The sequence below is a fragment of the Balaenoptera borealis genome (genome assembly GCF_965194805.1).
Source record: "Balaenoptera borealis genome assembly, chromosome: 6".
Taxonomy (NCBI): domain Eukaryota; kingdom Metazoa; phylum Chordata; class Mammalia; order Artiodactyla; family Balaenopteridae; genus Balaenoptera; species Balaenoptera borealis.
Genome location: NC_138863.1, coordinates 111,427,111 through 111,646,935, shown reverse-complemented (window position 1 = coordinate 111,646,935; position 219,825 = coordinate 111,427,111). Strand labels below are relative to the sequence as shown.

Genomic DNA, 219,825 nt, shown 5'->3' with positions numbered 1-219,825 from the left:
TTAAAAAAAAAAAAATAAATAAATAAAATGCCAACAGGAAAACTAAAGTGAAATTCTAAAAACTATTGAAATAGTCATTAAAAAAAAGACAGGAAAGGAAAAATAGATTAAAAAAAACAGAAGAGGCAAGGAGGAAACAAAAAATGGTAGATACAAATCTAACCATATAAATAACTACATTAAAACTTTTGGGATAAACTCTCCAATTAAAATGTAGATTGTTAGAATGGATAAACAAGATCCAACTATATGCTGTCTATAAGAAACTCATTAAAGACAGAGGTGGGCTGAAGGTAAATTATGGAAAAAGATGTACCATGTAAACAATAACCACAGGAAGATGAGAATGGCTATATTAATATCAGATAACACAGATTTCAGGAGAGAGCATTACTGGAGTTATAAAGTGGCATTTCATTAGATAAAAGGGCCACTTAATCAGGAAGACACAACAATCATATAAGTGTATATTCCTAATAACAAAGCTTCAAAATACATGAATCAAACATTTACAGAGTTACAGGGAGAAATAAGACAATTCCAAAATCATGTCTGATTTCAGCAATTGAAAGAACTAGACAAAAAACCCAGTAATACTTTTTATAAACACTCTATCACTACACTCAACAAGGACAGAATACACATTCTTTCTAAAAGCACATGGTTAGATTTACAAAGAGGTATGATGAACTAGTACACAGAACTAGTACACTGGAAACTAAAAAAAAAATATTACAAAAGGAAATTAAAGAAGACCTAAAAAAAAAAATGGGATGTTTTATATTCATGGATTGGAAGAGTCAATACTGTTAAGATGGCAATTTTCCCCAAACTGATCTATAGAGTCAGTGCCATCCAAATCAAAACCTCAGCAGGCTTTTCTGAAGAAATTGATATAATTGATGATATAAAATATAAAACATAATGATGATATAAAAATTTAGGGCTTCCTTGGTGGCGCAGTGGTTGAGAATCTGCCTGCCAATGCAGGGGACACGGGTTTGAGCCCTGGTCTGGGAAGATCCCACATGCCGCGGAGCAACTAGGCCCGTGAGCCACAATTACTGAGCCTGCGCGTCTGGAGCCTGTGCTCCGCAACAAGAGAGGCCGCGATGATGAGAGGCCCGTGCACCGCGATGAAGAGTGGCCCCCACTTGCCACAACTAGAGAAAGCCCTTGCACAGAAACGAAGACCCAACACAGCCATAAATGAATAAATTAAATAAACCCAAAGTTTAAAAAAAAAAAAAAGACTTCCTTTAAAAATTTAAATGGAAAGGCACAGGACTTAGAATAGTTAAAATAATCCTGAAAAAGAGAAACAAGGCTGGTGGACTTAAACTCTCATTCACTGCTGGCAGAAATGCAAGATGCTACAGCTACTTTGGAAAATGTATGGCAGTATCTTATAAAGCTAAATATACCTTCTTATAGTTCGCAGAAATTTCACTCCTAGGTATGTACTTAATAGAAATGAAAACAGGCCTGCACAAAGACTTGCAAGCAAATGTTCATAGCACCATTATTCACTACAGATTAAAAACTGGATGATACTTATATGTATATCAACTGGTAAACAGATAAGCAAATTATGGCATATCCATCCTATGGAATACTACTGATCAATAAAGAGAAGTACACTATTAATATATGCAACAACATGGATGAATCTCAAAAACATCATGCTTAAAGAATGAAGTCAAACACAAGACTATATATTGTTCCATTTATATGAAACTCTAGAAAAGATCTTTGTTGCCAGAGGTGGCAACTATAAAGATGCACTGTGGAGCTTTCTAGGGCAATGGAAATATTCTGTAGTTTGATTAAGGTGGAGGTTACCTGACTATATAAAATTACCAAAATACATCAAACTACACACTTAAGATGAATGAATTTTGTTGTATATATTAGCAAGTCGAATTCAGTAGTACATACACAAAATAAGACATCATAATCAAGTAGTATTTATTCCAGAAAAATATCAGGAATTTGTATTACTATCATCTGTCATATTCAAAACTAAAGGAAAAAAAATTGCAGCAAATACAGAAAAAGTATTTGACAAATTCAAGACTCATTCTTAACAGAAACTCATTAACCTGATAAAGGGCACCATGCACTGCAATGAAGAGTAGCCCCCGCTCGCTGCAACTAGAGAAAGCCCACGTGCAGCAACGAAGACCCAACACAGCCAAAGAAAAAAATAAATAAATAAAAGAACATGGATCCCAGCTTCAACTTAAAAAAAAAAAATTAATTCAGAAACAAGAAAAGCACACCCACATCACTGCTTTTATTCAACATTCTACTGAAGGGCTTAACTAATACAATAAGTAAATACGACACAAGAATTAGACAGGAAGGGTTAAAACTCTCTTTATTTGCCAGACACTATTCTATGCGCCAGGTGTTGTTCTAAGAGTTTCATGCTTTTTAATTCCCACAGTAGTCCCATGAGATAGGATTATGAAAATAAGGAAAGTTGAGGATAAGCAAGTTAGCCAAGGTTACATAGCTAGTAAACAGCAAAATCAGGATCTTAACCCTAACCCTAATCCAAGTAGTACAGCCACAGAATCCATACTTTGTACTACTATGCTATCCTTCCTTGCATCTGGTTGTCTCCTTTGAACATACAAGACACTCAATAGAAACTATAGAACTAATAAGAGTTCAGGAATGTTGCTGCATAAAAAAAGTAACAAAAACTGATAACCGATAGTGTTCTTATGCCTAACAATTTAAAAATGAAAGAGAAAAAAAAGGTCCCATTTCCAATAGAAAAAAAATGGTAAGGTTTCCTAGCATAAACGAAAAATTAAAAAGTAATTTATTTAATTTAATTAAGTAATTTATTTTTGGCTGTGCCGTGCAGCTTGTGGGATTTTAGTTCCCTGACCAGGGATCGAATCCGGGCCCTGGGCAGTGAGAGCATGGAGTCCTAACCACTGGACCGCCAGGGAATTCCCAATTAAAAAGTAATTTTGAAAGATATTAAAGAACATCACAATTAAAGAAAAAATACCAAAAAAGGAAGGGATATACCATGTTCACTCATTGGTAGACTGAACAGATGAAAATTCCAAGTCTTTTCAAATTATTTATAAATTCAAGATAACTCCATCAAAATCCCAGAATACACATATCAAATAAATCTGCAAAATAATACTAGACAATGTTTATAGAAACAAATACTTAGTTAAAATATAAAAACATGGAAAAGAATTTTAAAAAACCCACTGAATTGATATAGTAGTTATCACTAGGTAGGAAGGAACAGGATCAGGGTGGGTAAATGGGAAAACTTAACTGTATCCACTACTTTTTCTCTAAAAAAGAAAATAAAATATCTGAAGCAAATATGACAATGTTAAGATTTGATGAAGCCTGGTGGCAAGTATAGGGGTGTCCTTTTTATCATGCTCTAATCTGGTTGACATGTTTGAAATACTTTATAAAAAAAAATTACATACAAAGATTACATCATTCTAAGATGTTATAAACCATTTATTTTGAAAGAAGCTATAATTCTATGAACTTGAGAAGAATAGATCTAGGGCTGTTATTATTATACTATTTTGGGGCTTGGGGATTATGCAATACAGAAAAAACAGGTATAGTTCATTTTATTCTTGGTGTAGCTTAAATGTATTTAACACTTCTGGGGTGCCTACCAAACTCAAGATACTTTGGTAGGTTATGAAAGAAAGATATAAAAATTGAGTATCTAGATGGTGAAATAAATTAACTTTAAAAAATAATGGGCAGATACATATGATCCAAGGGTAATGTTCTACCTTTCTGACCCCCTTACTTTTTTCTGTATTATTTTTCCTTTTCCTGTAGGAAATATCTGCATTACATTATTTTGTTCCTCACCATTATGTGTGGTTCACCATAAAATTAACATTAGCATCAACATATTTAAAAATCTAGAGGAAAAGTGTTTCTAACTAATTCTTAAACAGAAATTTCATTTTGGGAGGGAAGTGGGAGTGCATTTTAGTGATATTCACTAAATGCCAGTACCAGTTAAAAACAAAAACAGAAAATTCTGCAATATTTTTTAATCTATGTGAAATAAACTATTAAAGCAACCCAAGCTTTCAGCTTTAAGAACTGTATCCTTACACCCATCTGAATTTACCTCTTGATTAATACATGTTATGCATATATCAGTTTTCACTTGCTTTCAAGCATTTACATAAACTGGATGTCTATTTTTTTTCTTCTCCCAAATTATAAATGCCAAGAACCAGTTATAAAATCACATTGCCATGAAGTTACACAGAAACAACTATAATTAGCTTTAAAATTTTATTGAAATTCAGGTTTAGATTATTTAACAATTTAATATAATATTATATTGTGTATTTTCTAACCAGTATTCTCACCTGCTTTACATGATTTCTGAGCACAATTTTTAAGAATTGATATTTTCTGCCTAATTTTCCATGATATGCCAATTATACATTCATTAAAATCTCAGATACTCCCCTAAAATTGTTCTTACCTCAACGTCAGAATTTAAAAAAATAAGACCAAATATTGAAAATGTAAGACATTAATATTGTAGCCACTGCAATATAGAAAAGAAAATTTACACAATATTATCTGTTTAAAATTGCTGTTAACATTTATTGTAGTAATGCAATATATGAACGTTTAACATAACAATATGAATTTTTCATTAAAATGTTCAACCATTTCCTACTGAAGCATGTCCAAAGTTATAAAAATCTTCTCTTTTAAAGTAACCTATACTGAATTAGTCCAAAAGTAATTGTGGCACTTTGGATAAGACATTTATTTTATTGCATATTTTAAGTACCTAAGGTACAGCCTGATTAATAGCAGGTACTGGAAAGAATAAAAAGCAACAGTTTCCTTAAGGAGTAAGTCGTTTGGGATCACGGGGAAACATTGAGGTCTGACGAACATTGTGCAAGCCCAAAAAGAGCATAGTCACTCGTTCCAACCCTGGAGAAAACAAAATAATCATTAATTCTTTTTCTGAAAATCTCCCAGGGTCTTACCTATTGAAAACTACCAAAATAATATCACTGATCAACAAAATGCTTTTCCTTGTTAGGAAAAAAATGACTTCTATTATTTTGAGTTTAAAATGGAATATTTTGGGTCTGATTCAGAAAACAGACGATGCTGTATGTGGGAAGGACTAAATTAGATATTCTTAAGCTGTATGGATTCTGTGAAATGTGAACTACAAAAATTATGTAAATATCTAAAATTTATGATCTAAACAAACAAAAAATATTTTATAAGCCTATTATTATGTTTTCAAATGAGACCAGATTTTACTTATGTAGTCCAGGCCATCAGTGTAAGATGAAAGTCATAAACTTGTTCACGGAAATTTGATTTAACGGAAGTTACCAGAAATTTATTATAATTCAATACACATGAAACATGGTGGTTCCTAGCATAAAAGACTCTATAATACATTATTGTACTAAATGTTTTGAATGTAGAAGAGTCTGATTTTGACATGTGACTTAAATACTATATTACTGACAAGAATTAAGAACAAGTATCACCTAAGAAACACAGCAAAACTAGCAAATGAAACTTTTTGTGTGCAATATGATATATCTCGTTCACTGAATTGTAGCAGGCTAATACATCCCACAAAGAAGGCAAGGTCAAAGAATACTTTTATATATCAACAACTTTTAAGTTTAATACATTTAACATCTAAAAGTAATATAAATAAAAGAATTAATATTTTTATTTCTATTCCTTACTAAAAAACATCTGCAGATGTAAATTTGAACCTTGTATTATAGTAACCTAACACTAATCAAAAAAAAAAAAATCACCATATCCCATCTTCCACTCAAATATTAATTAACAAAAATAGGTATTTTGATAACCATTCAAGTGTCTTTCTTCACAAGCACGATGAAAATTTACATTGTCAGTTACAAAAGTTTGTAAAATATCATGCAAAATGCACATCATTCAATATTCTAAGAGAAAATAGTCATAAATTTCCCACTGAAATTTAAACTATGTACATATTCAATGTAGCATTGTTTGTAATAACAAAAGGCCGGTAATACCCTACATGTCTATCAATAGGAAGCTGGTTAACAAGATTACCATGCACCCTTTCAATGGATTCTATGTAGTGATTAAAAATGAATGAAAAAGCTCCTTAAGTATTGATAAGGAACAACTTACAAAATATAGTAAGTGAAAAATGCAAGCTATTGAATGGTTTATATAGTATAAAAAAATGTATTTTAAAAAGTACATGTAGCTTTGCATATGCAAAGATTATCTTTGCAAAGGCAAAGAAGAAACTAGAAACAATAGTTTTCTGTAGGGAGGTGAATGTACTCTTCTATATGCTTTGAATTTGAAATTTTTGTAAGTATATTACCTGTTTACCAAAAACCCCAAAACAAACAACAGAAAACTTAAGAGTTTTTGATACCAACATCCAAAAGTTGAGTAAGTTAAATATTTACTCATTTTCAATCACAGAGCAGCATCTTACATATACTCTAGAAGTGGTTCTAAAAGCCAATGAAATGTTACATTTCAACAAAAACATTTAGCAGCAATCTGAACTAACCGGAGGGAGAGCTTTAATCTGGGCTAATCTGAATGAACTCACGGATACAGAAAGAAAAGAGGATACTCAAAATCAAATTTTCATTTAGTCGTAACTCACTTAAAAAATTCTTATAATACATATTTGTATTACACTTAGCACTTATGAACTTATTTGTAAGCAATAACAATATACAGAATTTACTTTTTGGAGTCTAACGCTGAAGAAATTTTGTTAGAACTGAATGAACACTTTGACAAATGAAATCTGGGTTGGAAATACTGTCATAATATAAAGAAATATTACCAATGCCTCCACCAGCATGAGGAGGGGCTCCAAAGCGGAAGGAATCAATGTATGCCTTAATTTTCTCCAAATCTACAAAACAAACATAAAAAAACCCCACATAATTTATCATCTTATTTAGCTTAAAAAAATTCCAAAAGCAATTACTGTACAATGAAGATTAAAACAAATGACTGTTTCTGAAAAGTCTTTAAAGGGTTTTAAAATTTATTGTTTTCAGAATATACATGGCCCTCCTCAATATATTTAAGTTGTTTACCAATTCCATGATGTAAAGCTCTCTCTGTTAGCAGCTGAGGATCATGTATTCTTTGAGCTCCTGACAGTATTTCTTCTCCTCTCATGAACATATCATAAGAGTTGGACTGTTTCTGCAGGAAAAACAAACAAAAAAATACCACTCAAGTGGCTATCACCCTATCACACATATGTGGAAAAACACCCTTTGTTGCATGAAGAGCAAGTCCATTTTTTCCTACAATTAATGATGGAACCTGCTCCAATAAACATTTGTTTCTCTAAAACAGGATTAAACTAGTGAGGGATGAAAAATAAGTTCTTCCTTGCCTCTATCAGATTTTATGCTCCCCTTCTCCCACACCTTCCAACAACAAATCAGAACATTATATCTTCTTTTAAGAAGTAGTGCTGATTCTTATTTCACTTTATCATCTGAATTTTTTAAGTGTGATATGATTTTGAGATCACCTTTGGAACTTCAAATTATCAACAAGTGTTAGTCTTTTTAACTTTTAAAACGCCATTATTTTAAGGAAAGTAAATTGAACATCAATTTACCATAGCTCAAACTATTCCTTATCAGGTTTTAACTTACTTTCCTTGTCTTTCAATAAACCAATGGTTCTCAAAGTGTGATTGCTGGACTGGTAGCTTCAGTATTACCTTATCAGAAATACCAATTATCAAGCCCCACCCCAGACCAACTAATCAGAAAGTCTGGTGATGGGGCCCACCAATCTGTGGTTTAAAAGCCCTCCAAGTGATTCTGATGCCCACTGAAGTTGGGGAACCAGTGCAGAGGAAAAACAATGAAAAGCCACAAGACATTATTTAGATTAACTACCAGGATAGAATGTGAATTCTTAGTTCAAGGTCAATAATAAAATGATTTGGTAAAGTCTTCAAATCTATTAATACTATTTGTTGTTTATATAGTGTTATTTCCTCATATATCTTTAAAAATGACACGAGGAACTTCCCTGGTGGCGCAGTGGTTAAGAATCCGCCTGCCAATGCAGGGGACATGGGTTCGAGCCCTGGTCTGGGAAGATCCCACATGCTGCGGAGCAACTAAGCCTGTGTGCCACAACTACTGAGCACCTGTGCCACAACTACTGAAGCCCGCGTGCCTAGAGCCCGTGTTCCGCAACGAGAAGCCACCACATTGAGAAGCCCACGCACTGCAACAAAGAGTAGCCCCCGCTCGCTGCAACTAGAGAAAAGCCCGCACACAGAAAAGAAGACCCAACACAGCCCCCCACAAAAATAATAATAATAATAAAGTTTTTAAAAAAACACATGAAAATTATTTTTAATACAAGTTCTGGGGACTAATTTGCTAGAATATTCAAATTTCACAGTATCATTTTGACCTGACAGAAACTAGTAGCAATACATATAAAAACGTGTCCATCAAAACTGCAAGTTACTAATGAAAACCATTATTCCCATTGTATAACTTGACACAGTGACAATAAAGTTTTCCCTCTTCCCCCAAACAGGTTATTTAAAATCAAATTACTTACAGGATTTCTTGGGTCAGGCATGGTATAGAAAGGTCTTACAGCCAATGGATATTTATCAAGAATATAAAAATCTGTATCATACTATAAAAAGAATAAATATGATTAAAACAGATTTTTAAGAAGTTTAATGAAAGTAAAAAGAAGGCTACCATTTCAATTAACTGTCTTTTTTTATACATAAGTTTTGTTCTTCAAAATTACTGTAATTACACTCTATATACCATAACTATTCTGCTTCTTTCAAGTAACACCTGTATCCTACAGTATTTTGCCATGATGTTATAAATTCTTCCAATATACTTAATTTTTAGGAGCTGTTGACTATTCGATCATAGTTCAAATATGCATTTTTCGTTTTCTTTTTTTGGACATGTAATCTCTTTCCAATTTCTCCTCCATTGAAAATTATGCTGTGATAAACTTCTTTGATTTTCATTTTTTTGCATTGCAATTCTAGCTCATTTAGTTTTTCAGATGCATTTTATAACTATTTTTGTTAAATTATCCCAAATCTCATTGGGTTTTACAAAAACTACATTAAATCTATAAGTTATTTTGGGAAAACTGACGTCTTTTACTATATTCATCTAAAAAAACCTTGATTATTCCCCCCAATAATTTAAATTTTCACTTAGATATCTAATATTTTAGATACTAATTTGGTAGTTTTTCTCAGATGAAAACTACAATTGAAATAACATTAACATGAAATTATGACACTTTTGTTAGAAAGAATATGTGACCTACATTTAGTTAAACCATTCACGTTTCAACTCTTTTGATGTTAAACATTTTTCCTAAAACTGGAGCATAGAGAGAATGTCAACAGAGCTGACAAATTAGAAATGGCCCCACTGAAACATCATTTTAAAGGTATAAACTCAGTACTATGCAGTTTCACAAACAGGCTAGTTCCCCAGTCAGTTGAACAGTTTTGAGTGCAACCAGCAGGAGGAGCTCAAGGACTGTTTTTATTCAATTACACAATTTTCTTAATTTCTTTAAAGATCACACTAAGTTTAGCTTTTCTCTTCTTTGGAATTTTAGAAAATGAGATAGGAAAGTAGCTTTCATGTAAGAGGCATAAAGGAAATTCATTCACCCTCTAGTCCCATGAATTAGCAAGGGTAGTCAGGGAAGACTATTTCTAAATAATTTAAAATCATCTTGAGGTCCTCTCTAACTAATCTGACAATCAGACCTAGACATCACTTTTAGAGGTACCTCAGTACAACTCATACAAAAATCAAATACTGAGCTAATCATACCATTTGGGCAAAGCCTGTCTGAATACTTTTTATTTTTCTAAGAATTAAAAAAAATATATTATCCCCCTTGGTTTTTATTTATTCTGGAGTATTACCATTCTAGGAAGATTAGCCCCCCTTGCAACTGTTCTCTAGTTCCAGGGTATGTTTCAAATTTATAAAAAGAAATCCAGCATGTACAAGAGTCCTTACCTTTTCCTTTACCAAACGACCCAACAGTTTTTCATTTGGTGTACTGAAAAAGAAACAGGAAATCAGATGTTTGAAGATCAAACAGCAACTTAAAAGAGTTTTAAGTTAATAAGGAACCTCTTCTATTTGAAGTTCTCAAAGGATAAAAAATTTAGCCAAAATACATAGTTGTCTATTCTGCTCCTTTTTAAAAAGGCAACTACTACTGGAAACCACTTATGAGTGCACCTGGTACAGTTAGTAGGTGCTGCTCAATAATATTTAAATAAAAGTATAAATAGAATTTAGCAATTCACTGATTCATAAATAGCATGGATGAAGTAGTGTCCTGCAATTACAGATAATGAAAGTTTACTATACCAACATAGGCTTCTCTTGCCATTAAATGGTTCTACTTCAAAACGGTCTCTCCTTTTTTACTCTTTATCAAAGATTTATAAAACATAAATCAGTATTTCCAAGTAAAATGTAACAGTGTATATAGAAACCAATTACATTTCTATAGCCAGGACTTTGCTACTTTAAGTTCTATCCTATTTAAGAAAAATTTCCAAAATACTTACAAAAATATTATCCAACTTCAAGTAATTATAGAATTTATGGTTTTCCTTAAAATGTCATCTAGCAATGTACAGGATGATTAAAACAATATATATACATATGTGTACACACACACACATATATTTGTTAAACAAATAAAAGTAAATGAAGGGTTTTGGGTGAAATATGTTTTTAAAAAAACCCTAAAAAAAAATAATAACCCTCTCTTCCTTACTATATTGATATGAATTATTGTGTTGGCTTAAATATTTTAACTTAAGAACCCTTGAATAAAACATAAGTAAACAGAAATCTCCAATCTTTATTAAACTGTATAATTAATTTCAAAATTATAAATTGTTTGACCTGAATTTAGATAATATAATACAGTTATATCAAAGATCAGTGACTTGTATAACTTTTAGAGATCTTTAAAAGTTTCATACCCTAATCCTGTATGGGGACAGATTTAGGCTGTTGTCTATCCCCTCTAACACCACTGATTTAGAAAGAGAGTTCACATATTAGATGATAAAATCACAGGCAAAAGGCCCTATATTTTCTTTAAAGCATTACAAATATGAAGCCGGGGGGAAAATGCACAAAAATGGTGTTTATAAACAAAAATACTGAAGCTTAGGCAAACCACATTAAACGTAACATTTTATTTCAGATCACACATTGAACAAAACAAACATCATACTATATACCAAAATTAATAAAATTGAAGTTTATCAACTGGGTGAAAAAAACATCATTCATCAATACATTTATTCTTTTGTATCTTAAATCTAATTACTAAAGTTTTAAAAATCACAAAGAGAAACAAACCTTAGATCTTCTTCATCTCCCATTTCAATTCCGGCTTCCCTAAGCATAGCTAATGCTTCACAATACTCTAGTCTTAAAGTTGGCTCCAAAAATTTGAATGGCTCACATGGGAACTGTTTAGTCACCGTCTGAATTTCAGTTTGAAACCTATTTGTACAATGATTAAGAGTTAATAAAAATGTATGAAATAAATGTTTTCCCCACATGAGGTCACCGTGGCAATACATAAATATAAAAAAAATTTTTAACCAATACTGGTGAAATAAGGAACATACAGCTTTTTTTCTTCCACACACTCCATACACATTTTTTTCTTAAACAAAGCAGCAACATTTTTAACATTTCATTGGAGTTATTATATGTGCAGTGATGAGGAAAGGGCAACTTGAACAGGTTCTGGGGTAGAAACATGCCCTTTCCAGCTGAACCTGCTCATTGCCACAGATCTCCTAGCTGTCCGGGGAGCCTGTACTCAAGTGGCCAGTTGACATGGACCCAAGAGCCTATATACTATTAGTTCCATGGTTCCACTGATAACAATTGTGAATTCAGAGATAACTCAAAAGGAAATGCTTTTAGAGCAAAGCTCTTTCATGTAAAATCAGCCTCAGTATAGAAATTGCCTCAGGGACTTTTAGGCTCTTCAGTAGTAGAAACAGCAGCTAAGAAAAAATATCTGGTAGGTATTGAATATCTGTTTATGTCACATAAAATCATTCTTTGAAACAGTGTATGCACCAGAAAAAAACTGTTATCAAGAAATTAAGTTAAATAAGGAAGTTTAAATACTTAAAAAATATTTAACACCAATTCTCAATCTCATTTGTCATCACAGTGGCATTAAAGGATAAAAAACTTTCTTTATAATTCATATCAGCTCACATTGTTAGAAACATAAAATACCCATTTTATGGGCATTAAAAAAATCTGACTTTTTAATACTTTAATAACACTTGTTATCATCAAGGAAGACCAAATTAATGAACACTTATCTTCCCCCATTCCCATTATACCGTAAGTTTGTTTAGGAGAGTGCCTATTTCTTTCTCATTTTAATAATCACTATAGTATGTTTATTGTCTACCTTCTAAACAAGAGGCACAAGACAAATGTTTACTGCACTAAACTGCTGCTGTGGAAGATGGTAAGATTAAAAAGGTATATTTTACTAAAGTATTTATGGATGAAATGATAGCTGAGGTTTGCTTCAAAATAAGAGGGCAGGGGGGAAATGGGTAAAACAAAATTGGCCATGGGTTGACAATGGTTGAAATTGGGTGATGAGTATATGGGGTTTCATTAGGCTAGTCTATCTACTTTTGTAAGAGATTTAGAATTTTCCATGATTAACAGAATTGAAAAATGTATGTTTACATTCTATGAAAACAGTAGAAATAAAAACACTACTACTTCCTGATTAGTCTTAAAGTTTTAATGGAAGTAATAAACTTTAGCTATTGATTCATTCAAATCTTGATATAAGTAGGGTTAAGATGACCCCAATAATTAATTTTTAAATTGCTTTGCTTTGGATATTAACCCCTTTTCATGTTAATCAATGGTAATACAAAAATATGAATATCAATATTTTAACAGATTATTGACTGGATATGTATTAATATGTCTTTTGTTACCCGAATGTCATTGACCAGAGACGTATCAATACGTTTTTAGAGAGTGATACAATTATGCGAAGTTGTTAGAGCTTAAAATTGATCAAGGACAGCTTACGATTGTCATTATCATTCACATTTTGCTCCATTAGGTTTTTGTTCCAACCTTGTGTATATTATAAATGCAAGTTTATTACCATAAAATTTTAAAAAATGATGCATCGTGAAATTTTGAGTGAAGAAGAATTTTTCAGTGAATTTTATGCAGATACTTTTTCTGATTGTCCGAGCGACATATATACTAGTGTCTCAGAAGACGACAGTTCTTCAGAATGTAGTTCTGATTTAGATGATGTGAATATCAGACCAACAAAAAGACAAAAAACCTTAGTGACTGATTCTGATAAGGAAAGTGAAAATGAAACTCAAGGTGCTAGAGAATGCTCCTTTGCTTCTACAGAAGAGTGGATTGAAGACAACATTGCACGAAAATTAGAAGGTTTTACAGATGTGTTAGATGTAACTATTAATGTAACAACCCACAAAGTGTTAGTTAAATAACAGAATTAACTTTTGGTAACAACTTTTTGAAGCTGGTTGCTTCTCAAACAAACTTGTATCGTACACAGAATGAAAAATCCTATAAAAAGTATAAGGCTTTAAAATGGACAGATGTAACCAATAGTGACATGATGAAGTTTCTTGGATTAATAATTTTGATGGGACAAATAAGAAAGTCACACTGGAAAGAATATTGGTCGACTGATCCCTTACTTGAAACACCTATCTTTCCAAAGATTATGACAAGAAGAAGGTTCGAACAAATAATGATATTTCTTCACTTTAACGATAACTCAGAAACTCTACTTCCTGCAGACAGAATTTCAAAAGTTAAAACTTTTTTGGATTATTTTCTACCAAAATTTCAATTGATCTATATACCCAAACAAGAGCTATCACTTGAGGAGGCAATGATAAAATGGATAGAATGACTCAGATTCAAAACCTATAATCATGGAAAACTTACAAAATATGGAACTTTGGTCAGGATGGTTAGCAAAAGTGAAACTGGATATATATGCAACCTTGCGATTTACATGGGTGAAGGAAAGAAAGTGCAAGAAACTATTATCGGTCCTACAATCACCTTGGTTCGTGGCACCATATTTACCAAGACAATTATTAAAACAGTGTGGCCCATCTAAAATATTGTTGAAAAATAAAACCAGTTTGTGGGATTATAAGAGAGAATCGTGGTCTACCAAACCAATTAAAGGAGAAATCTAAAAATCTACAGGGGGAGAAATGACATTCTTATGGACGGGAGAAATGATTCTTCTTATGGAAAGACAAGAGGCTAGTCCACACGGTGACAACTATTCATGATGCCTCCACAGCATCTACAGGAAAGGAAGACAGGAGGACTGGCCATCAGATAACTAAGCCCACCTGAATATTAGAGTATAATAAATATATTAAAGGAGTTGATCAATCCAGTCAGTATCTGGCAAACTTCAATAGCCTCTGAAAAACTAAAAAATGGTATAAGAAAGTGGGTTTCTATTTGAGTAATTGTGGTTTACTCAATGCATTTAAAATTAATTGTAGCATTAATGCACAGAATAAAATGACTTACAAGCAATTTTTGTTAGCAGTAGCTAGAGAATGGGTAAGTGACCATTCTGGTGAATGTAGTGGTAGTCCTGCACCTGGTCTTTCTTGTGGCATTTCTAAAAGAGCTCCCCACAAAGATCCACCTTGTTAACTATCAGGTAAAAGCACATATTCTAGAGGAAATAATACCCACAGGACTAAAAAAAAAAATGCCACCAGAAAGTGTAGAGTCTGCTCTTCTAGGGGAAAGTGCAGTGAAACACAGTATATTTGTAATAGATGTTCTGTTCCCCTGCACAGAGTTCACTGCTATACTGCCTATCACACTCTAATGAAATATTAGAATGCTTTAGGAAGACATATACAAAGTTTCAAATAAATACATTAAGTGCAGGGCTTCCCTGGTGGCAGAGTGGTTAAGAATCCGCCTGCCAATGCAGGGGACACGGGTTTGAGCCCTGGTCCGGGAAGATCCCACATGCTGTGGAGCAACTAAGCCCGTGCGCCACAACTACTGAGCCTGCACTCTGAGCCTGTGAACCACAGCTACTGAAGCCTGCACGCCTAGAGCCCATGCTCCGCAACAAGAGAAGCCACCGCAGTGAGAAGCCCGTGCACCACAACGAAGAGTAGCCCCCACTTGCTGCAACTAGAGGAAGCCCACGCACAGCAACAAAGACCCAACTCAGCCAAAAATAATCAAATAAATAAATTTATTTAAAAAAATACATTAAGTGCAAAAAAAGTTGATATTTACTCAAACGTGGGTGTTTCAATATTCACTTACATAACAAATCGCTGGCCACAGGCGTTCGTTTCTGCAAAAATCCCTGAGTCAATAATGTGTTAAAATACATTTGTATATTCTTCTGTGAGAGATAAGTACTAAAGATAAACAGGTGAGGGATAGGACAAAAGCCAGATAACCCAGTTTACAACTGACATAGAAACTTAAAATTCCTAAATGCTATACAGAAGATAGAAGGAAGGCTTTTATTTCCAAGTTGCCATGTTAAGTCTACTGATAAAGCCCAGTGATAATGGTGTCTGAATCTCTAATTTCTAAGTAGAGATTTGATTTTAATCCCAAGGGCCCAATTCATGCTTGGTCTGTTGTTACAAAAACCAAAGTGGAAATTTCATATTCCAATATTAAGTAGTGAAGATGTCAATACCTAAAATAAATGAGTTTCACAAACCTCCTTGAATTATAAATGTAAAAAAAAAATGAGAAAAGCTCTATTCCTTCATTATAGTTTCAAAAGATATTTTGTTTTATAGGGAAACATCTGTCATTCTGTTGACTATCTGAATGAAAGGTGCTTAAAATAAACTCCATTGAAATGTTTCAGAGAACAAAGGTTAAAAGAAAAGGCTGGGAGGAGTGGCCAAGATCGTAGAGTAGGAAGACCTTGAATTCACCTCCACCCATGGGCACACCAAAATAACTATTTACAGAGCAACTATCGATGAGAACAACCAGAAGACTAGCAGAAGAGATCTTCTACAACCAACGATATAAAGAAGGAACCACAAAGAGACGGGTAGGAAGGGCAGAGATGTGGCATAGTCAACAACCATACTCCCAACGTAGGCAACCAACAAATGGGAGGATAATCACAACTGCAGAAATTCCCCCCAAGGAGTGAGAGGTCTGAGTCGTATATTGGGTTCCCCAGGCTGGGGATCCTGCACCAGGAAGACAAGCCTGCTAGAATGTCTGGCTTTGAAGGCCAGTGGGGCTTGCATTTGGGAGAACTGAAGCCCCATAGGAAACAGAAAATCCACTTAAAGGGTGCATGTAAAATCTCGCATGCTCTGAGACCTGGGGCAGAAGTGGTAACCTGAAAGGAGACAGGGTCAGACCCACTTGCTGATCTTGGAGAGCCTCCTAAACAAGCAGAAGGCAACTGAGACTCACCCTGGGGACACAGGTGTTAACAGCAGACTTTTTTGGGAGCTCATTCTATCGTGAGGACACTGGTGCTGGCAAGCGCCATTTTGGAATCCTCCCTCTAGCCTATTAGCGCAGGGACCAGGCCCGGCCCACCAGCCAGTCAGCACTAGTCCTGGGAAGCCCCAGGCCAAGCAGCCAACCACACAAGGATAAAGCCCCATCTACCAGCAGGCCAGTAGTAGCTGTAGACCCCTTTCCTCCCAAGCCCCCAGCCACCCTAGGATCTGGCCCTGCCCACAAGAGGGCCCAGGATTGGGCCCTGCCAAATAGTGGGCCAGCACCAGTCCTGGGGCCTGTCCTGCCCACCAGTAACCAGCAGGCTCTGCACTAGGCAGCGCTTGGCAACCAACTGGGCTGGGGGCCAACCAAGCCTACCAGCATGCCCACAGAAGTCAGCCCTGCCATAACAGAAGGGCCTACACAGCTCATAAAGCAGGCACCCCCTAGAGCATATCGCTCTGGTGAACAGAGGTGAGTGTGCTGCTGGGCCCTATACGATGTCTTCTACATAGGGCCACTTCTCCAAGAGCAGGAAACATAATCGACCTACCTAATACATAGAAATAAAAACAGAGAATCAGGCAAAATAAGGTGACAATGGAATATTTTCAAAACAAAGGAAAAAGATAAAACCCCAGAAGAAGAGCTAAGTGAAGTGGAGATAAGCAATTTACCCAATAAAGAGTTCAAGGTAGGGAATTCCCTGGTGGTGGTCCAATGGTTAGGACTTGGTGCTTTGACTATGGGGGCCTGGGTTCAATCCCTGGTTGGGGAGTTAAGATCTCATAAGCCATGCAGTGTGACCAAAAAAAAAAAAAAAAAAATCAAGGTAATGGTCATAAAGATGCTCAATTCACTTGAGAGAAGAATGGATAAACACAATGAGAAGTTTAACAGAGTTATTAAATATAAAGAAGAACCAAACAGAGATGAAGAATATAGTAACAAATAAATACACTAGAAGGAATCAACAGTAGATTAGATGATACAGAGGAACAAATTAGTGAACTGAAAGACAAAGTAGTCTAAACCACTCAAGTTGAACAGAAAAAAAGGAAGAAGAATTAAAAAAAATAAGGACAGTTTAAGTGACCTCTGGGACAAAATCAAGCACACTAACATTCACATTATAGGGGTCCCAGAAGGAGAAAAAAGTGGCAGAGAATGCATTTGAAGACACAATAGCAGAAAACTTCCCTAACCTTGGAAAGGAAACAGATATACAGGTCCACGAAGTACATAGAGTCCCAAATAAGATCAACCCAAAGAGGTCTACACCAAGTCACAGTGTAATTAGGCAAAAATTAAAGATAGAGAATATTAAAAGCAGCAAGGGAAAAGTAACTAGATACATACAAAGGAACTCCTATAAAACTGTCAGCTGACTTTTCAGCAGAAACTTTGTAGGCCAGAAGGGAATGGAACCATATATTTAAAGTAATTGAAGTTAATAAACCTACAATCAAGAATACTCTATCTGGCAAGGGAGGCTATCATTCAAATTTAAAGGAATGATAAAGTGTTTTACAGACAAGCAAAAGCTCAGAGTTCAGCACCACTAAACTGGCTTTGTAAGAAATGTTAAAGGGACTTCTCTAAGTGGGGAAAGAAAGGCCATAACTAGGGAATTCTCTGGCGGTCCAGTGGTTAAGACTCCACACTTCCACTGTGGGGGCCTGGGTTCAATCCCTGGTCAGGGAAGTAAGGTCCCGCAAGCTGCACAGAGCGGCCAAAAACAAACAATCAAAAGGCCACAACTAGAAACAGGAAAATTACAAAGAAAAAATCTCATTGGTAAAGGCAAATATATGGTAAAGGTAGTAGCTCAACCACTTATAAGGCTAGCAGAAAGGTTAAAAGACAAAAGTAGTAAAATCATCTATATCCATAATAAGTAGTTAAGAAATACACAAAATAAAAAGATATAAAATATGATGTCAAAAACATTAAATGTGGGGGAGGAGAGTAAAAACACAGGGCTGTTGAAATGCATTTGAACTTGAGAGATCATCAACTTAAAATAATAACGTATGTACATAGGTTGCTGTATATAAACCTCATGGTAACCATAAGCCAAAAATCTATAACAGATACACACACACACAAAAGAGAAAGGAATTCATATTAACACTAAAGATAGTCATCAAATCACAGGGAAGAAGAAAGCAAAGAGAAGAAAGAACAAAATAGAAATACAAAAACAACCCGAAAGGAAGTCACAAAATGGCAGTAAGAACATACCTATCAATAATTACTTTGAATGTAAATGGACTAAATGCTCCAGTCAAAAGACACAGAGTGGCTGAATGGATAAAAAAACAAGACCCACAAATATGCTGCTTCCAAGACTCACTTCACATCTAAAGACACACTCAGATTGAAAGTGAGGGGATGGAAAAAAGTATTCTATGCAAATGGAAATGAGAAGGACATTACATAATGATAAAGGGATCAATCCAACAAGAAGATCTAACAATTATAAATATATATGCATCCAACATAGGAGCACCTAAATACATAAAGCAAGTATTAACAAACATAAGGGAGAAATTGACAATAACACAAAACAGTAGGGGACTTTAATACCCCACTTGCATCACTAGACAGATCACCCAGACAGAAAATCAGTAAGGAAACACTGGCCTTAAATGACACATTAGACCAAATGGACTTAATAATAGATGTATATATATATAGAACATTCCATCCAAAAGTAGCAGAATGCACATTATTTTCAAGTACACATGGAACATTCTCCAGGATAGATCACATGGTGGGCCACAAAACAAGTCTCAGTAAATTTAAGAAGATTAAATTCCTATCAAGCATTTTTCCTGACCACATGCAATGAGACTAGAAATCAAGAAAAAACCCTGCAAAAACCACTAATACATAGAGGCTAAACAATATGGTTCTCAATAACCAATGGGTTAACGAAGATACGAAAGAGGAAATAAAAAAATACCTGGAGACAAATGAAAATGAAAACACATCAATCCAAAATCTACAGAATGCAGCCAAAGTAGTTCTAAGAGGGAAGTTTATAGCGATGCAAGCCTACCTCAGGAAATAAGAAAAATCTCAAACAAGCTAAACTTACACATGAAGAAATTAGAAACAAGCAAAACCCAAGGTTACTATATGGAAAAAGGTAATAATGATCAGAGTGAAAAATAAATGAATTAGAGACTTAAAAAAAAAAAAAAGGAAAGATCAATGAAATTAAGAGATGGTTCTTTGAAAAGATAAAATTGATAAAACTTTAGCCAGACTCATCCAGAAAAAAAGAGAACCCAAATCAATATCATCAGAAATGAAAAAGAAGTTACAATCGACACCACAGAAATACAAAGGATCGTTAAGAGATTACTATGAATAGCTATATGCCAATAAAATGATCAACCTAGAAGAAATGGACAAACTCCTAGAGATATAAAATCTCCCAAGACTGAATCAGGAAGAAACAGAAAACATGAATGGACCAACTAACTATGATGATATTGAATCAGTAATAAAAAAAAACTCCCAACAAACAAAAGTCCAAGACCAGATGGCTTCACAGGTGAATTCTATCAAACATTTAAAGAAGAATTAACACATATATTTCTCAACCTATTCAAAAAAAATTCCAGAGGAAGAAACACTTCCGAACTCATTGTATAAGGCCAGCATCACACTGACACCAAAACCAGACAAAAAAAGAAAATCATATGCCCATGTCCTTGATAAACATAGATGCAAAAATCCTTAAAAACTAGCAAACTGAAGCCAACAATACAGGAAAAGGATCATACATCACGATCAAGTGGGATTTATCCCAGGAATGCAAAGATGGTTCAACATCCACAAATCAATCAATGTGATACACCACATCAACAAATTGAGTAATAAAAATCATATTATCATCTCAATAGATACAGAAAACCTTCTGACAAAATTCAATATCCATTTATGATAAAAACTCTCAACAAAGTGCATACAGAGGGAACATACCTCAACATAAGGCCATAATGACAAGCCCAAAGCTAATATTATATTTAATGGTGAAAAGCTAAAAGTATTTTCTCCAAGATCAGGAACAAGATAAAGGTGCCCACTCTTGCCACTTTAATTCAACACAGAATTGCAAGTCCTAGCCACAGCAATCAGACAAGAAAAAGATATAAAAGGAATCCAAATTGGAAAGACAGAATTAAAACTGTCACCGGTTCAGATGACATGATACTATACATATAAAATCCTAAAGATGCCTCCAGAAAACTATTAGAACTCACCAATGAATTCAGTAAAGTTGCAGGGTACAAAATTAATATACAGAAATCTGTTGTGTTTCTATACAATAATATTTAACTATCAGAAAGAGGAATTAAGAAAACAATCCCATTTACAATTGCATTACAAAGATTAAAATATCTAGGAATAAATCTAACCAAGGAGGTAAAAGACCTGTAGTCAGAACACCATAAGACACTGATGAGAGAAAGTGAAGATGATACAAACAAATGGAAAGATATACCATGTTCGTGGATTGGAGGAATTAATATGGTTAAAATGACCATACTACTCTAGGCAATCTACAGATTCAATGCAATCCCTAGCAAAATAAAAGTGGCATTTTTTCCCCAGAACTAGAACAAATAATTCTAAAAGTTGCATGGAAACAGAAAAGACCTGAACAGCCAAAACAACCTTGAAAGAAGAACAAAGCTGGAGGTATCATGCTTCCTGACTCAAACTATACTACAAAGCTACCATCATCAAAACAGTATGGTACTGGTACAGACACACAGATCAATGGAAGACAACAGAGAGCTCAGAAATTAACCCACACTTATATGGTCAATTAATGTGCAACAAAGGAGGCAAGCATATACAATGGGGAAAAGACAGCATCTTCAATAGATGGTGGTGGGAAAACTGGATAGCTACTTGTCAAAGAATCAAACTGGACTTTCTCACACCATATACAAAAATAAACTCAAAATGCACTGAAGACCTAAATGTAAGACCTGAAGCCATAAAAGTCCTAGAAGAAAACATAGGCAGTATGTTCAATGACATTGGCCTTAGCAATATTTTTTTGGATCTGTCTCCTCAGGCAAGGGAAACAAAAGCAAAAATAAACAAATGGGACTACATTAAACTAAAAAGCTTTTGCACAGTGAAGGAAACTATTAACAAAATGGAAATGCTGCCTACTGAATGGGAGAAGATATTTGCAAATGATATATCTGATAAGGGGTTGATATCCAAAATATACAAATTACTCATACAACTCAACATCAAAAAACCAAAAAACCCAATTTAAACATGGGCAGAGCATCTGAGTAGACATTTTTCCAAAGAAGACACACAGATGGGCAACAGACACATGGAAAGATGCTCAATGTTGCTAAACATCAGGGAAATACAAATTAAAACCGCAATGAGATATTATCACCTCACACCTGTCAGAATGACTATTATCAAAAAGACAACAAATAATAAGTTTTGGTGAGAATGTGGAGGAAAGGGAACCCTTGTGTACTGTTGGTAAGAATGTAAATTGATACAGCCACTATAGAGAACAGTACAGAGGTTCCTCAAAAAATTAGAAATAGATACGATCCAGCAGTTCCACTTCTGGATATTTTTCTGACGAAATAAAAACACCAATTCAAAAACATATATACACCCCTATGTTTACTCCAGCATTATGATTACAATAGACAAGATATGGAAGCAACCTAAGTGTCCATTGACAGATGAATAAAGAAGATGTAGTGTATATATACACAGTGGAATATTACTTAGCCATAAAAGGAATGAAACCTTGTCATCTGTGACAACATGGATGAATCTAGAGGGTATTATGCTAAGCGAAGTAAGTCAGACAGAGAAAGACAAATACCATATGATTTCACTTATATGGGGAATCTAAAAAACAAAAGAAATTAAGAAACATAACAAAACAGAAACAGACGCCACAGAGAAGTAGCAGACCACAGTGGAAGAAGGGGGTTTGGGGGATGACTGAAATAGGTAAGGGGGATTAAGAAGAATAAATTTCCAGTTCTAAAAAAAAAAGTCATGGGGATAAAATCTACAGCATGAGGAATATAGTCAATTATATTGTAAAAGCTTTGTATGGTGACAGATGGTAACTAGACATATCATGGCGATCATTTTGTAATGTACAGAAATATGGAATCACTGTGTTGTGCACTGGAACTAACATAGTGATGTAGGTCAATTACACCTCAATTTTAAAAAATGCATCAAAATGTTAATGATGGTTATCTCTGGGGGGTGGGATTATGGGTGACTGTTAATCTTTACTTTATGCTTTTCTTCCTAGCTGTCTGCAATAAATATGTATTGCTTGTATTAATAAAATCAGAAAGAAAACAATAAATGTCATTAGGGGAAAAAAAAGGCTGTCTACAATTAAAATTGGAAAATACTGGTGCTATGCTACAGTATTTTTATAAGATCAATGATTAATTTCTATGTTCTTGAAATTATTCATTATTAGACTTGCAATGGCGTAAAAAGTTTCAAAATATTTTTGAACTCTTTAAGTATTAATGAAGCATATCCAAATACATCAACTAACAGTTAAATCAGTGGTCTTCAAATAGAAATTTCAAATAGTCCTTTGTCAGCTATCAAAGTGCTAGATAAATCTGTTATATCCAACTTAATACTTGCAGTACTGTCACAAGTATGGCAAAAAGAAAAAAAAAGACTCTCTTGATCCCAGTTAACTTGCTTTCCATCTTTTCTTATTTTCTCTATTGTAAACATTATCACAAGTAAACAACTTTGAATGTCCTTTTGAGTGAGAAACTATCTGCCAGTTTAGAGGGTGTACCTGAAGTGAACATTTTACACAATTCAATTTTCTGAACACCCAGAACATGCCTAATAATTTGCTATAAATGTGTCAATTCACCAGGCCCAAATAAGCTGAAAGTCCCTTCAGTATACTAGTTTCTAATCTCTACTGAGCACTCATTGTAATTATAAATTGATCTAAGAATTAACATTCCTGACACAGGCTTAATTTACACAGATTCAGTAAAGATTAGAAACTAAAAGACTAAAGGGACTCTTGACCTCTGAGTTAAGTAGTAATATTATCGTCACTTAAAACAGCAGAGGAAACTGAGGCACAGAGTTAACTTGCACAACGCCCACACAGATAATAGCAGAGTTGGGATTTGATCCCACAGCCTGGATCTAGCTGAATCCAAGCTCTGAACCCCATACTACCTCCCAAATAATAAAATGCTATAGAAGTAACGTATGCTCTATTTCTGAGAAATTCAGGATGTCAATATAGAGGAAAAAACAAATATAGTTAGGGAATTCACGATCTGGTAAACTCCTCCACGAAGATTAGGTTAACTAGCTGTAGTCCCAACTGACTAGGATTCAGAAGTTACTATTTCGAGTGTGGATTTTTCCACTAATTAACTGATCAACTAACTGGCAAGTCTTTTTTTACCTCTTCCCAATAAAAACTTAGTTTACATATTTCAGAATTGCTTTACTTTGAAGAACTTAAACTGATTTGAAAATTATATCCATCTAAGGCTATAAAATATATATTTTTTACCTTTCTTGAAGTCCTTTGAATATTTGTACTAAAGTGTCAGCAATTTCTTCCACAACTTCATGGTAATGGTAATTAAAAGCCATTTCAATATCCAAACCAACAAATTCAGTTAGATGTCTGTGGGTATTAGAGTCTTCAGCTCTGAATACTGTAACATTAATAAAAGAAATGCATAGTACATGTTTTAAATTTTGGAGAAATTGGGATTCAAATATCAAATCCTATTTACTAGTACTCCAATGGCACTATTTTCATTATCATTATAGGGTTGGAAAAATCTATGATAAGACATCTGTTTCAGCATTCTCATGGACGGCAAGATCATTACAAATTCCTACAGTCACGTAAAAGCTGTAACAAATGTAAATTAATAAATGAGGCTCGTGAAAATCCCAAGGGAATGCAAGATCCTGAAGTGCCTTCTCAATAATTAAAATAGATTCAATATAGTGAGTTCTCAATTTTATTAAAACTGGACTCAAGCTAAATGAAATCTGTGCAAATGAAGTAACATTATACACACTCCAGCCATTACCTCAGTCCAGTTCTTATTATCCTCACTGGACTTTCCTCCTTTCCAGTCTTCCTGACTCTAGCTCTGCTCCATTTTTCATATCACTGCAAGACTGATATTCCTATAACACATCCTTGCTCAGTAACTTACAATGGTTCCCAAATGACTACTGTAACGAGACATAAAATGACAAAATATCTAAAACCTTTATGCTTTCATAATTTAGTCCTACCCTGTATTTCCCATTTCTTAATATTAACTAGTCTTATTTTTATTTTCTCCCATGCACTTTACTCATCCTGCTTCCTCTGACTAGAATGTCATCTCCATTGTCTATCTCCCACTCTTGTCCTTAGAACCTACTTCAGTATGAATTCTCTTTTTTTTTAAAAACATCTTTATTGAAGTATAATTGCTTTACAATGGTGTGTTAGTTTCTGCTTTATATCAAAGTGAATCAGTTATACATATACATATGTTCCCATATCTCTTCCCTCTTGCTGAATTCTCTTTTATGGTGACTCTAGCAAATTCCATCTTCTCCCTTTTTTTACACTATTTACACTATATAATTAACGCCAATCTGCTGATTGTACAGCACAATCTGATTTTTTGCTGTGAAAATCACTTGATTACTCCCTGTGACTGCTATATGTATGCATGTCTTATTCTGTCTTGGAAGCAGGGACAATGTTTATTCCCTTGTCACTCAAAGCATGGTCTGTCTGCAAATCAGCAGCATCAGCAGTACCTGGAAGCTTGTGAGAACTGCAGAATCTCAAGCCTCACCCCAGACCTACTGGTCAGAATCTGCATTTTAACAAGGTCCCCAGGTGATTCACGTGCACATTAACATTTGAGAAGTGCTGGTTGATTCTTCTTTTATGTACATGGAACCTAGAGCAAGGCTGTATATGCAGCAGGTGTTCAACATATAATTGTTTAATGAATTCAGAAAATTAAGAAACTTAATGATCTTCTCAGTTTCTCTATTAGCAGGTATTTAATTTTTATTAAGCTATCAAAAAACTTACATATATAAAGTAATTTGGTAAGTTTTAAAGAATGAAGTAAAGCTAGTTTTTGCTTATAATTAGCTTCATAAAAGAGTTTGCCGGACTTCCCTGGTGGCGCAGTGGTTAAGAATCCGCCTGCCAATACAGGGGACACGGGTTCAAGCCCTAGTCTGGGAAGATCCCACATGCCGCAGAGCGACTAAGCCCGTGCACCACAACTACGGAGCCTGCGCTCTAGAGCCCGTAAGCCACAACTACTGAAGCCCATGCACCTACAGCCTGTGCTCTACAACAAAAGAAGCCACCGCAATGAGAAGCCCACGCACTGCAATGAAGAGTAGCCCCCGTTTGCCGCAACTAGAGAAAGCCGCGCGTAGCAACAAAGACCCAATGCAGCTAATAAATAAATAAATTAATAAATTAATAAATTAATTAAAAAAAAGAATTTGCCACATGATTATGTGTCCATGTTTGACTTGTAACAACTATATCTTAAAAAACATGTTAATATAATCTATTAAATATCAGACATTTGTAGTAATTTCTAATGGACTTTAGCATATTATCAATACTAAGAACAGTATAAACAGTAATAGTAAAACAGAACAGCTTTGCAATAAAATTGGTAGTGAAGTAAACAGTGGCACATTTGTAAACTTACAACAGTAGTAAAGGAGCTATCAAGGACAACAAAATATATTATTTACAATGTCTACCTAAGTACCTTGTCATTTTTACCTCAAAGTCTGGTGTTTATGTAGTCAGCATATAAAAGGATTTAAGCTTTCAAAATGTTTTTATGTAAAATGTGTTTCTAAAACCATTACTATGGTACAATTAATGAATTTTCAGAAAACCGTAACTGCCAAAAACCTTACCTGGTCCAATACAGAAAACCTTCTCAAAATCAGCACAAATACACATTTGCTTGTACAGCTGTGGAGACTGAGCCAGGTATGCATTATTTTTAAAATATGACACAGTAAATACATTGGCTCCTCCTTCACTGGCAGCTGAAATGCAAACACGTTATAATTAACTGTAAGCTTATCAATGCAAACTTCCAGTAAAACGTTTATACTTCTGATTCAAGTATTTCACTAAAACAAAACAAAAAAAACTGGAAAATCAAGAATTGCAGAGAAACCATAATCTATATATGTCTTATACCTGATTCTAAAAAGTTTATATTTAGGACAGACTTACTTCTTTGGCTATATCTCCATTTTACTTCTTTGGATATATATGCTCTCTTTCTGCATCAATTTCAAATCTATTACAGCTACTTTGGAGTTGTAAAAAAATTTTTTTAAAGGAAAAAAGATATGAGATTCTTAATAATTTTCTAATTATCAATAATGCAATGTTCAATTTTTAATTTATAATTAAATTATAACATACTTTTTCTTGTTATTTAAGTAACTCTAAAAAGGTTAAATGGTTAAGAATGATTAATATAAGTTTCTCATGTAAGAATGAGAATTAATGAGATTTTCCCATCTGTAGTATTTAGTAATTTTACAATGTAGTTTATACAAAAAATGACTGCAATACCAATTAGAAAGAAACCTACATAAGGAAAGTAGTTTCTGGTGTACCTTACATTAATAAAAATACTGCTTCATGTGTTATTGCCTCATTTTATAATCATTATCACATAATGACTCCTGAAATAAGGGGATTTGGTATTATTGGTGTTAGTGATGTGTGATGCTATATAGCATAGTCTTCAAAATAGTCTCATGGCAATAAACCTCAAGGGACACTTGGGATTCTCAAATTAAAAAACCAAAACCAAAACGAAAACCTAATATGAATCAACTTGGGGGAAAGCAATTTATTTTAAAAAACTAAGAGAAATATCTTAAAGCATACCTGAGATGATTTTAGGAGTTTGGATCTCCACAAAACCCTTGTTAATTAAAGTTTCTCGGAAAAGATGGCAGATGCCAGACTGGAAACGGAAGACTGCCTGACTAGTTGATGTCTATAAGACAATAATAAAACCTAATTAAATCAATTTGACACATTAACTGAGACGGAGTATTTTCTAATCAGGCCACCTGCCTGGAAAGTTCATAGAGAAAACAATTCATTATATGAGAGAAAAGTTAGGTTACATGACAATCAATATAAGGATATATCTTGGAATTTTTCATATTATAGAAGGAGAATGCAAATTTTGCCCTTTATTTCCAACCTCTCCAACTCTTGACTTTGCTAAACTGAGAGTCTATTAAAAAAACTGGTTTGGGGTTAAATTAGATAGTAGTTTAGACATAATCTAAGGTGTGTAAAAGCTTTCAAGTTACTTATATATAGAATGCTTCCCAAAATGTAAAGTCAAAGTAGGGGTTAAAAAGGTGAATGCTTACAAGGGCCAGACAAATAACAAATGGAATGAATGAATGGTACTTCCTGGGTGGTGCAGGGCACGGTAGAGAACAGAATGCTCAATATAGAGTACTAGCTAATTTTGCTACATGGGCTCAGTATTGATGGGTTCACCTCCAACTTTTTAAGAAAAGCCATCTAGATTTAATGCGAAAACCCTCTGTTTTTCAATGATGGCAATGAATTTAAATTAAAAAAAAAATGTGGGTCAAAGAAAAATACTCTTCAGGCCAAATTCTAGAGGCACAACCAATAACTTGTGTGAGCAAACAGCAAATACAGTAGGATGTCTAAGTACTGTGGCCAAAATTATGAAAAACCTGAGGTTTCTAGGCAGTACCAAAAGGACTTGATTATTGCTAGCCTTTTCTATATACTATAAATTAAAATGGAAAAGGTAAAAGCAGACAAAAAGCAAATAATCAGGGGAAACATGAGTGTACAATAAGGGCAAAAAGGTGGGAAAGAACTCTTAACGTGACAAAGCATTTAAGTTTTAGGTAGATTATTTAAGTAAAGGAGGATGATATGGTCAAACATTAAGAAAGAGAGATGATAGAGGAAAACATAGGCAGAACACTCTATGACATAAATCACAGCAAGATCCTTTTTGACCCAGTTCCTAGAGAAATGGAAATAAAAACACAAATAAACAACTGGGACCTAATGAAACTTAAAAGCTTTTGCACAGCAAAGGAAACCATAAACAAGACCAAAAGACAATCCTCAGAATGGGAGAAAATATTTGCAAATGAAGCAACTGACAAAGGGTTAATCTCCAAGATTTACAAGCAGCTCATGCAGCTCAATAACAAAAAAACAAACAACCCAATCCAAAAATGGGCAGAAGACCTAAACAGACATTTCTCCAAAGAAGATATACAGATGGCCAACAGACACATGAAAGAATGCTCAACATCCTTAATCATTAGAGAAATGAAAATCAAAACTACAATGAGGTATCATCTCACACCGGTCAGAATGGCCATCATCAAAAAATCTAGAAACAATAAATGCTGGAGAGGGTGTGGAGAAAAGGGAACACTCTTGCACTGTTGGTGGGAATGTAAATTGATACAGCCACTATGGAGAACAGTATGGAGGTTCCTTAAAAAACTAAAAATCGAACTACCATACGACCCAGTAATCCCACTACTGGGCATATACCCTGAGAAAACCATAATTCAAAAAGAGCCATGTACCAAAATGTTCATTGCAGCTCTATTTACAATAGCCAGGACATGGAAGCAACCTAAGTGTCCATCATCGGATGAATGGATAAAGAAGATGTGGCACATATATACAATGGAATATTACTTGGCCATAAAAAGAAATGAAATGGAGGTATTTGTAGTGAGGTGGATGGACCTAGAGTCTGTCATACAGAGTGAAGTAAGTCAGAAAGAGAAAAACAAATACAGTATGCTAACACATATATATGGAATCTAAGGGAAAAAAAAAAAAAAAGGTCATGAAGAACCTAGTGGCAAGATGGGAATAAAGACACAGACCTACTAGAGAATGGACTTGAGGATATGGGGAGGGGGAGGGGTAAGATGTGACAGAGTGAGAGAGTGTCATGGACATATATACACTACCAAATGTAAAATAGATAGCTAGTGGGAAGCAGCCGCATAGCACAGGGAGATCAGCTCGGTGCTTTGTGACCACCTAGAGGGGTGGGATAGGGAGGGTGGGAGGGAGGGAGACGCAAGAGGGAAGAGATATGGGAACATATGTATATGTATAACTGATTCACTTTGTTTTAAAGCAGAAACTAACACACCATTGTAAAGCAATTATACTCCAATAAAGATGTTTAAAAAAAAAAAATAAAAGAAAGCGAGATGACATTGGTTTTACTACAATGATGAAACCACTGAACTCTTTCACTTGCAACCAAACCAGAAAGGGAAACAGAAGACCTATGAGATTACTATATAAACCACCAGGGACAACTACTTCTTTGTTATTATTAACTCTGTGCTCAGATCAAATTCAAAGGGTTGAGGAATTAACTACTAATCTCCACCTGGTTGTTCTAAAATGTACACATAACTTCTTTCACAATTTTGTAGTGATATTAATGGTTATGTTTTCACTTGCTGACTACCTTGTTTGAAACAGGTACTACCTGGAAGCAAGACCATTTATTAGCTTCATGTTCCTTTGTCATTTTAACATGAAGCAAGTCAGTATATTGTGAACTATTACTCAACTGTCCTTGTTGCCTACAATTCTTTTTAGGGGAAGGGTCAGTCAGAAAGGTAAATTACTTCTTGCATTATCATATTGCATACAGGCAAATGACGATTTTTTCTATAAACCTGAGTCAGGTATGGTATCCTTGCCCACCTTGATTTTAGCACAATCATGTCACTAAATAAACAAATGAGGCATACCCTAAGATCAATGACTCTGTTGTCTAATCTTGTATCTTGGTTAACAGTAGCTCTTCCTTCCTAAAAAAAAGATGAAAAAACAGATTTTACTAATTTTTTTAAGGACACAAACAACACTTGCAGAAGCCATGTTAATTTTTAAGTAAGAATAGGTGTGTTCATGTGTGTTCATGTTATACCCCCAAATCAAAGATCCAAGATACAAGAAGTCGAGCCAGAGAGAAGTTATTGTTAAAAGAAAGAGCTGGAAAGAAGAGAAATGAGAATGAAGTGAGGTTAATGCTTTTTTTCCACCTCCTGCCCCAAAACCCCTTGACTCATTACTGGGATATCAGAATAATTAACAACCGGCACCTTCACTGATCCCTGGATTTTACCTGCTGGTTGAAGAGTGAAAGAACAGATAAAAGTTGGCATAGAACAGTGGTTCTCAAAGTATGTTCAGGGCACCAGTGAAGGTACCCGAAACACTTTTAGGGAGTCTGTTAAGTCAAACCTATTTTTCATAATAATACCTTTTCACTCTCATTTTTTCCTGACTATACTGAGAACTTTTCCAAAGGCTTCATGATGTGTGCTATCACAACAGAATGAATGTAGAGGCAGATATGAAAATCTAATTGTGGTGTATTGAACCAGATATTACCAACAATGTAGACATGTGACACAATGTCACTCTTGACACTAAATTATTTTTTGTTTTTGAAAATACTTTTCATAAAATGTTACTGTTTTTATTATTTATATAGGAATACACAGACACATAATCTAATTATATTATTTTTAATAATGTCATAAATATTAAACATTTTGTTTTAACTTCTAATACTGTAAATATTGATAGGTATACCTACAAAAACAAAAGCTTGTGGGGTCAATTATTTTTAAGAATGTAAAGGAATCCTGAGACCAAAAAGTTTGAGAATTGTTAATGTAAGAGTATGTTTAAATAAAAATGAAGCTCAAATCAATTCATAGGTACCCTTCCTACAAAAGTAGCACATCAAGTTTTCAACGTTTTGCAAACTAAACATACAGAGGAAACACATTATTTCAAAAGTGTAATTTTCACCTCTTCTCCTTCCACCTCAGGACGAACGGCATCGTCCAGCTGCAGGGGCAGGCGGGGTTCAGCTGAACTGATCACATAAATCTGAAAGTGAGAGATTACCAAAAATATCAAGAAACACACAAAACCTGTTATCTTTTGTTTAAAAAAAATCTACAGTTGACTTAACATGAGAAACAATGTTTGCATACATCTTTAACTGAAACTACTTGCTAAAATCAAAGATGGTACATGTTTTCTCATCTATAAAATGGGGATAATAATATTTCTTGTGTACATCCCTGGGTTGCTGGAATAGTCAAATGAGATAACATAGGTACAAATATTTTGTAAACTCTAAGGTGCATACCAATGTCTTAAATAAGTAATAACTGGAGTCGAGGGGTCTGGCTTAAGGCCTCTCTTTGTCACATAAAAGCTGTTGTTAGGCAAATCACTTTATCTAGCGCTTCAACAGTCTTCTGTAAAATAAGGTCTGCGGTAAGAATCAAATGGAATAATGAATAAGAAAACACTTTGCACGTCTGAGGAGCCATTAACAAATAAGTTATTATAATTGTTAACAGCATCTGGCCATTTCTACCACTAGGACCAAAGTCAGCTCAATTCTGCTGTACCTCTCTTTCCTTTCCTCATTCGTTTTCTAAATATCCCTCACTGCTTTCTTTCATCAAGTATGTTATAGCTCATTTCCTGCTGCTCTCCTGGTTGAGAGCTGCTGTAGAAGGTGTTCCTTTATGGTGTTAAAATCTCTCAATATTCACTCACACTAACTGCACATTTTAGTGCTAAAAAGCAGTTAGGTCATAAAGAATGAGCTTGGGTTTTTTTAGCCACTCTTAAAAAAACATGTTACCCTATTAGCTATTCCCAACTATGCCTGGAAAACCTGCTAAAACGCAAGAGGGAAACAGACCTTATTTAGTTAATTCCAGAAAGGAAATTATTCTTCCAGTTGGTAAATCACATTTAGCATTCAGCTCAGACACTTCAAGAAAAAGTATCAGAATGATACTCCAGTCCTCTTCATAGCATTAAAATAGAATTATTTGTCACCACCCCCCTATACCCAAGTTGTCATGCTTCCCTTTGAGGAGTTAACAGAAACTTGATCTCCAATGCAAAGTTGGAGAACTGGACAGCTACCTCTTTCATTTTTCTAACTACTAGAAATTCATCATCTCCTTCATTAGGTCGTGAACGCTTTCATCCCCAGAACTTCACATAGTGCTTGGCACAAAGTATACACTCAGTAACTACTGGCTGAATAAATAAATGATAAAAAAGAGTCACTGCTTATTATAAAATTCTATTTAGTATACAATATTTTATGCTTTGTGAGATACTTTATTTTCATTCAGGCAAAATTTGTGGGTAAGCTCTTTAGGCTTTATATTTAACATTTATTAAGGTTGAACCAAATACTAGATAATTAGAATATTTAAAAAATACATTTACTTGCTCTACTCACTAAAATCTTATTTATTCAAGTGTTGAAAAACATGTTATTCGAAGATAGGGTCTTTTTTTTTTTTTTGGTCAGCACACCTTTAGGTCAGTTTGCCTTTACAAGGTTGCAGACTTCCTGGTGGGGTTAGTTTGAAATAAGACTTACACAAAGAGAACAAAGTAATTTGGCAAGTTAGGTCAGTAAAAAATACAAGATTTTCTAAGTCTTGAAGAGTTCCATGACAGTCAATTTCAATTAAATACAACCTTACTCCCAAATTACTGTGTATGGATGAATCTGTCTTTCTGCATCTGTCTGTCTGTTCTATCCCATATATGTGTGCGCGCTCACGTGCGTGCCTACACACACACACACACACAGGGGTAAGGATGGGAAAGGACTACTGCGTAAGAGAAATTCAATGATGAATATTGTAGATATAAACTAGACCTGGATCTGAGACTGCAGGTTCAAAATTGCAGGATTATTTCAATAGTATTAAATACATGTGAGTTCACTTATAAGATTTTAAAAGTCAATGATGGTGAGCATTTTTAGTTTTTATGTCTAAGAAAATTATGTGGGATAAATCTTGTATGAAAAAGTTATTGCTGGAATGTAAGTCCAATATAGTATTGTCTCTTGACTTCTTTATACTGTAAAATATTAGAAATACAATGATTATAAGGGAATATAATGATTAAGAGTTAGTATAACTAACCAACCTTCAGAAGTACATCATTAAAAGAAAGTTCACAGCAAAATAGGTTCATAATAGTGAATAAAGCTTTTTAGATGTGTTTTATACTTTTCCGTATGTGACTATGGTAGACGTACCATGTCAACAAGCCTGGGCAAGCCTGCTGGATGAGGAGAGGCCACGGGGAGATGTCCCAGAAATATCAGTGACCCCAGGCAATGTCATGTGGCACAGATGAGCCATCCCAGATAGGCTGACCCTCATTCCCAAACTGCACAGAATCATGAGCAAATAAATGTTTTTATTGTTTTAAGTCACTAAGTATTGAGGTGGTTTGTTATATAACAAAAGCTAATTGAGTCAGTAATCAATTTATAAATCTCAATATTTTATATCAACTCTAATTATTAAGAACATATAGGGATTTCCCTGGTGGTGCAGTGATTAAGAATCCTCCTGCCAATGCAGGGGACACGGGTTCAAGTCCTGGTCCGGGAAGATCCCACATGCCGCGGAGCAACTAAGCCCGTGTGCCACAACTACTGAGCCTGCGCTCTAGAGCCCGCAAGCCACAACCACTGAGCCCGCGTGCCAAAACTACTGAAGCCTGCACGCCTAGACTAGAGCCCATGCTCCACAACAAGAGAAGCCCCCGCAATGAGAAGCCCGTGTACCGCAACGAAGAATAGCCCCCGCTCACCACAACTAGAGAAAGCCTGCGCACAGCAACGAAGACCCAATGCAGCCAAAAATTAATTAAAAAAAAAAAGAACATATAGACTTGATGTGACTAGTGATAAGAACTAGTTCATCTATTTCTGTATACAATTTTATATTTTGAAAAAAATTACCTTTTGAACATGTAACTCTACATCTTGCTGCGTACAGCTTCCAATTTTCTGATTCACTTTTCTCACAACACCTTCCACATCTATGATGCTCTCTTTGTTAATGCTGTGGAAAGAAAAAAATGTCCAACTTTAATCATCTCATCAGAGGTGTCAGAATTCATTTGGTGTTGCAACAGTAAAGCTGAATATATTAAACTCTTCTTTAACATAGTAAGCCACTTGAGATAAAGCCAGTCTCTTTAACCTATTTACAATAAGCTACTACGTAGCACACCTTGTGAGATTTCCTGAGATGATTTTCCAGATTCCATAATTTAGTTACCATGTATAAAATACTCTAGACATCAGAGGTAACAGGACCAACACTGAACTGTGAAAAAGGTCTTTCAATTATTTTTTTATTTTATTTTTATTTTAATATTTATTTATTTTATTTGGCTGCGCCAGGTCTTAGTTGCAGCACGCAGAATCTTCGTTGCCATGTGTGGGGTCTTAGTTGTGGCGTGTAGACTTTTAGTTGCGGCATGCAGACTCTTAGTTGCGGCATGCAGACTCTTAGTTGCGGCATGCATGCGGGATCTAGTTCCCTGACCGGGGAGCGAACCCAGGCCCCCTGCATTGGGAGCTTGGAGTCTTAACTGCTGGACCACCAGGGAAGTCCTCAATTATTTATTAAAGAACATTTCCCTGCCTATAGTTGAAATTTACTAAGATCAGCATTTCCTATAAGGAGAAACACTGGCTTCAGTAAATGCAATTACTGGTATGTAATGGAATTAAATAATAGAAGAAGGTCAACTGAAAAGATTTCAAGGTAATAAGAGGACATTAGGGGGCTGCAATTAAATCCTCATTGCCTATAGTTTCTGAGTACACAATGTCATTGGATTTGTGACAGATAGCCTATTGGATTGTGTAATTCTATTTAAGAATATCTATATGAAGCTTAATATATACTAAGAATAAAATAAATGCATCTCCTGACCAGTTTTTCTACAACAAACTTGAATTTTGAACATCAGACACTCAAATTCTGAGATAATTCATTACTTGTGTCATAGTACATTTGTGGAAAAGGATAAGATTTAACTTTCAGATCTTGGAGAGTGATGTCGGTATGATGGCAGCTCAATTGGCCTAACCCCATGTAAAACTATTAATTAAAACTCGCAGGGACTTCCCTGGTGGCACAGTGGTTAAGAATCCGCCTGCCAATGCAGGGGACACGGGTTCGAGCCCTGGTCAGGGAAGATCCCACATGCCACGGAGCAACTAAGCCCGTGTGCCACAAATACTGAGCCTGTGTGCCATGACTAATGAAGCTCATGCACCTAGAGCCTGGGCTCTGCAACAAGAGAAGCCACTGCAATGAGAAGCCTGCGCACTGCAACGAAGACCCAATGCAGCCATAAATAAACAAACAAATAAATAAATTTATTAAAAAAAAAAACTCTCAGGTGGTAACTGGAGCTGTAGAAGTGAGTTGAAAAGACAAGGAAGGAAGAAAAATGCCGAAGTGACAACTGGGAGAGAGTGGATTTCCTGTGGCAGCTGGCATAACAGAAAGGGCAAAAATGGATTAGGAAAATCTGTCCTGGACGCCCTGTTTATCTGCTGTCATAAGCCCCAGTTAACTTTTGTGTTATGGTCTCATGGCTCAAGTCCCTACTTAAAATCCTTCAAGATGGATGACCAGAATCTAAACAAAGCAAAGCAACAAGATATAACTTTCCTAAGAAAAAGTCTATTCATTCTGATAAGGAACTGGGTCCTTAGTAGTTGTGGTGCGATTTGACAAGATTCCAGAAATCTAACAATACTTACTTTACACAGGAGAACACTACAATCCATTTCAACAAACATTTGGGTTGTTAAAGGATCATAATGAAGATAATAGGTGAAAAATGGTGAATTAAGACAGAAAAATTTTCACTTGGCTACACTGCCTGGAGTTCTATGTCTGTTACCAACTACCTTAAAAAATAAAAATCAACAGTACACATATCTCTTGCACTCTCATAAATCTTCTGCACTAGACCTATCACCTAATATCTAGCTAAATATCTTGTGTACTGAAGAAACTCAAAATTTATTATGGTAAAAGAGGTGGTTGGTGAACTAAAATAAGACTCCTCTGAGACATGAGGGGATCAAGAGGCTTCAGTTTATTGATAAAAGGGCCTTCTAATACTGGGAATCTGGGGTCGTTGAATCTTTCTTCAATATGACTGCCACCTACCATTGCTTCATCTGTTTGCATGGGTAAGCTTGATACCTGAGTATATAATTCAGACCTTGTGAGAATTCTGTTGCTTATCTCACATGTTTCTATGAGGAAGGTTTTCTCTTCCTTACTGATCAGTGTATTGCTTCATGGAGTAACCTGACCTGCCCCTACTAGAGCCCCACCCTGAGACAGTCTGGCTATGTCCCTGACCCACTTGGTTCTCTTACCTCACCCCCTTGGACTCCCTATTAAGAGGCCTTCCATTATCAGGAAGTTTTCTTCAAGCCAACTTCACGTTAAACACATCTACTCTTAAGGATTGAGCACTAAGCAAGTGTCCTTCCAAAAAGCTGGAATGTGGTCAAATACACTGCCCAAGGCTAGCTAACAGTCCAATCAAAGAAAAAATTTTCTTTTCTTCCTCTCTCAAAAGTAACCAGATGACGCCTTTTATCCAGAACCTGAAACCTGAAGCTAAGACTACCTTTAGTTCATTAATTCAATATTATGTGCCAAAATACTTGATCAGCTAGACTAAAAAACTACCACTAGTTTAAACATTGTTTCCCGTACTAAACAACTCACAAAAGAACTTCTGAAAACCTGACATATTTCTAAGCTAGGGCCAAAGCTAAACTTCTGCTATCACAAATTGCTCTACTGGATAAATCAGAAAGAAGGTAGGATTAACTAGATATAGACGATTCCTATAATTAATTTTTTTGCCCTTCCAATCTCAGTATTTCTCCGTATTATTTCTAGCAGCTATATACTATTAATAGAATAGCAGACTTAGATCTTGGTAAAATAATTTAGTTCTAATATCTCTCTCTCTATATCCTCATCTATATCTATCTATCCCTATTGTTGATGAGAATGAATTCGAAAAAAAAAAATTAAAACAAAATTAAAAACAGTCAAATTTATGGAAAAGGGTCAGACTAGAACTTGTTAGTTAAAACTAGTAAAAGATTGTGCGGGCTTTATGTGTATATGTGTGTGTATAATTAGACTCAATACAAGAGGTATTGGAATACTTGAATAAGCTAACTGCCAATAGAAGGATAAAATTCCACTTTGTAGAAAAAGTCTAACATGATTTTAACTGACACTGTGTGTTAAGATGGCTTAATACTATATTGTGTATAGACTACAGCTTGACTGCTGCCATAAAAAGATCCTATTAAAGTCTGCTTTACATTTTGAAACTAATATGTCACTATGTCTTGTTATGTCTAACAGGCAACTAAAAGCCTTCAGTTTTTACAGACGATATGGCAGGAAAAAAAAAAAAATCCATGGTGGAAGCTCCTGGGAGCTTCCTGGGAACTACTTTATAGTAGGAGAAATGCATGAAGTAAATTAAACATATCTTTTCAAGAGCTGAGTCAGCTATTTTTATTACTACCAACACCTCCCAAAACACACTGTCACAGCGTTTTTTTACACCTCTTTCATTCTCCAACCACCCTTTTACCCCCTGCATATAAGGAATCACTCTACAAATAAAATTAGTAGAGCCTTGATATTAAAAATGCCTTAATAAGCACAAAAGATTTTATGTCATCTATTAGGAACTGTCAACCGTTCAATTTCATTTGTTTACTTTGAACGTAAACTGCCTTTAGGGAAAAAAAATTGTAAAAATCACCATTCTTTATATAAAGTATATTATAAAAATATTTTGAGTGGGCTATCAAGTTTGTGGGCTTTTTCAATTTTTAAAGAAATGATATAATGTATGAATTACTGAAGCAATTATAAAACACGCAACTTGGGGAAAAAAACAAACAGTACTCAGTTATCTGAAGGAATAAAATACCATCTTTCCAACACGAGTGCCATACGGTTTACTATTTAGGGCCTCCCTAATAACCACAGGGATACTTCTGTTATCTGTAGTTCTATCAATCTTGATTGTAAGTTTTCATGTCTATATTACATAAGAAGCAACAAACTAAAAAATAGTTTGTTGGAACTATTAGAAGTAGGCACAACTGTTATATTAAGTAACAGTTGACTGCTGAAGGATATATATTAAAAAACAAAGCAAAACAAACAAAAACATGAAAGTGGCAAACAACCCATTATAATCTAGCACAGTAATAGACGTTCACAATAGTGGCCTTGTGTCATTAAGAAAAAGGAAGAATGTAAAAAAACAGGCTTCAAAGATTCTTTTAAAGTTGTCAAAATAGTTTCAGTACTTGAAGACTTCATAGTCTAAAATAATGCACTACTGAGTACTGCCTTATTCTTTAATGTCGTATATCATCACATACACACTGCAAACCTACAGCGGGTATTATGCACTGTAAAGAGATTTAAAAAAAACAGATACACAAAATTTGACTATGAAACATTAGGGTTGATTTCTTATCAAATACAGCAGAATTTATCTGTTTCTTATCAAATACAGCAGAATTTATCCAATACTGGCCTCTTCAAATTGACTACTCAAGGTAAGGACGAAGGGGTTATAAACACATTTCAAAATCAGCACTTCCTAAAACAATCTTAAAACAACTTATCTGGAATTACTTCTTGGTTTTGTCACACAAATCAGTTTTTGGGGGGCAAATCTCACTTATACCTATTGTTTACTATCCTTCAGAAATGCTGAAGATCATGACAGAACTCTAGGTGGGAGAGAAGAAGAGACAAAAAAAAAAAAAACCCAAAAAACTAAATGAATGGCATTAGAGGTCCAAGGAAGTAACATGTTTCAAAAAGGAGAGAATATTTAAATATATAAACTATAGGGTTAATAGATAGACATTAACCTCATATATAGGCTTAATAATGATAGCTATAGACAGTTAATATATCAACTATAGGGCTGAGCAGCTATCTACAAACATTTTTGATAATTTGATTTACTTTACCGGTAAAAAAAATGGGGAGTATGCACCTCAATATGTATATATTTTATTTATTTTAAAATTATATACATGTAATACTAAACGTAAATATTACCTTTAGGCAAATATAAACTTGGGGAGAGATTCATAATGAGCAATAATGATCCATGATTAGCAATAGCAAATCCATACTTCACACAGTTTTCCTGATAATTTCTATCTATCTAGGGGAGTACTGAGATCTTGTCAAATCTAATTGGATTATCATTGAAACACCACCACCACCACCACCACTTCATAACATGGCTGATACAAAGATCCCACACTGTAAGTGTCAGTGTTAACGTTTTCTTGTTGCGTGTATGTTTTAAGTTTTATCTTCATTCTATAGTCTCTTGATAGAAATCCTTTGTCCATTTTCTGAGGGTCAGTCTGTTATTTTAATAAATATAAATAAATATAATCCCCCCAAACCAGTTAGCCAGGCACAGTAAACTTCAATTGGCTACAATATGCTGAAAGTGAACCAGAGGGTTGGGGTACCAATGTTAGCTCCTTTGTGTTACTGGAATCCTGCAGTCTTCCTTCAGAGGCCTCACATGCTATAGGTGACATGTGACCTTCTGAGATGCAATCCAAGTGATAGGCCCAGTGTTTATCTATAAATTAACTATTAGAAAAACTCAAATTTTTTCTTACACTTTTAGATCAAAAAGAAAGGAAGGAAAGGAAAGAAATAGAAGTTTGATTATTTTCTTTCCTTCAGTGGGTAATCTTGAGCAAATCACACTTTGGAGAACACTGGGATAGGGCATAAGAATCACAATGACTGAGAAAAGGCTGTTGGTGTGGGTAGCTATAGGTGAAAAGGAATTTAACAGTATGGGACTCTAGTCAAAGAGGTCACCATCTTGCATATAAATGGTGGAGAAATAGATCTGGGAAAGAAGTACTTCATCTATTTTTTTGTCACTGGGTCCCAGTGTGAGGTTCTGACTGACAAGTCCTCTTGGAGAACAAAGAATAATCACCCCCAATTCACACTACCCCTCACCAGTGACGGACGGAAAATGGCAAGGTTTGCTCTTATATTTTTAAGTTATTTTTTAAACAGTGTTTTCTAAGCATTATTTCAAAAACTTATTATTTTATTGTAAAAGAGTATACTTTATTGTTAACAATTCCAATGTTAAATAACGTGTAAATTTAAAATTTTAAGTTCCCCATCATATACCCAACCCCCTCTCCCTATAATCACTGTTTACTAAACTCCTCCACATTTTTTCTCATTTGCAAAAAATATGGAATGCATCATAAATTTTGTGTCATTCTTCTACATTAGTTTTGTTCATGTTCTCAGTATTTAAGGTTGAAGAAGCAGTTTTATTTTTACAGCTCAAATGAAATTGATCCTAATATATACAAATACCTAAAGTATTATTACTCCCATGTCACTCTGGCAATTTCCTTTTATGTTCCAGTTCCTGTGTGAAGTGCTTTATGCATATATCATCTCACTTAAACCTCACAAAGGCCTACAAGGTAGGTGCTACTAACAATTTATAGTTGAAAAACTGAGACTCTGAAAGGTCAAGTAATTAGGCCAAGATCACACAGCTAGTAAGATCATGTACTGATTACTGCACTCGACAGTTCTGTTACAGACTCACAAATTAGCACCAAATTTTAAATACTCCAGAATGCAACATCAGCACACTTTGAAATAATGCATTCTCATTTTTAGAAGCTCATGAGCTGCCAGATTCCTTTATAGCTTATGTGAAAGAAACTGAAAACAACAGGCCCTTCACAAATAGTTTTCAAAATGCCCAAGAATCATACTGCTTTCTCTGGTAACGCTGATGTATCTTGATGTTCTGTTGTTGCCAGCCTCAACATATATACATCAGAATCTTTGTATAAAAGAGAATAAAGTTATTACTTAAAGTTATATTTAACTTAGAAGAATTAATCCCATAAACTAGGAACTTTTTTTTTTTTTTAAACTAGGAACTTTTGACACCAGATTTTAGACCTACTTTTAAAGCACATATTAATCAAAGTTTTCAATACAAATGTTGAACTGGACAGGGCCAATATAGGAGTTCTGTTTCTGGTCCAATAGATAAGTACCTCATTCCAACAAAGAGGTATAAACTATCTAGGTACAGTTGTTCAAAGAGCTGCAATCCAGAACACTATAATAACCTCGCCTATGTTCACCAACTTATCCACATGATGCTCAAGGGGTACCCAAATGCCCCCCACCCTCTGGGCCTCAATTGTGGATGATATATACATATACTTCATCATAGGACCTGTAACATGCCTCTGCATGCAGTTGTTTGTTTATTTTTTGTCCTGTCCCCAAATTAAGTTCCTTATGTGATATACAAAGTCACTGAATACCCGAGCCTAGCAGAGTGTCTAGACTGGAGCAGGTGCTAATAAAAGTTTTCTAAATCAATGAACCTTCTTCTGAGTATTATTTTGATGTTTACAGTTCTAAAAATTAACGTGCAAACTGAAAATTTAACCTACCAAGTAAGTAAAATAGTTATTTTCAGGTGAAAGATCTAGAAAGGAAAGAAAATAAACTTGTATGTAGCTAGGTGACTCATTAGAGAATGAGAAACATACTTGTGACTCACAAGCTACCAATAAATAACCTAACCGCAATGACTAATATGAAGAAAAAAAAACATACATATACAAATATTAAAGCCTGAATAAGCCTTTTATTCAGAATCCGAACATCACTATGCTAGGGGTGGGAGGTGTTACATAAGCATGAATAGCAAAATTCAGTTTTTAACACCTGCTCTTCAAATGAACTGTAGCCTTTTACAACGCTTTAATTTTAAACTTAAAAACCTGCATTTACATTCACTATAGTGAATACAGTTTACATTCACTACAGTCCTTAATAACAGTCAATACAAAAAGGCCTACAGGGCCACCTTTAAAAAAACTTGTCTTTTCAAGGCTCAACCATAACTAACACAAACTACTCTGCTCATTATTTTTAAATGGCACTAAATAAACAATAATTTTAAAAGGAAAAAAGGGATGACTTCTTGCCTCAGCTCAAACACCAGCTACTAAACATTAGAACATTAATGTCAACATAAGATGGGGATCCAGAAACACTGGCCTGGATAGGTATCCCATCTTCCTGCTTCCAGACAAATTTCATTTAAAGACCTCAAACCATTTCAGATACACAATTAAGAATCCGTTCTTAAAGATCTCTAGGGAATGAGATGTGCGAACCTTCCCATGTAACTCATTTAGTTTCATTTCTGTATGCATTTAACCATGAGAAAATTGATCTTTCCAACAAATTGATTAAAATAATGTGTTGAAGAGTCCTGTGGCACTTAAATCCAATTAGTGAGTCAACTTTTCGGATTAGTATTTTGATGAATTGGATATTCCTAGGAAAGATAATTTAGGGAAAATTGACCCCATATTAAGCTTTAGTGTCACTCTTAAGGAAAATACTAAAAAGCTAGAAACTGCTAGTGGTACAATGTAGTCAGTAAGGGAAAGATAAATACCTCAGATTTAATATCTAAAGTAAATGCTAAGATAGTTATCTATTTAAGATATTAAAAGTGACCTCATAGTTTGCCTCTTAAATGATTAGGAAACCCCAGCTGGAACTATCTGATTTGATATTTTTAATAGTGGAGTCCTTGCTTTTTTCCACCTGGTATATGGCCAGAGGGAATAGAGTTAAATGTAGGGCCTCATGGAATTAACATATAAATACCATTATTTCTCCCACTTTTTTGTGTAGGAGTTCACATGTTTTAAATGTCCAGTCTCTTTGGGTTGCCCTTGAAGACGGAAATACCTTGAGAATAAATAAACAGTCCTTGGGCACTCCCCTAGCACTAAAGATAATTACAAGCATTTAATATAAAAAAAGATCTAAGACAGAATGAAAATTAAATGAGGATTAGAAATGGCCTTTTCCTCATGAACGTATTTCTAGCTATGCTGTTTTCCAAACCAAAGATTCTAGCAGAATGGTTAGTTGGCTTACTAACTAAACTGCTAGCCTCCCAAAGTGAATGTGTTACTAAATATTCATTTGAATTATCTCATGTTTCACTGATCCTCAAATTTCTAAAGTAAGCTAAAAACATCTATAAGTAAGAATTTTTGCTTTATTTAATAAGTAATAGAAGCCACTAGCATTTATATGTTGCTGTTCATATGCTGTTTTTAATCATAATAGAAGGCTGATAATATATTAAGCAATGAAACTCACAGAATTTTCCAAATTTTTATTTTCTTATTATAATTATACTCAGAAACTACGGGATAAAGAGGAATGAGATCCTGAAGAGTTCAGTGAAACAATGAAAAGAGGCGGCCTATAAACCTCTATTTTCATTACAAAAGTGGAATATATTCTACTGGGCCCAGCTGAGGAATAAAAATCAACTGTTCTGCCACAAATACACAATACACTCTTTAAGCTTGGTGTTAGATTATGGGATCAAGAGTATATGGGGCAGGGAGTTAGTAGGGCATCTGCAGGGCAAAAGAAACAGAGACAGAGAACAGTGGATAAGGATGCAGTGAGAGTAGTTGTAGGAATGGAACTGGCGTTGTGTGAGGTCAAAAGGGGACAGAAAAAACTAGGAGAAAATGGGGAGATTGATAAAAAAACTACAAGTATTGATGAGGTCCAACAGAAGATAAGGAGGCATTAGAGGCAGAAAGGTGGAAATTATGGTTAGAGAGAATGGCTACTGGAGTTTAAAACGAAATTCTAAGGGGCAAAATCCAAGCTGTGGCTACAGGAGTGAGCTGTTAAAGTGAAGCAATGGTGAAGATAGGGGAGGAAAAGTAAGGAATTTTAAGGCCAACTTGTTCCATATAGTCACTTGAAAACATTTAGAATGAGAGGATGACTTGGAATAGGAGGAGCAGAATCCTATCAGCCAGAAAAATAAAATGGTTTCAGTAAAACAACCTATTTCAATCTTTGGGCTTTTCATGAACTCAAAAGGTTGGAACTTCTCTCCAATTTACTCAACATAGTAAGCAAGTTTAGGAGATACTACAGCTGTCTATCCAAATCCCTCTCCCCTTCTTCATTGCTAACAGAACCCCACCCCTGTTCAGTATCCACACTTTCCCTGGCCAAGTGCTCTAATGGAAGGTGAGCCCATCCAGCTCCAGAGAGTGAGTTGTGCTTAGTCCCAGCCCATCCTGGGAATTTACTCCAGATTGATGGTGTCTTTTCCACAGAGTTTCTCAAACTAGAAACTCTGAAGTCATTTTCCACTTCTTTCTTTTCCTCACCTCCACACATAAGCAGTCAGCAAACAGATAAGACTCTTATATTTGGACCCACTCACTGCGCAAGCATCATTATCTCTTTTAAGAGTAGAGTTTTGCTTTAACACTTGTTTTGAAAATGTGAATTAATTCCAACACAATTGATATATCAGGTATCAATCTGAGCATAATGAGAATTCTGTGTTTGCCTATACCAGATTTCACCTGTGAGAAACACTAGGTCAATGCAGACAACTGTACTCAAGTGAACTTAGCCACCCAGGAATATATAAAACACACACACCTCAGACATGGACCTGCGTTACAAGCCACACCCATCCCCATCTGGTGGTCCAACTTCCCTTCCAATTTCAGACAGCCTTCCTTGTACCACCTGATAATAATTTCCAAGCTGCAACTCTTCTGATACCCACTTCCACTCAGAAACAGTATGTCTTTGTAAAGATAAAGTGAAAGATTTATTGTATTCATGTATTTCTCAACCATTCAATATGTATAAAACTATTCTATGTTTTTAATAAAATTAGGTTCTTTTTATAAAACTATGTCACTGATGAAGGTTGTTTTTGTTTTTGGCTGCACCGTGTGGCACGCGGGATCTTAGTTCCCCGACCAGGGATCAAACCCACGTCACCTGAATTGGGAGCGCAGAGTCTTAACCACTGGACCGCCAGGTAAGTCCCTGAAGTTTTTGACTGTTGTGCTATTTACCTATTTTCTGCATAAACCTTCAGGTTTTTATTTCATACTTTTGCATAGCACAGTATTTTTTTAGGAATGCATTTATTACAGTAACAGAAATGACTGAATATTAGCACCACTCTACAAAAAGTTAACCCAAAAGGACACCCATACCTCAATGTCTAAGATCTCCTCCTTTGCTGACAATAGAGCAATTCTAGCAGACAGAAGTTTAGTTTGTACAAGTGTGTTACAAAGAGCATGATATGTTAAGGAACAGCATCAGTTACCCAGCCAAACTCTTTCATTTCCTTCCTGAGTCCAGAATCTTGGTAAAGGACAAATTCTTATTTTAAATTCTGAGTGTGGTCTTATTTCCACATCACTTGCATACACCACACAGCTGCTTTGTTGAGTGAATTTGTGTTTTACTTCTCACAGCAAGAGTGATAAGAATATGTATAAGATGACCTGTGTGGCAGTGCTGATGATGATAAGGAAAACGCAACAGATTAAGCAAAAGAAGATGTAAATTTGCCTAGTGAGTTTTAGGTTTCATATTTATAATTATAGCTATCAAATATTTTTATATTAAAATTATTCAAGAAAAATAACTGTCTTTGCAAACATGAAACTCTCTACTTTCTAACTACCTTCCCCCAACCCCACTGTTTTTATTGCATGCTTTTTAACAACGGGGTGATTCCTTAGGAAGGCAAACACTGCTTTATGCTAGAGGAGACAAGCTCATTAGCATTACTGATGGTTAGAAAAACATTTCATTCCTTCCTTGGAACAATTTTTAGCATCAATTTATGACAACACAAAAATCTTTTTTTATTACTTTATAATCAGCTATACTTTTTAAAACCAAAATTATTATTTTTCCCCAGTTTTCGTTCTCAATAACTTGGGGACAGTATTTAAAAGTCATTATCACCCTCAAGAAAAAAAATATCTATCTACTCCTTGAGGATATATACCAGAATAAACTGCACACTCTAGAAAAGATACTTTTGAGGCAAAAAGCAACAGGGTTTCCCTTTCCCAGTAACCAACGTATTTCAATGACATTAAGGTTGTATTCTAAGTGAGCTACATATAATGTGGAGGGCTTTGAACGAATATCCTTATATAATCTTAGAGAGGCAGGATGACACAGAAGCATGAGCCTAGAGTCAGAGACCTTAGTATTTTAAGTATCAATGTTCTTATCTGTAAAAAATGAATAGACAAGAAAAAAAAAAAAAAAAAAGACAAAATGGTATCCACACCTCACAGTACTGCTATGAGGACCAAGGGGGAACATGCAAGTACGGCACTCTGCAGCTCCATACTTAGTATACAGTAATAGTTAGCTATTACTGCTGCTACTGTTACAGTCAAATCTGTTATTTCCCCTGTACATGAGATAGGGAAGCTACTGGTGACCACTGCACTGAACCTTTACTGGGGTGCACCCCATAAATATAAAAATTCATGGTAGATACTAGAAAGCTTGGCAAGATAAAGTAAGGGCAATCATCATACTAAATTTTAATTGTAGATTAAGTTTCTTAAATATTAAAATAATATTTCACATGCAATAAAAGTCCAAGTGTAGGTGTGTGTGGGGGAGCTTTTTTCCATGGCCTTTCATTTAAAAAATATAAGGCACCTTCTATAGGGGTCACTGAAGAGTACCCTATCATAATTTATATCATCTACTCAATATACACAAGATAATGATGGAAGGTTAGCAGCATCAGCTTTGTATGAATAGTGGTTTTTACCTTTTATTTTACATTGTTTTAGGCACCACAGTTTTAAGCCCCTCAAAGTGCTTTTTTATACTAGATTGTCACAATAAATGTCTAAAATATGTAAGAAATCCTATACTATATTGATATATGCTGACTGTTATTGTTAATAGTACAGATAAACTTGAGAGTTGGTGAAAGCTAGGTGATGACCAAAATTATAAATTATAAATTCTTATAAAATAAGAATTTATTTTATAATTATAAAATTATAATTTTAGGCAGTCAATAGCTCATATATTTCAAAATGATTTCCATTTGATTCTTATTTACCCCCTTCTCCTCTCCCCCTCAAAAATGAATAACGGTGAAAAAGACATATTCTAAGCTTTTCTTTCTCATATTTACATATTCTAATAGCAACAAAAACTATTAAAATTTAAACACTTACAGAAACTTGAGTATTAAAGGTTTTCAGCAAAATTGGCAACAAATTTTTTAGCTTTCTGGTTGTCAGAAATAATTTGTTGAATCTTACTGTACTCAATGAGAAATGTGCTCCACAGATCTACATAGCTACTCATATTCAAATTAATAATTTTAAAATCCTGGGCAAGGTAAAATAAAAGATTAGTTGAAAAGAGGACAAGCTATAAAGTTGCTACATACTAGTTTTTCAAGTAATGTACCAACATAAAATGCTTTGATGATATAAACTAACAATTCATTGAGGCAAAGAACTCAAAATGCCCAAACATGAGAAACCATATATTTGCCAGTTAAATCAAAACAGCACCCAAGGGCTTCCCTGGTGGCGCAGTGGTTGAGAATCTGCCTGCTAATGCAGGGGACACGGGTTCGAGCCCTGGTCTGGGAAGATCCCACATGCCGCAGAGCGACTAGGCCCGTGAGCCACAATTGCTGAGCCTGCGCGTCTGGAGCCCGTGCTCCGCAACAAGAGAGGCCGCGACAGTGAGAGGCCCGTGCACCGTGATGAAGAGCGGCCCCCACTTGCCGCAACTAGAGAAAGCCCTCGCACAGAAACGAAGACCCAACACAGCAGTAAATAAATAAATAAATAAATAAATAAAATTTAAAAAAAAAAACACAGCACCCAAAAAACATCAATTGTGTAAATATTTTTTGAAATAATAAACCACCTTTTCACAATAAAAATCTGTATCCCAATTCCAAGACAGGCACAAGTTTGGTTTATATGTCAAGTAACTTCTTTCAATTACAGTGAATTAGTGCCACACCCAATCTCAGACTTTAATATTTCCCAGGCAAGTAGAAATAAAAATGGTCAAAGAAGGGTCTTAGCTGTAAAGAATGAAGTAAGACTAACATACAGTAAACAATTTATGAAGTCATGTGCCTAGTTAGTGAGGAGCCAAGTCTCTGGGCTCTCTGGCCCACTATTACACTCCATTGCCCATTGGCACTTTGTAGAAATTAAAGTTTTAAATCATCCTAGTAGTTCTACGATGACTTATTTTGTGAACTCAGTTTTCTTCACCGAAACCCCAAGAATTTTAAGTTCAAAATAAGCTTGGTAAGAATTAAGCACAACTAAATATAGCATAGATCAGTGGCCTCTCTTGGCAGTATCAGGGACCCTCAGTAAACACTTAAATTAGTTTTATCATGTTACGTAAATACCTACAAGTATAAAACTAGTAGAAATAAATGCCTTATGGTTATAGCCCTTAACTTGAAATCAAAGCGAATTTTTACAGTCTTTTTTTTTTTCTGGGCCATGCTGCTCAGCTTGCGGGATCTTAGTTCCCAGACCAGGGATTGAACCCGGGCCCATGGCAGTGAAAGTGTGGAGTCCTAACCAATGGATAGCCAGGGAACTCTCCTCAAAGCGAATTTTTAAAGAAAATTGAAACAAATATTAAAAACAACAAAATTCAAATTAACAATATTAATTTAAGGTTTGTTAAAACTAAATTGCTGACATTTGGTTTACTGTATAAAGCTGTAGCCTCATATCCAGTTCTAGATTTAATTTTCTGTATTTTTATTTTAATACTAGTAATATGAAGAATGCTTGTTCATAATTCCATAAAACATTAACTTTGAAGTTGACTCAGGATAATTAGGCCTCATAATTAACCAAAGTTCTGCAAAGAGCAACCAAGAATGACAATTTAAATAAAATATCAGTTGATAATTTTATAAAACTATCTTATTCCAGTGAAAGTTAATAATGTAGTATTGTTAACTGAAATTTGAATCAAATGGGTATCTAATCTGATAAATACTAGAACTGGAAATAGAAACATTTTTCCTTGTATGGAAACTATTGTACTATTAGTTATATGCTGCCCCTATACAGATGAAAACAGGATTCAATAAATATGCTTGAGTGGCACAGGCTTTTAAAGTTCATAGTACTTCTTAACTACCAAGTACCACCTAGTAACCCAACTTGTCAGCATGTCACTATTCAAACTACAGTGAAATCTTCATTTGTACAGAACATGGATATCATCGGCTTCAGTTGGCATGAACACAATTTATACAGCAGTTCTCTGCTGTAAGTTAGCCTATAAAATGATATGGCATAGTATCCTTATGTAACTTTAAGATAATCACCAAAATGTACACTAAAATTTTTAAAAATATAGAAAACTTCCAATCTCCCAAGAACACATTTGTGGACCCCAGAGAAATGAAAAGAGAAACCAATCAGTGAGGATCATGAAGAACATGGGCTTAATAAGCTAAGTGACAAAGAATGAGGATTTAATGAATAAAACTAAAGCCTTTAAAATAACAAGTAAAATTAGAAAAGAGGTCATTGTAGACATGGAGAGACTGCCCAATCTGAAGCATGTATATTGAGAAATAGTGGGAAATAACAGGGGGAACCAGCAGGTAGAATTAATATTGAACATGGTTGGAAATAGGAAGCCATTAAAGACTTTAGATAAAAATAGCACTTAAAAAGAAACTTCTGGCAAGTATGGACTTTTTAAGAAAAGGATTTTGAAGGATGAAGAAAATAACCAACACATCTTTTTCCTAAAAGTTCTGAAAGTTCTAAAGAATTTATATTACAATTTCACTTGATTTATTATATTTATAAATAGAGCAGGTAATTTTCAAAGTAAAATTTTTCTGTTCTTGATTTTCTTCTTTAAAAATTGGTACTTTGAATATAAGATCATACTACTGCCTTTCTATCAGAAAGGACATGTGCTTTAGACTTGTTACCAAGGAAGATCAGGATTTCTGAACTACCTTAGAAGTATAGCAAAATCACATAAAGACAAGTTGACTGACATACCAGGAGCAATAAATCATGTTCCCAAGAAAATTATCTTATCAACCAGCCACAAAAATTAAAAACTCATCATTTTTCACCATAGGGAGTCATGAGAATTTTCCTTTTTCACAAGGTAGCAAAAACTATTAACACATTTATTGTTTATTACTCAGGATAGATACCTTAACATATGAGTAGTGCCAAAAGTTAAATAATTGTAACTTAAGTTCCACATGTTAAACCTATTGTATAAAATTGGGTCCATTCGCCTGTATATAACCAGCCAAAGGCTTTATAATATGCAACAGCTCTATTATGAAACCACCTTTCCCACACATTACTAATTATATAAAGTCCAGTTTTTTAAATGGACTAAAAATAGCTACATGTTCTTTGCTTTAAAAAAGAAATCAAAGTCACAACTTAATTGTTAAACCTGAATTAAGATTAAAATCAGATCTCAGGTATCCCCTGGCCGTCCAGTGGTTAGGACTCGGCTCTTTCACTGCCGGGGCCTGGGTTCAATCCCTCGTTGGGGAGCTAAGATCCCGCAAGCCAAGTGGCGCAGCCAAAAACAAAACAAAAAGATTAAAATCAGATCTAGATCTTGATTGAGTTCCATCCACTTCAGGATTATGAAATCCAGGTTAAATTATCTAAATTCTTCCCTTATTCTAAAAAAAAGATCACTCATACACTATCCCTTTTAGATGAAAGCCTTTCTTTAACATATATTATAAGGGCATTAGTGAACTAAGTTCTGTGTGCAAGTATCTTTTCCAGCTGGTAAGCTTTGGTTGACATCTGATATGGTCAACTGCTGTCAGTCAAGTCCCAGGAGTTTCTGAGAAGATCCAAAATAAGAAATGACTATTTGTGGACTACTTTAACGTGTCTACCTCTAGAGATATCAAATGAATTGACTGTTCTCTTGATAGTAGATGCCTCTTAGTGATTAAGGGTAAATGGGATTTCCAAAAGACTTTCAGACTATAATCCTTTAAGAATGTAATACTGAGGTTATAATGCAGTTTAACAAACAAATATATTCTATATGAAACTATCAGCTTAATATATTAGTTTTCAGAACCAATTTAATATATAAAAGACAGAAGCCATAAAGTTTGTTGACTCGAAGTTGACTTTTCCCCAGTATTCTCCAGTATATTAAATATAATTTAGCATATATGTCTGTGGTTTTCAGGGGCTCTCTGTGTAGACAAAGTTTATTTCTAGGGACCACATTTACTATGTCCCACTTCATAGGATACAGATTGACCTGAAAAGGCTAGGTGACAAATGCACCCCACAAGCATATACCCTTAAGGACTAGGTATTAAAACAGCAAACCTAATCACCAAATGATACAGGTAGAAGAGATGAGAGTGACAGTCTCTGGGCAGCAGGACTGGGAGATAGGGAGAGGTAGGGCTAGTGGTACTGAGACCTCTGAGCACATCAGTAAATTGATGTAATTAATGGCACTGGAGTCTTTAAACAAGAGGGCAGGTATTGCTACGATACAATAAAACTAAATTGGATAAATAAATCTGTTAACCAAAACCAGTTGCTAAGCATCCATTATATGTAAACCACTGTGCTGAAGGAGTCAGGGAAGGCCCAAACATAAATTAAGATATTAAATTAGATCAGTTTTTAGTCTCCTTCTAGTTCTAAAATTGATAATTCTATCTATATTAACTCATCTTTGAAAGCATATATATATTTAAAGAACAGAGATAAAAATCAATAGAAAATAGGGAGGGTGGGAGGGAGATGCAAGAGGGAGGAGATATAGGGATATATGTATACATATAGCTGATTCACTTTGTGATACAGCAGAAACTAACACACCATTCTAAAGCAATTGTACTCCAATAAAGATGTTAAAAAAAAATCAATAGAAAACATGTAACATTTACTCAACTGAATTTCTTTTAAAAAATATTTATGCCTATGAAGTACTCTACTACTTAAAATTGTCCATTTTTCTGAGTCTTCTTTGACCATTATCATGGAAATAAAATTTCAATTAAATTGAGAAAAACATGCAAACAAAACTAGCCACATCACCAACTCTTATTACCTTACAGCTCCAGCAGGCCCAACCACTACACTATCTCTGTATCCTGCCCCTTGTAAATTGAACAAAACAATGAGCTTCTATAGGAACCCTGAGCCAGAACTTTTATGGGGGAAAAAAAGCAAACTTGACTTTTTTTTTTTTTTAAACCTTTTTGGTGTCAAAGTTAAAAGCTGTAACATGTTAGAGCATTTGTTTTACTTCTTCAGGACAGAATCATTTGCAAAATCACATTCTTTTATTTTAAACACTTCTATTATTTAGTTAGAAAACTTGTTGCTTAATATGCAAATCTCAAACTAGGGGAGGGAGGGAGGAAATGAAGCTCAACAAACACAACAAAATAAAGTTGCTTTGCAGTGTTGACGCTGCCAGGCTTTTTGTAACTCTACTTGAAAGTAAATGTGACTTGTCTGTAGAGAGTGCTGCTTCAGCAGTTCCAAATGAATTTCAAGTCTGTGCTCCATATTTTCTCTTTTATAAGTTTAATGTATTCAGCAACACTGAACTGACAATTTAAATAACTACATTTTTAAACAAAGGAAGCGTTGATGTTAATGCATGAAAATGGTCCAAAGCCCTGGGAGCCCCGGTTCCCACCACTGTTTATTCTGACAACAGGATATAATTGCTTACTTACTTGGCAGCAAATTTTACCATCTGCTTGCTTGCGTGGTCTCCCACGGCTGCAAGAGCCTGGACATTAAACTGCTGCTGACGTAGGACTAAGAAGCACTGCTTCCCTGAAGAAGACAGAAAGTACGTAAGTGTATTAAGGACATGCTACTTCAGGTTTTACAAAGAAGAAAAATGCTTCTCTACTTTATAATTGGGCCCAAATTTACTATCCCCAACAGGAACATACACATAGGTATCTGGCTTTGACAGCCAAAATTCCCATACCCAGTTGACAAGCTTTAAAGAAACCCAAGTTTCTCCTACGCTTTTAAAATGCTTGTTATGAGGACGTAGGCAAAGCACCAATTTCAAAAAATATTATCAACCAAGAAAATTATTTTGTCATTGTATGGACTTATTAAACAAATTTCAAGTAACTTCAGATCACTTTCAACATTCATTCAATAGCTAGTATATTCTACAGGCAAAGGTACTATGTTAACCATCATAAGAGCCTCAATGATGCAACCATAAAAGTACTAATAAAGTGCTTAGTCACAAGAACATAAACATTCTACGGGGGTGGTTCATTTTATTTCCTACCAAAGTACATTTCAAAGAGCATTTAGAATAACAGGTTAGCTTATTTCCTGTTCTATTTTTCTCATTTTTCCTTTATTGTCTTCCTAATTCTTCATCCTTTATAATAGTTCCACTTTTTTTTTTTTACTCCAAGGAGTTTTTTTTTTTAATTTAAAAAAAATTTTTGTTTTTGGCTGTGTTGGGTCTTCGTTGCTGCGCACGGGCTTTCTCTAGTTGCAGCAAGCAGGGGCTACTCTTCATTGTGGTGTGTGGGCTTCTCATTGTGGTGGCTTCTCTTGTTGCGCAGCATGGGCTCTAGGCACGTGGGCTTCGGTAGTTGTGGCACGTGGGCTTCGGTAGTTGTAGCACGTGGGCTTCGGTAGTTGTGGCACGTGGGCTCAGTAGTTGTGGCTCGTGGGCTCTAGAGCGCAGGCTCAGTAGTTGTGGCACACAGGCTTAGTTGCTCTGCAGCATGTGGGATCTTCCCAGACCAGGGCTCAAACCCGTGTCCCCTGCACTGGCAGGCGGATTCTTAACTACTGCACCACCAGGGAAGCCCTACTCCAAGTAGTTTACTTTTTCTATAAAAGATCATTCTCTTTATGCCCTATAACCAGTTTTATTTCTACATAATACTGGGCCTCTTGACTCCTCCTCCTTTCATAAGCAACTGTCATTCATTATTCTTAACCTTTTGAAAAATAATATTCATAACAGATCCAGTCACTCACCATCTTTGTGACAGGTCTTTTCTCCAAACTAGATCCTTTTTAAAAGTCTCTGATCAAGTTTTAGGAAACTACTTCCTCATAAAACAAGTTAAATCTTTTCCAGACCACTTTTTTCATCAGATTGTCTTTCAAAACGTCAAAAGGTTTTGTTGTTTAAACTGAGAATTATTTTTACACTGAGAATTAGCTTTGCCTCCCCTGGTTCCACCAAAAAAAAGCAAAAACGCAAGCAAACTTATAGTTAATACTTTCAACATACAGTTTTGAAATACAAATCTGACAGCAATTGTGAGGTTAAAAAAAGGTTGCACACAGAGTGCCAAGATAGACACAATCTATGGACTTCCAAGTCATATATGATTGACATATTTTTACCACTAAATAGATTTTATTTTCCCTTTCCTTTGGAGTATGATCCAGTCGCTAAGTAAAATCTTAAAAAAGAAAGTTACATGAACTGAACAAGTTCAAAGGGATTTTAAGATGCTGTATGGATAGAGAAATCTGCAAATGAATCAAATGACATTATTTGAACTACCAAGAACTACTGAAACCAAAGCCAGATATTAGCCCACTTAGAACAGAATGTTAGCATGAAATGGAAGGTAATGTTCATGATTTAGTTAAGTACTTTAGCTGCTCTAATAGTGCAGACAGAGGAAGCACTGACCTGGCTGCACTACAAAGCAATCTTGTGATGAACGCCAGTGCTACACAAAGACTTTGAGAGAGAATGGAGGGCTCTATAGTACTTATAAAGGGTGAGCACAGGAAAATACCTTTAGGTCAGCACTAAGGGGTGACATTTAGTGTAAGGGTTTGGTAAAGAGTAAAATCTTTTTAATCAAATGACATAGGATCATATCCTATCATCTCCTATGAAGGGGCCTATTGGAAAATATTAAACTAATTATGTCTCAGTTCTTCATCTGCAAAATGGGAGAAAATAACAGTATATTACTCATGGAGTTTTCTTGAGTTTTCATTTATAATCTTGAAGATTATATAAGTAATAAGTTTAGACTTGTGACAGATACCCAATTAATGTTAACTATGAATTAATGTTATTAATTAATATTAATCGTTATTACTATTACTAATAGCACCACTGCCACTGCCACTGCCACCTATTTATGTGAAGACTGATGACCATTTCTGTTTCACAGCTGGATTACTATGTCCAAAAACTATGGTGGGTGCTGGGAACACAAAGTAAATATTTGTTAGACACTCATGATAGACTATTATGTGAAAATAGTGATAAAGCCATACAAAGAGTACAATCATAACTTTGTGTAAGAAAAAACCATCAAAATGTGAAGTTGATGGTATAGGAAGAAAAACACCAAAATGTGGCTACTAATGGATGGGGAAATCACAGGGAATTATTCTGTTCTTCATATTTTCTGAACATTCTACAATAACCATGTACTACTTTCCTAATCAGAAAAAATATTTTTTAAGAGAACAATACAATCAAAGAGGTAGGTACAAAAGAAACGTAAGGGTTGAAAGAAAATCGTGACCATGTTCCAGATTCAACACAAGCAGTAAGTAGAACCTGGGAAGTTCAAGAGGCTAAACATAGAAGCAAATGCACTCCTAAGATCTGACATGCCTGCTAGGGAAAAGAAATCATGAAATCAATGGTTATGGGTAAAGTAAAGAATGTTCACTGTTCTCTTTTAATGTTTAATGTGTTTATTGTATGTAATTCTAAAAATTAAACCTTATTTTTTAAAAAAGCCAATAGATGGGAGGAAAAGGGTGGAGAGGTGAGACCAATACCATCAGCATATTATATTATAAACCTACAGTAAGTAAAAATGTACAGAAACAGCCACATTAATGCAGCATAAGAAAGAAGTGAGAACACACCTTATTAGAGCAAAGAGATTCTAATTCTAGATGGAATTCAGGAGATAAACTAAAAAACTGAGTAAAAACTGGAACTGAATATCAAACTGTACAATAGAAAAGGGGAGGACTTTCTAAGTTTCAAAATTATAGAACGTCTATATAGCAAAAAAACCACTCTGGGAAAAATAATTGCTGAATGACACATAACCTATATGAGTTAATATCTTTAATACATAAAGATCTTAAAGATGTATGAGTAAAGAACACTGAGATCCCAATAGATAAATGGGTAATGGACTAGAACAAATACTCTGAAAGAAAAAGAAAAAAACCTAGTAAGTAAACATAAGGAGAAAAATATTACTGGAAATGAAAATAATGCAAGTTGAAGCAAACAATGATGATGACACATTATACCACTCATACTAGTAAAAATTTAAAAATATACAATATCATACAATGCTTGGGAGAATTAAGTGAAAACCGTTCCTTCATAACTTGTTGATAAAAAGGTAAACTTGTACAATGCTTTCAGAGATCAATTTGGCAGTGGGCATTAAAAATGGGCCTAAAATGTTCTCTGATTCAAGAAATACATTTCTTAGAATATATGTTAAGGAAATTAAGTATGGAAAGTCTTAGTGACAAAGATGTTCATAAAAGCACTATTTAAATAAAAGAACTGAGGTTCTATTATCACTCCCTATTTATGTAGTCTTCACTACTGCAACAGATCTACATGTGACTCTAATGCTATGGTCCCAAGTTTTCCGTGTTCAAAGCACTTCTAAATACTAGAACCTTGAGATTTCCCTGGTGGCATAGTGATTAAGAATCCGCCTGCCAATGCAGGGGACACGGGTTTGAGCCCTGGTCCGGGAAAACGCCGTGGAGCAACTAAGCCCGTATGCCACAACTACTGAGCCTGTGCTCTAGAGCCCATGCACCTAGAGCCGGTGCTCTGCAGCAAGAGAAGCCACCGCAGTGAGTAGCCCCCGCTCACCACAACTAGAAAAAGCCTGTGTGCAGCAACGAAGATCCAACGCAGCCAAAAATAAATAAATAAGTAAATACTAGAACCTCAATGGTACACTCAGAAAGATTTTTAAAAGACTTAAAAAATCAGTACTGGTTCCCTGGTAAACAGAGCTGTCCACTCAGACTACCTCTATCAAGTATTTTTGACACCAAGTTCTTGAAAGGTGTTAGTAAACAAAATTGTTCTTTCTTTGTCTCTGGTCGGTGATACACTGCAATGCATGATCTGCTTGGTTCAATGTCTTGCAAGGCATTTTCTTACAGACATTGGTGAGTGATAACAAGGGGCAATGTGTGTGTGTGTGTGTGTGTGTGAGAGATCCCTTTTATGTAAATTTAAAAAACAAAGGATATGCTCATATTTGTAAATGCACTTTTTTCCTGAAAGAATACACAAGAAACAACAGTGGCTATTTTGGGGGGAAACAGATTGTGATCTGACAGAGGAGCTAGATTTGTGAGACTTCTATTTGTCCTCTTTTTTTTTAAATTGAAGCATAGTTGATTTACAACACTGTATTAATTTCAGGTGTACAGCAAACTGATTCAGTTATACGTATATATTTTCAGATTATTTTCCATTATAGGTTATGTACAAGATATTGACTATTGTTTCCTGTGCTATAAATTCTTGTTGTTTATCTATTTTATATATAATAGTGTATATCTGTTAATCCCATGCTCCTAATTTATCCCTCCTCTCATTTCCCCTTTGGTAACTGTTAAGTTTGTTTTCTATGTCTGTGAGTCTGTTTCTGTTATGTAAATAAATTCATTTGTATTATTTTTTAGATTCCACATATAAGTGATATATTTGTCTTTCTCTGTCTGACTTCACTTAGTATGATAACCTCTAGGCCCATTCATGTTGCTGCAAGTGGCAATACTTTATTCTTTTTTATGGCTGAGTACTATTTCATTGTGTGCGTTGTGTGTATGTATTGATATATATATATGTATGGCACATCTTCTTTATCCATTCATCTGTTGATGGACACTTACGTTGCTTCCATGTCTTGGCTACTGTAAACAGTGCTGCTATGAACATTGGGGTGCATGTATCTTTATGAATTAGTTTTCGTCTTTTCTGGATATATGCCCAGGAGTGGGACTGCTGGATCATACTGTAGCTATATTTTTCATTTTATATCTTTCTATACTACAGGAAGTTAATTTTTACTATAGTCATATATTATTTTTTATTCTAAGAAGCAATTATGTAATTTCTCAGTTTAGCAAAGAGTTCTCACTGCTTAAGTTAGTAAAGGAACTTTATAAGACACATTAATCAACTGCTACATATTATTCATCTTTCTTCATGGAACTCCCCAATCAGGAGAGAGTTTATAGAAAAGAAATGAAACTCAATGTTCAAAACAGCTGAATGAATTCACTGCTTTTAGGTATTTTAAATTTAAATCCTTAACAGTTAAAAATTTGTGTTGCATTTTGAGTCAAGTTTTTAGAAGAGGCAGTTTATTTCTTAAATTTACGCAAGAGGTCTGTTTTAGAAAAATGTAAAGTTGGAAACCTTCCTTTACAGCACCAGGTGCAATCTTTATTTCTAAGCTGAAGAACAAACATGGTAGGTTGCCAGGACAAAAAAGTTTACTCTCATCTCCATTTTGGTGATGGCTCAGTAAGGAAGTAAGCCTTGGTGGGAGAACTAGTTATCAAAGATGTGAGGCAATCTTATGTTTTCATCTCTTCCTACTGTCTTTTAGCTTGTCAAGCTCCTGAATTTATTATTTAGATAATGTACCTTCACTTCCTAATAACCAAGATTAACATTTTCCTTCATCGCTTATGTTAATCAGTTACGGAATAAATAGCAAAGATCTAAATGTTTTAAAGTAGTTTCCATTTGTTATTTTCCCTGAAATATTCTTGTACGGCTATAAGTTGATGTTCTGACCTTTGGTATTAAAAATCCTAAACTATCTGACTACCTAAATAAAGTAGCTATTTTGGAAGTATATGTTAAGTTTTTAGGAAGAATAATATTGAAATAGAATTATCTTGTGTCAATGACTTCCATGTAGTATGTATAAAATTTGAAAGGAACCATAGATATTTCAATCACTTTTTCAATATGCTCATAAGCTTTCACAATCGAAAGAAACTAATGTTAAGTGTATCATTAAGAGTTAAAAATTTCTCCTTGCTCCTATATAAAACTCTTGATTTCAGGGGTGTGAAGCATAAACCTATTGTAAGAAATCTGATTTTTAATCTTTAAAAATGTGTAAAACACTGCCCTTAATTTGAGGAGAAATATACAGATATTTGTTATATAAACAGACTAGGTTTTGGTTTTTTTGCTTAACAGGATTCTAGTTGTCATACTTTTGACACTATGATTTTGACAGTTTCATTTCCTTATTCATGTTTTTTTCAGAACTTTGCTTTACTGGAAATTGCCAGCATAGGTTGTCTGTCCAAGTCCAATTTTAATATGATACTACTTCTGGAGTTAGAACACATGAATGATTCCAAATAAGTCATATTTATTGGTATAATTTTTTCCATGTAAGGAAGAAGGGAGTAGCAGCAATCAGGGTTCTGCAAATTCAAAGATTTTATTCATTTTTTCAGATAATCTTCTTTGGCAGAAATAAAAAACATTGACAATCATTACTGGCAAGAATGTGGAGAAAGTGGTACTGTCACATACTTGTGGGAGTATCACTGAGTATAGCTTTTTTGGAGGGTAATCTGATATTGGAAAATTTTAGTATGCGTATGCCCACCCTTCAACCCAGCAATTTCACTTCTAGATATCTATCCTAGAGGAATACTGCCTTATGTTGATCTATAAATAATATCATAGAAGTATCTCCAAGAAGCACTGTTAATTGAAAATAAAAAGAGTTGCAGAATAACATGTAAAAATATGGTATCATCTACATAAAATAAGACAAAACACACACAAAACAAAAAACCTGTATGTATTTATGTGTGTGTGTGCACATATGTGCATTAAAAAGAAAGATTTTTGGAAAGACAATGAACAAATTATTAAGAATTAATAGGGCTTCCCTGGTGGCGCAGTGGTTGAGAATCTGCCTGCCAATGCAGGGGACACGGGTTCGAGCCCTGGTCTGGGAAGATCCCACGTGCGGCGGAGCAACTGGGCCCGTGAGCCACAACTACTGAGCCTGCGCGTCTGCAGCCTGTGCTCTGCAACGAGAGGCCGCGATAGTGAGAGGCCCGCGCATCGCGATGAAGAGTGGCCCCCGCTTGCCGCAACTAGAGAAAGCCCTCACACAGAAACGAAGTCACCCAACACAGCCAAAAATAAAATTAATAAATAAATTTAAAAAAAAAAGAATTAATAGAAAAGGCTGGGGCAAAAGATAGGCAGTAGAGAAGAAAAAGGAATATAATTTCTGTACTCTTTGAAAAATTCATGTGAAAATACTTTGTATTACTTGGGTAACTTACAACTTAAACACACATACACATATATACAAACTTAAAAACAAAGTAGGATTTTCCAAGTAAAAATTATGAAAACCAGATTAATGCAAAATTCTAAAAAAACATATTATTGAAACTTAGCTAAAAGAATACTACCCACACCTTTACCAAATTCAGTTTATTCCAAGAATCCAAAAATGGTTCAACGTTAAGAAATCCATTATTGTAAATCACTAGAATTACATACAGCTGATTCTTCCTATTTGTGGTAGTTATGTTTTATAAAGTCACCAGAACAATACATTAGCAAATATTGAGCCATTGCTCCTAGGGGAAATATAGGGTGAGGTTTCTGTGAATGTCTGGTTACAATATTTTAATCAGTCCGTCAATACACAAATTTGTTCTGTATGTATTTCTGTTTAAAGACACCTTATTTAAAGTATATATAGTTGATTCATTAACATAGAACTCATGGCCAACAGCACTATAACTCATGCTTGGACAAAGCTTAGCTAACAACTAGTATTTTCTCCATAATGCATCTTATGACTCTCTTGCATTTAGGAACACTAGAAAACACTTCAGCACTATGCTTGGGGGCCATTTTAAAGTCAAATCACCAACAAAAAGCACAAGGCTGTGAAGAACGTGACATTAAAACGACTGTGAAAAGGACACTTGTTTACGAGAGCTGATACAAGGCAGAGTTTCACTGTTTTTAACCTCAGCTGAAAATGTGCGCACTGGGAGACTCAAAGTTCTTACCACTCTGCTCATGCGAAATGTCTGGCATGTCTGTGAATGACAGTGAAATCACTGCAAGTATTGATTTTGGGGTTACAAATATATGTTAGCAAGTAGGTGAATTTGCAAATATACAATCCGTGAATAATGAAGATCAACTGTATTTTAAATTTTTTATTATGTGGAAAATTTCAAACAAACACAAAAGCAAAGAGAATAGTATAATCAATCTCTGTATAAATATGTTCAGCATGATATTTTGAGGGAAATAATTTCTGGAAAAGGTCTGATAAAATTTAATACCTACTCCTGGTAACAGAAAACTTGGACTAGAAGAAAACTTCTTTTGACCTACTTTTTAAACTTTGGCATTGTTTTGTAATGACATTTTATGCAGAACACCTAAAGTCATGAAATAACTCAGCAGGAATTTATATCTCCACTGTTTAAAAAATTCTTCATTGTGAGAATCCCTGCAATACTGGAGAATCTACTGATTATTGCAGAGAAACAAGAAATAAGATAAACATTTGAAAGAAAAGGACAAAATGATCGTTATTTGTAAATGATATCAACACCTACCTACAATCCTCACGTACCTCAACAGTTATCAATTCATGGCCATTCTTGTTTCAGCTTTGCTCCAATCCACTCACTCCTCAACTTCTGCCCCAATCCACTTATCCCTCAATTCCTGTACTATTTTGAAGCAAACCCCTGCAAACTCTCTATTATTTCATCCATACATAATTCAGTAAGGATCCCTAAGACAGAAGATCTTTTTAAAAATAATGTTACAACAGTACTATTATTTCAACTGAAAAAAAACCACAATTTTTTAACACCAAATATCCAGTCAATGTTCAAATATCCAAGTCTCAGTGTCTTTTTTTTTTTTTTTTTTTTACTGTAGATTTAAATTAGGATCCAAATAAGTGACTGGTTGAGAGACATTTTAAATCTGTTTTAATCCATAGGTACCCCCTTCCCTTTCAATTTATTTATTGAAGAGACCAGGTCATTTTTGCCCAGTAGTTTACTACTAGATTGTGCTGACTGCACCTCCATTGTCATTTAACATGTCCCTTTGTCCTGTAAGTTGCTGGTTATTGCTAAAGGCTTAATGAGATTCAGGAACAATTTTTTGGGCAAGACTACTTCATTGGGTGGTGTTGTGTTCTTTCATAAATAGACATAAAATATTTATGGTTGTCTCTCTTTTATGTCGTTAGCAATCACTGATGATCAATGTCTAGATAATTCACTGGGGGCAAAATGATGATGTTCCAATATTCTTCATTTTATTAGCTGGACACTTCTCTAAAGAGATACTTCCCTGTATCTACCATTTGGTTAGCCAGTGATATACAAGTCATACAGAAATGATACTGCCACTTTAGTATTTACCAGATTTGAAAATAATGAGCTTGTTCCATTGATGACCAACTAGGTTTTCTGTTTGTTTGCCTTAGCATTATTATAAACTTATGGATTTAAACATACCTGATGTGTTTCAACTCACTTCAGTTGTCCTTACTCATGTTCAAACTGTTCCATTTTTTGGATGAGTGTGAAGGGAAGTATTTTTGGTTCAGGCTTACATGTAGCATGCATTCTATCTTTTAATTTGCTAAATAACTATGTTTAGGAAACAAGGTGCCAGTTTGGAGAGAACAAAGGTTCCTAATCCAATGGGAGAAAGACAAGTAAATGAAGGATTACAGTACAATGTGATTATCTATTGGTTGAATAAATGGTCCAACCTTTCAGGAAGGCAAATCAACAGTTTTTAAAAAGTTAAAATTCTACTAGCATTCTTCTCAAAGTCCAACAGTATTCATCTATTTGGGGGAGGATACTGGAAGAAGAGATAAACTCTTTTTTTTTTTTTTGCCACGCCATGTGGCTTGTGGGATCTTAGTTCCCTGACCAGGGCCCTTGGCAGTGAAAGTGCAGAGTCCTGGGACTCCCCCAGTGGTCCAGTGGTTAAGACTGCGCTCCCAATGCAGGGGGCCCAGGTTCAATCCCTGGTCAGGGAACTAGATCCCACATGCCGCAACTAAAAGATCCCACACGGCAACAAAGATCCCATGTGCTGCAACTAAGAACTGGCACAGCATGTGTGCATGCATGAAAAAAGAAAGAAAGAAAGAAAAGAAAAAAAGAAAGGAAGGAAGGAAGGAAAGAAAGAAAGAAAGAAAGAGAAAGAAAAAAGAAAGAAAGAAAGAAAGAAAAAGGAAAGAAAGAAAAGAAAGAAGAAAAAGGAAAGTGCAGAGTCCTAACCACTGGACTGCCAGGGAATTCCCAATAAACTCTTAACAGTAGTGATCCTGAAAGATTAAGATATATATGTATAAAATGTTGGAATTTAAAAAATAATGGGCCTGTATTAATTCTATAATAAATATTTTAAAACACAAAGTAAATGCTGTACCACAGAATGTATTAAATAGTACAGAAGTAATTAACTCTGTTAGGGAGACAGAAGGTGTCCTAAAAAGCTTCTGAATTCTTTTCATATTCCACCAATTACAATGAGAATTTGGGCAAGGAGCTTTATCATTCTGAGCCTTAGTCTCCTCATTTATAAAGTGGAAAAACAGTGCCTATTCTGCCTACTTCACAAATTTGTGGGGATGATCAAGTGTGAAAAACTGTGTGAAAAGTATAAAGTTATAAACCAATGTAAGTGTCACTAATACTTTCAGACAATTTGGAACACTAGGCTAGGACAATTTTCCATAAGGAACTGAGGTTTGTCTAAACTCCCCTAATATCTTTGTTGTTAATGCTAAATTCTTAGTACTGTCCAAGAGAACTTTCTACAATGATAAAAATATTTTGTATTTGTCCTGTCTGTCCAATATGGGAGCCACTAGCACTCAAAATACAGCTGGTGACTGAGTTACAGAATTTTAATTTTAATTTAAATAGATAAATGTAGCCAGTGAGTACTAGACAACCCAGTCTTAGCCTTATCTTTCTTCTACCTCTCTCCCTATCTAAATATTACAAATGTAAGAATATTAACAAATGAAAAACTTCTCAAAAACACTCTTTACTTCAAAAAATTAAACTTTTGAGAGGTGCTAGAAAAGTACCTTAGAGTCTTAGATTTCATCTGAGTTTTACGGCTAAATTGTTTTTAAGAATGTCTTATAAGAACCTAAAATTAACTAACCATGGACTAATACTTTATAGTGATTTAAGAGGGAAAACAGGTGTTTTTGTTTGGTTTTTAAAGATTTACTTTGATCTGTGAGAAATTTGCAAAACAAAAAATTCAATGATTACCAAAAAAGCTGTAATCATTTAATCAATCTTACCTTTAGCTCTGCTTGTATGAACCCTTGCACGCACCCAAACAACTTCATCAGCTTTTTCTACTGTCAAGTCACTAATTCGAACCAAAACTCGATCTGCAGCAAATAAATGAAACAATCTTGTAATTCAGAATTTACAAAGAGATCAAGATCAAAATTATTTTGATTTGATAGCTAGCATAGTACTTGGTATTATCTTAAATGAGCCTCAATATCTAGCAACACTTTTTTCTTTTTCTTTTCTTTTTAGTTGGTTTATAACATTGGTTTATAACATCACGTAAGTTTCATGTTTATAACATTGTACTTCAACATCTATACACACTACAGCATGCTCACCACCAAAAGTTTACTTTCCATCCATTACAATACAGTTGACCCTGTTACCCATTTCACCCTCCCCCCATGCTCCTTCCCCTCTGGTAACCACTACTCTGCTCTCTTTATCAATGTGTTTGTTGTTTGGTTTGGTTTGTTCATTTATTTATTTACTTATTTACTTTTACATTCCAAATATGAGTGAAATCATACAGTATTTGTCTTTCTCTGTCTGACTTATTTCACTTAGCATTATACCCTTAAGGTCCATCCATGTTGTTGCAAATGGCAAGATTTCATCTTTTTTTTTTTATGGCTGAGTAGTATTCCATTACATATATAGACCACATCATCTTCTGTATCTATTATATCTATTAATCTGTTGACAGGCACCTAGGTTGTTTTCATATTTTGGTTATTGTAAATAATGCTGCAGTGAACATAAGGGTGCACATGTATTTTCAAATCAGTGTTTTCATATTCTTCAGATGAATACCCAGAAGTGGAACTGCTGGATCATATGGTAGTTCAATTCTTAATTTTCTGAGGAACCTCCATACTATTTTCCATAGTGGCTGCACCAATTTACATTCCTACCCACATTGTATGAGGGTTAACACCTTCTCTCACCTTCCATATGTAGTCTGCCTCAAGTTTTATGAATTGTACATCTTAAATATATCTCTAAAATCTATCCAATTCTCTTTCATCTTCACTGCCACCATTCCAAAGCAAAGTACTGTTATATCTTGCCTAAACTATAGCAAAAGCCTTCTAACTGGCAATCCCCTGACCCCCTAATTCAGTCTACATTGGAGTCAAAGAGATAATTTCAAAATGCAAATCTCCTGAACATTTCAATGACTTATAAAGCCAAATACAGCCTGTGCTGAACTGCCTGTGCCTAAGTGGACATGGTATTTTTGCTTGCCTGCCATAGTGTGTAAGTCAGCTAGCCACATGGGGGAATTCTCTGCCAGGCCTGGACAGTCATAGTACCCCGTTCCCCAGGACACACTGACTCATCCAGAGAAGGGCATGTTACTCAAACTGAGCTAATCAAAGTCTTTCTCTGGTACTTAATATACAGATAATGGGAATGAATCTGTCTTCCCTGGGGTCGCTGAGCTGAAATGGTGTAGGCCCAGGGCTGCAGCCACCATCTTTCCTACTACCTGAATTTGCAGGATGAGAGAATGAGGTCAACAGCCTAATGGATGCAAAGCCAAGAAGTAGAGACAGAAAGCCCCATAGATAATGCTCAAACCTCTAAATCCTATCATTCCTTATGCCATCTCACACTTTGTTTCCTACAGGTATGTGAACCAATAAATTCCCCTTCTGGCTATCGGTGAACCCCAACAATTATGCCCCCCAATGCTAATAACAAAGTACTACATCTATCTAGCATCCCCCAAACAGGAAAACTGTGAAAAAACTATGATGTGAAGATAGTGATACAAGGCAATCATGATCCAGAAATGATCCAGAAATGATTCTATTATTGTTCTAAATATGCAACAATTTGAATATTAAAGAAAAAGATCTAAGTATTAATTTAAAATATTTTAATAGAAATGATACTACAACATCATGAATGATAAAAGATCTCTATTCTCAAGGGTATGTTGCCTAATTGTAACCAAATTTGTCAGTATCACATGTAGTAAATCCTAGTTACTATAACACTAAAAATACCTTTGCAGGGGATATTATAATGAAATCAAATTATAAATATATTTTACCTACTTTGTCTAAATGTATTTATAATTTGTCTCTTGAAGTAAAGATATAGCTTAGAGAGAACCTGATTTACAGGAGAATACCATAGATCTCATCACCAAAAGCAAAGAGAATGAAGGAGAAATTTTGAAGCATTAGGCATCACAAGAGGATTTCTGCAAAACTCTGTCCATGGACCTTATGAGTTAAGCCAACTTCCAAGTCTGCTGTGTAAACTCAGACAAAACAAAATGTGAAAGAGAAAAGACAGACAAAGCAATTTTAAAAGACAGATCTGAAAATGCCAAGATTGAAAAAGCAAACGACTTACTAGGCAATCAAAACTCAAAACCAAACAAAACAGAGTAACATAAGTCTAAAATAATAGACTTATAAATAAGCGTCACGATTATGGTAATTTTAATAGTACTTTGGAAAAGAAAGAGTAATGGCCCTTCTTTCATGTGGCATTCCAATTAATTAGCATAGCGGTTCTCAACCTTTAACATATCCACACATACCTGAGGCGCATGTCACACTCCCACCAGTATGACTGGCCGAGGCAAAGATCAGTGGCAGTAGGGTTTCAGTTTGAAAAACTACTACCTCCTCCACGGTTAAGTCACTGGTATTAGAATGAAAGAATTTGGAGAAATGGAAGCAGACAGGAAAGAAAACTTTATGTTGAACAATGTATTATGATTTTAACAGAGGTAAAACAACGGGTAGAATTTTACTGTTATTTAATGTAATCAGATTACGTAGGTAGTTTATCCTCCTTTTGGTGGGGAGAGCTTGTAACTGGAAGACACTAAGTAGTCTGGATTTGCTAGCTAAATAGGAATAGTAATCATGGCAAAGGTTGACTGGGGCTTATGTAAGAGACAAATTCCAATAAGATTTTTTTGCGTTAGAGATCAAGGAAGTCCAGTTCAGGAAGACAGTTAAGCCAAAAAAGAGTCTCATATGACCCCTCCTGCTTGTTCTGGCAGGGGTAGTCCTCTCCTACACTATATTGCTTGTATCCCATTTTATACTCAATTACTTTACTTCACTATCTTTATCTTTCGAAATGGTTTATTCTTAGCAACGTACTTTGCCCTTTCACTGCACACTTTTCCAACAAAGTTGGGAAGGAAAAGTGATTTTGTGATCATGCAATAAATTAAATCCAAAAATAACAATTAAATTTGACCTGAGGTATATTATTTTCAAAGCATAAAATTCACAGGCAGGCATCTAAATTAGAAGTACTTAGTGCTTCCAATGGGCCAGAGCTTAAAGGTCTGCAGTTGTACCAAAGTTTGAAAGACATAATTTGGGGTGTCTAACAAAAGAAAAATGATTGTTAAATAGTTGAGTAGGATAACTTTGTTGAAATTGCATATATAAAATAGAAACAAAAGGAAGACAAATGTTTACAAATAGAAAACCTACAGGTCTGAGAGAAACAATTAACAAGTCAATTTCAAAGAAATATAATAAAGTCAAGGAGGAAAGTAAAGGAGGTAGCTTCACAAAGCATGCAAAAAAGGTTGCATATGATGAAGGCAGCTACTATTAACTATCTTTTATCTCCTAGGCCAGAGTCAAATCTTTTACATGACCACCTAGGAATATCTTTGTAATATAATTTACCATTTAAAATATACTAATTTAACGTATTTTCTTCCTTATCGAGATTAGGGACCCTAAATTGACAATGTCTGTGCAGGGTTATGGCATATGCTTGCCATTTAAGCTTTTCAGAACTATGCCTTCAGTTACGTCAACCTTACTTAAAACTTCAAAAAGAACTTTCCTGGAATTAGAAAGAAAAGAAAACTTTTTTTTATCACATAACTACTAACCTGGTTTTTCTTGTGATTGTATCATTGAAGATACTCCATATCTTTCTTTTGCATAATCCTACAAAAAAAATTTTTACATTATGACTTTTTATTTAAACACTAATAGCATCGTAAACACAGAAATACAAATAACAGAAAAAGATGAATTCATTTAAACTTTCAGGACCATTTTATCAATTCAGAGTAGTAGTTTTAAAGTGTGGAAATCTGTCATATCATTTACATATGCACTCCACAGACCCAGCTTCTGGTTAATTTGTTTTGGAGATCACCACTCCTGGATCGATATACCATACAAAATAGTACTCTCAAATAAAATTTACACACATGTACAACACATCTTAACTACTTTCTTCAAAAAGGAGATTAAACTACTTCAAAGCAGAGTTATAAATTTCCTCTGTGAAGGGAGACGGATGAGGTACCACAGTTTTATTAACTTCCTATTACAGGAAGAGATGTTCAAAGAGAACCAACATTTAGGGGTAAGCTTTCTGAGTACCAGATGTCCAGTTTTTAGAAATCAGAGATGCTGGATATAAGCTAACTACAACTTTCCTTTTGTAAAACATCATCAAAAAAATTCACCAGCTTCCTGTTTCTAAAAACCATCTTCATGATATCAGGTTGTAAGTGGTTCAACACTGACAGTATGACACCAAAATTCTTGTTACAGATTTTAAGTCAGGAACAGGAAAAAGGAGACCTAGAGTCCAGACTATTATTAACAAACTATACTTATTAAATTGGTAAGTGGCCTTTTATTTTAATCTCACTTTATCTAGAAAACGATCTCTTAAGATCCTTCTAGCTATAAAGTGACATAACTCTGCCACAATGTCTACCTTATACATAGACCTACACTATCTGCACAGGTGGTTTATATAACTAATCAGATCAAGAATACACAAAAATGGTTTCCTTAAAATTTACAAGGTAACTTAGGATGTGGATGAAACAATTAGTTTCTGTCACTACAGCTATTCGTTGGAATCCTCTCCTTTAGATTTGGAGGATATTAGATTTTGTGTTTACACCAAAACAAACCAGACAACATGTTAAGGTGTTTAATGAACAGTTTTTTCTTTTTTTTTGCGAATTAAAAAAAATACACCTTAAAGACGAAGATAACTCCAGTCCTAACAGAAAGATACAGTCACACAATGTAGCAGGAGGGCAGCATAAGTAAGTTACAGCACGTGAACACAAAAAAGGGGGTCGCTTATTAGTACTGTTCATATTTCAGCACCCCTTATTCCATCTAATGTTCTTAAAATGACCTTACACCGTTTATCACAAATTCATATTTCCTCAAAAGAAAAATTAGGAGCCAGGTAAGGATCCCAATTTCACTAAGAGCACACATAACTTGTAGAATGGTTTCAAACTTTCATTTCCGAAAAGCACTGAAGGACCACAGGGTATTATGAATTACATAGATGATTTTGGGTCACATCATCTCAAAGACTTCAAACGCATTCTCTGCAAACTTCCCTACCTACCTCACTTGGGTTACTTAGGGGAAGAAAGAAAATAAAAATGACAAGTGTTCTTTAAAACTGTCACATGGAAAATGGTCATTAAACATGCTGGCAGATCGTTTTACGAAGTACTGTCATTACTTGAAAAACATTAGGAACACGAGGGCTGAGCAAAAATCGATTACTAGTGGACATTAAAAATTTCCGGGGAAGAGATGGATTACGTGAAGGACGTGCCTAACCCAGGGAGGTTAAGTGTCACCCCGCCGCTCCTACTTCCGGGACAGTTGGTACTTCACGGCGCCCCCCAACCCCCCGGTCCCGGGACACGCTTCCTGTAGGCCAGGTCTCCCAGGCGCCCCAGTGAGAAATGCGATCCGGAGTGGGTCTGGCCACGCTGCTCGGACAAGGACCCTGGAGGCCCGGTGAGGGCTCTGGGCGCCCGGATCCCAGGCTCGCGGCCTGCACGCAAAGTGCCGACAGGGATCCAGAGGCTAGGGCCCCGCTCACCATACTCCCTCCCTCAGCGCCGTCCGGCCCAGGGGTCTGTCCTCCCAGGCCCAGGGAAGGAGGAAACCCACTTCCGCCGCGTCCATGATCTCCCGCGGCTTCTCCTGACTCTTGCGGCAGGCGCTGGCGCTGGGCATCTGGGCAACTGGACTACGCAGCGAACGCCGCCCTCCCTCGCAGGCTTCCGTAGGGCAGGCCAAAGGGGATTCTCCTTCCCGTAGAGTCGGAACCCTCCCTGCCTTCCTGTTACAGCACACGCACTCGGACTCCGCGTGGAGGATCGGCTCCGGAAAGATCGCGAGAACCGCAGTTCTCTCGAGATCCCGGAGTGCTGTAAAGCGGACGGCTGCGCGCCGACGTCTCCTCTTTTTTCCCCGCCCCTACGGGTGTTTGCCTGGAGTTAGAGGGAATCCCCGGGAATTATAGTCTCGCGGGATTGACTCTGAGGGAACGGGTCCCAGGGTACCAGTAGGCGCGCCCTTGCACGCCTTCACTTTTCAGCCCTGTCACACCTGCGAAGTCTACTGTGTTGTCTTTCAACCCTATAATTTACTCTTCCCCGCTTTAAGAGCGGCCTGTTCACTAAAACATAAACCCATGCTCAGAACTCGACTTTTCCTCCCTTGAACTTCTCCGCCTTCAAGACTCTCCAGTGACAGTGTAGCTGCCTGGACTCATGGCAGACCTCGTCGCAAAAAGTTGCTATGTACCGGGACACAGGAGTGCTGAGTTATAGGCAGTTGGCTTGCTAAGGTAGGTTTGGGTACTGGTACCCAAGTGATAGTGAGGTGTAAACACAATGGCAGAAACCCACACATAATTGCTCTGATTGCCTGGACCTGTTGCACTGTTAGAGGCGATGCAAAATGTTGGTTGTCCAATGGATGAATCTCCCCAAGTTAGGCTTTAAAACAAAATTGCCATCCATGAGCCTCTTACTGCAACTGAAAGTAATTTGGGGGCTTGGTTAAATACTATTTCCTCTGCTATACTTCTTTGCACTTTGTCACGTTTTAACTATACTAGTAGTCTTAGCCTGGCACAAAGTGGCACAGTTTATACTTGTTCAGGAGTGCAGATAGACCCTAGTGCAAATGAAAGGGCTCTGGAGGCTACAGCATTCAGGTCCTGGGATACAATAGTGAGAAGACAGGCATGGTCCCTGCACTCGTGTAGCTTATCATCTAATTGCAGGTATGAAGTAGAGGTACCAAGTGCTATGAAAGTTTCTTTTAGGGCATTCACCTCAGGCTTCTCTGAGGAAGTGATACTTCATCTAAACTCTAAAGTAGGAGTAGGGGTCAGCCAAATGAAGAGGGGCCTAAAGAATATTTAAGCCAGAGGGAGTTAGGGAGAGAAAGACCATGGCTCAGTTTTGGATGTAGTGCATATGAGATGCCCTTGAGACCTTCAAGGGGAGAATGTCCAGGTAACCTCTGGCTTTGTGGGATCTGGAGCATAGAAGAGAGGTCTGGGTTCCAGATAAAGATGGGCAAGACACTGGCGGGTAGGTGGTAGATGAAGCCCTGGACTAGGAAAGAGAATGTTCTAAGAAGAGACTGTTAACATTGTCAGCTGCTGCCTAGACCTCAAGTAAGATGATGACTGAAAAATAGTTGTTGGATTTAGCAACATAGAGGTCATTGGTGTTCTTAGTAAACACTTCATGGTGAAGTGATGGGGTCAGAATGGGCTGAAAAGTGAGTGAAAGTGAAGAAATAAAAGTAAAAGGATTATAGCAAACCTTTATATAGTGCTTACTGTGTGCCAAGCACTGTTGTCGGTGTTTCACATATATCAATACTAACTCATTTAATGCTTACACCAGAGAGATGATATTATAATCTTTTTGCATATGGGGAAATTGAGGCAGAGAGAGGTGAAGTAACTTGCCCATGGTCGCAGAGCCATTAAACGATGTGTTTCAAATCAAGTAGTGTGGTACCAGGATCCATGTTCTTAACCACTATACCTCACTGCTTTCCTGTCTTCAGGAGATAATGAGAAGATTGGATGAGAGGGGAAGGAAAAATATAGGTGGTAGCTAATGGGGAATAAGTCAAGTGAAGCTTTTTGAAAGAGAAGACTTGAGTGCATTTAAAAACTAATGGGGACACTGCCCTGGAGGTCCAGTGGTTAAGACCTTGCCTTCCAATGCAGGGGGTGCGGGTTTGATCCCTGGTCAGGGAGCTAGGATCCCACATGCCTCGGGGCCAAAAAAACCCCACAAAACATAAAACAGAAGCAATATCGTAACAAATTCAATAAAGACTTTAAAAATGGTCCACATCAAAAAAAGCTTAAAAAAAAAACTAATGGGAAGGATTCATGAAAAAGTAGATGAATATGTGAGAGAAAAGGATTGAGAGATGGTGTAAGTTTTTTTTTTATAAGGGAGAGATAGGATTCAAAACATAGGAGGTGGGACAAGGGGAGGAGGGACACTTCCTCTATCACAACTGGAGGTGAGGAGGCTAGGCTATTGTAGATACTTGTTTTTAGGAAAATGAGAGAACTCCCATGTGATGACTTCTGTTTTCCCTGGAGGAGGCTAAGTTATGAATGTTGGGGTTAGGGGTTCGAGGGGAGGGAGAAAAGGGAGATTGGTGATTTGAGGAGAACGGGAAAGGTTAGAAATGTCCTGGAGGTTGTTTGGTATTTGGTATTATTTCTGGGCATTGTAAGGACCCATTTAGGAAGAACCCATGAACTGGTAATGGAACTGAGACTTCTGCAGTAGCACGTGGCTGGTATGGTACAGTCACAGAGAGGCAGACAGTTACTTCAGTCAGTGTGGGGATTTTGGTGCTGACACTGCTCAGCAGAAGGGAGCCAGAAGAGATCTGCCCCGAGTAGCCATACAAATGCCACACATATCCCAGGCAAATGAGAAGGAAATTTTTACCTGTAGTTTCTTGAAAGACCAACATTGGGCATATCATTTATTCTTAAATCAGGATGGAGGAAAGGACAGAGATGCAAATAGTTGAATGTGGCTATGCAGACAGATAGGTGACCCTGAAATTTGAGGACTGAAGTTTAAAGAAAAGGAGTAAATTTTATTCCCCTTTTAATTGATCAATGATTATTTATAAGCATCTACTTTGTGCCAACCATTATGCCAGGTTCTGGCAATAAAAAGATAAATTAGGATCCTGGTTCTCAATAATAATACATAGTCCACTTAGTAAGACAGTGTGTAACTAATGATAAAGAAATGTGAAAATCGTTGTAATATTGGTAAGTATGTGCATTCCCAGAAAGAGCCCTAAGAGCCACTTTGAGTGGGTCAATTAAGGGCACATGTCCACTACTGACCCAATCCTTATGGTCAGGGAAATGGAATGTTCTGATTGGTTTAGCCTAGGTAGAATTTCCCCTGGAGCTTGGGAAAGAGTTAGCTTTACTGGAATCATGTGGAAACCACTGTCAGAAGCTATGGGACAGGGAAATGGATCCTGGAAAGGCAACTACAAATGTCCACTGCAAAGGCCAAGAAGATCTGGGCTTTGGGCAGATAAGCGGACTCTAAGGGAGAGCCTCCTCTTATCTGGTCAGGATTGCTTGGACATGCTGTGTTAGTTACTAACAGACTGATGCCCAAATCTCAGCAACTTAAAACAAAACCTATTTATTGCTCATGTTATGGCTGTAGTAGGTTAGCCAAGGGGCTGTGCTCCTGTAGTCACTTAGGGGTCTAGGTTGATAGATGCTCCATCTTGACACATGCTTCCGTGATCACAGAGGCAGGTAAAAGAGAACCTGTTTCTTAAAGTGGCTGCCTGAAGGTGACATATTTCACATTCTACTCCTATTTCATTGGCCACGCAAGTCACATGGCCATTCTTGAGTTCAACAGGGCAGGATAATTTACTCATTCCTCAGGGAGCAGCGCTGAATCTTTGTGATCAAGGAAACATTCTATCATACTCATGAGATTCCAACATAGATGGAGGTCTATGAAGCTGTTCCGTCTTGGATTTTTTTTAAAGCTTTTATTCCCTCAATTAGGTATAGTCCTAATATATGAACTGATGGTCAGAAATCTGAGTAAAAATCCCATATAGGGTCCCTTAGCTAGGGTAGGAATCTTAACTTTCCATCTTTCCATTGCCCGTGAAGCCTCTACGTGAACTTCTTCCTTACTTTTTGGTCCCCTTACCTTGATAGATTATTCTTATTTAGGACATAGCCCTGGGGCAATAATCTTGCTTCTGGCTCTCTTTCCTGACAGTGATGGGAGAGAAAAATTTGCCAGATTAGTGGCCACATACCATGTGCTTGAGGTCTTGTGACTCTGCTCTAGTGACGATACAACTGCAACTAAAGCTACGACTTGCTTGAATTTGCAGTAGTCAACTGTCAACCTCCTGGATTGCTCTGCTTTTTGCCAGAGCCAGACTGGTGAAAACAGGAATATGATGGGGACTGTCAGCTATCAGGTCTTCAAGGGTTGCACTCAGAGACCGCCATTCCCCCTGGGGATGTGATACCCTTTATGATTTACTGTCCTAGCTGGGGACAGGGGAAGCAAACTGAAGAGTTTTCCTATTAGCTTTCTGCAATATGATAGCCTTACTTAACCCACAGGCCAAGGAGGTGTAAGGGAACAGTTCTGCCTTGTCACCTGACCTCCTTGCAGGTATCCAAATAAGCCACATAGGCAAGGGCTGACTTGAAGTGCAGCTAATCTGTCTTGGAAAAACACCTTGTGATCCTCCTATAACAGAAGGGGATGAGAAGCCGTCTCCCACTGGCTTCCCTGTCTCCTCTGGGGGCCTGTCTGATCAAGTGTGGGAGTTTCAGCCACTCGCCTCTCACCAGTGGAGCTACACAATGTAAAACTGCATAGCTGAAGTCCAGCCTCCTCAGCAACAGGGTGTCCCATGAGTCACGTTGCAATCATCTGGTCCCTTTTGTTTCAGTGTTGTCCTTTTTTGGTGTGTAGGACAAGGATCAAGTTGGGGTGGCACCTTTGGCTATTCTTTTAACTGTAAGTAAGTAGCAAACTGTTTAAATCTAAAAGTGGTTGTCATACCTTTACTGAGCAAATCAGTCAGGGTTTGAACTTGGCCTTGCTTGTCTTGTGTGTTCCTGTGTTGTCAGGAACCAGTGTGGGCTTCTGCCAACTACCAAATGTGTCCATTCCGAACTATGCACTTAGGGACCAGGAAAATGACTATGGGACCCATGGACCCATTCTAGGTGTTGCTGTTAAAAGGTTTCAAGCACCACTGTGATTCGTAATCCTTTGTATGTGATTCTTTTTCCCCTGGGAAAAAGAAGTTTGCAGGATATCTGCTATGTAAATTACCACTGGTCCTTTGCTTTGTTCCTAATTCTCTGGAATTTCACAATGTATACCATCCTGTGGGTCTAAATTCGACATTGTGCTGGACACTCAGTGGGCTTTTCAATCTGAAAAGTCACTTAGTTCTGGGGCATTTTCTTGAAAATTTTCTTTGATGATTCTCTCCCTTTCATTTCCTCTCTGCTCTCTTTCTTGACTTCTTATTATTCAAATATTGACCTTTTTGAGCTGGTCATCTTATTTTCTTATCATTTCTCTCCATTTTCCATCTCCTTGCCTTTTTGAACTGCTTTTGGGGAGCTTTCTTCAGCTTTATCATCTTCTAATCTTTCAGTTGAGATTTTCTCATTTCTGCCTCCATGTATATAATTTCCCAAAGTACCATTTTGTTCTCTGAAATTGTTTTAAAAGAATAGAATCCTGATCTTTTTACATGAATGCAATATCTCATCTTTCTGAGCATATTAATAAGGTGATTTTGGGGGGTAAGTTTTAAAGTATTCTCTCTGCATAGCCCATTTCTTACAAATTGCTTTTTGTTTTTGGTCTCTATCTTCCATGTTAGAGACCCACGTTAGCTGTCTGGTGAATCCTTATTTATTTTAATTTATATGTCCTGTATATTGTGATGTTTTAACATCCATCCATTCATTCACTCATTTGTTTATGGGTGAATCTTTGATTGTCAGTTCATGTTAAAAGTGGGGACTAAAAAGCTAATTAGAAGCTCTGAGCATTTGACTGGGGTTTCCCAATTTCAGGTTTTACTGTGTAATGATCTGGTTGGGCCATTTGATCGGAGACCCTAGGTGTCAGTATTTTTAGATCTTTCCCCCTTGCTGGTCAGATTGTTCAGGATAAAACTCTTCTAATCTCCTGCCTGAAGAGTAAAGGTCTGCCAGTGTTCTGGGAATATTCAGCATTCAACATGCATGTGGTCACTGAATCCTCCTAGTTTTGGTGCAGCACCCAGTTCCTAAAGTCCAAGGACCTACTCTTTCACCCTCTCTAGAGAATACATCATGTCAGAGTGGAAGAGAACTGTTGCCAAAAGAGTGGAGTAGGGAGGGATATAGGAATCATACTTCTCATGTAGTTTTCCTTATTGTAACTTCTCCTCCCCATCTCCATTTACAGAGGTACTTCGTGCTGCTTGTCCTGAGTCTTCTGAGGTTTCTTTGATATAAATTAGGTTGATTCTCAGCTATCCTGACTACTACCTTAGGATTCAGCTTTTCACATCTACAAAGTTGGTTACCACTGCTCTGTCTGCTCTCCAGCTTCCTGAATTTTGGGGGCATGGTTTCCCCTTCTGTTTTCCCATCCTTTTGATTCTAGTTTCTGTAGGACTAGGGGCAGGAACAAAACTGGATCTGCCATCTTAGCACAGAAGTCATTTTTCACATTTTATTTTGTAAACTCAATGCATATAAGACTTTTAGCCGATGATAATGTTCATTCGTTCTCTCAACAAATAGTTATTTAGTGCCAGCTATGTGCTAGGCATTAGTCTAGGCATTTGGGATCCATCAGGGAACAAAGTAATATAAAGATCCCAGGTCTTGTAGATCTTACCTTTTAGAGGGGAGAAGCAGACAATAAAAAATAATTATAAAAAGTAAGTTCTATAACATGTTAGAAAGTGATAATAAGAAAGAAAGAGGGGTTTCCCTGGTGGCACAGTGGTTAAGAATCTGCCTGCCAATGCAGGGGACATGAGCCCTGACCCGGGAAGATACCACATGCTGTGGAGCAACTAAGCGCGTGCGCCACAACTACTGAGCCTGTGCTCTAGAGCCCGCGAGCCACAACTACTGAGCCCATGTGCCACAACTACTGAAGCCCACGCGCCTAGAGCCCATGCTCTGCAACAAGAGAAGCCACCACAATGAGAAGCCTGCGCACCGCAACGAAGAGCAGCCCCAGCTCACCACAACTAGAGAAAGCCTGTGCGCAGTAACGAAGACCTAACACAGCCAAAAATAAATAAATAAAAAATAAATTTAAAAAAAAAGAAAGAAAAAGTAGAGAAGGTAAGGGAAATGGGAGTGCTGAGGGGTGGGAGGATGGGGTGGGTTGCAATATTAAATATGGTGGTCAGGGTAGGCTTCACTGAGAAAGTGACATTTGAAGATTTGAAGGCAATGAGAGATGTGGCCATGAACATATCTGGGGAAAGAGCATTCTAAGCAGGGGAACAGCCAGTGGGATTTAAGGTAAGAGGAACAATGCCAATGTTCTATACAACAGAGTAATGTCTTCAGGACCTCTGAAGTGTGGCCTAAGTGACTCCAGTTTGCTAAGCTGTTTTTAAAAATTGTGATTAAAAAACCACATAATGTAAAATTTACCCTCTTAACCTTTTGAAAGTGTACTGTTCAGTAGTGTTAACTGTATTCACATTGTTTTTTTTAACAACTTTATTGAAATATAATTGCTTTACAATGGTGTATTAGTTTCTGCTTTAAAACAAAGTGAATCAGTTATACATATACATATGTTCCCATATCTCTTCCCTCTTGCATCTCCCTCCCTCCCACCCTCCCTATCCCACCCCTCTAGGTGGTCACAAAGCACCGAGCTGATCTCCCTGTGCTATGCGGCTGCTTCCCACTAGCTATCTATTTTACATTTGGTAGTGTATATATGTCCATGACACTCTCTCACCCTGTCACATCTCACCCCTCCCCCTCCCCATATCTTCAAATCCATTCTGTGTCTTTATTCCCATCTTGCCACTAGGTTCTTCATGACCTTTTTTTTTTTTTCCCCTTAGATTCCATATATATGTGTTAGCATACTGTATTTGTTTTTCTCTTTCTGACTTAACTTCACTCTGTCTGACAGACTCTAACTCCATCCACTTCATTACAAATACCTCCATTTCATTTCTTTTTATGGCTGAGTAATATTCCATTGTATATATGTGCCACATCTTCTTTATCCATTCATCCAATGATGGACACTTTGGTTGCTTCCATGTCCTGGCTATTGTGAATAGAGCTGCAATGAACATTTTGGTACATGGCTCTTTTTGAATTATGGTTTTCTCAGGGTATATGCCCAGTAGTGGGATTGCTGGGTCGTATGGTAGTTCGATTTTTAGTTTTTTAAGGAACCTCCATACTGTTCTCCATAGTGGCTGTATCAATTTACATTCCCACCAACAGTGCAAGAGTGTTCCCTTTTCTCCACACCCTCTCCAGCATTTATTGTTTCTAGATTTTTTGATGATGGCCATTCTGACCGGTGTGAGATGATACCTCATTGTAGTTTTGATTTTCATTTCTCTAATGATTAAGGATGTTGAGCATTCTTTCATGTGTCTGTTGGCCATCTGTATATCTTCTTTGGAGAAATGTCTATTTAGGTCTTCTGCCCATTTTTGGATTGGGTTGTTTGTTTTTTTGTTATTGAGCTGCATGAGCTGCTTGTAAATCTTGGAGATTAATCCTTTGTCAGTTGCTTCATTTGCAAATATTTTCTCCCATTCTGAGGGTTGTCTTTTGGTCTTGTTTATGGTTTCCTTTGCTGTGCAAAAGCTTTTAAGTTTCATTAGGTCCCATTTGTTTATTTGTGTTTTTATTTCCATTTCTCTAGGGGCTGGGTCAAAAAGGATCTTGCTGTGATTTATGTCATAGAGTGTTCTGCCTATGTTTTCCTCTAAGAGTTTGATAGTGTCTGGCTTTACACTTAGGTCTTTAATCCATTTTGAGTTTATTTTTGTGTATGGTGTCAGGGAGTGTTCTAATTTCATACTTTTACATGTACCTGTCCAATTTTCCCAGCACCACTTATTGAAGAGGCTGTCTTTTCTCCACTGTATATGCTTGCCTCCTTTATCAAAGATAAGGTGACCATATGTGCGTGGGTTTATCTCTGGGCTTTCTATCCTGTTGCATTGATCTATATTTCTGTTTTTATGCCAGTACCAAACTGTCTTGATTACTGTAGCTTTGTAGTATAGTCTGAAGTCAGGGAGCCTGATTCCTCCAGCTCCATTTTTCATTCTCAAGATTGCTTTGGCTATTTGGGGTCTTTTGTGTCTCCATACAAATTGTGAAATTTTTTGTTCTAGTTCTGTGAAAAATGCCTGTGGTAGTTTGATAGGGATTGCATTGAATCTGTAGATTGCTTTGGGTAGTAAAGTCATTTTCACAATGTTGATTCTTCCAATCCAAGAACATGGTATATCTCTCCATCTATTTGTATCATCTTTAATTTCTTTCATCAGTGTCCTATAATTTTCTGCATACAGGTCTTTTGTCTCCTTAGGTAGGTTTATTCCTAGATATTTTATTCTTTTTGTTGCAATGGTAAACGGGAGTGTTTTCTTAATTTCACTTTCAGATTTTTCATCATTAGTATATAGGAATGCAAGAGATTTCTGTGCATTAATTTTGTATCCTGCTACTTTACCAAATTCATTGATTAGCTCTAGTAGTTTTCTGGTGGCAGTTTTAGGATTCTCTATGTATAGTATCATGTCATCTGCAAACAGTGACAGCTTTACTTCTTCTTTTCCGATTTGGATTCCTTTTATTTCTTTTTCTTCTCTGATTGCTGTGGCTAACACTTCCAAAACTATGTTAAATAATAGTGGTGAGAGTGGGCAACCTTGTCTTGTTCCTGATCTTAGTGGAAATGGTTTCAGTTTTTCACCATTGAGGACAATGTTGGCTGTGGGTTTGTCATATATGGCCTTTATTATGTTGAGGAAAGTTCCCTCTGTGCCTCCTTTCTGCAGGGCTTTTATCATAAATGGGTGTTGAATTTTGTCGAAAGCTTTCTCTGCATCTATTAAGATGATCATATGGTTTTTCTCCTTCAGTCTGTTAATATGATGTATCACGTTGATTGATTTGCGTATATTGAAGAATCCTTGCATTCCTGGAATAAACCCCACTTGATCATGGTGTATAATCCTTTTAATGTGCTGTTGGATTCTGTTTGCTAGTATTTTGTTGAGGATTTTTGCATCTATGTTCATCAGTGATATTGGCCTGTAGTTTTCTTTCTTTGTGACATCTTTGTCTGGTTTTGGTATCAGGGTGATGGTGGCCTCGTAGAATGAGTTGGGGAGTGTTCCTCCCTCTGCAATATTTTGGAAGAGTTTGAGAAGGATAGGTGTTAGCTCTTCTCTAAATGTTTGATAGAATTCGCCAGTGAAGCCATCTGGTCCTGGGCTTTTGTTTGTTGGAAGATTTTTAATCACAGTTTCAATTTCAGTGCTTGTGATTGGTCTGTTCATATTTTCTATTTCTTCCTGGTTCAGTCTCGGTAGGTTGTGCATTTCTAAGAATCTGTCCATTTCTTCCAAGTTGTCCATTTTATTGGCATAGAGTTGCTTGTAGTAATCTCTCATGATCGTTTGTATTTCTGCAGTGTCAGTGGTTACTTCTCCTTTTTCATTTCTAATTCTATTGATTTGAGTCTTCTCCCTTTTTCTCTTGATGAGTCTGGCTAATGGTTTATCAATTTTGCTTATCTTCTCGAAGAACCAGCTTTTAGTTTCATTGATTTTTGCTATTGTTTCCTTCATTTCTTTTTCATTTATTTCTGATCTGATCTTTATGATTTCTTTCCTTCTGCTAGCTTTGGGGTTTTTTTGCTCTTCTTTCTCTAATTGCTTTAGGTGCAAGGTTAGGTTGTTTATTCGAGATGTTTCCTGTTTCTTGATGTAGGCTTGTATTGCTATAAACTTCCCTCTTAGAACTGCTTTTGCTGCATCCCATAGGTTTTGGGTCGTCGTGTCTCCATTGTCATTTGTTTCTAGGTATTTTTTGATCTCCCCTTTGATTTCTTCAGTGATCACTTCGTTATTAAGTAGTGTATTGTGTAGCCTCCATGTGTTTGTATTTTTTACAGATCTTTTCCTGTAATTGATATCTAGTCTCATAGCGTTGTGGTCGGAAAAGATACTTGATACGATTTCAATTTTCTTAAATTTACCAAGGCTTGATTTGTGACCCAAGTTATGATCTATCCTGGAGAATGTTCCATGAGCACTTGAGAAAAATGTGTATTCTGTTGTTTTTGGGTGGAATGTCCTATAAATATCAATTAAGTCCATCTTGTTTAATGTATCATTTAAAGCTTGTGTTTCCTTATTTTCATTTTGGATGATCTGTCCATTGGTGAAAGTGGGGTGTTAAAGTCCCCTACTATGATTGTGTTACTGTCGATTTCCCCTTTTATGGCTGTTAGTATTTGCCTTATGTATTGAGGTGCTCCTGTGTTGGGTGCATAAATATTTACAATTGTTATACCTTCCTCTTGGATCGATCCCTTGATCATTATATAGTGTCCTTCTTTGTCTCTTGTAATAGTCTTTATTTTAAAGTCTATTTTGTCTGATATGAGAATTTCTACTCCAGCTTTCTTTTGATTTCCATTTGCATGGAATATCTTTTTCCATCCCCTCACTTTCAGTCTGTATGTGTCTCTAGGTCTGAAGTGGGTCTCCTGTAGACAGCATATATATGGGTCTTGTTTTTGTATCCATTCAGCCAGTCTGTGTCTTTTGGTGGGAGCATTTAATCCATTTACATTCAAGGTAATTATTGATATGTATGTTCCTATTCCCATTTTCTTAAATGTTTTGGGTTTGTTATTGTAGGTGTTTTCCTTCTCTTGTGTTTCTTGCCTAGAGAAGTTCCTTTAGCATTTGTTGTAAAGCTGGTTTTGTGGTGCTGAACTCTCTCAGCTTTTGCTTGTCTGTAAAGGTTTTAATTTCTCCATCAAATCTGAATGAGATCCTTGCTGGGTAGAGTAACCTTGGTTGTAGGTTTTTCTCCTTCATGACTTTAAGTATATCCTGCCACTCCCTTCTGGCTTGCAGAGTTTCTGCTGAAAGATCAGCTGTTAACCTTATGGGGATTCCCTTGTGTGTTATTTGTTGTTTTTCCCTTGCTGCTTTTAATATGTTTTCTTTATATTTAATTTTTGATAGTTTGATTAATATGTGTCTTGGCGTGTTTCTCCTTGGATTTTCCTGTATGGGACTCTCTGTGCTTCCTGGACTTGATTAACTATTTCCTTTCCCATATTAGGGAAGTTTTCAACTATAATCTCTTCAAATATTTTCTCAGTCCCTTTCTTTTTCTCTTCTTCTTCTGGGACCCCTATAATTCGAATGTTGGTGCGTTTAATGTTGTCCCAGAGGTCTCTGAGACTGTCCTCAGTTCTTTTCATTCTTTTTTCTTTATTCTGCTCTGCAGTAGTTATTTCCACTATTTTATCTTCCAGGTCACTTATCCGTTCTTCTGCCTCAGTTATTCTGCTATTGATCCCGTCTAGAGTATTTTTAATTTCATTTATTGTGTTTTTCATCGTTGCTTGGTTCCTCTTCAGTTCTTCTACATCCTTGTTAAATGTTTCTTGCAATTTGTCTATTCTATTTCCAAGATTTTGGATCATCTTTACTATCATTATTCTGAATTCTTTTTCAGGTAGACTGCCTATTTCCTCTTCATTTGTTAGGTCTGGTGTGTATTGACTCTGCTCCTTCACCTGCTGTGTGTTTTTTTGTCTTCTCATTTTGCTTATCTTACTGTGTTTGGGGTCTCCTTTTCACAGGCTGCAGGTTCGTAGTTCCCGTTGTTTTTGGTATCTGTCCCCAGTGGCTAAGGTTGGTTCAGTGGGTTGTGTAGGCTTCCTGGTGGAGGGGACTAGTGCCTGTGTTCTGGTGGATGAGGTTGGATCTTGTCTTTCTGGTGGGCATGTCCACGTCTGGTGGTGTGTTTTGGGGTGTCTGTGGCCTTATTATGATTTTAGGCAGCCTCTCTGCTAATGGATGGGGCTGTGTTCCTGTCTTGCTAGTTGTTTGGCATAGGGTGTCCAGCACTGTAGCTTGCTGGTTGTTGAGTGAAGCTGGGTCTTGATGTTGAGATGGAGATCTCTGAGAGATTTTCGCCGTTTGGTATTACGTGGAGCTGGGAGGTCTCTTGTGGACCAGTGTCCTGAAGTTGGCTCTCCCACCTCAGAGGCACAGCCCTGATGCCTGGCTGGAGCACCAAGAGCCTTTCATCCACACAGCCAAGTACGTGGGGATTTTCTTGCCTTTTGGGAGGTCTGACGTCTTCTGCCAGCATTCAGTGGGTGTTCTGTAGGAGCAGTTCCACGTGTAGATGTATTTCTACTGTATCTGTGGGAAGGAAGGTGATCTCCGCGTCTTACTCTTCCGCCATCTTGCCCCTACCTCACATTGTTGCATAATGGATCTATAGAACTTTTTCATCTTGTAAAACTGAAACTCTATGCTCATCAAAAAACAACTCACCATTTCCCCCTCCCCAATTCCCTGGAAACCATCATGCTAGTCTCTGTTTTCATGATTTTAACTATTAATATTTTAGGTATTTCATATGAGTGGAATCATGCAATATTTGTCCTTTTGTGAATTGCCAAGCTTTTTGAATTCTTGTATTGCAAATTTATTCTGGCTCTAGCCTTGCTGTCCTGCTTTCTGCTATTACTTCTCTCATGACTACGTGTAACTCAAATCTTAGCACCCTTCTTTCCCACCTGAATCAGATAGGATGCCTTTAGCTGCAAGGAAGAGAAACCTGACTCAGGGTATTTCCAACGGTAAGGAACGTATTGCTCACGTAGTACAGAGTTTAGAGGAAGGGAGAGCTCAGGTTTGGTTGATCCAGCCATTCAGCAATGTCATCAAGGACTGAGCAGTTCTTTCTTTTTCTCAGTTCTGCAGGTCTCATCCTTAGCCTGGTGGCAGGATGGCTGCAGCTAATTCAGGCATCACATCCAGTCATGACAGCATCGGATTTTGTTCTCTCTTAAACACAGAAACCTTTCCTCAAAAAATCCCTGCATGAAACTTTCCTTCACATCTAATTGACCAAAATTAGATTACATGCCTGAACCAGTTACTGGGATGGATTGGGAGTGTTGCCTCCGTGGAAGCACATGGATAGATGGGAGAGAGATAGATACTAAACAAAATCAGATTCTGTTAGAAAGGAGGAAGGGGAGAATGCATGCTGAGTAGACAGTTGTCATATTGTGACAGAGTAAGAAATATATATTTGATCTTCTTCTTTGGTTCCTGGCACAGAACTACTAATATCCTTGGAATTTCCTGACTGATAGAGGTGATAGGAGTGTCTTTTGTTATTCATAGCAAGTCCCTTTCAACCACACCTGAGTGTATGTTAATGAGGTGATAGGTGGCTGAAAGCCCCTAGGTAGTTCCAGGATGGGGGCTGGTTGCCAGGGGAACCAACCAGGTGATTAGAGGGTTGGAACTTCCAGCCTCACTTTCACCCCCATCCCGACCTCTGGGGAGGGGAGAGGGTCTGGGGATTGAGTTAATCACCAACGGCCGGTGATTTAATCAATCATGCCTACTAATGGAACCTCCATAAAAACCCTAAATGAAGGGGTCTGGATAGCTTCAGGCTTGGTGAACACATCCATGTGCCAGGAGGGTGGTGCAACCCAACTCCATGGGGACAGAAGCGCCTGTGCTCAGGATCCTTCTGGACCTTGCCCTATGTACTGCTTCATCCGGTTCTATTCAATTGGATCCTTTATAATATCCTTTGTAATAAAACAGTAATAGTAAGTAAAATGCTTCCCTGAGCTCTGTGAGCCATTATAGCAAATTATCAGAACTGAGGAGGGGGGAGCTTCCCTGGTGACACAGTGGTTAGGAATCCGCCTGCCAATGCAGGGGACACAGGTTCAAGCCCTGGTCCGGGAAGATTCCACATGCTGCGGAGCAGCTAAGCCTGTGCGCCACAACTACTGAGGCTGTGCTCTAGAGCCCGTGAGCCACAACTACTGAGCCAGTGTGCCACAACTGCTGAAGCCCACATGCCTAGAGCCCATGCTCCGCAACAAGAGAAGCCACCGCAGTGAGAAGCCCACGCACCGCAACAAAGAGTAGCCCCTGCTCGCCGCAACTAGAGGTAAAAAAAAAAGCCTGCATGCAGCAACGAAGACCAATGCAGCCAAAAAAAATAATAATAATAAATTTAAAAATATATAAAATGTGAAGGGTAATTTAAAAAACAAAAACAAAAACTGAGGGAGAGGGTCATAGGAACCCCTGATTTGTAGCCATGAGACAGAAGTGTGGGTAACCTGGGAACCCACTACTTACAACTGGTATCTGAAGTGGGGAGCAGCCTTGTGGAACTGAGCCCTTAACTTGTGCTAACTCCAGATAGTGTCAGAATTGAATTGAATTGCAGGACACCCAACTGGTGTCTGCAGGAAGTTGCTTGGTATGGCAAACCCATACATTTGGTGTCAGAAGTGTTGTGAGTAGAAACAGATCATAGTAGTAATAGTACAGCCAATAGTGTCCACTACACCAGCCGTGTGATTTGAGGAAAGTCATTTAACATCTCTAATTCTCAGTTTTCTCGAGAAAATGAGGATAATAGTATTTCCCTCACATGAGGTTTTACTTCTTCTTTTCCAATTTGTATTCCTTTTATTTATTTTTCTTCTCTGATTGCCGTGGCTAGGACTTCCAAAACTATGTTGAATAATAGTGGTGAGAGTGGACATCATTGTCTTGTTCCTGATCTGAGAGGAAATGGTTTCAGTTTTTCACCATTGAGAACAATGTTGCCTGTGGGTTTGTCTTATATGGCCTTTATTATGTTGAGGTAGGTTCCCTCTATGCCTACTTTCTGGAGAGCTTTTATCATAAATGGGTGTTGAATTTTGTCAAAAGCTTTTTCTGCATCTATTGAGGTGATCATATGGTTTTTATCCTTCAATTTGTTAATATGGTGTATCACATTGATTGATTTGCATATATTGAAGAATCCTTGCATTCCTGGGGTAAACCCCACTTGATCATGGTGTATGATCCTTTTAATGTGCTGTTGGATTCTGTTTGCTAGTATTTTGTTGAGGATTTTTGCCTCTATGTTCATCAGTGATATTGGCCTGTAGTTTTCTTTCTTTGTGACATCTTTGTCTGGTTTTGGTATCAGGGTGATGGTGGCCTTGTAGAATGAGTTTGGGAGTGTTCCTCTCCCTGCTATATTTTGGAAGAGTTTGAGAAGGATAGGTGTTAGCTCTTCTCTAAATGTTTGTTAGAATTCACCTGTGAAGCCATCTGGTCCTGGGCTTTCGTTTGTTGGAATATTTTTAATCACAGTTTCAATTTCAGTGCTTGTGATTGGTCTGTTCATATTTTCTATTTCTTCATGATTCAGTCTTGGAAGGTTGTGCTTTTCTAAGAATTTGTCCATTTCTTCCAGGTTGTCCATTTTATTGGCATAGAGTTGCCTGTAGTAATCTCTCATGATCCTTAGTATTTCTGCAGTGTCAGTTGTTACTTCTTTTTCATTTCTAATTCTATTGATTTGAGTCTTCTCCCTTTTTCTCTTGATGAGTCTGGCTAATGGTTTATCAATTTTGTTTATCTTCTCAAAGAACCAGCTTTTAGTTTTATTGATCTTTGCTATTGTTTCCTTCATTTCTTTTTCATTTAATTCTGATCTGCTTTTTATGATTTCTTTCCTTTTACTGACTTTGTATATTTTTGTTCTTCTTTCTTTAATTGCTTTAGGTATAAGGTTAGATTGTTTATTTGAGATGTTTCTTGTGTCTTGAGGTAGGATTGTATTGCTATAAACTTCCCTCTTATAACTGCTTTTGCTGCATCCTATTGGTTTTGTGTCGTCATGTTTTGATTGTCATTTGTTTTTAGGTATTTTTTGATTTCCTCTTTGATTTCTTCAGTGATCTCTTGGTTATTTAGTAACGTATTATTTAGCCTCCATGTGTTTGTATTTTTTACAGTTTTTTTTCCTGTAATTGATATCTAGTTTCATAGCGTTGTTTTTGGAAAAGATACTTAATACGATTTCAATTTTCTTAAATTTACCAAGCCTTGATTTGTGACCCAAGATATGGTCTATACTGGAGAATGTTCCTTGAGCACTTGAGAAGAAAGTGTATTCTGTTGTTTTTGGATGGAATGTCCTATAAATATCAATTAAGTCCATCTTGTTTAATGTATCATTTAAAGCTTGTGTTTCCTTATTTATTTTCATTTTGGACGATCTGTCCATTGGTGAAAGTGGGGTGTTAAAGTTCCCTACTATTATTGTGTTGCTGTCGATTTCCCCTTTTATGGCTGTTAGCATTTGCCTTATGCATTGAGGTGCTCCTATGTTGGGTGCATAAATATTTACAGTTGTTATATCTTCTTCTTGGATTGATCCCTTGATCATTATGTAGTGTTCGTCTTTGTCTCTTGTAATAGTCTTTGTTTTGAAGTCTATTTTGTCTGATATGAGAATTGCTACTCTAGCTTTCTTTTGATTTCCATTTGCATGGAATATCTTATTCCATCCCCTCACTTTCGGTCTGTATGTGTCGCTAGGTCTGAAGTGGGTCTCTTGTAGACAGCATATATACGGGTCTTGTTTTTGTATCCATTCAGCCAGTCTATGTCTTTTGGTTGGAGCATTTAATCCATTTACATTAAGGTAATTATTGATATGTGTGTTCCTATTACCATTTTCTTAATTGTTTTGGGTGTGTTTTTGTAGGTCTTTTCCTTCTCTTGTGTTTCCTGCCTAGAGAAGTTCCTTTAGCATTTGTTGTAAAGCTGGTTTGGTGGTACTGAATTCTCTGAACTTTTGCTTGTCTGTAAAGGTTTTAATTTCTCCATCAAATCTGAATGAGATCCTTGCTGGGTAGAGTAATCTTGGTTGTAGGTTTTTCCCTTTTATCACTTTAAATATGTCCTGCCACTCCCTTCTGGCTTGCAGAGTTTCTGCTGAAAGATCAGCTGTTAACCTTATGGGGATTCCCTTGTGTGTTATTTGTTGCTTTTCCCTTGCTGCTTTTAATATATTTTCTTTATATTTAATTTTTGATAGTTTGATTAATATGTGTCTCAGCATGTTTCTCTTTGGGTTTATCCTGTATGGGACTCTCTGTGCTTCCTGGACTTGATTGACTATTTCTGTTCCCATGTTAGGGGAGTTTTTGACTATAATCTCTTCACATATTTTCTCAGGCCCTTTCTTGTTCTCTTCTTCTTCTGGGACCCCTATAATTTGAATGTTGGTGCGTTTAATATTGTCCCAGAGGTCACTGAGACTGTCCTCAATTCTTTTCATTCTTTTTTCTTCATTCTGCTCCCTGGCAGTTATTTCCACCATTTTATCTTCCAGCTCACTTATCCTTTCTTCTGCCTCAGTTATTCTGCTATTGATTCCTTCTAGAGTATTTTTAATTTCAGTTATTGTGTTGTTCATCACTGTTTGTTTGCTCTTTAGTTCTTTTAGATCCTTGTTAAATGTTTCTTGTATTTTCTCCATTCTGTTTCTGAGATTTTGGATCATCTTTACTATCATTACTCTGAATTCTTTTTCAGGTAGTTTGCCTATTTCATCTTCATTTATTTGGTCTTCAAGGTTTTTACCCTGCTCCTTCTTCTGGAACCTATTTTTTTGTCGTTTCATTGTTTGTTTGTTTGTTTTTTTTATGGGTGGGGCTGTATTCCTGTCTTACTGGTTGTTTGGCCTGAGGCGTCCAGCACTGGAGTTTGCAGGCAGTTGGATAGAGCCAGGTCTTGGTGCTGAGATTAGGACCTCTGGGAGGCCTCAGTCCGATTAATATTCCCTGGGGTCTGAGGTTCTCTGCTAGTCCAGTGGTTGGGACTCAGAGCTCCCACCACAGGAGCTCAGGCCCAACCTCTTGCCTGGGAACCAAGATCCAGCAAGCCAGTCGCCGGGGGTTCCTCCCGTCCTCTTAGGTGTCCGTGGTCCCCCACCGGTGCCTGGTAGGTGCCCTAGTTGTGCAGAGACACGAATTCCATGTCCTCCTAGTCCACCGTCTTTGAAAGTTTTGTTTTTTAAGCCACCTAGTTTGTGGTACTTTGTTTTGGCAGCCCAAGCTAACTAATATACCTGGGAACTTGTTAGACATGTAAAGTCTCCAGCCCTATCTCAGACCTTCTAACATCAGAAACTTTGAGGGTGGAGGTCAGCACTCTGTGTTTCAAAAGCCTTTTGGATGATTCTGATGTGCACTCAGCTTTGAGAGGGGCTGGCCTAGTTGTTCAGGATGTAGGAACCTGACTAGCCTGGGTGCATATCCCAACTCTACCACTTACTAGTTGTGTGATTTTGGGTACTTTAAAAAACCTGTCTGTGTTTTAATCGCCTCATCTGTAAAATGGGCATAATCCTAGTCCTTATCTCTGAGGTTGCTATAGTGATAAATAAGTCTATCCAGATAGAATTTAGAACAGTGCCTGGTGCATAGTTAATGCTCAAGAAGTATGAACTATTATTATAGTGGAAAACATGTAGATGTTGAATCTGAATCTCATTTTAAATGGTTGGGTTTGGAAAAAGATAGTAGCCAAGCTTATTGGAATTATTTGTAGAGTGAGGACCTGAGGACTCCCTTGAGTAAAGTTGAATACTCCCACCCCTAGTTTGGCTGCTTGAACCCTTTTTTTCTTACTTACTGGTTTATGATTATGATTTGAAAAACATAGATGGTGCCAAGTTCTTTGGAGTTTATGCAAATAATACATAGCACACATTGTTATGTTGCTCTTCATCCTCTATGAAGGCCCACTGTCATCAATTTTATATCCTGTTCCCATGAGAACTTTACCTTTTTCTCTTCTTTGCATTCTGTTCTTTTTTTTTTTTTAATTAAATTAAATTAAATTTATTTATTTATTGGCTGTGTTGGGTCTTCGTTTCTGTGCGAGGGCTTTCTCTAGTTGCGGCAAGCAGGGGCCACTCTTCATCGCGGTGCGTGGGCCTCTCACTGTCGCGGCCTCTCTTGTTGCGGAGCACAGGCTCCAGATGCGCAGGCTCAGTAGTTGTGGCTCACGGGCCTAGTAGCTACGCGGCATGTGGGATCTTCCCAGACCAGGGCTTGAACCCGTGTCCCCTGCATTGGCAGGCAGATTCTCAACCACTGCGCCACCAGGGAAGCCCTGCATTCTGTTCTTGATGGATTGTCTAGTTTCTCACTTAGACAACTTATCCTTTTTCCCTGATGGCCCATTTAAAACTAGCTTCTATTAAAAAAAAAAAAAGTTTTCCATTGAGGCATCTAGATACACATTTCCCTTGTTTTTCATTTGTCTTCTGAGATGATTCCAATTGTTTTACGGTGTGCAGCCGCCACTAGATACTAATGATATTTTCACTGGGTGAGTTGCATTTCCCCATCTTGTTTCTGTATATTTGATTGTCTTCTGTATTTTATGAGAGTTGTAAATACACTGGGTAGAAACAACTCAATAAATGACAAACAGTAAAATGAATAATAAAAAGTTATAGTCCCATATAAAGAGAATGAGTGGGAGCCCTTTCCCAAATAGAAGTAAGCCAGGGATATCAGTATGTTCTGAAAATGCTGGCCAGCTGCTACTTTGCCTTAAAATATTCTTTCAGTCACAAACTTATTTTTGTAATCTTCCCCTGCAGTACACAATTCACTTTCCCTTCTGTTTTCCTTCTTGATCACTCTAGGAAACATAGCCATTCATTTATCGTCTGGGCCCCAAATCTTGGTGCCATTCCTTATTGCTTTCTCTTCTCCCCAACATTGAAAAATCTACCAAAATCTTTCTGCTGTTGCCTTTTCCACATTATCCATTATCACATTATCTCAAAGACCAGACTCTGTACAATTGTGGGGAACTGGAGAGTTCAGGGTAAATAATAATTCATTTGGCTAGATTATCTCCAATCTTATTTTGTAATTCCATGTTTGACTGTAGCAATATCCAGAAATTCTATAAAGGCCTTAAACTCCCTCCCTGCAATAAAGTGAAATGTAAAATACAAAACAATTATAAAGTATATTGCACTTTTAAAAGAACTGTACATGAGGTAGGAGGTGGGGAAACAATCAAATTCTCAGTAATGGCAATTACAGAATTCTCATGGGCCTCTTGCTCTTTGTTCCTGTTCATTATTCAGGTGCCCTTTTGTTGTTTTCTGCTTTGTTCACTTTAACATAATACAGTTTTTCACTATAAGTTCACTGTTGTCACTATTCAGGGAGCATGTGGTTTTATCATCTACCTCTTCTTTAAGGAAAATATTTTTTCTTTTAAAAATGTTCTTCACTGATAATTATGTTCTCTGGCCTAATGTCCTTTATCTATTCTCATTAATGTTTCTGAATATGACTTTAGACCCAAAGGAACTTTAAGTCGCTTATAAACAAGTTACGCTAAATTAAAACACTTAATTCCATTTACTTCTCCTTTCAATGGGTAGCTCTGATCCAAACTCAGACTGGTCTTCCTAATTGAGTCACTCAATCCAAACGTTGTTAAGGAAATCTAGTTCCTATTCCCTGAGCTGTGGTAGATCATGTTTCTGAAGATGGCAGCGACAGTATCTCTCATCCCATATGTTCTTTTGCAGTGTGACTGTGCTACTTACTCCCTTATGAAGAAGTAGAGGTTATTCTCACTCCCTGTGAATCTAGACTGGCCAGTGATTTATTCCGACCAATAGGATACAGCAGAAATGATGCTGCGCAACCTCCAAGGCTGGGCCTTAAGAAATCTGCAGGTTCTGCCTTCATGTCTTGGAATGTTCTTTCTTAGAACCAGCTGCCATGCTGTGAGGAAGCCCAAGAAGCCATGAGAAGAGGCTTCCTGGAGGAAAACCAAAGACATTGACCAACAACCCTTGCTGAGTTCCCAGCTGGGATGTGAATGAGGCCATTTTGGACATTCCAGCCATCTCAGGACCCTAGCCAACGCTCTGAACTAGAACTGCCTGATGAGCCCATAGAAACATGAGAAATAATAAATTGTTGCTTTTTTAAACCACTGTATTTTTGGTGGTTTGTAATGCAGCAGTACCTAACTGGACCACTGGGGCTCTAATCACCTTGTTTTGAGGCCTTGCACCAAGGTCATTTGCTTACCTCACCACCTCCAGACCTCTGCAAGAAGTATAACTTACTTTCTGGGTCTTCACAATCTCCTTTTGGCTCTATGGACAAAATAGTTCACCCTTCATTGATTATGAAAATGGCCAAATGATAATCATAATGGTCATAACACTTTTTGAATACTTATCATGTGCCAGGAACTGTCTTAAGTATAATATATTTATTAATATATTTCACCTCCAGAAAACTTTTTGATCCGGGTGCTATTATTATCTCCATTTTACAGATGGGAAAAGCAAGACACAGAGAGGTGAAGTAAGTTGTACAAAGTCCAACAGCAAGTGATGGAATCACCAGCAGAACCCAAGCATCAGATTCCAGAGCCACATACTTAGCCACTGATATACTGCCTCCCACAAATGGTGCCTCAAGCTCATCAGGTTATCCCTAAAGTGACTTAGGTGAGTGGAGTTTCTTTCACTTATGTTACTTGATCCTTGTACTTTAATTAAGAAAGTCCTTTCAGGCTTTGATTGCCTCACTCACTTATACTAGACTCTGGGCTGTGCCCCATGCTGCCACTTACACTTGGAAAAGCGTAATGTTAGAAAAGTCTAAATGCTTGACTATTTCTACATTCACAATTCAGGGTAGGATAGCCTATTTGCTCAGTTTTCACAGGTTCCTCGTCCCCATGTGGCCACCAGAGAGGGCAGCAGAGTGACAGGCAGGCAGCGACCCTGGGGAGATGGCAGAGAAGCAGAGCTGGCGGGGAGGACCTAGGCAGTGCCGGCGTGGGGCGGAGCTCTTTACACTCGGATGGGGAGAGCCACATGGGAGTGCAGCACAGAGTCCTTCAGCACCCTTCAGAGTGAAGGAGGGAACAGCTACTTCTTCTTATAACAGAGGCCAGGGGCAGCCAAAGCCGTGCCAGCCAGCCTTAAAGTGGGAAGAAGCTTCTGAGTTTCTTATGTGACTGCAGCCTTAGGATGAGCTCCCAGTGCCACTTTCCAACTGGACGACCGCCTTCAGGTTCCTCCTAGGCAGCCGTTCTAGAGATGGCACTGCGAGGAAGGGGTGTGGTTTTGCTTCAAATAGCCTTAAAGTCCTTCTCCTCCCTGTCTGCCTGATAACTGCCTCAAGAACTCTGAGGGAAATAAAAAAGCTAATTATAAAATTGGGTAGGTCTGTGATCTCGTGCCATATTCAGAGGAAGGCCTTTGGAGACAAACAGTTTCTGGAGCCAGAGCCTCATCTCTGCTGCTTAACTGCTGTGTGGCTTTGGGAAAGTTGCTTTCTTCTCTGAGCATCAGTGTCCTTAGCTGTAGAATGGATTAGTGATATTTACCTTGTGTGGTTGTTATGAGGAATAAATAAGTCCTATAGGCAAAGTTCTTGGCATCATGTATACCAAGCAACCATCAGGGTACCTATTATTTCCATACACCGTATGTACGGACATGTAGATAACCATGAACTACCATGCGGCCTTAGAATGGAGTATAAGCTGCAAAGGTTGGAGCTGGTGTTTCATGCTCTGCTATACAGTGTTCACTCAGGAAAAAGACAACTGCCACAATTTATTTTAGAAAAGTGGTTATGAAATATATGGTTATGAAACTAACTTCTATAAGTTTAAAAAGTATCTCAGTCTCGATCACATGTTCTTAATCTAAGGTTTCCTGGTCTCCAAGAGTCCGTGACCCCCTTGAAATAGTATGCAATGTTTTGTGTGTCTACACTTATGTGCACTTTTGGGGGGGAAATGATTCATAATTATCAACAGACTCTCAGAAGGGTCCGTGCTTAGACAAAAGACTAAAAAACTCTAATATAGAAACAGCCTTTTAAATCTTTTCTTCTACTGAAAGTAACTTGGAGGACTTCCCTGACTTAAGACAAAGCAGGCACAGCTCTGGAAAGCACTAGAAATGGATCCCGTCTTTCAGCCAGTCTCTTTTCCCCAGTGTGTCCCTAACAGAGTGGGAGGCTGGCTATTCCCGCTGCCACAGGTAATGCCGTAAAGACAGGAGGACCATGTGGATGAAGAGGTGTTGCCTTCTCTAATTACAGCTGACAAAGACCAAAGGCTAACCTCAGCTGCACCTTCTGTCTCTGGGAAGTCACTTATGGAGCAGACCTATAATGAGGATTTGCTCCCTGAAACGTAATTCTCAGGATGACGAATATCTAAATTACATCCCCAGACACATACCTGACGCAAAGCCCTAAGGGCTGATGCCCACAAGGGGGATGTGTGGTATTCTTCATTCAGTGGGGATTAATAAATCCCCGATATCACTCAGAATCTCAGAAGGGGCAGGTGTCTGAGAGGCCCTTTTGGCTTCTGCAATGGGGCCTGACAGCCCGTGCACTGGGCTCTGTAATTTATGCCTCCAGCACAGAATCCACACAAAGCAGAGATGGCCACATCAGCATTTTGGGATTTAAGGCCAGCTTCCCTTATCTGCAGACCCTCTCCCCTAAACTGTAAGGATGATTCTGCTAATTGATAACACTTTTTTTTTTAATACAGAAAGTGTCAACATTTTACTATTAAGTTTAATGTTTGCTTGTTTCTTGTAATATGTCCTAATTTTCAAAAAAAAATTTATTGGAGTTGACTTACAATGTTGTGTTAGTTTCAGGTGTACAGCAAAGTGATTCAGTTATATATATATATGTATATGTATATATATATTCTCTTTCAGATTCTTTTCTATTATAGGTTATTACAAGATATTGAGTATAGTTCCCTGATTCTAATTTAGTTTTTAAAGAAAATGATTGTTGGTGTATAAAGTAAATGAAAATACAGTCCTGGGGGAGGGGATTTAAAGTAATTTAAGAGTTCAATGGATGATGACTAATTTTGCAATTGTTATTATTACATCTCTTTAATTAACAGATAATCCATGAATTATGGAGTATGCAATAGACTATGTTAGGGAAACATTTTTTGATCTGTGTAAATAAGTTGAGATAAATGGTGGGTGCACCTGTTCCTAGTGTGTCCGGGGAATGTATGAAACTCTGGCACAGGATGAATGTCTGTTGGTGTCAGTGTGACAACAACAAAACAAAGCTGGCACTGGGGTCAGGAAGTCTTTGGTGGGCAGGGAGCTACCGGCTGCAACCGGAGCCCAGTACGGCTGTGTGTTCTGATGCCCATCAACCAGGAAAGGGAATCTAAGGTTTCCACATGATTTTCCCCTTTCACAAAGCTGTTGTAGAATAAAATACAAATCCTTCCTGAATGTTCCTAGCTTTCCTTCCTTTAGGAAGTTTTCGGTCAATGGGAAACAAAGCCTTATTCAAAGGATTAAAGCCATAGTCATTCTATTGTTTACAGCTTCAATAATGTGGCTTTCCTTCCATGGACAAAATTTTCAATTCACAAATCATCTAAAAAACAGGAAATTTGGGGGAAACACGTGCTTATGATAACAAGAGATCTATCGTATGGTATAGAAGTTTACGCAAAGAGGCATCCGATTTTATTTAAGATTTTTTTTTTTTTCACTGTGCTGTACTTCTGTATGCATTCGAGGAAGATTATTCCTTAAAAGAAAAAGCCATATGGTTTATAACATAAAACTACTCAGTTCCCGCCCCTGCGGGAGAGCGGGAGTGGTGGGGAAGAGGGGAAGCAGATTCTGACTGTTATTTCCAAGGCTACACAGCAGGCAGTCCTGTAGAGGCAACAGGCATCTTCAGTACCCTCTTCTCCCTGCTGTCCTTGGTCCTCTGCTTCCCCTCTCACCCCAGCCAAGTCCTGGGTCCTTTCCAAGTGGATGGAGGGAGAAAGGCTGGCAACATTGGTTAACAGGGTTGGAGAGAATGTGGCAGGCAGCTGTGAGCTCTGGCTGTGGGCAGTAGTCACGGGGAGCCGCAGAACGTTGCAGAGGTAGTGGAAACCATCACTGCTTTTGCAAGCGGGGGATAGCAGGGCTATTGGGGGCCTAGGATGGAGCAGCAGCACTCAACTTGGGCAAACTCATCCTGGAAATCTATTCTAGCTGCTTCTAAATAAACTACCAAGAGAATTCGTATTTTATCTAGATTCTTTATTTTGGTGACAGTCTTTTAAACTTTTTATCTGTACACAGTACAGATATCTGTACACAGTAGATACTTCTGAATAATTTTTAGTGTCTGGAATTCCCCAACATCATGATTTTTTCCTCAGTTCCCCATCTTCTACCATTCCCTTTAACTTTCATCCATACTCCCAGGGAAAATACCACTTCTCCCTCAATGAAGGATGACAGAACCTATTTACTTCCTAACATTTTCTTCTGTGCTCTTGCTATGCAAAGTGTGGTCTGGATTCCAGCAGCAGTAGCAGCAGCAGCTAGCTTGGTAGAAATGCAGACTCTTAGGCCCTACCCTATGACTACTGAGTCAGAGTCTGCATTTAAGGGGATCTTCAGTGATTTGCATGCAAATTAAAATTTGGGAAGGGCTGGTCTGTATCACACTACAGACCTGACTCATAATTCATGCCACCAAGGCCTGCAGGATCCTACAATCTCTAGCCCGCCTGCTTCTCCAGTCTCCTCCCACATTACTGATCATTCACTAGTTCTGGCCTCTGAGCTTTGGCACTCACTGTTCCCTCTGCCTGGATTGCTCTTGCCCCCTCTTAGTATGTGGTTAGCTCCTTTATTTCATTGCCGTGTCAGCTTAAATGTTACTTCCTTAGAGGAAGCTTCCCCAGCTACTCTGTATGAAGAACCACCCTCAACCCAGCCACTCTCTATCCCATTACCCTGTTGTATATTTTTATTGGCACTTATTGTTATCTGGAATCATTTTATTAATTCATGTTTGGGTCTGTTTTGTTGAGGGTTGTATTTTCAGTGCCCAGAACAACGCCTGGCACATCAAAGGTGTTCAGTAAATATTTACTTATTTTATTTTAATTTATTTTTTTTAAATCGTATTTTTTGGCTGTGCCACGTGGCTTGCGGGATCTTACCTTCCCGACCAGGGATTGAACCCGGGCCCTGGCAGTGAAAGTGTCGAGTCCTAACCACTGGACTGCCAGGGAATTCCCCTAAATATTTATTAATGAATAAAGTTTTGGGGATCATGAACAGTAAGCACCTATGCCCAGACAATTCTAAGGTAAGAGGAGGAAACCTCCAAACCAACTCAACAGCTATGTTTTTGAGTTCCAGATCACTGGTTCTCAAACCTGGTCCCCGGACCAGCAGCATCAGCATCCCCCTGGGAACTTGATAGAAGGACAGATTCTAAGGCCCCACCCCAGACATACTGAATCAGAAACCCTGATTCAGCACTTACAATTAAATTGTTAAATCCAGCAATCTGGCTTAACAAGGCCTCCAGGTGATTCTGATGCACCGCCCCAGAAAATACCAACATCTTACCTGTATAGAGAACCTGCAATGTTCAAAGCCCTTTCACATATATCACCATATTTCTGGACTTCAGTAAAGCCCTGAGAAGTAGACAAGGCAGGTGTCATTGCCATTTTATAGATTTTATAGATGAGGAAACTGAGCCCTAAGAAATGATTCCGTTTGCCTATGGTTTCATCAGAATCATCTGGGGAACTTGTTAAAATTGCAGATACCTGGGCTCTACCCCAGACCTACTGAATGAGAATCACTGGGGCTGAGTCTCTGAAATCCCGATTTAAAAAAAGAAAGAAACTTCCTAGGAGAATCTGAAACTCCGAATAGTTTGATAACCAATTATGCTAGAGAATAGAGGAATGGGAGTTAGAATACATAGCCCCTCATTTCTAATGTGCTGCTGTTATAGAGTCTTGAGAAGAGTAATTACAAATGGTTAGTCTTTAGTGAAAATAGTTAAACCAAAGTCTCAATAATTATGTCACTTTTATTAGACCCTAACTCTATTTGCTACCCTTATAAGCTAGGGAGAATCAAATCCAATGACAATGGGCTGTTTTTGGTATATGATTTAGTTGTGATTATTATGGAATTAGCTAAATGGACCATCAATTAAGGTTTGGTGGGGTTTTTTAGTTTGAGATGCAGGAATTAAAAAATAATTCTTTTCTGCTGAGGGTGTTGTAAGATATATGACCTATTTGGTGTACTCCTGCAGTCCTTTACCAACTGCTCTGCTTCCTTTCCTTTACTTATATCTTCTAATTAAGAAGAAAATTTTAGAAAAAGAACAAAAATTTTCAAGCCCAAAGCTACAGCTGTTTAAGCTATCTTTTTCAACCTCAGACATCATTTACTTACCTGGCTAGCCTAGAAAAGATGAACTTCTCCAAATTGTCAGGTAACTCCCAAATCTTTCTCTCCTGCCCAACCAACTCCACAAACTCCAGACTCCTAAATTCAACTACATGTGGAATAATTCTGTTCTGAATATCCTGCAGACTCCTCAAACTTGGAGTGTCCAAAACCAAATTCATTACCACGTCACCCATTCTTCCTCCTGGACACAGTCTATGTCCCAGCCAAAAATCTAAGCATTGCCTCTGGATTCCTTTCTTCCTCCCTGTGGATAGTCAAGCAGTCTTTTCATTTCAGCCTTACATCTCTGTAATCCCTCTCCTCCTCTTCATCTCCACTGCAGCTCTACCTCGGGCCTTCATCATCTCTTGCTTAGGCCACCATGATGGCTTCCAAGGTGGCCCCCTTATCTATACTTCTACTTCATTTCCCACTGTTCCTTGCTTCAGTGTAACCCAACTGCTTTCACTCTTCATCATGTCTTGTGCTTCTGTGCCTTTGCACATGCTACTCTGCTCTACTGATTTTCTCTTTCCACCCCCTGCATGTGGGGGTGGTGGGTGGGATGTTTAGGCCAGGGACTCACTGAGGGGGAGCTATCTTGTCATTTGTTAGGGTAAACTAACTTTTCTGTGAACATGTGCAAATGGCCCTAAATAAATCTAAAGTTAAGAAAAAAAAAAAAAGATACTGCTCATTATTCTCTTCTCTGTGAAGACTTCCCTGAGGACTCCTCTTTGGTGTGGACTGTTCCCTCCTTTGTGCTCCCAAACTAGCATGTAGTCTGCCTTCATTGTAGTACCCCTCTCACTAGGTTGTGTGCATGTTTATACTTTCTTCTCCCTCGTCAAAGCATGAGCTCCTTGAAGGAAGGGAACATGTCTTATTAACATTTGAATCACCACCTTGTGGCACAGAACCTGGTCAGTCAGACAAACAAACATACGTTCAATGAATACCTGGCTAGATTTCTGGATTCCAAACATGGCTGAGGGTAAGAGGAACTAAAATGTATTGAGCAACTATTATGTGTAAAGAGCTTTTAACACCCATTATTTATCTAGTTTTTAAAGATAATACTTTGAAGTAAATGTTATTCTAATTATGTACATGTTGAAACTCAAGTCTCTAAGCAATTAAATAACTTGCTTGAGGTCTCAGTTAGTAAATGGTAGTGCTTGGCGTTGAATTCAGGCTTTTCTAACTCCAAACTCTGTGTTCTTCTACCTATCCTATGTGGTCCCTAGAGTTACCCTAGCATAAGCCATAGGTTTTAGAATGACTTCTCACTCTTTGTTTGCAAAATATTAAAACATTTATCTCTGAAGAGTAGTGGTGATATCATGTGTGGTAGGTAGTCGCCAAAGATGGTCCCCAGTGAGCCCTGCCTCCTGGTATTCATGCCCTTTTATAATCCACCTCCCATGTATCTAGGCTGGTCCTATGTAGCCAATAACATGTAGCAGAAGTTGGTTCATAAGAAGCCTCACAATGTCCACCTGAAATATTTGTTCAGGGGGGGAAGCCAGCTGCCATGTAAGAGATCTGACTCCCTGGAACCACCAGGTTGTGAGAAGCCCAGCCTATCCTCATGGAGAGAAAGAGATGTTTGACCAGCCCCAGCTTTCCCTGCCATCTCAGTTCAGGTACCAGACGTGTGAGTAAAGAAGGCTTCTTAGGTATCCGGCCCCGGCCACCATCTGATGGCAACAGCACCGAACACCCCAAGTGGGAACTGCCTAGAGGAGCCAAGCGTTGTTCTCTCTCACGGAACCATGACAGATAATAGTACATTGTTCTTTGAAGCCACTCAGTTTTGTGGTGGTTTGTTAGGCAGCGATAGGAAACTAGAACACCATGACCTTTTTTTTTTTTTTAAAGAAAATAACTTAATATTTATAAGCACGGCTTTTTAAGCTTTTTTGTTGTTATTGTTATTTTTCCTTTATAGACTACACTCTGTAATATAAGTAGATTTCTAGCTCAGTCCTTAACAAGGTTTATGACCTTGAGCAAGTCTCTTTATAATAATGTCATGGAGCTTCACCTGCCTCAGTTCTAAAATGAAGGGTTGGACTAGTTAATCACTAAAGTCCATTCTAGTTCCAAACTGTATCATTCCTTTCAGTCTGTCAGAGAACAATCGAATCTTCATCTGACAAGTTTTTAACTTGCAGTAAAATTTTATAGGCATAAGAATTTTCGGCGAAGCAGTGAAGGCCAGGGAAGTGCTGACTCAGCACAATGTCGTCTGTTAGCAGGGAAAAATAAAGTCAGGAGCTACTATAAATCTGATCCTTTCAATCCTTCTCCCCGAAGCAAAATTCAAAAATATGATTATCTGTGACAAAAGACTTGAAAGAGAATTCTTTCAACACCTCCGCGCCCCCCACCCCCCCCATCTCCAGCTGAGAAATCTGTTACTCAAGTCTGCGAGTGACTTCAGGACTTTTGCCAGAATACTCAGTGTTGCAGAGTTGAATCAGCCTCCGGAAGATCCCTGCGCACAAATGCTAAGTTTAGGGCCAGTGAACGAGGTGATTCCTAGAGGAAATAAACTCTCGCCTGAGAACAACAGCTGAAGTAAAATCCCATAAGCCAGGAAAACAGCCACACAATCACAGTAACAGGTGGTCGGTTTCAAAACACATTTCAAGGTCCGACTCTCTCGGCACCTGCTCTAGAACCACAGACGGCGGTGTAACTCTGTCTGGGTCTGAGTTAGGTCAGCCCTGCCATGCTAGGAGGAAGATTAACTACCTTTATCAGTTGAGCCGAGTTATGGTAGGTTAGATGACTGCCCCTCTGTGGTAGTAACTCTTCTATTCCCTGCCAGAAAGGCAGAGGGAATGAGAGAATTTGGGAACCAGAAGAGAACTTGGAGATTAAGTAGTTTGACCCCCTTGATAGCTGAGCAAAGTGAAGCCAAGACAGTGAAGTAGAAACTTGCTCAAGGTCACACGACCTGTGGAAGCAGAACATCCCCACCCCAACCCCTCCGCCCCAAGTTTTGTTATGAAAAATTTCAAACACACAGCCAAGTTGGAAGAATTTTTACAGGGAATACCCGTATACCCGTTACCTAGATTCTACCGTTACCATTTTATTAAGCTTGTTTATCATGTATCTCTTCATCTATCCATCCCTCTATCATCCTACCTTATTTTTTTGATGCATTTTAAAGTGAACTGCAGACAGCTATACTCTTCCCTTAAATCAGCATTATGCTTTATCATTATTTGTCTAATTATTTGATACCCCAATTTTATATACATTATGGAACCAGAAAAAATTACCAAAAAAATCACTGGACACAATAAATGTAAATTAGCATCAGCTAGCCTGAAAGGGAACACAGCTTCTTAACTCTAAGGCCCTTGAGGATTCTTATTAGGAGCAAATTCAGAGAAGGCAAAAATATTGGTCAATGCACAGCACTGCTTATGCTGTTCCCTTTCCTGGAATCCCTATCTTTCCCCTTCCTGTTGAAATCCTCCCCATTTTCCCGAGAATGATCTCAGATGTCTACAAGTTAACACAACCTACCGTTAGACATGTATTCCTATTTTAGGAAAAAAAGTTATTCAAATCTGAAATGCCACCTCCTTCCGAAAGCCTTTCCTGAACTCTGAGTTTTAATCTTTCTAATTTGAATGCTCACAGGCCTTCCTTGGCACTTTCCCTACCTCATTCTACCCTGTTACAATTTAATGTGTATTTGTTTATCTATCACTACTACTGCCACTGCTACTGCTACCACTATTACCACTACTACTCTTGTGGTTAATTCCTCTTTGTAAGGGACTGTACCTTAAGACATTTCTGTATCTTCTGTAGTTCCTTGCATAGAGTCATCATTGAATGTTAAGTAACTTCAAATTTCAAGTCAACAAAATTATGTTCGGGCAGCTTTGTGAAAGTCAGCTCTTGAGGACCTCCTGTATCAGAGCCACCTGAGAGACTTGTTTAATGTGAAGGTTTCTGGACCTCCTACCCTCAGAAATGCTGACTCAGTAGGTTCGGGGTGGGGTCCAGGAAGCTACAACTTCAGCAAGTGCCTCCCAGTGATTTCAGTGTGGGCAGCACAAGGATTGTACTTGGAGAAATCTGCTCACAGGTCCAAATTACCAATCTTATTTTATGTCAGGCCTGTAATCATTTTGAAACCAGTAAACCAAATCTGCCTATCCCTTTAATGGATCCCAGATAAAGGTGTGGCAAAGATGGTGCCTGCCACGGTGGGGTGTGACAGTCAAGGCATCACCCCTCACCACATCATGTGCTGCCAGTCACCACTTCTGCTGTTGCCACTCACCCCCAAGTTTCCCTTTGTCACTTCCCTTAGCCATCACCAACTGCCACTACCCCTCGGGCCGCTCCCCCTCCGAGGCTGAGTCAGATCCATTGTGGAGCCCTTGAGGAAGCACATGGGGAAGCACATTTCGGAAGACAGGTTGAGGACGTTCTCATTCTACATTCGCATCCCAAGTCTGGGAGCAAATGAACACCTACTTCTGACCCTGGCTTCTTGAGGAGCTCTGCAAACCTGGTTAGAAAGTTGGGCCCGTGGTTTGAATTTCCTTCTGCCTTTGATTTTACAATGAGTGGAAACTGAAGTTGAGTAACAGATCTCTTGCCCAAGCATTGAGGGCCACCACAAAGCATAGAGCAGTGGGACAGGAGCTGGTTGAGATGTGGTTGCTTCCCTCCTTCAGGCCAAGTGTTTCTCTGTAAGGAATGTCATCTGCAGTCATTTCCACTGTCAGGTCTTACAGAGTGTTTTTCACATGTGTCGAAAATAATACTAAGATGAACTATCGACCAGAGAGTTATTTCATAAAGCATAACCTGAAGCTTTGAGTTGAATATTCTTGAAGTCAATTTCCCTAAGACATTCACAACATTGTCATTTTTAGTTCAACATATTTCTCTATTGTGGTGGTTCCCAAACAGGCATCAGATTCACCTGGAGGGCTGGACCTCACTCACAGAGTTTCTGATTCTCTAGGTCTGGGGAGGAACTGAGAATTTGCATTTCTAACAGGTTGCAGGATGATGCTGATGCTGCCATCCTGAGACCAGGCTTTGAGAAGCACTGCTCTGAGAGAAAACAAAATGGTCCTACGGATTAGACCTCTTGCCGATCTGCCTGCCTGCCTTCTTGTATCACAATGGCTTATAGCAGTGATTCTCAGCCCTAGCTGTCCATTACAATTACCTGTGAAAACTTTAAAACATAGGGTCTGGGTAGGATGATCAGAGCCTACCTCAGACCAAATGAATCCACAGCTCTGGCATGGGGCCTGGGTGTTTTTGAAAAAGATCCTGAGGTTACCGTGATGGAAATCCAGGGTTGAGAACCACAGGCATGTAGCAAACTCTGTCTCCATTCTGTGTTCACATGTGATTCTCTTTTGACATATATTTATTGACCACCCTGTATATACCATAGAAAATGATAAAGTGTCAGAGAAATGGTCCCTGACCTCAAGCAGAGATAGATCACATACCCAAACATTTAAACAAAAAACTGGTGTGTGGCGAGTGCCAATTAGAAGAATAAACCATTACCGAAAACAGAAGGCTGGATGATCCAAGGTAAATCAGTGCTGCAGTGGAGCCTCACATTGTTTGTGATAAGTTATGTATGCCTTTGCCACCCAGGAAACATACCCCTTTGGTGGGGGAAATTGCTCATTTACTGGTTCATTGAGGATGCTCCATCTGATTCACCATGGTAGGCGTGATTGAACCATGGAAATGATGGAACATTAAATCAATAGCTGGTCAGCTGGCAACTATTCCTTTGCTAAGTATGCTATTAAGATTCCCTTTCAGAAACCCTGTGCTCAACAGAGGGGAATCTTTTCAGTGGAAAAATAAAACATACATTGTTTAGAAACTAATTCAATATTCCTTAAATATGTAAAATAATCCAAATTTATTTGTGAATCAAAAGATAAGTACCTTAAAAATATTTATGTGCTTACATCCACTGGAATACAAAATAATTCAGTGATTCAGTTACAGCTGACCCACAAAGGGGAAAGTTTCTAGAAAGGAGAAAATACCCTCCTCAGGTGTTACTTACGTATTAAAGGCATTGTTTAATTCATTGTGCTATTTAATTTGGTTATATCTTTTTTGAGATTTTTTGTGTGTGTGGAGGAGTTTTTCCAAGAATAAGAGATCCCAATGACGACAAAAGAAAATTGTTTTCAAGAAAAGGAAATACTTTTTAAGCTGTTACATTTATTTCCATTTGAAAATAGTGGAGGCAGATTTTAGGCATTGTGGGAGAACCTGAATATGACAAAGTAACTTGCTCTCAAGGAAGCTTATAACCTAGTAGAAGGGAAAGATAAGTACCTATTTGAAGCAAAATATGATACATGCCTTTAGAGGAGAATAAATTTGAATGAGGCTTCAAAGAGCTGGAAGCAAAGGAGGTCAAGGTTCAAAGAGCCTAAGATAAGGCGTACAACTGGGGCCGTGGTGCAATGCATTATTTCATGGCCAATTTTCAAAGGCCAGCTGTTCACAGTCAGATGAAGACAGAAGATGAGGGTAGATGCAATCAATGTGAAAATCAGGGCGCCCTCCCTTATTTTCCAGGCAGTGTAGTTTCGAGATCAATAAGTTTTACAATCTCATTTTAGGAAGCAAAATGAAAATGAATCTGATGCATTCTTTTTAGTTCACTTCTTACTAATAAAATCCAATTTAAAGGATTTTATATGTTGGCTATGTGGCCACTAATATTTGGTAAAAATATTTAGCCTCATTAATGATTAAAAAGATGAAAATTTGAACAGTAATACAATAACTGTTTTTGGCTTATCAAATCGATAAAGATTTTAAATGGCTCCCAAGTGTTGGGGAGGATGGCAATAACAGGCTTCTTCCTTCTGCCTGTGAAGTACTTCTTGGTTCATCATAGCTGGAGGACAGTCCATGTGCTACAGCTCATCAGTACTTCTAGGAATATATTCTAAGGAAACAGTACAGATATGTGTGAATACTCATGTACCACAGTATTCCTCAGTGCTTTGTTTACTATTGCAAAGAACCAGTAAAGAAATAAATGCCCCTAAACAGGGTAATATATATAAACGATATTGCACTATATTAGGAAGGAAATAGTGGTGGTCCACTCACCTGGAAACCTAGAAACCATGGTATGGAAAAAATCTTCCTGAGTGTAAGTTGGTCTCCCCAAGGTCAATCCCTTTCCCTTCATTTCCTCGTCTTCCGATATTCTGTACACCTGCCAAACAGGGCCACTTGCTTTTTGTGCCCCAAACTTACCCTGTATACTTTCTTGCCTCCCTGCCATTACTCATGCCTTTCACGCTGTCTGAGGACCTTTCCTTAATCTCTGAGGTCTCACATGTTGAAGACTCAGTTTTGTAAGCCGCCTTACGTGATGTTACAATGATGTTCTCCTACATCACTCAGACGGAGGATTTATTCCCTTCTCTGTACCCTCATGGCAATTTGGTTATCTTGCTATAGGCGGCCCTTCTTACCCTCTGTCCTGTATTAGAATGATCTGAATATAAATTTTATTTTCCCCATTAGATTTCGAACAGCTTAAGGACAGCGGCCAATCTTCTTCAGATTTATATCCCCCATAGTTATAAAGCATGGTGGGTATGGTTGTTGAATGAATGACTGAGTGAGTGAGTGAATGCAGAAGTGCACTTGGAGCTGATTCTAATGATCTCCACAGGCATGGGATGAACTTGGCAAGTGCAAAAGATGCTCTTTGGTGCCTCCCTTTTGTGTGGCAGGGGGCTGATGTCTTCCATCTGAGCCACATCGATGAGAATAGTAAAGACCAGGACTGAAAGGAGAGGTCTGAGAGGGGAGTCAAGGATGATGAAGCAAACTGCAATCTCCCACCCATCCTCACACATACCCCCCCTGCCCCCCATTTAGTGGAGGAAGGGGAATCGATGAAGACCTTTGCAAAGGAAAGTAAGCACTTCTGATCAGTTATCAGTTCCTTTACCATCCCCAATAACATCTGTTTTAATCAGCAGGTCTTAAAGACAGCACATTTGCAACAAAATGAAGCGATGAGGATTATCCAGATAATTGAGGGACAAAACAAAAATAAAATATTTTCAGTGGGAGAAAAAGGAATTTGAGTTATAGTGATGCACATTTATTTATACATTCCCAGACTCAATAGATAGCATAAATGCCATTCATGTTGATGGTGAAAATGCCTTGACACTGTCAGTGAGGAAGTTAATAAGCTGAGCAGCTGAACTACTGTTCAAAATAGTCAAAATTAAGTCTTGCTAAGGCATTTTCTGTCCCCTCCTGGTACAACCCATCCCTACATGTTATATTGTATTAATACTTACCAATACACCTGCTGGCTTTTGTGGGCCTTCAGGAAATGCCTTTACTTCCTGAAGAATGCAACAAACTACAACCCAAAACACCACTGCAGTCAGCTGACACCAAACTGTGAACTGTGGTTCCCTTTGTGTCAAGGGTTAGGTACTTGGGTGATTAGTATTTGGGTGATAGCAGGTTATGCTACAGCCAAGGTCACAAAAGAAATTCTTTTATAAAAAAGATCTATTTAAAAAAATTATTTTATTTATTTGGTTGCACCAGGTCTTAGTTGCGGCAGGTGGGCTCCTTAGTTGCAGCAGGCGGGCTCCTTAGTTGTGGCTCACCGGCTTCTTAGTTGTGGCATGCAAACTCTTAGTTGCGGCATGCGTGTGGGATCTAGCTCCCTGACCAGGGATCAAACCCTGGCCCCCTGCAGTGGGAGCACAGAGTCTTAACCACTGCGCCACCAGGGAAGTCCCAAAAAATTCTTATAAATATGGAGAATCCATGTAGTATGGATTCTACCGTATAGGTATGTATGAATCCATGCATGTGTATATGTATGTATTTATAGTTTTGGGGGAGACCATTACTCTTTTTTTTTAACTTCCTAGTGTGGCAAAATTAAGCCTCACTGAATTATTTTTATCAGTAAACAACAACAAAAACTACCTTTCACCAAACAAAGGTCCTCTCCCTCTGCCAAGTAACAGTGATTTACAGACCTAACATGTGAGCAATGGGAAATACTATATTTCCAGACTTGGGTAATGAATAACCTCTGAGGGCTTGAACTTTTTTCAGTTCCCACAGACTGCATCCACAGAGCAGTGCTCTTGCCCTGAAAGGAAGGATTTGCCCGGTTTGGAAGGAAGTGGAATAAATAGAACTGGAAGTGGCAAGGTCACCTTTAATATCCTATGAACTGCCTCTTAACAAGCTTCACAATTGCTTTGTTTCTTCCTCCCGCAGTGCTATAAACAGGCAAAGTCGAAGCAAACTCTTAGAGCACGCACGGTGTGCGGAGGAAGCTCCCAGAGCCGTGAGGAAGGGGAGGCTGCAGGCTGCATGGGGCCCATCCCACACGCCAGGGTTACAATTGTATTACACGGTGTGGTGGCCAGAAGGGAAAACTGCTTGTTTTTAACGGAAGGGGTTATATTGTCCTAAATTCCTGTGTATAAAATATAGGACAAACAAGTTACAGTGGGAATATTTAATTGGAGTATATGGAATGTATGGCATATTTGCCTTTCATTTGGCATTTCCCTACTAACTTTAAGTATCACATGGTGGTTGCATAAATACGAACGTTATTTTAAAAATCTCTCTCCCGAGGACCCTGTTCAGTTGGCATTCCAAACACAGTGCAAGCTCTTTACTGGCATCCTGCTTCACAGAGAAATTTTTCTTCTTTTCCAAGCTCCTTCAGGCACATGCATACCTCTGTCTCGGCTGTTTCCCAGCACTTCTTTTTGAATGTCTGCCTCCTGAGGGGAGGGGAGAAAATCTAGGAGGTATGGCAAAGGCCCTAACAAGGTTGGGATGCCGGAGGCTTCCAACCCTGGTTGGGTTCCAGACAGGACTGGAATTTCAGTGAACTGGCTTTCAGTAATTTTTAGATAGTCCAATATATGTCATCTTGGAAGACCAATTATGTGGGCAGCACTGCCATTATCAGAACAGAACAGAATGATTCAGACTGGGCTTCGAGTCTAAGAGAGGGAGCCTCACATGGCTTAAATGCAGCTGGTCAAAGGGACCATGAAGCAACCCAAAGCGAGCTGGTACTTTGTAAATTGCTACTTACCCCTCTGTGTGGACTCTTCACATTTGGCAAAGTTGTCCAGGAAAACCTCCTCCCTCATATTTTGAAAGTGCCGTAGAGCTATGAACTGTTATAATTTCAAAAGAGTGTGATTAACGGGATATAAGAAAGATACAGTAAAAGTCTCTAAGGGGTAGAAAGAGAAACCCAAAGGGCAGTCTCTGTCTAATCTGAACTTTGACTACTTCTTCACAATTCCAAGATCAGATGAGTTCTTGGCATTGCAGATAATGGGTCAGAGCCGAGTTGTTGTGGAAACTGCTAGATGGAGCTAGAGCTGTTACGTGGCCAAATACTTTGATCTGTGGATAGCACTAAATATCTAGAGATCCTGATCTCTGGTAGGGTTCTTAAATTAAGTGTCTGGGGAGAAGACATTGAGGCACTAGTCCAGAAATTCTAACAGCTGTGCTCTACTAAAATGCTATGCTAGAATGGACCTGACCAGGCTAATCATCCTCTCAAGTGCCTCCTGCACTGTAATGGCTAGGAGACATTTTCTCCTCGCCTGTAGGGGGGTGGGGGGGGTGAGCTCTTTGTCCTCTGACCACCTGGAACAGCATGGCTGATTTGCTTTGTCTAGCAAATAAGAAGCCTCACAACATATTCAACTGTGAGGTTGGGTGCATGCACGTGCACACACACACACGCCCGCTCACATTCACTTCGTACGTTCACCTTTTTTACCTTTTCTAAAATATGAAAGTGGTGAATCCAGATTGAAACTCGCCACGCTTTTCAGTCAGACATTCCCTTTCCTCCCAGGACAGCAGAACCTCATCCAAATGCGTTAGTTGTGCAGTTGTGCTGTTATTTCTTTCCAGATGACAGAATAGCCACACATATTATGATGATGAAACCCAGTTTTATTTTTTCTTTTCCCTTGTAGGTCTTTTCCCTTGTAGGTCCCTTGTAGGTCTGTCTGACACCATTTACTCTTTGAACAGAAGGTCCCCCAAGTCTGAACTATGAGATTGTGTGAGCCCCGCTCCCTGTTCATTAAGACCGCCCCCTCTGAAACGAAATTGATGAGTTTTCAGTGGCCATTTGTAGCATTTGAGATCCATAGGTATCAGGGTTTGATGCATGGCCCTCATCTCCGTGGGCTCCTGTGCAATGATTCTCATCTGTCTTGGTTAGAAAGTGAATTAATCTTGACCTTGGCCCCTGGGGTGTGGTTCTCTGTCCTCTCACACATCTTCAACTCACTTCTTTATCAGAAGCACTTCTTGTTTCAGGCCCAGGCTCCCCTGATTTCAATCAAATCTAACCTTTTGTCTTCCAATTACATTGCTCTGATTTTAAAGAAAACCTGTATTTCTAGTATTATATATTATATTTCTAGAAAGTTCTTATTCTGAGTTATAATTTAATTATGTGGATCATTAAAGCTTTGAAGGATGCTAAAGGGCAGAAAGGAATTAACAAAATGAAAGTTATTATTAGGAATTACAAATCACTTAGCATTTCAACATCACACGTCGGATGTGGGCATTTTGTTGAAAGAGACAGTGACAGTGCAGAAGACCTACGATAGAAACATGCTTCCAACTTGAATTCTATTGTTACAGCACACATAGGAGATTATCAATTATATTTTATATTAATAAGGTAATAGATTTAGAAATATTACTAGCAGAAAACTTAATGTATTAGTCAGAACTACACCACCTCCGGCCAGCCACTCAACTGGACTTATTTCATCCATACTTTCTTTGGATGTAAATGAAATTGGTGTTTCACAATGAAAGTAGAATTGCTGGATATTCTTGTTTATGCCTTTGGTGGGCTGAAGAGTTAAACCACGGTGATAGCGCTGTTGGTTAGGAAGGTAATGAAAGCTCCAGGCAGTTTAGGATTACTCTTATTAGCAAGCATTAGCTAAAAGCTAGATTTAGGAAGAAATTATTTTAAGAATGTTAAAATTAGGAAGTTAAATTGAATACCTATCCAAGTATTAAAAATATTCGAACCATGTCATGCCGCAGAAGGTTAATAGTGAAACACGGGCTTCCCTGGTGGCGCAGTGGTTAAGAATCCGCCTGCCAATGCAGGCGACATGGGTTCGAGCCCTGGTCCGGGAAGATCCCACATGCCGCGGAGCAGCTAAGCCCGTGCGCCACAGCTACTGCGCCTGCGCTCTAGAGCTCACGTGCCACAACTACTGGAGCCCGTGCTCTGCAACAAGAGAAGCCACCGCAATGAGAAGCCCACGCACCGCAACGAAGAGTAGCCCCTGCTCGCCGCAAGTAGGGAAAGCCCGCGCACAGCAACAAAGACCCAACGCAGCCAAAAATAAGTAAATAAAAATAAATTAAAAAAAAAAAAAAAAAAAGTGAAACACTGTATGACTACACTAATATTTCTACCAAATTTCATTGGGTTTACATATTCAATTTTTGTGCCTTGAAAATACTGCTTGTTTGAAATCAGGGAGAGGAAAAATGTTTCAGGTACACAGAAAGTAGACAAGGCTGGAAAATCACAGATAAGTGGTTACTTATTCACGCCGGGTTTAAAGCTGTCAGGTTCTGCTGACAGGCCATGCAGAGCAAATGAGAGAAAGAGAAGTTTCTAATACGAACATTTACCACTGCTGCGCCACCCTGCAGCCATTCCCACTCAGTGTGCCCTCATTTGCTAGGCCCCCTTCATCCAGGCCACTGCAGGGAGGGGTGCCGAACAGTGAGGAGAGCACACTCACCACTCTCTGGCCTTCACGCTGGCCATCAGTTCCATTTGATATGGCTGTAAATGGATATGGCTATATTTTTGAAAACAATGGGGATTATGGAGATGGTTCGTGCTGAGTTGCAAGCCGTTGGCTGTGTTTTCCAAGGAATGACAAAGTTCTGTGATAACATATCCACAGAGAGGAAAGAATATGGATAGATGTAACAATACGTAGAAAAACACCCTCAGCTTGTCCTGTCGATCTTGTACCATCCAGGCATGTAAGGGGGAGAAAGAAGATAAACTGTGGTGGTGGGAAAACATGCAGACAGAGAGAAGTAGAGAAAGAAAAGAATTTGGGAGGTGCCAGTAAAAAAGAGCAGAAGAGGGAAGCACAACCAAACACCAAAGAGTAAGTGGAATCGCTGTCAGAAGAGATTTTCCTTTGAATAAAACACTGAGGTACCTTCTAAGTATAAAAGAAATAAGAAAAGAGAAACAAACAAACAAAAACATATTGAGAGGTGCAGTTATCCAAAAACAGAGGTGGAAGGTAGAAAGAGGCAAAGTGTGTAAAGACTGTAGCGAGTAACTTTTAATGTAGTAGAAGGTTTATTTTATTTCTTATGACTTATCCCTTAAAAAAGATACCTGCTTTATCAGTTCAGTGACCAAGGAGCTAATTATAGATAGCTACCTCAGAGAAGACTTGAAGTAAAGGGCATCTTCCCTTTTAGAACTTAACTGGTGTAATCACGTTATTTAAAGATTGCTCCAGAGTGCATAAATTCCCCTAAATTCCAAATTCTGTTAAACTACTTCGAGGAACTGAGAGTTATATTTTTATGTAATCCACACACTAGAGCAATTTGTGGAGCCCTGGAAGGGAAATGTGAGTTCTGATGGTATCTCAGCTTGAAACACACGAAGCGGAACCTGAGGTCACACTCATAACCTATCAGGAATTAGAGGAAGTGATTCCACTTGAAAGACCCTAATGCATGTCAAGACTGGAGGAGATAGGTCCCTCTCTGGAGGGGGGAGAAAGGGAGAATAAAGATGGAGAGATGACCAAGAGGGAAAACAGTTACATGCATTGTGCCTGGGGAAGTGATTATCCTGTTGTGTCCTAAATTCTGAATCTGGTTGTCATTGATATCCTGTTCAGGCTTCCTCTGAATCCATTAAACCGTTGAAGCCTCTGCTCAGTTCCTGTACCAAGCTCACAGTATAGGTTAATATGTGTTTTTATTGGATTGGGATCTCTGTGGCTACCAAGGCTGAAAAGAGCAAGCTGAGGGAAGGTGAGACTGACTTCAGGCTGACTCCAACCCCTGGAGAGCACTGGGCTGCATCTGCCACATAGACCTTCCCAGGAAATTCTTCATCAGCAGCAAGTGCTTGCTTTTGGTTATTAGCTTGAAGAGCACAGGCTGGGTTTAGAACTAGTTGTCCCTCCTCTTCTTCCTTAGATCCTGTGCATACCTCTCTGATCACTTCTCATGGCTTATTAGAAGGTGGTTACCCAAGTACTTAATTAAGAGTATGGCTTCTGGAGATAGACCACCGGTGTTCACATACAGGTCTACCCTGTACTAGATGTGTGACCTTGCGCAAGTTACTTAACCACTCTGAGCCTCAGTTTACACGTATACAGAATGGAGACAGTCATAATATCTACCTTCTAGAATTGTTGGAATCAATAAATTAGTAGTATAACATTTAGTATAACATTAGTAGTATAACATTTTTTAGAACACTGACTAAAATTTAGAACACTGACTAGCCATTAATGTTATTATAAATCTATTTTTTTCTACTAGAATATAAGGTCCTAAAAGGCAGAGCAAATTTGTATATCCAACCCCTAGCATAATAGAATATTCACTGTTTATTGAATGTTACAGGGTAGCTTAGGTAGATTTGGTTTTAGAGATATGATCCATATTTACTATTCATTCACTTAGTCACTCAACAAATGTTTCTTGAACTTCTACTAGGTGCCAGGGATCTTGCTAAGTGTTGGGTGAACCAGAGAGGGAAGGTCTCTGCCCTTGGGGAGTTTAGTGGTGGAAACTATCATAAAAGAATAAACACAAAAATAAATTTATAAATTTGTCTTAAGTGCTTTGAAGGAAAAGACTAGAGAGCTATGAAAGAGAAGAACCTTTTGTTGTCTTCAAGTCCCTGATCTGCAGTACAGTGGGAAAAATACCAGAAGATGGAAAAATATGTGTATATAGTATTAATAAATATGGGTGATCAAGGTAGAGACATCTGTGTAACTGACCTTTTGCTGGTTCTTCTTATGCTTTGTCTTAATCAACACATAATGCTCTCTGATGTCCATGCCTGGTTAGCTCATTTGGTTAGCTAATGAGGTCAAGGTCAGAGGCCAGCATGGGTCAGTGAGCTTTTCTCCTTTCTGTGGTCAGATTGCACTCTTAACCTTAGTCATCTTTCAAAAGTGTGTATTTGGTCACAGGAAGGCTGTGTCAAGAGAATGTGGGTAGAGGAGTCCTAAAACTGCCTCAAACGCAAGCCTCACCGATAGTAGGTCTCTCGTCATTTTCTTATACTACCGATAGCATGCTGTATTTTATTGTTCTCTGACACTAGCGAGGGTCTAGTGCCATTATTGACAGATGTAGCCAATAATTTCTACCACTTTTTTTCCCAGAAAACTGCCCTTTCAAAATAAGCAAACCACTTTTAAACATCACTTCTACTGGATGGGTGCTGTAGACTAGAGCAGTGCTTCTCCACTGGTCATAAGAATCACCTGGGTTATTGATAAAACGCAGATTCTGGTGCAGTCGGTCTGGGTGGCACTTGAGATTCTGCATTTCTGTCAGCTCGTAGGTGATGCTGTTGCTGCTGATCCGTGGACCACACTGCGAAGAGCATGGGGCTAAAGAGGCATGAATCAAAGCTAAGTCTAGATTGTAAAAGTACAGCAAATACTAAACATAGTGAGCTTGACCACTGGTACAATTTGTTGGAACTGTTTACTGTTGAAGGCACTTCATTGTTTACAGATAAGTTCTCCCCAAACAATGTTTCCTTTCAGCTTTTTTTTTCCCCAGTGTGTTCTAATTTCCTGGGGCGGGGGGCGGGGTTAAATATAAGAAAGAATTCAAAATTCTTCGTTTTAGACAATATATTTATGTAAATATGCAAACCTCAAAGGGCTGGAGCTGGGGCTAATTCCATGTTATGCAACATAAAATGCCTTTGAAACACACACAAAGCCTTTTATTTTATGGAGGAGATTTTAGTTCCGTCTTCAACTTACTCCACCGTATGTGACAAGTGTAGTAAAAATCTTTTGTGTCTTCTGTATTTATTTTTGGTAATAAAAGGAGACAGCTCCTTTTTCCCACTGCCCAGAAGAGGCCTATTCCCCTGCTGACATCTCAGAATTCCCATTGATACTAAGATGATCGTGAGCATGGGACTGCCAAAGAAACTGCTTCTCTGAGGAAATTTCCATGGGTGTGAAATCATGGGAATCAAAATTAATGGGAAAGTCCCTCCAAACTTGTGAAAATTGCCAGGATTCTTATAGGAAAAGAGCCTAGAAATACCATGATTATCTCCTTTACTATTTGGTGAGATGCATTTCTGTTACCTTTGGAGAAAACGGTCAAGATCTGCTCAGTGCCAAATGCTTCGTTTGTTTTTCTTCAGATGCTTTGGGTGGATATACATTTGTAAAATTTGGATGTTTATACCTTAGATTATTTAGTCCAGCCTCAGTGTTGAACAGGCAAGGACACCAAGTACAGAGGAACTAAATGACCTTTCTAAGGTGTTACATCCAAGCTAGAGGCAGAGCCCAAGTCTCCTGGTCCTTTCCTTTGCACCTCCCTGCCTTGGTGTCTTCAGATAGTCCCAAGGGCAGAAACTCTAGGGCCCAAGGCCCTAGGCACACTGATTTGAAGAAAATAGTCCCAAGGGCACACTGATTTGAAGAAAAGTTTAGGATTTGCACATACCCTGGTTCCTCAATTTATTTAAGCAGTCAATCAATAAATATTCAATTAGCTTCTACTCTGTGCCCAGGACTGCTTTGCACAATGTAAAGCAATTTAATATTTCTTTATTCGCTCAGATTTTCTGTCAATAAACTGCTCTGAGGTGAGTTCAGCACTGTGAGTTGCTGAGTTAACTCTTGGAACCCACTCAAGAGCTGTTGATTATAACAAACTTCAGCAAATTTGAAACCTCCATCACTTTTTACTCCTTCATCTCATATCCCCCACATAAATCAGTGGCTAAGATTCTTTCCCAAGTGCCTCTTACATCACTTCTTTCTTTTCTTCATCTACTTGTCTTGAAGGCCCTGTTACACAACTGCCACCTCTAGCCTGTGGTTGAGGCTTGGGCCTGAGGCCCCTCCTCCCAGAGCTCCTCCATACCCCTGACATCCCTATTCTTTTTTTCTTCAAAACATGCTTACCCTATCTATATTTGTTCTCCTGAATTTGCTAGGTGATTGAAGCGACTTTACTCCATCACCCTGGTTTCCTTCTTACAGTCTTTGACTTAGATTCTTCCAAACTTCTCCTACCCAGTGACCTTGATTGCCTCATTTTCTTCCTCCTATTTGTCCTGCACATAGCTGCTAAATCCAGGTTTCTAAAGTGTGGTCATCTGTATAATGACTATATTGCCTGGAACCATACCTGAAACACTGCAGGCAATTAATAAGTGTCTCCCTCTTCTTTTTCTGGAGAAAGAAGTACCTCATAATTCTTTATATTTCCATGTATGTAAAATGGGGAGAATAATAGTACCAATAACTTCATAGGGCTGTTGTAAAAATTTAGCTATTATTATTACTAAGAAAAATTCCAAGCTATGAATAGTTAATTTTATTGTCTTCTATCAATTGGTATCATTTCATGTATGCTAGTTTCATTTTTTTCAAACCAAATAATAAATAACTGGAGGGAAAGACAATGCTTTGCCTTTTGGAACTCCCCTCACCCCCCACTCAGTTGCTTGGCATGGATTTGTGATCCTCGTGGGTGTCAGCAGTAGCATTCAGTGGCTTCATACCCATGCAGGCTACTGGCCGGGGTCCATGCTCATTGCTAGGGCGTCTGTTCTGATGGGTCAGTGCTTGTGCCACATCAGTTGACAAATAGTTGCACATCATCCCTGCTTGATTAACTTATGGTAGCTTAAGTTTGACATGATCCAACTGAAAAAGTTAAAATAAATTAAAGACATACAGGCTTTTGCTCTCTCCCTTCCACCCCCATAATATGAATTCTGTATTAAAAGTAAGTTGTAACTGTATAGGTTGAATCCCTCTCATGACTTACCTTATTTCATTGTGCCTGGGTCTTAGCAAAATATTATGGGGAAGGGAGTGGGAATAATGAGAGAAACACAAAGATGGCAGGAGGGTGCAGGTGCAAGGTACATCTGGATCCCCACACTGTCATTAACCAGTGTGCTGAGATTTAGGACAAGTGCCTGCGTCCACTCCTGGCCTGGGAAGGTGCTGTGGGAGGGACCCACACTTGGGAACCCTAGCTGAACAACAGGCATTTCACACAGTAGTATAAAAAAAAGCCGGAAAGGTTAGCGTTACCTTCATGCACTTCTCCCTCAGCAAGTAAGAGTTGGTATTAAATAGCTAATGGGATGCACTTTGTCCATCTTATACTGTTGAAGAAAAATAAATTCATATCTTGGAATGTTCTTCCTTTGGAGGAGACCCCTTCCAGCTTTTACATGCAACTGCTCCTAAGCGTGACTTAAAATTTCTCTTCCCCATTCACCACCGAATTTTGGATCGGGGAATAGAGGTGGTGAACTAAACGTAACTCTCTTCAGACTGTAGCACAGGGGAGCGTTGGCAAATCCCAAGGACTCAGCACTGACCTCAGCCTCTGAAGTTTGGAGAGTTTGGCAGACAGCAGAGAAAAGCTCCCTTCATCTCTTAAATTGAGTGCCATGGCAACAGCAGCCTCAAAAACTTGAGAGAGAGGGGTGGGGGCGGGGGGAGATGGTTGAGAAAGAGATAAGAGGACCAAATAGGCCTGGGATTTTTATATGCGACGCTTAACTTGAGAGAAGGAAGCGAGTGGTGAGGAATGCCCAAGACCGCCGCTGGAGTGATGTCATGCCAGCCAAAAGGCAAACGAGAGCCTGGCCGCCAGCTGAAAGGAACAAAGGCGGTCGGTGGGCGGATATGGCGAGGGGAGGGAGGGAGAAAACTCGCCCACGCTCGCGAAGCGCTTCAGCCTGCGAGTGACAGGCCTGGAGTTCTGGCATCGGGAGGGGGCGCATCCCAGCCCACAAATGCTGTGGTCCAAAGAATGGCCTGGCGCGTAATTTAATGCAGGCCCCGTGACTGTACTGGAGTTGTAGTCTTTTGTGTTCGCTACCACAATGGAGGAGAAATCAGGCCACAGGCTCGCGGCGCAGACGGGCTAGTGCGGATGTGTCTCGGCCCTGGCGGCAACGTGTGCTGCCGTTCTGGCGGTTGCCCGGCAACCGGACGCCGCCCGCCGGTGCCTGCGGAGCCCATTGAAAGACCCGGCAGCCGGGTGAAAGGGAGAGACGCGCTGTTCACAGGCCAGGCTTGTGGAAGAGGAAACAAAGGACAGGGAGCTGGGGCAGGGATTGCGTGGGAGAAGGCCTCACACCATACGAGGGGGAACACTGGGAGCCTGCTTTTTGAGGGGCCGGAGTCGGTACCCTGCCTTGGCCCAGCACATGGACCGCGTGAACAAATATAGCTCTTCCTCCACCTTGGAGTTCACAGCTTTCCTAGCCCAGATGTTGCATTAAATTGTCTGCCTATTGTGTAAAGCATGTAGACAATCCCAAACAAACAAAAAAAACAAACAGTGGCCAGCTGAAATCCATTTGTTAGGCCGGAATATTTTCCAAAGTAGGATCATGCACCTGGTGGGTAAATAGACGCTCATTATTAAAAAGTGTTTGCTAAATGCAGTGTGGTATCCTGGATTGCATTGTGAAACATTAGTGGAAGAACTAGTGATTAAAAGTCTGTGGTTTATTTAATAGTAATGTAACAATGTTAATTTCTTAGATTTGACCAGGAGTCAGCAAACTTTTCTGTAAAAGATCAGAAAGTAAAACTTTGAGCTTTGAGGGTTCTCTGGTCTCCTGTTGCAACCACTCAACTCTGCCATAATAGTGGTAAAGGTCTATAAACAATATGTACAAGAATGGGCGTGGCTGTGTTCCAATAACGTTTTATTTATGGACACTAAATTTTGAATTTCATGTGTCACGGAATGTTATTCTTCTTTTGATTTTTTCAACCGTTTAAAAATATAAAAACTCTTCTTTGCTTGCAGGCCCTACAAAAACAGGCAGCAGGCTGGATTTGGCTGGCAGGCTGCTACAGTTTGTCATCCCCTGGTTTAGACAAATGGACCAAGGTTATGAAAGATGTTAACGTTAGGAAAAATTGATGAAGGGTATATGAGAATTCTCTGGAATTTCTTTGAAACTTTTCTATAAATCTTAGATTATTCCAAAATAAAAAGTTTATTTAGATGTATTTAAATGGCAAGCTTTTTAGATGGAATGTTTGGAAAGGGATTTGTTATGGGGGGGAGTATACCAGAGTTGGTAGTGTGTGTGTGTGTGTGTGTGTGTGTGTGTGTGTGCATGTGTGTATAGGAGACATAAAGGAATATTTTTCTTAGTATTTATTGACATATGGTACTAAGATTTCCTAAAATGAAAATCCTTGCTACACCACCATATTGGCAATCAAGCCATTAACATAAAACAGCCTGAAAACAAAATAGCATTCCAGTAACAGAGAACTCTGACCCTGAGGGTTGGGTGAAGAATATTTTCGACTCCCATTGAACCAAGATGGGAGACACCAGGACAAAGAATGAAATCCATTTTGCTCTAATATGAAACTAGAAAATTCTTGGCAAACATTTTTAACTGCACACCCACGTATGTACACACACACTTCTTTTTTTTTCTTTCCTAGTATGACTAACATCTACACCAAATAGAGCACACACAAAACTTTGCTTTACAAACCAGATCTGTATTTCTGTCCTGATTTTACTAGTTATTCGAATATAGACTATTCTTTGTCTTTGTCTAAAAGTGGTATGATATTATGAGACCCTTTCCTTGTCTTCTTTCGAATTGAGATTTAAAACTTTCTATCTCAGGTTGGGCACTACCGATTAAGATTGGATGATCAGAAAGTACAGGAGGGCATTTAACGTAAAGCACACATTCTTCCTGACTGCAGTACTAGAAGGGTGTGGGATGCAGTATAAAGATGATATAAAAGTCCACAGGTAGCTGACTGGTATAACACCAGGCATTGTGGGCAGAGGGAAGCTCAGTAATGGGAATTGATGCTAAAAGTGAAGAAGAGACTTGCAGTAATGTTTCTTGGCAAAATATGGAGCAACTGGAAATTTGACTTCAGGGATTTTCCATTACTCCTTTCATCTGATTTCTTTTCCTGGCCTCACACTCACAACTACTCCATATAAAGAATTTATTTGATGTTTGTTTTTCTTAACCAGAGATGTTTCAGGACTTATCTATTCAACAACTTGTTTTTTTTTTTTTTAAGGATTTATTTATTTATTTAATTTATTTTTGGCTGCATTGGGTCTTAGTTGAAGCACGTGGGATCTTTCCTTGTGGTGCGCGGGCTCTTCCTTGAGGTGCGCAGGCTTCTCTCTAGTTGTGGCTTGCAGGCTCCAGGGTGCGTGGGCTCTGTAGTTGTGGCCCGTGCGTTCCAGGGTGCATGGGCTCTGTAGTTTGTGGCACACAGTCTCTCTAGTTGAGGTGCATGAGCTCAGTAGTTGTGGTGTGTGGGCTTAGTTGCCCCGCGGTATGTGGGATCTTAGTTGCCTGACCAGGGATTGAACCCGCGTCCCCTGCATTGTAAGGCAATTCTTTACCACTGGACCACCAGGGAAGTCTCTCAACAACTTTTTGAAACATGGATTTTCCCTGTGCCATGGATTGGCCCTGGATTGGTGCTGGGGATATGAAGAAGAATTAAAGATGGCTTCTAGCTTCATTGTCAAGGGGCTTGGAGTGCAGACATGGCTGAGTTCTCCAGTGTTGTTGGTAGACACCAGCATCAGGATCACTAGGGAAGGTTTTTATTTACAGATGCAGTCTCCTGGGCCTACCCCACACTTACTGATTCAAAAATCTCTGCATAGAGCAAGGGAATCTGTATTTTTAGCAAATTCCTCAAGTGAATAATTTGCGCACTAAACATTTGATATCCACTGGAAATGTGAATAGACGGGAAAATGGCCTATATAGAATGATGCTGATATTAACTGGTTATTATAGAAGCACAGAAAAAGGGTGAGAGTAGGGTTATAGGGAAGTTCCCTAAAAATGGGACCTGAGCCTAATCTTAAAGAAAGGAAGACAAAAGTGGGGATGATGGTGAGGAAGAGCGTGATAAAAGGAAAGAGGCCAGGAAACAGAATCCCGAAGTGTGAAAAACCACACTTCCTTAGGTAGCTGGAGTGTAATTAGCAAGGAGTATGGATGGCTAATGGTGGGCTTTGTGATAGGCACTGGAAAACCTATTGGAGCACAGGACCCACCTTTATGTCACTCGGCCTAAATATAAGTTCAAGTCCATTCCTCCAAAAAGAGTATATGGTTTTTGGTAAAGGCTTGGCTTTTCCCCTCACACTATATTCTCTGCAACACAGGCACATAGAATGAAAATGTGTTCTACATCAAGGGTGATAGATAACAGATAGGGGCTTACTGGTCATTTAGACCACTCTGCTTCCAGACTCAAACATTCCTGGAAGTAGAGTTATCTTCCTTTTCATTAGAATAGGGCTATGAGCTCTGTAACCAAGGGAGGACATGGGTTATCCTTTAATGCTTTTAACAGAAAGCATGCAAATGCCTCTATTTGGGAGCATGGTTATGAAGTATCAATAGTTATGGGAAAAGAATGTGCTCTCCCTTGGCCCCCCCAACCTCTATTTCTAGTTTGGCCTATATCATTGCATCCTCATCAGCATTTCTTTCTTCTTCCAGTGTTTCTTTTTCTGGACTTTAGCAGGTGGCCTTGGCAGTGCAAGACTTTGATTCTTCTGAAAATGAGGTGATTGGGTGGTCAGCCTTATCTTCTTTCCCACAGTTTCGTGTTTCCTTCCAGGTTGATCTGGTTTCTTTGACTACCCTATTTTAGGAATGAGGCATTTTGCTTGGTCAAGTGCATGAATTAATGTAGCTGGGGCAGCTAATCTAGACAAAAAAAACCAACCAAACAAAAAACACAACACACAAACCTCCCAACAGCTGCAGAGACCATTATCCATGTTGTTTTTCTTCACCAGCTCGAGAAGAACCTCAATTCATCAAAAGAGTTGAAGACACTTGAAAAGTTAGCACAGACCATTTGGCTCCTGGAAGAGAGAAACATTTGTTTTGTGCTAAAAGTGACCCTTGGTGTCTTTCAGTTAGAAGCCATAGATTTTGGTGAAAGCTGAATGGTGACCAGTTACACAAGGGTAGAGAAGAGGGTTTTGAGGGATGGAGAAATAAGGGAGCAAATACATTCCTCTACCATCCTTATGTACCCACATCCATGTCCATCTCCATGGAGCAGTTGTGAGAAAAAGAAAACTCTAGTTCAGAGTATCTCGACTTAGGTACCATTGACGTTTTGGGCACGATAATTCTTTGGTGTGGAAGGGCTGTTCTGTGCCTTGTAGGATGTTCAGCAGCATCTCTGGTCTCTACTCACTGGTTGCCAATAGCAACACCCCCCCCAACCCCCCAGGTTGTGACCCTTAAAAATGTTTCCAGACATCGCCTAACGTCCCCGAGGAGGTAAAACCAGCCCCGATTGAGAACCACTGCTGTAGTAGAATCACTTATCACTTTAATAAATCAAGCACTATCCCAAGTGTTTGTGGTAGTGATGGGAGGACAGAATGCCCTAGTGCCTGCATATTTGTGGTTGGCAGCTTTCATAGGCAGATCAAGCTTAAGCGGACATGGAGCATAGCTTCACCTCAAGAATGTGACAGTCACAGCTGTGAGTTGCAGGACAGTTGAAAGAAGCAAATCCTTTTGGATAGGATATCCTGTGAGCATAATATGTGACATTCATCAGTTTTCAGAAGTAGCTTAAAAGTGTTTTTTTTTTCTTCTTCTGAGGCTTTGTGCTGCTGCTGTCCTCAAGCATATAATTTCAATTCTTCACAGTTCATAGGAATTGCAGGAAAAACAATTTTTTTTCTCCCTTCATGTAGTCTGTGAGTCTCTTTGACAATATACTGGTATCCATAAAAAAGAGAAATGCCACCTGAACTTCTAACTTGTGGTATTTGATTTTACCCAGAGCTGGAGAATGTTCCATATCCCAGGTCCCATTAATCTTAGGGTGAAAATTAAGCTACAGACTGCTACATCCTTCAGTAGGAAATTCCCATGGTTCCAGGCCCCTAGGGTGGGTCCCTGTTCTGGAGGAAATCCATGCTGCCTTCTCCAAACTGTGTTAAGCCTTTCCTTTGCTCTTATCAGGCTTGCCCTGCCTTTTAATACAATAAGGTCCAAACAATGAAAAAGTAATGGTGAGATTTAGACCAAAAAATCACAAAGGAAGGAAACTTTGAATTACTGCTTTCACTCAGGCTCTCATTCAACGGGTGCCTGTGTTATCAAAAGAACAGGGAATCATATTATACATCCCACAGCATATAATTATCTACAAATACACTGTTATAGGCTTAGAACCTTAAAATATCTCAATCCCTGTATGGTTACGTAAAAAATTCCAGAGTACTAGCCAGGATGTCTTGGAGATCTTAGAAATAAATTATGAGTTCAACTGTAATTAAACTTAACAGAATGCGGTTAAGACTGGTAGTTACAATATCTTTGATCTTCGATCAAATTTGGTCTAGACTTTAATGCCATGCTTAGATATCCTGACCTTCTTCCATTTTTATATTGTCATCATAGTCAGATAGATATGCATTGACATACTGACATGAATACGCAGGGATCGAGTTGCTTTCATCTCTCCAGTACTGACATTAGTTATGTCTCCTTTAAAGCAGCCGTTTAAGTCTGTGGAGATTTTTTGTTGTTAAGTCAGTTGTCAGTCAGTGATTGTAGTTTCACTATTCTCTTGGGTGTAAGTTAACACTGTTGGCTTTACCTTGGCATGTGAGATAGTCATAATAACATAAAACTTCAAGATCTCTAGGACAAAATCTAGAGTTTGAGTTTCCCTAACTCTTTGCAAAGCTGTAACTTAGCTGGAAAATTACATTTCAAGTAAACATTCTATAATGCTCTGAGGTACTGTAGTAAATGAGTGTGAAAATGCTGAGCACATCCCATCCTGGCACTTCTTATTAAGCATATAACATTCTCGAGTGAAAGTAATATCAGAGAGTAATTTGGTTATTAAGGCAATAATAGCATATCTTGCGTCGGTGATAAAGTTACCTTTTGTTAACAGTTTCTCTCCCCCATTTTAATAGGTTCATTAAGAAAGATGTATGGTGAATTTTCTTTGGAAAGACTGCCTGTTCCACATTGTTTTCTTCTATTCGATTCTACTACTGTATCTAAGGCTGGGTGACAAAGTCCCATCCTTAAGGCTAGTAAATTCAAAGATTTCTCTTAGATAACTGATAAGCTAAAGACTTCTTAAAACAGACCTAGCAGGATATTTTCCAAGTACTAATTCATAGGTGACAGGGTTATAGGTGATTTGTTAGATTTTTAAATAAATAATAAAAGCTACATTTTCAAAAATTACAATTATCATATATTATTGTGTATTTTAAAAGCTTTATTGTAAGTGGGTTTAATGGATCCAGTTTCCTAGCTGTTTCAAATTATTCAACCATAGAAATTATGTAAAAATTTTTTTCATCCCATGAAGAGATTTTGATTGCTTAAAAATGCATAAAGGCAATACTTTCACTCCTAAAGCTTGTTTAACAAAGAAAGGAGCAAGTCATTCTTTTTTTTTTTCCGTGAGATTATCCAGTTCTTCCAGCTCCACTTTTTTTTTTTTAATTTTTATTTATTTATTTTTTAAAATTGGAGTATAGTTGTTTTACAATGTTGTGTTAGTTTCTACTGTACAGTGAAGTGGAGTTCCCTGTGCTATACAGCAGGTTCTTATTAGTTATCTATTTTATACATGTTAGTGTATATATGTCAATCCCAATCTCCCAGTTCATCCCACCCTCCACCCCCCACCCCCTGCTTTCCCCACTTGGTGTCCGTATGTTTGTTCTCTACGTCTGTGCCTTGCAAACAGGTTCATCTGTACCATTTTTCTAGATTCCACATATATGTGTTAATATACGATATTTGTTTTTCTCTTTCTGTGGAGCAAGACATTCTTAGCTTTTGGTTTAGGATATTCCTAGGGAGAAGTGAGTATATTATGTATTCATTTAAGCATCTCAGGTAGATCAAATTGAAACAAATGAAAGATTTCATTATGAATTCAGTTGACTTGCTTTTTTAGGATAAATGATGCTTAGAATGTATTCAGATACATTCCTGATAAATGTTTTTAATTTGGTTAAATATGATTTAAGAAGGTCATATCTGCACACACAAGAGCAGCCTTGTATTGTAAAGGTATGAAAAAGTGAGCATACCTGCCGCTCAATTTGCTACAAATTTTCATGTTCTTTCTGTGCATCTATTCTTACTATTAGAAAGAAAAAGAAAAAGAAAAAAGTAAGTAGGAAGCAAAAATGCATTTTAGTCAACAATGTATGTTGAGTACTTACTATATGCAAGTCATTGTCCTGAAGGCTGTGGAGAGTTCAAAGCCATGCAAATTTTCTACCCTCACAGAACCCGACACATAATAGGTCGTTAATAAACATTTGTTTTGAGTGAATGCATGAATTCACAAAAGACAAATTGTGATAATGAATAAATGAGTGTAGAAATTCAGAGAAAGGAACCCTGACTGTGGTTTGGGACGTTTTCATCGAGAAGGTGGAACTTCAGCTTGGCCTTGAAATATGGCAGGGAATCGATGCCTCAACTTTAAGGCCCTGGATTCACAGAGATGAGATCTCTCCTGAGTAGGAGGGGAGGTTGTACTTAGGAAGAGAAAGAGAAGGAGGTCAGATACGAGAAGAACTGTTCAGCTGCAGAGAGGAGCCCAGACCTGCTCGTTCTACCTCTGTTTTAGATGGACCCCAATTATATCTTGAGGAGACTCTTGGTCTGGCCTTCAGGGAGATGCTTGAGGTCTCTGGCCTTCTATTTAGTTTCTAGTTCTTGTCTAACTTCTCAACTCCTCACGGATGTAACTCACTTCTGCCCAGCTGGGCTAACAGTTTAGGACACATGACACCTACCTGGCTACAGGGTCCTTCTCTCGGGTATGAGTTCAGACTCACTGCTGCTCAGAGCTTAATGAAAACTGAGTGGAGAAAACAATCCAGAGGGAATGTTGTCTGAAGAATTCCTCTAACTAGTATTTTTATGAAAAAACACATAGTGACCCTAAGACAATTATATATATCATGATGCCATAGATGTATAGTCACTGTGCTATATATATGTAACATATATTTATATACATATATCTTATTTATTACATTAAGTTATATTTATTTCATATAATAATATGTGTATATTCAAAAATTTACCCTGAAGAATACTTACTCTAATTCCATATACTTACAACTTGGGGCACTCTGATATATTCTGGTCTGTTCTACTTTGTATTTCATTTTAAAAAACATTTATCATGGCTTGCTGAATTCATACCCTGTAACGTGTCTACCCATAGATTGAAAACCTTGGCTCTAGTCAGAGGTTCTCAAACATCAGTGTGCATCAGAATTACTTGGGAAGCTCTGTAGAGTGTGTTTCTTCTAAGGCTGTTCTTGTCTTTTGAGACAGACCACATTCTGTCTATGGAATGTGCGTCTCTCTAAATAAATCCACTTCTTACCTATCAAAAAAAAAAAAAAAAAAGAATTACTTGGGAAGTTTTTTAAAAAATTAAATTCCTGAGGCCCCTTCCCAGAAGATTGTGATTCATTACATCTTAGGGGAGGTCCAGGAGTCTACATTTTTATGAAGTACCCCAGTTTATATTGATGGTATATAGGTCATATTTTGGGGAACATGACATTTAGAGATTTAAAAAAATCCACCCCCAAATTAAGACAGAATAGCCAAAAACACATCCTGTTGCTTTGGAGCTTCTCACTGCCATTATTTTCACTAATTTTGACTTTTTTCCAATGGTGTTATACCAGTGCTTATATTACTAGATGGTTTTACTCTAAGAATATTGTTGAGGACAGTTATTGCTCACCAAAGAGCAAGAATAGTATCTTCTGTCTACAGACCTCGAAGAGAAATTTTTCTCTGTTCTTGGTATCAGAATCTATTGGGCTTATCCTGAGAAATTGTGTTTTTTTCTATCTTTATTTTTTACCTTTATTTGTGCAATGATTCAAGTATCAAACTGTGTCCTCCTCACAGCATGCATTTTGTATAACAAATTTACCCTTAGCTTTATCTTTTTTTCTAACCATAATCATTCCTTTGTTCCAATTTTGTGACCAACTTATTTTAAATTTTATGTCATCCTGCATGAAGTTTTGTAAACTCCCTGAAATTCTATTTTGGAAGAAGAGAGATATATAAGTAAAAAATAAAAATAACAGAGAAAAAATACTTAAGACTCAACTAATGGATGTTGTGTTTCCATTATCAAGCCTTCTGCCCATGGTTGTCCTTTCTCCCTGAACTGCTTCCATTCCGGTCCATCTTAACCCCACAGCTGAACAACTTCAATCCTTACCTACTATTTGCCTTAACTAGAGGCAAATTAGTCTTTTTGCCTCTAGTTTGTCCTGAATTTATTCATCCTATATCATTCTATCAGGTCATTCTTCCTGAAAACGGTCTTTCATTTTGTCTTACTCCTGCTTAAAGACCTTTAATGGTTCCTTATCCTGTCCAAGCCCCTTGGCCTTGCACCGGGAAGCCCTCTTGAATCTAACCTCATTCAACTTCTGTGATGACCTGACATATCCTTGTATTTCCCACAGATCTAACACAGTACTAGGCATCAAGGGCAGTGCTCCATACATGTTGGTGTAAGATGATATAATCTGCTCAAATTCTATTGTCCCTTTTATATGTAACCTCTGAAGAAGATTTTTTTAAAGTAACAATACTAAGTGTTAGATACGTTCAATCTCGAGACTCAAAGAGGCAGATACAGTCTCTTCAGTTAACTCATAATTTTTGTTGGGGAGAAAGGATCTATGCACGAAAAATTAGAACTAATGATGCTGAGTACACTCTGATACGGTCCATGTGAGAGGTTCCGACAACACGTTAAATCCAAGTTCAGAGTGAAGAATGTTCACTGTCATAGACAGAATCTACAAGGCTGTAATTGTACCTCTCAGTGGACACTCATTTCAGAGGTGCCAAGAAAGAAAAGCCAACTCATGGAAGAGAGAAACGAAGAAGCTGGTTCTTTGGAGAGATGCTGTTCATGTTACCTGTAAGAACAGAAACTTTTATAAGCATAGCTTTATTTAATATCATCACCTTATTTACTAAGTATTTATAAAAATATATTAATCTTCCTCTCTTCCTTCTCAATGTAGTAGTGTAGACTTAAATATGATTAAGTCAATGTTATGTACAGGGGACAGGCTGAAGCAAGTTAAATGCTTGGTAAACTGCCCTTTGGTCGAGAATCCCATAATGAAAGAGGTCATCAACAGATATCCAGGGAAAACCTGCAAAGGAACTTAGGTCTGCCATGAAAGCAAGTAAAGGTCCACATGTCCAGAATCTAAAACATAGTTACACAAAGTGAACCTCATGATATTCAGATAGTGTCTTAGAGAATGGGTAATATTTGCTCATTTGCTTTTTTTAGAGCCCTAGAAGGCCTCACTTGTTTTAAGCAGCTGCAAAATAAACAGATTTTTAGAGCAAAATTAAGGTTTGATAGGAACATCCTTGTTCTCATCAAATAGTATGTTTAAGCCACACATGCTGTATGAAACACTCATAAATAATGTGATTTCTGTATCTAGCAGTTGACATTTGCAAGAAGATACTCAGGAAAAGTGTAGATATAAAATACCTTCTTGTAGAAATATAGTGTGCTGTCTTTTGTGTAAGAAGATAATGTTCCTGACCTATCATCATTTATTTTGAGACTCTTCTTTCCACATACTCTCACCTTGCTACCCTCACAGCCAAGCACATATTTGCTTGCTGAAAGAATAATTCATGGAACAAAACAGAATGAGATGGGCTGCAATGAAGTTGGTTTATCATTTATGCTCTTAGATTTCAGTGATTTGTGATAGCCAGGTGAACTAACCAGTAAAAGACACTTAGAAAACTCCATGCTTCCAATGCAGGGGCTGCGGGTTCGATCCCTGATGGGAGATCTAAGATCCTACGTGCTGCGCAGTGCAGCCAAAAAAAAGACACTTAGATTAGAAAATGCCTTAATCTGGTTCAGGGCAAAAGAAATAATTACATTATATGAATTCAGTTTTTCCCGAACCTTTGCATTATATACATTTTAAAAACAGCTTTCTTGAGGTATAATTGACATATAATAAACTGCACATATTTAAATGTAAAATTCAATAAATTTTGACTTAGGTATACACCCATGTAACCACTGCCACAGTCAAGATAATGAACATATTCCATATTTATTACTCCCAAAAGTTTCTGCCTGCACCCTCCTACCCAACATCACCTGATAACTACTGATTTGCTTTCTGTCGCTATAGATTAGTTTGCATTTTTCTAGTATTTTACATCAAGTTACCGTACAATATGCAGTCTTGTTTTGTCTAGCTTCTTTTACTCAGGAATTATTTTGAGATTTACCCAGATTGTACCATTCATCAATAGTTCATTCTTCTTTATTGCTGAGGAGCATTCTATTGTATGGATATACCACAGTCATTTATGCATACACCTGTTGAAGGATATTTGAATTGTTTCCAGTTTTTGACAATTACAAATAAAGCTGCTATAAATATTCATGTATAAGTCTTTATATAAATATATGCTTTCATTTTTATTGGGTAAATATTTAGGAGTGGAATGGGTAGGTCATGTGGCAGGTCTATGTCTAACTTTTTAAGAAACTGAAACTATTTCCCAAGGTGCTTGTACTATTTTACCTTCCCATTAGCAGTGTATAAGAGTTCTAGTTGTACACATCACAAACACTTGGTATGATTAGTCTTTTTAGAAGTGTCTTGTTTAATTTCCAAATATTTTCAGATTTTCCAGCTATCTCTCTCTGTTACTGAGTTCTAATTTAATTCCACTGTGGTCTGAGAACACACTTTACATGATTTCTACTTTTTAAAATTTATTTAGGTGTGTTTTATGGCCCAGAATATGGTCTATCTTGGTGAATATTCCATGTGAACTTGAGAAGAATATGTATTTGGTAACTGTTAGATGAAATATTCTATAAATGTTAATTAGATCCAGTTGATCGATGGTACTATTTATTTCAACTATATTCTCACTGATTTTCTACCTGCTGGATGTGTCCATTACTGAAAGATGGGTGTTGAAGTCTCCAACTAAAACATTTGTCTATTTCTCCTTGCAATTCTACCAGTTTTTGCCTCATGTGTTACAATGCTCTGTTGTTAGGGGTATCCATGTTAAGGATTGTTATATCTTCTTGGAGAATTGACTGATTTATCATTATGTCATGCCCCTCTTTAGTCCTGAAAATTTTCCTTGTTCTGAATTCTGCATTGTCTGAAATTAATATAGTTACTACAACTTTCTTTTGATTAGCATTAGCATGGTATATCTTTTTCCATCCCATTTATCTTTCTCTTTTTCTGCCTTCTCTGCTTTAATTGAGCATTTAATGTGATTCCATTTCTTCTCCTCTCTAAGCATATCAATTATACTTCCTTAAATAACTTTTTAAGTGGTTGCCCTAGGGTTTGCAATATTTCTTTAAAACTTATCTAAGTCCACTTTCAAATAATGCTATACCACTTCATGGGTAACTGGTAATTAATTCTTTCAGTTTTTTTAGGTTTAACTTTTTAAAAAGTTTGCCTTTGTTTAGAAAGATATTTTCCCTGGGTATAGAATGCTAGGTTGACAGGTTTTTGTTTTTGTTTTTTTCTTCCCAGTTCATTAAAGATGTTGCTTCACTGTCTTCTCATTTGCATTGCTTCTAATGAAGAATCTGCTGCCACCCTTATCTTTGTTCCTCTGTGTGTAATGTGGTTTTTTTCTCTGATTTTTAAAATGATTTGTTCCTTCATCACTGGTTTTGAGCAATTGATTATCATGTGTCTTGGTATAGTTTTCTTTGTTTCTTATGCTTGGGGTTTGTTGAGAGTCTTGGATCTGTGATTTTATAGTTTTTCATCAAATTTGGAAAAATTTTGTCTGTAAATTATTCAAAAATTTTTTCTATATCTAAACCATTTGAGGGACTCCAATTACATGTATATTATGCCCCTTGAAATTGTCCTACAGCTCACTGGTTCCCTTTCCTTCATTCCTTTCTTTTTAAATTTTTTTCTCTCTGCATTTCATTTTCTATAGCTTCTATCACTATGTCTTCAAGTTGACTACTCTTTTCTTCTGCCATTCCTCAGCTCTTAATCCCATCCAGTATATTTTCATTTCAGACATTGCAATTTTCATTTCTGACATTGCAATTTTCATTTCTAGACGTTTTATTTATTTTTTATGTATATCTTCCATGACTCTACCTAACTTTCTGCAATATGGAATACAGTTATAATGTTTGTTTTAATATCATTGTCTGATAATTTTAAGATCTGTGTTTCAACTGATTGGTTTTTTTTCCTCCTCATCATGGGTTGTATTTTCCTGCTTCTTTAAATGGGTGGTAATTTTTGACTGGATGCCACACATTGTGAATTTTACCTTGTTGGGTGGGAGTAGTGTGAATCATGAGGTCTTGCATTTTGGTGGTGATAACAGGCACTATTCTCTACCCTATGTGAACACTAGGCATTGTTCCCTTTAATCCTTTCAGGTGGCTCTTTCCCCTGGCTTGAACATATGGGTCTTCCTCATATGCATGTGCTTAGCAGTACTTAGCTGAATTCTCAAGGGGAACCCTCTGCCTATCTCTAGAGTTCTCTCTCTGTGTAGTTCTCCACTCTTCTGTATTAGGAACTCTGGCTATCTTGATCCCCCCATAGTTTCAGCTCCATCTTCTCAACTTGATGGGGTGGGGGAGTCACTGGTCTCTGCTGGGATCATTCTCTGTGTGCTGCAACATGAAAACTCTCTCAAAGTGGTAAGTTGAGGTAATCATAGGGCTTTCCTCAGCACTATTGACATTTATGGCCAGTAATTATTTGTTGGAGGGGGCTGGAGTGCATTGGAGGATGTTTACCACCATTCCTGGCCTCTACCCACTAATAATAGTGCCACTAGTTGGGACAATCAAAAATGTCTCCCTGGGGCTTCCCTGGTGGCACGGTGGTTAAGAATTTGCCTGCCAATGCAGGGGACACGGGTTCAAGCCCTGGTCCAGGAAGATCCCACATGCCGCGGAGCAACTAAGCCCGTGAACCACAGCTACTGAGCCTGCCCTCTAGAGCCCGCAAGCCACAACTACTGAACCCACATGCCACAACTACTGAAGCCCGTGTGCCTAGAGCCCCATGCTCCGCAACAAGAGAAGCCACTGCAACAAGAAGAGTAGCCTCCACTCGCTGCAACTAGAGAAAGCCCATGCGCAGCAACGAAGACCCAACACAGCCCAAAATAAATTAATTAAAATAAATAAATTAAAAAAAAAGTCTCCGCATATTGTCAATATTCCCTAGGGATCAAAATTGCTCTCAGTTGAGAACCACTGATTTAAGGATTTGAACACAGACCCCTCAACCTGGTATTTAAGCCTCTAAGATGTGGTCCTGTCTAACCTCTCCCAGCCTCATCATCTAGCCTTTTCCTCATTCTATTCTCTAGCCAAACAACTGATTGCTGTTCTCCTATCATGACTTGAACACCAGTACCCCATGCCCCTTCTTGTGCTGTTCCCTCTGCCTGAAATGCCCTCCCCATTTCTCTGTCTTTCAAAATTCTCACTTTAGAAGTTCCATTATAACCACCAACTTTTCCATGAAGCCCTTTCTGATTTTCTAACTTGATATGATTTTCCTTTACTAGTGGATTTTTCTCACTCCCCCGACTTAATAATTGTAAGCTTCTTGATGCATCTTTTCCTTGCTTTCTGCACATGTGACATTGCCCTAAGCTGCACATAGCAGGTGATCAAGATATGTGTATTGAGTTGTTAATTTGTGTTTTTACATATTGAGTTTCCTTTAAAATTATATATCTATTACAACTCAGAAAGACAAATAACGCAATTTAAAAATGGGCAAAGGGGGACCTCCCTGGTGGGGCAGTGGTTGGGAATCCGCCTGCCAGTGCAGGGGACATGGGTTCGAGCCCTGGTCCGGGAGGATCCCACATGCCATGGAGCAGCTAAGTCCGTGCGCCACAACTACTGAGCTCGCCTGCCACAACTACTGAAGCCTGCATACCTAGTACCCATGCTCCGCAACAAGAGAAGCCACCACAATGAAAAGCCCACGCACTGCAACGAAGAGTAGCCCCCCTGCTCAATGCAACTAGAGAAAGTCCGCACGCAGCAACGAAGACCCAGTGCAACCAAAAAAAAAAAAAAAAAAAAATGGGCAAAGGATCTGAATAGATAGTTCTCTAAAGAAGATATACAAATGGTCAATAAACACATGAAAAGATGTTTGACATAATTAGTCATTAGGGAAATGCAAATCAAAACCATCATGAGATACCACTTCATACCCACTAGGATGGCTGTATTAAAAAAGATAATAAAAAGTATTGACAAAGATGTAGAGAAATTGGAATTCTCATACACTTCTAGTGGGAATATAAAATGATGCAACTTCTTTGGTGAACAGTCTGGCGGTTTCTCAAATGGCTAAACCTAGAGTTACCATATGATCTAGTAATTCCACTTCTGGCTATAGACAAACCCAAGAGAAATGAAACATATGTCCTCATAAAAACTTGTATATGAATGTTTATAGCAGCGTTAGTCATTATATTCCAAAAGTGAAAAGAACTCAAATGCCCATCAACTGATGAGTGGATAAATAAAATGTGGTATATCCATACAATGGAACATTATTCTCCAATAAAAATAAATTACTGGGCTTCCCTGGTGGCACAGTGGTTAAGAATCTGCTTGCCAATTCAGGGGACACAGGTTTGAGCCCTGGTCTGGGAAGATCCCACATGCCGCAGAGCAACTAAGCCCGTGCGCCACAACTACCGAGCCTGCACTCTAGAGCCTGTGAACCAGAACTACTGAGCCCGTGTGCCACAACCACTGAAGCCCGCGCGCCTAGAGCCCGTACTCCACAACAAGAGAAGCCACCGCAATGAGAAGTGCACTGCAACGAAGAGTAGCCCCCGCTCGCCACAACTAGAGAAAGCCCGCATACAGCAACAAAGACCCAACGCAGCCAAAAATAAAATAAATAAATAAATTTATATATATAAAAAAATAAAGTACTGATACTTGCTGCAATGTGGATGATCCTTAAAAATATATACTAAGTGTGAGAAGCCAGTCACAAAAGACCACAGATTGTATGATTCCATTTATATGAAATGTCCAGAATAGGCAAATCTATAGAGACAGAAAGTATACTGGTGGTTGCCTAGAGCTTGAGGGAATGGGAAGATTGTGAGGTGATGGCTAAGGGATGGGGGGTTTCTTTTGGGGGTAATGAATGTGTTCTGAAATTGACAGCGGTGATTGATGCATGACTCAGTATGCTAAAAGCCATTGAACTGCACACTTTAAATGGGTGAATTGTATGGTATGTGAATTATATCTCAAACTATTTTAGAAGTGTATTTCTGTAATTAAGATTCAAAAGAGAAATAAATAATTTTGAAATTTGTAATATATGAAATATCAATATATATAAATTATCTTGATAAAAAATAAAAGCCCTTTTCTGTGGGAAAACAGCTGGACAGCAAAGCCAGTTTTCTTGGCAAGAAGAAAATTGCTTAAGCTCTCACAAATCTTCCTGTGGACTAAACAGATGAATTCTACTAGGATGGATGCCACTTTATTTTCCTAAGATGTTGTCCTTTTCAACACATTGTTATTAAGCTTCGGCATGTTACCACTTCTCACAAAATTGATAAAAGTTCCACCTGAGCACTCCCCTTTACTATATTTTTTATTCTATTATTAGATTATGCACCCAAGGCTTGTCTTTGGTCTTTTCAAGTAACCAGAATAGCCATTACTTTCTGCGTTCATAATATGATCATCCTGAGTTAAATAAGGCAGTCTTTACTTGCATAAGGAACAAATACTTGAGGCAGAATAATTAAGAGGCAGGCTTGAAGACTAGATCTGATATACCCCTCTCTTTCCTGAGAGGAAAGAGACATATTCTCCCGAATAGGCTCTCCTCCTTCTGATGCACGGTTATATGTTAGATGTTCTTTGTGAAAATTGCAGTAGATTTATGTCTTGAGTTTCATGGGTGGAAACACTCAAGAGAAATAGGAACAGTGTTTCAGAGGATTACAAACCAATTTAAAAAATAATCTTGTTCTCTGCTGAAAAGAGCTTTATATACCCAAAGAATGGTAGAGTTGATTAGGTATTTAAAATATCATAATTCAACTTTTTGATATTATTATGACCACGATTAGTGTAAATAACTAGGCACTTAACATATTCTCTCCTTCTGTTATAATCAGTAGAGTGAAAGCATAAGCTATTTCAACTGTTGCCACTAGGGATACTTTAGGTTATTAATTGGGATATTTTTCAGATATAGAAATAAATATGCTATCTTATACACATTTATTTTTAAGACAAGCATTTTAAAAACCACATGTTAATAAACCCCTGAAATTGAATCGTGTTAATTCTAGGGAAAAAATGCCTTGCTGGGAATCTATCCTGCCGATGTATGTGTGTGTGAGTGTGTGTTTCAGCATAGGATATAGTAGGGGTAATGGTACCCCTCTGATGGTTAATTAGTTTTAGATAGTCTGTTTTACTGGAAGAGCCAAAAATATAAGTGAAAAGAGCTTTTGAATTTTGTTTTTTAACTAACGTTATCTTAGTGTGTAAGTAGGAAAAGAAAATCAAAGGCCTACTTGGCTGGGAACCTCTTAGTAATCAGCTTTGATGTTAGTCTTTTGATAACCCAAATAATTTGGGGTAGGGGAAAGGCCAGCTCTTCAGAATTTGCTTCCATTGACCAGGGTCTGATAAACTTTCAAATTCTAACTTTATGTGGCAGCACCTGGAATGCTGGGCTTTGCCTGTGAACAGGCAGATAATAAGTATGGGGAAAAACATAACACTATTTAGTGGAAAATATGAAAACAAGAAAAGGAACAAAAAAATAAAACCTGTGGGAACAGGGCACTTTTGAATTTTGAATTGGAAAAGAGTTTGTAGGTGATCTCATTCAACATTTTAATTTTGCTCATAGGAAAAAAAAAAGGATTCTAAAGAGGTTAAATGAAATATCCAAGATCGATAGAGAGTTAATGCTGGAACCAGAATTGGAACTCAACACTCTGAGGTGTTTTTACTACTATACCAATCATTTATTCACTTGGTCATTCATTCACTCCAGAAACACTTATTGAGTGCATACGATGTTCTAGGTTCTGTGGTGGCACCAAGCTTACAATAGTGAATAAAGCTTAAAATGATTCTCACCCTCATTGATCTTACACACACACACAAACACACTCTCACACACAAATCTTACACACAATTATGAACTCTGGAGGACAGAGACAGGGTGCTATAAGAACACACCATAGGGAGGCTGGTTAGTGGGTGCAGTCAGAGAAGGGTTCTACCAATATATAAGTCCACACCCCATTTTTCTCATCCCTCAAGTCTACCCTTCCTATTTTGACTTCCAGGCCTGATTGCATCTATGTTCACATTCTCTCTGCTTGAAACACATTCTCTTTACTTTTTTACCTGGCAAATATCCACTTGTCTTCCTGAGCCCTTCAGTGTCATTTCCACAGAGCCACGTTCCTTGACCTCACAGACTAGATTACACACCCCCATTATACATTCTCATAGCACCCTACACTTCCTATAGTACTACTTCTCACAATTAATTGTGCAATTGCTTATTTAAGATCCGGCCTCCTCACTAGACTGAAAGCTCATTGCGAGCAGAGACCATGTCTGCTCTCCTCAGTTCTATAAACAGTCCTGCCACCTAGTAGACACTCAGCAAATATTTATTGAACGGTTGATTGAATGAGTGACCCTGTCTCTGAGCTGCCAATAGTAATGTTGACCACCTTCTCCTTGGAACCTCAAAAGTCCATGAAGCCAGAAGCAACTTGATTCATTTAAGGGACACCTTCCCTGTTGTCCCTTCTCCTCTGTCTATCCTGAACTCTTATAGTTCTTGACATAAAACAGTCCTCTCTCTAGACCTTGTTTTCCTCTTTTAGTCTGTGGAAGAATTAACTAAAATTAGCGCACAGATCTAATCAGTTTTGGTTGCAAATGGGAAGCTCCTTATTTGAGGTTTGTCTGTCCGCATGCCTTGCCTCGTGTACCTGACGGACATGCTCTGGAATAAAGAAACCCCGTCCAGCTGACGATCTTGTGAATATTCCTTCAGAATGTACATTTCCCTGACATGTCTGGGGCAGGGGCATGCTCTGATGATAAGGAAGTTCTGTCAGTGTGTACTGGTCCATGCTTTCCTGAAGTGGCCTGACTTCCTGGTACAGATAGAGACACAAAGGAAGACTGGTTAAGAACAAAAATAAGTTTTAAAAATGAGAAATATCAAGAAATGCAGAAGTCTCAGGGGGAAACCCATGGAAAAAGCAACCTGCTGATATGGGAAATAACAAAAGATACTAAAAAAAGGCGTACATGAATTTTCATAGGCCATTTGGACTTTACAAACTGGCTCTGCTTATTTAAGAAGAAACCATTCATGCATCTTGTTTGTCCTTCTTCAACTCAGTTCAGTACATTAAAGAACATGTTTGAGTACTTAGTTGGTGTTAAGTACTCAGACATGGTGTTTGAGACTTATTTCTGTAGTCTAGCAGGATTATAGAAATGAATAAGACCATGACTCCCTGCAGAAAAACAACAATCTAGTGAGGGATGTAGCTATGTTTATGACAGTAATGCTAGGTATAAACAGTATCCACCAATCTAGAGGCATAAACAAAGTGTAATAGGAGCCCAGAAGGGTGCATGGAAATTGGATCAAGAGGAATCAGTGATATTCTTCATGGCGGCTTTAGCATTTAATTAGGCTAAAAACAGTGGGCTTCAGCAGTCTGGCAGGAGTGGTAAGGCAGAAGGAATGGTGGCAGGGAGAAAGGGAGACATGAGGAATGCAGGCAGGGAGAATATTCCAGGTTGAGAGAATGGCTTGACTGAAACTATAGAGTTACAGTGCATTTGAAAACAGTTGTGTTGACCCCAAAGTGCATGATGGGGGCTGAAGACGTTTGGTAGGGGAGAAGAATAGAAAAGTATTTGAGACCAAATTGTAGAAGGTCTTCAGTTTCATGTTGAGGTGATTGGATTGGATTCAAGTAGTCTGGAGGCTTTGGAAAGCTCATAAAACTCAAGGTGCCTAACCATCCTCCAAACCCATAAAGTCTATGGACATCTATTTTATTTCCACTTTATCCTTTTTACACTTCTTTCATGGAATAAGTTTTTTGGTGGATGTTTGTCTTTTTCGTTTCTGTATTCCCGGCACTTACCACACAACCTAGCTCATATAGGCATTCAATAAGTTTGTTGAGGGGCTTCCCTGGCGGTCCAGTGGTTAGGACTTCACCATCTAATGCAGGGGGTGCGGGTTCGATCCTTGGTCGGGGAGCTAAGATCCCACATACCTTGCGGCCAAAAAACCAAAACATAAAACAGAAGCAATATTGTAACACATTCAATAAAGACTTAAAAAATGGTCCACCTCAAAAAGATCCTTAAAAAAAAAAAAGTTTGTTGAGTGTTGTTCGCTTCCCCTCAAGCCTTGTTTATACACAAATTAAAATTTGTGTATCACAACACATCAACTCAATTGCATGCAAGTGAACAATCTGGGCCATTCAGGCTAAAGGAACCCTTCCCACTAGTCTGTGTTCTATCCTATAAATAAGCCAGAGTTCTAATTTGTCTTGCTTTTGTGGGTATAGCAAACTCCAGTTCCTTTTGGATTTTCCTTTGGATTGCCAGTATTCTCTTTGGTAAGAAGACAGCCAACCTAGATAATTGAGGACAAAAAAGAAAAAACATTTTTCTACCACGAGCAGTCCTTCAGTTCCTCTTAATGTTCCTGATTATTGCTTTAACGCTGTACTTCAAATTGCCTGACTTAGTTTCTACATTTCAGGGTCTGGTGCACAATTCCTTGGAATTCAGTTGACATGTTAACTTTGAACCTTCAAAGAAGAAAAGCTTTCACTCCTGCAATCACATATGCCTGAATGGCTTGCCTCTTTACATACGGAACAGGCTTGGTCGCCTTTGCAGAAAATTAAATAACTCATCCTTTTTATGCCAGTGCCAAACATCAAAAGGGCCAACTACCTACTGAGTCGTGTTCAAAGACCAGCTTAAAAAAATCAAGAGAAGAATGAAAGCCAAGGTTTCTGCAAAGCAAATGCTTGCAAGAAACCTCTGGTAGTCATGGAGTAAAATCCCATTTTCATAGTTCACTCTCTGCTTTTAGATACATTGGGCTGGTGTTTCCTGTTGTATGTCTTATTCTCAGGGGTAAATTGGGTACTTTTGCCTTTCTGTAAATGGAATTAATTTGGGCCTCTCTGATGAGATGTGCAGTAAAAATGTATCACAATGCTGATGCCAGGGAAAGGAGATGACACTCTTGTGGGAAGAATGGTATGACCCATGGTATGACTGAATCCATGGAATGCTTTCCATGGGGCAGAATTGTACCGCAGGAGCCTGTTGGATTAGTCTAGTTTATGTCACCCATTAAAACTTCTCTCTTCCATGAAACCGTCTCTGTTTCCCATTGGTTCTGGGCTGAGCTGGAAGCTGACTTGGACCTCATTCGTCCATGGCTTTGCTTTCTGTCTCCCTCTCTTGCTAATGTGCCAAGTCTTTGTCATCGACACTTGTGTGTGCCTGTCAAAGACAATAGCCCCTTGCTCTGTTCTTTCTTTTTTCTTTCTGACTTCCCTCCCTCCCTCCCTCCCTTCTCCCTCTTGCTTGCTTGCTGGCTTTCCTAGTAGTAGTAACCAAAGTTTATTTGGAGACATCTTGTCTTTTATTTGTGTAAGATAGGAAGGTTTCCAGTAATTTACAAACAAAAAGTCTTAGAACTGGACTAATTTGGTGGGGAGGGACAGAGATGAGGGATAAGAGTGCAGGGCATTGATATCTCTACCTTTCTGCTCCCAGCTGCTGCTCTGCCAGACCCCATGTGTCACTGTGCCTGACCAACCCACTGTCCCATGCACAGTCCTCTTGAAGGGGCAGCTCTCTATGGCTTGATTTTATACCATGTGACCTTGCTCCTCCAAGCATAGTTGATCGGACATGCCAAAGACAGTCTGTAGACTGGCCCATGACCTGTAGTATGACCTGGCAGAAAAAGATGTGCTGGGTCAATTATATTCTCTCCATGAAGATTTTCAACAGAGATATATTGAGAATTTCGAGTGGGAGTTGAAGCCGAAAGATCATTAAATTAAGAGAGACTTAAGATGCCCTAAGTGAGCTGTATTTGTGAGGAAGCAGAAGATATGAGGAAGAGAAAAGATACATAGAGTCAAGTGCTGGCATAAAGACCTTTAAAATTGCAAGGGAGGATTCCTATCAGAACTACTGTTTAATTCAGGCTCTGTGAGGCCTGGACCTGTTATTAAAGTTTTATGAGATTCTATCTCCTTGTTAGCCATGTGAATCCTTATAATAAGGCCTTTTCTTGGGCCACCCTGAGTGAGTGCATGTTAGAAATGCTTTCAGCTGCAAGGAACAGAAAACTCAACCAGCAGTGTCTTAAATGTAAGGACGTGTATCATTTATGTAACAAGAATTCCAGTTCCAGTGTTGGTTCTGCAGCTTCATGATGTCAAGAAAGATCCAGGAGCCTTTGCCCTCTGCATTGCCTTGTTGCCTCACAGGACAGAACCTTCAGTAGATAGGGAGAGAAGTGGAGTAAATAAAACAAAACAAAACAACAAACCCTTCTCTTTGAACTTTTATGATAATTTCTATCAGGGTGGAAAATCTTCCCAGAAAGCCCCTGGCAGAAGTCTCCTTGTGTTTCATTGGTCATGATTGGGTCACATGGCCACCCCTGGGTCAATCACCAGCAAATTAGATTGGGAATACCCTACTGGATTAGAACCATTGTGATTCATGTCCTGAGGCTGGGCCCACTGTTGCCTGTAAGAAATTGGAATGATATTGGAAAGAAAAAGGGAGAATGACTGTTGACTAGGCAACCAACTATCACAGATTAGATTTTCTGGAAACATATAAAATAGAATTTGGGATGCAAGTTATTTATTAGGATTAAAATGGTATCCTGGATGTAATCCTGGAACAGAAAAAGGATATTAGGTACAAACTAAGGAAATCTAAAACTATGGACTTTTGTTAATAGTAATGTATCAGTATTGGTCCATTAATTGTGACAACTATATCATACTAATATAAGATGTTAGTGATAGAGAAAACTGGGTGTGGGGAATATAGGAACTCTCTACTATCTTATCAATTTTTCCGTACATTAAAAACTATTCTAAAAAAGTATTTTATAAAACGAACAAACACCCATCAAAAGAAGGGGCAGGGGGTGGGTAAGAGCACTGGACAGAAGAAAATGTTGAACTGCAGTGCAGGCCCAACAGAACCTTGGCCAGCCCACTGTGGGGGCTCTGGAGACAGTATTGCCCATCTGCATGTCTGGCCTTTATCCTGCTGCCTCGCTCAGTCACTAGACTCAGACTATGCCAGGAAGGCACAGTCTCGGGCAGAGTGGCTCTCTAGCTGAAGCTGGCCTTGGAGAAGCTGACAGCAGGAGACCATCTACCAGCCACTCTCCTTGCAGCTGGGTGGCAAGTCCCTCCTCGATGGGGATCTGGGTGGTGCATCTCCATGTCCGCCGCACCAGCACTGTGTACCTCAGGGAACCTCCGTGATGGGTATGGAGACGTGCCGCAGCTGCTGCAGGAGGTGCAGCCATTCTGACACTTGGAAGGGCACAAGTAGAAGAGACCCCAATGAAGATGCCTGGGGAACTCCCTACCAATCATTGCTGCCACCTCAGAGTCACGGGGTGTCTGCGACACGCAAGAATTTCCAAGAACTATATACTACAGGGCTTTTAGCCTTAGGCTATTTACGAACTATCTTTATTCCAAAATAGCATGTGCAAGTTGGTTATTTAGAACCTTAAATACATTTTTTCCCCATAGAAATAGTAATAATTAGGTTCACTAGTAAGCCCACAAAATACCACAACATATCTGAAGTAGTAGTATGATTTCACCTTTACCAACTGCTATTTATAAAACTGTTTTTTCACAGTAAGATACATTCTGGATTCTAGGAAAGGACATGTCTCCCACGATGGGTGATCTGGAACAGAGCCACAGAAGAGAAGGTGGCATTTTATCTCTTACATAAGAAAATCTAAGAGTTAGGAGCTCTGAATTATAGTTCTGGCATGGCTGTTTCTTAGCACCGTTAGGGCATCTGTTTTTGTTCTGTTGAAGGATGGAGTCTAAGCAGATCATCTCTAGAGCCCCTCCTGTCCCTAACATGGACTATCTCTCTACAGTAAATAGTTTGAATTAGGGAACAAAAAACATTTGTATGCAATAGAACAAGACCATGATTATAAATTCATATTTTTCTGGGGCTTCTTCATATGCATAGAATTACACAGTGACATAATTAGTAAAAAAATGGACCTCCATGCTAAATCTAATGTGGATTTCCCCTGGATATAACAGAGAGGTCTCTGTCTTTCTCCAAAAACTGGGCTTGGTTAGACCAGACAATGTCTTAGTTGGGGAATAGGGTGAAGAGAGTGAAATCCCCCTTCCCTCCAAGCCCTGCCCAAGGTGGGAGAAAATTTCCATGGAGTAGAAGGCCAGTGCTTTTGCTACTGTAGTTGCTTGTAGTCACACAGCATCTCTTGGGAACTGCCTGTAGTCTGAGCAGAGGTAGAGACCCACCCATTTGCTCCTGCTCTGGCCTGGACTTGGTCTTTTTTGGCTCCCAGATCCTCAGCCTTGTGACACCATCCCCCCTCTTCCCTTGGAGGATCTAAGGACACTTCTAGCTCATGGGACCTGTGTCAGTGCCCTTGATGTGTAGGGTTATTGTGACCATTTATTTAGGCCAAAGCTTGTGTTGGTAATTTGGGGTTGTTAATATTCTTACCAGAGTATGATTTTGAAACTCTCATTTCCATATGTAAGCTACAAATTAGACAATTTACAGTTGTCATGAGAAGTCTCCATGTAAAGCTATTTGTAGTTCCATAGTGAATAGGACAATAGCTATAGTTATCCAGGTCATTCAGGAAATAGTCTCAACTTTGTGATGAATTCCAAAGATGATTCAGGTGAATGTCCCCGCCTTTGCCTGAGTTGTCTGGGAAGTTAGACAGAGCTGACATGCTCCAGAAAAATAAAATATGTATTTTTATTTAAATGTATGACTTAAGCTCTACTGCATGAGATCATACAAAAATTACATTGATCACTGATCTGCACTGTGTCATTGAGTCTCCTTGAAACTTAACACGAGTCATTGAAATTTGTTTAGCTTTAGCTTCTTCATTCATGAAATCAGGGTTGATAAAAATGTTTCCAAAACAGTGGAGTGTTTTCATATTTTTATTTTTTAGTCTTTTGAATGGTAGAGTCTCAATTTTTTGTGGATACCTGTTACAGAAGAAATTCACATTTAATTCCCCCAAATCTTAAAGGTGCATCAGTGTTGACAATGGTCATTAATACACAGGGATCATAGATCCCAATGTATTACTACTAGCCAGTAGTTTCAAAATTTCCCCCAATATATCTTTTATTTATTTATTTTTTGCCATGCCATCCATGGCTTGTGGGATCTTAGTTCCCCAACCAGGGATAGATCCCAGGCCCTCAGCAGTGAAAGTGTGGAGTCCTAACCACTGGGCTGCCAGGGGATTCCCTAGAGGTGTTTGTGTCTATACTCTTCAAGAAGAATCAAGTAACACCTCACCATTTTTAAAAAAGTAATTTCATCTACCTAATGCAGAAAACTTGCTTGCTTCTCTCACCAGTGTGCACTGTCCTCTCCTCTGTGGTGTGACCTAATACACATGCATAGAACTGCGGGTCAGGCTGACCCAGCTTTTTGCTTTGGCAAAAAAATGCTTTGGATCCAGCATCCACTAGATGCTCAAAAACTGTTAAATGTAAGTTTCTTAAATTCTCTTGATCTCAATTTTCTTATTTGACAAATCAGATGGTTTTCTCCTATGGCAGATACTATTGATTGGCTAACCCTGTAATCATTTCAAACCCCCCTTTCCTTGCCTACTTCTCAGTATAGAATGGAGACTGGAAGATGAAATATGACTTCGCTTAGCCTCCCTTGCAGCTAGGCCTGGCTCATGTGACCTGTTTCCTTTTTTTTTTCTTAATTTATTAATTAATTAATTTTTGGTTGCGTTGGGTCTTCATTGCTGCGCGTGGGCTTTCTCTAGTTGGGCGAGCGGGGGCTACTCTTTGTTGTGGTGTGCGTGTTTCTCATTGCAGTGGCTTCTCTTGTTGTGGAGCACGGGCTCTAGGCACAAGAGCTTCAGTAGTTGTGGACATGGGCTCAGTAGTTGTGGTGCACGGGCTTAGTTGCTCCGCGGCATGTGGGATCTTCCTGGACCAGGGATCGAACCCATGTCTCCTGCATCGGCAGGAGGATTCTTAACCACTGTGCCACTGGGGAAGCCCTGGAGCATTTCTGAGAAGGGTTCTTTTCCTAGAGGAAGTGGCAGAGACATGGGGAGAAAGCCTGTTCCCTGCCTTCTGCTTCCTGCCTTGAAAGCAGTTGTGGGGGAAAGAGATGCCTGGAATTGTGACAACTGTTTTGCCTCCATGTGTAAACAAGCATGAGGATGAAAAGCCAACCCTCTGAGGATGGCGGGGCCTGGAGATGGGAAGAGGCTGGCCCTTGGCCTGTTGCATCAACCTTGGAACTGTTCACCGATGGACTTCTTATTACAGTAAGTCTCCTACATACAAACGAGTTCCGTTCTGAGAGCCCGTTTGTAAGTCCAATTTGTTCGTAAGTCCAACAAAGTTAGCCTAGGTACCCAACTAATACAATCTGCTACTGTTCTACATTCGGGTCCTGTGCCTCAAAAACTAACAGTGCCTCCTCAAATAAAGAAATCCCCTTGCCATTTCCTGCATCATGAATCTCTTCAGTTCTTCAATTACTTCTTCCTCTTGTCTCTCTTTGTCCTTTCTCGGGACCTCCAATTCCATCAGGTCTTCATTAGTAGGCTCCACGTTTGAATTTTTGAAAGTTTGGAACTTGAAGGTTCGTATGTAGGGGACTTAGTGCATATGAAGTAAATCACATGTCTTTAGTTCTTAAAGTCAAATTTAACTCTTCAGCAAAGTCAGGTTTTCTCTTCCTTGCAGCCAAAGTCCATCTTAAGCCATCTTAACCACTACAAAGGGATGATTTCTAAAGTCACTTTGTTCTGTGGTTCTTTTTCCTCCAGTATTGACCAAATCAAATATCTTCTTGGTATTGTCTAATTACAGGGAGTTTCATTTCCTTTCCTGTCTTCTCTTGTGGAGGTGCTAATGAACAGTGAAATAACAATAGAGCTAATTAATAGGAGACAAAAAAGTAGGAGATGAAGATTTCAAAGTAACCCACAGTTGGGGAGGGGTGGTGGTGTTTGTTTGTGGGATGAATTGGGAGATTGGGATTGACATATATACACTAATATGTATAAAATAGATAACTAATAAGAACCTGCTGTATATAAAAAAAATAATAAAATTCAAAAAAAAAACCCTGCAGTTAACATAACTAGAAAATAATGATGAGGAAAATGCACCAAGGAAACTGGGGTACCTTGAGATGATCGTTTCCATTTCCCTTCCCTATTCCCAGGAGACTGAGGAGGCTACTGAGCAGGACTATAACAAGAATTTTAGTGAGTCACTCTCTCCAACCTATAAAGCAACTTCAGCCTTGACGACAACACCCTTCCCCAAATAACTTTTACATAATCTGTGGAGGAGGGTAGCTTCCATACACAAGATGGAGTATTCAGTGAAGAAGGTCACATCAGAACAATGGGAGAATAAATCTGGTTTTGTATTTGCATCGTGTCTCTAATCCTGGTGTCTGATAGCCCTTTACAAAGTCCAAGAAAATGGAATTGAAAAGAGACTGTGGAAGCACCTGTTCAAAGCCACTTTCAAGGCGCCCACATTGGTTACTTGCTGGCTCCCTCTGGGAGGCAGAATGCTCAGTAGCTTCGAGAGGGACAGTGTAAGTCCACTTGAGAACAGGATTTGTACCCCAGCATCTGTGAAGGATTTGCTCTATTTGAGTCCCTGTGAATAACGGGGCTTTCCATAAACGTGCGTTATAACCATATATATCAGATTGACTAATACAACTCTTCTCAGGGGTTCTTCCTGTAATCTGCCTGACCTGATGTGAGGTCTCAGTGTATGCCTTCTGGTGAGTTTGTATGTTTGATTAGTCAAAGCCTCTTAGGCTTCACCAAAAAATGAGTTTTTGGCTAGACAATTTTTAGATAATAATGTCTAAAAAATGATGGATAGTCCGAGTCATTGATAAAACAAAATTACGTTAAAGGAATATTTCTCAATCATGCTGCCCTTTTACCTTTTTTCTCGCTAATCTCATGTACCCACAGAGGTATAAATTCTCTCCCCTTGGGTGCGTGTATGTCAGTTCCCACATTTATCTAAATTTGCAGTCAGAGAAGAGATGCGGTAGCTCTTGAGTTTAGTGCAAATGTAAGAATTCTGGCCCAGGGTTGGCCAGTTGTAGGAAAGATAATAAAAGACTGATCCTGAGCTACTTTTATCACCTCTCTGGGCCTGAGTGGCTAATCTAGAGTGGGACAACTGTCCTAAAATTATCTTTAGAATGATTCCTTACAGCTCTAACATGCCATGATTCTACTGAGTCTTCCAAATAAAGGTAAGGCTATTCATTAGGAAAAAAAATTTTCTTTTAAACTCTGAAAATGATTTCCAGGGAACAAATCCCTTGTAACTTCAAAAGGCTTTTGAGTAATTGCTTTTTCACCACAATGTTTTCTGTAGGCAATGTACATCCTGAACAAGCTCCCACTATATTCCTTTGGTACTTGGTTTCTCATTTAAAATAGTGATACCTGCCACTGCCTAACCATTTGAAGGATAGTACTGAAATCAAGACTTTCTTTTTTGAAAATGGTTTTACAGTCATGTTCCAATGCATATATTATAATGAAACCTAGAGATTTGTTTAAAATATAAACAGGATGCAAAAATTGTTTTTAGAGGGGGCAGGAGGAAACTGTGGGAAGTGATGTATATGTTTATGACGTACATTATTGTGATGGTTCCATGGGTGTATACTTATCCCTAAACTCATCAAGTTGTATACATTAAATACGTACAGCTTTTAATGTGTCAATAATACCTCAGTAAAGTGGTTTAAAAATTATTTTTAGATTTCTCTATCATATCATTGTTAATTGGTAGGAAGCATTAGAATTACATGATAACATGTTTATAGAGCCCCTGTTAGCTTTCATAAGAGAAACTGTGAGTTCTTTTGTAGAAAATTTTAAAACCTCAAGAATATAAGTAATAACTGTCTTTTAAAAATAAGTTCTAGCAGTTTGCTTAGTACTCTATGAAACATGAGAGAAACACAATTCATGATAATGACAATGACGATAAAAATTGCTATCATTGAGTGCCTACTGTGTGTCAATTGATTACTATCCAGCATTATTTCTAATTTTTATAACAATGATATGAAGAAAGTATTATTAGTTCCCTTTTACAGATAGGAAAATTGACACTCAGAAATGCTAGGGAGTAGCACAGTCATATGAACTCAGGTCTGCCAGACTCCTTCCATTATGCCAGGCTGAAAGGCATTTCTGCTGACCATTTTTGCAAAAATGATTCATATACATTAAGGAAGCCTGTTGGACCCAAACCATGGTATGAAAAACTAAACAGTCTGAATGAAAGCCCTATTTTTTTAGGAAAAAAAAAAAAAAACATTAGAAGAGAGGGTAGGGACATGAAAAATAGTAGCAAACACTTGTATGGTGCCACTTTGTATGAGGCACTGTTCTAAGTGCTTTATGAATAGAAGTATATTTAAAGCTCATAGCAACCTTAGGGACACATGATATTATTATCACCCTGATTTTCCAGCTTAAGAAACAGAGGCATGGAGAGATTAAATAGCTCACTGAAGGTATCTCAGCTAGTAAGTGGCAGAGCTGGGCTTTGATTCCAGGCAATCTGGCTCCAGAGTCCATGTTCTTAATCCTCTCAGTCTACTACCTTTGTTAAATTCCTCTTATCAGATACAATCTAGTAATGGGTCTTGCTGAACTTCCTGTAAACCAGGGTATGAAGGCATGTGAAGATCTCTTAGATGTCCCCATTATTTTGTGCTTGGAATAGAAGGAAGGAGTATTGCCCCTTCTATGGCTGGAAGATTGCTTGTAGTCATACAGTCCCCAAGCAACACCATCTGCCTCCTATCATGGTAGGGTTGCCATGATAATAACCTCTCTTTCTCCATCCGGTCTCCTCCATATGTTTCCCTCCATATTCTTAAGCCAGGAAACAACTGGCACCCCAAAGAGTTTTATAATAATTGTTATTAGGTATACATAAGTATAAAATATTCCTGTCTTTTGGAAGTTTATTGGCCAAAGAGAGAAGGAGAGAGAGAGACAGAGAAGAACGTGAACCAATTATACAATGGTAAGGGTCAATGTGATGAGGAACCAGTGTGGGCTGCCCTTGTCCAGGAGGGCTTCCCTGGAGATATAGGACTAAGCTGGACCTTGAAGAATGATTGTGTTTTGGCTAGGCCAGCAGGATGGTCAGAAGTAGAATGAAAGGAAGAGAGGGCAGAGAGGCATTGTGGCTAAAGGGGCACCATCTTTCCACTACCCCTGCATCTGTTTATGGCTTGTGTCCTGCTGCTGCTGCCAAGTGCCTCTGATTTGCCCTCTCTAAGTCCCAGCCTTTCCTTAGGCCCAAGAAGATGGATGGCTAACATATTTTTGTGTGCAAAATGGGTGATCTGGGTCCAATGAGACATCTGTCTTCTAGTGAGTTCTCTAGGAAACAATGAAAACTCTGTATTTGAAGAAACTTAACTGAGTAGCTACAATACCAGTAGGCATTGACATAGTGACTGGATGGATTTAAGCCTTAGGCTATTAAAGCCCCAGTAATTACATAGCACAACAACATCAAATTTGACAAGGGCTACAGTTTACTCTGCACACAAGAGCTCATGACTGCCACATCATTCCTTTGCCGAAGTACACAAAGTCCTGTACCTGCTGCAGATGTGTTTTCTCATCTGTAAAATGGAGACAATAACTATATCTACCTCCGTGGGTTGTTGTGAAGATTAAATGAGTTTATGTACGTAAAGTGCTTAGACAAATCCCTGTTGGTTCATATGTCACGCATGGAGAAATGTTCTTCGAAGGAGGTGCCAGCTAGCTAGCTAGCAGAAGTGATACAGGCCACGTGTAAAAAATGTATGTTGAAAGAGGTGAATTTTGGAAATGGGGCTCAGAGGGACAGATCCTTTTCCAGGGCCTAATAGGGGATATTTAGGAGAAGACATGCTGATCTCTATTTCTTTAAGGCTGTAACCTGTAAGGAGTGACCTTCTCTAAGAAATGTCCCATGAACCAGGTCTGGTTCATTTGAGAACAGTGGGGTATGTAAGGAATAGAATTTGCCTTACTTTTCACACATTTTAAACAAACTGGTAGTTGTTGAACAAAGCTTTATTATATTTCATATGAAGCAAAAACCAACGATAGGCTATAAAAAATGACCCCAATATGATGCCTCAGTAGCTCTCATTCTTGAAAATTATCTGCAGTTTGTGGAGGGGGTAAAATGAGATCAGAGGATTACAAAGGGGGCTTCAATTAGACTATAACATCTTATTTCTTAAAGCAAAGGAGTTGAAGCAAAAAGGCATAATGTTAACTCTTGTTTAATCTGCACTATTAGATTCTTGTCTCTACTATTCTGCATTTTTGAAAATTTTTTATCTTTTACCCAGAGAGACATTGCCCCCAGTTTATTTTCTCTTGCCATCCATATAAGCAACTTTGCACCGTATTCCCACCCCCACTCCTGCTTTCTTCCACAAATCTCTCTATCACTACTAGAAACAGAGTGTTTTGCATCTTTCTCTTTGGGGATTTCCACTTCAGCCTGCCCAGTTTCGGTAAATACTAACCCAATTTTTCCTTTCATCTCAGCTAGCACACTTCGTAGCAACTATTTGCAGGGCTTCATTCTGAGAATAAGATGGCTGCATCCACTCCCCAGTGACGCAGCAGACATATGAAACCTAGTAAAAACGAAACTTCTGAGGCAGCCTTGATCAGGATGATCTCTCTCACTAGGGAGAGCAGTGGGTAGAAATGTTGTGAGGGACACAAGCTGTTAAGGTGGTGGAGATGAGGGAAATGTCACCAAAGGGACAGAGGGCTGGGAGTGGGGACACTTGGCAAACAGTTCCAGGACTACCTCTGTAGCCTTGGTGACAGCAAAGTGAGTAAGGAGGCAACTTGTTGGTTGGATAAGAGCTGGTCTGATGACTTGCTAGCCAGCTGGCCCTCTGATGCTGACTTGAGTCAACATGCAACTTGAGTTTGTTGGTTTCTATAGAGGAATGAGGTCCCTTGGGTTGCACAGACTCTAGAGACCACTCTCTATGCTGGCAAACCTGTCACTAGCATTGAGCCCAGTACAAAGTAGGTCCTCCCAAATGCTTGTTGACTGACTGAATGATGACTGTCAACATGAATGTACCCTTAATTATAAATATTAAAATCAATAGTAGCCTTTTAGTACATACAGACTTTCTGGTGTCTTTGTATCCTCCTTGTTGTACAGAGTAGCCAGGGGCTGCGCTCCTTGGCAGAAATGTTAGGGTGTGTGAAAACATGCTCTGAAGCTTGTCCTTTGACCATCACCTGGTCAGTTTCCCCTTGAATTCTCTGATTCCCCCTGAATAGCTTTTTAAAAAATTTTTATTTATTTATTTTATTTTTGGCTGCATTGGGTCTTCGTTGCTGTGCGTGGGCTTTCTCTAGTTGTGCTGAGCGGGGGCTGCTCTTTGTTGCGGTGCTCGGGCTTCTCCTTGCGGTGGCTTCTTTTGTTGTGGAGCACGGGCTCTAGGCACGCGGGCTCAGTAGTTGTGGCACGTGGGCTGTAGAGTGCAGGCTCAGTAGTTGTGGCGCACGGGCTTAGTTGCTCCACGGCATGTGGGATCTTCCCGGACCAGGGATAGAACCCATGTCCCCTGCATTGGCAGGCGGATTCTTATCCACTGCGCCACCAGGGAAGTCCCTGAATAGCTTTTTAAATGTAAGGCCCTGAGAGAGACAGCCCATGTCTTCTGCAAGCTCTTATGTGCCCTGCCAGGACCTTGTGGGCTTTCAACAAGTCATCTGGGGACTTCCCTGCTGGTGCAGTGGTTGAGAATCCGCCTGCCAATGCAGGGATCAACACGGGTTCGATCCCTGGTCTGGGAGGATTCCACATGCCGTGGAGCATCTGAGCCCATGCGCCACAACTAATGATCCTGCACTCTAGAGCCCGCGAGCCACAACTACTGAACCCACGTGCCACAACTACTGAAGCGTGCACGTGCCTAGAGCTTGTGCTCCACAACAAGAGAAGCCACCGCAGTGAGAAGCACATGCACCACAACGAAGAGTAGCCCCGCTCTCTACAACTAGAGAAAGCCCGCGCACAGCAGTGAAGACCCAACGCAGCCAAAAATAAATAAATAAAATAAATAAATTTACTTAAAAAAAATGTCATCTGATGAGTTCCAGTTGGTTGGCAGATACAAAAAACAGCTGTGATTTCCAGAGAGAGAAATCTGTAACTGCTGAGATTTGTTATCTTTGCATTGTCTTTTATCTCTTGCTTTAGATAACAGTCTTCACTGTTTTGTATTTTACAGTCAAGTAAACTAGTTAAAGATCACCCTTTGACTGTTTTGCTATCTCAGTGCACTCACTTTGATTGCTCCCTTCAAACAGTTTGCTTCCAGTACTTTAATTATGAATTACAAATGGCATCTTAAACTTGCTTAAGGAAGTTGAAAAGGATATTTTTGAAAATGTATACATTGCTCTTCATTGATTCACTGTTGTAGTCAACAAAAATGTAAGAAGCCACTCCCTGACTGCGTCATCCTGGATTAGTTGCTTACCCATCTCTAGCTGCCTCAGTTTCTTCCTATGCGAGATAGAGCCAGTAATAGTATTTATTGCATAAATTGCCATAGAGATGAAATGCTCAAAATAAAAAACTCGCCTTCAAGAATATGACGGTCTAGTTGGGCAACATTGACTCTAAATAATGTTAAATAACAGCACAGAACTGAGTTGCCAGGTGAGTGTACGGATGACACACACTCTGGAGCAGTTAGGCCTTCTCTCTCGTTTAGTAATGATTTTCTCTGTTCAGTCCTGTTTTTGTTCTACTCCCAGACCAATCAGAGTCTCCTGCAGAGTTCTCACTGGCTGAACTCCCAGCTCATCCAAAGACCCCATCTGCTCCCAGTTCTGCCTCCCAGCTCTGTCTAAGCAAGTAGCACTCCTGGCCAAGCCTTGAGCCTCAAGGCTGGGGTGTCCACTGTCCTCTCAACCGCACAAATCTCTCCTTTTCTAAGACAAGTAACCTCTTCCACCTGCTCTGACATATGCTTCTCCAATGAGAAAGTTGCTCCCTGGGTTGCCAGAAGCAAAATTCTTTTTTGTTCTTTACTAAAAACTTGTAACCAGCTCTAGCCATGAATAGACGTCGGCCTGAGAACACCAGTTAGAAAGCAGGGTGCTGGATGTGGTGGGCTGACTGGTTTTTGCCAGGACAGTGTCATGCAATAGAAAATCTATTTTTTCTGTAGGGGGTGTTTTTGTTTCACCCACTACAGTTGAATCAAATTAAAAAAAAGAAAAAAATACATGTTTTAAACCATTTGTAGTTCCTCCATAAATGAAGTGGAAAATCAGAGATATCACATTGGATGAAATGCAACAGGGTATAAGACTTCCACTTGTTTGACATTCTTTCCAACACCTGGTACTGTTAGTCTTAACTTCAGTCATCTTGGTAGGTGTATTGGGGTTTCCCGTTACAATTTTTATTTGAATTTTCCTCATGCTCAAAGACTGATTCAGTGCTTTTTCATATGTTTATTGGCTGTTTAGAGATCCTCTTTCATGGGGTTCTTCTTCAGGTGTTTTTGCCCATTATTCTTATTGGGTTGTCTGTTTTTCTTACTGATTTGTATGAGTTCTTTATATATTTTGAACATATAAACACTATAAAGGCAACAAAAAGAAAGCGGGGTACTGGATGAAGGGGGTGTTATTTGTCCCACTTGTGGCAGAGGACAATCAGCTTTTGACATTAGTCAGGAAATAAGTCCCTCTATGGTCTAAATGTGTTTAACCTAAATTTATTTTTGTCTTTTCTTTTGCTCTTTGTCTTTGAAGTTGCTGATTTCAGGTATTTCTCGTTTGCCCTTTAAGCCCAAACCACATCAATTTTATGCACTTTTCTTTTATTAGCTAGTCATTTTAATTTTCATGATATTCCTAAACATATTCTCACTAATCTCTAATGCTTACCCCAGGGTACTCTGCACCAATATTTTTATTACTCACTATAATGCAGTTCCTGCCACCTCTTTAAGGTTACAAAATGAACTAACTTTGTTTTAGGGTCTTTGGAATGACAAATGTTAGGTGAATTTCTTATCACTGAGAAGCACTGAGAAGGTATAGTGAATGACAGGTACAATCTAAAATTAAATGGTTTGTGGCTCTTATCTTTCCATCAGAGTTCAGCAAGAATACATGCTGTTTCTCATGGAGTCTCAGCATCAGGCAAAGGCACAGATCTGTCACTCAAACCACATGGTCGCTCTGAGACAAACAGCACTCTTCCAGCTTATTAGTTTAAATAAGCAAAATGAGCTAATTCCTGCCCCAACCGTAGCCATCCAGAATAGGGATGTGTTAAAAAAGAAACAAGAGGCCCAAAATGGAGTCACCTGTGCTAAGCCCCACCAAGACTTAACACCTAACCTAACTGTAGTTTCAGCTTCTTCCAGGAATGTGGCCTTTAATCAATCAATCTGGAATTACCTGGTCAACCCTGGTAGACCTGCTGCCGGCTAGACCCCTGTCTTCCCCCAAAGGAAGGTGACCTTGCCTGAAATAATCCACTCTTTGCCAGAAATTTCCTTTTTTCCAAACTCTTCTGCCTATAAAAGCCTTCCATTTTGTACAGCTCCCCAGAGCTCCTTTCTATCTGCTAGATGGGATGCTGCCTGATTCATGAATCATTAAATAAAGCCAGTTAGATATTTAAAATTACTCAGTTGAATTATGTTTTTTTTAAACAGATGATGGACACATCCCAGACTCTTAGGAACTGGAAGGAGGCCGTCCTGGGAGGGTGGGACTCTATCTCTCCATTGATGCCTCTCCCACCCCCAAATATGGGTAAACTCTGGTTAAAACAAACATTGACGGTAAAATCATCTTGAAAAGGGAATGAGCTGAGAAGTATGGGAAAAGGATCCTACATCCAGCTGCCTGGGAGGGAGTGAGGTAGTGGCAGCCAATTTGTGAGTACTTCTTTCTTCCCTTTAGATTCTCCATGGGAGGTTTGGACTCAAGGTACTTAATTTCCACATATTTTGACAGGGTGTGTCAGTTAAAGGCATAGAGCAGAGTTTCAGCACAGGGGAAATTGAGCTCATTAAGTATTCCAGTGCACACACTGGAAAGCCCACAAGACGATTTGCATGCCTAATGACTGTACTTAAGTCCAATTGCCTCCGTAGAGCTTCCCCATACATTTCCAAGCCCTTCCTGATCTCTGGTATTTCTGATCCCCTCTAGCATCTGATCTGAATCACACACCCCTACTCAGTTATTCACAGCTCCAGGCCTGGAAGTGCTCATGATCAAGTGGGCTTAGCTATTGTACATAGGTGCTTGTGTACAAATCTCTGCTCCCCAACCCAGTTATACATTCATTGAGTACAGGCAGGATCCTTATTAGGCTTTGTATTCCTGAAGCACCTAACACAATGCCTAGGGGAGTGAAAGCACAGTCGCAGCATTATCTCTTCCAGATAAGACAGTCTGAATGAGAGAAATAGGAAGAATAGAGAAGGCTCTGTTGTTTTCAGGGGGACAGTCATCCTTTCCAAAGTCATGGTGCTGGGAAAATGGCCTCTCAGTAAGCCAAGAGATGAAAGCAGAGAGAAGGGTGCTTTCCAAGTGTCAGGTTATACAAAAGATGGAACACAGAGCCATATGTGAGGGTTGGTCATAAAGATGTATGGTCAGTTAAAGTTCACTGGTCAGTGTGACCACAAAGCTCAAGGGATACTTAGTGTTGCCTGGTGATAAATTTCCAGTCAACTCACTATTCTCTTAGATGTCCATTCTACACTTTCTCTCTCCTAAACCATCAACACCTCCCCCTTCCTTACTCTCCGCTGATGACCTTGCTTCTTATTTCTTACTAAGAAAATAGATGTGATCCGAAGAGAACTTCCATAAGCCTCCACCACCTGAACTCCCCACCCATCTCTATCTGCATTCATTTTCCCTGTCTTCCCTCTTGTGATCCGGAATGAACTGACTCTGCTCCTATCTAAGGAAGGCCAACCCCTCTCTTCTGCATGATTTGGCCTCTTTCTCTTTCCCACATTATTAGTTTTTTGTTTTTTGTTGTTTTTCCTTTCTCCTGGAACTTTCCCATTAGCCTGAAAATCAAAACAAAAGAAAGCTTTCCTTGACCCTATGTTCCCTTCCAGCTACCTCCTCAGTTTTCAGCTTCTTTTTATAGGAAAATGTTCAAAAGAGTTATATTTCATCCTTGAATCCACTTCCTTTCCTCCCATTCTCTCTCTTAAACCAATTTAAACAAGGCTTTATCTATACCACCCTACCAAACAGCTCCCTTCAGCGTCACCAATGAGCTCCATGTTGCTGAATCCAGAGATCAACTCTCAGACCTATCTGATGTCAACATGGTTGATTACTCCCTCTTTTTTGAAACACTTTCTTTACTTAGCCACTGGGGACACTCTCTGAATCCCTTCCTACCTCATTCAGTCACTTTTGCTGGATCCTCTGAACTCTCTGATGGTAGGCCCTGTGCTCAGCCCTTGGACCTCTTTATCTGCATTGACACTCACTCACAAGATGACCTCATCCAGGTGCATGACTTTAAATGCCATGTATAGGCTGATAACTCCCTAATCGATAACTCCTTCTCCTCCATCTATGACTCCATAATCTGTAAGTCTTGACCACTCCTCCAGACTACAGTGTGGAAAATCCGTTGCCTACTTGTCATCTCCACTTGGTTACGGAATAAGCATCTCAAATTAACATTTACAAAAACAAGCTTCTGACATCTCACTGCCTTCCTATTTCAGTCCAAGCTGCTGTCATTTCTTGCCTAAACAATTGGAATTGCCCATTAATGGTCTTCCCTGCTTTCGCTTTTACCCCTCTGCAGTGTATTCTCCACGTAGCAATCAGAGATTTGCTTTTTAAAATGAAGTCAGATCTTGTTATCTTTCTTGTTAAAGAGAAAACCACAGGCCCCAGAATGGCATCACTGGTGCTAAAGCTGATGATACCAAACCTAGACTTATTACCTGACTTAATTTCAGTTTCTACTTCCCCAGAAATGTAATCTTAATCAACCAGTCTGGAATTTTCTGATCAGCAGCAATGAGGTAATCTGTCAAGCAGGTCCTCTCCATCCCTCAGAGGAATAAGAGGCAGGTGCATGTTAAAACCCTTGCAGGTTCCTTGCCCCACAAAAGAAGATGTCCTGACCTAAAAACAGTCCTTCCTTTTCTTTTGCTCACAGCCCCCTTGCCCCACCTTTTTTTCTTTAAAAACCTTCCATTTTGTACAACCTCTCAGAGCACCCTTCTAGTTGCTAATGGGTTACTGCCTGATTAATGAATTGCCTAATAAAGACAATTTAGATCTTCAAATTTACTCAGTTGAACTTTGTTTTTTAACACTCTGCTCAAACCCTCCAATGGCTTCCCATTTCTTTCAGAATAAACTCTGAATTCATTACCATGGCTGTCTTAGTCCATTCAGGCTGCTGTAACAAAGTAACATAGATTAGGTGGCTTATGAAGAACAGAAATTTATTTCTCACAGCTCTTGAGGCTGCAAGTTCGAGATCAGGGTGACAGTATGGTTGAGTCCTGGTGAGGACTCTCTTCCAGGTTGCAGACTGCCGACTTCTCACATAGGGGAATGGGTGAGGGAGCCCTTCGGAATCTTTCATAAGGGTACTAATCGCATTCATGAGGGTTCCACCCTCATGACCTAATCACCTTCTAAAGGCTTCACTTCCTAATACCATCACATTAGGAGTTAGGATTTCAAAACATGCCTTTGGGGGGGACACGAACGTTTAGTCAATAACAAATACCCTATCTAATCTGGCCGATGTCACCTCTCTGATCTCATTTTCTGTCCCTGTCCCTGTCCTCACTCTACTCCAGGCACCCTGGACCTCTTATAGCTCTTTAAACACTCTTAAGAAAACCTCCTCCTCAAGCGTTTGCATTTGCTGTTCCTTCTGCCAAGACTGCTCTTCCCCTGAAATCCCTACTTCCTTTGTGCATCTGCTCAAATGTTTTTTTAGAGATGCCTCCCCTGACTACTGTCTACTTTATACTAATTAGCTCTCCTCCCCTCATTTTCTCTCACTCTCTATCCCTTACCCTGCTTTATATATATATATATATATTTTTTTTTTTAATAGCTCTTATCATTTGACATTTGTATGGAACAGGATCCTGGTAGGAAATAGATGACACATTCGTTGGGGTAATTTAATGAAAGAACTATTTTCAAGGATGTGGGCAGAGTTAAGAGAACCAACCAGAGATGGTTAAGCATCAGGGTTTGGCAAAGTGGGAAGCTATTTTAAGGAAAGCTTGGTGGCCCTGATAGGACAAGGAAGGAAGCTGATACTGGAACCCAGAGAGAGCTGTTGCCATGGTGGAGAGGCCTTCCATGGAGCTGTGGCCTTAGGTAGAGGAACATAGCCACTGCCAAATGACTACCTGAGAGAGGAAGGGTCAGGGGAGAAATGCCTTGCTTTTTGTTCTGACCTCCTATCTCCTGCTGGTGCCCCACATTGGCCAAACCCATCTGGAAGTCAGTGGTCAAGGAAGCCCAAGTGAAGCAAGAGATAGAGGTCAGCCTCCTGGGGCACAGAGCAAGGTGGAAAAGGGTGGAGACTGGAGCTGGAGTAGAAAAGAGAGACTGTCCAGCACACGTTAGCTATCTGTATATTCGTTGATGGTCTTTTTATCCCATTAGATTGTAAGCCTTGTGGAAGCAGGAACTAAAACAGTGCCAGGCACAAAGAAGGTGCTCAGTAAACATTTTAAAGTGAATGAGTGGATGACATGTGGGCATGTAGTTAGATGGGCAGCAAGGTGTGATCTGTGAGGTCATGACCCTGGGACCATGTGCTTAAGGGTGAGGAGCCACTAGGAGAACCAGCAAATCTGATAGCCACCTTCAGGAGCAAGTGGGCAAAACTGGACACAAAGCTCAGCCCAGAGTAGGCAAGGCAGTCCCCCCAAACTCAGCCAACTATGGCATTATGTAGGACATACAAATGTGCTGAGAGTGTAAAAAGCAGCCAGCTGCAACAGCAACAGTAGTTATAGCAGAGAAAATTTGCTCGTAGAAGGAGAAAGTTCTTGCATTATAATCACTAGAAATCAAAACACACAGAGAGACCCCAAGAGCCCCATAGTCATCAGGAAGATTAGCATAAAAAGCCAGAAGCAGACAAACTGGATCCCTTTTGTGGCACACCCATGATTGGGGTGTACAGGGTCCCCTTCATCTATATAGGCTTGTCACTATAGCTTCTGGTAGGCAGACCTGGTGCCTTAACCATTTCCACACCAAAAAATTTAATCATATTTGTATCTTACGATTTTTAAAAGGACCCTATGGAAGATTCTATAGGGAAAACAGAAGAAGCAATTTCTATTGCACACTACGTAGTAAACAACTGCAAATGTGGTTACCAGACAAGTTTGTCCAAATCCCTTTCTCCTTCTCCACCTCTTCTACCTTCTCCACCAGACAGCTCAGTTCAGTCCCCAACTTGTCTACTTACTCAGTCTGCAAAGCAAAGACCCTCTTCGAATGGCAGTTTAGGGAACATCTATTGCTGCCAGAGAAGGCCCTTAGGGGTTCCGCCCCCAACTCAAAGGAGCAAATAAAATATTTCTCCCAAGCACCCACATAGTCTTCCTGACAAGAGGACCATAAATGGAATTTTCTCTACCTTATTACACATATGAAAAATTTATCTAGGAGAGTAAGTTGTTAAACAGCCCATGTGTAGGTCATTCATCCTCTTCCTTCTCACATCATTCATTTTGTTGCTTCTTAAATCTTAAGTTAAAGAAGCCCCTCAGGTACTGTGAACCAGACATCCCAAGCTGGGTAGACTCAACTCACCACCCAGCACTGATGTATGTGCTGAGGCAGGACAGCCTCATTGGAGGCTGCTAGGCTGCCTGTTCCACAGATGTCAGGTACGGCTCTGGCGCCAGCTGTGTTACCCTGGAACCAGCTGGGAGAAATACAACAGCAAGAGGCACTGCCCTGTAAGAACCTTCACTCTCTTCAATACCAGCGTGGAAGCATGAGATTGTGTCAAAATGCACGATGGAGACAAAACTGGTACTGATGGGGAAGGGAGACAGCACGCGAATAAGAAGGATCGGGTTGGAAAAGTCTTCTGGAGTATGTGGGTACCTAGGGGCACAAGGTGCAGTTTACGTGAGAGGCTGTGTGCATTTTCCAGTTGGGAAGACACCTGAAGCCTCTGGGTTACTGAAGAGCTTGTGTTCACAGAACAGAGAGAAGGATTCAAGATGTCTCTGAAGCTAACTCAGCATAAGCCAGTAGCAGGGCAGCTGGGAGGCCAGTCTGGCTGAAGCAGTGAGCAGGGGAGTCTAGTCGAGGACCAGACGGTAGGGAGAAGGCGGATGATGAGGGAGCTAGGGAAGCACACTAGCCAGAAAGGACATCGTCATCCTGCCCTGCCTTTGTGTGGCCTTGACAGTAGTGCTTCATCTGACCTGAGGGCAGTGATCCAGAGGGACAGCATTAACACCAGTTGGGGTAGAGTCATACCTTCTGTGAAAATGCCCTTAAAAATCCAATCATTTTCAAGTTTTGAGATTTTTAAGAAAAGACTTTAGTGTAGAGTTCACGCTCTTATTTATTTATTTATTTATTGGCTGTGTTGGGTCTTAGTTGCGGCACTCGGGATTTTCGTTGTGGCGTGCAGGATCTCCTCGAGGGCTCTTTGTTGCAGCGCGCGGGCTTCTCTTTAGTTGTGGCGTGTGGGTTTCCTCTCTCTAGTTGTGGCGCGTGGGCTCCAGAGTGCATGGGTTCTGTAGTTTGCGGCCCGCAGGCTCTCTAGTTGAGACGCCTGGGCTCAGGCGTTGTGGCATGTGGGCTTAGTTGCCCCACAGCATGTGGGGTTTTAGCTCCCCAACCAGGGATCAAAGCCGCGTCCCCTGCATTGGAAGGTGGATTCCTTACCACTGGACCACCAGGGAAGTCCCCATGCTCTTATTTATGCCCTGTGACAGGAATGTACCTTCTTTCAACAAATTCACCGTGTCCACTTTCCCCTGCAGAGTTAATGTGGATGTGCTGCAATATTTTGTGCTCTGGAGTATATGACCTGCCTTCAAAACCCTTATAAATGGCTTGCCATTTGGGTTCACACTGAATCAAAATAACCCTCGAGTTCCATCAGTGAGGGTGAGGTGCAGGAAGAGCCGTGGTTGGGTGTGAACTCTCAGGGCAAACTGCTGGTGTTGGTTTACTCTGATTGGCTGACATTCCTGAGCATTGACTCTAATCTCCAGATTCAAGGATGGAGGATGGAGAAAGACTCACATCTGCACTTAGATGGCCTTGAACTCCAGGAGCTGGGATGTCTCAGGAACCTAGCCTGTGGAGGGCAGCAGAAGAGTCAGCCTGCAGTTGAGTGGACCGCCCTTAAACAGAGACATAATCCAGATCCACATGGGGGCCACACAGTGAAATGGCAGAGCTATGGCGTGGCACATACTGTAGATGAGTGAATTCATGGAAACTAAATTCCATTAAGATGCAACACTGCTTTATACTTCTAAAAGTACTGGATAACCTGAATTTTGGCCTGAGAGAGAGACTCTCACTGACGGAGTTTCAGCAAACTTCTTTGAACTGTTGGGAGTGTTCAAGGCAGCAAACAAGGGGCAGCTGGTGGGCATCCGGCAGACTGACTCGGCCGTGGGAAGCTTCCAAAGTCTGCCCTGCACTCAACTGCTTGGCCTAGAGCAGCAGCTCAGAAAAGAAAAAAATAATTAGACACCACAGGTCTCCCTTATGGCTTAAGTTTCTCTTCACCTCCTGGCACCTCCACCGGTATGTGGTGCTTTGGGCTGTGGTTCTTTGAGTTTCTGCCTCATTCAAGAAGTCTTTGAAATGAGACTCAGCAGAAGCCAGGCTGGGATAGAGGGCAGGTAGTAGCTTGAGCTCCATTCATTTTTTACAAAGGCTGCTTAAAAAAGAAAAGCTAATTGTGGCATCCCAATACCCAGGTGACGTGAGGGCTGCTACAAATGGCCTCCTTGGGCACAGCAGTTCTGGGTGGTCTTCTGTCCTTTGCCTTTGCTTCAGTTACCAATTCCTTTAGGCTGACTTCCTTCCTCCCTCCTTTCCTTCTTTCCTTACTTTCTATTTTTTTTCTTTTTTTCTAATCCACATATTTTACATAGGGCCTGACCCTGTCACTACCCCAGGTTTGATTAACTTAGGCAAACCCTTCATCGTACCCAGCTGCTGATTTCAGATGCAGGCTGGGGAGATAAAAAACTGTCAAGAGGGGAAAATGGATGAGCAGCAGATAAATGGGGGGAACGGCAATTTGCTCAGGCACGGTCTGCCACTTGCCTGGCTTATAATTAGAGGCAGAAGAAATGTGTTTTTCCCTCCCAGTTTCGAACTCTTTTTCTTTTTCACAAAAACATCTGAATCCCGTCTTTAGTACGATCTTGTCCTCTTTGGCCGGCAGTTCCACAATAGCTACCAACTTAGCTAGCTTAGGGACTGCCGAGAGAAGCCAGATATCTCTGCCAGAGAAAATGCATTCCTGAACCTGACATCTGGGTCTTGCAGCTGGAGGGAAGAAGGAGACAAAAAAGAAACAGTCCTGAGTGTCATCAAAGGCAGTTGATGGTGCCAAGTGAGTATGGAAATTACATACAGTACAGATGCTATTTACAACATCAGACAAATAATGCGGCTATTTAGGAAAAACAAAGATGTGCTTAGAAATTGATCACCAGTGTACGTGCAATGAAAATGTTCATAGCTTCCAGAGTGTGATAGGAACGGGCTAAGCACTCATTTCCAAACAACTCACAATCTTTTCTGACTGCGATTCTGAAAGAGTTAGGCTGAAGTAGTCAGATTCTGCCACTCCTACCCCCCTGCCCGCCCCCCCTTTTATGAAAACAGGAGACAAAAAAGTAACTTGAAATTGAGCTCTGCAAACACTCTCTACATGAATATTTAAATTTTTCAGATTTATGCCAGCTTTCCTTGTAGACAGCAATATAGGTTGCTTTGTGTGACAGACAAGGGAATATGAAAGCAGGAAAGTATACGCTGTTATCTACAGGCCCTGATGAATCACAAAGAATTAGTTCATTGTGCCACGCAGGATTTGAGGGAGGAGGAGGAGCAGTGAAAGAGGAAATTGGAAATGCTAATGAGCATGAAAGCACCTTGCCCCTCTTTCCTTTCTTTCCTCTTGGAGTTAGATCTGTTCAAGCTGAGAAGCTCCGGGATGCCCAGAGCCAGCACCATGCAGGTTAGAGGCTCTGTACACAGTGGATGCAGAGTGAACGCCACAGGAAGCGTGGGACAAATACCAGCTCCAAGCCTGGGAACGCACATTTCAGAAAAGGGCTGTGTTACCTTTTCAAAGATTTTGTTATTTGCAAAATGCCCATCAACCAGGGAGAGGCCTTCTCTTTATAAAAGCGTCTTTACCAAGGAGAAGGCAGGCAGGAGATGGGATTCCTTTCGTTTAGTCTAAAAGATGACTAAACTGAAACTGGGAATCTCACGTTTCCATTGGAACGGCAAGTGGGTTTAAGTTAAGTGGGTTTTGTTTCTAACTGCTCCTTTAAAAATCGTCTTTTTGTTGCTGTTTAAAGGGAAATCACCACTTGGCGGTCAAAATGACATTCCAGAACTTCTGGGGATTGAGTTCTGAGCATGCTCAGTAGCATCTCTAGAATTTCTTTACAGGAGGGTGTAGGGGCAGAGAGCTGTTAAGAATAGGGGTGGCAGGGGGACCTGGCTTGAGGCTGTGTTTGTGTAGCAGGCACGCTGTTGCCACTTAGATTGTACAATGGCTTGAAGAACCATTGAAGCAAAAGCCCCTAAACCTCCCCCTGACATCACAGCTGACCTTGTCCTGAGTCTGTGTTTCTCAAAGTGGGCACCACTGGCATTCTGGAATGGACCGTTTTGTTTATGTGGGGACCACCCTGTGCTGCAGGACTTGCAGTGTTCCCTGCCCTGCTCACTAAGTGTCAGGGAAGAAGGGGCAGCCATTGCGAAAACCAAACCAGTCATTCCCACATTTCCAAATACCCGTGTTGAGAAGTATTAGGTCTATTTCAGTCCTCAGGCAGGTACTCTTTCTTTAGAGGAGGATTTGGGTGAAAGCCGAATAAACACATGCATAAACAAGGCAGAGTCCCAGAGAGACAGTGTTATCTGCAACAGTGGTTCTGCGTTTTTTTCCCCACTTCTGTACCACTCATATACACAATCCATGCCCATCAGTAACAGCTCTCATTAAAAGGATTTTTTTTCCCCATTTATTTAGGAAAGGGTCAGGGGTTAAATCTGAAAAAAATCTTTCCTTAGATTTAGCACATAGGCCATTCCTACCCCCTACCTCTGATTGAGTGTCCCTGGTCAGTCACAAGTGCATTGGGCTAGGAAGCCAATTTGTTATGAAATAGCTGTTATATTATGCAAGCCACTGAACCTCTGTATGCCTCAACTACCTCATCTACAAGATGGAGATAATAATCTATATTCTATGGACTTCATAGGATTGTCAGAACAAAACTGTAAATATAAAAGCACTTTGAGGAGTTTAAAGCATAGTAGGTAAAATTGTACGACTGCTATAAAAGACAGGATAGAGGTTTCTCAAAAAATTAAAAATAGAACTACCGTATGATCCAGTAGTACCATTTCCGGGTATTTCTTCACAAGGATGCAAAGAAGAGTCTTGAAGAGGTATTTGCACACTCATGTTCATAGCAGCACTATTCACAATAGCCAAGAGGTGGAAGTAACCCAAATGCCCATCAGTGGATGAATAGATAAACAAAATGTGGTGTATACATATACAATGGAATATTATTAGGCCTTTAAAAGGAAGGCACTCCCGTGCTACAATATGGGTGAACCTTGAGGACATTATGCTAAGTGAAATAAACCACAAAAAGATAAATATTATATGATTCCACTTATATATGAGGTAGCTGAAATAGTCAAATTCATAGAAACAGAAAGTAGAATGGTGTTTTCTAGGGTCTGGGGAGAGGGAGAAAAAAGGGCGTTATTGTTCAGTGGGTATAGAGTTTCAGATTTACGAGATGAAAAAGTTCTGGAGATCTGTTTCACAATGTGAATATACTTAACACTATTGAACTGTACACTTAAAAATGGTTGAGGGGCTTCCCTGGTGGCACAGTGTTTAAGAATTGCCTGCCAGTGCAGGGGACACGGGTTCGAGCCCTGACCCGGGAAGATCCCACATGCCACAGAGCAACTAAGCCCGTGCGCCACAACTACTGAGCCTGAGCTCTAGAGCCCGCGAGCCACAACTACTGAGCCCACGTGCCACAACTACTGAAGCCTGCGTGCTTAGAGCCCGTGCTCTGCAACAAGAGAAGCCACGACAATGAGAAGCCCGCGCACCGCAACGAAGAGTAGCCCCCGCTCACCGCAACTAGAGAAAAGCCTGCGCACAGCAACGAAGAAGACCCAACACAGCCAAAAATAAATAAACAAATAAATTTAAAAAAAAATGGTTGAGATGGTAAATTTTATGTTTTATACCACAATTTTAAAAAGTCATGATAAAAACAGAAAGTATTGTTACCAACCATAACACAGAGGTTGGAGGACTTACTTATTTCCCAAGTCGGTTAAGTTCTATGAGTGGATCCACTGCCCCTGGATTCCTCCAGAATGTTCTGTAGAGGAATACATAAGGAGTAAAGTGGGTAGAGAATTAAATTTAAAAAGTAATTCTTAAAGCAGATAATATACTAGAATTCCCTAAGGATGCATATTTTTCAAAATACGCAGATAGGATTCCTGACTGCGAATAATAGAAGTCACTCTGGTTAGCTGTATCAGTTAGGATTCTCCAGAGAACCAGAACCAATAGGGCCGGTATATATGTAGAAAGAGATTTATTTTAAGGAATTGGTTCATGCCCTTATAGAGGGTGGCAAGTCCAAAATCTGCAGGGTGGTGCTAGCAGGATGGAGACCCAAAGAAAAGCCAAGGCTGAGGCCCAAGTCCGGTGGCTGTTTGCTGGCAGAACTCCTTCATGTTGCCAGCATGTGGGTGGTGGGAGCGGTCTCTATGCTAGCCAGGCCTTCAACTGATTAGATAAGGCCCACCCACACTGGGAAGAGCAATCTTCTTTACTCAGGGTCTACTGATTTCAATGTAAATCTCATCCAAAAACACCCTAACAGAAACATCCAGAACAATATTTGACCAAATATCTGGGTGCTGTGGCCCAGCCAAGTTGACATAAAATTAACTATCACATTAGCTTAAGCAGAAAAGATACTTCCCGAATGCGTATCACGGACCTCCCCTGATCCCTGGGAAGACCGAAGAACCCGGTTGGAAATTGGGCAGGAACTGATGTAGTCTAGGGAGTCAGCATTCCCAACTCATGCCTAACTATGCAGCTGCCACTGCCTCTGTCACTGCTCCAGGACACTGAACACCCAACCCGCTGTACTGTTTCTGGCTCTCTGCCGCTTGTTTCAGATTCAACATCCTAGGTAGGAGCACCCCATGGACTGAGCCTAGTTCATGTGCCACGGTTACCAGGGGACCAGAAAATGAGCACCTGGCATATTCAGCTTTGTGGTGGAATGCAGGCCCTACTTTCCACCAACACACATGATGGGGAATTTCCCAAGCAGAGGAAGGGGACTCAGATATTGGCTGGTCAAAGAAATAATACTACATATATTTCCACTCCCAACCCAAGGGAATGTAAGGGTAGGTAGGCAGAATTCTTTCCCGGGTGATTCCAAGTCACTTTCCCTCCACCTCCACTCCCATTGTTGTATATCTTGCTGGGGTTTTTTTATTTTTTATTTTTAAAAATTTTTGGCTGCGTTGGGTCTTCGTTGCTGCACACGGGCTTTCTGTAGTTGCGGCGAGCGGGGGCTACTCTCTTCGTTGCGGTGCACGGTTTCTAGGCGCACGGGCTTCAGTATTTGTGGCACATGGGCTCAGTAGTTGTGGCTTGCGGGCTCTAGAGCACAGGCTCAGTAGTTGTGCATGGGCTTAGTTGCTCCGTGGCATGTGGGATCTTCCTGGACCAGGGATCGGACCCGTGTCCCCTGCATTGGCAGGCGAATTCTTAACCACTGCGCCACCAGGGAAGTCCTATCTTGCTGTTTTAGAAACAATGATTTTTACAATCTTTATATTCTATTTTCTTATGTCCTAATAACTATGAAACCATCATCAGGGCTCTGGCTAAGAAGAAGAAAAACTGCCTAAATTCCCACTGTACCTACAGGCCTCATCCTGGTGTGGACTTGGATGAAGATGCTCTCAGATCCAAGAATCTGAGACCAATTCTAGCTATCTTAATTAATTGGGGGTACAGCAGGGCTTACAGAACCAACAGGGGACCAAAAGTGCAGATTTGGGAGTGAGCAACAAACAAAGCATCCATGAGTGCTGAGAAGCTGATGTTTCAGCAGTAATGGTCAGGCCCCGACATCACCCCTGGGGCTGCTGGACTCTTGTGGATTCCACTACCACCTCTTCTTAGTGAAGATTTAAAGGTCATGAGCCTGCCAGGCCACTTTGCCTGTGCCTTGATTCCTGAGGGAAAATCTGGTCTCAGGCTCTCCTTTTCTCTAAAATTATACATTAAGGGGAAATCCCCCCACACAGAAAGGGCCCAAAACAAACAAAATAGCAGAAGACACATACACACACACACATCCATGACTACTCTTCCAGCAGTCAAAGCAGTGTGTGGTCCTGTTTGTATTTTGCATGGGCCTCTTTGATTCTACATTGCCCTGTTTCACAATCCATCTCTAAATGATTTGTCGCTGTCTCTTCTACTGGTTCCTGTTCATCCTCTTGTCCTCTGTGGTTGTCATTAATGCTGTTCACCAAATAATTTCATTTCTGTCCCTTTTGGGTACAGGATTGGATTATACTCTCTCATCCTCCTGAGGTCGAGTGCGGACATGTGTTTCATTTTGGCGAATAAAAAGAGAATGGACGTGGCTTCTGTGTGGAAGCTTCAAGATTCTATGCCTGATTTGCCATACTCACTTCTCCCTCATGTGGTTGGTGATCACTGAAGCACATGTCCAGATGGAACCTCTGTCAGCCTGGGTCCCTGAGGGATTATGGTGACTGAAGCCACCGGCCAACCCAATGGATGTGAATCAGGGCAAGAAATATACCTTTATTGCCATTAAGATTTTAGGGTTGTTTGTTACTGGAGCATAACTTAGATCACCCTAACAGATCTAGCTGATATATTCCCTCTCACCACCCCTGGCTGAGCTTTCCTCAAGATCCCAGATCTCCTGCTGTCTCTCCCTCAAACAGTCTATCCTTATTAGAGCTTCAACTTTTGCCTGCACACAGTAGAGTTAGAGGGCAGCTGTATGCCCTGCCTCAGATTCCCACTTACAGTTTCCACTAGCTACCTCCACCTTTTCAATGTGTGTGGAATTGAATTCCTCCCAAGTTAATTTTTCGTGCAACTTCTCTGTCTCTACCAGGTCATCATCAATTATCTAGCCACTGAGTTCTAAATCTGAGAGACCTCTTTGACTCATTCTCTACCTTCATCCCCACTTCTTATTAGTCACCAAATCCTCTTTTATCTTCATGTGTGAAGTCTCTTGAGTTTATCCTTAGTGCTACCACCTTCCACTTCCCATCCTCCCTAGCAGCTAGGGAAAGACATAAGAATAAATCCACTGTATTTAATTGCTAGGGCTGCCTAGAAAAATACTACAGATGAAGTACCCTAAACAATAGACATTAATTTTTTCACAGTTCTGGAGGCTGATTTTGGGGGTCCAAAATCAAGGTGTTGTCAGTTCTGGTTTCTCCTGAGGCCTCTCTCCTTGGCTTGCCGACAGCTGCCTTCTCACTCTGTCCTCGCATGGTCGTTTCTCTGTGTGTGAACCTCCCCGGTGTCTCTCCTTCTTCTTAGAAGGACACCAGTCCTATTGGAATAGGTGCCACCATTATGACCTCATTTAACCTAAATTATCTCTTTAAAGATTCTATCTCCAAATACAGTTCCCTGGGGGGTAAAAATAGGAAATTGAAAGGATACAACTTAACCCATAAAAGTCTACCAATCACCCATATTGGGGCCTAGTGAGGGAAGGATCCCATGCCAGCAGCAGTGGCAGAAGCCACGGCCATATGAGCTCTTGGTTCAGAAGTCACAGTGGGGCTGGAAGCAGTAGAGATTGGTCTAATTTGAGTTCTAGGCTCCAAAGTTACTCAGAAGTGGCACAAAAATGGCAGTGCAAACAAATGCCCGGTGCTTAGTGGTAGCAGTTGTGATTATCACCTTAGACCATTTCTGCAGTGAGTTGGGCATTATTTCTAGAAGTTGAACTTCATGGGTGATTCTCTGGTCTTTCTAACAATTCGCTTTGCCTGATGTTTATGATGTTTATGGTACATAAGTAAAGTAACGTGGTTCTTGTAGCTTTTTAAAAATTTTTCCCTCCTCACTGCATGCATGTGGGATCTTAGTTCCCTGACCAGGAATCAAACCCATGCCCCCTGCAGTGGAAATGCTGAGTCCTAACCACTGGACCGCCAGGGAAGTCCTCTTGTAGCTTATTTGGTATAACTAATTAGTTATTCAGTATGGCTTTTACGTCATGAACATGTCTGTAGAAGGTTTTTTGTTCAAATATTTTTTATTCTCATTGAAATTATAGTGATTTGGATACTTTCAAGAATAAGAAAACATCTTTGTAGTTGAGGTCATCTACATAATAGAAACGGCTTGACGAAGTTGTAGAGCCTGGGTCTTCCATACCCTTTACATAAACTCCCTTTCTTTTAACCACTTGGAGTGACTTCCACTGCTTGAAATTAAAAATCCTGATGCCTATATTACGGCAACAGGCTCCCAACATGGTGCCTACACACCAATTTATCTTAAAAACCATTGTCAAACACATATTCCTAAAACACTGCTTATCATGTTTATCTATCTCTGTCTACAAATTCTTAGCAAGACTTGGATGTAATGATCTTAGCTTTTTGTCCTGTCAGTTGCAAGTGGCAGAACAGGAATTCCAACTAGCATAAACAAAAAAGATGATTGATTGGCTGAAATAGCTATGAAGTTTAAAGGGGTAAATAATACTTCAGGCATTCAGGCACAGCTGCATTCAGGGGCTGAAGTTATGTCCTTAGTGCTGTGTCCTTCTTCAGTCCCAACTCCCTCTGTGTGTCAGCAAAGATTAGACCCTGGCTACTTGACCTTTGAAGGAGAAAGAAATGGAGAGTTTCCCTTTCTCTCTCTCTCTCTGTTTCTCCAGAACTCTGATCGGTCCTGCATGAATCATGTGTTCTTCACTGGACCAATCAGTGTCTAGATGGATGGGATTCTAATGAGCCAGCCAGGGCTGTGCACCAGCTACTAAGGTGGGAAAGGTGGCCACAGTCCTTCTAGGTCAGGGAATGCCAATTCTCCAAAAGAAAAAAGTGTTTCAATGGAATGCTTTTAGAAACACACCAGCTTTGCTGGGGCGGTATATCCTCCACCCCTCCAAATCACACTGGCTATTTTCCTGTTCTGCCAGTGGGAGGTCAGCTCTGGTGTTCTGGACACTAGTGATGATCCGGGGCTTTCTGAGGAAGAAGCTGCCTGTGTGTAAAGGAAACAAGTTTTCTTTGAAAGTGAGTGAAGATTGTCCTGGGCCAGAGGGCTGTGTGCTGTGTTTCTGCTCTCCCATCCTATCTAACCGCTTTTGAAGCTAGCCTAATTCACTCTTCACTGGCGCCGGCTACATCACCAACCCCTCTTTCCTCTCACAGCCCTGCAGGGCCCTATGTGGTCTTTTGACAGCCCACTCGCTGCACCAGGGAGAATTGGACTCATTGTTTCATGGGGTTTCCTTTAGGCTAATCTGAAGAGTGTGAAAGAATCCATTTAAAGAGGTCTGATGAATAAGGACAAAATAAAGATCAAACCCAGGCATAATCAAAAGCTGTTTGTTAACAGGCAAGATGTTCTTCAAAGCCGTTATCAGGAGCCAGGGGAGGCATCTTGTAGTGCTGTGTGGAGAAAGTAGGTGGGTGTGGGGGGCATTCATCTGAAGTTTTAAACAGATGGCTGCTGGCCTGGCAGCTGAGCTCGGAACTATCAGTGAGTCTCTTGGTTTAAGTGGGCAGCACTGGTAGATAAGGGTCTGGGAAAAATAACAAGTCACGCAGTGGGTGATGCTTATTGGAGAAGTCCTCCAAACCCTCCTGTCCTTGCACCCACTTCCAGGAAGGAGCCACCTGTTGTAAGTTAGAGAAGCTCTTTCCTAATCCTGGATCCCTGGTTTAGGAAATGAAGCTATCCTGGTGTCATATAAACCTTGTATCTACTTTTTAGATAAGAAACGAATCCACAGAGACATTACGTTCCTCAAACCACTACCATACGGGGCATAATGGTGCTTCCAAGGCTGGTCTCTCTCACGCCTGCTGTTAATGATAATAGTTAACATTTATTGAATACCTACTATATGCCAGGCAGGCACTGTGCCCAAATGATCTCATTTGATCCTCACCCTAGACTCTTATTATCCCATTTTCCAGATGTAGGAACTGAGGCCCTGAGAAGTTAATGTAATTCACTTAAAGTTTCACAGCTAATATGTCATAGAGCCGAGAGCTGGACCTCTACGGCTCGCCATATCCAAAGCCTCTGTTCTTAATCGCTTATCATGCTGCCATTCTAACTAGACCCAGCATTGACTTCATTTCCCTTTTCCTTAGAAAATGGGAACTGAGCTATTTTCATTTTAAACCTCAGTCCTAGATGGAGGGACTAAGGGACATAGAGGTTAAAGTAACTCACATAGAACTATAATGGTTCACAGAATTGACCATGAGAGGTGGATTTTTTTCTTTCCTTTTTTAAAAAAAAATATTTATTTTATTTTTTAATTTATTTTGGCTACACCGGATCTTCGTTGCAACATGCGGACTCTTACTTGTGGCATGCGAACTCTTAGTTGCGGCATGCAGGATCTAGTTCCCCGACCAGGGATGGAACCTGGGCCCCCTGCACTGGGAGCGTGGAGTCTTACCCACTGGACCACCAGGGAAGTCCTGGATTTTTTTTTTTTTTTTTCTTACTGTAAAAGACAAACTATGAGTCAAACACCAATAGATTTAAGGACATGGGGGAGGTGGTGGTAGAAAGGCGACCCAGAATCCAGAGTTACCCAGGTACCCAACTGATTAATCTGTGTAATGATTCCTATCAGCATACGCATGTGTCTTAATATCACTTCTCAAAGGAACAACTAAAAACTGCATTACCCCAGACAGTAGCCAAGAGTTACGTGTAGCCATTTAAATTTAAATTAACTAAAATTAAATAAAATTTAACATTCACTTCCTCAGTTCCATCAATTCTCAACTGCCCGATGGCAGATACAGAACAGTCCCATCATCTCGGAAAATTCTATTCGGCAGCACTGCTACAAAACCTCCCTTGACTCACACTCCATGCTAGTGATGGCCCCATTTCTCTGCTGTTCTTCCCTGCAGAACTCCTTGAAAGAGTCAGCTCTTTACTTGTTATCTCCACTTCCCCACCCCGCTTTCTCTCCTGAGTCCGCACCATTCAGGTTTTCACATCAACCACTTCACGGAACTCACTCTTTACAGAGTTGTTAATGATCCAGCATTTTGCCAAAGCCAGTGGTCAATGTCCTCACCTTGTCCAGCCTCTCAGCTGCATTGGATGCCGCTGGTCACACTCTCCTTCCAACACTTTCTTCTCCAAGCTTCTGGAAGACCACACTGTCTTAGTTCTCCTCCTACCTAAATGACACACACGGCAGTCTCCTTTACTCCTTTCTCTCCAATAAGACCTCTCATGGCGGGGTGGGTCCCTCGGGCTTGGTCCTCAGACCTCCTGTCTTAGGTATCTGCACTCTCTACAGGTCATCTCAGTGGCCAGAAAGCAGAAAGCCCAGCACACAGCTCCGGGCTTAAAGCGCTCTGACGGCTTTCCATCGCAGAATAAAATCCAAGGTCCCTCCTATTGTGGCTTTCAAGTCCCTACGTGAGATAGCCACTGCCTACCTCTCCCTCTGTTCTGTCTGTGTTGGTTTTCTTTCTGTCCATTTGTTAGGCTGTTTGCTCCTGGCTTGGAGCTATTGGATCAGACTGCTTTCTTCCAGATCTTTCATTGGCTGTTCCTTGTCATCATCTGGGTCTTAACTCAAGTATCACTTTCTCAGAAAAGTGATCCTTGACCACTCTGGATACAGCAGCTCTCTCCTTCACACACTCGTATATCTTTTTGATTTTATTCATGGCATGTATTGGTAGTTAAACTTTCATCATTTATTTATGTGTTATGGTCTGTTTTCTGCATATAAGCTCCTTGGGGGCAGGGACTCTGTTTCTCTTACTCGTCACTGTGTCCTCAGTACCTATTACAATGTTTGGCACATAGTAGGTGCTCAATTAAGTCTTCTTGACTTGAAATGTTTGCTGACTAACAATTGGCCAGGAGTCAGAGTGGGGGTATTAAAACTATAAGGGACTCCCTTGAGAGTCAGTCAGAGGCAGAGGAAGAATCAGTTATAATAGTGAAATGTACAGCTAGCAATGGAGAGCTTTGTTGAATGAGCTCTTTGCCCCCTGGCCAGCTGGGCAAGATTTAAACCAATTTCCTTCATATTTTGTGACTGTACCAGTCATTAAGAATGTCAATTTCCCTTAACCTTTCTGCTGATTTCTTCTCAAAGCTGTTAAGCTATCATCAGTATGACTTTGGACAAAGCATGCATGGGCCTTGGTTTCCCTATCCATAAAGTGACTTGATTTTTGGGCGAGAATGCCTAAACTTTCAGCATTATATTTCTAATTGTCTGATGTCACAAAAGAACCTCAGGCTATACTCTTTCTGAAAAGCAATTTAACAATAATCAATAAAAGACTTTAAAAATAGTTTCACTTTTAGAACTTTGTCCTAAAGAAATAGTCAAAAATTTAAACAGATTTATTCACAACTACATTTATCTTAGGTTTGTTAATAATAATTTAAAAGTCAGAAACAAATAAAAAACAGTAAGTAAAACTAAATAAATTCATATACTTATATGTTTGAATATTATAATATTAGAATGTATTTGAATATTGGAATAAAAATGTCAAGAACCATTGGAAATAAAGATTTCCCCCAAAATATAATGAGGAAAAAGTTTCACAATCCAGTGTTAAATTGTTTATAAACTCAATCTATAGAATACGTATGTTCATGGGAAGAAAAGTTGGAGGAAATAAAAATGTAACTTGTAATTACCTCTGGATCATGAAACTAGTCTATTTTTAAAATATTTGTCATTATTTTCCAAGCAGTCTTCAATGAATACATAATTCTTTTTGCAGCCAGTGAATTACACTTTTAGGGAGGAATAGATTCTAGAGCTATGAGTTTCGAGTCAGAAGTCTCGGGCTTTAGTACAGTTTAGCTCAGCAAATAGTCACTGAATATTTTCTGTGAGCTGGGGATGAAACATGGGTAAGGCAGAGTCTGGCTGAGAGACCGACTGAAAACTGGAAATCTGCTGTGGAGGTAATCACAGGGTACTGTGGGAGCTCAAGGAAGAAGAAGAGGGTGTTTGGGAGAAAGGGATGAGTGTCCTGCAGGTACTGGGTCCTGGTTCTGGTCCCACTTACTTGCTTGTAACCTTGGATCAGTCATTTAACCTCTCAGCCTCTCAGTTCCCCATCTGTATGATGGAAATATTGCTACCAGTTCTCTCTACTAAACAGGTTGTGATTTTTGCAGATCGTATCGAGACCGAGTATAGACATGCTTTTGGCACTTGAGAAGTGTTGTCAGGAGCTTACGGACTTGACCTTAAGACAGTAGGAAGTAGAAGCCTTGATTTAGTGACTAACAGGGCAGCAAGACCTGGGGCCTGCTGGATGACAATTCTCTTGTGTCTTGGGTGATCTTGCCGCTTCTCCCTTCCTTGAGCCTAGCAGCAATTTTGTGGTGTGTTACTGCTCAACAGAAGAGCAAAAAAGCTGATTGGGGATAAAATGGGACTCTGTGGGAGAGTCTCAGCTTCTATACTGTAGTGTCCCCTCCCTCCTCTTCCTGGCTTCAGCTCTAGGGGTGACCTTCTGAAATCATCATGTTTTGTGACCCAGAGGAAATCATGCTGCAGTTGAGGACCCGAGTCCCTATTACTTTGAAATCCGCAAGCCAGGGGACTGTCTGGAATTAGACTGGGGGACTTGTGGGGCTGGTAGTGGTCATGTTCAGTTTTCAGCTGTTTGAGCTGGATTGTTTTGTGTCAGTGGCATCTCTGGTCCCTGGGTCATCACACATTTCAGAACAAAAGGGAAAGAATGAAGTTCCTCCTTGGATGACCAGATCTCAAATCTGCTCACTCAGGAAGGCAGTGCCACCAGAGATGGGATTTGGTAGTTCCCTAAATAGTCAAGGAGTCTGCTTCTTCTGCTTTCCTTTTGGGGTGGTGCTGGCTCTTTCCTAGGAATCTTTGTGTAGTCAGTCCATTCTCTCTCGGTTTCTCTCTATCCCGCTGATACTTCCCCTTTTCACTCCCCCTCCTCTTCCCTCCCTTTCATTTCCAGCAAATATTTATTGAGAATCTATTATGCCTCAGGGGCAATGTGCTAGGCACTGTGGGGAAAACAAATTGAAAATGCCACCAAGGGTTTTAGATAAACACTATGGAACTTTTGGAGAGCTATGACGACCAGGCACGTTGATCAGGTAAGACTTCATGGAAGAGGGGGTCTTCTCTGCTGAGTTTAACAGTAGAGCTGGAATCTGCATATGCAGAAAGGAAGTGAAGGACATAGCCCAAACAAGGACATGAAAGTGGGGACCATGGTATGTATCCCCAGTGGGGTGGAGGTCAAGGTGTCAGAGCCGACAGAGGCTGGCCAGTCTTCGTTTCCCCCATCTCTTAGGGGATGGATAAAATCTCACTCAGCCATGAGAATTCCATTGCTTTGCACGAAACGTTCCCCTCCTCCAGTTCTGGAGGGGTAATCTCTGTATAGCCGGTTTCTTCCAAAACGTTTAACCCACTGGCTGAAGAATTTTGACACAACAAGATAGCCATGGCAACATTAAAACCTGCAGTTCAAAGGAGGTCTTTCCTTTTAAGTTACAGCAAGTGTTAACATCAATTAGCAACACCCATGTTTTGTACGAGTCTGCCCTGTGTGACACTAAATACAACCATCTTATAGTAGCAGTCTCAGACATTAAGAAGCTTCCTTGTACACTTCTCTAAGCCAACAAGCGCCTTGAGAACAGGGACTGGGTCTTATTTATTTTTGTAACCCTAATATGGTGCGTCATAAAAGTTCGTTGACCAACAAATGTGAACAGATACATGAGGGCACGTATTCTGAAAAAGTCTGGGAATAAGAATAAAGTGGTTGCAGCCCCATTCTCCAGCAAGAAAAATTAGACAAAGCACACGAAGAGCTTTGCTTAGCCTTTCTGCCAGAATTTGACAAGTCTTCTCTTCCATTTCGGCCCATGGCGAGCTCTGCATGGCCTTGGCAGCACAGACCCTGTCGTGTCTACCACATGGCTGACCCCCTGCAGTGCCAAAGGATGAGGCCATTTGGAGACAATCACCTTCTGTCTCTGGGCTTTGACATCTGGAAGGTGGACAACCAACAGGACTTGGCTGGTCCTCCTGGCCCTCAAGCTCACCACATGTTTATTGGAAGCCGTTTTCTAGGAGAAAGCCACGGCAGTGAAGGTCACCTTCTGGACAAATAATTCTTGTCCAGGGGCACCAGATGCAATAGGGAGTCTGATACAATGAACAACTGAGCAAATGACTTTGTCTTAAAAGAAAATAAGATTTCAACAGAGCTGTGTCTGTCCTTTGCTCAATAGGATTGGCACTCTGTAGAGAAGTGACTGAGAATGGCTTGGTTAGAATCCAATTTTAGTAATTAGTTCTCTTCACAATAAGACGTGTTAATAGGTCCCATGGCGAGCAGGCAGAATCCCCTGTCTCAGGTGCCAAGTGCCAATTAATGAAACCAACATTCAGGTCCCACAGGTTAACAACCATTCTGTGTCTGTTCTCTTAGAGCTGTGGGCAGGCATTTTTCCCTGTAGCACAGGTCATAGATGGATAGACTGTAGGCTCCAAGAAGACAGGGGTCATGCCCGTGCTGTTTACCACTACATTCTCAGTTGCCTGGCTTACTCCAAGCACCTGTATTAGATTGCCAAAAAAAAAAAAAACAAAAAAACAACCCAATAATTCTTCCCTTCCCTCTAACCTTGCCTTTTGCAATATGATTCTGTAGTTTCTGGCTTTGAGACTTTGCTTTGGCCATAAAATGTGGCGGAAGCTATATGGTGTCAGTTCTGGGCCTGGACTTCAAGAGGCCTTCCACACTTCTCTCCTTCTTGGACCCCACAGGACCTCCACCTGAACAAGCTTAGGATGGCTTACTAGAGAGTTAGAGAGACAGGGCTTGGTCACTCTTATCACTCCAACTGACAACCAGCCATCCCCCCATGTACAGCTGCCTACATGGCCAGTAGCTGGTCACGGATGCATGAGTGAGTCTAGCTGAGACCAGAAGAATTGTCTAGCTGGGCCCAACCCAAATGATCACCCAAAGAAGTGTGAATTTAAAAAATGGTGGTTGTTTTAAGTCACTAAGTTTGGGTGGTTTGTTATGCTGTAAAAGCTAATTGATTAAGCACCCAATGTGCATTTTTGAGAGATGGGTGGATTATTGATTAGATGTTACCCTATCTTAAATAGCTTGCTCAGTCACCCTCTTTTATACTATTGTTTTACTTTCTTTCTAACACTTACCACAAAGAGAAATTATCTTGTTCTCTTATTGATTTATTTCTTTACTATCATGTGAGCACCATGAGGATAAGAGATCTTGCCTATCTTACTGACGGTTGAATTCCTATGACCTAGAACAGTTCTTGGCACAGAATGGGCTCTCAGTAAATATATATTGAATGAAAGATGAGGCACACAGTGGCTCTCAGTAAATATTTGTTGAATAAAAGAATAAATGGATTTCATTAATATCACTCATAGTGAGGTGAGGAGAGAAAAGAGCTTGGGAAGTGGATATCACATGTATTGGCTGAGATGTCCTTTGCTCTTTGTGTGTTTTCCTTGTAGGGGAGAAAAAAAGTTTTCCTTGACACTTTTTTTGTTTTTTTAAAATATTTACTTATTTATTTATTTGGTTGCGTCGGGTCTTAGTTGCGGCAGGCGGGCTCCTTAGTTGCAGCTTGCGGGCTCCTTAGTTGCGGCTTGCTGGCTTCTTATTTGCGGCTCGCTGGCTTCTTAGTTGCGACGTGTGGGATCCTTAGTTGCGGCTCACTGGCTCCTTAGTTGTGGCATGCGAACTCTTAGTTGCGGCATGCATGTGGGATCTAGTTCCCGGACTGGGGATGGAACCTGGGCCCCCTGCATTGGGAGCTTGGAGTCTTAACCACTGGACCACCAGGGAAGTCCCTCCTTGACACTCTTAAGGTTCCTGGCTGGGTCTGAAAATTAAGCTGACAAAGACAGATTAAAAAGAGAAAAGCATATAAATTTATTTAATATAAATTTTACATGACACGGGAGCCTTCATAAGGAAATGAAGATCTGAAGACATGGTTAAACCTGAGTATTTTTTTTGCTAGGTTTGATGAAGAGTGGACAGTCATGTAGAAATGTGAAAGGTCAAAGAGTATGAAGTAAATGCAGTAAATTCAGGGAAACTTAGCAAGGCCTGTTTGTTCAGATTCTTCTTGGCATCGCTTTGTGGCATCCCTTTGTCTTTGGAGATAAGGATGCTCCTTTCTTCTGGGTATAGGAGGGCACCTCTTACAGGAGGGTTTCTATGACTTGTTTCAGGGGAGAAACAGGAGGGGAAAAGGTCAGAGTGACCTTTCTGCTTCTGCTGTTTTCTCAAATTTCTTCAGCTTAAAATATTCAATAAACCAAGGTGCCATGTTTTGGGGTAGTGTATGCTGAACCCTTTTATCCTTAATTCTTTGTAAATTAGCACTAATTGAAGCCTGGCAGATGAAAATAAAGAAACTTCCATTTGTGGAGATATTGTTATATTTCCTTTCTTCTACCTCAGTTCTTAGACCCCTATTTCCCTTCCCCAGTAATTTTTTAAAAAAATAAATTTATTTATTTTATTTATTTATTTTTGGCTGTTTTGGGTCTTCGTTGCTGCACACGGGCTTTTCTCTAGTTGCGGCGAGCGGGGGCTACTCTTTGCTGCGGTGTGCAGGCTTCTCATTGCAGTCGCTTCTCTTGTTATGGAGCATGGGCTGTAGGCATGCGGGCTTCAGTAGTTGTGGTGCGCAGGCTCAGTAGTTGTGGCTTGTGGGTTCTAGAGCGCAGGCTCAGTAGTTGTGGCTCACGGGCTTAGTTGCTCCGCAGAATGTGGGATCTTCCTGGCCCAGGGCTCGAACCCGTGTCCCCTGCATTGGCAGGTGGATTCTTAACCACTGTACCACCAGGGAGGCCCTTCCCCAGTTATTTTTAATTATCTGCATTTAGATGAGGAAAGCCTTTGGTTTGCTTGGATTTTCTCCATTAAAAAACACCACCAATGGGGAGTTGCTATTCAAAGGGTATAGAGTTTCAGTTAAGCAAGATGAATAAGTTCTAGAGATCTGCCATACAATACTGTGCCTATAGTTAGTGATACTGTATTGTACACTTGAAAATTTTGTTGAGGGTAGATCTCATGTTAAGTGTTCTTACCACAATAAAAAAAAAAAAAGAAATATAATATGGCTGAGATTTACTGGGATTGACAGTGTTCAGAACATATGACCTCAAAATATGGCACCTTGGCATATTGAATATTTTAAGCTGAAGGAATTTGAGAAACAGCAGGTGCAGGAAGAACTCTCTGACTTCCCCCTTTTCACCTGAAGCAGGGCATCAAACCCTCATGTGAGAGGTGCGCTCCCTACACCCAGAGGAAAGGAGCATCCTTAACCCTGAAGACAAGAGTACACCCAGAGGAAGCTGAACAAACAGGCCTTGCTAAGTTTCCCCCAGTTTACTACACTTACCTCACACCCTTTCATCCTATCCCATTTTCCCACTACTTTCCATTCTTCATCAAACCTAGTATAAAAAATGCTCAAGTTGAACTGTGTCTTTGGGTCTTCATTTCCTTACAAAGCCTCCCGTGTCCAGTAAAATTTACATTAAATAAATTTGTATGCTTTTCTCTTGTTAATATGTCTTGTCAGTCCAATTTTCAGGGCCCCAGCCAGAGAACCTAGGAGGACAGTAGGAAAAAGAATTTTTCATCCACTACAGAATGATATTAAAAAGAGAATATAGTGGTAGTTTTTCTTATTCTAAAGACTGGTTCTTTGGAGATGATCAGAGTCTGACAGTGGAGACCACCCTCATGGTGCTAACAATTACATCCTTAGCAATTAAAAAATGAAAAGAATTAAAAAAAAAAAAGGAGCAGCAGCAACAAAACCACCATCTGTGGCATCATCAGCAACAACAGCAACAAAAACAAAGCTCTGTTTCTGAGATTTCCTTTCTCTTCCTTCCCCTGCTCTTACCTCAGCTATTTGTCTTGGTCTCTTGGTATTTACCTTAAACGTTTCCTTTATTTACTTATATTTGTCTTCTACTTTAGATCTCAATGGACAGAAAAATTACATGGAAGATAACAGAGACAAGATTTGCACTTTAAAATCAGAATTATATTTATTCACTTCTGAATCAATAATAAGACCAAAAAAACCCGGTTATAATGTGATGTACACGAAGTGAAGTCTTCCTCTTATTTCTCACCAACTATTGTTAGTGAGCTAACGTTTATGTTTTGTAAGGATCAAAATGTATAATTGATATTTTATTGTGGAACTTCATTATAAAAAAAGTATACCACAATAAATGAGCAGATTTGGACTTGGGTTGGAATCTTAGTGTAAAATAGCCAAACATCTGGTAGGTTTCCTTTTGCCTTTATGGTCAGGGACTCCAGCAGTTGGAATTACGAGGTGAATCTCGATTTTCACAGAAAGCTTTTAAATCTGTCATCTTCCACCTCTAGGGTTGAAAAAAAATAGGAGTCAGTGAATGGATTACTTTCTAGTGTAGTGCAAGGGAGGAAAATTTTCCTTGATCTTTTTAGGATCCCTGGGTGGGTCTGAAAATTATACTGACCAAGACAGATTAACAGGAGAAAAGCGTACAGGTTTATTTAATGTAGGTTTTACATGACACAGGAGCCTTCATGAAGAAATGAAGACCCGAAGCAATAATTAAACCTGAGTATTTTTATGTTAGATTTGATGAAGAATGGACAGTTGTGGAGGAACATGATAGGTCAAACAGTATGATGTAAATACAGTAAATTGGGGGAAACTTAGCAAGGCCTGATTGTTCAGATTCTTCTTGATGTCCATTTGGCTTTGGAGACAGGGTTGCTCCTTTCTTCTGGGTACCGGAGGGCACCTCTGACACGACGGTTTTATGACCTGTTCCGGGGAGAATGGGAGGTGGAGATCAGAGTGACCTTCCTGCTTCTGCTGATTTCAAAAGTCCTTTCACTTAGGTAAGGTGTCCCTCTTATGAGGTTCATGACTCAGACTGGAAAGCTCACTGAGGGATAATAAATCATTTTTACTGTATGAGTTTTCTGGATATGTTTGAATGTATGCACTGAGCAAATATTTTAAAATATTTATATTAAACTTGGAATGTTTGACACACACACACACACACACACACCCCCAAAGTCCTTCTACTTAAAATATTTAATATGCCAATGTGCTGTATTTTGGGGTAGCATGGGCTGAACCCCGTCATTAGACATTTCACACACTTTTGGCATTGTCACAGATTATAGTCATTTTTACTTTAGGAGGAGGGAAAAGAAGCAGGGCCGGGGCGGGGGGTTGGGAAGGGGGTAGAGGGGCGGAGAAACTTCCTTTTCACTTCTCAGATTACTGGTGGTGGATAACTGCCGTCCTGGCTTCTCTTCAATCCTGTCTCTGACCGTGAGCCACGCATGTCATATGTGACATAAGATATGTGGCTGGCGGAGTGCCCAGTGCTCAGAAAACCTTGTATGGAGGGTTTCAACTGGGTCAGTTAAATCTCTCACTATTTAAAAGTCTCCCTTGGAAATTAATGGTTTGGGTTTGCTAGGCTCTTTCTTTACATTCCTCTTTTCCACATGGGGCTAAGCACATCAAGATTCTTTTCCTTAGTCTGTTTCTGGGCCATTTATTTGGCTTTCAAATCAGCCCATCAGGGCACTGACTTCAGGGGGTGAGTGAAAAGAAAGGAATCCGGAGGAAGGCCCACCTGCACCTCTTCCTGTCACTGCCATCTTCAGAAGGGATTTATTAAGCACTGACTTGTGCCTAATCTCCCCTAGAGTCTAAATTTATTGCTGAGAAATCTCAGACCTTAATGGATATCCAGTTGTTTCAGACTGATTTGCAGATGAGCCTTAAGGGTAATTCAAATGTTTGAAGACAGTGTTCCACAAATTCTTCTCATGCTTTTATTGAACTACTAGCTGTTATTATGAGTTTGTAAACTGAGTGCATTAGACTGACACTTGCTGAGCAAATTTTTATAAAGATCTCATCCCAGAAAATCAATGCAAGTGAATTTTTAAGGTAACTCTTTTGCTCTGGACAGCACACCCAGCCTCTGCTTCCCATCTGCCTATATCAGCGCCCTGACCCTTGCTTGCATGTAGCCAGGACATCAGATCCTGGAAAGCCCAAGGACAGGGATCAAAATGTGGATGACAGGAGCTCAGCAGGAGGATATTAACACTAATTAGAATACTTTTTCCTGACCACAGATAATGATGGCTTTCTTTGTTCAGCATCTTGAGTAAATCCCCTCACTACAGACTTCCATACTCTGAACCAATCTGAGCATCTGGATGGAACTGCTGTTATGGCTGAATTAGTCATTCCAATTAGAGAAAGTAGGGAGTTGCCTCTGTGTTTCGATTCCCCAATCATCTGCGATGACTGGATTGAAGGGGGGTTTATGAAGCCGTTCCTAGAAGGAAGAAGCATTAACTATGACGTGACCTATTAAGCATGTGCACAAGTTATGAGCTCAGGGAGGGTAGGGATACACATAAGTATTTTGAAACAACACAATTTTTTTTCTCCCTTGCTGCGCTGGCTCTGTGCTGAATTAATTCCACTTTTATCTTGCTTTTAAATAAAAATTTATGGATGGCAGCCGAGGTCCTTCTTAGGGTCTTTATGATTTGGGATTAGGATCCTGAAGTGCCGAGGCAACTCATTAGCATGTGTACTCTAGCCACTTGTATGGAGTCAGTAGAGGAAAAGAAATGAAGGAGAAGGCTGGGGGAAGAACAAAGAAAAAAAAGTAGCAATTTTCAGATAATAGTAATAACAAATATATAATATATGTGTTAAGTATATATATTTTTTCTGGAACAATTAAAAGGCTGCTTTTAAGGGCTAACGATCTTGTGCTACCTCCAAGTATAGCAGGATAAGCACCTTGGCCTAAGTTTTTATTCATTTTGAAAGTAAGGGTTTAAACATCTAATTCAAATTCTAAACTTTGAATTTTAAAACTTTTAAAGAAAACACTTAAACATACAAATAACATTCTACCACATGAAGATCCATTCCAGTTTGTTGGATTTGTGCTCGTTGGGCAGGGCTGAGTGGATGTGAAGATCAATGTGTGACTTTGAGCCCTGAACAAAAACCCACATCCCAGATGTTTCCATGCCAGATAGTCTCCTTTCCACCCTCACCAGTGATGAGGTACCAAAGCAGGTGAATCTCAGGAAGCCTTTTCTCAGCAGACTCTCTGCCATTGTTGTCACCTGTTGGACCATCACCACAGGGAATTAGTTGCAGAGAGTCTTATGGTGTGGAGCAAGAGGAGTTTTTATAATGCAGCTCCTTTTACAAGAGTTTGAGCTGGCCTACCCCTGACCTTTAGGGGTCTGAGCAAAATGCAAATGGAGGCTTTGAGCCACCCTTTTCTTTCCACTTCTAGCTCCATCCTACACCTCAAGGGCTTCTTCTTGCTTGGAGCGGGGGACACCCAGCTGGCATATCCAAGTTCCATCCCCTTCCCCACAAAAAGCTGTCCCTTGGGACAAGAATGTGCATATTGGTGATATGTTCTGCCCCTAGGAGGGTGACCCAGAGAATAGGCCCTCACGACCCTGGCAGTAGACCTAAGACTATTAGGCCATGGACTTACCAACACCTGGATCCTGAGAGCACCTGAGGCACAGGTTCTGCTGGACATTTCCTTTTGTTCCCCTCACGGGCTCCTCGCCAGTGAGGCCCTCTACAGGGAAGGGGGTTCCAGTAGCCCAGGTGTAAGGGCGATGCTGGACTTCAGACCTACCACTCTGTTATCCTCTTGTCTATTTTCTGTGAACTGCACAGCTGGGTTAGTGTAAAATGGCACTACATAGTTTTTGAGTAGCTTCTTAACGTGTTCATAAAGATTTCCCTGGAAGGATTCCTTGGCCCTTCCTTGGCACCTTTCCAGTGGTTAATAAGTTTTCTCTCACCTCTGAGCTACACCTACCCTCCAATGGCCCTCCCACAGTACTGAAAACAAACACCAAGGTGGTTAAATGCCGGTTAAGAATCTCTCTGTTCCACCACAAACATTTATAAGTCATCATATGGGTGATTGACACATCATAGTAAGATTCATACAGGGCTACTTGAATTAGAAAAGAACTAAATACCTCCAAATGTTAAATGTGTTTATTTACTCAATTTATCAATAGTTTACACTAAATTTGGTATAACTTACAGCATATGAATGGAAGGGTTGCAATGAGGAGGTAAAAGTCAGCTCCTGCAGGGGAGCTTGTTGTTTTCATCAACAGAATCAGTCAAGATGGGGCTTTCTTTTATGCCTGTGCATATGCTTCAATGTTCCTTGGGAAACTGCGCATGGCTGGAAATCAGGAAGGGAGAAATTGATGCAGTCTCCAGCTTCTATATCTACAGAGTCCCCAAAGGCAAGACTTCATCTTGCTCATAATCACAGAGCCTGACACTTACCAGGTGTCTAATAGATGCTTTATGGGGAGCTATAGAAGGAACTGAAGCAAGGGGATAGTTGGTGAAAATTGCAATTAGTGAGGCACAGTGGTTCAATGATGCTCATCGATGAGGATGGTGACTATGAACTTGGATTCTGTTTTAAATACAGAGAAAACATTTTCATGTTTCTTTGACTTTAGATTTTTCATGTGTAGCTTTGAATCATATAATTCCAAAGGTCCTTCTACATCTAAAATGCTAAGACTGTGTTCCCAATTATTCCAGAAAGTATTATATTTGTGCCTTAGTCAATAAATACTGGGTACCCATACTCCACTAACCCTATTAGCTTGTTTGGGATATGGAATAAATGTAATGTGGTCTCCATCCTTAAGAATCAAAAAAATAGCACATAAAATGTAATGAGAAAACAGTTTAATGTTCACCTAGTGTGGGCTCTGAGAGTCAAAGATGGCTTCATGAATGGGGAACCTTGAAGAATGAGGATAACTTGGGTAACTAGAGAATGGGGAGAAATATCAGTTCAGGTTGAAGGAAGAGTATGGTTAAAGTGGGAACCAGCTGATATGTTTGGGGACTCTGAGAATATGGACATGATTTTAGAATGGGAAGTAGAAATATGTTTGAATAGATAGGCTAAAAACAGATTCTAACTACTCTGAAGGAAAACAGAAAGTAGAAAAGGCAACAGAGATACATTATTAGTGTCTATATCTTCATTCTACTAAGCCTCTCATTGGCATGTTACACAGTGCACCATTCTTCTGGAAATGCTCTTTGCTCTTAGCTCCCATAAGACCACACATTTTTTTGGTCTTCCTCCTACCTCACTGGTCTTCCCAGTCTCCTTCACAAGCCTATCCTCCTTTACCCAACCTCTAAGTGTTAGAGGCCCCCAGGGTTCAGTCCTTGGCCCTTTTCTCTAGGTACTGTACTTGATTTAATCTAGATTCATAACTTTAAGTACCATCTGCATGGAAATAACTCTCAAATATATATCTCTGGCCTCATGCTACCTTTTGAACTTCTCAGAACCGCATACCCATCTACCTACCTGACATCTCCACTTAGGTGTCCTACAGGAAGCTTCCACTTACACATTTATGATTCCTACTTAATATTAATCACCCTTCTGTGTGGCTAAGACTGCCGGTTATCCATCAACAACCTTTATACTCTTCTTCCTTTTGTAAAAGAACTTTCCAATTTTTGCTTGGCATATAGCTGTCCAGCCAAAGACTGCATTTCATCGTCTCCATTTCAGTTAGGTGGGGTCGTGTAGCTAGCTTTGACCAATGAGAGGTCAACAGAAGTAACGTGTGCCACTTCCAGCTGGTGGTCCCCGAATTATACTGGCTGGGATGCTATAGTGAGGGCTGAAGCCAGAACAGCTAAGTTAGATCCAAAGATAGGAACCTTGCATTTAGGATGGCAAAGCTGTCCTACCAGCCTTGGACTCTCTACCTATGGGTTATTACGTGAGAGAGAAATGGTTCCATATTCTGTGGGCCACTGTGCTTTGAGACCATTCTGTATAGCAGCTTCGACTGTACCCCTAACTCATCCACCTAGTCTTCCCCATCTCAGTAAATGGTATCTTTATCCACCTAATTTCTCAAGCCAGAAATCTGTTGATCCTCCATCCTTCTTCTTCAAATACAAATTATCAGTAAGTCCTACTGGTTGAACCTAAAAAAATATATTTCAAATTCATCTACAACCCAAATTCATGTATGGCTACTGCATTACCTCCTAACTAATCACCTCATTTTGGTTTTGACCCCGTATACCCCTCTCCTGACTGCAGCCAGAGACAGCTTTAAGAACTTAAATGCTTTATGTCATGTTCCTGTTTGAAACCTCTCAGTGCCGTCTCATTTTTATTAAGATACAGTCCTAAGTCCTGAACTTGATCCACTATGATTAGGTTTCTGCTTTCTTCCCTGACCTCATCCTGTGTCACTTTCTCCTCGCTCACCAGTCTTTAGCCACAGTAGCCATCTTTCCATTTCAGTTCCTTAAACACCCCAAGCCCTTTCCCACTCCGGGCCTCTCGATCATGTGTTGTCTCTACTAGGAAAGTTCTTTCCTTCATTCTTTGTCAGGTTGGTGCCTAGTCATCCTGCAGGCATCAGCTTAACCCCCTCTTCCCCAGCTCTCCAACTGTATTTCATAACAACCTAATCTTTTCATGTATAGTGCATCACAATTTATGACTATACATTAGATGGCAGCTCTGTTCCCTGCTATAATTGAAGCTCCATGGTGGCAGGGGCCATGTTGGTGTTGTTCACCTCCATACACTCAGTATTATCATGGTGACTTTCACATAGTAGTTGCTCAATAAATCTAATACTTCCTCAAAGGAAGTAAGTAGGAGAGGAATCTGATGAGAGACTTCCTCAAAGGAAATAAGTAGGAGAGGAATCTGATGAGAGCAGAGATTAGGGAAACTTTATCTGGAAGAAATACGTAAAGGGGATTGTAGCTGGAGAGAGACTGGATGTATTTGTTTCCTAGCATTACTGTAACAAATTACCACAAACTGGGGGCCTTAAAACAACAGAAATTCATTCTTTCACAGTTATGGATGTTGGAAGGCTGAAACCAAGGTGTCAGCAGGGCCAGATCTCTAGGAGAGGATCCCTCCTTGCCTCTTCTAGATTCTGGTGGTTACCAGCAATCCTTGGAATTCCTTGGCTTGTGGCAGCGTTGCTCCGATCTTGCCTCTGTTGTCCCATGGCCCTCTCCCTGTGTGCCCCTTCTTTCTCTATATCTCTTCCCTTCTTAGAAAGACAGCAGTCACATGGGCTTTATGACCTACCCTATTCCAATATAACCTCCTCTTAACTGGTTACATCTACAAAGACCCTGTTTCCAAATAAGCTCAGATTCCGAAGTTCCAGGTGAACATGAGTATTTTGGGGAGGAAGCCATTCAACCAATTTGCAATATTCCAGGCAGGAGGTGAAAGAGGTCTGAACAATGTTGCAGTGAGAATCAAGAGGAAAGGATAAGACCAAATGACATTTATGAAATAACAGACCATAGAATTTTAGGGCTGGAAGAGACCTTAGAGGCATTCAAAGCCTCTAATTTAAAAAAAAAAAAAAAAGCTTTTCAAATTAAGCTTCTTATACCCGTCAAATAAGGGACCTCAGAGGTGGCTGGAAAGTGGGGGGCATAGGGAAGCTTTTCCTGGTCTATTACCGTTTGTTTAATCGGAACATTTATAATTTTATGTTTCACAGGCTGGGTGTCCACATAAGATTTTGTTGAAAATTGGTTTTTATTATACGTCTTGTCTAAATCTCTCATTTTGCTGATCAGGAAATTGCAGTCAGTCAAAGAACAAGACAGTGTTTCAGAAGCAAATTGCATAGTGTGGACTGTTGGATTTAAGAATGTGGGGAGAAGGCAACCAGAGTAGTATAGGAAAATTTCATGAAAGAGAAGAGGTTTAAACTTAGTGACCACACTTGTGAAATATGATGAGAAAAACAAAGTTCAGTTGTCTTTGTTGCGATAAACCAAAGTTCTTCTGGACAGAGAACCCCTGTGTGGCCCTGTCCTTGGATGGGGGACAAAGGACATGGTGGAAGGAGCCAGGAGATCTGGGTATAATTCTCTCCTGCCCAGGTCACTGGGCAACAGACTGGACATATGGACAAAGGAGAGGGAAGTGCCTCCGGTAGCATCCGGGTTTCACAAGTAAAAGACAGGAGACACTGGTGGTGTGGCAAGTGGGAGAAAATGGATTAGATGCAGATCTAGTTTTTAGAGGACACCTTTTTGTTTTGGGTATATTGGGTTTGAAGTGACAGTGGAAAGCTAAAACTTCGGTGAATAAACCTGGAAGAAATAAGTCATTTTATGTGTCTGTTTTGAGACCCCCTTTTCATTTTAATGATGGACAGGGTAGTGTCTCCTCTTCCACGGTGTTCTCCCCAGTGTGCCCAATTTGAAAGGCACATTGTGGAGTTTGAAGAAATGGTGACCAGTGACTGGGACCCTCATCTCTCACCTGGACCACATACTTTCTGATTAAGTTGTCTTCCCAGATCTACTCAGGCCCATTCTAATTTTTTTTTTTCCCCACACTACAGTCAGAGTTATCATTTCAAAACATAAACCTGATCATGTTACCCAGTCCTGCTTTAAAATACTTTCCATTGCTCCTAGGCAGAGATCAAAGTGGTGTGCCTTATGAGATTTGGCTAGATCTAACCCTGCCTTGAGTCCCAAGCCTCACCTGGTATGACTTCTCCCCCTGGCCTTGGAGATCTGGCCACATGGTCTTAGATTTGCTGACTTCTTCCTGCCCAGGGCCTTTGCGCATGTCCTCCATGCTGTCATTTCCTGTACCCCTTACTCTGTCCAAACACAAATTCATCCTTCAGATGCCAGCACGGTCAACACTTCTTTGGGGTTTCTTCCCTGCCTAGGACTAAGTCATTTTAGGTCAGGTTCCTTGGTTTCTTGCAGAGCACTAAGCCCAATTCATAAATATGCATTTGTTGCCGTGGTTAGTTGTTTAACTTTAATGCTCTTACTCTAGGTTCCATATGAGTAGGGACTATGTATGTTTTGCTGTGTGCAGCACCTAGCACAGAACCTGGAATGAATGAATGAATGAAAGTTATAACTCCAAATGTTTGATTCCAAATCCTAATGTTGCATTCAAAAGTACACCCCCCTCCCCCCTCCCCGTTTTTCCCCCAAACCTGCTTTTCCCTATAGTGGCATATCGCACTTTAACAAAAATTTAAAATTTAAGTCTTCTTTCCACTCTATAAATATTTGACAAGTTAAAGTTATATCACGTGTTAAAAATGCATTTCCTTAAAGACCTAGATTTTGGCTATTAAAGCGCTTGCTGAGACACATTCCTATGTTTTAAAAGGAGAGAAATTGTTTGTATGGAATTTAAAAAAATCTCTACAAAAGCAGCTTCCTAGTTTACCCTTTGAAGGCTGCAATAGTCATGAAGGTGCTACTCAGAACTCCCTTCAGGAGAAAACCTGCCTTGATTCCCCTAAGCTGACAGTCTCCAGCTGTGGGCGCCTTCAGGACCCCACCCCAGCTTTCTAGCAGAGGCCTCCCAGGCAGCTGCCAGCCAATGATGAGCACCGTTGGAGCACCAGCACCTGGCCATTTCTGCCTCATGCAGGACTTCTGTAAAAGGCACCCCTTCCTCTGGAGCTCCCCGTTGGGTTGGCCAAGACTTTGTTGGATCTGCACGGTGGTCTGAGGCTCTCTCAATCCTGCTTTCTCCCCAAAATCACAGTCTTAAGAGCTTTCTCTTTCAAATCCCCTTCCTTACTCTTTGCTCTTTCATGGGCTCTACCCTCCAATAAACCTCTAGCACTCCTAACTCTGTCTCAGCATCTGCTTCTCAAAAAATCCAACCAATGCAGAGGGCTTCCAGTAATATAATGATATGCAATTAAAATGTTAGGATTTTATTTATTTTGATTTTCCATGTTCCTTTCCCGGTTCATTCTCTCTGAAGATGTTTAGTAGCTCAATTTATAAGGCCTATTTCTGAAATGAAGAATAATTCTAGAAGGAGAATAATTCCTTTGTTACTAGTCTGTAAGGTCCATGAGACCAGAGACTTTGTTTGTTACTGTCGTATCCCAGCACTTGACACATAGGAGGTACTCAGTGAATATTTGTTGAATGATTGGATGTATATTCAATCTTTTTTTTTTTTTTTTTGGTTTCTATTAAATAGAAGAGACAAGAATAAGACATACTATAATAGTGTTTTAGATAGAGGCTATATTAGTTTGGTAAAGCTGCCTTAACAAAGCACTGAGACTGGGTGGCTTAAAGAACAGAACTTCCTTTTCTTACAATTCTGGAGGCTTGAAGTCTGAAATCAAGGTGTCAGCAGGGTTGATTGATTTCTTCTTTGGTCTCTTCTTGGCTTATAGATGGCCATCTTCTCCCTGTATCTTTACATGATCTTCCCTCTGTATGTACCTATGTACTAATTTTCTCTTCCTATAAGACACCAGTCATGTTGGATTAGGACCCACCCTAGAAACTTGATTTTAAGTTAATTATCTCTTTAAAGAACCTATCTCCAAATACAGTCACATTCTGAGGGCTTCAACATATGAATTTTTCAGGGGCACAAGTTAGCCTATAAACAGAGGTCTGTAAAGCAACTCTTTGGTTTTAAGTGTTTTAACTTGTCTTGGACACCAATGGAAGTAGAAATAAAAATAAAATAAAATAATATGAAAAATAAAAATTATATTTAAAAAGGCAAAGAATTAATACCCTTCCTCAAATGTCTAATTTATAGCCAAAGAGTTATATTAGTATATCTAAAAAACAGACAGTGAGGTATAAGACCAAAATGCTAGGGACTTCCTTGGTGGTCCAGTGGTTAAGAATTCGCCTTCCAATGCAGGGGACACGGGTTCAATCCCTGGTCGGGAGCTAAGGTCCTGCATGCTGTGAGGCAACTAAGCCCGCGCACCGCAACTAGAGAAGCCAGTGCGCCTCAACTGCTGAGGCCGCGCGCTCTAGAGCCCAAGCTCCACAAGAAGAGAAGCCTGCGTGTGCCACAACTAGAGAAGCCCGTGCACCGCAACTAGAGAGAAGCTCCTGCGTGCCGCAACGAAGACCCAGCACAGCCAAAGAAAAAAAAGACCAAAATGCTTTGGTAATTCCTGAGTGGACTTGTAATGTTCAAGATACATGATTTATCTTGAAAAAGAAATGTTACAACTCATAAATGACCATATGCTTGAAACTACCAATGGAGATTTCTTTATTACATGGATTAAAAAATCCAAATCAGACCAGATAATATCTTTATCATTAAAACATATATTGTTTTGAACTTATATTCACATTAGGAAAATTTATTTCCCAGGACATAATAAAAATTATTGAATTATTACTTATTAAAATATTAATTTTATTTTAACTGTAGGAAAAATGTTAATTTTTTCCTTTCTAGTCCTTTTGTCTACTTGGTTCCTCAGCCTATCTCAATAATAAAAGTAACAAACTTGTGGTATCCTCTCCACAAAAGTGAACATTGGTCTTTTTCTCCTGGCATTTCCTACCTCAGAAACTTGCATTATGTTACGTCTTGTAAACCACCATTGTTGTGTGTGGCTATGTTTTGGGGACTTATTAGAATGAAGGAAGTTCTTCCCCAACATGACATTTCCTTTCTAATACAATACAAAAATGGAGTATTTAGGGTTGACCACTTATACATTGTTCCCATTTCAGGCCCCGCAGTATTGCCGTCATGTATGAATGCCTAACCTTTCAGAAATTTCCTTTAGGTTTTCTCGTATGTTTACTTTCCTGTGGGTTTTGAAAGACTTGACCTCTCTGGGAGAAGTCCTTTGAGAGACCCCAGATCCATATCACCTCTACTAGAGCCTTAACTGGACAGCTTTGTAAAGATGCTGCCATGACTACGTATTGATCTGAAATAGCTTCACTCACCATAAGCTCAGTCCAGCCTGTGGCTACTGCTACACAGCTCCGAATTCCATTCTCTTGTACTTGTGGAATTCTCTAGAATGCTTCCTTTAGATCATAACCTTCAGTTCAGAAACACTGGACTTTATCAAAGGCTCTACTTGGAATATAATGTTAAGATTTCTGCTACTGGTAAATTCTACTACTACATTGTAAATACCTTCGGGGTAATATAAATGTCTGATATTTTAAAAATATCGAACTGTTTAAAGATAAACTGAGACATATTAAAAAATTTTAAGAGTTTATTTGAACAAACTTGACTGGAATTGGGCAGCACCGAATCGGAAGTGGTTAGGACCACTCCTCCACAAGAGCCAGGGGAAAAGACTTACCTAGAAGAGGTACAGAAGCAAAGAAAGGAAATAATTTGATTGGCTATAGCTTTAAGCCTCGGTGGCTGTTTTTTAATTGACTGTCCTTAGCATTTTGATTTTATAACCTTGAGGCATTTAAAAGCTTAGATTTTGGTTTGCTTAGTAGGGTGCCAGGGCATTAGAGCCTCAGTCTAATTTTCTCCTTGTTTAATTAATTTAACACTGCAAATGCCTAGTTCTGTTCAGTTCAACAATCATTTATTTAGTACTTAGTTGGGCCCTGAGCCGATTTAAAAAAAAAAAGAAAGAACAAGACTGGGTTCCTGTCTTGGAGTGTTTATAGCCTAGGAAGGAGCTTATGTACTTCTTTTCTCCCTGCCCTACACCTTTTAAAATAAGCTGATTATTTTTTCATTATTCATTATAGTAAGTTTGGAAAATACAGAGAAATCAAAAAAAATATTTAAAAATCAATCAAAAGGCCTATCACTTAACTACTGCTAATAACATTTTTATTTATCTTTTTTATATGCATAGACTTAAAAAAAATTTATAATCAGATAGTATGTACAATAGAAGTTGTATGAAACCTGCTTCTTTCATGTCACACCTCATAAACATTTTCCAGCAGCCTTTGTAAACATCACTGAAGAAGCTAGATAATATTCCACTGTGTAGATTCACCATAGTTTCCTTAATCTTCATTTTGCTGCGAGATATTTAGATGATTTCCTATTTTCTTGTTATTCTACCTGAAAAACTCAACTTTGCGCACAAAACATTTTTAGTATTTACTACTGTTTTCTGAAGTTAAAGATCCAGAAGTGGTCTCTCTGTGTGCAAGGGGATGAACACTGAAGCTTCCAGGGCATCTGCCAGGGCTTTGGAAGGGTTTGGCCAGTTTACGCCTGACCAGCAGTGCTTAGTGATACCTGGCTCACTGCGTCCTTGCACTTGGGAAACTGTTACTTTGAAAATGTTTGCTAGTTTGATAAATGAGAAGCAGTGTGTTGTTGTTTTGATTTTTATTTATTTGGTTGCCAGTGGGGTTGAACGTGTCCTCATATTTTGTTTATCAGTTTTATTTCCTCTTTTATGAACTGGCACTTTGTGTCCTTTCTCATTTTATTTATTATTTCTTCCACATTGCTCTTCTTTTCCACTCCTTACAGATAGGATTTCAGCTCAGCCAGGGTTATTTTTCCAGGGCCACTTTAGCCTATACAGCTTGTCTTCCTTTTTTCAGGACCCATGGTGACTGATCAATTATTTTTGTACTGTCACACAGCTGTAACAGAAAGCCCATCTTAAACAGAAAGCACTTCGCAGTTTCTTCATTGTCTTCTCATGCCTTCTCATCTGAGACAGAAGTTGGGCCTCTCTCCTTGGGAAAAATGTTCTATAAAGTAGTGAAGTTCACTTGGAAACTCTCTTAGTAAGCGACATAATAGTGGCAGCCCCTTGGAGATTAATTTTGACATTCCCATGAGGCACCTGAAGGCTAAAAGGGAATAGCAGAATTATCCTCATTCCCTCCAAAGCTGGGGTCAGGTCCAAAAAGGCTTTCTGCACCATTGATTTTTCTTGGGCTTTTGTGGCTCAGCTTGTGGCTGTGAAACACTATTCATCACTGTGGATTATGGCTTTTTCTTTTGTCCTATTTACTGGCTGGAGAGTTGCTGCCAAAAGTTGTGACTGGTGATTATCACTTTGGAGAAGCAAATCTCATGTTGCTCACGCCTGAGGAAGGTTAGTCTGTGTGTATCCCAACAACTCTGATGAGTGAACCATTGCTGTTCTAGCTACAGGGAGTTATAACAGGAGACGCCACCTTCATCTGTACTCCTGGAGATGAGAGTGATAGAGAACAAAAAGTGGATAAAAAAGGCAACTCTCCTATCCCAGGCCTTTCTTCTCCAAATAATAGACCCAGTAAAGCAACAGGATTTGGCCAACCAATAGGGCACAAATTGGCACAGAGACCCACGCTGAGGTCCTACCTGTGAAAGCATTTTGTGGCTGGTAAAGTGCTTATAAATGGTAGGTGTCGTGTTTTTGCAAATACTTAAAGGTCACAGGTTCACTGGGGTTCTTGGTGCCTTAAAACTTAAAGAGTAAACTGTCTCATATTGAGAGTTTCACATATTCATTCATGTTTATTGAATTTCTTCTGTATTTTAAGCATTGTTTAGTTGGGGTCAGCAAACTACAGACAGCAGGTCAGATTTGACCTGTCCCTGTTTTTCATAGCCTGGGAGCAAAGAATGGTTTTTACATTTTTATAAAATGGTTGAAAAAAATTAAAAGAAGAATAATATTTTGTGATATGTGAAAATTACATGAAATTCAAACGTCAGGGTCCAAAAATAAAGTTTTATTGGAACACAGACATACTCATTCATTCATGTGTTGTCTCTGGATGCTTTCCTGCTACAATGGCAGAGTTGAGTAGTTGTGACAGAAACTGCATGGCCTGTCAAGCCTAAAACATTTACTATCTAGCCCTTTACAGAAAAAGCTTTCGATCCCTGTTCTAGACACTGGAAATACAGCTATAAACAACATAGACATAGTCTTTGCATTCATAGAGCTTACATTCATGTGTAACATCACTATAAAGATGGCCCTGGCGGGACTCACCCTTGATCCTGGCTTTAGAAACATCAGGTTCTAACCAACTGAGCTAACTTATGTAATTTTAGCCAACATTGGCACAACCTATGGAATCTGATTAGTTTCTCATCAAATCAAATCAAATCAAGTCTATCAATTAACTATGTTACACTGCAAAGGTCTCTGCACTTAAGACATTAAACTAGTTGGGAAGCAAAATTTGTTTAAAAATGAAAGAAAAGAATAATGGTAATGACACACAATAGCTGCTTTTAACTTTTCAAAAGCCTTTTATGTGTGCTAGCTTACAAACTGCAGACTTCATGAGCTAAGAATTTAGGGTGGAAAAGCTCACTTTGGACTGATAGACACTAAGTAGGCTTGCCAGAGGAAGTAGGATGTTGTCCAAAACGATGGTCATGATTTCATTCTTCAATCCCAGGGGCCTAACAAGTTGTCTCCTATGGACAGAAGTCCAAGAAACTGCCTTTGAGGCTCTTTCCCATATCCTATGGTTTGGCAGAATTTCTGCTTTTATCCTTGTGGTGTGTATGGACAGCTTCCCTTGGGCTGGTAAAATAGGAAGACCGGGATTGGGAGCTTCTCACCCAGCTTGTGAGGTGGGCAGGGATCTGCTCTCCCCTAAATGGGGAATCAGTGGAAGCAGGACTTGGGGGATGGGTATTAAATAATAGAAAAATTGGGTGGGAGGGCGAAAACTTTGATTTCTTAAAATGTAAGGAAGTCGGAAAGTCTGAGAGTCCTTTAGCTAACTTTCCAACATGTCTAGAACACCAAAGGATTACTTCTTCCACTATACCATGAGCAACATTCATACCTGCATGGCCCAGGGTTTTGTTCAATAAATGGTTCAATAAAAGAATGGCTGATAAAAAAGAATGAAATATTGCCATTTGCAGTGACAAGGATGGACCTAGAGATTATCATACTAAGTGAAGTAAGTCAGAGAAAGACAAATATTATATGATACCACTTATATGTGGAATCTAAAATATAATACAAGTGACTCTCTATATAAAACAGAAACATACTCACAGACATAGAAAACAAACTTATGGTTACCTAAGAGGAAAGGGTTGGGGGAGAGGGATAAATTAGAAGTATGGGATTAACAGATACAAACTACTATACATAAAATAGATAAGCAACAAGGATTTACTGTATAACACAGGGAACTGTCAATATCTTATAATAACCTATAAGGGAAAATAATCTGAAAAAATATATTTATAACTGAACCAGTTGGCTGTACACCTAAAACTAACACAATATTGTAAATCAACTATACTTCAATAAAGAAAAAAAGAATGGCTGAAACAGTAAAGGAAGGAAGTCAAGTCACACACAAACATTAATCAGAATGCTTAGAGCATAGTGTGCTCTCAGGAATACAAATTTATGGGTGTTCATTCATTAGCTCATTCAGCAAGTATTTATTGGGTCCTGCTATGTGCCAGGCACTGAAACCCATTTTATTTCAATGACTAATAGTGAAAACCTTTCTCAAATGTCAGTGTCTGCTTTGTTGCTTTAAAAAGTACAACCAGGCGAGTGTCCGGTATTGAACCCTAAAGAGGACTGGAGAGCATGGAGGATCTTTTTGACCTCATGGTTATTACCCTGGCTAACGTCATAGAAAATAATAAAGTTACTATAATGCTTAAGAAGGCACACTCTGGTGTCAGACTGCCTGGTGTCAAAGCTTTACCACTCATTAAATATATGGCATTGGGTTAATTTTGCCTCAATTTCTCCATCTGTAAAACAGGAAAATAATATTTCCTACTATATAGGGCTGCTGTGAGATTAAATAATCAATGTATTATTTAATGTAGGAAACCCTCAAAGTGAATGGTAACTGTTTTTGTTATCACATAGGATTCGGCCTAGAAAAGATAGAGATGTTTGGACTGAATATATTGAGAACATGAGGACATGCCCCAGACCTTGGTGGTTCTGTTTGAATGCCATTTATAGTATGCATAGCAGAAAGAGCATAACCCCTTTATTTGTAGTTTAACTCTTTGACAGGGTCCTCGCCTGAAAATGCAGGTAGCAATATCATCTAACTGATGGGCCCTTTGTGCGTGGATCACATGTATGAGAGTGCCTGGAATTTAGTGAGCTCTCAATAAATATTACTTTCCTTCTGACAGAGTCAAATATGAGGAAGTAATTCCCTTTGATTAAGAGTGTTGATGAGTTGAGTTCTAGTTAATTGAACTGTAATATGTAAATCAACTTAATCGCGGACCGGCTCTGCCAGATAAACACCCAGCACCTGGTATGGTTTGGTTGAGCACCTTTATTTGTTTGATTTTGAAAAATTCTTTCCCTTTTTGTGGCTTTCTTAACATTGTGGATCCTTCAGCTCAGCCTGCAAGCAGTTTAGCATTTTCTGTTGAAAGAAGGATTTTCAGAAGGTTTTAGAAGATTTTAATTATGGGACTTAACAGGATTGATTTAAATTAATCCAAATCAGTTGCAGACAATGGAACAATGGGCTGGTACCTCAATCACTCCTTGTTTATTTTTCAAATAAAAGGAGAAAGATGGGAAGCGTTCCTAGTTGAGTCACAGGCTGTGGTGAGGATTAAATGAGTAAACATCGTGGTCTTTAGAGCGACAGATATTGGGTGGGAACTAGAGAGTCACCAGCAGTCACCCTTTACCGTGTATTTCCCTTTGTGGCATGTCTTCTTAGAATGGCAGGAAAGAAGAAAACAAACAGAAAGATATGTTAGTTATGACAAAGTAACACTGAAATCAGGGTGAAAGAATTGTGTGAGTTGAGTAAAGTGGGGGTAAAAAAGCATTGAAATGAGACAGAATAAAGGAGGCTAAAGGGAGACCTTGGGATCCTGTCCAGTGATAATTTCATGAAATGATGCTGGTTGGATGTATCCTTATTTTGATAATAATTTTCATCCCATGGCCCTCACCTTAAAAACTTGTTCTCAGTCTTGAACACTGTTGACACTTCGGGCTGGGTAATTGTTGTGGGTGCCTGTCCTGTACATCGTAGGATGTTTAACAGCATCCCTGGCCCCCACCCACTAGATGCCAGTAGCACCTCACCTACCCTCCTACCCACCCCCCCACCCCCCCAGTATGATAACCTAAAATGTTTCCGGACCTTACTAAATGTTCCCTGGGGGGCAAAAATCACCCCCAGTTGAGAACCACTGCTCTGAAAGGATTTGTCTCCACTGCTTTATGGGTCCCTGAGGCTCCAAGATTCCTCTTAGGCCATTCCTCTGGCTAACTTTTGGATCTCTCCAGCACTGACCAGATAAACCACTTTGGCAGCCAAGTGGAGACCTCCTCAAAGTGGGCTGGGTAAATCCCCACAATGCCAGGCTCAGTGCCACATTTCCAAGTGTTGGGGCCGCCTAGATTATTTTCTAAGGTAATGTGAATCTTGTCTCCAGCGGTCCTTGACCCTCTTAAGTGAGTACTACCTGGGAGTAATGACAACTCAATTCTGTTTGTGGTGCCTTTATTTACTGACAGTAAGCTTGGAGAAAGTCACAGACACTTAGTTGAAATTATTAAAATAAAGCCTGTAGGTTATCCTCTTAAAAGAGTACCCCAGAATGATTACTTGAATGTAGGCATAACCACAGAAGGAGGCTGAGAAGCCCCCAGTAGGGAGAGCTGAATTGCCAAGTGGCATTTTAGGAAAACAAAGGCTTGGCAAGATAAAAACATCCACTTTCCTCCCCAGTTACAGGCTTAATGTTATTAATAACTCAGATGTCATATTTACGCCATTATTGGCAGCATGCATACAATTTAAATATTTTAGCTTCCATTATACAACTGGATCTACATTACTGACCTTCAAGGGCCCCATTCATAAGGGATGAGGAAAGGGAACAATCAGCTACTTCATGCAAGGGCTGGCCAGCAGACTGGGTTTCCCAGCATTGTCAGACAAACCACCACACAGGGAATGCTTTGGAGCCGCTTGGAAATGGCAGGGTCAGGACAGAGAATGATAGGGGTGGGGGAGCTTTCAGGGTAGGGAGAGAGCCAAGGCTTTTTTTCTTTTTGAAAAAGAGATATCCCACCTTTGTTCAAAGGAGAATGAAATATCCATTAAGACTGGTGACACTGGGAATTTTGTTTCAGCTCAGTTCCTTTTGTTGTGACTCCAGGGCAGAGGCGAGGAATCTGGGGTGACAAGGTTTCAAGCTAAGATGAGAAAGAAAAAGAATTCCTTCCAAGGATTTCTTCTATTGTCTCCTCAAGAATAAATATTTATAGAGAAAGTTCAAGTGAAGTCTTTTACAATGGTCACGGCTTTAAGGCTAAGCCTTTGAGAGAGAACGTGTAAAACTATGCTTAAATGAAGGGTGATCCAATTAGGCTTCCCAGGGAAAACCAAGAAACCTCAAGATAATTTCCTATGTAAAATCTAATTATGTTCTCAAGTGGAATAGGAATACTACTTTGAATTATCCCAGCTCCATAGACTGCAGCAAAAATATACAGCCAAATTGGATTCTCTTTTAAGTAATTAAATTATTTCCCTTCACAGCATCTATAATTTGTCTTCAACAAATGTGATTTGCCTCAGAAAGATAAGACATTGCAGTTTTTCCTCCAAAATGGATTTTCTGTGCCAGAAACAATTATGAAAAGTAGACCAAATATTGTCTTAATTATATCCTGGTTATTATCTTTGAGTGCATGCCTGGAGTGCCATGTGTGTGTCACAAAGTGAGACAGGTATGGCTACTATAGTTTAAAAATTATCTTTAAATGGAGACCGGAGCTGAAATGTACTCAAGAGCTTGGGGCTTGCACAATGGTAGTGTAAATAGCTACGGGTGATGTTACATAAGACTCCAAAATCTTGTGCAAAACGTGGGCAATGGGGAGCTCGCATCAGTGGACCTTTCTTCTGAGCTCTGAAAGCACCACTTTAACTTCTGTCTGCTTGGCTGAACCCTTGAGGTGCTAGATGTTGCAATAGATTAAGTGTTGAGATTTGCATAGAAGATATTGCAAGAGGGGTATTTTGGGCATGGTTAATTTTATGAAGAAAACATTCACTTTTGGCTTTTGGCTTTATTTTCAATAGCAGTTCAGTTGCCTTATGACCAGGTGTTCTGCGGGACAACAGTGGGTAATGGTTAAGAGCAAGGGCTGGAAGGATGAATGGAGTCAGCTCCTGGTATGTCCCCTTGAAACTGCAAGTTATGGCAAGTCTCTGAACCTCAGTCTTCTCGCCTGTCAAAAGGGCCTGACGACATCTAGATTGAGAGGCGTAGACGAGAAGAGCATACAGTGCCTGGCTGGCACAGACCTGGAGTACACAAGGGGATGATAGTAAAATCTAAAACATGGGATTGCATACCTTTTCTTCTTTATGCGCATTTATCCTTCGGGAAGATTATCTTTCATAGGAATATGTGCTGGCTGGACATTTCTAAACTTCCATGAGTTAAAAGTGGTTAAGACTTCAGATACTGAAGTCACATTACCTGGTTTGAGATATTCATTGTGCGTACTTACTGTACTTTGACCAAGTCACTTAGGCTCTCTGTACTTTGGTTTCCTGCTCTACAAAATGTTAGTAATAATAGAACCAGAGCCTATCATAGAGCTGTGATAAGGATTAAGTAAAATATTACAACTAAAATACCTAGGACAGTATCTGACATGCCATGCAGGTATCTATTGTTATTTTTGACTTCTGCCAGCCAAAGGAATGTCAATAGAAATCAGAACATAACACTAAGTAGGTTTATCATGTACTTTTATTAACAACTTAATACAAGGCTGTACATTGTAGGTACTGAAATCAACACACTCCTGAAAACTGAAAAACCAGCATTTCTATACCACTTCAGGCTTTGGTTAAAAGTGCCATCTTCTACAGCAAAATCACATAGTGTAACCAAACAATTTAAGAGCAGGAAAAAGAAAATGTTCCACTGGAATGGACAGATTATTTATTTACAAACAGCTGAGGATAACTTCTAGCTTAAGTGATTTCACTATACACTCTGGAATGTTCAGTTCCCTTTTCTACGGTCCTACAATGACATACAGCAACTAAGAACTTGGCCACAGGTCCTGCCTAGACACTCATCAACATGAAACAACAACAAAAAATATTTATATAAATAAGTCAATTAAACCTCACAAAAACTAAAGGCACACAAGAAAAAATGTCCAACAGTCGATAAAAACTGTACAGTGTTGGTCAGTCTTTTATATCTGAAAAAATGTGTAACTTCAGAAAAAGTTCTTTAATGTATAAAAGTCCAGTGTTAGCTGGAGTGAAAACTCGAAGACTCCGACTCGGTTGAAACAGAAGAATGTCCACCCCGCTTTCCCTTGGAGAGGATCTTCAGGCTGGACCCTCTGCTCACAGAGGTGAGTGCATGCTGGGCAGAGGTTTTAAATTTGGCCCCAAGGAAGGCATAGAGGATGGGATTCAGGCAACAATGGAAAAAGGCTAGGGCCTCGGTGATGGAAATCCACTTGTGCACAGTGCTCTCAAACTCACACCCTTGCTGGATGATTTCCAGGAGGATGAAGGAGTCGATGCTGATCCCAATGTAGTAGGGCAGCCAGCAGGCAAAGAAAGCCAGGATGAGGATAACTGTGGTCTTGAGGGCCTTTCGCTTCTGGTAGCCCTTGGAGTGGGACAGCTTGGAGATGATAATGCAATAGCAGGACAGGATGACGATACCCGGCAGGATAAGGCCAACCACGATGTGCTGAAACTGGAACACCACCAACCACAAGTCGCTGGGATAGAAGCGGTCGCAGATGTACCTCCCATCCGCCTCCCTGATGCTGGCAAAGATGAAATCGGGAATAGTCAACAGGAGAGCAGGTATCCAGACACCAACATAGACCACCTTTTCAGCCAACAGCTTCCTTGGCCTCTGACTGTTGGTGGCGTGGACGATAGCCAGGTACCGGTCCAGACTGATGAAGGCCAGGATGAGGACACTGCTGTAGAGGTTGACTGTGTAGATGACATGGACTGCCTTGCACAGGAACTTCCCAAAGTACCAGTTTGCCACGGCATCAACTGCCCAGAAGGGAAGTGTGAGGACAAAGAGGAGGTCTGCCACAGACAGGTGCAGTCTGTACTTGTCTGTCATGCTTCTCAGTTTCTTCTGGTAACCCATGACCAGGATGACCAATCCGTTACCCACTATGCCAGTCAAGAAGATGATGGAGTAGACAGTGGGCAGAAAGATACGGTTGAAATGGGCATTTTCCTCCCGGAAGCAGGGTTCCTTTGTGGAGTCATAGTCTCCTGAGCCCAAGTCATCCTCTGTGTAATTATCTGAAGAGAATATCTGAAAAAGGCAAGGGAATGGACATTCACTTTCAAGTTCGGCAGGCATTCCCGAAGTTCAAAACAATGTTTCTGGTATTTTACAAAAGCAGTTTATAAAAACCAACTCAGCCCAGCCTGCTTCAGGAAATTCTGCTCCCACTAAAGTACTGGGGTAAGAGCACAAGGGAATTATTCTAGACTCCTACAACTCTCCTCCCATCTTCCCCCATAGTCGCTTCATTATATCCCTCATTAGGAGAACCAGTTACAAAATTCTTTGTTTAAAACAAGAGGGCGATGAGATTCTTTGGGTTGCAAAGTCACATCTTTGCTAACTCTTCTGCCCCGCCCACTAGAGGGAAGGAAAAACCTTGGGAGGAAAAAAACCAAAACAAAACACAAAAGAGGCCACTCCTAGGCGGCATGATGGTGGGATTGGGGGTAGAATCTCGTGTTCCGAGGAGCTGGGATTAACTTTCTCTATGAAGATTCGCCAGGAGAGGGAAGAGGGGAGGAAGAAGGACCGCGGGGTCCCAAAGACTCTTATTCTAAAGCATGAAACACTGTTTTCTCCACGACTGTCTAAACACAAACCATTCCGTACTTCAAGCAACACGTAGTGGGGAAGGGGAATGCGGTCTTAAACGAAGGGCTTTGGTGCTTGGGGGCAGGGGTGGGGTGTCAGAAGCGGGGAACCCTCACTCCCACCGGCGCTGCTCAGGGGCGTGGGTTTCTCTGCCAAACCCATGTTTATCACTTGGCGCCTTTGGGACATTAGCGAGCACAGCATTTTAATGGGAGGGGAAAGTCACGGGGTCTGCACCCGTGGTCCTCGCCCCGAGTTTCATTTCCTCACTCTCCCGGGTCGCTTCCCATCCTGCCACGGATCCAGTTAATGGGGTGGGAGGTCTGCAAGCTGGAAGCCTCCAGGCGGAGGGCGCGCTGGGGGCCGGGTGGTCCAGCTCCAGCCCTCCGCGCGGCCCACCACGCCCACCGCCGGCAGGCAGTGGCTCCAACGGTTTGGCCCCGCCGCACGCCAGGCGCAGTCCTGCAGGGTGCTGGGGAGAGACTGGGCGGCTCCGCCGCGGGAGCCTTTGAATCGCGCGCCGCTGGGGGAAACGAAAAGCCTCCCATACCAAGGGGATTTCAAAAGGCTCCAGGAAACCACCGACGGTTAAATGGCGCAACCGGGCTCGGTGAGAGCCCAACTGTCTCCCCACTTGCACCTGCGTGTCTGCGCCGCAACTACCGGCAGCCCAGGTGCCCTCCCAGCCCTTCACTCCACCCTTAGTCCCCGCCGCGAACACCTCGGGGTGCTGCTGCACCGTGACCGCTTATATACTCCAACTTCTGCACGACCCCCAACTCCAGAACCCCGGGGCCCACTCGCGGCGCTGGCGACGCCCGCGATGTCTCTCCCTCAATCCTCAGTGGCGCGGGCTGCTCCCGGCCACCTCCCTGCTGCGGCCAACGCGCAGACACCTCAGCAAAGCGGCACGGTGGGTCCGCCCTCTGCTCACAGTACCCGGCACTGGCACAGCTCCGCGGGCAGCAGAGTTTAGCGAACACGCGCCCAACGGCAAGAGTGGTCCTCAGGCGCCTTTGCCCCTGAAGTTAACCAGGGGCGCAGTCTCCCTCTGGGAACTCAGCCCGGGCGGGCCGCCCTCCACCTCCAAATTCAGATCATGTAATTCGCTCCAAAAGAAACCCCCGCTCCCCCAAGGAAGAGACCCACGGTCTCTGGCAGCGCGCACGTCTTCTCTGCACTTGTGCACAGAATGTTCTGTTTGCAAACAGCGTGCAAACCCGGCGCGCGCCGCAGAACTCAAGGGGGAGACACATGCAGCCACCGAAACGGTCGTTCCCATCTTTTCTCCTCTACTTAGAAAAAGATTTCAGTCCAACCCCGCCCGCCCCCACCCCGACCGTAGCCAAGCGCACGAAAACTCCTTTCTATGCCCCTTCTCCGGGGCACGGGCACCTCCAATATTCTGGTCGTTTCTGCCCGCTCGGAGAGGAGTTGCGCTCTAATTTCATGTGTTTGTAATACGTTTAAGAAAAAGCAGGTTGAAACGACTTACATGGAACCCGTCCATGGTAATCGCTTGCTCTCCAGCCGCGGGGGCTACCGGAGTACTCAAGTCCTAGGAGACACTTTGCTACCTGCTACCGCAGCCAACAAACTGAAGTTTCTAGTCGAAGCTGCACTTTTATAAAAACACGCTCCGCGGGCGGCGCATGCGCCGCGCGGGTGGGCGGGAGGGCGGGGCGGGGAGAAAGGCGGAATGGTGGGGGGATGGAGAGGGGCAGATGAGCGGGTGGAGGCCGCGAGGGAGGGGCGAGGGGGTAAGCACTCAGGCGGCCCCCGCAGGTTAAGCCAGGGAAGCCCCTCAGCGGCTCCCTTTAGCTCTAGCTCGCGGTCACCTCGTGAGTCTAGAGCTGTGGAGGGCGTCCCAGAGGCGTGCCGCAACTTGGGAAAGCAGGATGCCCCCTGAGGGAGGTTGAAAGCGCGGGCGACCGACGCGTCCCTGTGTGGCGCGTCTATCCTTGCTCACGTGGGTGGCATTCCAGACCCGGGAAGGCTACAGATGGAGACACTGAGGCCCAGAGAGGGGAAATGACTTGCCAGAGTAACCCGACCAATAGGCGGCAATGCTGGCAGCGGGTCCAACCTCTGACTCCATTCCCTGCTCTTTCAGCACATGCAATCCATTCAGGAAATGAAATAAGTAAAGATTCTTTCTTCAGAGCACAATTGTGTATAACTAGGCATGCACATCCACAGTAATAGTAGTAGAGTCAGGAAACACTTTCAGAAGAAGGTAGGATGATTTGGCATAATTCTGGAGGGAGACTGTGATAGAGAAGTAGGTATGTATTCCCGGGTAACCAATAAGTGAATAGTACTTAAAATTATATATATATATATATATATATATGCTTTGTTCTCTTATAACAAAGCATCTATATATACATATTTATGCTTTGTTATTAGAGAAACGTAGCGAATAGTACTTTTGTAACATATCACAGGGTACTTGCACAGAATCATTCATTCCCACAACACCCTGTGGGTGTTAACCATTACAGAGATGCATTTAGTCAACAGATATTTAGTGAGGGCTGACTGCATGCCACGCACTGTTCCAGGCGCTGAGGATACAGCGGTGAACCTGGCAAAGCCCTCAGGCGGAGGAAACAGGAAGCAGCCCTCCAGAGATGAAATGCCAGGGTTGGCAGGAGATTCCAAGCGGACTCGAACCCACATCTACCGGCCCCGCATCTGCAGTCCGACCCAATACGGAGGACAAGCGTTGGCAGCGGTAAGAAATTAGGTTGGAGAGCAGGGCGGGGTGGAGTTGGGGTGGAGTCTGGACGCTTAGCCCCAGACGGCTGGGGTTTGCAGTGGGCGCCCAGACAGTGCTTTCCAGTCTCGCGCCACTTCCCACCCGCGCAGAGCCTGGGTGGGGCCGGGGACCCAGTAAAGGACGGGGCCGAGAAATAGTGCGACCGCAGGCGGGGGTGACCGCAGGAGTGACAGCGGGGACCGAGGTGTGAGCGTCAGCCGGCGGGAGAGGTGATTGCACTGCGACGCGGACCCCAGACGCCTCCCACCCTGGGGCCCTCGCGAGAAGAGGGCTTGCCCAGACTGGACCTTAGGCACCACCCCCTTTTTCTTCCAGATGAAACCTTTCGATCTGGAGGTGTTCCAGAGACAGTGGGTAGGCTGGGAACCGTATCTCTACCGAGCATAAGTTTTTCCTCTTTTCTGTGGACCCCTTCCCTAATATTTGTCGGTGAAGGTCCTCATCTACTGAAAGCTGATATTGGAGTTAGGAGGTCGGACTCTCAGAAACTGTCAATTTAGGACACAATAATGACGGGATAAAATCGAACATAATATTATGTTATGTAGAATTTTTTTTAAGTCTTAAAAGCACTTTAAATTTTAATAAATCATTAATAAAATGTCAGGATCTTCACATTTCCATAAACCAGGTAGGACAGGCATCCTATCGGCTGAAGGGCTGGAATTTCAGACAGGTTCCATGGCTTGCTTTCCCTGAAGCTTAGTAGTGGCAGAATCAGTATGTTTTGACCCAGAATGTCAGCAGCATTGTACCTCAAAACTCTTATCTTCACAATGGCTAAAACCTGAAAAGTGGAATCTCCCAAACTCACCCAAAAAGGGGAGAGAAGTTAAATCCAGAGTAAAATGATTTGCACAATAAATATTTGTTGATTGTTTGCAGACAAAAGAAAGCTCCTTTCCTTTATCTGAGCACTCCTTTAGATCCTTTTAGGTATATTGCTAGAAGGAAGAAGATAGTTAAGAGAACAATGAAATGCTATTTCGTGACTATCAAATTAGGCAAAAAATTTTCTTTCCAAAGATAATATTGGGTCTCAGGATTTGATAAGACCAACTGTCTCTCGCCTGTGGCTGGTGGGGAATGTGAGCTGGGACATCCTTTGTGGAAAACACTACATTCAGCAGGAACCTTAGAACAGTAATTCCATAAGTTTCTATAGAAACTTATCCTAAAGAAATAGGATTTTGCAACAAAAGTATTCATGTTCACGGAGGCATTATTTATAATAGTGAAGTATCTGAACAGCCCTAAGTCTCCACTGTTAGTGGAATAGTTGAGAAAATGTTGGTACATCCATATGTGGAATTCCATATGCCCATTGCAAATGATGTTTGCAAAGAATTTTTAATGACAGAGGAAGATGCTTATGAAACATTAGTTACAAAAACCAGGATTCCAAACTGTGTATATAGTGTGATCTCAGTTATGTTAAAATTAGGAGAAGGTTGGAAGGAAAGCCAAAGTGTTTATAGGAGTTTTCATTGGGTACTGAATTACATTTGATTTTTTACTTTCTTCCTTGCGTTTTACTGTGCTTTCCAAATTTTCTATAGTAGACATGAAACATTTTCATGTTCAGGAAAAAGTCAATATGATAAAAAAGGAAACAATCCCTTCTCATACCTTTCCACTTCCTAAAGTATTCGCTAGACATGATAACTTTTTCTATAATAGTCCTCCTTTCCTCTTTCTAAGGAATGGTCTCGGGTCATTTTCCTCTGGGCTAATCCTACCTGAACTGATTTTTTAAACGCTCTGATGTTCTTAAAAACAAAGCAGAACAAAAAACTCAAACATTTATTGAAGGCTTGTAATATGCAGCCCACCTCATATAATCCCCTCAACAACTCTGGAAGGCATGTACCACCTCTACTCCATGGGTAAGCAGACTGAAGTCCAGAGAGGGTGAGGAACTTGGCTGTGATCACACAGTGAGGATCTGTACCCAGTCCGTCTGGCTCCAAAGCCCAGGCTCTCTCCACTACATCACAATGTCTGCTTTCTCTGATGCTGAGATTCACTGTCTGAAACTCCTTCCTCTGAAAGTTCATTTGGCATTTACTTACATGCTGCTTTGAGTGGCATCTCTTGTGACAATATTCAATTTTAAAATGAGTGTATAGCTTTTCTCCTCTCTCCCAAATAGTCTAGGTTCCTTAAAGTGAATGCTCAGATATCCTCTATGCAGCTAGCCCACTGATGAACAAATGATGGACTCCTTAATCGTTTACTGAAGCTTTGTTTAATGAATTAATGACTTCCCTGTGTGGCTCTGGCAACAGAGCTAGGCCTAGGGGCTGTCAGGGCTTGGCAGGGTCCCCAAGTTCTCAGTCTGGCTTTAGCCCAGGGAATAACTAGTCTTGGCCATGGTTTGGAGGGGATGCTTACAAATCCAGTGACACAGTGGCAAGCATTCTGCCACCTCCTGTTGCTCGCTCTGCAGCTGGTTGGTTTGTGTGTGAGCTTGTGTGCGTGTGTGTGTATCTGTCTGTGTATGACAGAAAGCTGTACTCTGTCCCCAGATAGGCTCAAAGCCAGTTGGGGAGAAAGCTTAGGGACAGACCTCCTCCCAATGGTGGATGGCAGGAGGCAGCTGCATCAAAGGCCTTCTGAAAGCACCAGGTCCCCCTGTCCACTCCCTGGGCCCTCCCCTGTCTCCGAAAAGAAAAATTGCCACTTTTGTTTCTGACAGAGAAAAAAAATACCAACTTCCTTGATGGCAGTAGGGGATACTCAAAGGGACAAAGTTAATATTTTCCCAAGTAATTTTTTAAAAAGGAAGCTATTTCTCAAGGGCCATGTAATTCTAACAGAGGGTTACATATCTCAAAGTGACAATGCTATCAAATGTCAACTATTTCCAAGCTGATATTAGGTGGGAGAAATGGTCCACCACCCCACTGCCACTGCACCCAGCCCACTCCTCCTTCCCCAGCTCCTTATGTCACCAACACCTACAGGTGAAAAATGACTTTGGCAAATAAACCTGTCTTCCATCTTGCAGCTATATACCAATTTAGGAAGATTATTACTGGTTTTCCAGGTACCATTTTTATCCTAAATTTAAGTCATACCTTGAGTTTCTAAAAGGTCTGATTTCGCTAAAATGAGATTATTCATGATTTCCATTGAAGCTCTGTAGCAGTCAAAAACAGTTAAAGAAATTGCTTTTACAAAGAGAAAAGCTAGACTAGTAAACAAATACAGCCAATTTAGAGTCACTCTGGTAAGTCATTTAAACAAAGCAGCCACTTAATTGACAGTGCAATGATCATAACTTGACTAATTCCACAGCCAGCATGATGTATTACTCTCAGAGTTTGCTGGGCTCATGTGGCAGGTGTGGTGTGTGGATCCAAAGAACAAACAACAAACAGACTCAGTGCTGCTACCTCAAAAATTATGGTGTCAAGCTGGGAAAGAGGACATGACTTTAGGAAATAATTGAGTGAGAAAACTCTGTTCTCCATGGAGAAGGCTTGTCATTGTTTTCCTTAAACCAGTAATTTATTGGCGGTGACCTCAGGCAGCTATATAACAAGAGGAAGCGCCCAGAGCCCTGTGGACAGTCCGCTTTCTAAAGAGAATTATGCATCCATGGCAGAGCCAGGGTGCTCCCAGAAATGTGGTGATCTGATCACCCATACAGATGGGCTCTGAGATCATTCTACCAAGAGTTTTATATTAGCAGAAGGACAGGATGGGAAGTGTGTGTGTGTGTGTGTGTGTGTGTGTGTGTGTGTGTAGAGGGAATTCATGCAATGTTCTTGCATGAGCAAGTTCTTAAATCCAAAGCCATAATCAATCTGGCTGTAAGTAGCCAGAGCTACTTGTAAAGGTCTAAGGCACCAGTGACAAATTCTAAAAACCTGCAGATACTGTAAATGAATGAGGCAATAGGGAGTGGTAGGGACTGTGAAGAAATGGAGGGTACATACCCTGTCCAGAGTGGGTAGCCACTACCCTTGATTGCCCTATGTGGGAATTTGGGCCATATCTTCCAATTTTTTAAAGAGAAGCTGAAAGTCCTAATTTGTTAAATGTGAAATCTCTCAACTTTAAAATGTAGATTCAAAACAAACAAGCAAACAAACAAAAGCTTTATAAGCGTCCAGTTTACACTGGCCTAAGGTATTGGCACTAGGAATCAAAAGAATAATTGGGGGTTGGGAGACCTGGAAGGATGGAACAGATACAGACAAGGGCAACAGTGCCAAATAGTCAGAATCAGCTTCGGAACCCTTTTGCAGTAGCCTCTGTGCCATAAGTTGTCCATTACGCCAAGACTGAAATTAATCACTTTGGATTTCCTGAATTGATTCTCCCCTCTGGCTCCCACTGTACTCAGGTTAATATTTAGGACCCTGAAGAGAATTAACTCAACTTCTGTGTGACTCTGTTTTATTCCCCCAAACGCTTCCCCATCCCTAGGCTCTCAGCCTTCTTGGCTACCTTGCATGCATGAATGCTGGACTGTTAACTCCTTTCAGCCTTGTAGGACAGCTTCCTTCGGGAAGATGGACATTCCTTCCTCTTCTCTTTAAACAGGAGCACTGACAGTAGAAGGAAGGATTGCCAGCTGAACAGTGAAGCTTAGTGGTTCGGAGCACAGGACTTTGGAGCCGGCTCATATAGACACTTGAGTGCTGACTCCACATCTTTTCCAGCTCTACATGCAGGGGCATCACAGCTGGGCAAACGTATCTCGTAAGTCTGTTTCCTTAGCTGTAATAGATAACAACAGCGTTTCCATTTTTGGATTGTTGGGTGGATTAAATAGGAAAATGCATGTAAAGTCTTTCTCACAGCGTGGGGCACATAGTAAGTGCTCAATAAACATTACCTATTATTAATATAGGCTCATATCTCAGCTGTTGAAATGTCTTTCTTGTCATTGGAGGGATTTGATTAACCAGGCAAATGGCTTTCTCCACCATTACCCAGAGAAGTGAGGTAAGGGGAAATGGAGCCTTCAGTAAAGTGTGAAATGTTCTTACTTCTAATTGTGGGTCCGAAGAGAGACATCTGATGGAGGAAGGAAAGAGAAATAATAAAGTTTCTCATATGTGCCTTGAAAGCCCCCTCCTGTAGTTACAGAGACTCGGATTCAGGCTTGGGAGGGGTCTTTGAACCCATTTGGTCTCCATTCCAAGGAGTTCCTTCTACAACCGTATGGGGTGGTGCCACCTCTGAACACTCCCAGGGATGGGCAGCCCATTACTCGGAAAGGGAGCCCATTCACTGGTGGGTGAACCTGATCACTGTTCAGCCCTTTCTCCTAGGCACCAGCCTCCCCCATTTTCTATCTACTGGGTCTAATTTAGCTAGAGCTCAGCTGGATGAGATGCGCAAGAGGAAGCCAAAGAGAGCAGAAGCCAAACATCCTGGAGCTAAAGCACAACCTGCCTGCCCTTCCTGAGATACTGATTTCTGTAGCCGCAGGGATGAGTCTAATGAGAGGCCTCTTTGTTCCATTAGCAAGTTTGAGAGTGGAATCAGGCCAGGTTAGGGTTTCTTTTCATAAAGAAAATTATCTCCAAACATGGAAGATTTGGGGATTAAATGACTCAAAAGATTTAGTGCTGGACTTTTTAAGGCCTCCTGAGTCTTTCCGATGTACTCGTCTTGGAAGGAAAACGTGGGAAAGTGTCAGCTAATCGAGAGTGAGATTAACCCCATCTTTGCTTGGTCTTACATTAGGGGAAGTCAGGTTAAAATGAATACTTAAAAAATTGTCTGAAGGGACTTAACTGGTGGTCCAGTGGTAAAGAATCCGCCTTAGAATGCAGGGCACGTGGGTTCGATCCCTGGTCAGGGAACTGAGATCCCACATGCTGTGGGGCAACTAAGCCCGTCTCACAACTGCTGAGCTTGGGCGCCTCAACTAGAGCCCGCGTGCTGCAAACTACAGAGCCCACGCGCCCTGGAGCCTGCGGGCCGCAACTAGAGAAGAGAAAACCCTCAGGCCACAACTAGAGAGAAGCCCACACGACAGTAGAAGATCTTGCATGCCTCAATGAAGATCCCGCCTGCCGCAGCTAAGACCCGATGCAGCCAAAAATAAAATAAATGAATGAATAAATAAATAAATAATAAACCTTAAAAAAAATTGTCTGAAGATCCATGCCTAAATGGGTTTCTTTTTAGCAGGCGCTGATGGCTGCCTGGAGAAAACCTTGCTTTCTCATCTAGATGCCCCTCCGACCCTTTTCAATCATAAAGCTCAAGGCGTTTCCTGGAATCTGTAAACTGAGGATGGCTCTGTGTTGGAGCGATTTCTTTTTAAATAGAGGGAATGAAATCGTTTTCAGAGTTATTTAAAAATATCAAGGTGGTGTGTTTCAGGTTTTCTTTCTTGTTTTTCCAGTCATTGATCCCTGTGGGTAACCGGTTGCGACATCATCCTCCGGGGTGTTTTTACTCGGGTCCAAGTTGCCGAATGCAGCCCTGTACGGCCCTGCCTGCCCTGAGAGCTGCGGTGGGGCAGCCCCTCATAGGGAGCAGACACCAAATGTCCCGGGTCTACCCCATTGTCCCTTTATGGTTCGGAAATCAGCTCACGTGCGGAGAGTTTATTGCTTGTTTAGGGGCAGAGGAGAATGACCTCTTTGGCGACACTGAACAACTATGAACAACTTGGATGAATCCTTTCCACAAACAGCTCTCCATTTGCAGGTCCAGATTGCTGAGAGCTTTATCTTTGATGATAAATGGGAGGGTATTCCAGCTCCATCTTCAAGCTTCCCCCTAAAGTGATTTCGATTAGGCTCCTCAAGACGGGATAGGATTTTTCTTCTCTGCCAAGTAAATTTTCGCTTCAGGGTTAGGGTTTTAGCAGCTGGTTACTCTTTTGAGGGGCATTTTTTTTTTCCAATTGCCTTTCATGCCACCCCATATGGGGTGTGCTAAGTTTTTTGTCATACGTTGGCAATTTGCCAGGCTAAAAAAAGAACCACCCTCACTCCTTCAACCAAAACCCTCCCCCAGCTTCTCTCTTACACCCACACTGACACACACTTACACTGACACACACACACCATCATAACCAGTCACCCCAGAAACCCACGTTCTCCAGCATTTCTGAATTTTTTGATGTCCCAGCAACAGCTTCTTTCTCTCTTCTCTGTCATATGCCTGCCCTGTGTCCCAGTCTCAATTCTAGAAAAGGGCAGGCTTGCTTGGGCACTGCCATGAATTTCTATCCGGGCTTCTGTTTAAGAGTTTAAGTGCTGGGGGTCACCAGACTGGCTCCCTGGTCTCTGGTAGGTAGAGACTGCCTCTGCCCTTTTATGCTAAACATTTAATTGGCCCTCCTTTCTGGTGAGTCCCACAAGAAACCTCTGACCTTGTCCTTGAAAGCATGAATATAGAGAAGATATTTCTTCTGCCCATTCTCCACCAGCCTAGAGGGTTTTGTTGAACTTTGTTTACCTTCTATTGTTTGTACTGTGAAACGATAGGCTAGTTTCCAAATCTGAAAAAAGAACCACGATTAAGTATATTTTTTCCAACTGTACGCTTTATTTTCTCCTTGGAAATCTCTGCTTTACCCCCATCTTGAGTCAGAGAAAACCACTTAGAATGCCCTGCTCTTCTGACCTGTCTCTGGCCCACGCCTTTGTGTCCTCCGCAAACAGAATGAGCTGTCTTGAATGAATTCTGCAGAAGAAAGAGCTGAAAGTGGGGGCATGTGAGGCATCTACAAGAATCAGAAATTGGCAAAAGTAAGCCAATACAGTACAGTGTGTGTGGGGATTTCTCTCCCCCCATCACTGTCTCACTTTGTAGTGAGTATAGAGTTTTCCTCTTTTCTCCCAACAGCAAAGGAAGTGGCTTTGACTGTGTGAGCTCTCCCTTCTTTGTGTTGCCTGGGGCAGAGGTGTATACACGTGTGTGTGTGTGTGTGTGTGTGTGTGTGTGTGTGTTCTTCACTGGCCGGTGGCAGTGTTGTGGGTCCCATAATCCCCCTGGTCCTGAGTCCCCTTCTAGAGTTTCCACAGAAGCAGAGGCAGCCACAGAATGCCAGGTGTGCCTGTCCGGTGACGGACACCCCTCCCACCCCACCGGGGAGGACTCTAGAGAGTCCCTAGGTGCTGCTACTCTGGTCCTACCCCCAGAAGACCTGGCTTCTGGAGGTGAAGATGGTGAAGAGCTAAAAAGAGTTCTACCCATCTGTCCACCCATTCTACCTGTTTGTCTGATATTTGCAAAGACAATGAAGTGTAAAGCAGCAGGCCATGTCCTGGAAGCTGGAGGAGATGGATCTCCCTGGGTGTGACTGGGGTTTAAGGGACTAATGGAAATGTGAGTGGGGACCACACAAGACGACCTTGTCAGGCAAGTTGCTTTGCGGACTCTAAAGTGCCAGACAAGTCTCAGGGAGTAACTATTATATTAACCGTTTATCTTGTGGCACTGATATGAAGACCATACAGGGTCATGGATGAGGCTACTTTGTAAACGGCAATAACACTAAATTAAAAGTTAATTATTATAGACATAAGATGTTTTAGTTAAATCTAGATGGAGTATACGAGGAAGGCTAGTTTCTACCTGTTAAGGTTTCATAAATCACAGGAACCAAGTTTCAACCCGAATACCCCAGCCCTGCTGTGAGAAGTGGGGGAGATAACGGGATGATAGAGTCTGCCCCTGGGGTCAAATCAAGGTTGGTGTAAGTCCTCTCATGGTGCAGGCAAGTTTCCTTGATTCTTCTCCCTTTCGGATCTGGAACACACACTCTCACACTGCCCCGGATCTGTCCCACAGCATTTTATTTAATTTTTCCATTTCTTTTTATGATTTGCCTTCTCCTCCCTTAGTGGATTCTCTTCCTGCTCTCTCTGGCCCCTTCTGAGCTCCTTTACTGCTGAGGCCTCTTCAGTACCTGTTTCCCTCCCTTCCTCCCTCCCTTCCTTCCTTCCCCATTTCCTTCCTTCTTTCCTCCTTTTCACAAATCGTTGCGAGTGCCTATGATATACACAGCTCTGCTAGGTGGTGGGACAGAAACTAGACGAACAGCACACAATCCTCGGTCTTAAGACATTTGAGTCCAACATGGGAGGCAATATAGGAACATAGATAACTGTAACATAAGCCAGAGCAGAACGGACAGTGTAAGTGAAGTAGAAACAAGGTCCAGTAGAGACGGAAGAGGTCTTTCACACAGGAGATGTATGTAGAATGGGTAGGATTTTGACTTGGAAAGAGTTGGACAGGAAGGAGGACATTCTGACTGAAATGAGAAAGCTTAAACAAAACTATCAGGCAGTTTGACTGGAATGTAGGTTGGAATTCTGTCTGGAGAGGCACGTTGAGGCTAGAGCATAGATTGTTCTACAGGCAAGGCTGAGAGGTCTGGACTTCATAAAATAACAGGAAAACTGTGAAGATGTTGAGCTGGTAGATATTATGGTCAGAACCATCTTTTAGACCAATTAATCTGTAAGTGGAGTGTAGAATGGGTTGGAAGGAGGAAGCTGAGGCGGAGAGAGCAGACAGAAACCTAGTTGGATAGCTCAGGTGGGAGGTTGTAAAGGTCTGGGCTAGGTGGATAGTGGTGGGAATTGGAAGGAGGCTAATGGATAAAAGAGATCTTGGGGAACTAGCATCTGGTGACTCAGTTGATGTGGGATTGAGGAGGTCAGGGTGACTGGAATTACAGCTAGGGTGTGATGAATAGAGGTCGGGGGAGAGGCTATTGGGGAGGGCGGGGTGATGCTGTTTAGAGAAAGTCTGAAGGCTTATCTTTTTATTTTTCAAAGTGTGGGTGTTGATTGCACCTGCCTGTGGGCTTCCTGCGGCACCATGTGTCTGATGATATCCTGTTACTGATGTCATCGGGTGACTCCATCTACGTGCACATCTTTAGAAGATAAGCACCATAGGTGGCAAAACGTGGCAGACCAGAAAAAAAAATGTTCGTTTCAAGATGCTTCTTAGATCCTTACACTTCTGAGGCCTTTGACTGGGTCGAAGCAAGCACCCTTGCTTCCAGACCTTTACTCCTATAATATTACAAGAGTTGCTTTGCTGAGTGTTCTGGTCTACCTTTGAATGTCCAACTTTGGTTCCTGAGTGAGGCTCAAGGCTGGCCCTAGATATAATTTGCTATAGGCAGAATTTATCTTAAGATCCATTTTCTCTTTTTTTCTTGGCCTCAGATCACTTTTCTGGCTCTTTGGTTATGCGTTGGTGGCTCCTTTCAAACACTGTTGTTCCGTGATTGGATTCTTTGGGGGATATTTACTGTTTGGGAGCAAGTGAGTGCAGGTGGACAGGCCACCGGGCTTTGCCCCTGACAGTGTGGCACGTGCTGGTTCCCGATCTTTGGGCAGTGGACCCCCAGGGAAGTTATTGTAAAAGGTCCAAATATTGCCAAGTCCCAAATCTTGCTTCAGACCGAATAGTGAGCTGCAACTTTTCAAAAGACATGTGGATGCTGTTGTGATGAATAAAATATCAAATTTATTTGAACGTGTCTTGAATTCATAATTTTGTTTGTTTGGGAACTTGTGTGTATAGTTAAGCATGTTTTTCATCAGCAGGCACTAATGACTTGACCAGCTTTCCTCTGGTGGTTCATGAAACTTTGTGGTTGTTAAAAGTGATCTTCTGGTTTGGCCGAGAAAAGGCAGCCTGAAGGGAGCAGAGTTTTTGTCTGTACCTGGAGCCTACCCCGGCTCGGGCTGCCAGGGAGAGAGCTTGGGAGATAAGCAGAGTAGAATGGGATGAAAAGAAGATTTGTCTGTACACCAGTACCACTCGGCTTGCAGCACGGAGCTACCAACCAAGAACCAGCCAAGTAAGAAGGCTGTTATTTGGGAGGCAGCTTCCAGGTCCTGGAAACCTGCCTTCCCATCCTGGGCAGGAATCCCTCCCTGATGGAACCTCCTGGAAGGGTGAACATTTAGTTCTGCCCAGGCCCCTGCCCAACAGGTACTACTACTAGGTACTAATTCGACTACTAGGTAAGTTAATTAGGACCACTACTATGTAAAAATCAGATCCCTGGGCCTCCACCATGGTGTTTCTGATTCAGTAGGACTGAGGCGGGGCCTCAGTGTTTGTATTTTTAAAAAATGCTCTAGATGATTCTGATGTCAGCCAGAGTCGAGACAGAAGACTGCTAAGAAAGGACACAAATACCCTATTATAAGGCTTTTTGTTTGTGAAGTGTTCACTAATGCATGAACAGCGTCATGGTGAGGCTTCTGTGGTTTTTTTTTATGTGCCTCTTCTTACTTCTCACACCCACCCTGGTAGATAGATCCCTATTTCAAAAAACGGATGAATTAGGGCCCAGGGAAGTGAAACCAATGTTCTGGCTGGGGAGTGACAGTTGGAACCCCAGTGTACAAATGAAACCGGGAACACTGGGTGTGACGAGCTCTTGAGGAGGGATAAACAGTTGTGACTTTGAGCCCACAACTGAGATTGGCAAACATAAAGCAGGCACCAGCCCAATGGTAGGAGACTGATGCTGCTGAAATCAGGGGAGGGAAAGTGTCCTTTTTTTAAAATTTTATTTATTTATTTATTTTTGGCTGCGTTGGGTCTTCATTGCTGCATGTGGGCTCTCTCCAGCCGCTGCGAGCCGGGGCCACTCCTCGTGGTGGTGCGCGGGCTTCTCACCGCGGTGGCCTCTTCCGCTGCGGAGCACAGGCTCCAGGCGCGGGCCCCAGCAGTCGCGGCACGCGGGCTCAGCAGCCGTGGCTCGCGGGCTCTAGAGCGCAGGCTCAGCAGTGGCTCACGGGCCTAGCCGCTCCGCGGCACGCGGGATCCTCCCGGATCAGGGCTTGAACCCGTGTCCCCCACATTGGCAGGCGGACTCCCAACCACTGCGCCACCAGGGAAGTCCCAGGGAAAGTGTTCTTTAAGAAGGTTCTGACACGCCCAGTTCTTCCATCCATCCAGCCTACCTTGGGCAAAGGAGCGGAATCAGTTTAAGAGCTTGGGCTCTGGAGCTAAATGATGTGGGTTTACTAACCGAGAGGCTTTGGACAAATAGCTGGATGTTTTAGGGCCTCGGTTTCCTCATCAAAATGATGATAATGCAAAGTGGTGCCTACCTCTTGCCATGAGTCCAGCCGTCAACATCAATGTTTGTGGCACACCTGGCCTGTGCTGGCCCAGGGCTGAGGATACCACTCTCTAGAAGCCGATAGAAGCCCATGTCAAGGATGCAGGGGAAGGAGAAGGGCATCGGAAGCTCACATCATTCTTCACGTGAAGGAGTGTAGGACCAGGGAAGCCAGATGTCTGCATGCTCTGTTTTGCACCCCATAGCCGGGGGTGCCTCACTGGGTTCCTCCAGAGGCTGGTGGTGAGCAGGAAGATGGCAGCCACCATTTCTTATGGCTGCTCCAGTGTGTGGGTGACAAAGCGCTGCTTCCAATGCATCAGCTCACCTCCCATGTCTCCTGCCTGGTGCCTGAGGAGTGAACCTCTCATTAGGAGAGAGTCTTCTTTTGGTCACACGGATCCGAAAGATCACTGGGACTGAGGCTGTTAAAGATGCCACTTAGAAGTTCAAATCTGCTCCCAGATGGGCCCCAAGAGAGGAATGGCTCCTCTCTCGAGGCCCGTCATGTGATGTATCCTCATCTACATGTGGCCTTGCTGCCTTGCGTGCAATGACATCTCAGCCCACAGAACTGTTAAGGTCTCTAAACCTATAACCTCTAGGTGACCTTCCCCAGGGGAGTAGCAGAACTATTATGAGCCTGTTCAAGGCTCTTCCTTAGAGATGAGTCAGACTTTTCTACCTAGTCTGCTCTAGGTTGGAGTCGATGCCACCAGCAACAGTCCAGGACTGCCTAGCAGCTAGGCGTCCACAGGAATACACCTCCTCTCTCCTCCAGCCTTGCATTTTCCTGGCATTTCCTCCAAGTTAACATCTTGCTAGAATGGTGGAAATTGACATAGAATGTCAGCTGTGTTCTATGTAATAGATGGCTGCCCACAAGGTAACATTTCAGCCTTGTATGTGAAGGAGGGGCATATTTAATATCCCTTAATCCCATTGTTTTTTAGGACCCTTTGTTCCTCCTTTACACCCCATTCTCAGGCAAATTATTTTGCTCCTTGATTTTGATAACCCT

The 219,825-nt window shown here is 39.9% G+C and overlaps 2 protein-coding genes and 1 long non-coding RNA gene across 5 annotated transcripts; 1 reads left to right on the top strand and 2 right to left on the bottom strand.

Moving 5' to 3' along the window:
* Nucleotides 1-4,306: 4,306 nt before the first annotated feature.
* DARS1 (aspartyl-tRNA synthetase 1) lies at nt 4,307-71,424 on the bottom strand. Of its 2 annotated transcripts, none has more exons than XM_082397907.1 (16): nt 71,125-71,424; nt 69,063-69,120; nt 65,176-65,268; nt 53,494-53,596; nt 34,667-34,769; nt 31,669-31,749; nt 30,597-30,656; nt 27,676-27,787; nt 26,679-26,813; nt 24,271-24,418; nt 11,487-11,633; nt 10,116-10,158; nt 8,656-8,736; nt 7,149-7,260; nt 6,890-6,961; nt 4,307-4,983 (listed from the first exon to the last, which is right to left on the bottom strand). In XM_082397907.1, the coding sequence occupies exons 1-16, from the start codon at nt 71,188-71,190 to the stop codon at nt 4,892-4,894; spliced, it is 1,506 nt and encodes a 501-aa protein (XP_082254033.1). In that variant the 5' UTR covers nt 71,191-71,424; the 3' UTR covers nt 4,307-4,891. The 2 variants fall into 2 exon arrangements, with proteins under 2 accessions (XP_082254033.1, XP_082254034.1); XM_082397908.1 differs by having other exon boundaries at nt 71,054-71,180.
* Nucleotides 71,425-71,506: 82 nt separating this feature from the next.
* Nucleotides 71,507-215,592, top strand: LOC309631473. 2 transcript variants are annotated; one of them, XR_014246289.1, is made up of 4 exons: nt 71,507-71,806; nt 93,535-93,709; nt 206,499-206,671; nt 211,271-215,592. It is a non-coding gene; the product is annotated as an uncharacterized lncRNA (long non-coding RNA). The 2 variants fall into 2 exon arrangements; XR_014246290.1 differs by lacking the exon at nt 71,507-71,806 and having other exon boundaries at nt 91,331-93,709.
* CXCR4 (C-X-C motif chemokine receptor 4) lies at nt 201,787-205,560 on the bottom strand. Its single transcript, XM_082396025.1, has 2 exons — nt 205,430-205,560; nt 201,787-203,367 (listed from the first exon to the last, which is right to left on the bottom strand). Exons 1-2 carry the CDS (start codon nt 205,442-205,444, stop codon nt 202,321-202,323), a joined length of 1,062 nt encoding a protein of 353 aa, XP_082252151.1. The 5' UTR covers nt 205,445-205,560; the 3' UTR covers nt 201,787-202,320.
* Nucleotides 215,593-219,825: the final 4,233 nt, after the last annotated feature.

Coding starts and splice junctions, on each gene's coding strand:
- DARS1 (XM_082397907.1), bottom strand. CDS start 71,190: ATGCCCAGCGCCAGCGCCTGCCGCAAGAGTCAGGAGAAGCCGCGGGAG. Junction 26,814..27,675: donor AACTCCTAAAATCATCTCAG/GTATGCTTTAAG, acceptor TTTGCATTTCAG/CTGCCAGTGAAGGAGGAGCC. Junction 8,737..10,115: donor GTCGTTTGGTAAAGGAAAAG/GTAAGGACTCTT, acceptor TTCTTTTTATAG/TATGATACAGATTTTTATAT.